Genomic DNA, 215,073 nt, shown 5'->3' on the forward strand with positions numbered 1-215,073 from the left:
AATGTTTATTTAAACAGCATATTGAAAAAACTAGCATTCACTGAAATATACCGGATTGAGTTCAGCAAGTACGTTGACGAAACAGACGGGAAAAAAGTTTTTGTCCAAAACATTGAGCCTCATTTTTATTGGACAGTTCTTTACAAAAAGTTAGAAAAAATAAACAGTCACTAAGGCATATGAGTGTTTGCATGGCAAAATGGTGGGTGATGGGATGTGAAATGTCATAGAAACCTGTGTTTTGTACACACTTTCTTAAAATAAAAGCCACAATGTGAATGAACTATATGACTTTTATATGCCAACATAAAAATACAACACCAACATAACTACATAAATGTGCACAAAGCTAGCTTGTCAAAACATTAAAGCAGTATAATAGGTATAGAGGCACATTTTTATGACAGAAAGTTGTACAACCAAGATAGTTTGAATAAACGCCATAGAGTCATTTCTGGGAATATTCAACTTACTTTTGTGCGCCCAACGCGTCATAGATATTTTTCCGCGTTTTGTGCGGTTATACTCGTTTCATCTATAAATTTTGCTCACGAACTCGCTAGATACACCAAGTGTTTTAAGTTTAATTTTTTTATGACGTCACGGTATGACGTAACCTTGTGACATCATCTCTGCATTTTTGGAACCCCTAACCAAAAATCCTTAATACGCTTTAAAAGTTACCTGAAGAGAACACTACAAAACCTCTACAAGTCAGAAGCAAATCTGCTTAAGTTGTGATTTTTCTTGAATATAACTCGACACTGTCGACACTGCCGACATAAGTTTTTGTTTGTTTGTCAATAAGCGTTGGCCAATTTATTTGAACTATTTTATTCGGGTTTGCCAAGCTAAAATATATTTGTTATAGTTTTACCCGAATCACAACTCCTTGTATAGGGCAGGAAGCTCGTCTTGCACTTAATCTAAAATTAACAAGGCTGGTGGACCGAACTTCGCAATTTTTCTTCTAGTCTTTAGTCTTACACAAGCCAACAAAGTTGATCACTTTTCATAATGCATGCGAAAGAATGACTAGCTATGATAACACCAAAATATTTTAGGATACCATGTCGAAAGTAAAACTTTTTTCATAATTTCGATAAGTTGTTGGATGCCAAAAAATAGCTTGGCAGCGACCAGGTTTTACGACCTTAAGTAAAAAAAGGTAACCTTGCCAGTTTTGGATGAAAAACTCCAGTTTTTATTCAACTTTAGAAATGAATAAGCACTTACGTCTTACGGAATTGTATCAAGCGTTTCCGGCATTTTTACACACAAAAAACTAGAGGTAATGATATAAACTCTGGGGCGGCCCCAGGGTGGGCGATCCTGGTTTTAGGGACTCCCCGGTTAAACTCGACCATAGCGTCGGCAACCGCTCCTTGAGTTTATCCTCCACTTGCCTCCAAAGTTGTTGAACATAATGTTTGCTCGGTAAGTGACACAAGTTACACACCCAGAGGTAAAGACCATTTATTCAGTGTTTAGGTGTAAACAGGTTGTCTGGCGTGACTTAGGCGTAGCCAGGGGGGGGGGAGTCTGAGGGGCCATGCCCCCCAAAAAAAATTAAAATTATTTTACGCTTAATCATTTTTTTTTTTTTACGTTTATTATCAGTACTACAACAGTCGATCACAGAAGTGCCACACCTTTAATTGTCATGAATTGTTACGTCACCAACGATGCAGTTAATATAACGTTTGCTATACAATAGTATAGTTTTACTACTTAGTCAGTTTTTGCTCTTTGACTGGTATTTTGAGTATTGCGTTCGGTTGCTGCTCGAAACGGTTTGCTTGCATTTTATTTGTGTTCGTTACGGCAGTTAATACAATGACAAAAGCTAAACATAAAATTCCAACTTTTGGCCCCCGAAGAATTTTCGGCTGGCTACGCCACTGTGGCATGATGTAGCAACATCTCAAGGGACTGCATGCATAGCAACCTAGGTATTAGTCTTGTACTCCGACGCAAACTATATAAATATAGCGCGTCAGTGATTGTTTACAACACTTTTCATGCGTTGAAACCGATAAACATCGGAAAATTAATTGTCTACGACTTATTAAACACGTTGTTGTTCGAATCAGCTGAAATTCCCTGTTGGCCATAGTTTGGGTTAGTCCTGACCTATACGGTATGAGCTGTTAAAAGGACAACGGTCTACCGGGGGTAACACGTTTATTCACGGGGGGACTCTAATTACTGTCATGCCGCCAAGATCACCTGGTAGAGTGTAATGGTAGGATCAAATTGGCTTATAAGCTGTCAAAGATAATGATGACGTGAGTTTCTATCGGCGCACGTGTATTTTTCATTTATTTGCCATTTTATGTCTAAACAAGAATGTTAGCCTATCAAAATTCGTGTTTGAAAATATTCTGCTGTTGTTGCCTTTATGTTTGTTTACGAAAAATACAAAAAGCGCCAACATTTTTTGTGGTATAGATAGATGGTTTAACTGTAGAAACTGGCGAAAATACTTTAAATTGCTTTTATCTTGCGTGACTCGATAGCTCCGGGACATAACATCACATGGCACCTTCGCCATGTCATAACAAGGGAACAAAAAAGAATAACAGTATAAACAAGTATTACAAGTTCAGGAAGTAATGGTTGGGCATCGATACATACCAAATAGATTAATTAATTTATTTATTTATTTTAAATTAGGAATTTTAGCAAATCAACCCCTTTGATTTTTATTAATCAACAATAAACCAAGTAATATTTTCCACCACGGATACTCATTAATTTATCGCCTTTCAAAAGCAAAGCATTCGGAAACTCGAAAAAGAATCGTCACGACTCTATCCAGGTCGCAGTTGAGCGACGAACATGCCGGCAGGCAGCACAGCAGCATCGTCCAACAATGCAAACATAGTGCCAAGCCGAACCGCCAACAGCGAGGCGCGCCGACCGCAACCGACGCCCCTTGTCGGCTTTTCAGGACTTGCGCGTAAAACAGCGTTTTTTGGTTTTCGCTTGTCATGCAGTCCGAGTCACGCTGGCTTCCCAGAAAGACGACGGAGAGGCGAGGGATCGATCCACTACAAGTAAAATATCGATCGCTGCGCCGACTTAATGTTATTGGCTCCCGAGTTGGATTTAGCTGCGGCTTAGTTGTGTCCCTCCAACGGCCAGTTCTCGGAATCACTTATGACAGAGTTCAGGGTGATGCTAAGCGCTATTGATTGACCCGCGTCTAAAAAGCGCATTCGGTCGTTTACCGTGTGCAACTTCGAAATACCATTAACCCTGGTCAACTTTCGGACTTTAGATGAAGTCTATGGACAAACTCGTGCATTTAGCACAGGGTATATACGGCTTGTTTGATGCGACAAAGTTGATTTGCAGGAGGATATGATGTCAGCAAAGATCGAGTTTTCTTTTTAATTCTCAGAAGTTAAACGAGAAACAGAATATTTGTGGTTACTTTATTGAAATATTTGTGGTTACTGTATTGAAATATTTGTGGTTGCTTTAATTCATAGTAACTCGGTGGCCCGTTAGAACTATACTGGCGCATTTAAGGGGGGAAATATTTTCCGCAGCGTTTATTGGTTGATACTCAGCGGGTTTGTGTTGTAACACCATAAAACGACGCTATTTTTCAATACTTTTGTAGAAAAAATGGACCAATCTTAAGAGGTGTTGCATTATCGGATAGGAGCGGATACCTGATGCGAAGATCTCACAATACTCGCTCGATACTACGTTGCTATCGGTCACTATCCGATACTGACTAACTATGGCATTGAAGCTATAGTTTGTGATTCAAGTAATCTTTTTATTTACAAGAAATAGGAAATTTATCTAAAAATAGTAAAACAGCTGAAAGAAACTATATAGCTTTTTAACGCCAAACTTAATAGCTTTTTAACGCCAAACTTTATTTTTGCTTGATAGCCTGTGAAAACATCACATTTGAATTCATCTAATCGGTTGTGTTGTCATTAATTAGGTATCGGACATCCACATGAATAATTTTTCGATGTCTAGGTAAGTAAAGGTTAGACATATAGATTTGAAATTGTAATGCGAAATTTGATCAAAATCACAACAATGCTGTAAGTGCTACTCTAGATGTGTTCGCGCCATTCTGACTATTTAAACGGTGACAAAAGTCGATATAATCATTAATGGATTTTGGTAAACCGCATTATAGACGGGCCTTAAATGCAACCATTTTTATCCACCGCGGATTTTAAAAGGAAAAATATAGAATGTGTTGACATACTCAGGGTAAAGGGTAAAGGAATGTGCCGCATAAAAAGAGAAAAAATGATTCCCTTTTTTTGCAAAATATACAGCAATTAAGGTGCGACGAGTGTATATAACTATTTTCGGAAACCGCGTCCAGTGATATTTGGTTAGCGCGAGGGTTTAGTTCATTACGAACCAATAGCGAAAGCCGTTGTCAAATAAAGAATATAAGTTCGCAAAAAGATTTAGGCTAATAAGAAACATTTCCATTATTCGTATGGAAACAAAACACATGAGACTAGCTTCTTATGTTATATGCTAAAGACGCCTTGAGGAAAAATATAGACTAAAGAAGATCTTGATTACGGATTGTTCTCATTTATAAAAAAAAAAACAGAATGTAGAATTTCCTGGTAATTTGCTGTGTTTTATTCACCGTTTTATTTTGCTGCTCTGTTGCTTTAAATATGTAGACAGATTTTGTGTCTTGATAAATTCACATACATCTTTTAATCGATTCGGTAATGGAATATTATAAATATTATAGCAGGAATATTGTATGTAAAAAATACGATCGGCGGCACACGCACTGAAATTTGCAGCCAGCGGCGGGTGTGGAATTCAAATAGATTATACGACTTGTGAGTCGATTTTGAAGTAAATTTACGCTTTCATTTCTTTAATACCTGTTTTGGGCATCTCCTTGGTTTTAAAACCGTGACTATGGGGCACTGCAAAAAATTGTCAAAGTTAATATAAACATTTTTTCGGCTTTTTGTGTGTTTCATTTAGCCTACGTTATTATAATATTGACATTGAACCTAGAGTTTATAACCCCCCAAAAAACTTGACAATTGAAATAGCTAAACAGAAAAATGTTTTCAACTCCCAAAAATTTTGTTATTTATGTTATAGGTCCTCAAAAATAAAAGTTCTGCAAAGTTGATTTATTGTTTTTTCCACAGTCTATAAAATCTTCACATACTATTGTCAAATAGGCTAAAAGTTTTTCTTTATACATTAAGATCATTAGTGCATCTTTGCTTGGGTCTTGCAAAGTTGTGGGACAATATAACCTTGATAAATACTATTATATCGAACTTTACGCGAATTATTTTTTAGTGAAAAATGTATTTTTTTAAACTTGTTTTTGACTGTAAACAGTTTCGCTGGTTTTATTTAGCAAAATACCTGCTTTGTAGAGTGTACGGAGTTATGTGTTTTTTTATATATACAAGAGTATACCAGGGTAAGAAAGGTGAAAAATCTGTTAACATTATGCTATTACATATAATTAAAGATAGTCCAAACACAGGCACATTTCCCAAAAGAAACAACCCGAAACTTACATATATAGCCAATGATTTTTGTTAAGAACGATTTTTTGTCTTCTCAAGCTTATTAAAATGTTGGAACTTTTATTGTAGGCGTACTGTGTTCTATTGTAAGGCAAGATTCTGTTGTTAAAAACATACCGTACCAAGCTAAGCGTGCATAACTAATTTAAAATGGACAAAATGTATAGCCTAGTTCTCGTTTTTTGGCAATTGTACTTGGAAGAACTACGCGGTACGGACATTTAGCGAAACGGAGCCTCTAGTCTACAGTTTACATTTAAAAAAATAAATTATGGAAAAATTGCTCATCATTTTCACGTTGATATTGATTGCCCCGCTTCTGCTCCTAATAGTCGACAAAAAAAGCATGTTAACAATCTGGGTGTTCAAGGAATTTCTGAAAAACTTTTAAACGGGTCTCCACAACTCAATATTCGCAACTATCTTAAAAAAATTTGCCAGCGCATATTGAAGTTGCATGGCAATTTTATAGGATAACATTACAAAGTTTAAATAACTATAGGATGTCATAAGACAATTAAATTAAAAACACCTGTTGTTGTTCAACAAATAAGCAGCTGAAATACAGTCTAATCGCACGAAGCGCGAAAAAATGCGTTTATTTATTTGTTTGGTTTAATTTGGCAAAACTTTCGACTTAAAAGTTAGCGCATAGCTATATAAAGAATCGCACATCGCAAGAAATAAAGGCATTTTTTTTATGAAATTTGCAAGGACAAAAACGAAACAAAGTGTACTTACAGGGTTAAACTTGGCAAACAATGTGTTTGTATGGACCCACAACGGACTACTCCACGTACTCTGGGTTGGCCAAAATTCTTCACACGTTAATTCCCTCTTTGCGCCTCTTTATTAACCTACTGATTGTAAGACCTGGTGTTAATGTGCCAGACCCTGGTTTGGTCAATCATTGAATTATTAGGTTTACCGGCCCTCGAACTTTATTACGCATCACTAAACTATGCGCATTGTTGTTTTCGCCAAACATTACCGCAATTATTTATGGTCACGAAACACAAGTAAAAGTCCGCACTAATTTAGAACAGAAGCGTTAAACCTAAAAATTGTTAATAAATATAGTGGCCTGCACGCGAGCCTTGTGTTATGCAGGCCTGCTTTAGAAAAACACATGTACGGTAATTGAAAATTAAATATCTTACAGGAACTGGAGAGCCCAATTTAATAAAAATTAATATTAAAAATTAATATAAGTAATTTGTTGTGGGTCCTCTTCGTGCAATTTCCCTAAGGCAGTAATCGCGTACGCGCATTTACAGTCACGCGTTTCGTTAATTGCACCGCATTTCTTTACTGTTTTGTCTGTGGTGATAACTATTCGTCTGTGTTATGTGAATTGCCAATTATCTATGCTATAAAGGCTTGTTTCAGTTATTCGTTGCTCCCATTCTATTTTCAAAATATACAGCAAGGTGCGACGAGTGTATATAAATATTTTCGGAAACCGCGTCCAGTGATATTTGGTTAGCGCGAGGGTTTAGTTCATTACGAACCAATAGCGAAAGCCGTTGTCAAATAAAGAATATAAGTTCGCAAAAAGATTTAGGCTAATAAGAAACATTTCCATTATTCGTATGGAAACAAAACACATGAGACTAGCGTCTTATGTTATATGCTAAAGACGCCTTGAGGAAAAATATAGACTAAAGAAGATCTTGATTACGGATTGTTCTCATTTATAAAAAAAAAACAGAATGTAGAATTTCCTGGTAATTTGCTGTGTTTTATTCACCGTTTTATTTTGCTGCTCTGTTGCTTTAAATATGTAGACAGATTTTGTGTCTTGATAAATTCACATACATCTTTTAATCGATTCGGTAATGGAATATTATAAATATTATAGCAGGAATATTGTATGTAAAAAATACGATCGGCGGCACACGCACTGAAATTTGCAGCCAGCGGCGGGTGTGGAATTCAAATAGATTATACGACTTGTGAGTCGATTTTGAAGTAAATTTACGCTTTCATTTCTTTAATACCTGTTTTGGGCATCTCCTTGGTTTTAAAACCGTGACTATGGGGCACTGCAAAAAATTGTCAAAGTTAATATAAACATTTTTTCGGCTTTTTGTGTGTTTCATTTAGCCTACGTTATTATAATATTGACATTGAACCTAGAGTTTATAACCCCCCAAAAAACTTGACAATTGAAATAGCTAAACAGAAAAATGTTTTCAACTCCCAAAAATTTTGTTATTTATGTTATAGGTCCTCAAAAATAAAAGTTCTGCAAAGTTGATTTATTGTTTTTTCCACAGTCTATAAAATCTTCACATACTATTGTCAAATAGGCTAAAAGTTTTTCTTTATACATTAAGATCATTAGTGCATCTTTGCTTGGGTCTTGCAAAGTTGTGGGACAATATAACCTTGATAAATACTATTATATCGAACTTTACGCGAATTATTTTTTAGTGAAAAATGTATTTTTTTAAACTTGTTTTTGACTGTAAACAGTTTCGCTGGTTTTATTTAGCAAAATACCTGCTTTGTAGAGTGTACGGAGTTATGTGTTTTTTTATATATACAAGAGTATACCAGGGTAAGAAAGGTGAAAAATCTGTTAACATTATGCTATTACATATAATTAAAGATAGTCCAAACACAGGCACATTTCCCAAAAGAAACAACCCGAAACTTACATATATAGCCAATGATTTTTGTTAAGAACGATTTTTTGTCTTCTCAAGCTTATTAAAATGTTGGAACTTTTATTGTAGGCGTACTGTGTTCTATTGTAAGGCAAGATTCTGTTGTTAAAAACATACCGTACCAAGCTAAGCGTGCATAACTAATTTAAAATGGACAAAATGTATAGCCTAGTTCTCGTTTTTTGGCAATTGTACTTGGAAGAACTACGCGGTACGGACATTTAGCGAAACGGAGCCTCTAGTCTACAGTTTACATTTAAAAAAATAAATTATGGAAAAATTGCTCATCATTTTCACGTTGATATTGATTGCCCCGCTTCTGCTCCTAATAGTCGACAAAAAAAGCATGTTAACAATCTGGGTGTTCAAGGAATTTCTGAAAAACTTTTAAACGGGTCTCCACAACTCAATATTCGCAACTATCTTAAAAAAATTTGCCAGCGCATATTGAAGTTGCATGGCAATTTTATAGGATAACATTACAAAGTTTAAATAACTATAGGATGTCATAAGACAATTAAATTAAAAACACCTGTTGTTGTTCAACAAATAAGCAGCTGAAATACAGTCTAATCGCACGAAGCGCGAAAAAATGCGTTTATTTATTTGTTTGGTTTAATTTGGCAAAACTTTCGACTTAAAAGTTAGCGCATAGCTATATAAAGAATCGCACATCGCAAGAAATAAAGGCATTTTTTTTATGAAATTTGCAAGGACAAAAACGAAACAAAGTGTACTTACAGGGTTAAACTTGGCAAACAATGTGTTTGTATGGACCCACAACGGACTACTCCACGTACTCTGGGTTGGCCAAAATTCTTCACACGTTAATTCCCTCTTTGCGCCTCTTTATTAACCTACTGATTGTAAGACCTGGTGTTAATGTGCCAGACCCTGGTTTGGTCAATCATTGAATTATTAGGTTTACCGGCCCTCGAACTTTATTACGCATCACTAAACTATGCGCATTGTTGTTTTCGCCAAACATTACCGCAATTATTTATGGTCACGAAACACAAGTAAAAGTCCGCACTAATTTAGAACAGAAGCGTTAAACCTAAAAATTGTTAATAAATATAGTGGCCTGCACGCGAGCCTTGTGTTATGCAGGCCTGCTTTAGAAAAACACATGTACGGTAATTGAAAATTAAATATCTTACAGGAACTGGAGAGCCCAATTTAATAAAAATTAATATTAAAAATTAATATAAGTAATTTGTTGTGGGTCCTCTTCGTGCAATTTCCCTAAGGCAGTAATCGCGTACGCGCATTTACAGTCACGCGTTTCGTTAATTGCACCGCATTTCTTTACTGTTTTGTCTGTGGTGATAACTATTCGTCTGTGTTATGTGAATTGCCAATTATCTATGCTATAAAGGCTTGTTTCAGTTATTCGTTGCTCCCATTCTATTTTCAAAATATACAGCAAGGTGCGACGAGTGTATATAAATATTTTCGGAAACCGCGTCCAGTGATATTTGGTTAGCGCGAGGGTTTAGTTCATTACGAACCAATAGCGAAAGCCGTTGTCAAATAAAGAATATAAGTTCGCAAAAAGATTTAGGCTAATAAGAAACATTTCCATTATTCGTATGGAAACAAAACACATGAGACTAGCGTCTTATGTTATATGCTAAAGACGCCTTGAGGAAAAATATAGACTAAAGAAGATCTTGATTACGGATTGTTCTCATTTATAAAAAAAAAACAGAATGTAGAATTTCCTGGTAATTTGCTGTGTTTTATTCACCGTTTTATTTTGCTGCTCTGTTGCTTTAAATATGTAGACAGATTTTCTGTCTTGATAAATTCACATACATCTTTTAATCGATTCGATAATGGAATATTATAAATATTGTAGCAGGAATATTGTATGTAAAAAATACGATCGGCGGCACACGCACTGAAATTTGCAGCCAGCGGCGGGTGTGGAATTCAAATAGATTATACGACTTGTGAGTCGATTTTGAAGTAAATTTACGCTTTCATTTCTTTAATACCTGTTTTGGGCATCTCCTTGGTTTTAAAACCGTGACTATGGGGCACTGCAAAAAATTGTCAAAGTTAATATAAACATTTTTTCGGCTTTTTGTGTGTTTCATTTAGCCTACGTTATTATAATATTGACATTGAACCTAGAGTTTATAACCCCCCAAAAAGCTTGACAATTGAAATAGCTAAACAGAAAAATGTTTTCAACTCCCAAAAATTTTGTTATTTATGTTATAGGTCCTCAAAAATAAAAGTTCTGCAAAGTTGATTTATTGTTTTTTCCACAGTCTATAAAATCTTCACATACTATTGTCAAATAGGCTAAAAGTTTTTCTTTATACATTAAGATCATTAGTGCATCTTTGCTTGGGTCTTGCAAAGTTGTGGGACAATATAACCTTGATAAATACTATTATATCGAACTTTACGCGAATTATTTTTTAGTGAAAAATGTATTTTTTTAAACTTGTTTTTGACTGTAAACAGTTTCGCTGGTTTTATTTAGCAAAATACCTGCTTTGTAGAGTGTACGGAGTTATGTGTTTTTTTATATATACAAGAGTATACCAGGGTAAGAAAGGTGAAAAATCTGTTAACATTATGCTATTACATATAATTAAAGATAGTCCAAACACAGGCACATTTCCCAAAAGAAACAACCCGAAACTTACATATATAGCCAATGATTTTTGTTAAGAACGATTTTTTGTCTTCTCAAGCTTATTAAAATGTTGGAACTTTTATTGTAGGCGTACTGTGTTCTATTGTAAGGCAAGATTCTGTTGTTAAAAACATACCGTACCAAGCTAAGCGTGCATAACTAATTTAAAATGGACAAAATGTATAGCCTAGTTCTCGTTTTTTGGCAATTGTACTTGGAAGAACTACGCGGTACGGACATTTAGCGAAACGGAGCCTCTAGTCTACAGTTTACATTTAAAAAAATAAATTATGGAAAAATTGCTCATCATTTTCACGTTGATATTGATTGCCCCGCTTCTGCTCCTAATAGTCGACAAAAAAAGCATGTTAACAATCTGGGTGTTCAAGGAATTTCTGAAAAACTTTTAAACGGGTCTCCACAACTCAATATTCGCAACTATCTTAAAAAAATTTGCCAGCGCATATTGAAGTTGCATGGCAATTTTATAGGATAACATTACAAAGTTTAAATAACTATAGGATGTCATAAGACAATTAAATTAAAAACACCTGTTGTTGTTCAACAAATAAGCAGCTGAAATACAGTCTAATCGCACGAAGCGCGAAAAAATGCGTTTATTTATTTGTTTGGTTTAATTTGGCAAAACTTTCGACTTAAAAGTTAGCGCATAGCTATATAAAGAATCGCACATCGCAAGAAATAAAGGCATTTTTTTTATGAAATTTGCAAGGACAAAAACGAAACAAAGTGTACTTACAGGGTTAAACTTGGCAAACAATGTGTTTGTATGGACCCACAACGGACTACTCCACGTACTCTGGGTTGGCCAAAATTCTTCACACGTTAATTCCCTCTTTGCGCCTCTTTATTAACCTACTGATTGTAAGACCTGGTGTTAATGTGCCAGACCCTGGTTTGGTCAATCATTGAATTATTAGGTTTACCGGCCCTCGAACTTTATTACGCATCACTAAACTATGCGCATTGTTGTTTTCGCCAAACATTACCGCAATTATTTATGGTCACGAAACACAAGTAAAAGTCCGCACTAATTTAGAACAGAAGCGTTAAACCTAAAAATTGTTAATAAATATAGTGGCCTGCACGCGAGCCTTGTGTTATGCAGGCCTGCTTTAGAAAAACACATGTACGGTAATTGAAAATTAAATATCTTACAGGAACTGGAGAGCCCAATTTAATAAAAATTAATATTAAAAATTAATATAAGTAATTTGTTGTGGGTCCTCTTCGTGCAATTTCCCTAAGGCAGTAATCGCGTACGCGCATTTACAGTCACGCGTTTCGTTAATTGCACCGCATTTCTTTACTGTTTTGTCTGTGGTGATAACTATTCGTCTGTGTTATGTGAATTGCCAATTATCTATGCTATAAAGGCTTGTTTCAGTTATTCGTTGCTCCCATTCTATTTTCAAAATATACAGCAAGGTGCGACGAGTGTATATAAATATTTTCGGAAACCGCGTCCAGTGATATTTGGTTAGCGCGAGGGTTTAGTTCATTACGAACCAATAGCGAAAGCCGTTGTCAAATAAAGAATATAAGTTCGCAAAAAGATTTAGGCTAATAAGAAACATTTCCATTATTCGTATGGAAACAAAACACATGAGACTAGCGTCTTATGTTATATGCTAAAGACGCCTTGAGGAAAAATATAGACTAAAGAAGATCTTGATTACGGATTGTTCTCATTTATAAAAAAAAAACAGAATGTAGAATTTCCTGGTAATTTGCTGTGTTTTATTCACCGTTTTATTTTGCTGCTCTGTTGCTTTAAATATGTAGACAGATTTTGTGTCTTGATAAATTCACATACATCTTTTAATCGATTCGGTAATGGAATATTATAAATATTATAGCAGGAATATTGTATGTAAAAAATACGATCGGCGGCACACGCACTGAAATTTGCAGCCAGCGGCGGGTGTGGAATTCAAATAGATTATACGACTTGTGAGTCGATTTTGAAGTAAATTTACGCTTTCATTTCTTTAATACCTGTTTTGGGCATCTCCTTGGTTTTAAAACCGTGACTATGGGGCACTGCAAAAAATTGTCAAAGTTAATATAAACATTTTTTCGGCTTTTTGTGTGTTTCATTTAGCCTACGTTATTATAATATTGACATTGAACCTAGAGTTTATAACCCCCCAAAAAACTTGACAATTGAAATAGCTAAACAGAAAAATGTTTTCAACTCCCAAAAATTTTGTTATTTATGTTATAGGTCCTCAAAAATAAAAGTTCTGCAAAGTTGATTTATTGTTTTTTCCACAGTCTATAAAATCTTCACATACTATTGTCAAATAGGCTAAAAGTTTTTCTTTATACATTAAGATCATTAGTGCATCTTTGCTTGGGTCTTGCAAAGTTGTGGGACAATATAACCTTGATAAATACTATTATATCGAACTTTACGCGAATTATTTTTTAGTGAAAAATGTATTTTTTTAAACTTGTTTTTGACTGTAAACAGTTTCGCTGGTTTTATTTAGCAAAATACCTGCTTTGTAGAGTGTACGGAGTTATGTGTTTTTTTATATATACAAGAGTATACCAGGGTAAGAAAGGTGAAAAATCTGTTAACATTATGCTATTACATATAATTAAAGATAGTCCAAACACAGGCACATTTCCCAAAAGAAACAACCCGAAACTTACATATATAGCCAATGATTTTTGTTAAGAACGATTTTTTGTCTTCTCAAGCTTATTAAAATGTTGGAACTTTTATTGTAGGCGTACTGTGTTCTATTGTAAGGCAAGATTCTGTTGTTAAAAACATACCGTACCAAGCTAAGCGTGCATAACTAATTTAAAATGGACAAAATGTATAGCCTAGTTCTCGTTTTTTGGCAATTGTACTTGGAAGAACTACGCGGTACGGACATTTAGCGAAACGGAGCCTCTAGTCTACAGTTTACATTTAAAAAAATAAATTATGGAAAAATTGCTCATCATTTTCACGTTGATATTGATTGCCCCGCTTCTGCTCCTAATAGTCGACAAAAAAAGCATGTTAACAATCTGGGTGTTCAAGGAATTTCTGAAAAACTTTTAAACGGGTCTCCACAACTCAATATTCGCAACTATCTTAAAAAAATTTGCCAGCGCATATTGAAGTTGCATGGCAATTTTATAGGATAACATTACAAAGTTTAAATAACTATAGGATGTCATAAGACAATTAAATTAAAAACACCTGTTGTTGTTCAACAAATAAGCAGCTGAAATACAGTCTAATCGCACGAAGCGCGAAAAAATGCGTTTATTTATTTGTTTGGTTTAATTTGGCAAAACTTTCGACTTAAAAGTTAGCGCATAGCTATATAAAGAATCGCACATCGCAAGAAATAAAGGCATTTTTTTTATGAAATTTGCAAGGACAAAAACGAAACAAAGTGTACTTACAGGGTTAAACTTGGCAAACAATGTGTTTGTATGGACCCACAACGGACTACTCCACGTACTCTGGGTTGGCCAAAATTCTTCACACGTTAATTCCCTCTTTGCGCCTCTTTATTAACCTACTGATTGTAAGACCTGGTGTTAATGTGCCAGACCCTGGTTTGGTCAATCATTGAATTATTAGGTTTACCGGCCCTCGAACTTTATTACGCATCACTAAACTATGCGCATTGTTGTTTTCGCCAAACATTACCGCAATTATTTATGGTCACGAAACACAAGTAAAAGTCCGCACTAATTTAGAACAGAAGCGTTAAACCTAAAAATTGTTAATAAATATAGTGGCCTGCACGCGAGCCTTGTGTTATGCAGGCCTGCTTTAGAAAAACACATGTACGGTAATTGAAAATTAAATATCTTACAGGAACTGGAGAGCCCAATTTAATAAAAATTAATATTAAAAATTAATATAAGTAATTTGTTGTGGGTCCTCTTCGTGCAATTTCCCTAAGGCAGTAATCGCGTACGCGCATTTACAGTCACGCGTTTCGTTAATTGCACCGCATTTCTTTACTGTTTTGTCTGTGGTGATAACTATTCGTCTGTGTTATGTGAATTGCCAATTATCTATGCTATAAAGGCTTGTTTCAGTTATTCGTTGCTCCCATTCTATTTTCAAAATATACAGCAAGGTGCGACGAGTGTATATAAATATTTTCGGAAACCGCGTCCAGTGATATTTGGTTAGCGCGAGGGTTTAGTTCATTACGAACCAATAGCGAAAGCCGTTGTCAAATAAAGAATATAAGTTCGCAAAAAGATTTAGGCTAATAAGAAACATTTCCATTATTCGTATGGAAACAAAACACATGAGACTAGCGTCTTATGTTATATGCTAAAGACGCCTTGAGGAAAAATATAGACTAAAGAAGATCTTGATTACGGATTGTTCTCATTTATAAAAAAAAAACAGAATGTAGAATTTCCTGGTAATTTGCTGTGTTTTATTCACCGTTTTATTTTGCTGCTCTGTTGCTTTAAATATGTAGACAGATTTTCTGTCTTGATAAATTCACATACATCTTTTAATCGATTCGATAATGGAATATTATAAATATTATAGCAGGAATATTGTATGTAAAAAATACGATCGGCGGCACACGCACTGAAATTTGCAGCCAGCGGCGGGTGTGGAATTCAAATAGATTATACGACTTGTGAGTCGATTTTGAAGTAAATTTACGCTTTCATTTCTTTAATACCTGTTTTGGGCATCTCCTTGGTTTTAAAACCGTGACTATGGGGCACTGCAAAAAATTGTCAAAGTTAATATAAACATTTTTTCGGCTTTTTGTGTGTTTCATTTAGCCTACGTTATTATAATATTGACATTGAACCTAGAGTTTATAACCCCCCAAAAAGCTTGACAATTGAAATAGCTAAACAGAAAAATGTTTTCAACTCCCAAAAATTTTGTTATTTATGTTATAGGTCCTCAAAAATAAAAGTTCTGCAAAGTTGATTTATTGTTTTTTCCACAGTCTATAAAATCTTCACATACTATTGTCAAATAGGCTAAAAGTTTTTCTTTATACATTAAGATCATTAGTGCATCTTTGCTTGGGTCTTGCAAAGTTGTGGGACAATATAACCTTGATAAATACTATTATATCGAACTTTACGCGAATTATTTTTTAGTGAAAAATGTATTTTTTTAAACTTGTTTTTGACTGTAAACAGTTTCGCTGGTTTTATTTAGCAAAATACCTGCTTTGTAGAGTGTACGGAGTTATGTGTTTTTTATATATACAAGAGTATACCAGGGTAAGAAAGGTGAAAAATCTGTTAACATTATGCTATAACATATAATTAAAGATAGTCCAAACACAGGCACATTTCCCAAAAGAAACAACCCGAAACTTACATATATAGCCAATGATTTTTGTTAAGAACGATTTTTTGTCTTCTCAAGCTTATTAAAATGTTGGAACTTTTATTGTAGGCGTACTGTGTTCTATTGTAAGGCAAGATTCTGTTGTTAAAAACATACCGTACCAAGCTAAGCGTGCATAACTAATTTAAAATGGACAAAATGTATAGCCTAGTTCTCGTTTTTTGGCAATTGTACTTGGAAGAACTACGCGGTACGGACATTTAGCGAAACGGAGCCTCTAGTCTACAGTTTACATTTAAAAAAATAAATTATGGAAAAATTGCTCATCATTTTCACGTTGATATTGATTGCCCCGCTTCTGCTCCTAATAGTCGACAAAAAAAGCATGTTAACAATCTGGGTGTTCAAGGAATTTCTGAAAAACTTTTAAACGGGTCTCCACAACTCAATATTCGCAACTATCTTAAAAAAATTTGCCAGCGCATATTGAAGTTGCATGGCAATTTTATAGGATAACATTACAAAGTTTAAATAACTATAGGATGTCATAAGACAATTAAATTAAAAACACCTGTTGTTGTTCAACAAATAAGCAGCTGAAATACAGTCTAATCGCACGAAGCGCGAAAAAATGCGTTTATTTATTTGTTTGGTTTAATTTGGCAAAACTTTCGACTTAAAAGTTAGCGCATAGCTATATAAAGAATCGCACATCGCAAGAAATAAAGGCATTTTTTTTATGAAATTTGCAAGGACAAAAACGAAACAAAGTGTACTTACAGGGTTAAACTTGGCAAACAATGTGTTTGTATGGACCCACAACGGACTACTCCACGTACTCTGGGTTGGCCAACATTCTTCACACGTTAATTCCCTCTTTGCGCCTCTTTATTAAACTACTGATTGTAAGACCTGGTGTTAATGTGCCAGACCCTGGTTTGGTCAATCATTGAATTATTAGGTTTACCGGCCCTCGAACTTTATTACGCATCACTAAACTATGCGCATTGTTGTTTTCGCCAAACATTACCGCAATTATTTATGGTCACGAAACACAAGTAAAAGTCCGCACTAATTTAGAACAGAAGCGTTAAACCTAAAAATTGTTAATAAATATAGTGGCCTGCACGCGAGCCTTGTGTTATGCAGGCCTGCTTTAGAAAAAAACATGTACGGAAATTATTCCGGCGAAATTTAGCGATTGGGGAACACCGGTAGTTCCTATACGAAAGTCGCCACTTCCCGGACAAACCAAAGCCAAGATACGAGTTTCGGAGATTATTCTGTAACAGTTAACCCGCAGTTATCTACAAACCGCCATCCACTTCCTCTTCCTGAAGACTTAATGCGCAAGTTGCGTGGTGGTTACGGCTTTACAAAATTGATTTAGCTGATGCCTACAATCAAATCCGGTTGGGACCAAAAAGCCGAAAGCGACTAGCTATTAATACACACCGAGGGGTGTTATTGCAAAATGTTTTACCATTCTGTATAATATCTGCTCCTGGGTATTTTCAATCCATCAAGGACAATATTACAAGCGATCTACAAGGTGTTACAGTTTATCTCGATAATATTTTAGTTGAAATTTGCAAGGACAAAAATTATGAAATTTGCAAGGACAAAAACGAAACAAAGTGTACTTACAGGGTTAAACTTGGCAAACAATGTGTTTGTATGGACCCACAACGGACTACTCCACGTACTCTGGGTTGGCCAAAATTCTTCACACGTTAATTCCCTCTTTGCGCCTCTTTATTAAACTACTGATTGTAAGACCTGGTGTTAATGTGCCAGACCCTGGTTTGGTCAATCATTGAATTATTAGGTTTACCGGCCCTCGAACTTTATTACGCATCACTAAACTATGCGCATTGTTGTTTTCGCCAAACATTACCGCAATTATTTATGGTCACGAAACACAAGTAAAAGTCCGCACTAATTTAGAACAGAAGCGTTAAACCTAAAAATTGTTAATAAATATAGTGGCCTGCACGCGAGCCTTGTGTTATGCAGGCCTGCTTTAGAAAAAAACATGTACGGAAATTATTCCGGCGAAATTTAGCGATTGGGGAACACCGGTAGTTCCTATACGAAAGTCGCCACTTCCCGGACAAACCAAAGCCAAGATACGAGTTTCGGAGATTATTCTGTAACAGTTAACCCGCAGTTATCTACAAACCGCCATCCACTTCCTCTTCCTGAAGACTTAATGCGCAAGTTGCGTGGTGGTTACGGCTTTACAAAATTGATTTAGCTGATGCCTACAATCAAATCCGGTTGGGACCAAAAAGCCGAAAGCGACTAGCTATTAATACACACCGAGGGGTGTTATTGCAAAATGTTTTACCATTCTGTATAATATCTGCTCCTGGGTATTTTCAATCCATCAAGGACAATATTACAAGCGATCTACAAGGTGTTACAGTTTATCTCGATAATATTTTAGTTAGCGGATCAACAACTGAAGAGCATGTTTACAGTCTTCGCCAACTTCTTCAACGGCTTAACGACAAAGGACTACGCTGTCGTTTGGAAAAATGTAAATTCGCGCTACCACAAGTGGAATACTTGGGACACATTTTTTCAAAAGATGGTATTTCCAAAGGATCAAAGGTGGATGCCGTTATTGAAATGTCATCACCAAAATATGTGTCAAGCTTACGTTCTTTCCTTGGTTCGGTCCAATTTTACAGCAAGTTTCTGCCTTCACAGTTTTCAAGCGTTGCAGAGCCACTACATAGACTTACCCGGTCAAACATCGCATGGGACTGGGGTCGTAACGAGAAAATTGCATTTCGCAAATTAAAAGAATTGCTGTCAGCGGATACAGTTCTGACACATTTTGACCCAACGTTACCTATTGTGATTTCCTGCGATGCGTCAAACGTTGGAATTGGTGTAGTTTTGTTATCACCGATATCCAGATGGAAGCGAGAGACCAATTGCCAACGTATCCAAATCACTAACTAAAAGTCAGCGCAACTACAGCCAAATTCAAAGAGGCTCTTGCTATAATCTTTGCGCTGAAGAAATTCTAGCAATATCTATATGGTAGGAAATGTATTCTACTGACGGACCACAAGCCACTACTGGCATTATTCTATCCTACTAAAGCTACGCCAGCTCTAGCTGCAAACCGCTTAGCAATGTTGGCACTTTTTCTTGACCAATTTCAATACGATATTGAATATCGAAAGACTTCGCAACATCAAAACGCCGATGCACTCAGTCGTTTACCAGTTGGTGAGGATGCGGTAAAGGATCCAACATTATTCAAAGTCATGCGTTTTACGAGAGAAGGTTGGCCATCTACTATTTCATACAACTATCCAGTTGCAAAGTTTCGAAAGGTTGTGGATTCGTTGAGTACCAGTTATGGGTGTCTACTGTTTGGTTCACGGTTGGTTATACCGGAATCACTTCGTTCTGCAGTTCTACAGATCTTTCATCAAGGACATTTTGGGATTCAACGAATGAAGCAACTGGCAAGAATTGCAGTCTATTGGCTAAATATCGATGGCGACATTACTGTTCTTTTCCACAAGTGCCAAACTTGTGCTGAACATCAAAACGCTCCGCCAAAGGCACCTGTACATCCATGGATGATGCAGGAAAAAACATGGAGTCGATTACACATTGATCACGCAGTTAACTTTCTGGGAAGTAACTGGCTTGTGATGATAGATGCTCACTCAAAATACCCATGTGTACATCAAACGCAATCTATGTCGCCGAGAACAACTATGGGGTTGTTGGAACAAGACTTTGCCCATTTCGGTTACCCCCATACTATTGTTTCCGACAATGCGCAAGATTTTATGTCTGCCGAGTTTCAAGATTTCTGTAAACAAAGGGGCATCGTTCATCTGTCCGGAGTTCCATACTTTCTACAAATGGTGAGGCCGAACGATTGGTGCAAACTTTTAAAAAGGCGCTTAAGAAGTCTTCTAAACCTCCCAAAGAGGCATTGCAAGAGTTTCTACTGCAATACAGGCGTATTCCAAACGCCAGTGGATTTTCACCAAGTAACTACTTAACGGCAGACAGATTCGGGCAAAAGTAGATACTTGTCGCCTTCGCCAGCACACCTGATGCAACGTAAGCAAATACAGGGAACACGAAAACCCGTGAACCTCACTTCTTTCGACATTGGAGACCCATGTTACGCTTTGTATCTTGGTCCAAGATTAAAATCGTTGAACTTATGTTTGTATATAGGAGAGAACGATCTGTCATCTTGGACCGCTAACAGATAGTTAATGTTTATGTTGCCGAAAATCAATGAATTTTATCAATTTACCGAACGACCCAATAGTTTCACTTTTTATTACAACAACACATCAATATTTCATCAGACAAGGCCGGAGAAAAAATGTTCAGCACCCAAAATTGAGTTCCGAAAGCGAACATTTGTCATGCGTTGACGCCGGACTGCATAAAGCGTATTGAATTTAATGTCGAAGTGTGCGTTCTGCTTTCTCTGTTGATGCATTTCGGCGAACTGAAAAAGCTGACGCATTTTAAACAGTATTGCGTTTTTATAGAGGCTTCTTTAACCAATATGCGACTGCTCTTCAGCGCTTTTGGTTTAGATGGTTAAGGCGATAACGGCAGAAACAATAAACACGATAAAACGCGACCATGACGAAAAATGACAGATCATTGAAATATTAGGCTTATCTGTCCGGCTTCATGGCGCCTAAAAACAAAAAAAAGAATTTGCAGATGCTACAACTATAGTAGAATATCTATTGCGCACTAACTTATACGCAAGTTATCCCAGGGGCTTCAGATTAAACAATTTAAATGTCTACCTTTGTGGTAGTATGCTATTTTATTACAGCGCGAACAATGATTTTTGCGAAGTCGCATGAAAAGAGCGTTTTGAGGCAAGCCAGTATCGACAAATCAAACGGTTGCTGTCGTATGATTTACGGCGGATATCTGTTGTGTCTTGTGTCGGATTGTAAAGCCCGGTCCATTGTACAAGGGTTAACGTCTTGCAGGATCGCGCGATTTGTACGATATGCATTGTTGCGCGGCTTCGCTCTGCTTTCCAACTTTTTAAATAACAAAGATTTTACTATATGTTATAATGAAATTAAACACTTCCCTACGGTTCGTGTTTTCGTGGTATCTTCGGGATTTTCGGAGTATGTCCGTGTCTTAGTTTAAATTACGTATTTGTTGTTTGCCAGAAAATATTCTACTGTATATGCCCTTAGATATGTCAACGTAAAAAGTTTCCTCTTTTGGCCAAAAGCGCAGGTAGGCCTTTATTTCTTTTACCCGCAAGAGGTTCAAATATTATTATGTCAACTTTGTCCTATGATTTCTATTGTACGATAATGATGACATATACTCAGCGCAAAAGTTACTTCAATTACAGCGTGAATAAGAAAAACCCCTGTTGTGTTTTATGATCATATTGATAAAAATAAGCGTTTTACAGTTGCGATATGCGACGATGATGTTCAACTGGCGGTCTGCACAAGACATAGTGACTCTGCTCGTGGCGATGTCGGCGGTCAGGACTCAAGCCGACGACGTCACCATGACGTCAGTGAGGCGACAGCCAAGCCCTATCAACAAGTCGCTTTACGAAAGGCCTTACCACCCGCCGGACGACTCGTTCTTGCTTTACATGATCGGGATGCAGCGCAGCGAAGAGTGGCGAGAGTTAAGCCACGTGTGCACCAACACGAGCCTTTGCCACATCTCGACCTACCACGAGCTGGTCTGCTCAGCGGTTTGCGCGGCCGCATCAAGGCTAGCGAACCAGCAGCGCAACGCCTCGACTCGCAGCTTGTTGGACTCGTACGACCAGGAATGCCTCAAAATCGCCCTTCCCAGCGACGGTATGCCACCCATCTTTGACAACGGAGGCAGTATTACGATCGAACGCGCCGGGGGAATTGTGTGCTTTGGCGAGCTCGCTTGCTTCACGCTGCAAGAGATTTTAGTGGAGGACATGCCTTTTTGTCCGGTGTACGTGATTCCTCTTTGGCGTTCCGACAACTACACCATTCCAGTGCCGCTCCTGTTCGATTTCATGCCTAAATACTGTCGTGTGGCCTACTACCTGCAGATGGTCTTCGACACTTTGCTGGCGTTCTGCATTGTTCTCATCAACAGCTTCGTTCTGCTGTATAGCTATAGAACCCCGAACCTTCGCAGTATTTACGGGTACGGTAATCAGATTGTAGATGTTTTCTTTTTGCTATTTTTGTTTAGATAAGTGATAAAAGATGTCAGTATGTAATTGACGTTAACGCTAAATAGCCGTTATGATACTTTGGGGGTAATTCACATTTTAACTTGGTACATTCCAACATAAAACTTTGAGGAAGATAGTGTTGCAAAACGAGGCAAAAACATATCATTATTTAGATTTAATAGTATCATAATCCAAACAGTAGTACTGTAAACCAAAACAGCTTCGGTACATATTGGTTTACTAGTGACCCCTGAAACCCGTTAACGCATTCTTTAAGTTTGCGGGTTTAAGAACGACAGAAAAATATACTTGACTTCTTTGTTGTTTGTTTAATGTCCATGGCACATATAATTTTATATTAGCACGTTATTTCTAAACGCTTAATTTTGCTGGTCTAACCGCGTGTACCGACCGAATACTTCCCGTTGCATGGACTTACAATTCAACTCGTTAAAAAAAATAAAAAAAAGTTTACACGTTTTCCACCTTAGCCAGGTATCCTTTTATTTGAAGACGAGGTACATTTTTGTTGCTGCGCGCTTTTTACCAGTTGAGGTAGATATTTTCATGTCGCCCTCTAGTTGAAAAAAAATTTAAAAACTAAATGCTGAAATGTTAATCAGCGTTAAAAATAATGGAAATAAATAACTTTTTCTAGACTAATCAAAATTTTCTTTCGAACAGCAGAATCTGCCTCAATCCGAATAGTAAAAACAAACGACCGCCAGGGAAACTTTGTCATGTTGACAGAGCGTTAGAGCTTCCTCCGACTATTTTGCAAATTTATTTATGGATGATAAGCGTGCTGCGACCAGTCATGCTTTTATCGCAAAGTGTCAGGTCCGCTGAGGGCGGCGACATACTCTAGGGATATATGTTGCCCAAGAGCCGAGAAAGTTTTGGTGGTTTCGGTGGACCTGGTTATGAATGTTGTTGCGCAAGTATAAGGGGTCATGATCATTTGAGTAATTACCCACAATGGCGCAAGCTGATTTTAAGGCGGTGATTTTTGACAGTAATTGATGCTGCCTGCTTTGCCGTGTTATGAGTAAAAACGTGACTACAGGCAATGTTTTTTTATTAGGGCTCAATTGGTTTGCCTATTCGTAAATTAGACATCCCGATAAAATACATTAAAATAGCACTGGGTTAAAATATAGCAACACCGGTGGAATAGGTGACGGAAATAAAATTATACTTATACTTAATTGATGCTGGCATATTCCAGAAAAAAAAGGGATCTACCACTTTTTTGACCCGAGTTTTTTCGGTCGGAAAACAGTCAGGTCACGACACAAGATAGAATAATTTCCATTATTACTTACACTCAGGTGAACATTGCCAATTAAGGTCAACTTTACAATAATATTTTGCATTCCAAACTTAGTCAGTTTGTGTTAGGTTTGGTATCGTGTGCATTTTGCGATAATTCTTCTCTGTAAAAACTTTAATGCTATCGGTGTCAGATCAGTGTACTTAGTTTGTAGATAGAGTGGTCCTCTATTGGGAACATCGTGTATTTACCAAACATTAGCAATAGGCATTAAAGACGTACATTTACAACGGATTTTAATGGGATTTTTTACGTTATACATAATAAGAGCGCTGCAGAAAGGCCACAGCGCACAATGTTCAGTCGCATTTCAAAATTTCGCAGGTTAGTTGCAACAACAAACCTAACACTAATATAAAAACATTTGGTTCATACCACCTTTGGCCCCCACACTTTTGTACCTTTTGTGTTGATTTTTTCATAATGCTTGCAGCTAAAACCAATTCAACAAATCAATTCGGCATTGACAATTGTGACCCAAGACATGTGTTACTGTGAATTACTTTTCCTAATGGGTTTTTATCAGCAGCCATGCTGTGTATGTTTTTATCTCACGTGGAATTGAATGTCTACACAGAAAAAACAATCTAAAAGCAAAAATTGAGTAAAAAACATTTCGTAACGGAACAGTGGAGTGTTTGGCAATAATAATTCGGGATCACAAAGCTGGAAAGCATTTTTGAGGACGTATATTTTTACTAGCGCAGAGTGGACTCACAGATCCCCATAATTGTAATTTCTGTAAAATATAGAGAGTTAAAGTTTTTCATTCGCGCTTTGCGCCAATCTGTTAGCTCTTTGGATTAAATTGTGTCTTTAAATTGTATTCTGTATTGTAGGAAACACCTCTCCATTTTGAAATTTATTAGGATAAACGCAATCTATTTTTCGCGCTTATCGAGAATATTTTACGTGATTTCTGTGCAGACACAGCTTTGGGGTCAATGGCCCCACAATTTGGCAAAAGCATCTTGATAAGTGCAAATGAGCGAGTATAGTTCACTAATCTTGATTGTGTGTTAAAGGCATTAAATATCCTATCTTTCGAAATTACACGTTTTGTCAATTTAACGGGTATTTTTTCGCACGACCGCTTTGTTGCCATATGCTTAAATCTATTTAAATTCGATTGTAGTAGATTTTTTTCGAGTACAACAAGTATCTTGAGAATACTTGTTTCATGATGTCACGCTTCTTGATGTCATCTCTTGAATTTCACGACTTGCCCCCATCCAAAAAACATTGTATGCCCTGTGCCATTGAAAACTCAGTCCAACTTCGTTTCTTGTTCACTACAGAAAATATTTGCTCAGTATAGAATATTTTGTTAGAAGGAACACTGTGCACTATGGTGATAGACATTATATCAGGTGAAAAAAGATCAGACAGGCAAGGTTTTGTTATTAACCAATCTTCCATAGAAACCAACAACAAAGTCTTACATTTTTTGATTTTTAACGATTTTTTAATTTTTTTTTAATTTTTTTTTTAAATTGATTTTAACGGATTACTCACAAGGTTTAACAAAGGCCTTAAGCAAAATTTCAATTAATAGCCGCAAATAGCTCATCAATATTGTCCGCTTTAAAATAACTTCTTCAAAGGTCGGAATCAATCTCTTGTACCAGCATAAAAATGTTTAATACACTTCGTTATTTGACTTTACCGAGCTACTTATTACTGCAATTGATCACAATTGATTACTTCCAAGGTATGCGAGCCTTAAGCTAAATTTTTAATAATAGCTCAAATAGCGCGTCAATTTCGCCCGCTTTGAAATACATTTCCCAAAGGTAAATCTCTTGTACCAGCATAAAATGTTTACTTCGTTTCGCTATAAGGCTTTACCAAGTTAATATATTATTACTGCAATATGTTGTTTAATTTGCGCAGGCGTTTTATCGTGTCTCTAGCGGTGGCGGACCTGGCCTGCGGACTGGTTATTGTGCCCTTCGTGGTGGTCACATTCTACAGGCAGTACCAAAGTCCGGCCGATGAGCTGTACAAACCTAACCGGACGTACGTGAACACGATCGGATTTCTGACCGCGCTCACCTTGGCCACTTCGCTTCTGTCCTTGCTCTGTACCGCTTCTTTCAGGTAAACTCGCGTGGGGGTCTATTTTTCTTTTGTAGATTCCGGCGGTTTTCCGACATTCAGTGTTGTAAACAAGTCATTTTTAAACGATTTACGTCCGAGGTAAGTCAGTCGCAAAATCAATAAAGTCCAAGTCAATATTTTTTTAATAACAATCAAGTCCCAGTCCAAGTCATGAGTTGCGCAAGTCTATTCAAGTCCCAGTTAAGTCATATTTAAGGCAAATCAACTTCAAGTCACGTCCTTGTCATAAAAATAAAGCGTTATCCATTGGAAGTTTTAAACTAGTATGATTATGGACAATAACTGAACTAAAAAATAAGAAAAATGCAACATATAGCTAGCGATTTGTTTTATGTGCAACATTTGGATAAATAGCTCAATTTTATAAAAAAAAAAAACTTAAAGAAACGTTTTATTTCAACCTAGGTTATTTGTACAAAAGATTTAAGTCAAGTCAGGTCATTTTCCCGAAAGACTAAGTCAAGTCAGGTTATTTTTCCCAAATAACTCAAGTCAAGTCAAGTCATTTGAAAACAGTTACTTGAATGTACTTAAGTCAAGTCAATGACTCAACTCAAACAAGTCATTGACTTAAAGTCTTAAATCATTACAACACTGCCGACATTATCCGCGGCCCGCCGGGATTTGTGATGGCGCAATGTTGCCAGCCAAAACTTTCTACTTTTGGTAATCCCGGCGCGTACAAGCGGTCGATGAATCAACGCAACACCTTCGGCAATAGATCTAACTCAAACTGTCAGCAGCCCGCAAGCGGTACACAGATTGACATCTTTCAGCAAACAAGATTGTAGTCATGTTTAAACGTTATACTGTTGGGTTACTACAGTATTGAGGAATTCCATTAATCCCATAAAAATAACTGTTCGATATCCATTATCTACAAAACGTAAAATTATTTATTAAATAGCAAAAAATTGGTTATAATTGGTTGTTAATAAATTTTTATAAAAAAAAGTCCTAAAAAGGCCTTCGGGGAAAGCCGGGTACCTATGCATTATTAACATATTGTTATTGATTTGTTGTAGGGTTTTTCAAGTAATATAAAAAAGTTGACCTGTACAGTGAAGGGACATAAACATGCATTAACAGAGAATGTCAATACCTATATACCGACGTTTTTCCTACATATTTTCTCAGGACAGGTCTATTTCAAAAAGACCAAAATATCGGAATATTTATTTGGCACACTGCAAATCATAAGAATTACCCAAAATTATGCCGTAAAACTTATTTTCTTTATACAAAGTCCGAATACTTAGTGTTAAATTTAAGTCGTCATTTTTTCAGACTATTTGCATCTTTGAAAAAGAGCGCTTTGCGCATATGTACGTAATACGCAACATTCATGCTTGAAAAACGATTTGCTCACACTATATGTTGTGTTTTTGGTGCTCGCAAATCTAAATATTTCTGATGATCAAACACGTTCACCATTTTAACAACTTTACTTTTTAATTTGGAAGGTAATGACTTGGCTCGGACCTGTTGTGACAATGACTTAGACTGGGCTTGAATTGCCTTTTCTCGCAAAAATCACTAATTTAGTAATTTAAAGGGAGGAACTGGAACTTACCTTGATTGACACTTATTTTTAATATTTACTTGTTTAATGAGCAATGCACTAAAGCGTGAATAAAGTCTTTGCATACTTACAACGATGCACTGTTCTACGTTTAGGCATCTGGCGGTGGCCAAGCCAGCGCTGTACGCTACCGAGAAATCGAGATTCGTCCGCTACAGCTACCGTTGCATCGCTGCAAGCTGGCTCACGGCGGCCACGATTGGTCTAGGCCCGATAGTCCTTCCGTTTGACCATTACTTCGTGCATCCGATGGGGATGGTGCTGTCCAAGGCCATGGACCGCTACTTCATCTACCAGGCGATTCTTGCCGCCAGCCTAGTTCTTCTGTGGTCCATCAACATTGCCACGTATTTGGCCTTTGCACGCAAACAGACGCGCGTGAAAAAATTTGCGCTTACCAGCAATCAGCAGGTATTGGCGTCATAGTACCGTTTTAATCCAGCGAAACGCTATTTTTATTGATACAATGGCGAAACTCCGCTTTTTGGGGCCCTAATGGCAATAATATCAATAAATAATATTCACCGCGTGATGCGAGAATATTACGCTCAATATGTGCTAAGAAAAACACACCGATATGTTGAACTATAAAATATCCATAAAAGTCCGGATTTGTTCGAGGGTATTCTAGAATCTAGAATGTCCCCTTTGTTTCAGCAGGCGGTAAACCAATGTAATTTTATATAAGATGCAAATGCATAATCAGCTATTTTGGAAAGCAAAATTAGCTTCTCGTGCAATTGTAAACTGAACTATATCAATTTCAATAAAATAAGCCATAAAATTTGATAAATTCGACATAATTCTCTGGTTTTAAATGTTTCGGCAATAGTTTCGAACATCAGTGTCAATTAGTCAAGTGGAAACTTTATTTTCTAAAATATTGGTAAAACAAATACATTACTTAGTATAATTTTTCAGCGTTACCTAAATGTTAGGTAAAATCAGTCTTCTCTTTGTGTTTAGACGCAGAAGCACTATCATCACCAGTCAGAGGCGGCATTGACGAGCCTGTGCCGACGGCGTGACAAGGCGATGACCAAGGTGCTGGCCTTCATGTTCGTAGCCTTCACCAGCTGCTTCCTACCTCTCGTCATCACGCAGTCCTTCTCGCGCCTCGAGGGAATTCACTTGGAGCAGAACCCGCTGGCCTTTGACCCGGGCGCTAACTTGGCCTGGGACGCGTGTATGTTGGTCGCTTCGCGAATGGTTTGCCTCAATTCGGGCGCCAACGGCCTGGCGCTGTATTGCGTGGGCCAGAGTAAGTTTCGCCGCTTTGTTCGCCAGCTGCTGTGGCTTCGGTCGGACGATGAGGTGGAGCGGATGCTGAACTCAAGCGTTGTATCCACCAGCAAAGTCTGATTCAGCAGGTATTTTTTTGGCTTGCGTGCCAAACGATGCGGGCACGTACGACGAGCCAGGGCAGATCTAGGGGCGGACCTAAAGTGTCTCTGAAGGTCGCACATGTGTTGGGGAAGAACGTAACTACGCCCCTAAACATATTCCAGTGCTTCTTTGCAAAATGGGTATCTTAACAAACAGAACAGGCAAGAATACTACATGAATACCGTGGAAGGAGGAGACATTTGAAACTTTTTACTATCGAACTTAAGATTTTGTTAACAATTAGATCCCACCAAGTGAAACAAATAAAATATTTTTTGTCTGCGTTGGTAAGCATATTTTAAAGTAATTTCTAGGCCTTTCTGAGAAGTTAATTTGACATTTAGCCTACGTTTTGAAAGCCAATTTTTAACAGAAACCTTGTGTAAATTTAACCATTGTGAGGTATCGAATCCCGAAATTCAGTTCACTGATAACATTGTTTCAATTACCGGACGACTTAGCCCTAATGTGTTTATTATAGTAAGTAATTTAACCTGTGACTTTCGGCACATGATTTGAATTTTTAAATGTTTTATTGAAATTTGTAACAAATAAGTTGGTTACTTCACAACAGTTGCCTTCATGTAGGTTTGGTGTGAAATGGAATTGTAACATAAATATTCCTAGAAATCAAGTAGGTTTTCAGATTCTTGATAATAAATTGCAAAGCCAAAAAGGTCGAGTAGATCGACAGCATCTTGATTAAGACGTTTCTATACGAGCTTGTATCATCTTAAGCAGTCTGAATGACCCAGACTGATAACAATTGCGTCCCATCTCTTTGGGAAGATGATACAAGCTCGTATCGAAAAGTCTCAATCAAGATGCTGTCGATCTACTCGGCCTTTGTGGCTTTGCAATTTATTTTCAAATTATAATTGTTAAAAAATTAAGCTCAGCTGATCTGGACTAGCAATTCTCGGATAGCGATTAGCTTTGGCCTCAAACTATTTATAAAATGACTTGACCAATATTATTCAACAACACTGTTTAGGTCTTAATATTAGCTGACATGGGCAATTATCAGAACTCATTTTGTGTTTTTCTATTTTCCTATTGAAATCAAGGAAAGTTCCAGTGATTTATAGAGTTTTGACCCTAACAAAATAATAAGCTGAGTTGGGTGGTTGTTAAAGCAAAGAATTAACTCGGCCACTACTTCCGGCGAAATGTTAATATTTTTTTTGTCACATCCGTAGAAAATGCGACTTGTGACCAAACAAATAGGTTATGCAAAGTATAATTATAAATAACCAGAAGAATTATTTGGCATTTCTTTGGCACCGTTGCAATTTTTTTTTATCTACAAACTAAATGGGATTCCTGCCGACTATAGACAATCACAGTGAAAAAGGGCAAGATACGAAAAAACAAATTTAACCCTGTAAACAACAGTTCAGGTTTAACTCTTAAGTTCTTTAGTATTTAAAGTTGGTTGTTGTTTCCCTAACATTAGCAATGATTCTGGACTGGATTCTAAACAAAAAAGCGCCCGATGAAACGAAGCAAATAAATATATTTTCACAACGAAGCATTATCGTGACGTGACACGGAAAAAGAACTGTGCGCAAACTCCCGTGGGAAAATAGAAAACACAGGGACGATGCACGTCAAAATTACATAACAGACATATGTGCATTGGATAATATGCTGTACATGTGTAGGCTAATGTTGTTATGCCAGCGTTGCAATTTAGCGCGACCGATTCCGCCCAGACAGAAACCGCCGGGGCCGAACAGTAGGCCAAGAGGTCAGGAGATAACATCAACCTAAAAAAGGGGCCAAGCCTCTATAAGCGATTAAGCCATTATGCACTCACCACGATTAATTAATTGCCCGTAAGCCTGTGATCAGCAATAGTTCACCCACCGGAGGTGCTAAATTAGTAACGAAAAAAAGCTCGATTAAAGAACAAAAAGACCAAGAAGGCCGCTAGGGACGTAGCGACCATAGTCGGCAAGTGGTGTAATCGATAGGTTCGATGGTAATCAGCCAGGTTGGTAATAAATCTTTGAGGTTGGAACGGTACCGTTTGATCCAATGCGAGATTACGCCGAACAGTTTTGAAGGGATCGAAAGGCCAAGTGTGAGCTCGGATGCATTTTTTTACATGAAGAAGGGCTTGGCTCTTCGCAAGTTGGACTTCTGCACGATAGAAACTGGCTTGTCTGGCGAGTCCTTTTCCGATTTGGAGCGCTTTTTGTCGGCCGCTCGGCTTTTCGACGATTTCTGATTTTGAAATACACACCGTCAACTCTTTACGATGCAACATATGCGATATTTACTTATGGCTAACTAGGAAGATTTTCAGGTCTCATCGCCCTGCTGAACTTACTATTATGTAAGTTTAAAGTTTGAACAATCAACATTTTCAGCCAAATATTCATCAATGTATATACAAAAGACTGTCGCCTAAAATGTCAGGATAAACAGGTTGATGTTGCTGCTTATCATGTAATCTAAGATAAAAAAAAACACGTGAGGACAATTTTAAACCTTTGTACTGTGCTTGGAATCCACATTCTTCGCGGATTTTTCGTCGTTTTTCGAACGCTTCGGCGAGGGGCTTTCCCTGTTGTGATGTCGGTGGGAGTGGCCGACGTCGCTCCGACGCGCCCTCTTTTCACCGGAAGTGACGCGAACGGCATCGTGACGTCTGGAAGAATCCAGCGAATGACGTCGCCTGAAAAATTGAGCCCAGGGCATTAAATTCGTTTAGAACATATTATATTTATTGATCTGTCATCTAACAACAAGGCCCCCCTTTAACCATTAGTTCTTAAAACCTTTTAAAAACAAGTACAATCTCACGACTTTTTATTTTGTTATGGGTACTTGGTTGTAAATAAACTTTACTCAAGTGTACTTTGTTTGATAATAAATTGCAAAGCCAAAAAGGTCGAGTAAATCGACAGCATCTTGATTAAGACGTTTCGATACGAGCTTATATCATCTTCAGTTGATGTGACTGAGAAGCACATTAAGCATCACTTATAAGAGATGGGACGCAATTGTTATCGGTCTGAGCTTCAAAAGTTGGGCCATTATTTAGCACCTTCAGGTGTTAAACAGGTACAGCGGTGTTGTTTATTTAATATCAAGCTACATTACAGATACGTGCATAGTGTACCCATGTACTTTGTTTGGTATGTAAAAACAAAAAACAAAAAAAAAATAAAATCTGGCTTAAGGGGCTATTTGCAGCATATAGATAAAATGTGGTTCCAATGTGGCAAAGAGAGAATATAACTTACAGTATAGCCGAAACAATATTACATTTGCGTTATTTTTTCTAAACGCAAGGTTGGGAAGCTGCTTTCGTACTTGAACATAAAAACGCCTTGTGTATCACTAGTTGTACGTATTTAATCAGAAATTAAATTACAGGTAATTTTTCTACTAATAAGCCGGTAAAAGCAACATGGGCGAGGCGGTTCGGCAACCGTTTATGTTGTATGTGGTTGTAGCATACCGTTCCACAAAAAACAAGGTTCAACTAATTTACAAATATTTAGAACCCTGAACTCCCCAAAAGGAGAGACAGTATTTATTCTGAATAACACACTCTTCCTAATTGTAGTGGAGTAATCTAGACATAAATCTAAAGATCAGTTGTAAATATGTGAAGAGCCGTTCGTGATAAAACAGACCTCAAAGTCAATATTTTATATACTCAGAACTAAAACTCACAAGCCTGATTCTTACCTGTGCGCATAGCTGGGCGAGTTTAGGGTGTGGTGTTGGAAAACTAGGTCACCCTGTCGCGGTGCATCATCATAGGTCCTGGGATATAACGTTATCCAGAATTATGTGTTACAAAACGAACCAGACTTAGGCTAAATGTGGATAATCGAAACGACATGTTCAAGGTTGGCCTGATAACTAACAGATACTCATGGTAAATATTTGTTTGTGGACGTTTGACGTTGGGATTGATCACTTATATGAAACAAACTTTAAGTTTGAGAAACACTACTCAACATAAATATATTACAAGGAACTGGTTAATGTGTTTAGAGAAAGTGTCCAGTGGATTACCTGCGCAGTATGATCACAGCTCTCCGTTCCCGGATGTCTTGTGGGCGGATGCAATGTGTTATTGAGTCTGCAGCATACCCACTGAACAACAAAGCAACAAATTAAAATGTCACCGAAGTATAAAGAAAAAAGAACTTACTTGACAGACAAACAGACAGCATTTTACTGTAATTGAAAAAAAATTAAAAAGTTTACTTTTTAAACTACCTAATTGCGTATAAAGTTGGGGCTGCGTAGTTCCGTGTGGGATTTAATCCCTTGTTTTTATAAAATTTAAACTTCCAAAAATAGTAAAGCAAATTGAACACTATGCTCGTTTGTTTTAATAATTGAGTCAATTTAGTCATCTTAAGTTTAGAATCAGAATTCAAAACAACAAAATTTCAAACATATGATGAGAAATATTCACACACCTTATGCTTGTTGCGACACCCCTTGCAATCGGAAGACACACAACGGGATCTGTCACACGGATGGGTTTGAACGAGAAGCGACAACCAAATGAAAGGGCGGCTGTGCTGAAGAATGAGACACTGTAGAAATAAAATAATAAAATAGTTTTGATTGGACAATAACACAGTGCTCATTCAGCCGATACAGCAGCAAAAAACAACACTTAAAATATAATCCCTAATGAAAGAATAAAAATAAATAAACCAATAGTTTAAAAACAAAAAGACTCAAAATGGTGAAAACCTTTTAATTTTAAACCAATTACTACATTCAGCAGCTTTAAATATTGCAAGAAATGTAGATTCCCAGGGAAAAAATCAAGTTTGGCAATAATTAATAACACACAAAAGTTCTGTATCCGTAACTAACGATGTGAACTGTAGGATAAACAAATCAAGTGCATACCACAATTACCACATGTATGTAAAGTCGCTTAGTGATAAACTAAAACAATTCTGCATTTTCTAAGGTGACATAACAAACAACAGACAACCACAAACAAATCGAGGAATTTCACAAACACGGCCAGTCACTTGCAGTTCCGTACCTTTGCAACGAATAAAATATGTTCGGATTTTATTCCTGACACACAGTTTGCTAACGTGTAAACGCTAGGCTGTGGTTTATTTTCTGCCAACTATCCACCTGACAATCGGACGATCAAAGATATGGATGGGGTCGACGTGGGACACAATACAGCCCCCGGGGTAGTAATCGTTGATCACCGCTGATGTCACCCAATCTTTTTTAATCATCCCCGATTCCTCCAAAGGCCTTAATTTGCAAAATACTTGGAATTTTAAGGAATGTAATAGTGGAATAAAATAAAATGTAGAACAGTCACTAGTACTCTTACTTCACCAGGTGCTTGAAAATCCACTTTGGAATGGGATCTACAACGCCTTTCTCATATAGCCTTTCTTGGCCAGGTCCCTTTTGATTCATTTGCTTTCCATAGGTGTAACCCTGTAATAAAAGGAAATTTAAACCAATATAATTATCAGTAAAACTTTATTACGGCCTGCAAAGAACTTTCAAATATTGGTTTTGGCCTGCGACTAGTAAAAGGTTGCCGACCGCTGATCAAGAAGTTTATCCCACACGTTTTAATATTTCTTTTATGTTATCAATTAAGACACCTCCTGATGTCTTGTGTTTACTTCTTTTTTACATACTATGTGGCACCAAGCCTGTGGAACATTATAGGCAGGTGTTTTTGCAACTATTGCTTAATGTAAGAAAATATTATGTAAGCAGGCATGCTAGGTTGTTGACTTTGGTTGGCTTTTGCAAAGTCCTCCAAAATCTGTGTGATGCTATCATTGGACAATGCTAGTCTTTAATTGTAATGTTTTAAAGTAATATGCAGTTATACAGAATAATTCGTTATGGCTTTTCAAAGAAATATTACATTTCATTAATTTTTATGTTTTGTTGTGTAGCAGATTGGAAAGTTTGGCCGGTGATGGATTTTTTAAGTGGCACACTCATTGGCGGCCATATCCATGCATTTTGTGACAAATTGTTTTCTAAATTCGCTCAGCCACACAGAGTTGAGTCGGCAATCACAAAAAAAATAGCGGTGCAAACAGTTTTCAATAGTATACTATTTAAAGCTGCACAAATAAAAAAAAGTTATTCCCAGGCAGCATTCAAAGTTTCCAATATGGCACATTTTAATAATGCATTGAATATTTGCATTGTATTACATCTTGTTTACTTACTTCTCCAAAAAAGTATTTGACACGAAGGGGTGCCCTGTCAACAGTGTGTTCTTTATACATGTTGTTTTCCCCATTTCTCACAACTTTGTTAATGTAATCTTCAATCTTGTCACACTGCTTGTCACTGAACAGCAACTTTTGCTGAATGCCTGGAAATTCAGTTTCATGTTCAATGTCACTAAAAATAAGTTCAAACTGAACAAACATTTAAAGCTATATTTTGTTATTCAAAAAGACCACATATTTAACATGATCGAAAATATAGGCACGGTAAACAATAAGTCAGGGGATTTTAAGATGAATGAAAGTGGTTCCCTTTTTAGCCTGTGGCACAATACCATTGAATCACAAATATTCATCAGACACTTTCTATATGGCTGTCAACCTTGCCATTACTCTTCATACAAGATAGGGCAATTATAAGTTTTACAATAAGTAAAAAGTCTTGTACACTTGCTTGTATGCATATTTGTTGTACAAAGACGTTTCATTTTTTCAAAAAACAAAAAATTACATCAAACAAAGAATCTCTTTCGACACACAGAATCACTAAATATAGTTTAACAGAGAAAGACGTATCTATGTACCATATCTATTAGTATGCAGCTACTTTTACCAGTTTTTGTGCCAAGAAATTAAGTTTGTTGATCCGTTACCTGCACAAACTTCAGCAATTTCCTTTTCTGAGCCGTGAGACATATAACGGTTTTCGTTGCGTGATTTTCGATCGACGTGTTTTGTTTGCTTGACATCTTTCAAAGATTGAATAACAGAAAGAACGTCGATATCTGTTTTGTCAGGCATTTTAATACAGTTTCTTACAAACAAACTCTTTACTATTGTGTACGTTGTTTGCGTCAACTTCCAAGTAAGGACATCAAAACCATAGAATGCTATTACTTGTTATGTAAGCATTTTGTGCAACAGTTCGTTGTTATATTTATTATAACATTATATATAGGACTACGGTGAATATACTATAGTTACATAGGGTAGCCTACGTCAGCAAAGTATTTTAAGTATAAACAGGGGGTAAAAGTATAATATTTTTCTTATCGGAACGATGAAACATTTTTATCGGAAGGCAGTTTTTTTCAGAGATGACGTAACAAAGTGTTCTAAAAGGATTAACTTTTTGAAACCTGAACCGGTACGGCGTTGCCTACCTAACAAAAGTATTTTAAACGCTATCCGGCAGCATGTATTTTACCGAAACGCCATTCCAAACTGTTCCAATTTACATTTATCGCTGCGTAGGCTGTAACGCAACTCAAGTTTTTCGAAAATTTACCACATATTTTGGATTGTTGGGTTTGTGCCGCAAAAGTAAAAATAAAAAAGACAAAGGGTATCAAAATGTGTTTGAAAGATTCAGACCATGAATATCTCATATTATCGGACAACCCTAAATCTAAACACAAGACGACGAAATAGGTAAAAAAATATGTAGTCTACATGTGAAGCTTAATCGCCACAGCATCGATGTTCTAATCACCATTAACTTAAGTCAAATGACTAACTTGATTTAGTGGCCCTTAAGTCCTTGTTTTCAAACGACTTGAACAAAGTTATTTGGATAAATGACTTGGGTTGAAATAAGGTGTTTTTATAAGGCATTTTTTTATAAAATTGGATTATTAATTTTAATTTTTGTAGTTATAGGCAGGGCTGGGGAGCCACCGTAAAATAGCATTAGCTCCGGCTCCAGCTCCGGAGCCATCAGGCAATTATTAAATGGCTCCGGCTCCAGCTCCGGAGTCGTAAAACTCAATCCTTTGGCTCCGGCTCCAGCTCCGAAGTAGTAAAACTCATATCCTTTGGCTCCGGCTCTAGCTCCGGAGTAGTAAAACTCATATCCTTTGGCTCCGGCTCCAGCTCCGGAGCCATCAAACTCACACCCAATGACTCCGGCTCCAGCTCCGATGCCACCAGTCACTTATTCGATAGCAAGTTTTAAAAATTGCTTTTGGCTAACTAACGTTGGAGATGGAACAAATTATTTTTCTTAGCTTTAGCACCACAAATTGAAAAATGGCTCCAGCTCCACAAAAATAATAAAAAGGGCTCCGGCTCCGGCTCCACAAAAATAATATAAATGGCTCCGGCTCCAGCTCCACAAAAATAATAAAAATGGCTCCGGCTCCAGCTCAACAAAAATAATAACAATGGCTCCGGCTCCGGCTCTGGCTCCATAGAAAATGCTTAGCTCCGGGCTCCGGGCTCCGGGCTCCAGCTCCGGCTCCGGCTCCCCAGCCCTGGTTATAGGCCTATACATAAAAGAATTCATTACAAAGGTTGCGTTTTTATATTTTTTTCGAGTTTTTCAACAGTTTGACGTTTTGTTTTTTTATGGCCAGGACTTGATTTGGAGTTTACGCGGTCTAGCCTAATGGTTGCTTGACCGTGATTTCAATTGTTTTTTTATTCAAAAAGACTTGACTTGGCTTAAGTTTTTTTTAATGACTTGACTTTGAGTAAGGTCATAAAAATCATTTACAACACTGCCAAAAGTTAAAAGCGCTCCGAGAGATGTTCGTAGGTTGGCATAATTTCTACTTAATTTGACAACCCCTTCTAATTTTTGAAAGGACCTGATGGGCAACTAACCAATCCGTATCGTTAGGGTTAGCCCAAAATCAAAACCACAGGATGGTCTGTTTGAGATACAATAAACATATATTTAATCCTTAAACAATGTATGGTAAAGGCAGTTGACAAGAAGTACAATAATTCAACGAAACTTCAAGAAACAAGTTGTTATTACTGAAGACGAAGGACACGCGTACGACGAACTTATTGATTATCATTGCGGTTTGGGAGTTGTGGAAGACAGCATTGTAAGTTACTTAGAGACAGTTTAACGTTCGGGACAGAGCGATCCAGAATTGCATCTATCCGTTTCGCAGCAGCAGCGGCAAACAGAGTTGGAGAGTCCCTGGCGGCATTCCGATGTATTCTATAACAAAGAGAGAATTTGTGCGATCAATACCTTCATAGAATATTAAATATCGACGTTTAAAATATCACAAATAGTATAAATTCATCCGTTGCCTCTACAGGCCAATCGAATGCTTTAATGTTATGACCTGTGTTGGATTTTTGTGCTGGTTTATAATATTTAACGTCTAGTCTCTAGCGACTTGGTCAATTGCTTTATTATTTTACTAAAGTTTATTTATTATTTCGCTCCAAGCAGTTGTTCTGCTATCCATGATTTATTGTTTGTAGGGATGTCGGATACTTGACTTTTTAATCTGATAGGGGAAGGTTGCACATGATGGGACACGTTTTTTCAAATGATTGTAGTTCTCAGTTATAACAATAATTTTGAATAATATCATGCCTGTTTGATACCTCTGCCCTTAACGCTTAAAAAACACCTCAACTTTTTTATTAAATCATCTTAGAAAAAACGTTGCTTTGTCCCGTCTTAGGAAACCAGAGTTTCATTTGATGGGACAGTGTGATTCGCAAGATGGGACAAGAAGAATCCGTTGTTTTAAATTGGTCAATTTGTACCACAAGCATAAAAAAACAACTTTAACTCCACCTGCTATACTTACATAAGTTTAAAACTAGCCTGTTTAGAACAATTTCACAGAATCTTAGAACGAATTTGCTTTGGTAGGCGAAAATTAATATTTTTAAATTAACAGGACAAGTGCGTGGCAAAGAGTCACTGTCTTGGAACTTTAGTTCTGTTGTGTCTATATTTTTACATTGAATACATTATGTAAATATTCTGCTTGTGTTGATAGCTCTCAACACACACGACCTAGGCCAAGTCTTGTCTGTTTGCTCGTTTGTTTTTTAGCGAACTTTTAAACAATAATTTTGTTTTAAATCGAATAGGTATGGTTTTTGTTAAGTGAAGTTTTACCTACATTTGCAATATTTCTTACAAACATGTTGATGGTAATCCATTTTAACCAGGTGCATTTCTAAACGTATTTTATGGATAGGGAAACCCTATAAAATGTTTTACGTCATACATCAAAAATTTAAAACTAACCATAATAAAATTTGTTAGTTGAAAACTTTTGAACTATAACAAAATGTTAGCTTCTTTGAAAGAAGTAATAGCAAGTTCATTTTTTGTCACAATAACCCAAAATGTAGGTTGCAACAAATAGTTCCTCACTTGGGAACGGCCTGTCCCATCTTACGCACCCCACATCACCATATACAGAAGATATATTGGCTGCTTATAGGTACAAGATAATATGAAAAACTTACCTGTATAAGTAAGCCTGGTAAATTACCCGAATATTAGTAAAAAATGAATTTTAAACAACTTCAACAAATATGAAATAACTCAGATATAAAAATAATAAAACTAGTAAAAAAACACCCCTGTTTTCTTTAGATTGACATCTTGTAAAAACGCCGTCAGCCTACTGAAATGTTGTTGTGTTAAAATGATGGCTACCTTTGGGTGCTTCAGAAAATAATTAAGAATTGGCGCTATACCTAATGGTACGTTGATGTAATCCCCAAGTCCCGACTCAGGCAACGTCCCATCTAGGGCAACCTTCCCCTACCGATTTAATCGATATTTTAAACGAAAACTATTACGATCCGATCCGGTACCAATGACGTCATAGCTATATATGCCAAAACAAACAAAATCTTTATAATTAAAACGTTCAAGGATCATTTTTCAAGGTTTACTAGGTCAAAATTTTCCGTAGTTTCTTACAAACACAATTAGTTGTTAACGTACTATTTTTTAATAAATATACCTTTAAGGTAGAAATTGCTGCATTGGGTGACATATCGTGGATAAAATATTGGCTTATTGGCTTCGATATTATCGAACATCTCTGACTGTGAGGCTATTCGCCCAAAATAGCATCTTGTATTAAAAAATGATGCTTAATAAATTTACCTGTTGTTCGTTGTTCTCGCACGCCATTGTTTGCTTGCAAAACTTCGACACTAAAACTGTGGTGCCGAAGTTAATCGACCGAACCTCTGTGGCACAGGATCTCTATGAATATACAGTAAACGATAAACACAATGACTTGACTTAAATGCCCTTAAGTTACTGTTTCCAAATAAATTGACTTGGGTTGAGTAATTTTTTCAAATAAATGTAAGGTGTTTTATTTGAATATTTATCAAAAAATTGGATCAGTAATCTCAATTTTTACACGTAAAACAAATTGCTTGCTTCGTGCTGCGTTTTATGTTATTTTTAAGTTCAGTTAACGCTCATAATCGTACTAGTTTACCAATTTTAACAGTTTAACGTTTTCTTTTCATGACAAGGACTTGGACTTTATTTAGAAATGATTTGACTGTGACTTAAGTCATTTCAAAATGACTTGTTTACAAACTGTTGTAGCGCTGTAGGTTTAGTATCTCTTCGTTGTGAGGCTGTCTAGTTAAAACGTGGGAACACAAACCCGAAAACAAAAATGCAGTTTAAGTACTTTTACTATCCAATATTAAAAAAACGAAAATGTAAGCTAACGCCCGGTGCAACTGAGCAATATGTGCTTTTAAGGACAAATTGATTTACAGGAAAAAAATTTCACAAGGTTACACAACTGACAACGTATTGGCACAACATAAGTTATTTATGTAGTTATATGGCTTTACCTGACTGCCTTGGCACAGGACAAATTTGCCATTGTTTTCGCAGTCTTCGTAACTTTTCGCGTTGTAGCAAGTAAGGCAAGATAATTCTGAAAAACAAAACTCAAATTGGCTTTGCTTTAAATAATCGTGCCTTAGGGCGATTGTAACTTTGCATACAAGAGAAAAGCGCTATTAATATATGCGCTTAAGCCTATCTGAAAATATAATTTGACAATAGTATGGACAGGCTTAACGGCCTAAACCTAAATAAATCAATGACTGAAACTTGCAAAGAACAAGAAAACTATGCAAGAACATTGATTAGCTCGAGCCTAATTTTCTCCCCAAAACCTGCTTTGCAATTATCCTTTGCAAACAAAAGTTATACCTCCAGGTTGAACGGTAAACGGCCTTTCTGTTGTTCCGGTCGTGGTAGTGGTTTGGCTGGTGGTAGTCAGCAGGGGAAATGTTACGGTTGATAATTCTTCGACGACGAGCGGCGCTATGTTGTAGTGAATAAAAACAACGTTGGAAGTTTGCGCCACGTTGCCCACGTCATCTATCGCCCGCACCGCGTACGCAATCCTATGTGAAATGCACAGAATAACATTCGATAAATGAAGTCGAAAATTTCGTTAAATTAAATAAAAAAATCGCCGTTTGGATCTCAGCAGAATAGAAGGCAGCGGAAGACAAAAGCGCGGTTGGAACAACAGGGTGATAGCACATTAACCCACAATATACCATATAGATTCTCAAGTAATGGAACATAACAGCTATTTTTATTTATCGAATCTCGTTGGACACAGACAATCGTTATATACCGGAAAAGTGCATTCGCTTAATATCTTGCCTAGAATCCCAAAATAAGGCTAGTAGACTAACTTAACACAGTTAAGTGTATTTAAAAAGTTGTTTGCCCCAATACCAAATATTGACATTCACGCATGTTGCGTGGCAGCTTCTTGTCAGACCTATACAGTTATGTGTCGTAGCATACACCTGTCGTTGTATTGCAGAAAACAACTAACCGAATCGTGTCGTTGTGGTCCTCAGGAAAGACGGGAGTCGGCAGCACGAATCGTTCAGGTGTGCCGCTCGCACTCGGCTCAAGCAAGTTGCCTTCCACCGTATCGTTCACGCAAGTCGCGCTGCTGAAGTCGCGCACCAGTAGCTGGCCCGGACCGAACGTGTAGCAGATCTCGTAGCGAGTGGCTGGATGGACAACATATTGGGTCGAATAATGCCAGGGATGGCTCCAGGGGGGAGGGAACATGGCCATTCCCCACCGAACTGGACTTTTTGCCTATTTTAACTATACGTAAAAAGGCGTGGTGCGTTCCTCCAAAATTAAAGTTTGGGCAATTTAAACAACATAAAGGTGTTTTGACGTTTTATGCGAATAAATGGCATCTTTGTAACGTATAGCTGTCATCTTTTTAACGTAACTATGTGGTGTTCTTAAGGTTACTTCTTTATGACTCAACATTTTGGCATAACTTTGTGACATCACATCTGAAAAAATTGCATGCCCTCCAAACCAAAATCTTGGATCGGCGCCTGACTCGTGCCACCAACAAAGAAGCACAAACTATCACGTGCTATATAGCAAACACCTAACGGGATACGATTCTACATCGTTAATGTACTATCGCTTAGGATTGTGGTTCTAAACCTGTGCACACTAGTAAAGTCTTTGTGTTTCTGCAATATCGAATTGTTCTACAATTTTACCTTTCTGCGCTTAAACCTAAAGGTTTTGCTAAGATTTTTTTTTCTAATTTGTGTTTTTTTTACAACCACGTAGCTTCAAGGAATATAGATTCATCTAACAAGTTAAAACGCCGCTGCTGTCCTGTGAAACATAAAACGTTCGATAAACCGTTTAGGCAAATTTGGTAGACAGAAATCCATATTACCAAAGTGATCGATTTTTATAACAAGAGTTGATGTGATAAACATCGAGTTTAAATCTTGTTTGCAAGGGTGATTATTGTTTTAAACTTACCCTTGCCGTTGTCAGCATCGTCTCCCGGCGCAGTAAACTCAAGGACAACTCCTTTGGAACTGTCCTGATTGTCGCGTTGCCTGGCAACCAGATTTAAAATCGGGTTCGGTGGAAGAGTGTCTCTAGTCAGTTCTTCCGGATCACTGCACATAAATTACTGAGTGTCAATTTGGGTAGACGTTCTTTAGCAAAACCTAATTAGTTCTTAGTTATTTAGTTTAACTTCATTGTCCACAAATTTTTCTTTCTAGCCATATAAATATACATACCTTAAATTAGGGTTTGCTAGTAATCCTAATTGGCAATATTAATTTATCTTTGTCGGTAACAAAGGAAACTGTGTAACTTGAGCTTCTAGATGCCAATGCTAAGGTCTTATCGTTCGCTTACGCGGGAGTTTCAATTTCCAGTCCCCCTGCGGAATCGATCCTTGTGAAGTTTCCTACGTCTTCGAGATCGGCCGAAGTCACATCTTCCGGCTTGTTTTTTAATCCGTGGGGATTCAGCCGAATCAGACCTGTCAACAAACGTATTCTCACCGGCTCGGAATACAACTAATTTCCAGGCGCATATGAAAGGTGCGGACAAAAATGTTATCTACTTGCCTAAGGTGGTATTACCTGAGCTTACCGTTGTGTATATATTACCTTTTTCGACGACAGCAAACTGAAATGGAGCCCGGGAAATGACGCCCTTGACGCTTCTCTTAATAACCTTGCCCCCGTTGGTTACAGACACCTGGAAACAGGAGAAATTATCTATATCGCTTTGCAATGCGCAATCGCCTGTTTTATAACAATCATTTACTTCAACAATCAACAATCAACAATCAACAATCATTTTACTTATTAGGTCAACAATCATTTTACTTATTATCTACCACTAATTTTATTACTATTACTAATAATTGCCAGCCGTAGGCGCAGTCGCACAGACACGTGCGAAGGCACAGATTTAAAATAAATCCTGCAGTACGTAACCGTTGTATAGCACTTTCTGACTTTTCTTATCGTTCTTTTGCTAGTTTTACATTGCGTTTTCGTATCTATTTCTTATTTCTAAAATTTATTTAAAACCGTTAAAATCTACATGTTTTTTTATCTACGCACTTTTTGTTTCCAATTATTGTAACTTTCAATATTGCCACTAAATTTATTTATTTTTGATGGGCAGCTCGACTCGATGACCGAATGGTCCTTTCGCTGTCCTTGTGTTATTATTTATGTTATTTTGTTTTTTCGATGTTTGCAAACATGCACAAAAATAAATTGAATCTGAATCTATAGTTAAGTAACACAACCAACAAAGACGCATGAAAGTTTCCTTTTAATTTGGACAATATACCTCCATACTGTAGCGACCCGGCTCTTTTGTCTCAGTGAAAGCCTTTGTGTATGTTCCGTCGTCTTGCCTGATGTCGTTACCTTTAGTAACATGAAAAACACAAATATTTTGACGGGATTTGTTTGTTGTCCACAACGCAAACAAATTCTGATAAAATACTATGATATCTTAAATTTCTGGTAAAACACTATGATGTCAATATAGCTTAATGTACTGTAATGTAAACCGGAAATCAAAAACTTGCACGCAAGAAATCGTTTGCACAATACAATCAGTTCAATTTAATATTGCAAACTGTAGCGTGTAAACGCTACATAATTTTCGGACGCCGTACTATGCAGTTAACTGTTTTCTTAATTACTATAACACTGTGCTGTGAGTGAAACCCGATAGACGGAACATTAGAGAACTATTATGGCAACTAACCTGTCCCGTCGTCGACCAGATTCAAGTTATAAACCACTCCTTTTGGGTCTTGAACAGACGCCACCACTTGCAAATTAACTACTGGAAGGCCTCCACGAGTCACCTGTTTTGACAAAAACATCATCTGAAGATAAATCTCAAAACAAATCTTACAAGGATTTTCTGTCATATAAATAAAGCAAGCCTTTTCTTATGCGTGGTTACAACTTTTCAAATGTTAAAGTGTTTTCCGTTGCTGCAGCATATGCATTTACAGTTATACACTATACAGTTCTATCAATTTATCTAATTCGACCAATAAAACAAGTTCAGAAGTAAATTTACGGTAAATAACGAATTTCAAAGGCTGGTGTTATTTTTACATTATTCGGTTGACCAGAATTACCCAACGGCATTGATGTAGCATGAACTTTTAATTACTTACCGTAGCACTGGCGATCACTGGCCCGCCTTTCTTGGCTTGTGCGAACGACGATTCTACCAAAATCGGCTTTGCGTCCTTTTTGGACGGCTTTGAAGTGGCAACCATGGTAACCGTGATGTCAGTTGCCGATCTGATGACGTAGTTCCACTTGCCGTTCTGAGTCGACAAATTTATTTGATTTTCTTATTTACTAAGATTTATTTGACGCCGTTAAAGACGTTGGCGATTGGGACACTTTTGTTAATAATCAAGGCATTTTTTCAGCTTAAGTTTTAGACTATTAAATTACTTTTCTCTATAGTCTATCGCAACAGTTTTTCTTTATAGGCTTATTTGTTGAGTCTGTTAAATATTTAGTTTATTTAAAAATGAGTTTCAAACTCTCATGATTAGTTCGGTTATATAGTAATTGCTCCACGGATATAACCAGGATCCATGAATTAAAGCAGAAAAAGATCATGTTTTCCTCATAAAGCATTCTGAAGTGCTTGGCTACAAAGCACGATTTTGATTTCTCTTGCAAAGTTTTTGTTCTGGCCTAAACAGGTTTTATACCGGTGCAATTCCTGGAATCGTGAATACGATCGTCTTGAATTGGGCTTCTAGCACGGACAGCGGATGACCGGGGCAACTGTTAGCTTGCTTGGCAACTTCAGTGGTATAAGTGCACCCGCCTGGAGTCGTAAGGGTGACAGCTAAAAAAAACACAAGAAAGTGGTCAGGAAATAACATGCAGGTTTGACTTTGTAGGCGACGAGTAACAGGGTAACTTATTGAACGCTAAGGCCATATTAAATTAAAGAGAATTTGCCCCTATTTATTCAGACCTAATATCGAAAATCATTGATATAATTCAATCCATACGTAGTTACATTTTCATTATTATAACCTTCGTTATCGACCCAATTTATTATTTTTAAAACGAGAAATAAGTTGATTTGTTTTCATGTCTCTGCAAGAACAATGCAAATGTATGATTGGGGAAGGCAATCTTGTAAAATACACAACTGCGTCTTACATGGCGCCACATCCCCGGAATAGATGAACCGAAATGCGGTTTGGTTGCCCACCAGTTTGTCCACATCTACGTCTCCTAATGTTGGCGCATTTGCCTTCACGTTCAAGTTGCGTCGCTCCAGCTGCAAAACATACCGTATGGATATTTCTACATTCATGCAGGGGTGCTCATTTTGGAAAACGAAGCAACATGGCGACAAACCAACGTATCCGAGCTAAGCATGATGGTTGATGGGTCTCACAAGGGGGGCACAACATGCTGCTCAAGAAAGAGATCAATAAAAAAACCTGTTCGTTTTTATATTGAATTTGGATAAAAAAGTTTAGTTGATGGAATCATTAAACTATTGGTAAGACGTATTGAATTTTAACGGTATAAGTCCAACATTGAATCGGTTGATATAAATAAAACCCAATGTTTGAGTGTAAAATAAACATCGATTTTACACAAACAAAACAGTTTGTAGTCTACTTTGTTTAGCATCAGTGCAGGTTAGGGGCCTATAAAAGGCGGGAGCAAACAAAACAATCAAAACAAACCTTGATGAAGAACTACGCTGAGAAAACAGATTTCGCAAGCATTATTGCGAAATGCTCGTCTGCCTTCGTAGTATTACTTTAAACGGGTGAAATCAGTCAGAGGCTTAAATTGCCTTCGGTATTATTTCGTTGGTGGAAAATCGTAGGGAACCTGTTTAGCTTCGTCTGCCTTATCGCTTCCGTCGTTCTTGCGGCCGATCTTGGAGAAAGCTCCGATCATCCTGTCGACGTTGCCGTCCAGCACGAAGAACCACTTGCCGCCAGTGTCGATGCTCAGCTGCTTCAGGTTCTCGTTTCCCGCCGAGGTGAGGAATACCGCGTGCACTGTGCATTTCTAAACCAAGCAAAGCCGTTTTAAAGGTGAAAAAACGCATTTTGTACCTGTTAATTGATGTGTGTCTATGAGCTTTAGAGAGACTATATATATAAAGCCTAAAAGTAGAGTGTTCCGCCCGACTGCAGATTACACGAATATCAATTAAACGGCTGCAACAAATAATATGCTGCAAGAAGCATTTAAGCGAGCTATAAGCTGAGAAAAAAGCAGTAAATACCAAAACCAAACGTTACATATTTTTAAAATGAACTATTAATAATAAGCTTAGGCCTACCTTGTTGGGGAAGATTTATATTAATCTAATTTAAATTAATTAAGTCGTATAGATTAGTTTCCAAGAAGCCTATAGCGTTTTTAGGTAAGTACAGGCGAAACAAAGGTATACACATCTGGTACTTGTCGGACTAACGTTAAAAAACACAATGGCCAGAATATCTGTTAAAGGTTTCAAGCAAGGTTACATTTAAGTGTCCGTTCTTGTATGTGATAAGAAGCTGTTTTTTTACATAAGTTTAAACCACGTGAAAGCCGGTTTACTGTACCGAAACGTTTAAGTAAGAAAAGAGCATTTACAGACCTTCTCTTTAGCAAACTGGGCAACGGTTGACACGTAAGGGAATTGGTTCTCTTCGCCATCTGTGAAAACGATGATGTCACCGCAAGCAGCCTTTCCGTCTGGTCCGATCAGCGACTACAAATCAAGCATATGACAACCACGTTAGATACGACATACAAATTCAAGAAAGAGTTTTATAAATTAGCTGCATGCAACAGAGCAGTGTTGCAAACAAGTCATTTTGAAATTACTTAAGTTTAAGTCAAGTCCCAGTCAGAGCCATAAGATGTCAAAAGTCATATTTGTCTAAATCAGAGAGGCCTAGGTGGTTAATTCTGCTTGCGTAGGCCTATACCGTATATTGCTCTAATGAAGATATAATACCGTTAAAATATCGTTCAATATAAATAAATATCAAACATTTTTTGATAAAATTGAAACACGAATTTAAAAAAAAATGAACGACTATTTCAAAAAGCAGACTATTGTTTTGTTTTTTAATTTTGTAAACGATTTAGATGCATTTTTATTCGATTCTAACTTGAAATAATTTTGACAAATTTTGACCTAACGTGTAAATTTTGACAAATTTTGACCTAACGTGTAAATTTTGACAAATTTTGACCTAACGTGTAAATTTTGACAAATTTTGACTTGTTTTGACAAGTCAAAAATAATCGCCCTACGCACCTTTCCTGCAAAACAACAAAAACTATATTGAATGCATATTACCAAGCAGGAAACAATAACAATCGGTCAATGTACTATGAAAGTTTGCACACTCACGTTAATGCCTTTTTGCAATCCGCAGCCGATACAAGTGGAACCGGTGGCGCTGCTTGGTATCGCATCGATTACTGTCTGCTTGTCCGCATCACTGTTGACCGTCGTCAGGTTCAAAAGGACCCAAGCATTTCTCGAAAAGTGTATGACGGATACCTGGTCGCCTTGCGGTAGAGCCTGTTCCACAAACGCCTTCACCGACTGTCGCATTTCGATGAGACGATTCTGGCAAGGATATTGACATGATGTAAACATTGATATTGACATGATGTGAATCAAAAAAGTATATAAGAGTAAGGGTAAAACCAAAATTATCACCACCCGATTATGTTCATTGAACTTTTTATTTGTGAATATAAGAAATACGAGTATTTAGAAAAAAACGCCAATTCCACGTAACGACGGTCATTTAAAAAAGGGTTGTAGCATTGGGCTGCTGGAGCCATAGTTTTAACCAAAAATAGAATTAACTTTTAGTTTTGGCAGAAACAACAAAACAAGTTTATTTGTATTATGAATAGGCTTGACAGTTTTAGTTCTGCGTATTTGAGAGAAAAGCGAAAATTCGAATTTTGTTACCTCGAGGGTGTCAGTTAGAAGCCAACCTGTAACTTTTTGTTGCCATTTTCTTGAACATATTTATAATAACTGAACATATTTATTGCCTGATAACTAGAACATCAAGACACACTCAACGGCAAAAACTTACAAACTTACCTGAAAGTTCATACTGCCGGACACGTCGAGCACCGTGGAAAACTTGCGAAAGGAATGCGGCGTCAGGACCTCAAAGGTCGGCGCGATGGCCAGGAGGGGGTCGGGCGGGTTGGCGCCGCCGGCAAAGTCGGCCGACGACGACATGACGTCCCAGGCGCTGCGAAGGTTGCACAGGCGGTTCTGCTCGTTGGGCGCTTCACTGTTGTGCTGATTGGCCGGGTCGGTGGCGTCGTCGTGGCAGAAGTGGGCCACCTAACCAAGCCGCAACAAGTTTTTTTTTTTTATTGAATAAAAATGAAAATATTACTGACAACAAAACTGTGGATCCGGTTTAGTTTCAAATTTTATTTGAAATTTTGTTGACTTTATGTTTTGTTGTGAAATGTAGAATATGAATTAAGTTCGAATTTCCATTGGGCAAGGACTTCCTCTTTTCTCTTTTTTAAAGAAAATGAACGGCCATCCGAGAACACAGCAAGATATCCACGAATCCTATCTTGTCCTTGTTTTCAACTTAGTTATAAAGTCCTACAAGATAGTAGAACACACAACCATATACGAAGGACATGTTTTTACTAAGAGCGTAATTATACTATACCGCACACTCAAAGGTCAAACAAATAAGTCTTACCAAAAAGTCGCTAAAAATGCACGCCTGTGTCAAACTCACACCATCGATTAAATATTTTTTGACCGCATAGAAACCTGTACACCAAATGACCGCAATTAGATACGCCATAAAAGGAAAAATGACGAAACAACCACGGCACCGCTGCCATCTGTGCATATTTAATTGGAATATCCCACTTCGTAAATCCCTTTATATTCAGCGATGGTGAAACCGCGTATAACCTATAGAAGAACTCAAAGCTTACATGTTGTTGTGGGTGGGACATGAGTGAGGCTCCCCCACCTGATCCGTCCGGAATGAACCTGCAGTTTTTCTCCGGCAACCCGCTGTTTTTGTCCAGCTGACACATGACAGCCGTGTTTTTCTCGTAGTCGATCATCATGTGATAGCCGCCCATGCTGAGGGAACACCTGCGAATGTAAACTTCGCTTAAACAGTAGCCAATATTTTAAAACTGACGGCGCAAGTTATAATTAACAGCTTCACGGTGATCTGTTATGTTGAGAAAAAAAGTAAGTGCTACTAGTGTTAAACCTTTATTACACTGAATGTCACCCATGAAGACAAAACTGATTTAAGATTATATTAGCTAATCAGTACAACGAAAAATTACACGGTTAATTAAATATCAAAACACTGTTAATTAAATGTTTAACGTTATTGTTTTAAGCTATACCTTGTAGCTTGAACCTCATCGTTTTGGTCTTTGTAGAACGGAGGATCTTTTCCTTTCGCATATTCGTCAAAGAGGCCCCATCGCAGATGACCCCACTCATGCACAATTACTTTTCCTGGAAAAAAATCATATTCCTTGCGATGGAGAAGGTACACTTTTAGCTGCATGGTAGCTTAAATGGAGGGCGCATATAAAATATGGATGCAGCGACCATATAACTAATTTTTGGGTACGCTAGTAGTCGTTTTACGTTATTTGAACAGACCGTTATTAAAAAGATGGGACAAACGACAAAACGACGATTGTATGACATAACATTAATAGAATTGTTTAAAATCGATAAGCTTTAAAGTTTATCCTTTTTAAAGGAAGGTGAAACATTGCAAGATTTAAGGTATTGGCTTAACTTCAATTTATGCGTAATGAATGCAGGATTACAGGTTCTACTATTTGTTTTTAGGGGGGTGGGGGTTGAGTTTTCAACTAACATAATTAAATAACAAAATCTATCTCCCAGCAATTAAATATTCTTTTGTCTGTTTGTTTATTTTTCCGTTAAAAGTAGGCTACGTTTTTTATATTAAAAGTAGGCTACCTTTAAAACAAACCAGGCACAAATCTAGCTTACAGAACACACAACCTTATTTTAATTTTTCGCATGGCACAAGGTTAACATTTTCACCTTTCTGTTTGTGGCGGTTCTATGTGTTAAGGAAATTGCAAAGTTTAAGTATTTTAAGCTATGCTTTCAAAAATAAACCCAGTTTTCCACGAGAAAAATGGGCGGGACTGTATTCGAACTAGGTAAGACATCAACAGAGAGCAACTTGTCATATTTAAATAGAATAAGATGTCAATCTTTTTTGTACGGATTTTTATATCGATATAATTAGTTTATGTCATATTGAGATGACACGAACCCCTTGGTCCAAAGTCTTCCTCGAGGTTTTGTAGGAAACCGGGTGTGATGTGCATGTACAGGCCGAACTCCCCACAGCCTCCACGTTGTATCACGTACGGCTCGTCCTTCAGGTCGCCACTGGGTGGGGCAACGCGGATGTCAGACTACGACAAAACGCAGTAGGCGTTATACATACAAAAAGTAGGAGTTATACATAACAGCATTGGACGCTGCGAAAAACACAACCTGTAAAATCAAGAGATAGCCTTTAAAGTTTAAAGTTTAAATCCAACGGTTTTAGACAGGTTGTATATATATATATTATCCCACGCCCATATGTCTGTTTTGTTTGTGTTTGTGTTATAAAATAAAAACTAGGCGTTTGCCTAGTCGGTTAAAGTTTAAAATGCCGATGATGAGGATAGTAAAATATTGCTACATTCAACTCCTCAACTTCTAAGTCGTTTTTTTACCTGATCGTAGTTTAAGGTACTGGTTTTCGAGTAGTTTCCTTTGCTCCAAGTCGAGGGCACCAGGATTTTCAACTTTCCGTACTTTGCTCGTTTTCTTGTCGAGACGTAAAGCACTTGCGAGGCGTCGGTCATTACGTCCTGGAACAAAGACAATATAGGTTGTGTTCTTTTAATGCATTTACTGTGGGTTATTACGCTGAGATAAGTTCCACATGATTCCTCTACGCCATGGGTTCTTTAACTGGGTCATTAAGAAAAATATTAAGGAATATTAAAGAAGTAATCAATTTTTAAAGAAAACAGTTTAATTTGGAAGAAACAGTTTTGCACTGAATTTACTTAGACTCCATTTCAGTTTCACATTTTTGGACCGAATTCAGCAGATTTATAAAGTTCATTTGTATTGTGACGTCAATTTATGACGTCATTTCTGAAAATCTCTTGCCTACCCTGGTCCACGCAAAGCAAAAAAAAAATTAGGGGTCCGCTGGAAAAAAGGAACCCCTTCTCTACGCTGAGAGAGTGTCTATAGTCTGGTACAATCGGCTAGTTGAACGAATGTGCACGTATGGCGACAAAAACTTTTAGGAAGTTAAGCAACGTTTAAAAAACTTTTTTATTTTATTTTTTTATTAAAAACAGCATGAACCATTACCAGTATAGACAAGTGTTTTCAAACTAAATAAATGCGAGGGCTGTCGAACAGTAATAGTGATTTAGTTTTGGGTTGCACATTTTAGTATGCTGTGTACGACAAAATATTCGATAAATTGTGTAGTCATGGTTTTGTTCTTTTGAATATCCAAGAAACGTTAATATACGTGATCGGAATCAGGCTTTCGGTTGGCAAATGACGAACGGAAACCGACAGCCAGTGTGCCAAAATTACTAACGACCTGACTTATAATCGTATCCAACTTCCCCAACGCGGCCGCGCGGTGAATCAAACGAAAGTCGTGACTTAAACCAGGACTTTGCGACGTTAAGCAGTTTCGGCGGACTTTGGACGGCCTAAAAATTGTTTGCTGGACTTTTGGACAAAACTTTGAAATTTAGTGAGAATTTTTTAGCAACTAGTTTCGTTGGCGGCAGCAAGTTTGTTTGCATTCTCCTATTAAGCAACAACCTTTATTGATTGAATCAACGCTGGGTCCTCGGGAACGGTTGGGTTGATGGCGATCACTACGTCGTCGTAGGCGTTGTTCACCAAATGAACTTGGTCCTGAACCGCTTCGGCGACTGGCAAAACGCTGACGTGGGCAAGGGCGAACATCGACAGAACAATTAGCGTCGTCATGTTGACACAGATTGTGATTTCTGGTTACTTGCAAAAAGCGGACTGAAAAAAGTAACAACGTCGTTAAAATAAGTAACAACATTCTCGCGTACGTTAGGATTAGCTTACAAATTCTTGTCTTTATAATACGCATAACATGAGCCTCAAAAGTCCTAAACGTTGAATAGTGTCTTTAGATCTTATATATTGTATAAGATCTAAAGAAACTATTCTTGTACATAATAATCGGTCAAATAATTTTAATAAGACTGTGGTATCAAACAAATCCGGCTTACAATAGCAAACCAGAGAAGCACCTCTGATAACCATGCGCACAGAATGCTTAAATGCGGCAAAAACCCTCAAGCAGTCTAACATATGCCCTGCATTTATAACCCCAGTAGTTGAACATAACTATCAATACTTTTTCTAACCCTTGCCGTTCAGCACAATGTTGTTGTTTTTTGACGCAGCAATGTCAACGAACATGCTTACGGCCACCGTAGCACAGTTTTGTTGTGCAATCCATAATCTCGAAAAAATGTCGAAAATTCCCCAGCTTACGGCTCACTTAAGAATTTGGTCGTTTCATAAACGCCATCGTGCTTATACACATAACAGAAACATTAAATATTTGAGTAAAGCGCGGTTCCACAAAAACAGGTTTGCATGCGCTTCTGCTAAGATTATACCCAGTTAATCCGATTTTTATTAGCAAATATTTTGCCAACTTGTACACAATTTATATGCACTTTGAGTTCTATACAAATACACAAAATAAATTAAATTTTATTTGCTCAAAATAGCCTACTTAAAGTTTTCATTCTGAAATACTGCATAGAGATACATACTTTATATATAGCCTTGCAAATTTTAATGTTTACGTTACACAATAAAAACTGTATGTGAATTATATTCCTCAATAAGTCGATTAAAAGATACCATTTGTACGCATAATTAGGCATCAAATTAACTGCAAGCAAGTTTTTTAAACTATACAGCAACATTCTATTGGCCTTTTATTTTAAGCGGAACGGGCGATTATCATAACAGAATTCTTTCCATGATAAGTTTGTCTTAAATCGGGCCTTTATATAAAAAAAACTGCTGCGGCTGTTTTTTTGCAATGAGCCAAAATATCAACCATTGCACAAACTACGTGACAAACGTTATAAAAGCGAATTGCCAAATAATTAACGCGAGACCGAAAGTTTCGAGCACATACCAACTGAAACCGAACTTTCGAGAATTTTCGCTTCCGCCCGGAGCCAACGTGATTAACAAATATGATACATCATGTAGCCTTAAGACAAGTCGCCAAAACAGAGTTAAAAATCCAAATGTTTCATTTGGAGAACACGATATATTACTTTCGTTCGATTTCGGGATTTTCCGCCTTTATCCTAAAACTATTAGATTGCCAAGGGTAACACAAATGCAGCAGCTCCTAATTATCCTGCAAAAAATAAAAACTGATAATTTGAACTGGGTATGGTGGCGAAACAGTTAAAAAATGTGTACTTAACGCGCGATGTAATGCTTGCAACACTGCGAATCCTAACCTTGGAATCAAACAGCATCTAATTAAGTATTACGTGACTTTCAATTTAAAGCTTACAACAGAAACATGCTTAAAAACGCGTTTGGCTGTAAATTAAACCGCAGGACAGAATAAATAAGAGACCGACAAAGCTCCCGGAAGAAAATACCTGTATTATGAAATTTTATTAAACTGACGCTCTCAGCCGTCGCAAATCGTAGACATTCAAGTTGTCAACCTAAGAACACGATACCGTGGTTTAGGTGTTAATGTATTATCTTGCGTTCATAATGGATTAATGGTGTAACAATAAACCTTTCGAGGGAAAACTTGAAATGTTTGGTTCTTTCATGAAATATTTTACAAGAGCAAGATTCTCTTTTTTCAAATTAAATCGCAGGGTTCTAGACGTATTATATCGGTTGCACTTTGAGTTAATCTGGAGCTTATATACTGCCAAGTCACGTATCCTTTGACGTATATTCAGACTACTTTGGGTCAAGAAGGCATGGCAGAAAGTCCAACACTTCCATAGGTATAACTCGTGCCAAGCAGAATTACCCTTTGACGTGAACATGCTTCCAACATTCAAATCAAAATTCTTGCCAATTTAAAATTTCACGACGTCGTAATTTTTTCCTTCGTTTTGTAATCAAGGCTTTTCACTTTTGCAGTTAAAGTAGAGTAATTTTCTTAGCGTAAGGCATATATTCAGAGATGACGTCACTAAGTTACGTCACTAAGGGACGTATAAAAATGTATCCCTTGAAACCCGAGGTTAGCGTTCTGACAAAGTGCACAGTTTAACTACATTTAAGGAGTGACGGGATTGCCATTTTTCTCCAGTGCGGCGTGACAAAGGGGTGTGACCTGGCAAACATTTTAACTGCAGTAAGGCGCACTTGCAAAGTGTCTTTTACCGAAACGCCTTTTCGGCTGGAATTCTGGTACCGGAACACGGAGCTACGTTTTTTCTTCACCCTTGGTTCTAATCAGATAACAAGGCCTATCACATATCAAGGCACTACTGTTTATGACTTAACAAAGCCAGACAAAGCCAAAACAGGTTTGTTTAAATTATGTAAAATGGCGCTGTTGTTGTTATGCATATCAGAGTGCCAACTTGAAAACAAGGCTAGACACAATAAGCTCTGCAGGATTAGCAGGAAAACAAGTAAAGTTGCGAAAGACATAAGTTTGTTTTTGCTAAGCAAAGCTCTTGAAGAAACTGTCAGGTACTTTAATGATCTTGATACAAAGATATACGAGGTGGTAAATCGGCAGAATGCTTCGTGCCGAGCACGGTGGTCTGTGTCTTGTGAACGAACGGATATTGCCGAAGGCAGGGATAAAAGTTTGACGTTTGACGTTAATTCCTCAGGTCATTTTACACAGTTTATTCTATAGTAACGGTTAAGCCACATAGGTACATTCAACACCAAGTTGTGCCACCTCTGCTAAAAATATATTGCAAAAGCAACAAAGCAGTTTTCTCTATAGTGTCTAGGGATGTTCAAAGTAGAATATCGAATCCAATTCTTCCGTTTATTTCGGGTAATTGGAACCGATATAATTTAATGATTTGCCGCTGATTGTTACGCATCATTGTACCAACGCGTGTGGTAAGTTGGCCTGTCGCTGCGGCGACCAATTTATAGTGCTTGCTTTAAATGTAACCTCGTAGTGCAGTGTCAGCGTTTTTTTTCGGGCAACCAATTACCGCGTCTCGCGATAACTTTCGTCTAATAATTAAGTGTCAATCAAGCATTATTGGGCGAGCGATCAACGTGTAATTTCTGGTGTGGAGTTCGCAATTGCCCTAAATGCGTTAAGTTGCAAAAGTAATATTACGTTGTAAAATGTGATGGCCGTCTACAAATTGCGCTATAGGGTTACTTCAGGTCAACTTTAGGCCAATATTCAGCGAGGTTATGCAGTTTTGCACAGCGTCAAGAATTAGTTATGTCAACAGTAACTTTGTATTCTTTGCAGTACATTATTTGATTGCATAACAGATCATGTTAGTCAAAAAAGAAGCACTAAAACCCAACAATGCTTTAAAAAACAGGACCGAATTGCCTAAGACTTCTGTGTGCAGTGTTTCATTGTACTCACTATTGGCAAAAATATAAGTTTTGGACACAACCTGGACAGTTGACATAATACAGTTTACAGAACTGCTTCAAATCAGTTGTGAAGAATCTTAAACATATGGGATAATTTTTTATTATAATGTACACATGTTAGCAAATTGTTTGAGCGATTTATTGCTGTGATTGTCGGCCCTGTGGGGTAGATTAAGATTAATCCCTTCCCCAAACAAAACCAAGGTTAGATAATTTAATAAAAATAGACTAGGATTCGCTATTCTGGATTCGTTATTATAGATTCGAAACCTATTATTCTAGAATACCTTGGGATTCTACTTTGAACATCCCTAAATTAGTGTCAAGCGAATTCATTTTATTGCTTGTATGAACAACAGACGAATAAGAAAGGACAAATTCGACAGGATTAGGGTTTAGGTGGTTTACACAAAACGATTATTTCGATGTGGCGTTGAATCATTTCTAAATCTCTCAGTACTTCGTATTCTTTCATGCAATAAAATAACTGTCGAAAATAAAAGTATTATTTGCTTGGTATCACGCCATTGTCTTCGGGTAATCGAAACTTAGCATTTGTAAAAAGACAAAAGAAACACATTCCACAGAAGTTGCTATACTTTCAACCAATAGCCCTACATATATATACAGTTAAAACGAATTACTATAATAATTATTCAGTCACTTCTGTTTATGGTCAAACATAAACCGTAAGCTCATAAGAATGTCCAGAACGTACGCAACGTTGACAATATTAAGTATTTATTTATTCATTCGATGATCAACAATGTAAGGCGTAAATGACACGTGGGTACAAACAGATATAGCTGGACGTGTATGGTGTAGTGGTATTTGCGCGCTCATTATAAAATGTAACGCCGTTTAAAAAAAGGTATCAAAATAAATAAAAATACCGCTGTTTTCCTTGCCTTAAGTTTTCTGTAATACAACAGGTTCAGTTTTTTTTTTCTATTTGGCGTGTCTTCACCTCAAAATATTTTTTCACACAGTCAGGCCAATTGCGAGAAAACCAAAGCTTTCAATCAACGGACCGAAATAGGCGGAACTAACGTTATAGTACAAAACACAAACATAGATACCTGAACACTGGATTGTTTTTGTTATTAAAGAGGTATCCCGATAAAAACATGACGTTTGTGTGGCCGACAAAAAAAGGATTACAAACTTGAAGAAAACGCAATGCGTGAAGTAAATTGAGTCAAAATATCTCGATGGCTTCTGGAATGGGAAAAAGGTGTTTTTTATGCGAGAATGTTTCAAACTCCTCTATGCCCTCTGAAATAGGACTCAAGTGTGACACCCAGCGGTCGGAAGTGCGTCGTCGATTTGGTCGCTTATGGGCAATCATGTCCATTTTTCTGCTTCGGTTGATGTCCTTAACCTTACAGAGGGTATTACATTAAATAGTTTTATTTTTATCGTTAATTACTATAATAATATTATAAAGACAATTGCCAACTGAAATCATTCGATTTTAGTAAGTAAGATACCGACTATTGTTCGAAGATAAGGCACGTGTCGAATAAACGCATTTATAGTTTGTAGTCCAAATGCCTTCTTTGAAGAATGTAATAGCGCCCAAGTTTTTATTAAATTGGATTATAGTAAGGATGAGCAATTAATCTTTATAATCACTGGGTTTTCAGTCACTTTTTACAGAAGGGTCCAGTCTTTTGTATTAGTTCGTTCCGTGTTAAGTGTTTGTGAACATAAATACTTTTACGAACATCTACTGAGATAAAAATACTACGTACATCGAAAAACGAAAAGGCAAAATTAGCGTAATCTTTTCTATCCTAAGGATGAAAAATGTACGAAACTTGTCGTTAAAATCAAAATTTTTACCCTTTGTAAAAAAATGACTGAAAATGTATGTAATTCGCTTAACATCGCAACTTCAAAGTGAAGTTTTGTCCACATTAAAAAATGGAAATAGTCTCAAGTTCGGTGACCCTAACAAGCAAAAAAAAATTTAAAAGTTGGAATACATAACGATTTATTACAGCAAATGCTATCACAGATGTCTTGAGTCTCACACAAGGTATCTGAAAATGGACGTCCAACTCAAGTTTTTTTACTAATATCAAGTCAAGTCCTGGTTCAAGTCTTTGCAAAAGCAAGTGAAATTCTCATAACAGCATTGGAATGAAAAAAGAAAGCGACCGACAATTTAAAATTGATTACATTCAGTTCTTGTCATTCATAACCCAAATTTACTAAAAAGTATTCAATACGAACAAAATAGCCATTTGCGTGCAAGCTGTTTTACCATGAAGCTCGTATGCTTGGGGGAGCAAAGGCTGACAACATGACAGCGTAGAACGACTCTTTTGAGGGGCGCGTCGTGTCTGTAAACCCATGCAAGGATATTTCTCGATTTCGATGCAACGACGCACGTGCTGATTCTGCAACAAATAAGAGGAATTCGTTGCGAAACAGCGTATAAGGTCATTGCTAGACAAACGGCCTTTTCGCACGCGATATTCCGGCGTTCTCGAAAAGATGAATCTGTTCGTGAATTTATCAGATAAAGTCGTGACAAGCTTTAACCAAGGACAATAACTACCCAGTATGCTTAATTAAATATTTTATATTTATAGCACAAATTTTCGATTTGGTTAATTTTGTATGGCATTATTATTGGTTCTGTAGTTTCGTGCTTAATGTCACCCTTAGATATATGTTTTTATGTTAAGTTAATACTTTAATTATTGCTGTTATCAATCATTAGAACGGAATACATAAAAACACTCTCATTAAACACTTGTAGCTAAGATTTTGTCGAAAACCTACCTCAACGGGCAAAATCGCTGGTCTGTTGTAACGGTAGAAATGTTAAAATAATAAAAAAGTTTACTACCTTCGAAACATGAACTCCCACTGACTCGGCTGTTCGCCGCTCGGGCTGTGGTTCGCAATCACAACCTGTTTACATTCAAGTCGAAGACTAGCTTCTCGAACTGTCAACGTGACTGGCAGACCGCTGGCCCCAGCCCTGCTGTGTTTCAGCACCTTTGAAACAGCGATGTCGGTGCAGCCTTCGCCTGTGTTTAAAGAGACACAATACACATACAAAAAGCAACGCGGTTAAGCCCAGGGTTTATTGTTTTGCGAGCTGCCCAATGAAATATTCCTTAGCACCTGCATTAGCCGTACGTTTAACTTTTAAACACGCGTTTGTTTGTTTTTTGAGCAACAGAAACAAGACACCTGTTAACTGTAAAACTATCCATAGGTTTTTCTTATTAATTTGATGTTAACTTGTAGAAAGCCATTTTGTTTACAATACCTGCAGAATAACATGTAAAATCTAAAAATGTATTAAGTTTAAAAAAAATAACTATGGTCATCTCCAAAACATACCAGTACGTTATTTGTAACACTGACCGAACTCAAATTTTCACCACAAGTAAGTAAACGGCATACAAACAAAAATCTGCCAAAGGGCTGTAATGTATCTATTTTAGAGCTCAGGGCTAATTTCGGGATCGAATTTCAGACTTAAATCGCTGCTAACCTTTTGCGAGTATGGTGGTGACGCTTCCCAAGTACAGGCCCCTTTCGGCGATCCGCTCTTTATTGATGTTTAAACTCCCACTGTTTCCGGCCCTTCTCAGCCTTCTGTAGACGAACCGCAGTGAGTTGGCGGTCTTTCGTTTCGTGGCTAAGGCCAGCGATCGCGGAGTCCTGCCACACAGTAAGCAGCAGGAAAAGCGTCCACATTCGAACCTGCCGTTCGATGAGCTATCATCGTCAAACACGCGGCCGATATCGTTTTCTGTTTGCGAGAACCTCGATTGAAAGTCCTTTTCCGCGTGGACGTCGGGATTCGTCGAATACCTTTGGCTAACGTTGCCCGGCAATTGAAACACACTCCGTGTGCTTAAAGGGGCCTGTTGCGGCAACCTGGGCAGTTGCCGGTGTGGCAAATGACAAACGCTAACAGCGCTGTTCGCCATTGACTAAACTATTCTGAAGTCCAAAGCAGCTGTAAAAACCTAAACTATAAAGTGGTAGACGCGCACTATTTCTTCAAAGATTTCTCGCAAATCAACCAGCCTACATGACAACACGCACAGCCACAGACAGTTTATAGTTAAACGCCCGAAAACCGACCGAAGGGTTCTGTCAGCAAGTCGGACTGTCACGGCCGGATGACGAGCTGTTAGCCCGCCGTAAGCAAGTCAGCGAAGGCCGACAAAAGTATGCAGATCGTTTTCCGCGCATTTGCGAACTTCAGTCACGCGAAGCCAGTGACGTAATGGCTTGCCCGCGAACAAACGGCGACGCGCGACTTACATTGCACTGCATTGAAAGGCCTAACAGCAATCGCCTGAAACGTAAGGTCAAGGGTAAATGAGCCTTTTATATTGGCAGGTTAATTCCGCCTGTAAATTGATAATCTTATAGTTTCACAATAATCTAAAGTAAAATCCATTTTCGAATACAACTGCATTTCATCTGGTTTAATCTGAATTGCACCAGATTAACACTTGCAATGTACATTGCGAGTAATCAAATCATATTTCAAGTCACGAGGGCTTATTGCTTATGAGACGGCAAAGCAATCTTGCGAATGTTGCGTGTAACGAGAAACTTGAGATGCTGCTGACGGATTTGAACAGCTTTAACCTCCACCAATGCTATTAAATATTCAATGTTGACAAACGTTAACTTATTATAAACAGTTGAAGTTTTTATTCGTGTCAGTCGTTGAACCAAAAAAAATAAAAATCTTCTGTTCTGCAACAGCTACTATATTGCCTTGCCCCCAGGACAGTGTCAGTTACAAGAATTTCATTATCTCAAGCTGATGCTTAGGCGCATTCCAGAGCTAATTGAAGCGCATATGGCGGATATGAAATGAAGCTAGCTCATATATCGATTAGCAATTATAGCTATACTCACGAGATCGATTTGTTTTCGCACCACTTATAACCGTTTTCAAGATTTTATTAAAAATTTGGTCGAATTTGTAGAAGTGCCTTCGTAGTTTTACGAAAGACGCGCGAAAAAGCACGATTTCACAGCCACGACCGCCATCCTTGGTAGGTGCGGCCCAAAACATTGGGGTCGGTCGCCTGGTCGATCAGGCAGTCCACCTGTTGCTCCAAGGAGAGGTTGTCATGGTCGAGCTGCGCGCGCACGTTGCCGTGCCCGGCGTCGCCTGTGGCAACCGAGCAGTAGTGCTTGTAGAATCGAACCAGATCGGCGTTGTGCTTGATTTCATCGCTAAAAATGTTAGCACAATAGGTTAAATTTCTGAGAAAGAGTTTTATTAAAAAGGACTATAAATCTGGTTTAAGTTACATTTTAGTTGCTTATGATAATTTTGTGGCAAGTGAAACTATGTTGATAGCTTCCGACCAAACAAAAACGCTGAAGAAAAAAAAAACATTATTAATAGGTATTAACAAAACAAAAGTAATAATGTGGACACTGGACATAATATAAACATTACTTTCACTCGGTTACTTCCAGGTTGTTTGAATCAAATTACTTACGCAAAATTATGCTGCCCTATAAAATAATGCTATCTTACCACGCATTATCCTTTAAAATGCAATATCTAATTTTTGTAATAAAATCACACAATACAGTAGGTTCTAAGAGTACGGGAACTGACCAAGTAATGTTGACCGGATTCCAGCCCGACAACTTTTGCTGGACAATCTTGATCTTGCGTTTAGCATACCAAATCTTCGTTTCTTCCCCTGTTTGAGCGCTGGTGCCTTCCGTGTGGCGACTTTTCTTTGCGTAGATCTGTAAAGGGCAGTATTGACACTTAAAAAGGGAATTTTAGCCTTGTTCTTCCACATTATTACTTATATTAAAAGTTTTGAATATTTGAAGAAATTGAATATGCTGGAGATTGAACAACGCCTACATTGTCTGGTTTGATTTATTATTAAACAAACAAATAAAAAAGATTTTACATTGTTTAGACGTTAAAATGTTTGATATGAGAGGGAGATACATAATCCAACTGTATCATAAAAACTGAACACAAAATGGTCTACGTGTGTGTTTGCTTGCTTAACATAAATAAAAACGATATAAAATGACAAGGTCAAGGAGTAACACAGGATGTCGTATATGTCCTTTTTGTGTATGTTTCCAGCTAAGGCAAGGTGTACACAGTGGTACAACAGCATTTAAGTTAACATCTCCGTTTGAAAAAAGGTTCACCAAGCTCATGCAAAAATATTAAACAGAATGCGAACTGATTGCGACATATAAAAGGAATGCGACACCAATTCGCCGATTAGCAAATGATCATACCCAGCAGGAATGTCTAACTAACCTCGAAAGATAGATCCGATGAAAAAGATGAAATTTCGACGAAAAATAAGTTCGATTTTTTAAAACCTTCCTATTATTATTAAGTGACATCCAATTAGCGGCATTATCGCTTTAAAAAAGCTAGCTTTTCTAGCTTTAAAGCGGCATTGTCGAAAGAATGTTTCTACCTGCCAGTCGACCGACGGGTCTTTGATGAAAACGTCAAGTAGCGGGACGATCTCGTGCGACCTCGAGCGGAGAGCAGAGAGGCAGTGGACCATGAACTGACGGAACTCGCCGCACTTGACTGCGTGCGGCCGGAGCAGGCTCGTCAGCTGTCTAGTGAGGCGGAACGGCACCAGTTCCGGTACTGGGAGGCTCTGCAACGCATTTCGAGTGAAGATGTTAACAAGCAAAAACCTGAGGTTCGACCATTGCTTTGTACAAATTAATCTACAACCCACAGCCTGATATTTAAACAACAATCTATCCTACTCCAAATGAGAAATGACAACAAATTTAGATTCAAAGTGTTCTATTCTAATTTAAAGCTTCGGAAAATTAGCTTTTGTTAACACTTTGCTTAGCGTTCCCAAATACTTAAAGTTTACTTCGTTATTAAATCTTGATGTCACGCTTCTCCGGGACACAAAAATGTCACCATGATATAAAATTTCGGTTACTGTTCGGCCCCTTTGTACTTATTCCAAAGGCAACCGAATAACCCTGTGAAGCCCTGGACAGTTTTAAAGTATGCTTTCTCAAATATTATGCACAAATAGGTACATATATCTGTAGTCTGACACTTTTAAGCCTTATGGACCAACAATTACAGGACATAGGTTCTTCGGATGCACTAAGCCAGGTTCAGCAAACTTTTGATATATGGCTGGATAACTGTAAAGAGTGTCGATCGCGGGTGGATTTAATTATTTTTTCGAACTTTATTACCCAGGTTGTCGTTTAACAAAGAAAATGTACTACCTATATGCAAAAAAATGTACTGAGTTAAGTATAGTCGCTTAACTTTCATATATTTGAGTTAAAATTACACGTACTTTATTTTCATTAATGAAACATGCTGCGGGTCGAACTTTGGTGGCCCCCTGAACTCAGCAAAATAAAGAACTTTCATGCAATCAAGGCAAGGCTATATAAACACAGAGATTTCAACTCCCGGCCTCCGCCAAACCAGAACCATCGCTCTGAAAACCAAGCTATACGCAGGCTCAGCGGAGAAAGAATCTCGCCCCAACTAACCTCGGTGGCGGATCCAAAGGCGTATCCGAAGTCAATGCCGACGGTTCGCCCGCTCGTGGTGGATATCATGAAGTTACATGGGTGTCGGTCTCCGATGCCGAGCAGCCAGTGAACCACGCACATGCACGAGTAGGAGGACACGAAACGCTTGCGGAGCAGCACGAACGATTCCGGGTCGGCGCTCATTCGCAGGTAAACCTCTCTGACCGAACGACAACGTTTGTGTGTTAAGAGCTGGTGGGTGGGGGTATGGCGTTGACACGAAAAGCATTAGGCGCGGGTGATTTTTAAACGGAAGTGTTTAACATATGGAATGCAACAACAAGAAATAAATCTCTTTTGGTCATTCAGGTTGTAACAAAAACTGAGTGTTTTGTGGATATAAAGTCTTTTGTGGATATAAAGTTTTTAATTTTAATTTTTTTACTCATGATGCCGTGGCTTTAACAAATGTTATTTCAGTGTATTGAACTTTTGTAACCTTAAAAAACGTTAAAGCGTTGAAAATGAAAAGCAACAAAAAAATCCAGCAATATAAAACGGGTTTTAAAAAATGTTAAATACCTGAGTACTACGATAGAAAAAGTAAAAACAAAACCCCAAAGGTACACAAACAATAAAACTCAAAGTTTAAATCATTGGACTTGAGGAACTGACGATGCCAATGTAGACGAAATACATTTTCCAAAAAAAATGTTGATCCCATGTTTCACTCAGGTTTTCAAACTTTCAGTTTTACTGTTTATACGCGTCAACGAAGCAGTGATCGACAAGCAGAAACCTACTGTCAATGGGTTTTAGATTCCATAATGAAACACCATTTCTAACAAAGGTAAACACAGGATAGTTTAGCACTGTCTGACTATAGCTTGAAAAGCGAGACTGGCAAGACATGTTATTTTTGTACCTGAAGTGACGATAACAATCGATTCAGCAAACGACCTTATCAACGAGCCACAACAATAATACGCGGAGTACCTGAGCATGTTCCAGGGCAGTCGGTTCTGCGCGCGGTGAAAGCGATCCACGACGTCCGCGTACGAACAATTCTGCACAAACTTGCCATACTCTTCGACCTTGTTGCCTCTCGATGCCTTTGTTATCTGCTGCGGTACCCACGAGGTTTTGCTCAGTTCGTCCACAACGCTTCTGCTGCAAAGCGACAACGATAACATTAACCCAATAATCTTGGTTGAGGAGTATTTTTCTTTTTCAATGTTGACAGTTAATGTTTTCAAGTTGACAAGCTTTCGCACAACCGTGCTTTATCAGGGCAGAGTAAGAAAACTTTTTTATGAAGCACGGTTAACCGAAATCGTGGCCAAGTAATTCTTAGGGGGGCGCAAGCTCTATGTTTATATTTAATTTTTTTGCAATGATTCTATTTGTTTCGTTTGGGTTGTAAAAAATCTTCGCGATGCGCGAATCCTGGGTTTTCTACTTTTGTTGACTATTCGTTTTAGCCCGAAGTCTCTTTAACTGCCATTGCATGTTTTTATATCATCGAAGATATAACGGCCCTATTTAGTTAGAATTTTGCTAACTTATAGATAAACGATAAAAGTTAACCCCTGTTCGAACTATTTTTTATCTATATTTTAGAAATGATAGCAGGCTATCAATCAACAGGGGGACTTAAACTTTTTTTCGCAAATATATAATGTTTTGTAATATTGCCGTTGTATTGTGCAGGGCTGCGGAGTCGGAGTCGGGACTCGACGGAGTCGGTTTGTTTTGCCGGAGTCGGACTCGAGTAAGACCGCGTAAAACTACCCGAGTCCCGAGTCCGACGTGCGCATGCGCAGTATCAATTTTTTTAACTGTTAAGGCGGCAAAATGTAAGTTAAAAAAAAGTAAAAGTGTAATAGCAAATGTGAAATATTTTTAAACCATGTAATGCCGGTGGATCAATTATGACACCAATATGAGTGGATTGCAGAAAATCCACCTAAATTTAGTTGCGTAAATGGGTAAAATACAGGTTGTAGAGTCGGAGCTGGACCCGGGACTCGACAAAATCTTACATTTGGCCGGAGTCGGACTCGGGTGTATTTTTTTGGCCGGAGTCGAACTCGGGAGTCGGACTCGGGTTGTTTTTAACCGACTCCGCAGCCCTGGTATTGTGTGTCGTCACATCTTTTGAAATACTCTAACGCAACGTTTAATTTTTGCGCTCGACAACACAGCCTGACAACTTTGGAGTAAACGCCCTTACAAAATATTTGTCAATATCAGTTTGATAAAAATCAATGTGTCGAGCACCAGCAATTTGTTGTGTGCCCAATGCGAAAAGCCCCCTGAATTTACAGTTTAGCTTAGCGCCAATACAACCAATTAAACTCCATTTTTTCGCGCTTCGCGCGATCGACAACAAACTTTACTATGTTCAAGTTTGCTAAATACTATTTTAGCAAACTTGAAAAAAAATTAAGCAACACTGGTCTAGGGTAATTATACGGAACTCGATTTCAGCTTTTGTAATGTGTGAAACGTGACCGAAAAATTAACCACCTTTTTCTTTTGACGACCACTTTAGTTGTCAGTCAAGGCAATTTTGTAAGGCATACTGATAAAAGGACACCAAAAATGTATACACTATTATAATACGTGTCGAACAAAACAAAGGACTTTTTGAGAGACATATAACATTTCGGTAGCCAGTGCGTAACACCTTCATTCAATAAACACATAAAATTTTTGCGAACTTCAAGAGGTATTATAACAAAACCTTGGTAGACATGACACTCTGCAAGACGTGTGTACAAGGGGCCAGAATTTATTCGATGGATTTGGCGATACTTAGAGCTCAATTATATGGTTAGCGACCAGCCTCAAACCGTATGACGAGACAAATTAGGCGAAAAATTACTTTCCGTTTCACTTACCATCCCATGCGTTCGGCTTGCTGCCTCATGACATCGAGGAACGGCTTGACGTTTGGCACCCAGGCGATCAAGCCTACTTTACTGTTGATTGGGATCACCTAAAAATAACCATGCCAACTTTAGTAAATCTAAAAAAATCTGAAATATGTACATAGCAGTATGCGAGTTTATGCCAATTTGAAGTCTTTTTACCGCCAAATTCATATTTTTTCTAACAAACAAATTACCATACAATTTAACAGCCTATCCAATAAAAGTATTCACCTAAAACAAGACAGCCAATCAAACATCAACCATAGCGCTTTCCAGATTTATACCCATTTTCTAAAAGTGAGTTGGACAAACCTTGTATAGAAGTATATCATACTTAAAAAAATTGTAAAAATCGCCTCCAAAACAAACGTGGCATGCGCGAACTGTATATCGGTGGTTATCGTAATTGGTCGAGCGATTCCACATAATAACTGCAATTTAGTAGGACTTGTATATTTTTCTTGTGGAGAATCAAATTGACCTTTAAAGATGACCTGAAGTATATTTGAAAATATCCACACAAAGCTTCCGATGTATCCATGAGATGCGGTAAAAAACAAGCGTGTTGGATTATAGCAGGGGTGGGCAATTATTTTTGACAGGGGGCCAAAAAAAGGGATCTGAAATGCTCATAATCAAGAGGGTGATTTCTTGTAAAGAAACTATAAACATATTAGTTTTGACAAGCTGGTATAGTATTTGGAATAAGTGTGGCTGCCTTGCAAGTGTAATTTATTCAATAAAATATTCTAGAATTAATAAAAAAACATATAGGCTTATTTTGACTTAAAATTTTTTATAGAAAGCAAGCTGCGTTTCAGATAGAATTGTTTTGCGGATTGATTTGGTCCGCGGGCCGTAGTTTGCCTAAGTCTGGATTAACGTGATGTCGATCCTGAACTGTTTTATTTACCGCCTTCTCTAAAAAATACTTAACGCGGTACCTGATAAGTTACAATGGAAAAGTCCCTTTCCCTGCACGACGCATTGTCTAGAAATACATCGTTGACAGAGTCGAATATCTGCTCGATTCGTTGATCCTGGCGCAGGTCTTCGCCGCCTAAAAACATAAAGAATGTTTTACAAGACTTTGCAAAAGTACTATAGAAGATTGTTTAGACATGTCTCCCAAGCTCCCGTATTTTCGAATGCCTTTGGTTACACGATTGTGACATATTCGTTAGCTTGATCTTAATGCTCAATATAAAAAGCCTGAAGTATTGGGTTACCATTCTTCGCTTGAAATTTGGTATTATTTCGCCGAAAAAAGGAGCGCTGTGGTACACAACTGGTTCTAACAGAATAAGACACACAAATAACTAGCAAAAAGTCCCTCCAAAAACAAATGATGCACATTTAATGTTTGACATTTAAAATATTGCTAAGTAACGATACATTCACCAATCATTTTACGTGAATGGCATCTTACTTTGTCAAGGTATTTTAATATAGATCAAATCACGGAAACTCTACCACTTAAACTACAAAGCCTAAAGCAAACAGTATTTCGGCAAGCTGTGTGTGCACAACTCCAACTGTTTTAAAGCGTTTGGTGGAACACACCTGTTATATAAAAGTGCCGCTTATAGGGACGAATTGCATTCTTACTCGCGGCCTAAGCATAACGAAGTCCAGCTCTGTATGACTCACTGAAACAAATCTCGTTACCTTTCACCAGGAACACGTGATCCTGTTCGTCAGACCCGCGAATGATGACGCGGCACGGATGTCGTAACGAATGCATGACGCAAACACGCTCGTCGAAAGCCACAATTGTGACGTGATACTCGACCAGGGGTCGCGACTTTCCGTGATATTGTCCTACACAAAATATGACGCGTTTAACTACTACAGAAATTCAACTCTTTTAATGTCGTTAACTCTGAGAAGAACGACTAGATTTACTAGCCTGTTTTTAAAACTTAGAATTTAGAACCTTAAAATAATTAATGATGAAACAACACATAAAACTACGTAACAGTTTGCGTTCAAGTCTCCAACAAAAATTAAAAAACGGTGATACTCCTTTTTGCTTTAAGGAGAAAATTGATTACATATTGTATCATTTAATTATTAAAATCAATCCTCTAAACGTTAAGCTACCTTGTCGTCGCTAATTACCAATAGTTAATAGCCATTATAATACAGAACACCGGTCAGTAGCGTTAAATATATCGATATAGTATATACTGTAGTTGTCTAAAAAACGACGGGTTTCTAATCAGCTATTTACTGGCGTAATTTGTTGTGATCTAATAGAAAGTGTTGGATTAGCTAGTGTGAAACATCGGGTGAGAATGTAAATGAATATAAAACAAACAAATGCAGATATAGAGATGCTATTGACAATAGAGGGACCAAGTAACCGATTTACACAAAATTTGAACTAATATGGATGACCGGACTGTTTTATAACTTAAAATCTTCCTTCGGTACGTAGTAAAAACTGTACAAGCGAATCCAGAAAACTGTACCCAACTATATGTATTGAAATACAATAACATGTTGTATTAGGGTTGTAGAAAAACGGCAAGTTAAAGGGCGCCGTCGTGTGAAGTTAACGAGCGGTTTTAAATTCTCTGCTGCGGCTACAAAACCTAGGCCGGTGCGATAAACGCTCTTCTCGAACTAGATCGGGAATTAAAAACAAAAAAACATTTTTCTACAGCCCTAATATAACGTCACATTTTAACACAACATAAATACATAAATCTTGGAACAGTGAAATACATAAATCTTAGAACAGTTTTCAACCTTTACGATTTCCATCCGCACTTTTTTATTTCAGAAAATTTCCATCCGCACGAAATAAGCACGGTAAGTTTGCAAACGTTAGTTTTATTTGTAAAATAACAATGAAAGGGTTTTTGTATTAAAATCGTGTCCCTAAGGTTTGACCGATATAAAATAGATAGCTCAAGCTGCAATGGACCACTATACGAGACATGGTACTGTACCTGTAACGCATAAGTGGGTGCACCAGCTTATTTGATTACTGTATTTCACATAAAAATAATAACATGCACCATTTTCATACGCATTACGTTTTTTTAGCCGCAGTGAGTACCATCCCACGGGTTAAAAAATACTGTCTTAGAAGATCGAACGATAAAAATCAGCCGTCACCCGGTATTTCTAGTTCGCTGTCGCCACGCTGAATTCCCTGGTAACCGGCCAACCACGGACTGTAGTCCTGCAGTGACTTCGCTTGCTCCTTAAATTTGTTTTTCATCTTTTCGAAGAGGGCGTCGGCCTTCTTCCGAAAGTCCCGCATCTGTAGCAGAGTGCTTCCGGAAGATCCGCCGAAGAGGGCGTCCACCTCCGCCTTAAAGGCCTGCGTCAAGGATACTTATTTTGTTTTGTGTATAGAGATATACATTGGATCGGTAACCCAGATAATCTGCATTTTTAGCATATAAACGGTGGACTCAATCAGTGACAATAACAAAAGCTTTTATTCCTTGAGAAGCGCGCCGCTTTGAACCAACAAGGTGTTAAAACGTTTTTTTTTTATTTTGGATATATTATATTTATTTATTTTACATTTTTAATATTTATTTAGAAATTTATATTATTTTTTTTACCATTTAGAATGATGTTGCCATTCAATGGCGGAAATGCCTATTTTTTTTACAAGTTTTAACACCTTGATGGCTAATTGCTGTTAGAAGCGGTAAAGCTTCTCAAAACAATTTAGAACTTTTATCGTCGGCATTATGTGTTCTGTTGGAGAGTCAGATTCTGTTGTGAAAACACATACTAAACCTTACAAAAGCTTTATAAGATTCTTTGCATTTATTTCGACAAGTGCGGATATCACCTTAAGAGGTACAAAGCAAACCAAAGATAATAGTATTATAATTAAGATAAAATAAAAATCACATCCTTATACTAAAAAGAATAGGTTGCCCTTGGCGTTAGTTTTAGGTTGACGCAAATTCGATAATAACACCTTGTCAAAGTATATTTATTTTCACAATCCGCTCAAGCCTAAGCAAAATAAAAGGCTAAAACTTGAGTCATAGTTTGCATACCGTGCATATTCCTAAAGCTATGTCCGAAGCTTAAAAAAAAGCCAAATTGCCATTTGTGTAACATAGAAACATACTCTTTAATTCAAATAAGGTCTCCAGTCATGGCAATTCGGCACTTCTTAATACCATGACTTGATTTAAACGAAAAGAAGAAAAACAGTTTTTAAATCTAGCGGCTGACCGCCACAAATAAAGCCGTAAGTAAGACAAAGCCTTACGGTAAACCAGCAAAAGTTATATACACACAGTACGTTAAAGCCACATACGAAAAGACGTTGTAATAGGGTTGATAGTTTTTTTATACCTTTGCAAATTTGGTTCGCAACTGCCCGACAGCGAGGGGCGTTTGTGACGCAACAGATCCGTACAGCGACGACGAGCTGTCTTGCTTTGTGACGTCAGAATTGGCGTGTTCGAAGAGCTCCTTGTACATGTTCTGATAACTTGTAAGCAACTGGCTCGTGGTGGCCTTTTTCCGTTCTTTGTCGTTCCACAACTTCCAAAAGGCGCTTTTCCAATCCTAAAAGCACGTGAGTATTTAGATTATTGGGCAGATCGGCCGGGTTGTACCACCAAGTGCTTTTTGAATCAATAGGTTACTTGTTTTAAGGAGGACCTAACAAAGATTGCCTTTCTAGGAAGACAACTCATACAGCGAATGTGTTGGATGGTCCAGGACTTAATCATCGGCCATTTAGCTGAAAACAAAACTGTGTTTTTAGGGAAATTTCAACTACACTTTGCCTAAATACGTTTCGTCAAATTTAACAGAACTAATAAACATATACATATTTTAACGACTTAAAAACCTTTATATTAGCCAGAAGGAAACTAAAATAGACGAATGTAGTTGTGGATCCTATCTAAAGTTAAAAAAATATTTAATATAATGTCTAAAAGATTGAAATTCTTAATAAGTGGTATGATAAGCTGATCAAACGATCAAATCTTTTTATTTATCGAAAATTTTGGTCGCCTTAACTATGCTTGAAAGAAATGCAAACCTTAAATACGGTGACGGGATCACAAATTAGTTGAAGCTGGGCGATGAAGTCTCTGGCAATAGGAATCTCGTTGTGAAGGGATGACAACAACCTGTAGCAATAAAACGTCCGTGTACATTATAAGACAAAAATACCACTACATCTAGCGATGGATGGTGTTAAGTTTCCATTTTTGTGTTTTCCTTTATCAAACCCTGCTACTTAGTGGTGTGCTTTGCCTCGAGCAAAAATGTGTCTTTTATGTCTTTATTTGAGACGTACTTTTTTGGCTGCGTAAGTTTGAGTTTTACTATTATCATGTTTCGCTGATTATCAGCACTGTTTAATTATTCCTATTCTATTTAAATAACGAACTATTAATTGTAACTCACCATTACAAGACTTTGAGAGAAATTCAACTTTCAAATGGATCGGCAAATGTAATGTATAAAGAAACTAATAGATTTACTAAAAGCCTCCAATGCTCAAGAGCGGTGAAATGACAAAAAACTTTATTGCGGTCCTAGAAACGCAAAATTTGTATTAGTCGTATTTACAGTTATGTATAAAAACTATTAGGTTTATAAAGTTGCCCGTTCACACCTAACATTTACAGAGTAATTTTGGAAATATTAGAGCTCCCTAAACATCAACAATACTGATAGGTTTTCTGTCATAACGCGTTCTACACGTAGTCTAACTGCTGGTCTATCAACAAACAATAGAAACGCAAATGTTTTTTTCACAATGTTTTGGCCGAAAAAACAATTTTACTTTTTCACGAAGCTCTTGTTCTTTTTCCCGGCTTCGGTCCTTTTGAAGTCAAAACCTTCCTGCGCTGCGCACAGGGGGTAGATCACTGCTTGGGGGTAGTCTCTCGATACGTGCGTCATAATCGAGTGGACAAAGGGCGCCGTGGTGCGGTCGAGCAACGCCACCATGTGGCCGATCCAAGCGAGGAAGGTCCAGGTTGGAACCGATTTGCTCTACAAGAACGGAAAATTAGATACTTTTACTTTTAACATCGATATGATTTTTAGGGATAGTGAAGCATTTAATTTTAAGTTGTTATTTGCGACTCTACATGAGATAGCCGTATTAATAAAATTTCTAATTAATGACAAAATGAGCGCATATCGTATATAATAATGAGTTGCTCCATATTTCCTTACTTAACCTGTAACTAATAGAGTTCAGATAACAAACCAAATTACAAAGTGAAAATTTAGTCGCAGATCCCAATAAAAATGCAAATGAGCAGTATAAAGGTTGTGCGATTGTAACGCTTGAATGCCTTTATAGGACAAGTGAGAGCTTTTGTAGCAAACCTGCGTCAGGCGAAGCATGGACTTCTTCCATTTCGTGAAGATAGAGACAGAGATTTACGAGGTAAAAAGTTTCGCACCTAAGTAACAGCAGATACGCGCCAAGTCAATGACACCGAAAAAACAAGTTGAATGGCAGCGGCATTTTGCAATATTATAGCGGACTTCAGCCATAAAATAGAAATAAGAACAACTTTAACGTCGGAATAAAACGCTGTTCGGAATAAGACTAAAATAGGATTAATACATAATAGTCGTAATACCATCTAAATCGGAATAAATCATAAACCCTTCGGAATAAGACCTAAACGGCCAGAATCAGGCCTGTATAACCTTTTACCTAACCCTAACCCTTTGTAATCCCGGACAGAGAACATTGGTGGCTTTTACTAGCATATTCGAAAAACGACCTGACAATTGTGTTTTAAACTTTTTTGCCTAATTTTTTTCGGAGTAGCAGCAGAGATTGATTTTAACAAACTCAAAATGCCAATAATACATATATTCTCTCTTTCCACTTTGGTGTAGATTTTGAAAAAAATTGCTGTATTATTTATACTCCTTCCTGACACCTCCGGGAACGTCGCGGCACACCTGGTAGGGTCTAGTGGCACATCGGTTGCAGAACACTGTCTTAAAGAGAGGGCATGCTGAGTCACGTAATTAAGTTAAGCACATTTCTTGATCATTCGACCGTGAAATCGACGTATCGGGTAAAAAATGCCGTTAGGTTTTCTTGAACATTAACCAGAAAGGGTGGCGAGATGGAGCTGTTGTTTAGCCATCCGAAAAATAAAATTATTCACTGACATGTAACATCCTGCTCTCACAGGTTTCTATTAAAACAAGGAACTCGGCGACGACCAATCTCGCCTGACAAAAAAGACAACAGTAACAACCTCACCTCTTGTACGAAAGGGCCCGATATAGAGTCACCGAACTCTTCAGCCATCTGGAGCAGACGCGGGAACCGCAAGGTGGCGACAGAGCGCCCACCCCCTTGTATGCACAGCGATCGAAGCAGACATGTGGTCATGGTTGTGGCGTATCGCACTCGCATAGAAGTGTTTTCTGCAGGCAAAGCAGGATTAGTGCCAACAAAAAGCCTTCTCCTTAAGCCAGTGGTGCATAACCAGGGGTCCTCGAATCCCAAAGGTCCATTTTTCTAAAGGAATCAAATAGTTCTTGAATATAACTAAGAGTACATTTTATTTTTACCTGACGACAAAACTTACTTAACTTTATCTGGTATTTACAAATTGTAGGCACCGTAGTGAAAAAAAACACTGTGCATAATATGTGTTGTGAGTTTCCCAACGATATCTACGTGATTTCTGATAAAACAAACACGATACCTAAGCCCTTTTTATTATATAATGTACAGGGTTTTTTAGTTAGCGATAAATTTAAAAAATACGAGGCTCAATTTTTCAATAATTCCGTCTTCTTTTTGCGATTGACATTTTCCAAAACAGCATTAAAACAAAGATACGATTAAACGGCCCTTCGTCCCAAAACGCTTGTTTCGCCTTACCCGGCATATCTCGTATCTGTCGATCGCAGAAAGACGCTAATTTGTTGAAGGCTTCTTGCCGAAGATCGGCGTCCGCGTCTTCGCTCAACTTAACCGCCTTCTCGTAAAGTCGGTAGGCGCTATCACGCAAAGACGACTCGAGGCCGACTGAAAGAACAGCAAGCAGAATTCTTTTATTAGGGTGAGTTTTGATAGATAAATATTATTAAATTTGGGGTTAACGATAAAGTTTTGATCAAACAATTGGCTCAAGCTTCAGTAATTTTATTTTTTTAAATTAAATTAGTCATTATTGCAGTGGAGGTGAGATACGAACAAAGATTACCCTTAAGCAGCCCATCGACATAAAACTGTGCTTGGAACCGTAACTACAATCGATAAGAGATTCAGCATACTTTAAAAAAAAACAAAAAAAAAAACATGGAATATCGCTCGTTGTTCTTTGATGAACTGTATAGGTTTCCACTTGAGTCGTGATAACGTTAAGGTTGATTTTTGAAAAAGATAAATAAAGTAACCTCTCAAACCAAATTGAGCTAAATATAATTTATAATCGATAAAGACTGCCATTTATATTAATTGTTTCAAATCGCTTTTCTGTCTTGCCTTCGCTCGGCTGGACCATATTCTTTATTTCGTTTCTCGTTTCCTCGTCGTCACCAATTTGCTCCAGTGACTGTGACGTCATATCGTAAGTGGTGGCGAATAGCAGCTGGTGTCGAACGTGGGGAAAGTCCACTCTGTATACACTTAAGACGTTTAAACAAAAGCCATTTCGTTCCAACTATAGAAACTCTGACTGACAACAATTGCGTTCCACTTTTTACAAGTGATGCTTAAATTTACTCCGTCACATTAACTGAAGATGATACAAGCTCGTATCGAAACGTCTTAATCAAGATGCTGTCGATCTACTGGACCTTTTTGGCTTTGCAATTTATTATTAAGCTACATTACAGATCCGTGCCAAAAAGCCATTTCGTCGAAATTAAAAACATGGTAAATGGTTCTCATAATTGGCTTAGGTGTCAGTTAGTTTCCAAACATATTATCAATGTTCTATTGGTTTTTAATGTAACATGTAGAACTGGAGTGTAAAAAAAAAGCTTTTTTAATGTTTGGTGAAATATAGACATGATTTTAATTTTAGATGCGCAAATTATTTTTAATGGAGTAAGACTATGAACTGAAAAACGTTTTACTTAAAAGTATATTAGTATGCTAAAAAAAAAAATACTTGCTATGGATTGAGAAACAATTGCATTTCAAATGCTTCAAAAAAATTAAAAAAAAATTGCATTACGATAAGAAACTCACGTTTTCGATTCGGCGACGTCTTGAAGCGAGCGAAAGGCGGCCGCGTAGAACTTGGCGCTTGAGGTTGCACCTTGCCGCGCACCAAACACCTCCAGGTGGCGCGCGCGAGCGTGGTAGTACTCGGTGGTGGCGTGGGCGAGGTCGACTCGAATCTCGGCATCCGAAGACTCGTAGTCCTGCAATATAAGTGCGTTACGTTCATGCGCGAATTCGCTGAAATCTTTATATTTGTGGAAATATGTAGTACACCGAAAGCCATCGCAGACTCAACGAATCTGTCGATCATTGATGCAAGCAGGACAGGCTAAAAAAACATTTAGCCTGCAGTGAGGTTCGAACTCACGACTTCGGTCAAACCGGGACCGTCGCTCTACCAACTGAGCTATACAGGCTCAGAGAGGAGCCGAAAAACAACCATACACAAATGCTTGTTACATTCTGTTAGTTGCATATCATTATTCTATCTTACATGCACACACATATGCGTGAAAATATGCTTACTATAACATGACCAATAGCTTGAGAAGCGCAGCGCTTCGAACAATAAAAGTTAGCAAGGTCTAAAACTTTTAATATAAACATGCATTTCGCCATGTAAATAAATGACATCATCAGTTTATCCAATAATTCGAATTCATTCGATTATGTGTTCTGTTGGCTCGGAGGACAAGATTCTGTTGTGGAAAGACACACAAAGTTCTTTTATAAGCTTAAAACAAGACCAATTGGAATATAATTAAGTGATGTCACGAATCCCCTTTCATTGTATATTATTTTAAATCAACACAGTATAAGCAGATATAAGAATAATGATATTCACAAATGATTTGAAAAGTAGGTTAGCTATTCAGTTGTTTAGTCCAAAAGGCATCCCGTGCAAACTACATGAGGCTAAATTAGCTAAATGGGGCTAAAAAGTATTTTAGTAAATACAAGCCATCATAAGCACCAAAGACCAGTCTGGCGGAAAATTCGAACCAACGACATCGTCTTGTTATGGTCACCGTTGAGAAATTGATTAAAATTAAAATTAAAAAATAGGTATTCAAAAAGATGTCAGAAAACTAGGTATAAAATAACAAGTTAACATACCTTATCCAGATGACTAATGATCTTGGAGGCGACAGTGAAGTTTCCACCCAAGTAAGCACTCCTCATCATCTCGATCAACATCCGGGACTTGCACTTCTCGATCCACGAACCGACGCTCCCTCCTCCGTATCCTCCAGCCGAATCCGCGTCCATCGAGTCATCCAAAAACGTGAGACGCTCGAGCCGTGTCTTCATTTTATCCATGAGAAACGTCCTGAAAACGCAACAAGGTAAAAATGCCTTTGAAGAATTAACCTCGGCGACATTGATGTTCAAGTAGCAACCATATTAGGGGTTCTTTTAGAGCAATGCTTCCCAACCAGTGGGTCGCCAAGCTATTTCAGGTGGGCCGAGAAGCATTTCTAAATGTTACAGTTTTCTATTAGATCTGGAAATTATTGCATAATACGTAACATTAATGCAAGGATGTAGCAAATACTTTAGAATTATATGTGTTGGGTCGCATTTAGTATTTCAATACGTAAGGCAGTAGTAAAGATGCAGGTTTTATGTAACTTTATTTGTTTGGTCAGATCTCATTGTGGGTCGCACAATAAAACTTGCAAAAAAAAAAAAAAAAAAGTGGGTCGTGAAGTAAAAAAGGTTGAGAGCACTGTTTTAGAGCATAGCCAATCAAACATTTTTCATAAAGGGCCGGAAAAGGCCTGATAAGCGCGGGTCGGATTACTGTTAACGATTAAAGATCGCGGGCTTGATTTAACTTTTTGTAATTGATTGGAATATAAAATGCGCTTTATAAAATCGCCGTTTAGTTGTTTCCGAAAATTTACCGCAGTCTGGAACAATTAAACCGGTGGATTGGACGACTGTTTTAGAGACATGACCACAGGCAACAATTACCTTAATAAAATTACGACAGAACAATGTTGTTAAAAATAACAATGCTTCCAGAGGAACAACTGTGAATAACTTTTTTTCTTCATATGAAGAACCAGTAACAATTATAATAAAACATGGTATTTGTTGAAGTAATTTCCGTGATCTAAAATTCCAATAATGCATTTTTTGGCCTGACCTGTAGCTTACAATGTCGTGCCAAGACGTCACTGGGTCTTGGGTAACGTGAGGCATCTTCGTCATCCAACCCTTTATAATAAGACGCACGTCATGCTCGGTGACGTCATCATCTAAATACAGAAATAGATGCTTTTGTCACTTAGTCACAGATTACCGAATAGCCCTAAACGAAGTGTCCATTTTGTTTGGAGTCCCTGTAAGTTATATTACCAAATAACATCGCGCATAATCTCAACTTAACTGGTAACATGCTAAAAGGAAATAAAAATATTGCCATTAACTGATAATGATGCAAGTAGGTATCGAAGCGTCTTTAACAAGATGATCGATTTACTTGACGTTTTGGCTTTCAGATTCTTTATCACGCTACATTACGCATCTGTACATAAATATTGTTACCTGGCTTCTGGGCGAAATTGAGGAAGTCGCGCAGATCCGAAATGACGGGCAAAACGCGAAAGATCTCTTGCTCCCTCGAGCGAGCAAGAGTACCAACGGTTGACCACCGCTGGGTGGCTTGCTCAGCCACAACTTGCAAGTAGTACTTGGCTCGGTCGAAATCGTTCTAATAAAGATCGTATTAATTGGAATTATGTACAGCTTAATGTATGAGCGTAATGTACGATTCATGTCAAACAGTTGGACAGCAAGTAAAATTACAATTTAGCTCAACATGATCGAGATAAGCTTAAAGCGTCATGCTACTTTTGTTAAATCCAAAGATTACACTTAAAAAGATTTATATTTTTTGAAAGCTCAATACATAACAATCAATGCGTTGCAACTTGATTGAGTGAAATTAAAATTTATCATGACTAGATTATGACTGATAGATGAAATCGTAAAGGGAGGTTATTGAAAATTTGGAAACAAAAACTAAATTTCTCCAAAACTAACGTCGTTACGACAGTTTCCAATTAAACACTAACTTTGTGAATGTAGAGCATCACAAGTTGCTCGGAGAAATTCCTCTCCACGAAACTCTTTCGGTCGTCGTCGCCCCTCATTGCGTCATCAAAGAAGTTCGAAAGCTGGTTGCCGACCTCTGGTTGACCTTGAAGGTGAAGCAGGAGTTTGGCGTGGACGGCCGAGTCGAGAAATCTCTCCTACATAGTTGTATGTCAACAAGGTTAGTCAATATATAAACTGTTGCTAACAGGCATGGTAATATAAATAAAAAACAGCTCCTCTGGTAATTGTAATGTTAACCAACGCTTCGGCAACCTATACAAGCCGCCTTCGTCAGGGTGAAGGCACTGAACGCTCGTACAATAAATGGAAAGCAAAAAAAGGAAAAAAAAAGAAATAAACGCGAGCAACGAAACGATAAGAAAACAATTAGCGACTGGCTCTAGTCCTTCAGCAGGTGCTTGTAGCATGCAGAAAGCATCACGTCAGTTTTGACGTTCATGGTGTTACCCTTCTTATGGATGTTCCACGATTCCAAAAATAATCTTTTCCTGTAGTCTGATTCTCGTTGCTCGCGTTTATTTCTGCTTTTTTCCCTTTTTTGCTTTCCATTTATTGTACAAGGTTAGTCAAGTTAGAGATTATGATTCACTATACTTTCACAAGCGTTATTTCTGCAGTACTGTAGGTAACGATGTAGTAATACGAATATTGCAATGTACAATGTTTTACGGCATTGGCTTCGAAAAACTTGAAATGGAAACTTTATATTTCTTGAACAACAGTTAGTAAAATCATTAGCTTAAGCCAGCACTAGTCCAATCGCTTACTTAAATTTAGCAGATTATCAGCTTTAAGCATTTACTACCTGGAAGTCGGGTTGGGCCCACGCAGACGAAAGCGTCTGCGATGCGACGTCATCAGCTATGTCGTCACTGTCTTGGCTTCGATCGAGCAAACTGTCGCACATTTTGTTGACATGATCCCACCTAGTAAAGGCAAAACATGTAAATTTGCACTTCACCTGTCTAAATTGCAATATTATTAGGAATGCAGATATAACCTGCTACAACACTTAGTAATTGTTTTTAGTAATTGGTTTTAAGGTAATTCGCTTGCCCATACAAGTTTTATAATAAACAATAACTTTTCCAAATTCAAACGGCCGTATGATTAACATTTTTTTAGTGTCGACGCTTCTTCACCAATATCGAAAAATACATACCTCGACATTTGTTTGATGCAGTTCAGAAGACAATCTTCCCACAGATCCTTTTCAACATCACTCGTGCCGTTAGCGTTTTCATCCAAGGCCTTAAACAACGCATTATAAAGAGTTTTAAAGATCGCCACAGAAGCCACCTTATAAACTGAATCCAAAAATCTTAAATATCAAAAATGATAGCTTTTAATAAATAGTTCAAAATATGAAGATGGAACTGTAGGCTCACTATCTAAAAATAATTGCAGAATTTTTTCTAGAATTTAGGTGTACTGTCATAATAAAGTAAAAAAAACTTTAACGAGCCGTCTTGGTAATTACATCGTGATACCTTTTCGTAAACCCGCTTTGCTTCTCTGAACGATCCGTTCGATTCGAGGGTCAATCCTTGCGCCGTGGCGGGATTCGAACCCGTGCCCTCGCCGAAAACGCCGCAAAGGACGTCGAAATCTCCGATCGACTTGTACAAACTAAAATTTGAAAGAAATAACTTCATAGAACTTCAAAGTTATCCAACCGAAAACCTGTTTTTACGAACAGCGCTGAAATCTGGCACAATTATTTTTATTTATTTTAATTAATGTATAAGACCACTTAGCTTAAACGCTTTTACTATTTAACACATTTATGGCCTTAAAGGAATTACCGTGCTAATTGAAGCCAAATTTCCGGGTCGGATTCGAACCCAGAACCCGAAGTTTTACGTCGTTTAGAAGCAGGTTCGCCACAATCCTTGTTTAGGATCATCTGCTCCATCAGCACAATACCTGAGAAAAGAAGAAAACATTATATCGACAACGAAAATTTATTTCAATAAAAATAGGCGTAATATTCGATTAAATCGATATTTCGTTCAATATTATAGCTTCGTTATTTTTATTTATAAAATAATTCATTGCTTCCAGAATTTGTAATTTAGGTAAACATTTGACCAACAACAAGTTCTACATTTCTTGACATATAAGTATAAGTCGAAATAAAAGTTGGTATATTTGTTCACCATTAATCTCTTTTACTTTTTGTAAATTGTCAAATACTATTAAGTCAAATACTATTAAAATCAAGTAAAATTGTATGTTTTGTAGCATCATATTTTTAACCGATAAATCAGGTGTAAAAAATAAAGCGAAATACTGATATCAGAAAGATATCTTTCTGTGTAATTTCTTTCAGGTATCCCTGAAAACGGCGGAAATGGACACATAGCTATTAATTCGTTCAGCTAAACCTTTGCATTCCATTTGAGATCATATTAAACCACAATCGCGAGTTTACCGAGTGCGTGTTTGTTAGCAGCCAGCGAGGTGGAGGCGAGAAGAGACGGGGAGAGGGATCCGTCGTCGCTATGGTAACATACATCCTCGATGCATCCCATGAGCGCGGGGTTCTTTTCCGACGATCGCTCGAGGATCGAGGCAAGTCCGACCACCACGGACTGGACATTATCCTGATGAATCAGAATGTTTGCGAAGAATTACATCACAGATTTGCTACAGCGAAACCACTGCTTAATCACCGTTTGAACTGAGACTATTAAAAGCAAGTTCTCTATTAGACTATGTGTTCAATTTTTTCACGGCGGTCACTTTTAATTCATACGTTTTCAAAATCAACACAGTACAATGATCACTCTAAGTCGAAGGCACTAATAAATAAAAGGGGAGTGCTTCAGCTAATAAAATAAATTAGTTAATGAATTTAAAAATGTTGAGTTGTCATCTAAAAACTTCTTTCACGAACCCCCAGTGTGAGAACCACTGTTTTGAATTAAAGCCAAACAAGTTAAAACACCGAGCAATAAGCAGGATTAGACTTCTCCATATTTATTTGCTTGCTGATAATATAAAGGCCCGTTTACACTACAGCTGCGCTGAGCTGTTCAAAGCTTAATTGGCATTTAGTTTCTATTGAGGCGAGCGTTTCACGCTTTGCTAAACTCAAGCCCCGTGCAGCTAGCTTAAAGTTACGCTTTGGAGCGATTTTTACACTTTTCTCGACTGCCATCGAAGCGTGAAAGTGATTTTGCTTTGTCGCAGCAATAGTACAAACGCAATTCCACGCTCAGCTCAGCTCAGCTCAGCTCAGCTCAGCTCAGCTCAGCTGTAGTGTAAACGGGCCTTTACACTTAAAACAACATCATCCGTCCCGTACCTCGGAGTCGGCCTTGCCCTTCTTCGTCTTCCCGTCGATCTTTCTCTCTTCCCGGAGGAGCGAGAGCACGAGAGAGGAGAGGACGAGACGCGAGAGAGGAGGGTCGTGGAGGCAGGCGGCGGCCAGCGGAGCCACGATGGAACGGTGCGGGATCTGGACGTCCGGTAGCTCCCCGCTCCTGTACTTGCGGTGCAGCTGAACCTCGCTCTCGCGCTGCTTGGCCTGGTCCTTTGTGACGCGCTGGTGAGCGAACAATTGGTTAGGAAGGCTGCTGGAGTTTAGTGGTAAGGCTTGTAATAAGAGCCAATACAGAAGTAGGTATCATTTTTAACGTTTCGAATAACTCTATTTTTAAAATGTTTATTCTCAACATCTTTTTAATATGAATAAAAAAAAATAAGAAAATGTATTAAACTACTAGCTTTGAATACTTAAATTAAGGAATAGAGAAGGCTTGATACAATTTAAGTTTTAAAGGTTGACCACAAAAGAGCTTGAAAAGCAAGAGTTAAGAATAGTATACAGCGATTTGATCGAAACACCCGATTGTTCAATTTCACATTTCTTTCAACCAAAAGTTTTTAGGCATATGATTTATGCGAGGTAAATCAGCGTGTCAAACAGGACATCTTAAGCATACAAGTACACACATTATGTAGATGTGTAGTACATCCCATCGGCCCGTGAATTCAAGTAAGCTTACGTAATAAATTAGATGGCGGGACAATTTGGCTCCGAAAATAGGTAAAACTAATTTGATTCCATACATGCATTAGTATCATGTTCGATTATTGAAAAAGTACGAAACGTCTTACTTAAAAGTTTATCTTGCTTAGTTTTTTGTTCAAAGCTACAAACTTCAGACACCGAAAAAGACGTAACTATATCTATTACACAACGAAGTATTTTTAAAGAATCCTGACCTCGCGAAATTTGTCCCGACGTTCTTGTTCTCGGGCGAATCGGATGCGGGAATCGTCGCTCTCCTTCCTGAATCTCCTCCGCAACCTTTCCACGTCCACCTCGATTCCAATGGGACCTTGTGCAAATGTGCAATGTTATTTCAAGTCGTATTGCAATAATTAACTTAATAAAACCATTATTTTACGTTCTCTCTGCAAAAAAATGTTTTTAGAAATGACGTCACAAGTTGAGTGCAAACGTGATGCCATATTGCCAGGTACTTTTTGTTTCAATAGGAAAACTTTTACCTTAGAAGGAAACTTATTGGCAATAGAAAACATTAGCACATATCTCTAAATATATGAGAACCTTTGATTTCACAGCTATGTGGCTTAACCAAACCCACATAAAAATTTGGCACGAAAAAAAAAACAAAAAACATGAGGGGGATAACACTAGGGCAGGGGTGTCCAACAAGCGGCACGCGTGCCAAATGTGGCGCGCGACCTAATAAAAAATGGCACGCAAGCCCTCCCCAAAAAATACTAAGATTATTATTTAGCCAATTGCCAAAAAGGCTCAATTTGTTATTCAGCCAATTGTCAGAAAATACTAAATTTGTTATACAGCCAATTGCCATTGTTTGTTCACAATATAAAACAATCGGGGCAATCACGACAACCAACAATTACTTTTGATATAGTAACATTATACTGTGTGGAGGCTAGCATTCACATAATATTATTTAGCTTGGTGTGAAGAAACAAGAAGTCAGCTCACCAAAAGACACTTTGATGTAGTGATGCGCATTTCTACTAGACAGTTTTTTTAAGTTTAAATAAGCGTTCTTATTTTTGGTAAAACAGCGCTTTTATGATTAAAAAGAATTGGTTCGGTTACGAAACTTTGGCACGGGAAGAAGTTATAAAATAAAAATTGGCACGCCGGCATGTTTGAGTTGGACACCCCAGCACTAGGGTATGCTACCTTGTAGTTGAAAAGCGGCTACATGATGCATTGGATGCAGGAGCAAGATTCACACAACGCGCAAAATATTGCTTTTATCTGGTTAAAAAAGTCAAAAAAAAATGAGGAATGGCCTCGTGCCCAGTTTGTAAAATAGTCGAGTGTCCATGATCTGCGCTGGCGGGCCTGATTTGGCCCGCGGGTCGTATGTTGCCCAACCCTGGTCTAAACCCTAAAAAAAATTCTGATTAATAATTGAGTTCCCCTGGATCCGCTCCTGGCGGTAGTTAAGTCCAAACTCTTTGCGACAAGCAATAATCGCGTGTAAATATTTTTACCTTTCGATTGTCCGAAGTCGCGCGGTCCCGTGTACACAAGGTTCCGCTTGCCGAAGTCAGCGCCGGGCTTGGGCTCGGAAAACGGCGCTCGGTATCTTGCGGAAGACGGAGCGGCGGAAACGGAAAGGAGAGCAGAGCGTCTTTCCGGCTGCTGGACGAAAGGCGCGAGGCTGGAAAAGGTGTCCAGACTGTTCCCCGTCATCCAGTTGTACGTGTTCTTTGCTGCGCCTGCGACCACGGTGTGACACATATTAACCGCAGAAGATTTGTTGCTTCATATTAAGGACATAGGCAAACAAAGGTATTGGGAAAGGTAATTAATAATGGATAACGATGTTTTTGCATTTTTTATTGGCTTACATTGTTCCATTTTGCATTTATAAATTTTACGACTAAAAACAATACGTTTTACGATTTCTATTTAAAAGACAGAAACAGCGACATAATAATGTCATTTAAAGATACTCTAACCATCACACTTGTTGTAAAACTACTTTTTTCAAAAAAATTGAGTTTAGGTCTTCTATATATTGCCAATGGTTTCATAAGTGGCGACACATCCATAAGTGGCGACCCAAACGAGGACAGTTGATTTACTAGGGACTACATTACTACGTTATGCTCCTCACCTTTTCCTGCAAATTTATATATAATAAGTATAAGTATATGAAGGGCTATAGGAATATGGGTCAAATGATTACACTTTTGTAACGAAAAAGTTAAAAGGCGCTGTTCAGTGTTTAAGGTTCACATATCTCAGTCGCTCGACAATTTCATACCATCCACTGTTGCCGAAAACTGAAGGTTGTCCTGAGTAGCCAAGACCTGGTTGGGTTGTTGCTTGGTGGGTGACATAGACGTGGGGGAATTCCCTGCCTGGAGGGTGTCCACGAAGAGCGGCGTCATGCTCGAGTGGCGATGCTGCCATCTGTTGTCGATCTTGTATTCCTGGCGAACGAATGCGTAGTTTTGTGAATAACATTAGGGTATGCATAAGGTATACAAAAGACAAATACCAAAGACAATTAAGTAAATTAATGAGGATGTCAAAATAGTATATTGTACATGTTTTGGCGCTATAGTGCTGTTAAATTGTGCAAAAAGCATGTATTAGTAATTTCACACGTGCAGTTTAAAATGTAGTATAAAATACTTCAAAAATTGTATTGTATCCTCAGTGATATTTTACACAAGGTCACCTGTCCTCCAACATCACAAAGGATTAATTTAATATCTCAAATAAATAGCAGGTTACTAAATACCTTTTGTTTGAAAAAATATATTTAAACAAAAGCGCCGGTTAAGGTCGCTTGTCTAATTAAATTCAAGATCGTCTGATGACGCAAAGATTTTAAGTAAATCGCTAAACCATTAGTTAAAAAACGAACACAGCTAAAACTGTTAAGATTAACAGTGAGTTTGCTAAATTTTGATGTAAGACGTTTATTTCACCCATTTAATTGTGTAAGCATTCTACTATTTGCGGTCAAACTGTCAAAGGTCACTTGACATTACGGCAGTTGGTGTTACTCACTTGTCGCGGTAGCAGCTCATATTGTGAGTTACTTGTATGTGTTTGGCGATGATGTTAAACTTAAACAACATTGTTTTGTATTCATTCGAATTAAGATATGAATCCACTTGTGTAAGCCTATATGTGGTACTAATAAATTCCTGTACACTGATCAAGACTTCAGTTTCAGATCGGTTTTCCAAAACAAATACGACTTAACGCACGTCAATACAACCATTGTTGCAAATTAATAGAAACAACGAGCACCTACTTGAAAGACACAGTCGGACAGAGGGTGGTCAAAGAGCGGTCGTTCAAAGTCGGGACTAAGCGAGGCGCTTTGCAGCAGAAGTCCCACCGTGTTGGCCATGAAGGCGGCCTCGTCCAGCTGAGGGTCGTACAGCTTTGTGAGCAGCCCGGCTAACTTGGCACAGGCCTGCACTGGCAGGCGACCCTCCTCGCTCCAAAAGTTTGACACCTGGTTCCTACAAGGAAGAGCATAATTTTATAAAGGTTCTTGCTATATATATATATATTATATATATATATACAATTATATATAGATCACAGCGTGTCAATAGTAATTTAATATTGTTTCGTAATAATAAAAAAATACAAACGTAAGCAATAATGCTTTGTTCTGCTGGTATTGCTACCTTCGACGTTGGCTTAAAAATGCATTCTATTAATTCAATTTTGACTTATTCATGAGCTAGAACTTTTAGGGTAATATACAACAAAAGGCAGTTGTGAAAATAGTTGCCCCTTGTAGCGACACGAAGTTATTCGCGTGTCACTACAAGGGGCTTTGCACAAACATATAACAAGAGCAATTACTGACATTTTTAGACTAAACTATCAAATTTTTCGGATTTTAGGGTCTATTTGTCAAACACCTAGTGCTGTAGTATATTAGAAAAAACAAGATAAGGCTATATATGTAATTATAAATGTACCTTAACATTTCCTCCGGGTCATTGAGCATCTTAAGCAGAAACAATTTGCAACACGAAATGATTTCGTTTGACTGGTCCTTTGTTGGTAATCTGTAGAAATCAGGTCGAAGATGTTCATCAGTGTGTTTCAGGAATCATTAATTCAGATATATTTATTAAAGCAAACAATTTTATGCGCCGGGTTGCAATTTTATTTTACTTAAATTTCATACAGCCGACGCAAAGTATTTTAACGTTCTACTCTACTCACCGCATTTGTCGGTCGTAAGTTTCCATCATCATGGCGGTCGCCTCCTGTCGGCAGATGACGCTAGAGTGCTGGGGAAAGTGAAGCGAAATTTGCGTGACTAAGCAAAACGCGTCGGAATCCGGGAGAGCTGATCCGTCCTCCTTAGAACGTTCGCCCATGACGCGGGATAATCGAATACAAACCAGCTGCAAGGCTTCGTTGCTGTGAGTGTTGAAAGACAGGTTTTCTGTTTTTGTTTAACTTACATATTAACTTTCGATTGCAAGTTTATCGGATAGCACCATAAACCGTAATGTTAATAGCACAATGGCTGGAGGTTGTAGCAAGACGTAGTAAGAATATCAAATCCAATACAGGTAGGATTTTGAACGTTTCGAATATCTCTTTATTAATTGTCAAAGTATTTGAAACAGGCAAAATGCTAAACTTCTGTACGGGCTTTGGTATTCTTACTACGCCTTAAAGATTTTACTTGCTGCACAAAATAAAAAATAAAGGTAGGAATATGGAGGACGCTTAAAATACGTGGGATTTTGTTCAAGCAATAAAGTCTCTATATAAACACTATTTTTCTTTTTCGACTTTTTACTATAGTAAGCGATCAGAAATTCCGCATACCCAATGCTCAACTTTGAAGGGAGGTTGGTTGGTTTTAAGCTGATGTTAAGATCGGAAATGGCGTCGGCCCGTTGGTAAATGATCTCGAAACAGCACGTAATCAGATCACCGTGGACCTAACACAGAGACAAACAAAAGGCATTATGTGTGTATGTTAGCCTATAAGTGTCAATAAAAAGAAAAAATTCACAGCACAAATTTACATAGTATCTCAACGCGAGCAAAATAGTTTACTGACTATTGAAAATCTTAACCAACGTTTTGCTTTGACAGTACTTTCTCGCCCTTTTGTAGTCTTTATAGTCTGGATGTCAAAATGTGAGATATGTAGACAATGAGCGCGGAAAGTATAATTCAGTTTATCTACTTCCGTGGTGGTTGTGTAACCCAGGGCTATTTAGCAAAATTCGGCACTTTTGCGCTCATTATTTTTTCAGGTAAGCTCATACTTTTATTGCAGATAAACCAATGTCATTTGCTTCCGACCCTAAATACGTGTTTTACCTACAAATTAGGCTACGCAATTTATAAAAATAAAGTGAAAGGGTAGATAACTAAAACTGTTTGGGAGAACCCCTGACCTAAGATGTATAAAAATCTCGTTAAAATAAAGATAAAGCGTATTTCGCCTGAACAGCTTTTTCACAGGAGTATACCTTTGGCATGAGATAGATTACTCTCTGGAGAAACTGGTCGACGATGGGCGGGTGATGTGTCGCCACCTTGTGGAGACAAGTGATGAAGATATCTTGCCGCTTGGGGTCTCTGCTTAACTCATTAATTTTGCTGGCGACCTGTTGCGTTGGCAAACATTTACAATGTAGTGTATAGCTTTTGAAATTAGGCACATAGTTTACCACGTTTCAACATAATCTTGGGAGTTAATACAATTACCAATGCCATTGGAAAACCATTATATTGCGATCAATTGTCAACAAAATGGCATTAAAAATGGTAAAATCAACTAACGTGATGTGATAAACACAAACATCATCAATAGAAATTAACAAAATCATGGTAAAATTTAACGCCATGTTCAGATAACTAACTCGATAATAATGACAAAAAATATTATCATAACACAGGATATAAAAACAACGAATTTTCTTGTTTGTTATTAGACATATCATGGTAACATCAAAATCAACCATATTATATTTTTGGCAAGAAACTTCCCTTTGGTTGTTTACCACAATTCAACAATCGAAGAAACCTTTTGTACAAAAAATCAACCCACCATGTCGTGGATCTCTCCCTCGGCTTCGTTTTCGACGAGGGTGAGATGTTTGAGCACCATTCCAGTAACTTCAGACGCGCTGTCGTAAATCTCCTTGCGCTTAAACAAGATGTTGCGGAAAACCCTGTCAAAAAACGGTTGCGATTTTGTTCCCAAAATACTTAAATTATAAATTCAAGTTATTATGTAACCTGCTAAAAGGAACGGATTTCGGCTATTTTAACGGAATAGTGAGAATGGTTTTCGCCTACCGAGGTTAAAACAGAAATCTGACTAAATAGCACGATAGGATTCTTGTAACGTTTGCCATTCACAAAATAATACCACAGTTATACTAGTTTCGAGTCTTTTTAAAATGTACTTAGTGTTAAGAAAAATTATTTGCCAATTAAACCTTTAAATGACTGTCCTTTTATCATTATTTTTTTTAAATAACATACGAATCAAAGAATGCCCGTCTCTCGACCACGTAGGAAGGTAGGTAAGGGGAAATCCCGTTGGCGAGAAGAGCGCCGAGCAGCTGCAAGCCACCAAAGTTCAACTTCAGCTCACGATCGGTGCTATAGAAATGAATAAAATTGATTCCGATTTTATCGAAACGAACAAATGGCTTAAATTAAGTTTAGGTTAATCTCTTGGTTTACAAAATTTTATATTGAAGGAAAACCCAATGCAACACAAAGATAACCATTTCTTGTTACAAAATGTGAAATTAAATGATGTTCTGCGGTTTACAAAGTTAATCATAAAAGAAAATCAAACAATACTCAAAAACAAAGGAAAATTAATATTTACGAGATGCACAAAAATGTATTTTCATTGGTGACCACATTAGGCGAAAAACCATAACGGGTGTTTAATTTTTATTGACTGTCACTAGCTCTCACTTAAACTATTATAAGCCGTTGTTTAATTTAATGTACAGGGATATAGTTAACTGATGCCTAGAAAAAAGCTTATGGAAATTGTGGGACAACTTGCTAACCATGTCTTGTATAAACCAAGTTACTGGACCACCTGATTTCATAAGACTCACGGTTTACAAAGATTTAAAAATAAATTAATTTTTATTACAAATTTTAAATCCCTGAACTTGGTTTTGCTGCAAGTCCTGAAGAATTTAATAAGACAAAAAAGTTACGTTTAACAAGACAACAAAGTTACGGATCGGTGACAAACGTTTTGCGGACTGGCCCCGGCCCTTGGTTGTCGACCAATGGCTAAAACAAGAACTAAAAATCAATACAAAAACACTGAAAAACGATTGTTTAACCTTGCACAGAGTCGGTGTACAATGCCCGGGTTGATTCCAGCTTTCATGCGGCTGCCCCAACACTCGAGGGCAGCCTTGATCAGCTGCAGATTGTGACGTAACAGCGGGCGGTTGCTGCTGTTGAACCTGTCGGCCAAATGCTCGACGAGACCTTGAGCTAGACCTCGGCCCTCAGGATTGTCCTGCAAGTTTGTTGGGTAAATTTTAACCAAAAAATAGTAAGAATTTCTTCTATAACATTGTGTGTGATTTGAGGAGAAGTATGTCCGACCTATACGAGCCAACGAAAGCTTAACTTTAGCGGGCAACAGAAAACGTAGTAGGTAACTTGAATAAACAAAAGGGATTATTGGCATATGGGCAAGATAAGTATTAGTTGTATTGAAAGAAAAAATATTTTTTCCAGTATTGTGGTTGGTATTTTGTAGTTTACATTTTTAGTCGATTTGGTTAAAAAAAAATTAAAAAAAAAATACATTTGAAGCGTCGTTAAATTGCCAAAAAGAAAAAAATCTCTACGCCTCTACGTGCAATGTCGCGTCAAATCACAAGTTAGGAAATTAAACATTCTCACAAATGCGTAACAACATCGCGTGTTATTGTTGCATTTCCAACCAAATCTCATAACACGAACCTCGGGCACGGCGACCGCGTTCCAGGAGAGCAGAGTGGCGACGACGTCACAAACCATCCAGTCGATTCCAGAGGCGCCACAATCCTCACGTAGAATGGTCTGCGCCATTGGAGCCAACCAGTGCTTCGCGTAGGGTCTGGCGTAAGGCAAAGTTTTTTTTTAAAGCTGAAATAATCTATGACAAACTGAATGTGTAAAATATGACGATATCTCCCGTAGACGTAAATGACGACAATGACCTCAAATGGGAGCAAATATTCTTTAGACTTTCTTGTCTTTGTCAAAAAGTGAAACGAATTAATTCGAATTAAGAGACTAATGATGCGTTACTTTGACTGACTAAGGCAGGAAAGTATAAAGAACATTTGCTGAAATTATCTACATACAGGACGTTGCTAGATTGGTAAAACTTTTCTTCGAAGAGTAAATAAGAAAAAAAACGTCATATACAGTACCTATCGTCAAAGGTTTTTAATAAAAGAACTACTTATAGACTAACGTACAAAGAGTTTTCGTTATTTCAAACACGAGCAAACGTTCCCAAATTGAACATGGCAATAACTTAGGTGAGGCCCTAAAGCTTTCATGCAGGTAACAAATATAGATTATTTTTACAGAAAATTTGAAATTAGCTTTTTCGCACGAAAGCGGCTTCATAGACGAACCGAAACACTTCTTGGCAGTTGACAATCAGTTTGGCGAGAAAGATGCGAACATTAGAGTGTGTCGAATTGGAGGAAAGTTTCCTGTGGATGGAAACCATCCAAGCTGGCAGGTCCGTGGCTGCAGGATCGGTTCCGGTAGGCAATCCTGCGAAACATTGTACAGCGCTGAATAAAATCACATGACAGTCATTTGACTAATGTGGAGGTCATAAGCTTCGTGGAAGGCCCTTTTTCAGTGATCTTTAATAACTCGTATTTCAATTTAGCATTCAATTAATATAGGTCGCCTTATCGTTGGCCAGCGTAATCGCCCAAGTGGTCCGCTACATTTAACTAATAATACTCCATAATATTATATTTATGGTTTCATTTTGTTGAATGGTGTTTTTTAGCCTTAAAGGGTTGAAATTGCAGATCTTTATATACTAAAGTTGGCAATAGCAATACAACACTTTAAAATAACATTTATGATGTTTTATATAGGTGTTTATGTGTATGTCTAAATCACTAACACTAACGGAATTGTTTGGCAACGACGGAAACTTATTCGATCTATTAGTGACACAGATGGTGTTGTTCTCCCGCTGTTTGTTTGACTTTAGTTGGGTGTTTAGCTGCAACAGAGTGTGTGTTACAATATCTTACGCTTTATATAAAAACGGATAGCTCGAAGTTGTTTAAAACAAAAAAGGTTGACAACAGGGCGCTCACCGATGTTATTGTGATGCATGTGCGTGATAAGAGCCACCAGGGGCGCCATGCACTCGTGCTGGTTCAAGTTGTTGGATTCGAGTTCAATGAACTTTCCCTGGTGCATAAAGGTCGGATGGCCAGCAGACGACACCGACGAAACTCCCGTCTCAAAAGAATCTGTTGTAAATAAAAATAAAAACTTGTTGAAAAACGCAATTTAATTCAAAAGACGTATGGTAACGACATCTTGTCTGCGAGTATATGAGTTCGATTTTTGCCGAAAACCTTACGACAAACGACAGTTAACGAAGTATCAATAATGCTTTTTTAATAATGCTTTTTTTTTTTTTTTTTTTTTTTTAATCATTTATTCGCTCAAAGCGGTTGGAATATTACAAAATCCCAGAATATCCAAGCAAACATAATGCCACAAATCACTCCAGTTCTCCTAAAATTGAAGAAATGTTGATACGAAATTTCTCAAGCAGCAGTCGAGCAAATTTTTACAAGCGCCACTCGAAAAGTGTCCTTCTGAAAACTATATAAGTTTAGAAAACTATAAATCTAAAATTGAAAACCTTCAGTCTGCTGCGACGACTGCAAAGTCCTTCCTCTGTTGGCGTCAAATGCGCTCACTTCCTCACTAAGGCTACTTCCAGCAATCGACGCCATATAGGGCATCACGACCGCAGGTTGGTCTTCCTCCTGCGCACACATTATATCTCAGTGAAAACTACAATAAGTTTTGTGGGTTATTTACAAATATCGACCATAGCTCGGCGGTTGACAAATCCTGGTTAAAACATCTAAGAGCACAAACAAAGATTTTATAAATTACCGAGACAGTATTAGCCCCTAGAAAGGCTAAAATGCAATCCATGTTGTGCATCGGATATTTTCATGTTGTGCCTCAGATATTTCCATACACTTTCCAATAAACATTTACCAAGCTGCTAGAACAGTCTTTCTTAACTTTTATAAATATTAGGCGTAAGTATAAAAGCGAAGCTTTGTCGGCCTATTCACTAAACTGAACTTTTGGTAAGGTAACAGAATATAAGGCAAATAAGAAAAAAATCCAATTTAATTATTATTTTACGCCACGTATTTCTCCCGGAGTTTTTTTTTAAGTTTTTTTATAGATATCTTGCTCAGTACTATTTGCAATAAATCTAACCATGTAAACTACTGCAGTTGGCGATCCAACTATAGATTCAAACGGCGTTCTAATTTAGGGTCGCGATCCTTACGTTGGAAAAACCCTGGGCTAGAAAATCGATTAATTAGGGTTGTTTACTAACTACTTGTTGGGCATAACATGTAGTACACGGTAATCGTTTTTGAAATGCCTTAGGGCAAACTATCCATTTGACATATAATATTGAACTGAACAAAGGCGGTTTTACAATTTGTTCAAATCGATGTAACCGACCTAGTCAGCGGTTGTACTTAAACCGCTCATTGTCTTACTTCTGGGTTTGGCGAGTTTCTCCTGATGGCGACGAATCTTTTTCTTTTCTGTAGCGGTTCGCTGATTTCCACCTCGAAAGTGTACTTGCTCCTCGTGTCGATCACGTTGTCCAAGAGAAATTGGTTCTTGACTGGGTTTTCGTCGAAGAGAAACGCCTTGTACCTGAATAGTAACAATGACATGACATAAACGTCAATTACGATCACGAAAAATATAGAAGAAAGACTTCTGTATACCTGTTTAGTATTTAGATGTTAAGTTTCATGTAACTGTTTGGTGCATATGACTAGAATGTGTGAGCCCTATTACCATCTAAAAACCTCGTAAAAGTTGCATACTTTTATACCTTTCAAGTAATTTTAAATATTTTGGCTTTTATTTCAGGCTTGCCAAATCTCGTAGAGGAATATGATGACGGCAACAAAAACATTATTTAACTTATTTAAAACAAGTCTATCCATATGCAAACTACCATTTTTGGTCGGTCTGCGTGCAGATCACGGCAGCAATCAGCGCATTGTAAACAGCGCAATGAAACCTTCGTCTTTCTTCGACCAATTGAGTCGCGCCTTGCATTGGCTCGTTGCGATCCCTGAAAAACGTTAATGTATTATAGAGGGTAAAAAGTACGCGTAGTTTTCAAGTTGCACCGCACCTGTTGGCTCGGGTCATAAAACCCTTCATCAAGGATTCCTTTCCAGACGATTTGGAACTGTACGCTTGACTGATGGTTGAACTTGCGTCGGTCTGTAATATTGTATAAGATTAACAATATATAATTAATTTAATTATATACATCGACTTGCCGAACTGTTATCAAAATTGTTTAATTGTTCTATGTTTTCCTTTCTCTTATGTGATTTAATTTATGTGTTAGGCTCATGTGATTTAATCTTGGTTTGTAGTCTATCGTGTACTTCAAGCAGAAAGGAGCTCCAGCCTTTGTACTATAGCTTGTTAGTCTTTCAGTGTCGTTTTATATTCATTTGGATTAAGTTACACATATTACTGTGGTCTAAGTTAATGTAATTATAACAGACATTGACTTCTGTTTGTTTATGATTAAACACGAAAAATTACGTATATTTAAATTTGGCAAAAAATGTCATATGACGTATCTGACGAAGTCAAGAGCCCAGATTACCTGCTCCTTGGGCAGGAGAGAAAACATCAGTTCCAACATCCGATAGGCGAGAAGTTTCTTTTCTAGTTGATCTGCCCACTGAAGTTCGGGATGCTAAAGGGTAAAAAACACAGTTGGCTTATGTTGTGCGTTCATATTAGTGTTTTTTTGAATATATTTTTGGCAAAAATTGTCCACGGTTGACTCAAAAATACAATGCCATACACCGCAAGGTTATAATACTACCTTAGGTCGTTCATACGTTAGATAACAATAGAAAATACATGGCCCTAATAAAAATACGAGTAAAAATCACATCTAGTGTGCAATGTGCATCCTTTAGAACAAGGGTGGGCAACCTTTTTCTAGTCGTGAGCCAAAACGAATTCAGAAAGGTCTCTGAGGGCCGTAAAATTTCAACTGTTTATACCTTTGGCATCCTATTATGACAAATGCAACGACATTTAATCAAGGATAAAACTTGGGTATTTTGCAATTGAAAAAAATGACTCTAACTATACAAGTTACGCTCGATCGAGGAACAAGACTCGCAAAAAATTGCTTTTAGTTTGTCGAAATAACAAAAAAATATAAGGAATGGCCTCGTGCCCAGTAAGTAAATTAGGTCGCGAGCGGAGTGAATTGCGTTGGCGGGCCGTATCGGGCCGGCGGGCCGGCGGGCCGTAGGTTGCCCACCCCTGCTTTAGACAAAGGAGTCACAAGAATTTAGAGACACAAAACGAGTTTTTTTAAGAAGATATATTTTATATCAAACAATGAATCCAAAAACGTGACAAACCATTCTTGTTTCCTCTTTAACCACGTCCATAATCTCGGAGGCGTGCACAGAAAAGAATTGCACCAGGGATACGACGTCACACTGCGTCGCCATGGGAACGAGGACGTCGTTAATTGCGTGACGTCGCGCCGTGGTCGATTGTGACGTCGTAAACATGGCGTAGGGAACTTCGAGAGCCGATTTGTGGTTAGCAGGCGGCATGCTGGAAAGAAATGCGAACATCTTGGATTATCATTATTTGTTTACATGAGAATGATCAATAATATTATGCAGAGATTTTGCAGTTTCTTTTACTTAAATTAATTTGGATGATTTTGAATTTTTTTTCCTTACCACATTAATGCGATGGTAAGCAACATGTAACCACTCTTTGTTTAGAAACCAATTGGTGATTGTTTCTCAACTTTATGGCAAAGGACGTATTTTTAGTGTAAACTGTGGTCAACGAGAGATAAACTCAAGGTCCACATGATAGGATTAACAATTTGTTGACAAGTTTAATTAAGAATCTAGGTATTTCGTATACCTTATTTATCACCTTTTAATATAAGGGAAACATATGTAGATATTAAAGTATAGAAAAAATCGGTCTTAAAAAGGCCAAGGCATTTGCGTATTATATAAGTTGTTAATTTTCACAATTGTTATTTTATTTTGGAGATAGTTAAAAATATAATAGAGGTTATCCAATATCCATGTCACAAATGCTTTTAAACAATCCAAAGCGTAGACAAAATAAGTGTTTGTGATAAGCCAAGACATAAAACTCAAAAAAAGTCTAAAAAGATGTGTTAATTATCGCGATGACTTTGTTATTTACAACAAAATCACCTCTTGACGCATTCGCGGAAGGAAGATTGAATTTCTTCCGACAGAACGTGGTCCTCTTCACGGCAGTATAGGGCGAGAACCGTTTGAAATATCTGTAAACAATACTCGCAATTACAAAATACACTTGGTGAAAAAATGTCGGCCCCCACTGGATAAAACTCCAAAAGTAATTGCAGGAAATATTCAGTAGGTTAGCTCTTTATTTAGGGCTAAAAATCGGCATGCGCACCCTGAGTTGTATAATGTATTTTTTAACCAATTTATGAAAACTGATTTCCATCAAACAAAGTACATTCCTGGCTTCTAAACTGCAAAATCTATGCATGGCAAATGACTTGTTTACGTTATTCTTAACCTATGGGTCGCCAACTAAAGTAGTTCACGTCAGATTTATTGAGATTGTTGTTTTTTGTTGAGTAAATTTATCACAGAATTGAGAAAACTGCTAAACAAATATAAAGACATGAATCTATATGAATTAAATTTGACTTTATTTCATTCTGATGTTCTTATGTTTTGTTCACTTACAAAGCGTTCATTTAAGAAAATGGGTCGAAAAAGCTTCGCTAATATACGTAAGCACAGTAGTTTGGGTCGCCACGAAACAAAGGTTGAGAAATACCGATTTAAGTATCCTATCTTTACTAATGAATTGCAAATCCAATAAGATCGAGGAGATCAATACCATCTTGATTAGGACGTTTTGATACGAGCTTGTACCATCTTCAGTTAATGCCTTTGGCTTTGCAATTCATTATCAAGTTACATTACTGATCCGTGCATATTGTATAGTGTATCCTGTGCTTAATCTTTTTAAGTTTTAATGGTGTAAGAAAAAAAAACTTGCGTTTCTAAAACAATCTCACCGCCAAGTTTCCGGACATCTCCAGGGCGTTGAGAATCTTCCTCATGGCCGACATGAAGAGGTTGCAGGAGGAGGAGCCGGGAGCAAACTCCCGCGAATCGAACGGGAAGTGGTTGGCCACCAGACACTCGAGGGCGGGCTTCACGCGGTCGGAGTGCGAAGGGTCGAGGGTGAAGCAGCTTAGCAGGTCGAGCGCCTGTAATGCGAGAATGTTAAAATTATACGGGGCAATATTCTATATGTGTTAGTGCAACGGAAACTTAAATCTTTACTTTGCCTTATTTCGCCTCGCTTTTTTTAAAATCACCTCACCTCTCACTTTATTAGTTTTGTTTTCCTTTCAACTTTTGCGTTTTTTCTTATCAGCAATATTTGTTTTACTCTCTTAGTTTTAATGCTGAAGGTTCATTGGTTACAGCAACGGTTTGAATCAAAATAACTATGGCAGTCTGGGTTTTGGCTTGGGGTGATTAGTTTTTGAGAGTAAGCAAGTTAACGTACGCGCTAGCCGCTTTGGTTAGTATTGAGCCAGTGTATAGGCGTCCGCGTCACGCGGCTATTCGTTCGTTCAATAAAAATTATTACTGAACATGAGTACGATATCCTGTCAGGAATTGTAGCTTTTTTAGCAGGACAGAATATTGGCGACGCAGGAAGCAAAACACTTAACTCTTTATAGGGTGTCGCAAACAGTTCTTTTTTATTAATTAAGCCCATGCAAGACGTCTAGTTTTATTTTGGGTGTTTCTTTAATTAAATCAAGCCTGCATCCAAAGGGCCATTGGCAATTATTCCATCCGATTGACATGGCGTAGATTACAGGTGTGGCCAACTTATGTTTAATTACGATCGACTGGACTATTTTTAGAGACTCTCGATCGACTGGTTCGGTAAAAAGTCACAAAAACACTTATTAAACATTTGAGCGTTAATTGAATTCCAAGCCAGCGATGGCGGTTAATTTGTTACGTCAAAGAACGCTTTATTAAGCTCATCCAGACATCAATTGGTCATGTTATTGTTTCCCTTGTGTGCGACAGCTACTGTAATAACGTAACACATATTCGACGAGATGGACCAGGTGATATGAGGCAATCGACCGGTCGATCGCGATCGACGTGTTGGCTACCCCTGGAGTGGAACAACGGCAAGAACGTGAACATGTCATGCTTATAACTTTAGGTGAAAAGAAAAAAAAACTCAAACCGTATACAAAATTCTAGAAAATACGACTAAGTCTTCATCCGAAAAAAAGTCTTTGTCAACATACATTTGTAATGTCCGAAATATATCGCATCAAATAAAAACAAAACAAAATAAAATACTGTGTTATGTATTATTATTACGTTTTCATTTTTTTAACCGTCTAAGTTTTACCTGTAGCTTAAAAGATAGCTTGAGGTCAGACGAAGTAAGCAGATGAGAAAACATTTCAAACACCGGTTCAAATGCTGGATGATTCGGCTCTGTGCAAACCTGAATGACGGAATAGTTAATCAGTTTCGAAATTAAAAAATAAGGCTTTTATTTTACTATGCCTACTAAGCGACACCGGTCGTGTTTTTCAAGAGAAATAAAGATTTTTAAGCGAAAATATAAGAGGGCTAACAAAACACGCTTCATACTAAATTATTGCAGCAAACCAGACAAATGCGCCAAGCGTAATTATTCAATGTTAACAAGCATTTTGCGGTTATGTATGGCATTGGGAACAAATAAATCTGTAAACGATCTCAAAAAGTTCTCTCAACTAATACTTTAGCAAACACCACACCAACCTTTACGTCAAGAATGAAGAGTTTGCGGAGAAGATCCAACACGTTGCTTTGACTTTTCTCGGTTTTCAGTGCACTGTCGGAATGCCAGAACACATTCAGTCGGGTCCAGTTTTTCAGCAGCACTTCACACACGACCGCAGAGTAAGCCTTTCGTTCGTTTCTGCAATAGTTTGACCATGTTGACACAAATGCTCGCAGTTTCATGCACCTTTATATTAGCGACTGCCAACATATCCTTACATATAGACAAATAGGTTGAAGCACCCTGATTAAAGTTTTCGTCGAAGTATAGACAACTTGGCAATATGCAGATTTAGTTCTATTTAACGCACTTTAATCGTGCACAAACAAATATACATTAAGCTTAACCATAAATCTGAGTCTCTTAAACATATCTTGGCACCCTTAATCACCAGAAACGGCATCCCGTTATATCTCACTCATTATGTACTAATTCCATTACCACATCAATAAAAATAATGGGTAATGGTATACCAAAAACAAACATTTTTCATTGTTGTGTAGTTATTAACCCCTAACCTGAAATATTTGCTTAGGACGCGACTGCTGATAAATAAGCAACTTATTTCCACCACTTTACCTGTTGGTTGCCAGAAAATCGAGGAGTGTTGTAAGAACGTTCAAACAGACGTCAAGATCAGCAGTGGCTCGTTCGACCAGCAAAGGCAGATATTCTCCTGGTCTTCTGGACAGCTCGAGGCAAATCTGAACATTGTGAAAATATTACGCAAAACCTTTTTCACAACACAACACAAGCGTAATGAAGCAAATACCGTTTCGCTGTAGATGGACATGAAGTAACCTCCCTGGGTAACGCTCTGTTCCGAGGTATGGTTGTTCGTGCGTAATTCTTTTTTGTTGTAAATACTTTGAATTAGGATGCTTGACGAAATACCTTGAAAAAAACGCAAAAAAAATAAAAACGACATTGCGATTTTCACTGAAAGCTAGAATCGCAACGCTTAGAGAAAAAGAAAACGTAAATGCATTTTCAAGTAGGAATTTAACTACAATAGCACCAACTTACCCACAATTTAAAAAGGAAAACAAATAAAAAAGCTTCTCTCTTAACTGAGAACGACAAGATATGAATACACACAGGTGCGTAACAGTAACATTTTATTGGTGTATATAAGTCGTTGTTCATTCGTACGGTACTAAAAGTTAATTTTTTCACCTATCTCAAACGCAACGTCCAGCAGCTCGCTCCCGATTTGAGCTTCGCGCGGTGAAACGGAGGCAGGGGTGCTTGACTGAGAGTCGGTTTGAAAGACCACGGATTTGAAGACGCAAAGAAATACTTCCGCGCAGAAGGCCGTCTTTTCAATGTCCTAGAAAAAGGAATGACTATAACTTCAAAAATGTACTGTCGCAGAAACAACTGGTTAGATTTGTAGTTTTTAATGGACTTGCAACACCCGGTCTTGTTAGGGAAGAACAGAATATTTAGAATACATCTTCAAGTGAATATTAGTTCAATCAAGTATATTAACTTCTATTCCTAATAGTTTAACTTTACGCTTGGGAAATATTTTTATTGTTATTGATTAGCAGTTGCAATAACGTATACGTCCTTTACACAGCTCGATTGGCCTAAACAAAACACGAAGCATCGTAAATTACATCCCTAAGGTTGTCCGCTTTTTCAAACATCACTTGAAATGTGGAAAAAAACACGCTTCTACAAATTTCCACCCTTGGAGTTTGTAATTTCCACCCCAAAATTGGACTCCAATTTACAGTGTAGACACTAATACAATGTGCAACTGGGAAACAAACATCGACGTTTATTCCAAACTTTTATTTTTTGCTTTATAAAACCAAATGCCAGTGCACAAACATTTTAACTTGAAATATAAACAAATTAAAAAACGTAAGATAAATAATTTAAAAATCTAAGAGCTTGGTCGAATTAGAACTTATAATTGGCAGAACAACTATTTTCACAACAACTTACCTTCTCGGAATTACGAAAGATTTCGCTTAAAACGCCACTCTTGTTCAAGGTCACGTAGGAGTGAAGAAGGTCATGTAAGATCTCTGACGCATTGGATCCTTCGTTGTTGAAAGGCGTTGGCAAACTGTTTACCAAAGTTCTGAACACAAGTGCACTAAAATATATCTAAATAGTTAAAAAAAAGTACTCTAATTGTTTTTACGATTTTAATTTTGTTATGTTTCAAAAGGCGGTAAACCCGTTTTAAGGGAGGGAACCATTAATTGAAGGTTAGAATTATTACAAAATTTCCTGAAAAATATACAAAAACTGTTAAGTACAGTTTTATTGTAACGAACTTAAAAATGACTTCAGGTCGAGGGTCAATTTATTTTCTAACAAACCCATGTTGAAAGAGACTTTTTCCGAGTAACTGCAGTAACAGAGAGATAAACTCCTCGTTGAGATGGCGTTTAAGTAAGGTGAGCAGTTTGCAGCAAAGTTCGCTTAGGTTCTTCTTAACACTTCGATCGTTGAGCGTGTCAAACCCTAGCAGGCTTGGCGATACAGTCGCTGAGCACACGAGTGGGAAAAAAGAATCCTTCTCCCAAAAATCACTCGGAATAACCTGCGTTTGGGTATGATTCGGTTTCAGTTTATAAAGATAAATCGGTATTTAAATAAATGTAAAAAGTATAATTGTACGCAATTTTTCATTTTATATAACGTCACATATCAAAGATTTAAATGTTTCTTTTTAAATGTATTGCTTAAAAGACCGATATAAAAAATATTTTGTGTCATTTGTATAGATTAAAAGATCGATTTACATATTTTATGCCAAATTTATTACTCAAAGGGTCGATTTAAATATTTTGTGTCAAATTTATTGCCAAAAGGCCGGAGAACGTGAAACACTACTGGATTTGCCGCACTGGTGATGCGGTCATTCATGTCAGGAGATTCCAACAACATTTGCTCTAAAAAAATGTAAAACTACCTGAATGGCTTCTTTTGGAAAGTTTTGGAATATCATGACAAAAAACTGAAGGATTCTGCTAATGAGCGAGCATTTGACCACGCTGTAGCGCTGGATATCTTGCGGCGTAAACACTATATCTGCGGTGAATAAAACAACTGATCGCTGTTTAATTTAGATCACAACCTGTTATCTAACTTGCTAACCCTTAGATCCTGTTTTTCCGTACTTCCGTGACACTTCTTCAATGCTTAGATTGGCGATGTCACACACGAAGTGACGTACACTTCTGAATAGGAAACTCTCTTTCTGTATGTCATCTGAAAAAAACAAAAACAATAACGATAAATTTGGGAGCCTAATGGTTGGAAGTTGTAGTAAGACGTAGTAAGAATATGAAAGCCTATACTGAAGTAGGTATACTAAAAATAAATTCTTCTGGTATATATTTGTTTGTCCAGCGTTTCGGCAAACTATTCAGAAAGCCATTTTATTTTTTTCTTTGTTGTGTTATTTTACTTTGCGTCTTGTTGGCCATGTGTGTCATTTCCAGACCAGAAGAACTTATTTTTATTATATTAAGCCTGGTAGCAACATCAGATTTACTGAAGTAGTATATCATGACTCATGAGTAAGAGTTATTCGAAACCTTCAACATGATACCTACTTCAGTATGGGCTTTGATAATGATAGATTTGTTTTGATCAAAGCTTTTTTGGCCACATTCGATACTTTAAAAAACGAATTGGTATATATATACCACCACTAACCATTTAAAAGCACGGCTGGCGACAGAAGCTTTCCTTGAAAGACCCACGAGTAAGCTTCCAAAGCCGCGATCACCAGGTCAAACCACTTGCAGGCGACTTTGTCAGTGATCTTTGCGCCGAACGAAGACAGCAAATGATGTTTGTGAATTCCATCACCACCATTGCCGGTTTCAAATCTTCAAACGTGCAAAGTTATTTTCAACATGTAAATTTAAACAACGAAAATCGATCCTTGTAGGGCGTTTACTCGAGCCAATACACCGAGTTTTTAATTCAAACAACATTGTTTTTTTTAAACTTGCACAAATTTTAGTGATATAACATAATATCATAAGATAATATAAAAGGGCGTAACTTTATGGAATCCAAAACCATTAGCAGCAGGTTTCTGTTGTCACGCGTATATTACCAATAAAACTCACAGTTTAAAAACCTGAGTAAAAGCAGGGTCAGACATTATTTAAGGAACATATATTTCGCCGATACTGGCAAACCGCCAGTTCCTTATTCAAATAAAATTCTATTTTACTTTTGTTTTAAACTTGTAGTTTTACCAATCATAAGATAAAATCTATATAATTAGTTCTCCAGTTTCCTAAATTTAGAAGTACAACGGCAGCATACTTTGTGACAAAATATTGAGGTCCCTTTTCTACCAGCCTGTCTCGAATCCACAGTGACGCGGAGTTCAGCTTAGAATCAGGCAGAAGAGTTACAAGTTCGTAAAACAGGTGCATACATCGGTGACGGCATTCTACAAGAAAACAATGCTAGAGATAAAACTTGCTCTTTAGTTGAACGAGGTTTTATCAGCAAATACCAAACTGAGCTCATCAGATCGACTGGAAACAGGAATAGGTTAACTAACATAATATGTATAGCTGTTTAAATGACGGTGCAGGTTTGCATCTGAGGATAACCAGGCGTTACCAGGAACATAGATAGACTGCAGTGTAGTAGAATTTCAGGAGAAATTATTCAATGACTATAACTGAAAACAGAAATTGGTTAACTAACATAATATGAAGCTGTTCAAACGACGACTGCAGGTTTGCATCTGAAGATAACCAGGCGTTACCAGGAACATAGATTAACTGTAGTGGAGAATATATTTAATGACTTTGCTCGGTTAACATGTTGCCTGGTGGAGTCGGTATCGGAAGGTTTAAAAATCGAAAGAAAATAATTTCGCGTATGATGAATAAAGACATAGGATTAACTTAAAAATGCACAAATAAGGTGTTATCATGTGGTACACTATGCATGGATCTGTAATGCAGCTTAACAATAAATTGCAAAGCCAAAAAGGTCGAGTAGATCAACATCATCTTGATTACGTCGTTTTGATACGAGCTTGTATCATCTTCAGTTCATGTGACATTAACAATCTATTAAACCTTTTTGGCTGTGCAATTTATTATTAAGGTGTCATCACTTACCGGTTTGAGGTCTTCCTCCCTGTTCAAATAGAAAGTTGACGACCGCAGACAAGGTTAAAGGCTTCGAAGGGTCGAAAGATTTCGGGATCCTTCTCGTGTCAGATGCACCGTTCAGCAGTTTTGCTTTGGCTTTTACAATGCGCTCGAGATGTTGAAGCGTCTTAAAAACGCAGCAAAGAAAATAAAAAAAAGAGTTAAAAGAAAATTTACATTGCACAACAACACTGGTCGATATCACCCGAGAAACATATTGAAAGCGAAAGCTGACATGAAGAAAACAAAACTAAGTAGTATAAATAAATGAACTTACTCCTCGATAAATAAAAGACACGATTTAAATGCAAGCGTTTTGAAACAATGAACGAAATTTGATATGTACGAAAATTAAGGATTTAAATGTTCGAAAATAAATACGATGAATGACGAGTACAAACAGATACTCTGGGGTTGTAATACACTCCGTCCTGTCATCGGGTAAAGTTTACACTCCGATCGAAAAATGATTAGGCTTAACTGTCAGATAGGATCTGCTAAGGTCAACAAGTCTTTATACTTAGCCCACGAAACATCCGCCTACGCCAAGCAAACTAACCGACTATTTCGTAGCGCCATGATAGATTTATGCAAACACACACAGGTGAGGTTTACCTGAAGACAGGACGCTTGTGTTCCGATGGAAACGTCGTCGTCATGTGCGCAAGCCAGCGACTCTATGTAAACCACCAGAAGCTCGAGAACGTAGTCGCTTACCAGCTTATTATTCTCTCTGCAGAAGAAATGAGCGCCGACGGCGCGATTAGCGAAATATTCTCGGACTTTTACAGCGTAGATGTCTAAGCCAGGCTAAAATACGGTGTTCAGCAGATACTTTACAAAAACTAAAAGTCATTAAACAACAAGACGAAATCGCAAATACGCCACTGGTAAACTATAACACGAACAATGTGTAAAGCTATGACTGACATAAATATTCGCATATTTAATCATAGAAATCAATTTGCTTTCTCTTTTCAAATTATGTTCCACGCATAACAACAGATTTATCCAATCTAACCTGAATGTCCTGTAAAGGTGATTGAAGGCGACCGATGCGCCGAGCCGTTTGTTGGAGGCCGGGTGCAGGGCGAAGCTGTACAGTCGCTTGAAGATGGACTTTGCATTGCTTGGCGAGTTATTTGAAGAGGTGGAGCCGGTGTTTTGCTTGATGGACCAGGCGAGAAACTCGCTGATGGATTGAGCCGAGAGCTCGCGAAGCGCCATGTCCTCTTTGTCGACGAGACCATCCTATAAGGTAAATCCAAGAAATGTCAGGTACTTCGCGTTTTTTCGTTACCGATAGCTGATATATTGGGTAAAACTATTGGTGTCCGACTGCATACTATAAGAATCAATTCACTTAAAACTAACACATCAAATGCTAGTTGCCAGGGTCTTTGGGTCGCGAGAGGTTCACAAAAGAAAGATTTTGGTCGTACTCAAAAACGTTTTGGGAACCAAGGCATTAGGTTAACATTAAAGACGTAACAAAAAAATCATCGCAGCCCAATAAGGACGACGTCTATTTTCAAAGTTCTATTTTTTCCCTGTAAATTTGTCTCGATCTGAAGGTTTCCTTACCATGAGTGCGTTGAGCAAAGTGACGGTGGATGGACTTTCGAATTGTCGGTTGTTAGTGAACCAATGGATTATCTGCTTCACGAGTGGTTCGAACATCTGCTTGCAAACCTTTGAAACGAGTTAACGAAATGCAGTTTTTTGTTGAAGTCCAACTATTTATCATTATCAAGCGTTAGGGGCATACATTAAAAGAGTAACATGCATTCAATATCGTAAAATGAAATACTCCACCTAGATTAGTACAACGATGTTCTCTCTACATAGGTTAACGAAAGTACGTTACGGTATTTAAAAGCAGAATGTTGATACACCTTACAGTATTGGTGACCACTTTTTTGAGAAATATTCCTCAAAATTAGCTGATAAAATAAGACTTTGCTGTGTCGCAAATTTACGTCAAAAAATCACCTCGAGCAGAGCTTCGCAAACAATTAATAAAAACATTCAACGACTGTTTACATTTGACAGTAATAAATATGGATTTAACACGCATTTGTTAAAGCAATATGTAGCTCATTTAGGGGTTGTGCTCTGCATCGTGTTTTCCATTTACATAATGAAAGTGAGGAAACGCACAATTTACATAGATTCAACACTAACAGTTTATCATCTCTACATAGTTGTTTCGCTATCTAAAAAACATTGATTTTTGGCAGTAAAAACAGAAATCGTTTTACCTGGTCGACTTCGCACGCGAGTTTCAGCAAGACTGGCAGAACCTTCTTGTACAAAGCGGGAATCATCTCGGTGAGGGTTTTGATGTTCATGGTTTGCGCGTTCGTTCCAATGGTGAACAACACGACGGAGTGAAGAAGTTCACAGGCCGACACTTTAGCCTTTCGGTCGCTCGACTGTGTAGCAACTTCAAGCACTCGAGGCAAAATTGAATCTGTTTTTAAGGCTTTTATTTTAAGAGATAAGAATAAAGTCTTAATGCTTATTTAAAAAAATGGAAACTATATATTTCGCTGTTGGTGAATGGAGTTGCAATTAAGACTTACTAAAGCAAACAAAATCTACAATGCACAATTGCACACCCTGAAAAACCCAATTACAACACGATAATAATGGCCTTATGGGGATCGAAACAAGTCGGTTGACCACTCTTGTCTAATATTACGCTATCGTGCAATAAATAATATTTGCCTAGGACAGCTTATAACAAAGCGAGAAAAATAGTTTATAAAACGTTGCCGAAAAAGAGAAACAAATTAAAAGTATTACGGACCTAGTCGAATTTCTGGTTTTAGATCTCGAAAGGGCACGGCGTACTTGATGACGATGTCTTTGTCCCACAGCGCCACCACGCGTTCGCTGTCCGGTTGCGATCTTAAGAAGGAAAGCACGCCTCCTCCTAAACTACCGAGAAACTCGACAGCGCGCAAGCGAATCTGCAATTTGTAAAACATTCTTATTAGATAACAAAAAAACATAAACATGTAAACTATTATCCCGGAAAACAGAAAAAGAACTCTGTCTTGCCGTTTCTTCTTGAGTAGTCGACGTTCGTGTGGCAAACATAGGCAGATGTGGCCACTGTGTTATGTGTTATGTGCCTTACCTTTTTACGAGCCGGTTCTTCGGCATCTTTTATGTTTTTCTGTTTGCGTATTGACGCTTTGGAGTTTTTCTTCAGCTTGATTTTTTCCTCTATTGTCACGCTTTCAGCTAAAGTCAAAATATCAATGTCGAATGTCACCAATATTATTTCAGAAACTTCGTCATGAAAATGTGAACATTTGTTCAAAGCGAAAACTACGGACTTTAGCCGAAAAAAAAACCGCAGTAATGTCGCAAATGTGGCACACAAGGTCAAATAACAGTCGTTTAAAAATCGACATTTTATTTTTTTCAATCTGTACCTGGCTGCTTACTTTCATCAATATACTGGAAGATATATCCTTACCGTGTTCAGAAAGCAGAAAAGGCTGAAGGGCTGTGATTGCAAGTTCCAATTCTGGCCGGTTGTTCATATAATGCGATTTCCACCGTTCCAGAGCACCAAGAAGTGCTTCTGCCAATGGGTAATATCCAAGTCCGAACACGGCAGATCTCTTAACGGACAAAGTACAATTAATCTCCTGTTTTCATAAATATTTTTAATTCACAGAGAAAGAAAATGTTAATATAATGAACTTAAAAAGGTGTCCAGGGCGTATCTTAACAAGCTTAGGAGGATTAAACCTTCCGAAAATATAACAACAAGAATACCTTCAAGCAAATTACTATACTGTCACAATAGTTTTAAAAAACATGTTTTTTCAGACCTGGATGACAGGACTCAATTGTGGTAGAATTCCAGAAGCAACTTGTCCGGGTAAATTTAGCAAAAAGAAAAGACATGAAGCCAACAAATCGTCTTTAAACTGTTGTAGACGACATATGACCTGTAACAAAACAATGCTGGATTTAAGTTTGACATAAATAAGGGAAAATTGGAAAAAAAGCCGCCAAGGTAAAATAAATGATTTTTTAAACTAACTGATCTAAAAAATGATATGGCCATTTTTAATCTTAGTATATTTTAGTATGGCCATTTTTAATTTAAAAGTTTCATTTATTGATTCCTACAATTTTTCAAGTAATTTTTTTTACCAAAAGTTACCTCTAATGCAAATTTTCGTAATAGCGCCAAACACTGATCTATTTCTCCTAAAAAATCTTTGGCGGTTTTATCATCCTCTGTCCATTCCATGCTGTCAGGTGCAGAACTGTCAACTTGTGCCCCTTCTTCACTTGTTAGCGCAAAGTAGTGCAGCTTGCCGGAAATTTTTACTACTGTGGCCAGTAACTTGTAAAATCCACTAACAGTGGGATATCTGAAAATTTCAATGATAGCAGAAAGCTAATTCAAATTGTTAAATATATTTTAACATTGTAAGATTTGACAACCACACTTATATATCATAGGAAAAACAACATTTTGCCAAAAAAGTTGTTAAAATTTATATCTAAAAACCTCTTCAAATCTGTTTACAAATTTAAACAACTTAACATGCAACAAACTTATTATTAAGGCCGAAAAAACGTATGTAAATAATATTTTGAGGACTAAATATATAAATATAAAATATATATACATACAAATTACCTTGTAGAGAGAGATATCAATTCCTGTAACACAGTGTAAAAATGTGTGGAAAATGCATTTGCAGCAGGAGTTTTAAGCTGCATTACAGATGGCAGCAGATCCCAACACAAATCAACCAAATTGACAAATATCTTAAAATCAACAGCATTGTCAGCGTTTAGATTACTGTTGGTTCCAGGAATCAGTGTTGCCAGATCTGGGTCATCCTATGAGTAAAAAAGTTTTTGGAGGTTTAAGCAACATAGAATGAAATACCTTTCTAAAATTTAGTAAAAAATTAAGAGATCAACCAATAACACTTTTTTGGACCGATACCGATTCATGATTTTTTACAATTTTGTCCACCGATACCAATACCGTTTTTTTATATACCTAAGAAGTGTTAAAAACTTGAATTAAATGGAAATAAAATCCAAATAACGTTTTAGTTTATATACCTTTATTAATTATTGATTATTATACTATTATTTTGCATATTAACTTGGCATGATACTAAAACCCAATTTTCTTTAATCCAAAAATGGGTAAGTTGTTTGTTGTACAGAAAAAATTATATTATATTTTCGTACTTAAATATCGGCCAAGTATAGGCCTATATTTACAGATACCAATATATCGGTATCTCTACTAAAATTATCTTTAATTCCAAGTATTATATTTGGAAACAAATACATCATAAGATTGATTGCATGCAATGCAACATTATTAGGAGTAACTCTAGTACAAATTGGCTTATGGTTACCCTAAATAAAACAGTGGGTTAGGTTTGGTTCTACTTACCTTTGTTGCACTGGTTTCTAAATTGAGTTTAGATACAACTTTTATAATTGAATCAAGAAATATAGAACAAAATACTTGGTGGGTTTCATTTCTGTTTTCAATGTAGAAAGATTGATTAAAGTAATCATTTCCCTGAAATATATACAAACATTATATGTAAGTTTATCTACGAATATGAATCACAATAAAAATAATAGCTGATAGCATGACAAACATTAACATTTCTTAGTTCCATAAAAATGACAATGATATTTTGTAGATATTAGTTGCATATCAAATCCACATTTTTAGGAAATACCCTGTTTCTCTCATGTTTGGCCATAAGAGAGCTCCACAATGGAATATAGTCTTTATAGGTTATTGTTCTCGAGTCCTGTATGACATCTATTTGATCTGGAGTTTGATCAACTGGAATTTCAATTCCTTGAGGTTTGTTTCTGTCCTCACCAACAATAACGCCATATGAACATGAATGAATCAAACCTTGGTAGACTGTAAAGCAGTGCGAACAATAACAAAATTATTTAACATTTGTTTGCCAGATAGATGAATCATTGATAAAATTTTTTGAAATATATTTTTAAGTTAACCAAAAATAATAAACAACCTTTAGTTTGTTAAATAAACAATTTGCTAGACTAAAGTTGTAAATAAAGTGTAAGGTTGTATCGAAAACTCACCTATTCTTTGCAAGAAAACTTTGCGAACGTCTGGCTTTCCTTCAAATGCTTGAATTGCAGCAAAGAGACAAGTATAGCAGTACACATGAAACTTTCTGTTTAACTTTGGGTATTTCTCCATCAATAAAACACACAAGCGACACATAGAGAACATAAAGGACTCTGACAAGCCTGTGCGTTGATCTGTAAGTAAATATAAAACAATCAGAAAATTATACAGACCAAGGAGCATCAAGCGTTTTCAATAAAAAAAACTTGATTTCCGTTATGAAGAAAACTTAAGGTTTATACCACATTTCAAAACAGGGGTAGTCCTAGGACAAGTTTTAGGGGTTGAGTGAGCCTTGGTCAGCATTAATAAGTGTTAGAGAGTGAGAAGGAAAGCCCGGTTTGCATCATTTGCAAAATATATATGCTATGATTGCTAATCAGGTATTGTCATATAAATTAGTTTAATTTCTTACCTCTTTTACTAATTTCGATTTGTTGGGTTATACTGGCAAGAGATTGAATAAAACCCGGTAGCTGGTGAATTTTGTTGTCATCAATTTCTTGATTACCACTAAAACACATTTGACATCATTAATAATCATTTGTAGGTATAAGGTTGCTTTATACTTAAAAACATTAATAAAGTTAAGTTAATGAACTTTAGTATAAGGTAATAAACTTTAGTATGATGCACGCTACATAAAAAGAAACAAAACTCTGTAATAGGAATGTTTAAAACACTATGAAGTCACCCGTAAAAATTTCAACAGTCTGACAGTTTAATAGCAATCTTTAGAGTTGTCATTGCCTGTTTTGCCACATAAACATAAAAAATAAATTAGCACTATAAAAAAGCATTAAATTGAAACCTTAAAAATATTTGTTCACATCGACCCATGATTTCCAATAACATGTACTGAACATCAGAGTTTTTTAAAAACTTTCTACATGGTGCTGCAAAAAGCCCATAACCTCGAACTGCAATTGACATCATCTTACTGTTCAGATCAGAGGAGCTTAGCATGGTTTGAAATTTGCGAATAAAAAACTGCAAGAAAATAACTGTTAACAAAAACATACACAAAGCATATCAATGTAACAATTAGGCCACTTATAAAATAAGTGATCTGTGTCACATACAAGAGCAATGCCAATGTACTGTTTTGTGGTTAAGCCAAACTGAAAAAAAAAATCCAGTATATTGATGTTTTGAAATATTTAAAATTATTATATAATTTCTCTTTAAGTAGTTAAAAACTAAATTTGGCTAGTGACTAATCCAGGTTAAACAATTACCGAGAAGAGCTCTTCTGAATTGCCTTCCACAGTTTCTTCAGCAGAAATGGTAGAGGCAACCTATGAAAATCAGCACAAGGCAAATTACACCTGATCTGATTTATTCAAAACAATGTCAAAATACCTGTTGTAAAAATGAGTCCAGGGATGCATGAACTTCGTGTCTCAGCTGATGATTTTTATGCTCAAACCATTGATTTAACACCTCATAGTAAGATTCATAGTTTTTGACCAAGAGTGGGCCAAATTGGGCACTGTGGTCCTTCAGTAGTTTCATTCCAGCTAATTAAAATAATTATAAAGTGTCTTAAACTTGTTTTTGAACTTTGTGAATTCAGTTTTATATTTGTGATAAAGCTTTTGAGACTTCAAAAAACACAAAATTGATAAAAATTGAATTGTTTTCACCAAATTAGAAAACATTTTAAACCAAAATGTTCCTTTATAGTTGAAAATATTACCAAGTGGAACAGCATATCTGGTTAAATCAGTCTCTGGATTCAAACTCATCTGAGCAAACTTAAATATTGTTTTACAACGCTCAACGTCTTCATCATATTCAGATGTGAATGAAAATAGGAGTGAATGTAAACCCAACAGGTAACCTTCAATGAGCTTTAAGTCTGGATCTTTTTTTGAAGTTATCATCTTAAGACAAGGGAAAACTCTTAATGACATTGAACTCAAAATATACAGATTTAAAAAAAAAATTCACTTGACAATACTATTAGAATCTTTGTCATAACCTACTTCCTTTTTCAATCCTGCCAAATATATGTCAAATAATCTTTCAGAGTACGTTGTCATGTATTCAGGGTAATGTCTTGCCAATACACCAAGCATTAACAAAGACTGGCCCTTAACTAAAACACAAGTGTAAGGTTGTTTAAACATCTTAAAAAACAGCAACGAGAACATAGATGGGACCAAAAAAACATTTTTAGCATTTTTTTAAGGCTGTAATGCAACATTTTAATACATATTTTTTTTCATAAGTAATAATTCAGAGTAATTAGAAAATTGATCCTACCTGAAGATGTACATTTGGAAACAGCAATCTCTTCAAAAATAATTTTAACAAAACAGATAATCTGTTGTTCATCAGCAGAACCACTTGAAGATCGTTTTGAAATAAGCTAAAATAGATTCCAATTTTATTATTTACTTTACGGAATCAATATACTGGAAATATGGCAGTTAACATTGAAAATTCCTTTATCTTGCAACAAAAAAATAATTACAAAAAGATTTACAATGAAACTTTTTGTCACAGTTAGTGAGTAACGTTTTTTACTAAATTAAAATTTTTGCTGCACAAATTTTATGTAAAATCAGTCTTGGATTAAATTCAAAATGTAAAAGATAAACTACCTCCATGAGAATTTGAAGTGCCTTGATCTTATTCTTTGCATATCTGTCACTTCTGTAAACTGTTACACAACTTTTCTGGATATTATTGCTGTATTGCAATGCACTGGGTCCTATTCTTGGAATAAAAATAGACAGAAACGACAAAATGCCTTCACGGATTGCCTTGTGCTGTGATATAAAAAAAATTAAAAAATGTTTTTGACTACTACCATGTGCATTACTAACGTCATTACCTGTGTGTTAGAAATATTTTTGGTTAAAACAGGCAATAATCCATGTTCTCTGTCAAAAAGAAGAGAACAAAACAAACCTGAAACATGGAAAGTGTTATCAACAAAATTAATGAAAAACGTTTAGATTAACTACTTCAAATTAAACATTTTAATTTCAAAATGTTTTCACACAAATTATCTTGAATACCCAAATCATTTTTTGACAATCTTTTGGAGCAGGTCTGTTCAATATCTTTTACAATCTTGTCTGATTCATAAACATCTGCTTCATCATTGGAAAACCCGTGTCTGTGCAAGCTTTGCAATTGATCAGACAAGTTGGACATAGTATTTAAAGATCATTTACTTTATTGCAGAAGGCGCTGCAGGCAGCTGAGCAACGAAAAACATAAAACAGTACAATAATATATTTCTAAATTTCTATTCATAAAGGGAATCAGTTGATAAAAATACAATATAGTTACGTAACTCGAACTTTTATAACAGGACTGCCAAATAGGATAAAATGAGAATTTTAAGCAATTATGTGCATAACTGTGACGGATGGTATCAAACCAACTTGGCTCTGTAGATGTATTATTTCGGTGTATTATAAAAGGGTGTGAACAGTTCTCTAGGTGCCTTAGAGTATTTTATTTTTGCAAATTAAATGTCAACACTTGACAAAGCCTTTTATTTTGTTACCCACTGATATAGTGATACACATTAGTAGCACCATTAGCTATTGTAACATGGCTTTAGACACTAAAAACTTTAAAATAGAAAACCAAGCATATTAACACATTTGTAGGTCCTTTTTACCACAAGTTTTGAAGTTACATTTGATATGGCCAAAAAATAACACACTAATTACAAATAATAATCACAGGGCAATTGGATTACACAAAGAGTTGAACAAACAAGTAGGGAAAACCATTTTTGTTGTTTTTTTGACCTGGTATTGTTATGTCGTTTTGCATATAATACAACAGATAAAAAACATTATATAAGCAATTTATTGTTCAAAAAAGTAACAAACAGTATTTCAATAAATACATAGGGAAAAAGGAACAAAAGATTATAAGAGAAAAACTAAAAGTCTGAAGAATCCATTAGTTCCAGAAAAACATCGTACGCTTCACGGTTACAATTCCCTTCAGCTGTGAAAATGTATTTATGAAAAGTGCCATCGACACAAATGGCAACAACAGAGTTGCCACGAGCGAATGCACAAATACAAGAACACTCCGCAGGAACAGTAAAATGGCAAAAGCTCCATTGCGAGCTTGTGTACTGCTGAAAAGGACTGACTTTGCCCGCTGTGGCAAAGGCAGAGCGTCGATTGAGTTTTGTGTCCTTCAAAGCAAAAATATGGACAGTTCCTTTATCGCTCGCAGCACATAGGTAGGAAGAGTCATTGCTGAAGTCAATGTAATGCAACACAGCCTGGTCACTTCCACGTCTCAGTTCAACCAACTTCTGGCGACTATGAGTATCGAACAGGCGAATTAAAGTTCCTTTCTCTGACGCCGTGGCCACTACAGTTCCTTGGTGGTTTAGAGCCATGCAGGCAACATCTGTTTGATGGGCGCTGATGTATATGGGTGAGCTTGAGTCTTTTCCCACAATCGACAAATCAACAAGTTGGATGCCTCCAACCTCATGGCCTAAAGTGGCCAAATATTGCCGCTCCAATGCTGGGCCGACCAGACATAAGCCAAGTGGATTTGGACGTGTGTCGACTTGCAAAAGTTGCTTCGAGTTTTTGGGAAAACTAAAAACATAAACACATCTTTTCAAAGCCACAATGATCTTGTCCATGCACATATGCACGTTAAGCACCGGGTAGGCAAATTTATACTGAAGTATAAACTTGTTTGCTTTGTCATCCCATATCTTTACAACGTTAATTGGAAACTTGGCCCGCATTCCTCCTCCGATAATAGCTAAAAGGTTTGTGCGATGCAACATAGAAACCTTACTGACACTTCCAACTTTGTCCACATCCATTCTTAGCTTTTCAGCCAATGGATCCACATTGTACAATCTCATGCCATCCTCCATTGAACAAGTAAAACACGTTCGTTCTTGATTAAAAGATAGATTTCGCACTTTGTATGCACTCATGGTCTTTTGAAAGTCTAACTATTTTAAAATAAACACAATTCTCATTTTTCTAGGGGAACAACAATATATTTTATTTTAATTGTACCTCATTGTAGGTCTGTTATACTAATAATGTAGTCTAAAAAGTAAGACAAATTGAAAACTATGGACTGGTGCAACAACTTAACAAACCAGTGCACACCTTTTTTTGTTTTGATGCTGCTCAGTTTATGATTTTCCATGGCACTCTGTATTCGATAAATAAGGGCGCAGGAGCGTTTTACAAATTTAGGGTGCAGTTTAGATTTTTTTCGGGGTGCATTTTTTAAAGGTTAAAAAAAACTCGCGGGGACACTTTACAAAGTGTTTGTGCACCAGTTTTTGTTTTACAATTGTTTAATTTCTTCATAAATTTCGTTAAAGGTTTGGTCTCGAACCCTTGGTTTTAGATTTTTCTTAGTTTTCATAAGGGCTTAGTTGGATAAGGTTTAACTCAGGGGTGTCCAACATGAGGGGACCTAACAAAAAAAAAAAGAACAAACAGTTACTTCTGATATTATAACATAATACTGTATTTATTAGTTGAATTAAAGCGCTTTTAATATTGGAAAAAATAGTTGCTAAACTTTGGCACGGAAAGAGGTTATAAGATAAAAATTGGCACGCTGTCATGTTTGAGTTGGACACCCGTGGTTTAACTAGTTGGCTACCATACCATTTCTTTTCGAACAGCTTTTTTCTCTCAAGGTTAACACATTGCGTATGAATATGATTGGTATATAAACCCAGACATTTCGTTGTTGCGCGGTACACAAACAAAAAGCTTTGAACTTTCGCCTAAAACTGAATGCTGGCTTCAAATATTGAGTTAAACAACAATTGTTTATATTTGGAATACATTACCACAAAGAAACTAAATTTTGGGTAATCCCCGCTATCGAAACAAGATACACTTGAATGGTTTTGAAAGATATTTTTATCTTATCTCTCTATAAAAAATGTCTTAGCTCTCTTTAAACACGTAAAATTAAACAAGGGGGATTTTACTTTTATAGAATTTACCGAGTTCCATTATCCATTGTTGCATGTAAAGTAGCGTCTTCCATACTATGTAGTGCAGTGGTCTTCAACCTTTTCAACAAGCGACCTCAATTTGAATAAATAAAAATCAGAATTAACTTCGCGACCCTTTTTGTGTCAGAGTAAAGTAACACTAGCAAATATTCGTAAATTATATACAATTCCAGAGAATTGTGGCTACACATGTGCACCAAATGATTGCTTTTAGAAATTTTTCTTTAGCATATAAATTTATATTTAACAAACGAACGAACACAAAAGTTTAATTTGTTTCAACAGTAAGTTGCATTCAGTGCGATGGTTGCGCCCGTACAGTACTTACTGTTTTTTGCAAACGCGGCCACACTTTGCACAAGCATAACCGCATGTCATGCTTTACTTCCAAGCGATTACGATATTTTTTTAAATATTATGCTCATTGCGCTAAATCAGCTTCACAAAGCCATGTGCTGGTTGAAAACGGAATGAGTATTTCAAGTGTGACGTCATCGTAAAGAAAACAAAATACAGAAACAGTACTAAAATAGTAGGAATATGATGAGGTATAGCGATCCCACAAAAATTTGAGGCGACCCCACTCGGGTCGCGACCCACAGGTTGGAGACCGCTGATATAGTGTACCTTGTAGGTAATAATTAGTGGATAATTTGGAATTTATCGTATTGCATATTTTTACCTCGTTTGTTTTCACATAAAACCTGTCTTTTATCACTATGACGTAATGGAAATTTACCGTTATTTTGCCGCTCGTAAGAACTTGCTAACCAAAACATTCCCAGCAAATCGCGCCGTTATGTGATGACACACATTGCCCTAAAAAAGGTTTTTCGTGCTATGACACGTAACCTGTTTCCGTCATTCGAAGTGTAAATATATTTATGTGTTGGCGTTTCGATATACCCAGTGGGTCGCCAGTTAAATACAGGAAGGTTGTGTTGCTTGCCGGCTTCTGGCTGGTTTGCTAAACACCAGCCAACAAACACTGTGTGGATTTGTAATCAGACTCCGACAATACCCATAGTAGAAGTTGGTAATTGATCGTAGTAAAAGAACATTTAATTGAGACTCATTAATCAAAAAACACTTTCTACCACCTCAAGAGATTCACAAGTGTACCACGGAACTTTTCAATTTGAAAAAAATATTTAAATTACAAATAGGCATGAAGTAAGTATGTAAGACTTGCATGGCACATTATTTATAGATAACTAACAATATTATGGTACTGCCTTGTATTGCAGGAAGCATTAAATTTAGAGAAATGATTTTAATAAAGCAACTCAACGTAGAAAGTAGGCTATACCACAAGCTGAATAAGTTTTAGTACCACTGAATTGTAAAGCAGCATTCTGGTCAGGGCTGCGGAGTCGTAGCGGGGTTTATTGGACTGCTTGAAGTTGGTGCCGGAAACGAAATCGGTTAATTCGGACTCTCAATTGCTGTATTTAAAGACTTACAAAACTGTTCGTTCTCTAACTTTTATTTTCGCAAACATTTAATTTAACACTAAAGGCAATAAGCAGCAACGTCAAAACATAACAGTGGTATGCGAAAAAAACACACAGTGTGAGTTAAACTTGAAGTAGCAACGCGACTCCGGCGAGGACCCATTTCGACGGCTTTTCCTTGGTCTTCAGATTGAATGTCCACACGTAGGTTGGGCCTCTTGACTTGTTCTTGTACACGGGGCAGTCGTAGATGTTCTTCGTCTCCTGTCGGTCAACCGGTATGGCTTTGATGAAAATGACCGGCATCATGGGCGTGAGCTCTTTAAGGCGTGATTCGTTCATCAGACCCGTTTGCAAATCCCACCTTGCACCTGTCGAACAAAAACAGGTTGTTCAGTAAATAAACGGATGACATTGTTTGTTTTATTGATGAGCAAACGTAGGACCACTTTAAGACGGTTGGGGTGGGTCATTAGTTACAGTTGCATAGACAATGATAAGGCATATCAGCGCGTTGTCCATATACATAACTTATTTAGTTATATAATTTAGCGGTTGTGAAGCCTGTTTCTACAACCCACAATGATGTGTGTTGCTGTTTTTAGGTCTGTGTTAAATAAAAATGTTCAACGCTATTTATAACTGCTTACATGCAAAAAACGAAATATCATTCCTTCAATTTTTTATGCAAATTATTACGATAGTCTTCTGTTGTTTTACAACAGTTTGATTGCTGAACAAAACTGATTGCGTGAAAAAAGGTTTAAAAATTTAGGTAATAATAATAAAAAGTTTAAAACAAAACTTTGGTGTTATCGTGGTACAAAATGGAGATCGATGAAAAGGTATCAAAGGCGTCCTGATAATGTAACACTAATGCGATATTAATTTAGGTAAAAACTATTATTAACCTTCCATAAACAATCCGTGCACGTAGGAGCCCTCGCGAGGAGGACTGTTGAAGTCTTCCTTGTTCTTCTTAGTGACGTCACACTGCAGACACATCTTGTCCAGCGGCCACTCGTTCTTTCTCGCCATGGACTGCATGATAGCAGTGAGGAACGACTGGGGATTAAACAGGCCGCCGAGCCACACACAGTTGGGCAACTGGAAGTCGGTCGTCCACGCTTCGAGTTCCTGGTTTAAACGTTTCTTGGTTATAGCATTGTGATGAATATTGGTTGTCTATAGGTAGGTAATACCAGTTGAACTGACTTAGGTTAATTGACTAAGATTATTTAAGTTGCTGTTTTTAAAGGACTCGACTCGACTTAATTCGTTTGGAAAAATGGCTTTGGTTGAAATGGGGTATTTTCATAAGGCAACTTATAAAATTAGGTTATTTATCTAAAAAGGTGCACTTAAAACAATTGACTTGTTATATGTTGCGTTTTTGGAACTTTTTTAAGTCTTGCACCTAATGGGAGGAGTTTACACATTTTGTTCGTTTAACGTTTTATTTTCTACTGGGACTTCGTCTTGGTCAACTAATAATGGTAATTTGTTTACAACACTGGTAAACGCTCAATACCAATACGCAGGTTTAACCGGAAATAACAAATTCGGTGTGACAATCACATACAGAAGTTAGTAACAGAAATCATTTTTAAAATTAAAGATCAATGAGGTTACAATAGGTCAGGTGAAAACTCCCAAGTTAACCCACTGTGTTTAGGTGTGGGATGGTGTTTAGGTCGTTGCAATAACTTCACATTTTCAATATTTTAATATATTTTGAAAACAATTCAAGAAGTCATGCACATAAAAGAGCCCGTTTTAGACCTGAACAAATGAGTTGTACTAATACCATAGTATATTTGTACTACTTTTTATTACATTTTATACCAAATCATGATTAATGCAAGTTGAGTACTATTTATAGTGCTAGCTATACTAGAAAACTACTTAACACTTCCTTTCGGTATAGTGCCTATTTTCCACACCATATCTTAAATTCGCGTAGCAATTACACCAACAGCACCTGGCTTTTCAGAAAGGGGTCAGAAAGGCCAATGTGTAAAAACACAAAAAACCTTACTTTGATTCTTAAGAGCAGGTCGGCAAACCAGGCGGCGAGCCCGTACATCGAAGGATAGGCGCGCTTGGTCCACGACTCTGGTACGTTGTCGAAGAACATGGCTGATTCGAGCTCCTCCATATCAGTGGTGATGGTCAGCTCGCCCTGGCAGGTTGGTATATGGGAGTTAGATTAACGCATGGAGTGAGATACGTGAACGATTACCAGCAAAGATTTGATATGTTGGAGGATTAATTGATTGTGCATCCACTTGTATTGTTAGCGTGGAAAACAAAATCTTTAAAAAAAAACTGCTGGAAGATATTAAAAAAGTGCCACGCAGTGTAAATAACTTATTATTGTGCTCGACTGTTTTGAAAAAGTCTTCAATATTATGCACCGCTCATTCGAAAATAGATAACAGAAATCAACTATAGCTTAAAACACAAAACTAAATTTGATAATTTCAGTAAATTTTTTGAACAACAAAATTCACACAACATTTTAAGGCAGACGTTTACCACATTTTCTCCTTGCAACAAACGATCGAAACGAAATCACATTGAGTATTAAAAAAAGAATTCTGCTCTTTTTGAATAAAGATGCGTTTAGGTATTTTTAAACACTTTGTGGCTCTGTTTGGATCTTACAATATGAATAAAAGATCACCAACTGGCAGTGTTGCAGAATTAGATCCCAATATAAACAATAAAAATAATATTAATATTATTATTTTATCAATTGCAACAAACGACTTGCAAATATTTTTATCCGAACCTTTAATCCCAAATCGAGTTCTTTCAGCGATCTCCTGATCTCCTTGGTGAGGGTGTTCATTCTCTCGCACTCCTGGAAGGCGACCACAATGTACGGGGTCCGGTCCTCCACCTTACTCAGCAGCTCCAGGATGTTGAACTCCTCCGGCGTTTTCTCAAGAATCTCGTCGAGCAGCGTCTTTACCTGAGTTAGGAAATACAAGCACTTTCTATTAACAAGTGAAGAGTCAAGGTGACTTTACGCAGTAAACGCGTTTCTCCGAATGTTTTCGTTGTAAACGTTTGCTTTTTAACTGTCGTCAAGAGATTCATCTGCGGAAATAAACATTCATGGACATCGTTAGGACCTAAAAATATGGATATTGTCAAAAGAACATGCAAAACTTTTGTCTGCATGTAACGGCATTCGTTTTTCAACAGACATTTAGACGTGCCCTTTTAATTGTGTAAATAATACGCACAGACACCTATACCCGATGGTTCAGTTCGACTCCTACTGTTTACTTAAAACATATCTGAGCTAACGTGAAACCTATGGAAAATATAACGCGTTTAAAAACAATCAGCGAAATCTATTATCGAAGCCAATACTGAATCTGTCTTTACGACCGTCGACGTTTTACCTTCTCTTCTCTTGTTATGCCACCAGCTCCACCGCCTGCAGTATCTTTGGGCTGCATCTCGAGCAATGTACGGAAGAGGTTCTCGGAGGTGGTGGTGAGAACACCGATCTCTGCGTTGGGATGCAGACCGTACAGGTAGGGGCTCTCGGGCGGGAGACACTCGTCAATGTACTCGTGATAGCCCTGTGCAACAAACGGCATTTAAAGAAGGTTATTTCTGTGTATCGTGACAATTTAGAGCTTTTAGGCCACCTTGTGTGTTAATGCATTGCACTTCCAATTAAACCGGCAACATGTATTGACTGTATAGCTGTCTACTTTTTGGCTAGTTTAAAACAACTGCATTGTGAAAATTTAAAAACCACAATTGGAAGGCGCAATCGATCCTGATTTTATAACAAATTGTGTGCTAAGCTTAAAGGAAAATAAGAAAAGAAAGATTTCCTGTAAACAATAGATAAGCACGTTAAAATTATGACAAACACTAATCAAATAATTACAAATCTTTAATAATAAAAATGTTGCAACAGGTTTAAAATAAGTTAGGTCTGTAACGATACTATGTCGAATTATATTTAGTGTACAAGTCATGTCATTGTAATAAAAATAAAACGTTTAACTATTAAAATTGTTAAACTTGTCCAAATATGAACAATACCTCAACTAAAAATGACAAAACTGTAATTTACAGCCAGCAAGTTGTTTTAAGTGAAAAAATGAGATAACTATTCCAATTTCATTAAAATATATATATATTTAATGAAAAACACTTAATTTTAGTTATTTGATACATTGACTTAAGTCCAAGCCAAGTGATTAATCGGAAAAAAGTCAAGTCTAATTATTTTGGTCGAAACACTTCAGTCAAGTTAAGGGATTAAAACAGTGATTTAAGTGTTAATCGGTTAAAAAAATCAAAAGCGAGTTTGCCGACCTTGTAATCCATGTTGGGTGGCACCGGATACCCGGGAGCGAGTAGCAGCTCTCCTTCGAGCTGATCGGGATGCATGTAAACCTCCAGGTAGGTCTTGCACAGCTTTCTGTCCCAGTCGTCGGTGATGTGGCCGCCGTACATAATCTCGCAGAACAAGTAGCGCAGATCATCCCATGGCACCTTTGCAACGAATGCGTGATTACAGAGTGTCAAGTCTATATAAGCTTCAATGTCCCTTAACGACGTTTTCTATGTTGCTCGTCGGCTAAGCTATACACTACGATATTATATACGCGATACAAAATATTTCGTTTCCTGAGAAACCTGTTATTAGTTTTACAGATGGTCCATGCGGTAACAGAGACTAGGCCTTTAAAAACGTATTAATGCTGCGCATTGTATGATTCCACATAGTCGCAAATGACTCCACATGGGCCGCAAATAGACTGGCAAGAACTAACCAGGATCAGAGTTTCTGATGGATTTTGTTCTATATTAAATTGTAAGAACCGCAACCAAACAAACGTGACATGTAAAATTGGTATATTCAGTGGCAAAACTGCATTCGACATAGCAGTAAATTTCTAGGCCAAAGTCCAAATAATATGTCTACGGTGGAGTGTTAGCTCAAAACCTGTTGGAAACCAATGAGCCTCTCGGTTTTATAAATGTAACATTCAGTTATTTTTAGGCATGATTTGATAAATTATATCTTGTTAACCTACGACTGTTTTTTTGGCATTTTTTCCAACATAACACAAATAATACTAACGATAAAAATGTCCATGGTTACCTTGCTGTTTGCTTCCAGATAGTTAAACAGAACGTTGACCGAAATGGTGAGATCGCCGACGTTGAAGGGGTAGGGCCGATTCCAGCCCTGGGGACCGAACTTCTTGCGTTCGGAGAGCACAGCGTGGAAGTAGGTGAGCGATTGCAGAAGGGACTTGAACTCCGTCTCGCGGCTGCACATCTCCAAAGTTTCCTGTACAAAGTTTGAAACTATCGGTAAGTTTAAGACGATCCTAGTATTCTAACTATGTAAGATTACTTTGTTTAAGCTAAATTTCGATATTACGAGGATGAAGTCAAAAAAAGCAATACAGAGTGTAAGGTATCATTTGAGACTATCAAGTTAGTTTTTAACTTCAATAAATTATTATATACATACAGTCTTTGGATTTGGATATATTTGATTAAAAGTCACTGTGGGTAAACATATTTTGAAATATTAAAATATTTTTATCCTATTTCAATAATCGTGTATTACGTCCTCTTTCAAATAGAAATATCTGTAAACTTGCAAAATAAGATTAGACAGATAGAGGCACAATAGCAAACTACTGCAATGCTACATATTTAAAAAATTCTGACCTGGTTAAAGTTATCCAGTGCCTTATGCAGGTTGGCCTGCATGCCAGTAGGCGGTTCGTTAGTGATCTTGATAGAAGACTCTAGGATGCCTTGCGGTATGATGTGCGCGTCGCGCGTAGCAGCAGGCTCGGCCGATATGTAGACGCGGTAGCTGGCGTGGCTACCCACACTGAACTGCTCCACCTTCTTCTCGAGCGTGCTCAACCACTTGGCCACCAGATGAACGTTCTGCGCGAGTAAAAGTGTACGTGATGCGCATGATTCGGGATTTAAACTTTTGCTGTAGGTGGTAGAGATGGTCGGTTGTTATTAATCGGTTAGCGTATACGGCTGTTCGATACGATAGCAATTAGTTTGTTGCTGATCACAAATAAACCATTAGTTTAAGCCAATATTTGCAAAGGTCTTGCTGAATGCTTAGTGTGGTCGATACGAAAATAAGTACAGCAAACTCATGTGTAAAGTAAGAATATGTATCCTCGCCCTTACAGGTAAATGACGACCATAACTTGAAATTGGAGTTTCATTCGAATTAAGAGACTGTTGATGTCCATTTTTGTGTCGAAATATAAATCTATGAAGAACTAATAAACGTCTGACTATGAGTAAGACAAGAAAGGCTAAAGTATATTAGTTACGTACGGTGTTTACTGTTTATCTTAAAACTAGCCTACATTATAGGATCGGTACAGACATTATGCTTATTTTAGACAATCCCATATCGGATATTGATTCCAAACCTAATAGGTATACAAACTCCTGAAACACTGTTTATGGTTTCTACATACTAGATTAGGTACTTTTTTGCACCATAAAACGCTTTGGCAAACTACTTCCTACAGGCAGGCGCAAAGGCAAGCTTTCAGGCCCCTGAGCCAAAGACTAAAATTAGAAACTCCAGTTTGAGAAAGCATGTCACAACTCCTTCCAACCTGTAAAATAACCCAGTGACCTTCCTTAGCTGCAAGATCCAAAGCCTGTTCCGCCACGATCTCTTGGCCTTGTCCAAGCGAAACACTGTGCAGATTCCTAGAAACAAAACATGTATGAAATTTTTCTTTTAAATCACATTAAACTTAACGGTCTACATTAAAGTCACGTACATCTACTACCCTAGACTACTTAAGGTTTTTTAAACAAGTATTTACCTATTTTGTTATTTGCCAAAAAAAATACCATATCTGTTATGAAGATAACAATAGGCTGAACCATGATTATATTAGAGTCATGTTATGTTGGTAAAAGTATATTAGCTAGCATATTTACTTGTTGTCAATGGAAAATCCTAGTTTCTCTCCTATGGCTTCAACATCCTTCAGAGGATTGACTCCGGGCGAGAGAACAAAGAAGATCGGAGTCTCCGGGCCGCTCTCCTCGTACGATTTCGAAAACTCAACCTGGCGATTCTCCACGTATTTTGCTCCCAGCTTCTCTTCCACAAAGTTTCTGAACATAATGAACGTTGGTAGAAAAATACAATTGGTTGGCAAAGATTTGGAATAAAACAAACAAGTAGAGAAAATCAAAACAAACACAAATAGATCAACAACTATCTATAAATGGCTAGGCAAAAACACCAATTAAATTTCACTATCATATGCAAAAATGTTAAAAAAATCTCTAAATGTTAAAAAAAAATCCAGTTAATTTTCACCAAGACAGGTGTAAACCCACACCTAAACATCTAGAACACTACTGTTGAAACGACTCTCAGACAATTAAATATGAAAAAGAAAGAATGTTGATGTAAACTAGATCTTTGGATAACATGAATTTTTTTCTTAATCTTTTTACCGGTTAAAAGTCTATAAAAACGCACCAAAACACGGTTCTAGAGCGGCTTTACTCACTGCACGGCGTAGGTCATCCTGTCGGGACGCAGGGCGCGCATCATGCAGAGCTTCTGTAGCGTGGTCTTGTTCTTCCACTCCTGTGGCAGCTTTTCCTTCTCAGGGCACTCGCTCTCGGCGAACTTCTTCCAGCGCTTGGCCGATCCCTCGATGTCGCGGTCCAGGTTACGGAAGTCGTCCATCTCGGAGAGAACCTGTTAATAGAGAGATGGGCGACGGGCGTGTTAGAGGTAGGGCATTTTGGAAGACAGTTAAGGCCTGTTTACACTGCAGCTGCACTGAGCTGAGCAAAGCGTAATTTGCATTGAAATTCCAATGTGGCGAGCGTTTCACGCTTTGCTAAACTCAAGCCCCGTGCTGCTGGAAAAAATACGCGTTGGAGCGATTTTCACGCTTTGTAAACTCAAGCTCAGTGCAGCTATAGAAAAATGTTATGTTTTGGAGCCATTTTTACGCCCACCGCAGCTAAGTACAGCTGTAGTGAAAACAATTTCACGCCCAGCTCAGCTCAGTGCAGCTGTAGTGTAAACGGGTCTTTATGTATATTAAGAGCGCGTTTGGATTATGAAGTTAAAAAAAATAGAAATATATAGTATATAAAAAGTATATGTTGTCAATGAATATGCTGTTGCTGTCAGGCATTGTTTCAATTGTAGAATTGTTCTTCCGGCATATATGTTGGCAAGTTAGGCAACTTTGAAATTAAAAAATGAGTTTTGTGGTGAGACCGTGTGGGAATGACATTTTAAAGGCACAATTCGTTTGACACAATAATTTTACCATTTAATTTTTTAAATAATAATCTTACCCTTTAAAACAATTGAATTCACGCTGTAGTGGTGGTTCATTTAACAAAGTATTCACGAAACATTTAGGCGCTACGAGGCTTCGATTTTGTAAAACAAACATCTCGCACAAACGTGTAAAATTTTGTACGAGGCGATTTTATAGGTTTCTACAACATCCGCTCTATCTACAGTTTTGACCAGACCTGGGCAACATACGGCCCGCCAAGCAGTTTAATCCGGCCCGCGGCTTATTTCCCCTAAAGTACATATACTGTAGGCTAATCGAAAACAAGGGCGAGTTTCTACATGTTTGGTTGTATCGTAAACACTTTTATGAGGGACGGATCTAGTCATGACCTTGCCAAAATCGATTTTTAGCCTGTTTTAAGTACTTAAACGGAATTTTGTTTCGCGCTTTGCGCGAAGTATTTCTCGTTTCTTACACGCGGCAACTTTACAGACAAATAGAGTCCTTTCCACAGTGGCACTCTCTCCAGCGAAAGTTTGACAAACTTGTCGGTACCCTAATATTTATACATTTTTTGCGCGTCGAAACTATTCCGTCGATCATTGTATAGCGCAAGTAATACAACCAGTAACTTAAAGCTTTAAAAAGCAATTTTTTTTGTACGAAGCTTTTCGTATTTTAATCTTAACTTTTGGGTCAACGCGCCACAACTTGATAAACGCCAAATATATGTCCCAAATTAAAGTTTGCATTTTAAAACAAACATAGTCCTAATTTTTTCGAGTTTCGCGCGATTTCTTAATTCAACTTAAATTGCACATTTATGCACAACTCCAAACGTTATAACAAGTTCGTAAGCTTATTTGTTTTATACCGTCAGAGTATGACGTCAATTTGCGTGTACTTCAGATTCATTTTTAACCCCGCCCGCCACAACATTTTAGGTTTCTCATGCGGCCCGCGGCTAAAAATAATTGCCCACCCCTGGTTTTGACAGTGAAAGTGCAGAGCAACCTATCTAGTAAATAAATGACGTTCACATTTTCCTAACCAAGTTATATACATTCACGCATTTTCTTTTAGGATTTCCAAAAATTAAACAATTGAGGATCATCGTTAAAACACAGTGCGATGGCATAGGGCTTACCTTAATTCCGCCCCACGAGTAGTTGCTCAGAAAATCGACAGGCGAAGAGGCGTCCATCTTGACCGGGAAGCGGAGCAGGAAGTTGAGTTCGACAACGTTGATCTCCTTGGTGGCGAGCAATATCTAAACGCAAGACAAACACAAGCTAAAAAACAATTCACAACACAAGTAAAAGGCGAGATTGTTTAGAAAATGGGTTTAACTTTTTTTTACCAAATTCGAAAGTAATGCTCTGAAATTTAATGTTTATATAAATGGTAATGTTAATTAATAAGTTACCTGAAGAGACAATAATCAAACTTTTCCTTTTTTTAATCCAATTATTTTAGGGAACGGTAAGAAAAAAATATTTAAATATTTAGTCAAACTATTTATAAAGAATATATTACGTTTGATAAGGGGTATAACAGTTGCCAAAATTACCCAACTCTGCGAGTATAATGCGCCGAAGTCGACTACTATAGGTTCAGTCCCTAATAGCAAGAGCAAACGGGTCACCTGCATTGCCACTTGTGCTGTAAAGGTGAGTTTGTCGCATTCGAACAGTCCCCTGGTGGTGTACTGGAACACGCTGTAGGTCGTGGTGTCGATCAGGTTCAGCACCCGTTGCTTCAGGTCGTCCGTTTTCTCCGAGCGCTCGATCGCTTTCGAGAAAACCACGTTGAACGCCTGAAAAGCGAGTGGTTCTCGTTATAGAACAAAATACAGTAAACAAAAAAACGGAGAGTCCAGCCATAATCGTGTACATAGTTTTTATTATCTTTGTAAATAGCCGTATTAGTCTAATGCTGAATATAGAAATCAGGTGGCACAATGTAAAAACAATATGTATTGAGTTCTCGACAAGCTTTCATCAATAAGACATTTATACGTTAACCTGATGAAGCACGGTTGCGCGAAATCGTCGAGAATTCAATGCAATATGTCTTTGCATAATGCATAGTGCCACCTAGTTTATCTTAACTTTTTTTAGTCAAGTTTCGTGCAATTTCGAAATTTAACGAAAGTTCAACATATTGTTTTAAACTGCATAATTTCGGTTTCGACCTGAACTTATAATTGAACGTTTCAATTTATCAAACAAAATGTATTACAACTCTTCGCACATAACCGGTCATAATAAAGTTAAAAATTTCAAGTTTTCTTTTAAAAAAATCAGTTCATAAACGCGTCCTTAAAATTGTTTAGATATAGCCCCAGCCTATAAACATACCACTATGAATGCTAAAAACGCTACTTGTTAAAAACTGAATTAAATCAACACCTTCAACGAAAACTGGTAAATCGGATTGATGACGTTCAGATCGTTGAGAATAAAGTAGAGCAGGGCGGCACGTTGCGCCACCGAGCGGTAACCCTCGCGGGCCTCGTTGATCTTGACTTCGGTAATCTTAGCTTCCGCAACCTTTATCTCGATTTCGGCGGCTGAAAAGTTGCGATTAAACAGAGTTAGTGACACGCTTTTACCGTGTGTTTTCATTCATTGTTTTTACTGGTGTACCAAAACATGAAACCCCCAAAGTAGGACAGTTATCCATTTACAACTTTTTTTCTTCCAAACTTATGATAGAATGTGCAATTCACAATGTAGCTAAGTTTCTGAACATTAGAAATATTATTAGCACAAGTATCGACCAGCACTTAGTAGTTGTTAGGAATTTTATAATATTTTTTACTTTATTAGTTTGTTATGACCTGTATTAAACATTAATCCTAATACTATAACAACACAACAATCCTAATCCGAATTACAGTTACAATTAATCGAAAATCATCGTTGAGATCACAGCAGGCGCGCAAACCTGTCTTCTTGGTTGTTTCCAGATTTTCGACGAGCGCCGTGTCTCCCAGGAAGTTGCCGGAAGCAGCGGAGAGCCTGGAGAGAAGCGAGTCCTCCAACCGCTTCAGCGTGATCTTGAAATCGTTCTGCTGCAGAGTCAGCTCGGCCTGAAAGCAACGTAAATTGTCGGTTGATTTACATCAAATTAATGTACACGAAATTTTGCAAAGTTATGATTAAGTTAACTTATTAAAGAAAATATTCATAAAGCAGTTTTCAGGTTTATTATTTTAAAGCCAAACTGTATTTCCAAGTCAAAAGCCATTTGTGCTTAAAATAAATTAAAAATTATAAAATAAATTAGTTCAATCTAAAACAACCCAAACTAAATATAATCAAAGTATTCTTTCGAATAGCAAAATCTGCCGGAATCCGAATGGTGAAAACAAACGATTCTGGTTGCACATCAATTGTAAAGATTAAACTAAGTACAGAACTTAGTAAACCGAAAATCAGTTTGTTTGTATGTTATACAAAAAGAAATTCATTCGAATTAAGATACTGATGATGCTTTATAGCGAAATATATTTATCTTTTTATAACAGTTTAATCTTTACAAACTAAATATATTAAACATTATAAATTTTAGCTAAAGTTAAATGTCTGTAAATTTTGAGAAAATAAGCCACTTTAACTAATCTCTTAAATCCAAGTTTTTATTCATTTGATCAGGTCATCTTATTACTGGTATTATTTTTTTGCGTATACCTTTAATTCCTCGAGATCGGGTCTTTCGCACCTGACCACTTCTGCAAGCAGCTGTTCCTCCAAACCGTCTTGCGTTACGGTGAAGTTGATGAGCGTGCACTGCGCTTGCATCTCGGGCTGAACATGACAAAGCAAATCAATAACAAATAACCACAAAAAACTCCGAAATGATAAAATTGAAACCTCGTTAATAACAATAATAAATGCGTTTTTAAGTGAGGTTTAAATAGATTTCAGTCACATTAAGTGATGGTAATACAAATGCGTATCGAAACGTCTTTATTAAGATAATGGCGATTTAGTCGTTTTCAAAACAACACCAAGTTTGTGGAAACTCAAACATCACAAAACCACATTCCCCAAATATTGGACTTTCATCAAGGGCAGGGATGTCCAACCTGCTGCCCACTAATTCTCACTTTCAGTATAGCCTTTATTAAAAACAGTTGTTTCGACATCATCAAAACGTGAAGATCGCGCAGTATTTGATGTAGGCATAATCTTGTGTTTTTTCTGGGACTATAATCGAGTCTAATGTCGCATTTCAACATCCATAGAACACTTCGTGCACCCATCATGCTAAGCAAGATGTGTGTTTTTCTAAATATGTGTTTTTCCGGAACGTTTTAAGGAAATATGTCAGCCCAAACACGTGAAAACTTGAATTTTCGCATATTTGCGCATAAGTTCACTCTCGACGAGCGGGTGTTTATAAGTTAGGTTGTTTTATGACGTCACAATATGACGCAACCTGTGACGTCACCCCTTTAATTTGAGAGGTTTTGCAGCCTATCGGAATTTTTAAAGTGGCAATGCGGCCCATTCTGCTAAAAGGTTGGACATCCCCGATCAAGGGCAACATAGCTTTCATTATCAAAAAATCACACAATAAACACCTGGTAATGGGGATTCGCAAGCTTGGTGTGCAGGATAAGTCGGAACGAGGGGTGGTACTCAACCTCTTTGTCTCCGATCTTTATGTACCTGAAGCACAAAATAAAAATTAAAATTAACAGTGTTCACAAGGAAATCGATAAACCAGGTACGACAGATTTTAATACACAAAAACAAAACCGAGTATTGGCCAACATTTCTATAAAAACGAATATCGTACTTATAATTTAAAAAATAAATTGGATCATATCACGTTAATTAAGCCTTCACCGCCTTATTGTCGAATATACGTATGCGTGAGTTAACATCACACAACGCACCGGAATACTCTTCTGGTACTGCGAAACGCAATTAACCAGCAAAATGATTACAGGGGTGATTACCTCCCTTTCTTAATCGTGTTCCGACCCAGGAGCGGTTCCAGCACGGGATCGACGCTTTCCTCCACGTTCTCAATGAACACGGTGTCGCCGTTGGACACGCCCATCTCGATCACATCCAGGTAGCTGTAGATCAATTGAACAGCACTCATTTAACAACTATACTCTTAAGTGAATGTTAAAAGTAATGGTGAGGTTTCGGAAATGGAATACGTATGGATTAATATTAAAATAATTTGGTCAGTTGTGAATAATATTTCTCAGCATTTTGAATGTTTAGTCAAGGTCAAAAACGTTGTATTGGTGCCATACCATTAAAAAAAACACCCTAAAAATATATTTTTGTAAGAACCCGTTACAGAGAATAAAACAAAACAGAGTGTAGATTACAATAATTGTTGACACTAACTTAATAATAGGAAATCGAAAAAATACATTATTTTTTTAAATATCTTAAAAGATTAGGCTTCGGAACTAGAGCTCCACCAGACAACATATCAATAGACAGAAATCGCTCTTCTGGTGTAAACGAAGTATAAACCAGCTGACCTCATCAGGGTTACATAAACCCCTCTATAGATTAAGCCTCGGATGAGAACCAATAAAAGTGCTCTTACCCTCTCTGTCCGAGCCGGACCACCTTCAGATTGGAGTAGCGCTTCTTGATCCAAATGATACCCTGCAACTGCGGGTCGACGATCAGCGGCCAGCGTTGGCAGTTTATCAGGATGGTGGCGTTCTCGGTGGACATACGGTCAGAGGGCAGACCCTCGTTGTTCCACGAGGCGATGTCGGCGTCGTCGGTCAGCATACTGAGCGGGTCGAGGCCCTCGGTGGTCGGTATGCGCACCTGGAGAAAAAGCGTCGGGTGAGCAGATTAACGAAAGAATGTTTAGTGAGTGTTACGTAAATTGTCAGTTGAATTACATTAAATTGATGAGCACGAAGTTTTACAATGACTATATATTTAAAAAAGGTACCAACGATAACATTCACAAAGCAGTGTCCGGTTTTAATCATATCGAGGCAGAAAAAAAAATTTCAAAGCCAACACAAAACGCTCATACAAAATTTGGGCTCATTAAAACGACAGTTTAAAGTGTCAAAAAATACTAAATTAGTTGTACATATCGTCACAACGTTTGCATAAACTATTTTGCCAAAGTGGCAGATCGTTAATGGAAAGACTTATTATCTTCGCGAATAAGGTACTGGGTACATTATATGCATGATGAAAGTATTTCAACAATAATCTCATGCGTACTTCCTGCTTTTCCATGAAGGGCAGCCAGAGGTCGTCCATCAAACCAGTCCTGTAAGTTTTGGTGAAATATCCAACGTACGAGACGAAGGCCGTGATAAGCAGGACGTCGCCGCATAGCGTTTTTTCCTGTAAACAAACATAAAAGTGAGATTTTTTTGTCCAAAAATGTCAACGCGAATGACAAAAAACACAGTGACAAACGGGTAACCGAATATATGTACTCAGCAAAAAATCAGTTTACGACCAAATACAGCGGGAAATGGCTAAAATCCTATGTAAAAAGCTAAAAACTGCAGTTCGTAAGACCAGCGACGAAAAATCCCCAATAATTAGCAGGTTAATTTTACACAAAATGCATTCGGTACAGATTACCTGTTCTTTAAAACCGTTCACGGCCTCGGCCCACCGAACGTTCTCAGACGCGAGACCGCCCACCAGTCGGTTGGCGAGGTTAATTGTGAGCGTGGTCGACTCGGCTTCTTGCTGGCACTTGAGCTTTTCTGACGTCGCCTTCTCGAACTTGGCCGTCAGCTCCGCCAAATTTTGATTGAGTTGCTGCGCAAAAGGAAATAGGTTAATTCGTAGATTTGTCAAGCATAAAAGATGAAGGTTGTGGCAAAATGTAGAGTATAAGTAAAGCACACAGATGTAAGCACTGTTATGAAAATTTCTTTTGATAAAAACATTTTCTGATAGTACATCCCGTTTGGCGGTTCCAGTTGCGTCTACACTAAAAGTTAAACTTTTTCAATATACCCATTCATATAAATGCAATAAAAATTGTGATTTTTAAAGATTATAATGACTTAAAAATGTACGATACACAATTTTGCACTGCTATTAATGTAATATATCAGTAAGACAAGAAATTTCCTATATATTCCGTGATGCTTTTATGCAACCTTAGGTTTACACTTTTAGGATTCAAGATACAAAGTCAAATGTCTTTTTAAAGACATCTTTTTACTTATTTTTTTTTTAAGTATCTTTTATGCACGTTAAAATCACTTACGTTAATTTTCGCCTTAATACCGCTCAATTTGTCTTGAGCCGCCGCCAGATCGGAGTTGGCTTTGGCGAGCGCGATTCTCTTCGGCTCGACGTCACAGTAGACTTCGTAAAAAGTGACGATGTTGATGGCCCAAGCGCACAAGCCAGCGGCAGCGAGGGACTAAAACAGTAAGCTGTGGGTTTTAAGAAAGTGTATCGAAACAGTTAGGCGTTCTTACATAAGATTTTCAAACAGATAAAAAAACTTACCTTTCTTATCTACTGCCACGAGATTAAATAGAAGTATAATTTAACAGAAAAAATATTCCTTGAATTCCGACACCAACGATTCCGTTGTTTTGCGTTCCCAGGTTTAGAAAGCAGTAAAATAAATAACTTCAGGCGTTTAGTGAAAGCTTTTACCGACCTGACTTAATAGCAATATGCCCTCTCACATAAAAAAAATATTTTAATCATAGCACCCGAGCGGTTAAAAATTAGTGCATTTCTAAGCAAAAAGGTCTACTACAATTAGTGCATTCAAAGGATCAAAAAGTCCGACTTTTAGACTTCGAGGTCTCAGACAATGCACTAATTTGACTTAACAATTTGCTTCAAAAGATTAAGTTTAATATTATTTGACCTACCTAAACACAAACGCTAACCAGCACCCTAACCCAAATAATGTGCATTGAATTAATATTTACATAAACGCTTTATGCTCCAATACCTCAATTTGTGACGTAACAATCCTATGGTAGCATAGACGAGAAACTATCTTATGCCCACCCGAGTTTGGGCTTTTTCACCAGCATTCAAATAATTATTACATTAACGCACATTATGAATGTTCAACGAATATTTTCAATTTATCTAGGCCGGGAGTTTACCTAAAAAGGTCCAAATTAGTGCACTGCCAGGACCTCAAGGTATAAAAGTTCCTCAAGGTATAAAAGTGACTTTTCTGCCATTCAAAGCAACTAAAAGCTATTAAAAAAAAAAAAAAAAACTAAAGCTATTCCTTAAACCCCAAATGTAGCGGTCTTTACTATGATTAGATTTAATTTAAAAACTTCACTTTATAAACCAACAGGGGGTTTATAGTTTTGTGATAAAAAAAAATAAAAAAAGGTCAACTTTAAAGAATTTTCGCAATATTCACCTTGGCCCGAATGAAGTCCGGGTTGAACTCGGGATCGGCCAGGAAAGGTTTAATTCCCTTCATGCTGTTCTCGTGGATGTTCTCTTTGTCGTAGTTGATCAGCTGCTCCAAAAAGTAATCAACCTAGAAATGCACCAGACGTTTCGTCAATTCTAGCTTATTGTATCTCAGTTTGCTTTAAAACGTGGCTAATAGTAAACACTGCCTGTCAAGATTTTGTCTACTCTACAAGCTTTCTACAAAATTCTAAGATTCAGAAATCCAATTAAGCTAGTTTTTCGACATTCAGTGATGTTTTTTGTATACCAACTTAAATAACCGCGATATTTTGCTTAAAACTATATATAGCGGATAATGCATACATGCCAAATAATACGATACCCATATATAAGGCCTTAACATAATCAAGATTTTTACATAATTAAAGTACAGAAAACAAAAATCCATCTTTAGTTAAATATTCCTCACAAAACAAAGGAATTCTCTTTTTTAAATATTATTGCACCACACGCCACACCTTTTGCATCATGTTTTTAGCGGCCTTCCAGCTCTTGTCCTTGGGCACCTTTCCGTTAGGTGCGAGAAGTACCATGACAGCGGCGGCTACACTGATCACAGCAGCAGGCGGCGATCCGAAGGACTTCAGCTCAGTCAGGTTGTTCTATTAGGAAATAGTTTAGTTTAAAACAAAGGACTTTGAAGCAGACTTGGACAGCTAAAATTTTTAGAGCCTAACGAAATTAGATTAAAATTACCGAAATTGCAAAAGGAAAATAAACAAAATATCTGTACTCGAATTAAACTTCACTCATCTTACAATCATTTTTTGATAACATCGCAAAGCAAGGCACACAATAATCAAAGACTATGGTTGTTTTAATAATTAAAAACAGCAAGTCACACGTAGCAGGGATATCAAAGCCCATATGGAAGTATATGTAACATTTTAAACATTCGAATATCTCAGGTTAAAAATGTATAAAGAGATAATCGAAACGTTTAAAATGCTACCTAATTCTATATAGGCTTTAAGATTCCCACTTCGTCGAACTAAAACCTGCAACCATTATGCTCCAAAGTACGAGATTCACCTTGTTAAGTGTGTTGAGCGCCTCCTGTGCGGCGGCCAGGGCGGGTTCGGCTTTGGCAAGATCGCGTTCGCACGATCTCTGCTTCTCGCCGACCTCGACTGCGAACACGGCAACCTTCTGCTCCTCCCTGTCGGCAATCGCCTTCTCTTTACTCACCTACAAGCACAAACCGGACGTTTCGACTTGAAATTGTCGCGTTTTGTTGTCAAAACGATTAAAACGATACTGTGTTGTGTGACGGGAACAGGTTCCTAATGGACTAACTAACCGTTTTAAAAATTATTACATTCGGACCGGACCATTTTAAGTTAATGAACGCTAAAAAATGGTGACAGCTAAAAAAAATTTAAGAAAATGCAACCATTTTATTTTAAGTACGACCTGCTAATATTCTGATGTAGTAACAAAGATATAGGATTTATTTTGAAGCATAGTTTGAAATTTGTTTACCTTAGACCGCTTTGGTCCACCGAAACATCTTAAAACACTCTACCGGATTTATCTCATGAAAAAAAAGAACTTCTGACACGGGTAACAAATACCAAGGCAAACTCCAAATACCACGCCTCGCTAAGATAATCTGTTTATTGTTTAAAAGAAATATTTCAAAAAATTCACAGTGTCTCTCCTAGAAAAACATTTTGAGTTGTCAGTTGCATCTAGATTTTTATACTCATCATGAAGGGTGTATTTGTCCCGTGAACCATGTTAAGAATTATATAGAACAATTGGTTATGTGCTAAGCAGTTTACTATAGCGTACCTTTTCGGTTTCGACCCCGACCACCTGGATAAGTTTATCGGCGTCCTCGTTCTTTTGTTGCAGCTCGACTTCTTGAGAGGCAAGCTTCGCTTTCAAGTCATCCACCTAAAAATAAATTAAACTTCCTTATTATGCTAATCGTCTAAAAACCCGACAGCTTTCATAAGGCAAACCTTCTTTGTGTAAGAAACAAAGCCTGGTAAGGCAAATTTTGTTTTAAAATGCAGTACACCGTTGAAAAAGAGCCATAACCGTAAGCTATGCTTGGATTTGCCTTAAGGACAGGGCTTTTTAAATCTTACATCTTTTGTTAATTTTTTAGTCATATACACTATAACTATAACCTAGCTATACTTTCATTTGCGTTACGAAAATGATAAATACAGCTATATATGAGGCAGCAACACTGCAGATGAGTCTACGGCTTTTACACATGCCGTTTACCTGCGCCGCAGTGCTCTGAAGTTTCGTGAGTCCGTTCTCGAGTCGCTCCATCTTGCCTTGCAGCTCCTTTGCGTTGGCGCCGAGCAAACTCTCGTAGAGCTTGATTTGCTCCAGGAAGCTCTTTGGTGTGGTGTAGTTGTAGCGTCTTTAACGTATAAAAACAGTATAAGTTACAATTACAAGAAATATGCGATTTCGGACGCAAATGTTCAGGTTTAAAGTTTTGGAGTGGAAAGTAATCAGACAACGCAAGTGAAAAACGACGCAACAATTTAATACAAAATAATACCTTCTACTAAATTTCTATTTTTTATCTTTAAAACAATGCATTTTTATGGTGGATTGATAGTTTGTTTTAATTCTTTTAGGCGGATTGATTTATTCTAAAGGCGGTTCGATTTTAAATAGCGCTTTTGATTTTAGAGGTCCTGCACGAAAAAATATCGTTTGTCAATCGTAAGACTCATACCTGTCGTTGGCAAGGTACTTGGCGCTTGTTTGGTTGACACTCATGTGAACGAAGGACATAAACTCGCTGATGGAAGGCTTTATAGCCTGGTCGATACCTTCGATGTCCTGAAAGAGCAGGCCGCAACAATTACAATTTAACGAATAAACATACTGTTGCTGCCAGGCATTGTTTCACACGTCAAATTGTTTCAACTATTTTTCTTTGCCGGAAGAACAATTTAGCAAGTGAAACAAAGCCTGGCAGCAACAGTATATTTAATACATTTTAAAATTACAATAAATGGTAAATAGAGAACCGACTAGCATTTTTAATGACGCCGACTGTGATTTATTTAAGCAATAACTTGTACTGGAACTTGGCGAGCGATTTTATAAGCACCGTAGGCTGCAACGTTCAAGTCGCGGATCTATTGCGATTTGTTGATTGAATTAACAAAATCAGTGTTTGAATGTTCCTTATCATATTACATCCTGATTTTCGGTTTACTAGGTTTTGTACTTTATTTAATCTTTATGATTGATGTGAAACCACCAATCGGATTTAGGCAGATTCTGTTATTCGAAAGAAAATTCTGATCAGTTCGGAAAAAAATGAACAGTAATGATTTAAAAAAGGCTCCAACAACAGAAAATCTGGTACGTTAGTAAAAATTTCGGACTTTGTTATTTTTCACTAAAAAGCTGTGGTTTGTTGAGAGAGTGTTTATTATGACTTATAGCATTTAGGCAAATATACAGACAACCTTGCAAGTTTGGGACTTTTCTCACCTGCAAGAAAGTCAAGCTGACGGATCGCAGCGCCTCCTCGGGCCACTCGTGGAACCAGTCGATCTGAGTGCAGTTGACCACGGCCGGGAACTTTCGCCCGCGCACTCGCAGCGTGTTGCCAACGGGCGAGAAGCATAGAACCACCTGTACAAGTAGAGGTAAAAACTTCACATTATAGTAGTTTCAGTAGATTATTTTTTCTTGCATTGCTTTAAACAAGGCATTATTTTGCGAACGTTTTTTATGCGTATATAGTTTTAAAAAGACGACCTTTTACGGCACGAAAACGATAGCGCTTTATATACAATCTAATGGGTATTATTTTTAAAGGATTTACAGCAAAACAATAATTTTCAAACAGACAAAAGTTCGAGACCTTGCCAAGTAGATTAATATACAAACAACAATTTTAAAAACAAACACAACATTTAGTTTCGTAAACCGCCAGGCCTCTCCGTTAAAAATGTCGGAAAAAATAATAAAAATAATTAAAATAATTGGTAATAACTGATCCAAACACTGCCGGTTAGAGTTTAACTGTTTTAGCAGCAAGTACAGCAAAATCGGACACTTATTTATCAAATCTTGTCAAAAACAAGAAAAATTTGAGAAACATTGGCAGCAATATTTTCCACGACTTAGAAATGTGTACTACTGTACTCTTATGCGCGCACCTTGAGCTGTCTCCTGACACGATCGATGAAGAACTTCCAGCAGTTGTCCCTTGAGTCCTCCATGCCGGCGCTCTTCACCTCGTTGCGGACCCCGCTGATGATGTTCTCCACCTCGTCGTCGGGAAGAAGCTCGGGGATTTCCCCGGAGGCGAGGAGGTCGTTGACGAGGACCAGGAACTTCTCGTCGGGAACCTGTGGCGAGCGTGAACGTGTTTAAGCCAGTGTTAAATGTATATATGGTAAAACTTTACATTTTATTGGTTGTTGTTGTTGACTTTGATATTTTTTGGTAAAAATTGGGTGCTTAAATTATCTTTACATAATACATATTCTTTAATTCAAATATTTGGGACAGTGCTGCAATCGTGCCAAAACATTACTTCACGTTTAGCCTTCATAATTAGATTGAGGAAATTATACGTATAGGCAAACAATTACTGAATGGTAAATTCGAAGAATAAACAAAATTTTAGCTGAGCAGAACGACTAACGTCAGAATTCATGGTAATCTAAATAAATATTAATAACGTTAAAAGAAATAATATTAAAACGTTAAAGGTTGGAAGTGTTTTCTTTTTTTAATAGATATCGAGAGATATTGACGATAATGAGAAAATAGATAACCTCGATATTATAACGACGTTTAAATGATACCTTTTCGGTCCTTATATTTTAGTAATTAATTTCAGTGAAGTTCTGCCTCAAGAGTAAAGCATTAAACAACCAAATTTTCCTCAAGGCCTGCCGTTAGGTATTTTAAATTTTTTGAGATTATTATTTTACCTATATAGGCCTATTTTTGTTTGTTTACGAGTAAAGTGTACCACATAAAAACTATTTTACTACACTGTGTACAGTTGATGTGTGCCGTTTCAAATTTGTTTATTGGGAAATTATGGTTAACCCATCAGCGAAAATACTATTAAGGGTGCCGTCAAAGTACTTATCTTTTTCAACGATGCCGTGACACAAAAGATCGAGAACTAGTGGCCTCCACAATACCTGAGCATCGGTGAGAAGGAACATGGTGCCGATGTTTTTCAAGCCCGCTTTTATGTAGAGGGCGGCAAGGTCCAGCTTTAGATCGGGGATGCCGTATCCTTTGCGCAGCGTGATCTGGAAAACCTCCAAGCCGCTAATGTAGGCCGCCAGTCTCGATAAGCTCTGTTTACCTAAATGTCACCAATAAGACTGGTTGAAATAAGTATAACTATTAACATTCATAACATACGGAAAAGTTTTTTTTATTTGGAAAGCCGATAAAAGTCAAATAGCTACTGTTGATATGCCAGAAACTTTAGCTTTCAAGTCACAAGCTTTAGGCAAAAATATAACCATTTAACATATATAAAACCGGACTCTTGTTATGTTATTGAATGTTTCCTGCATCATAGAGTACCTAAACTACCTACTACCTAGTGTTGTTTTCAGTTGATAGGCGCCACTCCCAAGGAGCGGAAATAACCGGGTGTTCGCTAATTTAAATAGATTTGTTAAATATCACTTTATTGATTTTTATTTGTGAAGAATGCGGGTTAAATAGTTTACAACCGTTAAAAATAAAGAAATACTCACTGTATGCAAGTATTTAAAAAAATTTTTTTACAGAAAAGCATTCTGGACATTAGAGGTACAGGTAAGCAGGTATAAGCTCTACAGCATATTTAACAAAAACTCCCAAAAACGACCCCAGGAAATTTGTCAAAAACCTTCAATGCAAGACAATTCAAAAGTTAACGAGAATGGCCATCATACCTGATCCGCCGACGCCGACCAGTAGTGCGTTGCCACGCGGCGACTCGAGGATGCGGTTGATCTTTGCGATGTGCGACATGGCGTCCTCGAACAGGACCAGGTTCATGACGGCGTTGACCTCGTTGTACGCCTCTAGGCCTTCCACCAGCAGCTTGTTCAGCGATTCCCAGCTCGTCACCTGCGGTACAAGGTGTTTTAGCAAGAAAAAGCAGTGTTGGGGCTTTGAAATAACTGCTGGACAGCTGATATTTGATTTTCATCGTTGAATAAAAAAATATAGCAGTGGTTTAGATCGGAAAATTTATTTAGCTCGACAAACCAGCAATTTGTGTTTACTAAGTTAACTGCAGAACTATCGCGTTTACAAAATGTCCTTTTTAATTTTTAGGTAAAGTAAACGGAGAATTAGGATCGCAAACAAAAAATATGAAAAACAATACAGTTATAGAAGCCATATTACTTTAAAAAGGCAATATTTCACATAGATGAAACGACATTTTTTACCATTTAATACCCAATGAATTTGCTGCATATATATTGAAACATATTTTGACATATCCCTGCACACGTACCGGCATATACTTAGGCTCCCCGATCCCCTGTGCGAAGTGGCAATACATCAAGGGTTCGGCCATAAGCACTTCGTCGGGAATGTCGTCGAACGACTTCTTCGCGTACTCGAACTTCAGCCTCTGGAAGGTCTCAATATCCTGCAAAATTTATTATTTACAAAGTCACGTCTTCGAATAGTGAGTGATCAAGGCCTTGTAGACAACAAACAACCGAACATACTGTAGGGGTCTTTTGAAAGCAATTTCTGACGGAAATTGATAGATAGACAATATACCGAATTGTTGCCACCGAGTTAATTGAAAAAGATTAAGTTATTTACAACAATTTGGATCAGATAGGTCAACACAAATAAGTATGAATAATCGCACATAATGGTGCACTATTGTGTTTACTTCTTTAAGACTTTTCGATAAATTAAGTAGAAATATTGCGCGCTATTTACCGGACTGTTGCAAAGCGTTGATGGTGCTCAGGCGATCAGCGTACTCACGTTTTTGTCGATAAGCTTATCGGAGTAGACGCGAGTGGCCTCGTGAAGCCAGAGGCGCACAAGGTCGGCGACGCTCTTCACGCAATCGGAAGAAGAAAACAGAATGCCCTGCGCAAGTTTGGTGCACTTGGTTAACAGCGATACACATTACACAGGCATGTTCTCAGACAAGTTGAAAAGAGGGATCGGTTGACGGAAAGAATCGGGATTAGCCGTTGGAGTTCGATGATTAGGTTTAAAGGTCTAAATTAGGGTGTATAGAAGGTAAATTTTGGAGAGATGACATAGATTGAACAACGATAAGATGAAATTAGGTATATGCGGTAAGGTAGACGGTTTATACAGAGCTGTGTTAAGGATAATATGTGTCCGGTAACCCTTTCTAAACGTTAATCCTCAAGTCAAGCATCACTGTATTTTCACAGCTATCGATCCTTACTCCATTGCTTACGTCCTTAATCGTCCGGCGTCGAAATGTATTCCGGCGTCGAAATGTAAAACGATTTTACAAATACTTAGTATACAAAATATCTATACAAAACATTCTTTGAATGTAAATTTAAAACTCATCTACGGTGATGTTGTACAAGTTTAAAAAAATGGGTGACAAAACCGCAGGATATGCGTACCTGGAAAATGTTTGAGAGGTCGCGCAAGTTGAAGATGTAGTGGAACTTGATGGCGGTGGGCAGGAACGTGCTGCAGACCTTGGCGTGGAGGGCGAGGGCCGATTGCGCCAGGGTCGAGGACACCTTCTGGACGGCCACCGGGAATCCGGCGATCTGAGTGTGCTGGCTCAGGATGCTGCTGTAGATTGTCAGCAGCGATTCCTAGCGAGAAATCACACTTTGGTGAGTTTAACTAGTAAACCGGAGATTCGCGCCAAAGGAATATGTGGGGATTTGTTTGTTAAATATGTTAGTGTTTATGAAATTATGAATTCTGTATCCATGATTCAGCAATTTCTTTTATCTACCGTAAATAGCGAACACTCGCGTGGCAAACTAAAACATAATACAAATAAAACTCCTTGCCAAGGTAAGTAAACAAGACAATGTCTTTAAATAGAAGCAAATATTTATCGCGTTTTTGTCATATATAAAAAAAAGTCAGTTATGTTTTAAAGACGCAAAGCGAAATTTATTTTGCTAAAAATACATTTTTTGTCTCTTAATTCAAATGAATCCCATAATAATCAGTTGTGTAGTTAATTGAAATACAAGATACCGTGTTGTGTTTTCCATTAGACAATATTAGTATTTCAAAAGGCAAATTGAACTAAGACGCAAATCAGTTTAAATGACAAGTTAAAAGTTTACAAAGAGCGTTTGATATATAAAAAGGCTAATTAAAGTAAATCTGAGACTCGTAGTAAAATCAATCATAAGAAAAGTTTCTAACTAATTTACAAATTACCTCGGCTAATCCGAAGCACTTCAATATATTGACAGTCCTGACAAGGCAAACCACTGTTTTTGTCAAGTCTTATCAAATAGTATTATAAACATATAAACCTGTCCAGGAAAGCTGACGGCGAACACACTGAAATGTCGCTGTAGCCGTGGATTAATTGTGAAGGAGCCGGCAGTTGGGTTCATGCAAGCCACGTACTGTACGTTGTTGATATCCTTCAATATCAACTTGGTGCGATCGTACCAATGGCTGAAGTCCATGTGCTGCCTACAATGACAAAACAGAAACATTACGTATAGTTTTTTTCGAATTTTTTGTGGTAATTTATAAATCTTATAATGTGAAGAAAATATCGTAAACTTGTGGTGTTTGGAATAGGCATAGATTCCAAAGTAAACTATATTACCATTATATCATCATATTTAAAATATTTTGTAATCTCAAAATACATGAAAAAAACATTTTATTTTCTATTTTTTAAACATTTTATTTTCTATTTGAAACAAAATTCTGCAAATAAAAATTTTATCAAACTTATGTTGTGCTCTATTTTCCTAACGGTTTCTTAAATCTAACCACTAAAAGGTGAAATTCGAAGTTGTAATTTTAAAAATCAACAAATAAATCAATTATAGGAAAAAAAATTGATCACGTTGAATCACCTACGCAAGTTTTGGATAACTTACCTAATCAATGTGTGAGGCTGCACTGTTCCGTAGGCGTCGACTTCGGGCATATTCATATCGTCAACGAAGTAAACCAGCCTAACGTAAACAAGCATTACAAAATTGTTCCTGTGTTAATTGCCGGTTTAACATTGAAGGTGAAAATGTCTATCCATAATGTAGTAATGGATTATAGAAGGGCTTTCCAAATTATTTAGCTTAGGATGCCTATTAGTTTAATAGAATTTTTCTCTTATACGTATGAAATTTACAAACATTATATTATAGTTATTTGCTGAGTCCGCATCTGTTGAAGTGCCTCAGGGGTGTGGAATTTTAAATTTGTATTAAAAAATACAATTTATTTGGATGCAACACTTTTGTTGTTGACGTACTTGCGAACTCCAGATTGCAAAGCTCTATTCATAACAGGAAAACTTACCAAGACTATAGTGATGGTGTATGATGGGACTTAAATTTATAAACGTCGCCAAAGTAACGTTAACAAATTCAAAACACTGATATAAACCACCAAAAAATGGATTCAATACCTCTTGCTTCCCGGAGGCCCAAAGTTCCGGCCGGCCTTTTTTTCCAGCGGTTTCTCCAAGACGCCCTGCAGCATCATCGAGGTCGTGTAGAAGTTGAAGGGCACGTTGGCCACTATGTAGTCTTCGGAAAGCCCGGCCAGTTTGTCCTGCACCAGCACGGTCTTACCGGTACCGGCGTTGCCGACCAGCATCACCGGCCGCCGTTTTTCCATCAACAAATCCATGAAGTAGCGGATGCGGCGCGTCTCCGAGGTCGGCACCATACACGCCTGTCGGGGACGAAGCGTACGGGTAAGTGTTTGAGTACGTAAACCGGTAATAGTTTGACATTGATCATGCTTGCGCAGTTTAATCGGCTTTAGTATAATCGCCAACGTGATGTAGGACAGACGCAGTGCGATTTAATTGATTGAAATGTTTGATGTTGGTTAGGTATACAACTATACATGTGCAATTTCGGATTTCCTCCGTCGCCTAAAACAGGTCAGCGTTAGTTTCTAAAACTGTTCTTTTATGCATTTTGATTGTTTTTCAATCATACTTTTGACTGAGTGTTTTATTTTGCAGATACCACACAGCGTGAATATATGAAAATATACGTACAAGACTGTCCCAAGTGGTTATGACATGTATTTGGTTTCGCTGTGTAAAGAAATACGCATAAAGTTTCGAATTAAATATTTCAACACTTTTTGATCTATAGTGTAATTTTATGTAAGGAATGGGGGCTAAAATAAACGCATTTTATATTGCTCCACTTCACATCAACCGCTGTTAACGCGGGAACAAATTATCAAAATGTCCATTTCTAGCAAACAAACGGGGTAAAATTTGACGCAATCTTGACAAAGTTAAAATACATAAAGTACCTGCAAGGGTAGGTCGGGGTCCAGTTCAAAGCCGGGAACGCTCTCCGACCAGAGCACGAACTTCTTGGTTTCGGTGTCGATGCAGTAATCGAACACAGTCCCGGCGCTCGGGAACTTTACCGTCTTGAACTCCGACGACCACCACTTGCTGAACTCGACCCTGTAATATGCGATAAGATTAAATCGAAAGCGAAATTTCATGTATAGTATTCATTATTTGTGTATATGGACAGAAGAAACCGCAGTATCCTATTGCTGTTAAAACTACCAATACCAGTTTAGCTAAGCTAAGATTCCGTCTAAATATACCTGAGTTTCTGTCTGTTTTAATATGTTACAGATATATTAGCTCAAATAAATCGTGGTATTCAGTATTAGCTGTTTAACGACAAATAGTTCATCTTTTCATTACGTAAAATATTGTCGAGTGTTTTGTAACAGACGATGAACACCTTACAATGGTTAACCTGAATTATTAAATTTGGAATTCTATAGGAATTTGCATTTTTTGTCTAATTAAATAAGAGAAATTCATAAAACCAGTATAAAAAGCGCCATTAAACTAGTGTATTTTCGCTACACATCCTATTGACGAAAAAGTGATAACCGACCTGTAGTCGATCAGCTGATCTTGGAACATGGCGCCACCGAAGGCCCAGATTGCGGCAAACACAAAGTAGAGCTCGTAATACTCTTTGGGGCAATCGGCGGGCGTGTTTTCTGGGGTTAACAAGACCTCCAGGAGATAGCACAACATCTAATAAGAAAATATTAAACATATTTACAAATAAAAACTATTTTTAATGATATATAACAACTGTAATGGAACGAAAAAAATTTGTTTTCTTCAGAAAATAAACACCAAGGTTTAAAAGCTGTTCTATCAGGAGTAGGTGGCTACCTGAATCTTGGCACATTCCGGAATTGGGGTTATGGTCTTGAATCGGGATCTTAGCACCTCGATGCAAGTGGGAATGTACTTGTCGAACAAAATCGTCAGGTTCGCTTTCTCCGACTGAATTTCCCGCTTGTCAATCCACGATGTGACCTAGCAACCGAAGTCAAGTTTAAAGGGCAACCTAAATAAATTCCGGAAGGAAATAATGTAATATTTACAATCAAGTCGTAAAATTAAAATATATATTTTTTAACTTTTCGCATTTTGATGACGCCATGAAAATAAGAATTCCATAGTGGCAGTAGGAAGTGGTCCATTCCAATAATTGAACGCGCACACAATGTCAACGAAGCACAAGAGTTAAATTTCTGTGATTTTCGGTCGGTCCTACCGACATTTTATTGACATGCTTTAGTACTCACCACTGGGTTCCAACCCAAATCAGCCGGGTTTAGGTACAGAATACCAGCCCTGGACACTGTGGCTGGAGTGGCCGTTCTCAGGTTGCTGATTTCGAACAAGAGTCGCATGGAAGGCGTCAGTGGAATTCGCTCGTTACTGGCCAGTGTCAGCACCTGGAAAGAAAATACGTTTTTCATTTTATTGGCAATTTTTTACCCTAATCAAAGACACCTAATGCCACGATGGAGTTAACAAAGAACCTCACGATAAAAAATTATTTGTGTCATTTTAGCGAATATTCAAAACTTGGGTTATCTTTCTAAAATCGATATTGGGGTAGAAAAACAGTTAAATAATTATGCAAATATTTTTCTGATGACTAAGTTATAACTTAGGCCTTTAAATGTACCGTCCGCTTATTGCCTCTAAAGCAGAGGTTATTAACCAGGGGTACGTGTGACCCTTGGTGGTACGAAGCACCATAGCGGGGGGTAGGACATGCGGTGTGAAATTATGCGCTATTTTGGCATATTTGTGAAGAATGCTTAAAAGTACGAAAAGCGAAAACCAAAATAAAACATTAGTAAATCGACTGATTGTTTGTGTGCTGTAAGTATTGTTGAATTTCAAGACTGTATTTAATGCATGCATTCAACACGACATTGTTTCATTCCTGTTATTAAAATTTAATTTACTTTCCATTGTAGGCAGGGGGTACGAGAAATATTTATGAAAACTCAAGGGTACGAGCGCTAAAAAGGTTAAGAAACACTGCTCTAAAGGCACTAAAAATAAATGAAACAAACAACACGACGGTTTGTAATTATTAATATTTTCGTTCAATTTAACATATTTAATGCGCTCTTTACCTACTTCTTGATTTGATATATTACTAGTGCAGTATAGCTACAATTATAAAACAATAAACAAAATAGATTTTAATCCAAAATATATTCTGTCATCATCGCGCGACTTACTTACACAATTAAAAAAAGTTTATGATCACAACAGGCCGACAACCTGCCTGGTATACACACCTTGTTGTCGTCCATTACTGTGTTTAGTGACTCAATCCACATGGGGTCGATGTCGCCGTCCAGCACAATCCACTTGGGCCCGTTGTGATTGATGTTGGAAAGGTCTCTCATTATGGTGGAGAAGAGGCCGTCCTTCCACTCGCGCGTGGCCGGGTTGATGATGCCGAACAGCTCGTCGTTCGTGACTGCCTTCGGGTTGAGGTCGACCCAGATCGGGCGCCGCTTCATGTTCTGGTAGCACTTCATCAGCGACTTAAGCACCTGGAAGGTAAAGCGGGGCATGTTGTAGTGTTACTGCTGCACATTTGTGCGAGGCGACGTGTCTGTATTCTGCGTTGGGTACAGATGGGTACAATTGTTTTAAACGTACGTTTTGCAGGCAATGCTGATTATTTTTAGGATGAGGCTTTTTATCTACAGACAATACTGCAAATATTAAGGGGCGAAAATAAAATACAGAACGTGAAAGATTTATGCCGTTGATAAAACGCAACAAAATAAAAAGTGATGTTATTTGCTATTCTGTGAAATGTTTGGGCAATGGGCATACTGTAGTACATCAGTTTAACGATTCCCAAACTCAGAAAATTAACAAACGCGCTGATATAAGAACTATCGATAAGTGAATTTCAAACTCTCTGCGTACTTCATTAACTGGTCAAACGAAACCTATAATAGAGTGGGTAAAACTAAATCGTAGAGTTAACAAACAATACAATGAGATTATATGTTCAAAGAGAAAAATTGTTATGAAATATTATTAAAATCTATACCTGCGTTTTACCAGTTCCGGCATTTCCGATAATAAACACGGAGTGCCTGACGAACAGCAGCTCATCCAGTTGCACGAGCTTCAGAACGAAGTTGTCCTCGGCTTGAAGCTTCAAATCCTGCAAACAGCAACATTTCGATAAAACACAACACACAAATAAAAAATAACTTTTAATCAGCACTGAAACTAAACGCAGCTAAGATTTTTTACTCTTCAGTCAATACATTTTCTGATTTAAACTTTTAGGGCTTTAACATGAAAAACATGTTAATATCTGAGCTGGTTGTTCGTCACTAATTACATGCCGGATATGAGTCACTAAAAAGCTCAAAATTTAACACTTACGTGAACCGCTTGCTTGCATTGTTTCTCGAAGTCGAGATCTCGCTTCCTGGGCACGTCAAGAGCGGGGAAAAGGTCGCCGATTAAGCCCATAAAGACGGGCATGTCATCTGTCACGATCTTGGGGATGTTGAAATCTCGAAGAGCCCTCATCAGCACCTGTACAACATCATTAAATTATTTTTTGATGGTTTTAGTACTGGGCATGGATTTAAATGACGCGATTAACATACTTTATTAATTGCACATAGGTCTATATAGTTTTCTACTGTTATAGTCTCTAGTATGCCAAAAATGCTCCAAGGCACGGACCCATCCTTCTCATCAATCACATTTTCCAAGATAAATTATAACAACTAATTTATATTTAGCTATAGTATGCACGGATCTGTAATGTAGCTTGATTGTGGTTTGCAAAGCCAAAAAGGTCGAGTAGATCGACATCTTTTTGATTAAGACGTTTCGATATGAGCTTGTATCATCAGCAGTTAATGATTAGCAAGTTGATGTCGACCCACTCGACCTTTTTGGCTTTGTAATTCATTGTCAAGCTGCTTTATATTTTATATGCAAATGTTTTAGACAAAAAAATGTTGGACTCTAAAACATCTGACTGATCAATATTCGTTAAGGCACATGCTATCTTTTAAAAAATCCGCATTTTTCCAACTGAGCTGCTTTTGCACAACCATCGACCTTCTCACGACCAGTATACTAAACACGTGGCACAAATACGAACAACATTAATACAAAATAATACCTGCTCCTCAGGGCGTGTTTTGTCGCCTCTCTTCAGGGCGCCGGCGACGACCAGCACGGACTTAATGGCGCGCAGTCCCCAGTCGTAGTGGTCCTGCTTGGAAAGCAGCTCTTTGCACAGCGTGTAGAGGGTGATAAACTTGCGCGCGAGGATACGAGCCTCCAGGAAGCCCTCGGCCACCAGCATGATCTCGCAAATAAGCTCGAAATCGGGCACCACCATCGCGCAAGGACGGAAGAGCGCCTGTTAACGGAAAAGGCGATGTTTGTTCTTAATTGTGACACGAATAAGGTTCGGTGACAAGTTAACTATACTAGCAAAACTTAAAAAATTGATGTATTTAAGGTAGAGTAAGGGTTGGCTTCGTGTCAGGTTAAGGGTGCTATGGTCAGGGTCGTATTTTGAGTGTATGTCTAGCCGCAGCTGCGGGTCATCTGATATTTTCGAAAGGTGAAACATAAGCTATCAGATAACTAACTATACGCGGTTCTACTCGAAGAAAATGCGGTGTTTTGTAGGCACTGTCTTGAAGTGCGCTGTTTTGTGTTAACGGTTGACCTAATTAAAAAAAATCCTTTAAAATAACCCAAAAATTAATTGTGCTTGTTGGAGACTTATGTACATGCATCACCATTTTTACTTTCGGCAGTTTCACAAGCACAGTGGTTTGTACGCCAGAAAAGATGTCTAAGTTTCACATTTCAGCCTGCTGTTGTTAAATATAATGGGATGTTTTACAAAAGTACCGACCTTTAGATTCTCAGGAAGTTCGGTTCTCCCAGCGTAACCCGGATTCATTGTGATAAAGATACCAACGGTTGGAATAAGCGAGATCTCCTCGCCTTGGAATATGAAGCGACTTTTCTTGAAGCGAATCGCATCCTGGATCGATTTGACCTGAGACAAAAAAATCAATTATTAAAATCAGATACCTGTTAGTTATTTAGCTGCAATCTTGGGCCCAAATGTTTGATGGACAACAATTTAAAAACGTTTGAGAAATCGCTAAAAAGGGTTAAAGTGTGAATACAATAATTGTCATAAATGGCTAGATCGAAACTATGTCACTATTCGGGGTTGAACAGTGTACAGTAGACTACAGTGTACAGCTATTAAGTGACCAGGTATGGTTTGTAATTTAAAAATCAAGAAAGAAAATAATGCTTTTCAGGTATTTAAGATTGATTAATAATCATGTGACATATGGCAGTCCACGACTAGTTAGTGCATAAAAAAATATAAAAAAAACTCAGAAATTCGCAAATTTCGAAATCTGTATAATTTTAGCATCGACCACTTTTCAACCGATCACCAGGCGCAAACACGGGAAAACATGATAATAAAGAGAAAACTGTTCTTAAGTTAAGGAGACGCGACTGTTCGTCATTATCTTGGCTATACACTACAGTAAAACACCAAACGCAAATCAGCACTCACCTGTACGGCGACGACAGAGAGCACCTCGACCGAGATACGATTGAACTCGTCGAAGCATCCCCAGGCGCCGGTCTGCGCTAGTCCCTTGTAGATGTTACCGATCGACTTGTAGTCCATCTGCTCCGAGCAGTTGAACACGTACACCATGATGCCGAGCGAGCGGGCCAGGTCCTTGGTGGTCTCGGTCTTTCCGGTTCCGGCCGGGCCCGCCGGCGCCCCACCCATGATTAAGTGGAGCGACTGGGTCAGTGTGATGTAGCATCTGCGGCAGAAGCGGAAAAGCCGTTGGCAAGAACTTTACGAAAACGGAAAAAATCGTCGGAAACTTTAAAATGCTGTAATGCGTTTTTTAATGTGATCAACTTTCAATATTTTTCAAAAATATCAAATTATGGGTTGGTGCGTGTTTTTTAGTTAGGCAATTTTAATTCGGACGATGTCACTGTTACGCAAAGGTAGGCTATTTTAGGTAGATGTTCTGTAGTTATAATCAAAATTCTATATAAAATAAAGACGCCTAAATGCAATGGAGCTTATTCAAAAAACGTTAAACAACTTCGCATCCTTATAAAATAATATTAAGTTTCTAATTTGCCCCATTACTTTAAAAACAGATTTTGTGGCATAATTATATATACATTTAAAAACGTGAGTATTTGCAGTAAACGTAAAATAGGCAGGCACATTTACAGCTAGCAAATGTATTTTGATTTAGTTCTTTTCTTATTTCGTATCCTGATAGCCAACAGGCAGTGGCACGACTAACGTCTAGACCAGTGCTCCGCAACCGGTGTGCCGCGAGACCATGCCAGGTGTGCCGCGACGTTCCGGAGAAAAAAATATATGTGTCATAGAGGTAAGTATTTTGACCTTATGCAATAATCCAGTTGGAATTTTATGAACTTTCCATAATATTTAAAACCTTTTTAAAAACTTATGTTACCGTACATCTATCACCGGAAATCAATTTCAATTTTTTTACTGACTTAACTACTAGGATTTAAAACAATTAAACATACAATAAATGTATTCAAACTTTACAGTTTACCCCAAAATGATAAGGGAGATTAATCATATATCTCCAAACCCATAAAACATCATAGTAAATAAAAAAATTATTATATATTTTCCACATTATGTGATTGCATAATTAGTCTTGGCAGCTGTTTCGAAAAATGAATTAGGCAAAAACGTTCAAAGCACCAAGGTTAGTTTTATTTTTTGAATGCTATTAAAGCCGTCTGTTCTCTAACCAGCTTAAGGGGCTACAATTTTCAGGACTTTGACCGGCTTTGGAATTTTTTGGAAGTCTGCAAAAACGGAAAATCAGAAGACAAATGAATGTAATACATAAAAATTTTCGCCGCCTTCGACGCGTTTCCTTTTATCTTGGCAGCCTACGATATTTAGTGATGTTGTTTGTTGTTGATCGGTATGCATTCGGAAGTGTGCCGCCGATTTGTTTTAGCTTGGTTAGTGTGCCGCAAGGTAAAAAGGGTTGCGGAGCACTGGTCTAGACTCTATACGTATACAATATACAATACATGGTGTTGCATAGTCATTTATTTTCTTTGTTGAACGATATAATTATTCAAGTTAAGTTCGATAGAAAATTGCATTTCCAGCCCGCCATTGTCAATCATTACAGTTAACACGCCCGCAATGGCCGTGCTTTACCGTCATCAAAGCCTTTAACAAGTTTGGTGACCCCCAGTTTAGCCAATACATTAAAAAAAATGTGGACTCACCTGTCAGTAAGCGGGGTGATGACGAGTCGGGGAGTGTTTCCCAGGTACTCGTACGAGTAGAGAAACTGTGCGTCACAGATGTTGGCGAAGCAGTGCTTCTGCTCGTCTGCCCAGCGATGACGCAGCTGGGATTGCCACACGAACTCGCTGGCACTCTCGATCTGAATTAAAACAGTGTTCGCCATTAACGTACATATTGACGTTCAGACGGGTCTTTATAATTATCAATACTTCAACAAAGTCTTTGTGTGGCAAGGACAAGTTCCAACCGAATCTTTAACGTGGATATTTACCCCGGGGTAAACTTGCAGAGTAATTTTTTTGATCAAAAATGGGTAAGTTGTTTTGTTGTGTGGTTTAAAATTGTTGGGTGATATAGATAAGTTATATTTAAACCTATTAGTCGAATCGCAGATGAGTTGCAAATGTTTAGAAGAATACGGAAAATTTCGTGGACGAGTATATATTGACCAAAAGAAAACAAGAAAAATACTTGAACTACAATTTAAACGCAGTAATGTTTTAGAAGTGGTTTGTGTGTAGTGGTCAGAGTTGGATCAATTCTAATTTGTAATTGTTGATGTAATTAATTACAGGTTTTAATGTTATTGATATAGTAATGTATTTGAAACATTTAACGGAGCAATTGTAGTTGCAATTTAACTGAATTAATGTAATTGATCCAACTCTGGTTGTGGTGACCATATTTTACGTGCTTAAAAAGTGATAAGAAATCACACTAATAATAATAGAAAAGATATACGTATATATAAATGTTCTCTCTGTTCTCACCTTCTGTTGTATAAGCTTGGCAACCACGTCGCGAGCGTGCACGTCGATAGTACAGATGGTCATGATCTTCTGACGGTCGTTCTTAGTCAGGTTGCCAATCAGATGCGTGATGAGCGTGTTCAGCTGCTGCACCTGCTTCTTGTAGTAGTCCTTGAGCGCGTTCTCGTAACCCTCCTCGAGGCGCGCGAAGGCGATACCGACCTGGAAGGCGTGGTTGAAGCGTCAGCGAATAAAAAATCGTTTCTCCAACAAGTTGAACAGTGCGTACTGCACTACTGTGTATATACGCATGTGTATTGTGAATGGTAATTCAGCTGAGACCTCGCTACTCTGAAGTAGCAATGCCCTGCAAATTTGAACAGACTACAGAACACGACTATGCTGTATCTTGTTGTTAATCCGCCCAACACCTAAGCTATGTAGTATTTCGATTTTGGTATAACTCAGTTGAAACAGACTACAGTAGGTTCCAGTATAATCGATCTTATAAAACTGAAATCTATCTTTTAGCCCTGCATTGCCTTATTTGCAAGTAATACAAGCGCAAAATGCCCTAAAACGAGATTATGGCCTACGTCTGCCTATTTAGTTCGCGATGATTCACCAAACGATAGTCTGGTAAAGTTTTATGGGAACGACAACAAAAAATGTGTTTAGAAGGAGCTTTATTTGCAAAAGCGATTAGAAATGTATTCGAGGCTTCCTGAGTCACTTTTAAAGCTCTTGAAGAGGCGCAGGCCGCGCATGAGCACTCCTAATCAGCCGTCAATAAAGCTAAGTTAATAGGTCTTAAAACTTGTAAAAATGTTTCCCATATTCGTCATCAAGGTTAAGGCTTTAATTAATTATTCATACAAATAATTGCATTATCAAAAAAATACGAAAAAGATCTACTTATTTTGTGTAAATGTTATTTTTTTTAATTTACTTATAGTTGGTTTGTTGGGTATACTAGTATAATTTGTTGGGTATACTAGTATACAATGTACAGTTAAAGATTGTCGCTCTTATATTGCATTCTAAGCAAAACTAAGCATAATTACGAATTGGTACAACATTATATTAACCCAGCAGTAACACTTCATTTTTACCACCAATAAAAATCATGGTGTCTAACAAACTTTGTGCCCGAATGAAGCCCATCAGTTATACCTCGGTCGACCACCAGATTTGCGTGCACGTCAAGGCTACTTGAGCGGGGTAGTCAAACAACCAGAGGTCCCTGGGCTTTTCCTCGTAGGTCACCACTGCGTCGGCCATCTCGTTTCGTACGGTGGCTCGCATTGCGTCCATTACCTTGTTCAGCCACATTTCAACCTACAAAATCACGAAAAGTTTCATGTTGGTGACTAAGTGCTTAGTTATAGTACAGTACAATGATAAAAATCTTTAACAAATGTTGGTAAAAAGTGAGTAGTATAGGCCAGGGGTCATCAAACTACGGCCCACCAGTTCAATTTATCCGGCTCGCGGCATATTTCCTTAATGAAGATTAAGTACACTTAAAACTTTGTGTAATGCAATTCAAATAGAAAATTTGATGAAATTTTAAACAGTACGACCATGTATTGATGCTAACTACAGTTTTTATTGCACAATTATTTATATTTTTTCCGTTCAACAATATAATACTTTGTTTGTTTCTCATTTGTAAGTCTCCGAGATCCGTAAAATTGTTTTAAATCCACGCAATCGTGATAATTTGCAAGATTTTATGATGAGCACTGAGCAATAAACAATATATATCACAATCTAGTAGATTGTATTAGGGCGTGGGTATGTCAGTGGAATAGTGGTTATGTCAGTGGAATTAACTGTTTGAGCACAATAAAATATAAAATCAATATAATGACAAGTTCAGGGTTCTTATGATTATGACTATAACAAAATCTTGATAAACGATCAAAGTCGATCATGGCAAAGATTAAAGGCATTTTAGGGAAATACAGCCGTTTTTTTGAAAATATCATGTTCCTGGTCTCGATTCTAAACGATAAGCCGTTGTCGTGAACCGTTGTTCTATTAATTATCGAAGCGCAACGAAATCGGCTAAATTCAACACTTTTCTTTAACATTTTTGCTCCGGACGTGAAACGAGCAACCAACCTGGCCGGTGCATGAGCACTCGTCTGTGAACACGACATACTCGTCCTCCCCGCTGTACATCCCCAGACCGAGTTTCGTGGCGTTACCGTCGTCGTCCAGGGCGAACTCCAGCTTGGACATGTTGTCGAAGAGCTTAGCGAGATGACGGCAAACCTACAGTTCGCGCAACAAAAAAGGTTTGAGTAAAGGAATCTCTTGGAAGGCACAAATTTTTTTTTTGAAAAAAAGTGTTTTACTATATAGGTGCAAATTAGATTTAAGCTTTTTTACATTTATAAATCTTATAGTGAAATTTATCTTTGTAACTCGAAGCAGTTTTCAGAAAAAAAGTTTGATGGCGACGCTTTGCTAAAGATATAGGTCTTTGTTTCGTCGTTATAAGAATATTTTCGGCAAAAGCACGAGACAGTTTTTTTCGATGTGAGTTTGTGAGCAATTTGGACTAAGTTTAAAGATTAGTATAATTACGAAAATGAAAGACACGCATTATAATCAAAAAATCGAAATTTAATTTTGAGGTTTAGCGCTGCCTAAGCTTAACAAACGTCTTCGATAAACTTTAACTACTTCTCGAATTGGAAATACGTAATAACCTTTAAATGCAGTGCACTTTTAAGCCTCATTTACAGTTGTTACATGGCCAATGTCAAATTGGCGTGCAAAAGTATTTAACTTACCTCGACCGGGTTGTTTCCGTTTGAAAGAATATCAAGCAAGTCACTCGACGACACGAAGTAAAACCTCGGGAAAGCAAGTCTTTTCGTCTCCAAGTACTCGGCAAGAGCTTTCTCGCATAGCGTCAGTTTGGACTGTTTGGTAAAAACGGAAGATTATGTTTTTAATAATGTTACTTATGCAAAAATTTCGTACCTGAAGTGATTCAAGCCTCTCGTACAATCCCTTTTTGTTGGTTGCTTCAATCACGTTTGGAGTTTTAATGGCGTCGGCCATTATTTCTAAAGACAAAAATTTATATTAATTATGGAATTTTTATGCGGATAATAAGAATTGAACATCAGTAAGAAGACTCCTGGAACAACTGAACATTATTTTGTTACTCCTAAATCAATTAGCTATACAAAAGTACCACAGAACACAACATAATAATCCTTTATAAAATCAGGATTTTCAGAAAAGTTAAAATAATAGGGTTTCGAAATTCCTATAAATAGCGAAATTAAAATCTTAATTAAATTTCACAACTCAAAGAAGGCGATTTTTGAGCTTTCAAAAAAAAATTAAATTTTACTGTCACCGTCAAACGTACAAGCGTAAGTGAGCCAAATTTCCCCAACCCCTTGTTCAGATAAAAAAGTCAAGAGAACGCACCTTTGAAGTCCATATCGACGCCGTCAAAGCGTTTCGAGTCCTCTGGCAGCTGAGCCCGGATGTCTTCGGATCCAATGAAGATGCTCTCGAGATGCGACCAGGTGCGTTGAACCTCCAGCCAGATGGAGAGCACCGAGTCGGCGGTGGAGAGCTTCTGCACCCAGCCCGAGACCTCCTCCAGGAAGTGCGCGATGTACTTGGACGTCATCAGGTTTTGAAGTTGCACCTGAAACGGACGTCCGATGATTAATTACTACATAATTATTACCGGTGAAATCGGGCGTTTAAAACATTTACATCTCGGACAGAAATGAGATTTCGTTTAAACAGGAATACATGGTGTTTACCTGAATACCTTAATATATTTACTTCACATCCTAAAAAATCTCAAACCGCTACGGTTAATTTATATTGCGGGGAATTTAACTTTAATGATCTATGTTTTCACATCGTTATGAGTATGACAAAATTGGGAGTGGTATATTTCTCAGGTATAACATAAGAAAATGGTGCTAGGACTAGTTCAGCACAGTTCATTTTATTTTTAAAGCAAGGTTTTTTTCAGTCATTATGGTGACCTATTGAAGGGGCTCATATAATTTTCTTGTGAATTAAAATTTTTGTTACTCAGTAAAAACAGTGACCATACACTTCATTTCTGGTCAATTGGGCAAGTATGCTGTTAGGGACGATCAGTAATAGCTTTGGGTCTATACTGTTATCTAAATAGGCACGGTGGTCATCAGACGAAACGTAGATGGGGAACCATATTTTAAAAGAAGATTTGAGCATTGAGCAGCAATTGAAAACCAGAAGATAGTTTTCTTGATTCTTCCCTGAAGAAATGATGCCAACGTCAACCATAAGACGCATCTATTTTACCTGGTTGTCTTCCAGGGTTTCGACCAGCTCCTCGCTGCTCTTGATCAACGGCGACTGTGTGCGCTGATGCATGTCGTACTCGAAGTCCATCGCCGCCCACGTCACATCCAGTTCCCTCAAAGTCTGATTGGTAAAATAACAGTTGAAAATAAATACAATATATTATAATATATAGTCCTATATTGAGGATACGAGCGCAAATGATCATTAAACTATATCAGCTAAAGTTTGATGCATTTTAACTATTATTTGTAAATAGGATGTTCAAAAATACTATGATCCCATTGATTGGATATTCATTCAGTGACTTCTATAGCTCACTAATGTGTTTTTACCAAAGTCCACTTATGACTCCTAAATAATGTAAGGAGCATGTGCCTAATATTATCACACCAACTTTATAAAAAGTGCTAATTACCCGCCATAATTGCACACAGGCCAGTCAGATCCTCATAATATACAGTGACAGTTTCTTAAAAATAATTTTAATCACCTGTATTTCAAATTATTTTAGTGACCATATGCTAGCCGGTGTCCTATACATATAAACCGATTGCCTTTTACAGACCTTTTCCATTCCCATTTCCTTGACCGCCTTGTCGACAATTTCTCGAACTTCGTCCTCGAAGTTGTGCAAGTTGAGCTTAAGAAGGTCGGCGAGGGTCGTGGTCGCGTTCATAGAAAAGCGCACCTGGCAAAACAATCATACGTTTGTCGACATTTTACATCACATCCAACCAACTAAAATGCAGCTGAATTAGCCGTCATTGCATACAGGAGGTAATTTGCTTTTTGGTCTGGGCTAAAATTCGAGTGTCTGAAGAGGTTAAACTCAGTTCCATGCTACAAAAAAGTACAGCGCTAGGAGGAGGTTTTAACGTTAAAAATTAATTCTAAGAAACTTCATTTTTAGGTAAAACTAATATGAGAGTATATAACAAGAGAGAGCGCATTTTTTTTTTGCTGGGAATTATTTATTTAGCCTTAGTAACAAGGAAGAAATCTGGTACAAGAAATTATTTCGACAATTGGCATTTTTTCTACAGCATAGCATTAGCTTATACCTTGGTGGCCTGCATAAGCTCGTGCCAATGACGATCGCGTATAGCGGAGTTCTGCAAATCTCCAACAGCCCTCAGCGAAGTGATCATGTTCTTTACCATGGCGTCCACGCCTCCAAACACGTCCCATGCACGCGCCTCCTTGTCTAGGCCTCTAATGTCCTGCGAAATTACGTTTTACTAGAGGTTTTATTTTTAGTAAATAACAATTATCAAGAAACGACGGGAATTTTCTTCAGTTTTATAAAAGGTTTATTTTTGAACGTTTAGGTCTTAGTATATATGCTTATCTTGTTACAATGAAATAAAAGTTTTTTACCATTTTTTTAATTTACGAGCGTTTTTTCCTAGATCATACAGGTTGCTAATTTTCGCAACTTATTTTGGTATTTTATTGAATACCCACAATGGCCAGGAATAATGTCTCAATGGAGCTGTGGATAGAAACCAACAATACAGTATGAAATAATGAATATCCTAAGCATAGAGGAAGTTTGGTAATGAATTTATGTTAAGTCAACGATCGCACACATGAGAAGAAATGAGGTCGCCGTACGTTATGAGCGTAAGCATTTTTTCACCTTGGCAAATCTCTTGCAATCGACGTCCATCTGCTCGACGTTGATATCGGCCCATAGTGTTGTCTTCCAATCGTCGGTGCTGGATCGCACAAGATAAACCAGATCCCACACTCCCTTACATATGCAAACTTCTCGGCGACAAGCCTAAGTAATTAGGTCGTGGTAAATATTATAGGAAAACCACGTCGGCAGCAAAACGGAGAAATGTTGATATTTTAGGAGACAAAAATAATGTTGGTAAACAACCCATACAAATTCACTAAAAACTTTTTTCCATTTTTGAAATGCAAAGACACCTCCTAAATCATCACAAAAAAATAATGTATACTATACACTTTTTCAGTATTTCTATAAGTCCAGTTTTTTTGGTTTTGTTTAATCAAGGGACATTTTTGTATTTACATTTACAACGACGCATAATAAACACAAAAGCCTATAAATAAGCTGGATTGCCATTTTACCGTTTCAAACTGAACCTAATAATTTAAAATATAACTTAGCAAAAAAGTTTTTACGCCACGTGCTTTCGAATTACCCAATGCGCTCAAATATAACCTATAAAACTATTTAAACCTGTTACAAATTTACGTAGCTTTATTTATAAGTCCGCTATTACCTTATACACCATCACAAAAGTCCATACAGTTTTTGACTCTAATCCCGGAACTTACCTTGAGCTGCTTGTAGTCGGGCACGTTGACCTCAAAGAGGCCGGCCGACTCGTGCAGCTTATGCATCTCGCTCTCCAGCTCGAAGATCTCTTCCTGCATGACGTCGAGCTGTGCGTAGGGCTCGTCGCACGCGTACTTGAAGACCGGCTCCTTGCGGAAGCGCTCGCGGTGCTCGTGCTGCTTCACGTCAAAGCTGGTGCACTTGCGCCGGATGATCGACACCTCGTTCGCCTGCGAATGTCCATTAAAGCGGTTGCTTTAGGTTAGGGCAGTGGTTCTCAACCTTTTATGCTTCGCGGCCCCCTTTGATGGGCTCTAACTCTCGTGGCCCCCTGCTTATAAAAATACCTAGCATTGTATTTAACGTGTTTGCACTTGTTTTACTTCTCGTTTTACAAGTAAATGCTTGTTTTACAACTTAACGCCCTTTAAGGAAATATCTGTACCGGCATTACACGTTAATTGCTCGCCCAACTGCATTTGACGGACACCTAATGACTAGGCGAAGGTTATCGGCCAGTAATTAGTCACAGGAAAAAAACGCTAACGCCGAATATATGGCTGCATTTGAAGCTACAGCACAGTGATTGTTTCGACACAGCGATAGGCTGCGTTAATCCAAATTTTCCGCGATAAACCGAACAAATTATATCGTTTTCAATTACCCGACATAAACGGAAGAGCTTTTGCAATACCATGACCGATAGGTTGAGAGTTATGCCCGTGAGCCCAATCACCGTGACCCCCCAAGGGGCCGAGAGTCACAGTTGAGAAACCCTGGGTTGGGGATTGTTAAACCGGGGTGCATGGACCCGTTAGGGGTACGTGAGCTTGGTTTTAGGGCTCCGTGAAGGTTTGTTGAATTATTAGTCTATATTTCATAAGTAATCAATTTTTTAAGCAAAATAATTGTTTAAAAATAAAACGCTTTTGCACTGAATGTATTCTGCCTTCATTTTACATTTTTGGACCGGAAACGTATATTTATGAAGTCGATTGGTATTGTGACGTCAATTTATGGCGTCATCTCTAAAAAAAATTCTTGTTAACACTAGTCAATGCGAAGCAAAAACTATTTTTAGGGGTCCGCGGTAAAAAAAGTTTAAGAACCCCTGCTTTAGGTTAGTGTAGTTTAGTGGTGCTCAACCGGGGTGCCTCTTTGCCCTGATGTTCCATTTCTAATGCTCAAGGGTTATTGCCGATAGGTGTTTGAGAATTTTTAGGAATCAAGGAAACCAATTTTTAGGAAAACCCCAATTTTTAGAAACCAATTGATTTTTGCTCAATTGGTGGGCTTCTTGGTACTATTTGTGTACGATTAAAGACCATTATATCAAATGACATTGTCCTACATGTTTAAGTTGATTGTGTTGTTCCAGTTCTATTTACAGTGACAACTCAGTAAAAAAAATATAAAAAGAAAATTCCAGTCGGGGTGTCGAAAATCTATTTATTATTTTTGCGGGGTGCCGTAAGCCATAAAATGTTAAGAATCATTGAGTTAGTGGCTTAATGAGATTTACAAATGGTCAACTATACTCGGTATGTCTTTTAAAGGCAATAATGGCATCGAGGCAGTCATTTTGCATTGATAAAATGTGTAATGCAAGCCTATGATGTAAAAAAAGTATTTTAGTACGTTTTTCGAAAAAACAAGTATCTCTTTACTTCCTTTTAATGTTTTCAGTTTATCTCTGAATACAGCGTTTTTAAAACTTTAGGACAATAACGTTTTAGGGCATTTTGTTTCTACATTTTTCGTTTTCTATCTTTGGCAACATAGAATTACACAATCCGTAACATATTGGTCACATAATTGCTTACCTGCAGCGGGGCAACGGTTTGCTTCACGGTGACAGATAGCTTCTTGGTGTTGGTCCACTGCTCGGGCAGCTCTTGCAACAACTGGTGGACCTCTTCGGACATCTCCTGGTCGTACGACTGAAAAAAAAAACGCTTAAAAAACGGTGCGGAGAGGCCTCGTCAGTGTCGAAATTGCAAATTAAACAGTCTAAAAGAAACAATTTAACATTTAAGATGAAAAATGCAATGAATTTGTACACTGAAATTTGTAATACATATATGTTGCGAAATTATATCTACCCAAGTCGGGTACTGAGGTTCGTTATGTTTCTGGGCTGAGATTAATTATTATCTTTGCTGTTAGAAAACTTTTCAAATTGTGGCCAAATATACGTGCCTTCTGTTTAACATTATTTTTGCCATTAATCGTCATTGATCATCACAGCAAACATATTTTGTTAATACGCCAAAGCAAGCACAACGTTCTCATGCCCGATTGACTGCAAAAACCTACCTCCTGAACTTTTGTGAAAAGAGACGGGAAGTCATTCATATCATGTCGTTTAGAATAATTTTTTATCGAAATTTTTCGGCCGAAAGTTTTTCTGGCAAATGGCAATTGCGAGCGGACGAATCATATGTTGTTAAACTATGATAACACTAGAACTCGATTTGAAATACTGTTTAGTTGACCCATTAATTTAATCGAGTGTGATTGCAAAATAAAATTGTTCTATTTCTATGTCTGATATTTTAGGGTTATACGCAAGCTAGAATTTGAAAAAGATTTTATTTATTTTTAACACATTAATCATGCCGTCTATAGTCAATGATTTAGAAAATGGCCTATTCGTCCAAAATCCGTTGAAATAAACAGAAGTAAGTTCTAAGAAAGTGACGCTCTCACTTTCCTCTTTGCAATCAAAAGATTGTCTATGCTTTTTATTAGATACACGACAGTAAAACGTCGACTGTAACTCAAGCCGGTGTCTAATTGATGCATTAAGCCGAGTAAATAATTTTCAACTAAAACAGGCAAATTATTGGCTGTTTTAGTACATCCACAAGAGCAATGTGTTTAAACACATAAAAACAATTAGCAAAGTGCAAACCTTGAGCATTTCAATGGTCTGCTTGAGCGGTTCGAACATCACATCGGTGGCGTCGGCCCGGTCGCGCACGGCCATCAAGTGTCCCATGCAATCGACCAGCCCGTTGTAGTCGCCCTCCTCGATCGGACAGCCCAGCCCGGCGTCGGCCACCTTAATGAAGCTCTTGAGGTCCGACAGACTGACCTCCACGTGCTTGATCAGGTGCTGTGGAAATAGAAGTTCGATTTGTGATTTTTTTTCAATTTAGGCGGAATGTGTTAGCACGTCAACAGAGGACCTTAGCACAACCTTTCCCGAGCGTCGAGCCTATTAGTTTATTAGATATAGATTGTTCAAATTTGACTTTTATCACAAACCGATTTTTTTTTTCAAGTAGCTGATGTAGTCAAATTTATTTAACTGAGTTTTTTTTGACGCAACAAATTAAAAAAAAATAAAAAATAACTCACGTATACATGTCAATATACCGCAATGTGTTTTTAGGCAATTTTGCGCTCTAGTCTAGACTGTTTAAAAATTGTGAAATTGCATACAGCAGTGGTTGTTCAACTAGGTCCATGGACCCCTTGGGGTGCGTAGACTAGTTTTTAGGGGGCACACGTGTTTTATTCAAAAATAAAATAGTTTTTAAAAATAAAATATAATATGTAAAAAAAAAAAGATTTAGCGTCTTCTCCTTGAATGTATTTAGATTCCATTTCAATTTAAAATTTTTGACCATTTTTGATTTATTCGTTTTATAATGTCAATTAAAGACGTCATCTCTAAAAAAAATCATGCCGACCCTGCTCTACGCAAACAAAAAAAACCCTGGCCTATAGCAAACTGATCAACGAATTCTAATTGTCACCGAACGGGACCGAAATGTTTTCGAAGGGTTCCATCAAGTTTAAGAGTTTTAAGACTCTCTTCAAGTTAAACGAACCTCCTTGAACATGTAGCTCCAGCGCTTGACTGTGTTGAGGAGTCCCTGCTTGAAGGGCTTGATTTGAACCAGAAACCACGAGTCGAACACTTGGGTTGGGTTCACGTTGCTGATCACCTGGTACTGATGCTCGTAGGAATCGATCTAAAACGACAAACAGTCGTAAAAAAATGTCAAATACAAAACGTCAATGAATTTTTTTAGAACCAGGTATATGTTTTTTTCTGATATGCTGCAAGGCTTGCTATATGTTAACCTGGAACGAATTCACCAGACAAATATATTTATTTGATTCGTTTAATTAGGTGTAAGAAAAGTATGGCAATTAACCAGATTGAATTACAATATATAATATTTAATACCGAGGTTGTTCAATGTTCATTTTTATTAAAAATGCTTGTTCACTTTTACCCATTAAAGATCAACAAATAGATTGTCACATGTGGATGTGTCTTTGTATTCTAAACCAAAAAAATACAAAATTACTCCTTATTGGTTTATTTTGTCTAAATACAAAAAAGTTTTGTTTGAGCAAGTGAGAAACATGACCGGAGCACAATATGCAATGTCCAAAGGTTGTGTTGACTTTTACCCTGTGACGATCAAATAAAAAGAATATCTTATGTGTGTTTTACTTCCAATGAACAACGTAATCACCTGCTCTTTGAACTGAGCAAGTGTTGGCGGCGTCTCAGGCACCCCGTCCTCGGCGTGTGCCTCAAGTTCCTCTGATGTAAGTATGTGGCCGTAGGTGAGGAACTGCCGCATGAACTCCTGCAACAAGACAGCATGGGTTCGCGTTATTAAGGGTGGATTTCGAATCAGCAAACAATAGTTTTATATAGAAAAAGTAACAAACCCTTAGTACTGCACGTTCGTTTTGTTTTAATTAGATAAGTTTGCACGTTGACTTATAAAGTTTCGATTGCACAGTGGCTCTCTCAATAAAGGGATTAAATTCCTTTTAAGAATGGTTAACTAAAAGAGAATTATCTTTCAGATACTTGATTCAAGCAAATAGTTCACAATTGTTTTCCGACATTTTTAGGAAACTACTACATTTTGCCCTAACTTCAGAATAATAACCAGGCTTTACAGAAAAGCCTAAAACAAGCATACAAACGAACATTAAAAAATAATAAATCAAAAGGCTCACACTAAGCTTTGCTATTCAGCGTTCAAAAACAGCATCTGATGTCATTTTTTTAAGGTTTTTTAACTTCTCTAAAAGTTTACCTGACGGTCGTCGGTCCACAGATTTCCGTACTCGAGGAAGCCTTGCGAGTAGGACATGGCCTTATCAGCTACGTCACGTACGCGACGCACCAGATCGTTCTTCATGTTTACGAGGTCGTCGATATCTTCCATGTCGGTCTGGCAAAAATATAGGCAATAAATGCCGGCGTTACCTGATATATCACCAGAGACACATTTTTTGTGAATTAAAAAAAAGCCGTCCATGATATTGAGATACAGATATTTTGTAGGGAAGATTTATCTTTGTGAGATTTTGAACTGTTTAGAGCGGAGGAGTAAGTTACCATGTCCGTGAGTCTACTCTAAAACTCGTTTATGCTTAACCCAATGTCTATAAATAGACGCTTTGCAAAATTACATAATGTCTACGGGAACCAAAAATCACACATAGACAGTGCGTTTTAACTCACGGCCGTCCGAACTTGTTTAGGGCAGACGATTAAAATGTTCCTTTGGTTTAAGTAAGAATTTTGTCAATACATTATCGTGCGTCGATTGGATTCTATATATAGAATGTTTGCCATATATATTTGTACTTATATAAACAAGCGCTTTATTTACCAGGTAGTGTGGCGGCGCATCCAACGGCGCCACTCGAGGCATCAGAGAGCTCATTTGGTAGATGTCCTCCAAAAGTCCTTCGATCAGTTCTAGGAATCCGTCTTGGGTTCCTTCGACCAACGAAGGGCGGAAAATCATCTCAGGAGCTTGCAACTCGAGCTCGGCGATAAACAAGGGCTGGACGTCAGTCTGCAAAAGCAAGGTGTACATTTGTACAATAATACCTCATGGACGATCGATATACCCTAACGTAGATAACCTTTGAAGGGTATGTGTTGGTCAAACCTAAATAAAAAAATCAACGAGTTTTTACCAGTAACTGCAAAACAGTAGCAAATATTCATAAAACGTTTATCACTTGTCAATCATGCATATTTCTTTACAATTTTAATACTTCTAGGTAATAATAATTTTTGCATTTTATTACATATTACACACTCTGATATTTTATTATACCTAGATTTATAAACATACTAGTGAAAGCATTTTAGTTCAACTTTAACTCTTCAGTCTAACTTGCCATATAACCAAGTGTTAACCTTAATTACGTACAACTTTAACATATTTTCCGTAACCTTATCTGAGTTATTTTTTGTTCTTATGTACATCTCTTCTCACCTCGGTGTTCTCAATAAAATAATTGAGAGAACAATAAATGCAGTTGAAAAATCCGTCTACGACCATATCGTCGATGTAGCTGATGTAGGCTTGCCAAATTTCCGTGTCTGGATCGGCACCGAAATATTCCAAATTTTCCTGTGCAAATAAATGCTTGTATTAACGCTGGTAAAACAAAATATTTTTCAGATAAAAAACATTGATTCACTTAAGATTCTGTAACGGCTATAGCAAAACAATATAAGTGATAAACGCTTCTAAATTACGGCAGAAACTGTTTCGATCTTTCGTTAAACTTTTTTGTCCAACTACAAACAGGAAAAAAGAAAATATTTGTATCTTACAGCAGTAAAGGCCTTAACTCAAAGTTAAAAGATCGGTCCACAAATTCACAAATTACCTTGTCAGAAACCGCCAGTTTAAATCCTTATAAACACTAAATCAATCTAAATATGACAATTTTAGCTTCATTGTGAGCATTTACCCGAATGCACTTATGAATGCGTTCGCCGTCTGCAGTTATCGTCGCGTAACGTTTCGCGAGTCGATCTTTTCTGTCCTCCAGGTTCAGTAGCGCGGCGGGATTCGACTGTTTTCGCTCGAACAATGGGGTTTCGGTCCAAGTCTGCATTAGAAACGTGAATTAGAAATCAATAAAATCATACAAAAAAATGTAGAATTGGAAAAAAACACTAAAAATGGGAAACTAAAGCAAGTTAAGAACGTGACAGAACAAGTTTAGAATAGTGTAATCATGGCGAACAATCTAAAAAAAAATCGAAGGAAATAAACAATGAGTAATATTATTTTCAAACTTTTCGCCCGCTAAACACATCAGGTTATAAACTACCGTGCTGATTTTTGTTCATTATTCTTTAAATATTTTTTTAAATAGCGTTTACTGTATATTTTAAAATTTTTGAGTATATATATATAGGTTATTATAATTATAGGTAGCAAAAACGCCTAGTGGTACTAGAAACGAGTATAATACAACAAGTAGAGGCATCACTATAAATGAAGGGTAGTTCTGCGGGTCACAGATAACGTTAACGCCGCCATGGTCTTAATTTACCCTTTTATATATACCTTCATTATGCTTTCGATTAGCTCCACATTACGCTTGGTCTTCTGTACGCGTATCTGGAGATCGTTGACTTTGTCTCTGGTGGCTTGAATGTAGGTCCATATCTCTGTATCGAAATAAGGGATTAGATCTCTTGTTCTCATATAAGGCACCCAGTGCAATTTTTAGTAAATCACAGGCTGACATTACATTACAAAATAACCATATTGAGAAGTTTAATGAGATGGATGAGGGATATTTACCGGGAGATTTCCAGCAAAGACTGGTCTCGGCTTGCGCAATGATGTCGTCGATCTCTCTTAACTGTCCCTCGATCAACGGAGATTCAACATCCAATACATTGTTGCGAATCTTACAGGTATAATATTACTTTCAATTTATCAAAAAAACGGTTACATGCAAGTAGGGATGTCCGATACGGAAGGAAAAAATATCAAATGTTTAAACGTATTTTTCAAAAGTTTAAACGTATATTTTACACGTTTCTAAGACAAAAATTGCTTTACCTTTAAAAAGTTTGTTTACCTCGAGTTGTTAACCAACTTCTTTTTGATAAATCTATTTTTCAAAGTATAGAATCAGTGTGGTTCATCGCAAATCAATACTTAATTTTGTTTTGCCATCGGATCGGAATCGATATCACCCTAATATCGGACGAGTGCCAATACTACCACTTGGGCATCGGTTCCTATCCGATATTATCGGACAGCTTACATGTAAGTTATAGGGGTGAAAATTAATTAATCATAATGTTATAGGAATAGCTTGATAGCTCTCCAGAGATATGCGTAACTAATTATATCAACTCAATTGCGTATGCGCTATACCTGGTTGTACCAGGCCACCGTGAGATTGAGGTTGGCGACGTACATCCTGAACATGTCGTTTTTGGCGTAAAGCTTCGTTGCCACTTCGGGAATGTCAATGCGATTCTGGTACTTGAGATAGCGCACCTCGCGCAGCACCGCCACCAGCTGCGTCGACAAGCAATCACGTTAAGTCGGTGCCTATTAATTTTGTGACACTGAACCTCTTTACTTAAGAGAGGTAAGTGATCCAGTACACTTAAACCGACGCACATTTACGCCGCTTCACTGAAAACGCGCGGGGACGCTTTTTGATTTGGATTCTTGCCAGCCTAATTAGACAACTTTAAGCCTATATTTAGAGCCCGAAGTTTACAATTGTCACACGCTTTAATGAAAGGGTCGCAAAAACATGAGAATACTTTGTACGTTGATTTTAGAAGTAAGCTGCAAAAAATCCAAATAAAATCTCGATGAAATATGGTGATACCAGCAGGCCCGGTTGCATTTCAGACCTTACCGCCAATGATCTTTGGCGTAAACTGTTGCCCAAAACCACGCCAAACGTCATCTGGAGTAAACTATCTCTTGTTACAATAAAAAATAGCTTTTTGGCGTCTATATCGCAGACTTTGGTGTCAGATTTCGGTAAAAAATATGTTTGCCAGCCAGAAGGTTACTTTTAAGAAATGCCAAACGTGTGAAAAAGCTCCGCTATTTGAAATTAGCAATGCTCAAAGTATAGTTCCAAATTACGGCACTACTTTTACCTAGGTATCAAATTTCAATTTGCAAGACTGCGATGGCATTAAAATCAATGTTGCCAAATACACAGATAATCCAGATCGCCCCACAGCAAACCTGCGGGTCAAAGTTGACTGTGATGAGCTGGGTATCCGGATTTCGGCTTATAAGCGGTTGACCGAGGTTGAACTTGCAAGCTTCTTCTACGCCGCTGGTCCACTGCTCGTAAATCTTCGCCTCGTACCTGCAAGAAAAGTCGTTATTTAAACCATTTTTGCCACTTTTACTCGAACCTAATATTCGGAGCGGTTCAAACGTACATCCATGCCTAAGCTAAACAAGGAAAAACCCGTCCAGTGAGTAGGCAACAAATAAAACAGTTTATTTTTCTTTCGTAAAAAAATATTCACAAAAAGAAGACGTGGCAGCGACACAAGCCATACTAATCGAATTGGGCAAAACAGATTTCACTTCGACATAAATAAATCTTTAGAGCAGTGCAAAATATACATGGGGTGCAGCCGTACGAAAAGGTATACAAGGGTGCATCACAAACTTTTAATGAACCATTAATATTTGACTTCTTAAGTTTGTTTAAATGCTGTCTTTTGACATGCAATAATACTCGCAACCACATGCAGCCATAACCAAACTCTCACCTACAGTGTGTAAAACTTCAGCACCTCCGCTCGTTTTAATTGACGTGATAATTATTGATATTCATAATGATTTTTTATATTGCTTTTACCTCAGTTTACCTTTAAACAGGGTGAATGAGTTCGTCACAACAACACTAACGGTTAACCAAACCAAAAAACGTTGAAGAGCACTGCTTTAAAGAATACAACCTATACTTTAAACACTAATTTTACCAAAACGAAAGCGTTTACTTACTCCTTTATCAGTTTGAGCATCTGCTGGTGTTTCGCGAAAACCGCATCCGCCTCTTCGGACTTCATGCACCTTGAACGCAAAATTAAACGCTGTGTAAATTGCAAAATCATTCAAGTCGAGGTGGATTTTTCATTTTTTTAACGATTCCAAATGAAATTGCGGAGGAAATCAAGACGCAGGTTGAACACGTAACTCACAGTACGCTGAGCAATTGTACAAAGCAATAAACTCTCACGGGTGTTTGATGAAAGTGAAGCATTCGACCGGCCAACTGATGGACTCTCTCAGCTCCTGGGCCCACTTCAACTGTCCGGCAACAGGAGGCTGGTTCTTGTGAATACAGGGTCGTAGAACATTTGGTGAATCGTCGCAGCTCTGCAAGGCAGGTAAACAGTCAAAATAACTAGCTAATAATAAAGTTAATAGCTAGTAATAAATCCGTCGATATAGTGTCATTTTGTTATTGGTAATTGCACAGAAAATAAGTTTTTTTTGTTAGTTTATAAATATAAGCAGCTAACAAATCCCATGTCTATGTTGTTTAAAAAACCCTTTAAATGATTTCTACCAAAAGCTATGTTATTTTCTTCCAAAGGCTATGTTTTTCTTCCCAAGCTATGGTGAAGCTATCGGTGTAACAAAGATAAAGCTTTTTTTAAGCAATGCATTTCAAAAACAGTAAACATACCTGATTGGAAGACTCGTCAACATGCTCATCAAACACCCTTTTTGATATGTCAAGACTCTGATTAAACTTGTCCAACAGTTGTGAATATTTATGGTCAAAATCTGCTTTGATGATTGGCCTATCTAGAAGACTGCCAAATATATTCAGCATCTGTTGGACCAAATTCAAATTTAAAGTCGGTATTAACTTTAACCTTAACAACTAAATAGAGAAAAACAGGGTTTTTGTTTTCTTTAACCTTAAAAATAGAAGCCATGTCAGAGCAGTCATCAAATCCTTGGCAAATGATGTTTGCAAGTTGACGTTCCAAATCTGATAACTTTTCTGTGAAACATTCAAAGTCTTCCACAAATGCCTGAAGTAGATAGCAATATGTTTTTGTTAAGTTCTAAAGTAAAGTAGTGTTTTCTTGGTACTTACAAGACAGTTAAAACTAATAAATTTATTTTTATTTGTTCAACTACGTTTAACAACACAAAGGACAAAAAACTTCATTTAACTTGTTTGTATTGGTATTTCCCAAAGATTAATTAGGTGGTTATTTATTTAACACAAATGTGATTTACCGAATCTTCTGGGTCCAGTGGATTGTAAGTGCGCTCTCCAAAAACCTTGTAGATATCTTGAAATACATCAAATATATTAAGTACAAGTTGGCTGAGCACACGACCTTTCACTCCACCAAACTCAATTTTTTCAAGTTTCATAAACTCTTGGCTTCTTTGAAAGAATTTCTACCAAAACAGCATGTTGAGAAAACAATGTATTTTTTATAATGCATTTGACAACACTGTGACTGTTGTGTAATGTGTATGAAAGAAATAAAAATGAGGTTTTGGAATATAGTGCATAATGGTTGCTAACATTTTATGTATATAATCATTTCTTACCATTACAATGTCAAGTCTTTCAATATATCTATCCATGCGTGAGAACACAAGGTCTGGTGCAAAATTCCATCTTCTAACTTTAGATTTGTCCTGAAAACAAATTGTTAAGCTCCTATAAGACATAAATTTTCAACTGTATCACACAATATTGCTTAACATGGAAATTCATTACAACATTTCCGGCATAAAGTCAATATATAGTTAAAATAAAACAAAATAGCATACTTCGAAAAACTTGTCAATTGTTTTCTTATGTAGATTAAAGCTCTCTTTGAATGCATGTAGAACTTTTAATGCACTCTTGACCCGATCCACAGTCTCGTCTAACTCTCCCTTAAGCAGGTCCTCAGGTGACAGATATGTGCATGACTACAAAAAACTAATTATGTGCATATATATCTTTTTAAACTTTGCAAACAAACTGATTTATTTGGTAAACATGTTTGCATAACTCTCCTCACCTGGAAACGTAGGTACCATTTATCTAGCATTTAAACTAAAAAAATTCAAATCTAATTGTATTTACACTTATTAACCAATATTCAATTACTATTTGCTAACCTATGAACTCAAGGGCAAACTGTAAGTGTGTACATACCACTTCAATAAGATAGTTACACATTTCCCTCAATAGGACAATGATGCGCACAGGGGTGTTGTAGTGGGTAGACCTGGACCAGATGAGGCAGATTACATGAAGCAGAGGGTTTAACTTGGGAATGGCCTAAAATTATATATATATTAACAATTAATAAAAACAATCGATTTAACAACATTATGTACAAAATGTTTTAAATAATTCATAAGCATGGTGGTAAGCTTGCCTCTTCACCAAAGTCACATTGTTCTAGGTCATCCAAAAATGTTTGGAGTGGTCTCAAATGCATTTGAATGTCACGAGCTTCTCGCAAGGCTAAACAAAAATATGTCAATTTATTTTAGACAGCCAAACAGTATGGTGTAATATCTGATCATATAAGCAATATATTAACAGACTTGAGGGTACAGGTTTACTCTCCGATAGCTGGTAAACCATGAAAGAACAGAATTTTATATTGCTAAACACTTATGGACAATATATTAAAATCTGACAGACGAAACAGTTATCTATCAAAACTAATATACATAGGAACTACAAATACTAGTTATTTTCACATAAATAAATACATTTTGCATCTGATAGAATTGTTTGCCAGCATTGTACCTGCAACTACATCAGTAAAGATATCTCGGAGAGCAGGGTAGTAGCTGCTACCTGACAGCTCCAGAATTTTGGCCATTTTCTGTACTTTCGGTCGCTTTAGCTGTGAAAAAACAATTTGTATGTAAATTAAAAAGCACAAAATGTTTAATCTTCATATCCTAAAATAGTATCATTAGTAACACACTTTACACTTACAAAGTACGCAACTCTAAAAGTTACCTGAACGTAGATGCATTCCAAATTCACACATTTTGAATTCCAAAACGAAATCTCGACGTTGGGCCCTGGATTGAGCCCCTCAAGCAAAGCCTGGGCCGAGTCCTGCTTAAGTACATCGCGCACCTGGTGGCTCCAATCGATAACCACCGTCTCGATGGCGTGAAGAACAGTCCTGTGGAATTACATCTTGGATCTCTTCAAAACTTTTAATTACTTTACAAAACAATTCTGTAACTCTCCTGTTTGGAACTTGTGTTGACAATGCTTTGTTATATTGCTTAACTGTTATGTTCTTGATCGGTGCTATTTTTTATTCTGGTCCGTCTTTCTATTTTTTTGCGTAGGTTTAATAAAAAAAAGACCAGTCCTGCATTGCAATACCGAGTTTACTTTAAGGGAAAACACCGCTGTCGCGAAAACTCAACACAAATTCCAAACTTTTTTACGTTCGGCCAATATTTAGCAATGCTATTCATACAAGTAAATTATTCCAGCTTACCCAGCCTAAAATGTTTTTTAATATGTTACAGGTAAAAGATTTTTTTTTTTATGAAATATTCCAATTGAAAAACGAACCTTTGGTCGCTGCACTTTTCGCCTTCAAGCTTCTCTGAGCCGACCGGCAAAGGAAGTAGGGTTTTACCCTTGACATGGCCAGCCACCACGTAAACGTTGCTCTTCAGTTTGTGGACGTGCCTCAATACGTCATCCGACACCACCACCGGCCAGCGTTGGTGATTGCCGTCGTTTGAAAGCAAGTGAGACAGCATCTGAGTACAAATTTGTTTATCACCATAATCGCGTTAAAATATTAACAAAATATTTTAAACTACCTACCTCCTCAATCATAGGAGACATATGTTGTAGTGGTATTTGGGAAACGTCGCCGACAAATACCACTGTTCGTATGGTATTTGCGGTGACAGCTGTCTTTTCCTTTTTCACAAAGTACGTCCCTAAAGAAATAATGTTTAGTTTAATTAAACTCTAAAGGAATACAAAAGTTGTAAAAAAAGTTAAAGACCAACCTTTTTGTTTTAAACTAGTCGGAAAATCGTAGCTGGGAGAAAGCTGTCCGCTAGGTGAAGCGTAAATCACCAAACCGGGAACGTCGGCCTTGTCCAGAAATTCCTGAATGAGTATTTGTAACTCCTCCTGTTGAATCATCTTGTTCCATTTGTCGACTTTCAAATTGAGCGTCTTTAACGTTTTGCTTTGCAGATAGTCCCATCTTTACAAAAAAACGTTGCCTTACTACTTAAACTGTCTTATGTTGTTTCAATAGTAATGTAAAATTACTCCAAGTGTTAAATGTAGAATAAGTATCAAGGCCCATGCAGAATTAGGTAGCATTTTAAAGTTAAAAAGAATAAAGAGATATTTAAAACGTTTAAAATAAAGCTATTTCTGTAAAGCTTTAAAATTCAGTCTAAGTGTAACTAAAATCTTGAACCATTATGCTCATATATTCCAGTGTTAATTGCTTAAACTTTAAATCAAGATGTTTATTTTCGTTTAGTAAGTTTTAAACAGGGAACTATACCTTTGATCCGTAACTTCGGCCATCTTTTCTTTCCTGGCCCAAGGCGGAACAGCGCAAAAGCTGCTTTCAACTCAAGGCAAAGTTGCCGCGACGTTCACTTACCAGCGATATCGCCTGAATTGTTTATTGTTTTGAAAGTTTCGCCTGCATTCGACAACAATAAACCTCAGTGACGTAACAAAAGAGTAACAAATCTTACTTATGACTAAGGCATGTAAACAAAGGCCAGTTACTTCTGCCTACTTAGCGACAACTGCAAGTGAAAACAGCAAAATCAGTAACATCTACTTGAATATTGAAGTCGCCACTCTTCTCTATTTAGCTACCGCATTACACCAAAAAAGGATTTAGTCGAGCATCTGTCTCGGATTTCTTTTGAAAGTATTCGGTAAAGTGCCCTCATCATGGAGTGGTCTGGCCAGGCCAGTAGGACAGGGTCTTAGCAAAGAAATTATTTACCGGGTATTTTTATGGGACCCCCAAAAAACAGTACTAGCCTAAACTTTAGTAATGTTGGTTTAGGTAATTAGAACATGTAAATAAACTTTTAGGTAAGGTTTCGTAGCGCAATTATGGAATGCCGCCTGTGTCTTCATTGCACCCTTTTGCAAATAAAAAACGGATTGATCTAATAAAATGGTTAGTGCGCAAATAAAATCTTTTGGGTTATTTTCAAGTGAATTGCAGCTTCTATAGAGGCACAAAGCGTTGTACACCCTGTAGTCCCGGTCGTACCCCTGGAGTAAGGAGAGCGTTCAGTGGGTGAAAGTTTTCCAAATGAGATTGACGTCCCAGTTGAATCGATTGTCAAGAGTCCCTGCCGGCACTTGAATTCTCGAGGGCTCGTCCTTTTTCAAAAGCCCAACGTAGCCAATGCAATGCCATAGTGTTGTCGAATGTTTCCTAATGGGATATTGTCTTTTGCCTTGTCGGAAAATAAAATTTGAAATGTAGGCAATTGAGCCATGATTTGCGGGCCGCGAGCTATGTTTAATAGTTTACCCTTTGTTTATCATATAGTTGTGGGTCGCGTCATTTTGTCGTACATTCAGTGTACTGTGCTAAGTTAATGCGGCTATGAGTTTTTATCTTGGCTCATTGTTGCACCACATGTCCTCTACTTTATCTGTATACTATAAATGCCTTTTCAAGCAATATTCGTCTTTATTTAATATACCTTATGTTTTACGTATCCTTTTAATTAAAGTTTTGCTAACTTGAAAGAAAAAATGCTTTTTTTTTCGCGCTACGCGCGATTAGACTGCAATTTAGCTACATAAAAACAACATGTGTTTTTAAGATTTTTTTTACGTAACTTTCGACGTCATTAAAAAAATGGATCTTTCCCTGTTTTTAGTGGTGGGCGTTCAATAGCTATGAAAAAAGTATTTTGGGCCGCGACAAAACTAGTTTTACGGATCACTGGTCTTATCACTGCCAGTGATTAAAGCGATGTTTTTTAAACCTAATGTATTTACATCGTTGAACAGAACGGACTAAAATTCGCAATGTGTTCTCCTATTCAGTAGTTTTCAAAAAAATGAGTAATAGCAGTTTTGGAAAATAATATATTTGCTTGCTTGCCTGATTAAAGTTTCTCGGATACTGGCGTATTTTTATTACTTACATTCGTCTTATGGATTGTCCTCATTGGCCAGTTTAGCCTCATTTTTAGCCTTTGTTACAATATCTATTGTTTTTATTTAGTGGTGAAATCAAGCTATTTAATAATGTATATCCATTCCAGTTTTGATGAAACTCACGGACACGTTGTAAAATTAAACAACAATGTTTAAAAAAAAACTAAAGCTCCGCTGCGCTGCAAGTGGCTGTTTCAAAATTCACATCATCACCAATTTTTGTATCAGCCGCACATTAAGCGTTTATACTTGTACCATCAGGGAAAACATAAGCACAGTGCTATAAGAGTATGTTGAGAAGAAGGTGCTGGATAAATACCACGTATCGCATTAGGTCGACGTTTGCAACGAAAAAGATCGCGCTGTTAAGTAATAAGTATGAACTGTTACGTGTTAGGAAACTATTTACACACCAATATTTTCATCTAACAAAGGATAAAGTCAAATGGTAAAAGCAGTCACACCGCGTTGACTATTAGGGTAACTATGTACACACCGAAGGCATAAAATAGTAAAATGCAAAAGAATCGCATCGATCATATAAAAAGTAAAATGCAAAAAATCGCATCGGTGACTTAGTCGCAGTGTATTGATGTGCAAATATATGATAGGTAGGTTATCATACCACTAATAATGTAAACATGCTGTTAATTACAGTGATTCCCAAACCGTGCATTGCTGTTCTGTTAAAAGTGTGCCGCAAAAATTTTTAAGATTTTTTAGTGTGCCGGCAAGCCAAAAAGATTTGAGAACCACTGTGTTAAGTGGATGTCCGATATTTGGGAGTTCATTCCGATACCGGACATAATGGACAAACTACATCGCCGTCCGATACGATATAAAACGACGCCATTGCGAAGATCAAACATAATTAATCAAATCGATAAGTGCAATAGAAAGGATTTTTTTTTTCGAGTTAATAAGCCGAAATGGAATGTTTTGAAGTTTACAGTCAAAGACAGAAAATCTAGGTTGAGTCACAAACATAGTTGAAATGTATAAATTAATTAGGTATTTGAATCGGCGACAAGCACTTCGCATCCGGTATCGGCTTCGATCCGATTTTATCGGACACCCCTAACAAGAGGTGACGTCACACTTTCGATAAGCTGGTGCAACAACTATTTTAAAAATACAGTATCAACAGTAACAAGTCCTATAGTATTAAACTGGCAGCTTTCTTATGCACAAGAAGCAACGTACGATCGGGTTATTGGACAAAAATCGAAAATTATTAACATGCTGTATGTATAAGGAAAGCTCGAGCAAATGAATTAGTCCAGATATAGTTTGTGCAAGTGACAAAGCATAGAGACATTTCACTTGAAAAATCATAAAAGAAAAACCATCGGCGTAAAGAAGATAATAGTGTAAAAAGGTAAACTTCGGCAAAAATCATATCCTAAAAATCGTTACACACAACAAAAGGTTCATTTCACCAAAAAGTATTTTTACTCTCCTTAAATAGGGCCTAATTAACCAGAAAACATCGACAGATGTAGATCGTCCACGCCGTTGCTGAGCAACACAAATGTGATTCACGAAGATGCTGAATTGCTTTAGACCACAATTAAAAATAAATAACATAACAAAAAAGTAACAGCATAAACAGGGCGAGAAATAAAGCGGTAAACATTGCATAGGGCGATTGTTGTATAGGAAAAGCGAATAAATACAGCTCAAACTCATTTTTACACCAGCCATGCAAAACGAGGCCAAAGCAAAGCAAGGACAACGCCAAGCAGCAAAGAGCTCCAAGAGACGTGGGTCCTATTGCTGCTTCCCCGACCACACGTCTCACCAGGCCGGCATGGAATTTCACAAATGATCCCTGCAAGACAAAGCAGCGGCGTTAAGCAGGGCATCAGGAAATATCGAATTGACAACGCAATGCGGGAACAGAATGCTTGAGACCTTCAGTCACAGTTCTATTTTCGGAATCGCGGTTTATCTGTCACTGCAGAATTGCGGGTGAGCAGAAATCTTATCTAAAGAATTTTGGGGGTTAAAACTGGTAAAGGGGCCATTCTTTAACCAGTTTAAAGAAACTGCGCGAATTCTTTAAAGGTGATTTATGCTTTTTTTAGTCCAGCGTGGCGAATGCAAAAATTAGGTTGAATGCGATTGTGTCCTTCATAGTTTTAGTTCATATTGTAAAGAAATTTGCATTTCTATATACGCACCAGTGCGTCCAATTTTAACCGCAATCCTGTAATATTATTTTAAACACATGTTTCATAAATACTATAGGCTTTATTCGATCTTGAAACCTAGGCCCACGTAATAGATCACAAAATGCTCTTGACTGATTGAATTATATCAATAGGTGAAAGGAAAAGTTACTCACAATAAATTTTCAGGTAATTTTCGCAGGCTTAGCTTCAAAGTATTTTTATTTTGGTAGGTAAGGTAAATAAGCATTTATTTTAAAAGTTTGTTAGCAACTTCATCTACAGATTCTAAAGCAATTCAAGGCTTTAAAATTAAGTGTTGTCAGTAAATAACGAGCATAAACAGATTTTACAACTTTATTATTCGTGTTTATCCTATTTGCCAACCGCAAATTTCCAAGTCCTGGTTTTACAGTAAACCTGAAGGGCAAACGAAAATAACGACGTTAAATCGGACTCTGCATAACGCCCCAGCGTACGACCATAAACGCCCGGTCGAAGGCCGGCCGACCGTTGTAAAACTTGTTTGGTACCAGTTCGACCACCTTCGCGGCATATTTACGACTGCTCTGTCGTCATTGGGTGTTTTCAAGGAAACATCCCGCCTACAATATAGCCCAGTGACACGTACACAAAAAATGAACTGTAGACTCACCTGTGAAGCCTGCGCGGCACTGGCAAGTGATGGTGTCACTAACGAGGTGGCACGTGCCACCGTTCATGCAGACGCTAGCGCCAACAGGACAACGTGCCCGCGGCGGGTTTGTCGCCGATGTCGTTAGAGCCCTTCTGTCCCCAGTTGTCACCGTGACCTGAGCCGACGTCGTGGTCGTCTCTGTTGTAGGGCTTGTCGTCACTACGCTTTTGCTTGTCGTCCTCACTACCTCTTTGGTCGTCGTTTCTGCCTTTTTGGTCGACTTCGTCGCTACGTTTATAGTTGCCGTCGACGATGCATTTGATGTCGCCGTGGTTGCTACATTTGTTGTCGCCAATGTCGCTCCCTCTCTTGTCGTATTTGCGGTAGTGGTGGCCTGCACGTTTACCTCGTTCTTTGGTGCGAACTTGCAGCCGGCAACCTCGTCGCTGGAGTCGCCGCAGTGATCTGTTCCGTCGCATCTCAGGTCGTCGCTTATGCACTTACCGCCGATGCCGCATTCGAACTTACCAACGCCGCAGCCTATTGGGGCAAAAGCAAAGTTTGTCAAGCCTCTTTGCTGAAAAGCATCGCTTACTGCTGTGCAACGATTTCGACAGCGTCCCGAGTGTTTGCTATAAACCTCGTTGATATCCAACCAACAAATTTAACCACATGTCAGAAAACAGCACTTACAAGAAATGCCGTACAAAATGCCCTATTTTAAGGAGTGTCAGGTACACATTGGTGCTTTTATTGCTTATTTATTAATTTAATAGCTATAGTTGAACAACCCGAGGGTCAGTACACAGCACGTTGAAGTTATTTTCCTCGGTAATATAGCCGTCAAGTTGTTACATATGGCCGAACAAGTGTTTGTTCCGGTCCTTGATATGTCCGGGGAATATTTGGTTTGCCGTTCGGCGCAGGTGAATACACGTGACGCCTGAACGTGAATCCAAACAACCAAAGTCAAGCCAAAGGAATTTACAATATTAGAATAAAGCTGAAGGTCAGGCGCGGCGGGAATACCGCCGAAGTTGACATTGGGTTCCAAACACGTACAAAAAAATAATTCTTGTATTATCTCGAAATGAGCATCTCGTTTGCGATTAGCACTCCGAATAAAGCTGGGGTTACCGCACGTCATTTTATCTTGAGTTGCCAGCGGATTATCGCGTGGGCGCGTACAATGCCATTTAGAAACAGACCAATCTCGCTAATGGGTGAAAGCTCTGCGCGTGGGTGTCAGGGGCAACGCGGTTTAGACTGACGGGCCGTGGGAAACCAGTCTGTGGGACAAAACACTAAATTACCTTAACAAGATGTCGGACAACCGGACGGCCGTAATCGTGAATTTGATTTAATATTTCCCGTAGTTTAAACGGGTGTAACAATTGATTTTAGGAAATATATATTGAGTCGTGCCAATGCCATGGTGTTGCAGGCGTTGTTTCAAACAAGCGGCGTAATATTTTCACAGGTTTCCGGTATTTTGTTTGCAGTTCGGATAGATAACGTTGCAAGCGACATCTGGGTGAGTGCCGGGAAACCAACATGTCGCGTTTAGTTTGACGAGTCAACCGAAAAATCTCGAACTAAATGATATTCAAGGACCAAATATGGTGTTCCATTTGTAGAGCGTAAAAGCCAGGGTGGTTTTTGTGCAATCTATCATAGTATGTTTCGTTACTAAAATCGTACAGCGTTGTTTCAACCTAAATTGTGCGGAATTTCTGCAGAATTTATAATCAGCTGAATGTTATTTGATAGTTTGTATAGTAAAACGACCATAGGCCTATATTGCCTCCAAGGGGGTCAATTATATTCTCTTAACCGGTATAGACGACGGGTGATTTACCTTCTACGATAAACTGAAGAAATAATCGATACATTTTTGTGTTTATACAGATTTCTATGAAATTTAGCAAACAATTTGTTTGATGGCGTGTCCTTCTCGGCGCCATAAAAGATTTATTGGAACGAGAGGAGCAGACGTTTCTCCCAGTCCCGTCAGTCAGGACGGTTGTTAAAAGGAACCGCAAAGGCTCTCCAAGTGTAATTGCCACGCCATAAAAGAGGAACCGCGAATGAGTTAACGGCCTTCCAAGCAGCGAACAGGTGGCCAGGTCAAAACAAAGATTTCATTTTTAGCGCAAAACAATGTGCCAAAGCATGCCTTACAAGCGCAGTAGCCTTGTCTGCGGCTCGATGACAAGACATTGAGTGAAGAGTTGAAAAACGCAAACAGCTTGTCAGGCGTCGGCGTGGCTAGTGTGGAAAACACGGGCAGCTATAGTTTGGAACGAACTCGTACTGTTGCAAGTGTGCACAAAAATGCGAAAAGTGTCAATGGCGCGACCGCAAAAGCCTTGATCAAGTAGCACGCAACGAAAGGCATCTGCGTCGCGTGAGCTTATATGGAAAGCAAAAAAAATGGGCGACGAGAATTGTACAGCTGTCGCCCGTTCGAAATAATGTCGAAATTTACACAGAGGCGCGTCGACAGTGGCATTCAGCTGAGTCCACAACGCGCGATGCGTGGTGGACTGTATGGGCGACAGTACGCGACAGAGAGCAAAGTTTACCATGCCGTGTGAGAAACGATCGTCATGTGACTTCAGCAGGTCGTATCCCAAAAATAAAACAACTCGGACTGGATGGCAATATATAACCCTATAGGATATAGGTGTGGCCCTGGCGTGGCCGAGGGGTTTGGGGGACAGCCCATTACTCACAATCTCTGTGGAGCGAAATTGGTCGTTACGCGACATAAAATACCCTATATCACGTTGCTGGGGGCGACAAGCATAGATTGTAACTTGTGTCTTTCAACGTCGAAAATCCCCCGCTTTCGGCAGGTTTCGAAAGGTTTACAGAGTCCAAAACAAGTGTAGACTCATTAGCGTTCACGGAGAAGCCGCTTTTACCGTACATGTCTGTTTGGGATATTTCAAACCCGCACAAATCCATAAGCTGGCGCGACAGCTCGCGTCTCGCGTCTAGGCCTCAATGCCCGGTTAGCCACAGGGCCTTTTAATAGCAGCAAAGTATTTTCGATGGCATTCAAAGTATTTTTGACACGTTCCACGCTTCATGGCCTTCAGCAGTTTGGCGCGGCGACGCCGGCGATAGGGCAGCCCAGCAAATTAATGTTCTCGCCGCATTCTACCACGTTAATAGCCCAAATAGCCGTAAGCGTGAAAGGTCATCGTCGTGCGCGTCAAAGGGAGTAGTACATAGAACTAATTAAAAAGAAGACATGGAAACTTTACAGCCGCCGGGCGTTGCAACGGCCGCAAAACAGACCCAAGACCTCTTAAAAAATGAAAGTACATCCCCGAGCAACTACTCTTCGGAGTGCACAAAGATAAACCGTGCAAAACATTTGTGAATTGTGTCCTTTTATGCGCAAGGTATGTAATTTATCAATAGAAATATGCCGCGAAAGTGCCCCGACTATATGTGTTACGCTTTTTCGCGATGTTATCTTCTGTGAACTTTCGAGCAATATTACAAAAGTAAATGGTCGTTAGCTGCCTGAAAGCTTTTCTATTCTATTTTGTTTTCGTTGTGTTTTTCACCATTTAATTTACTAATATAAAAAAATAAAGTACATCGAGGCGGAAAATCCTGGAAGGCTAACTCACCGCAGCCGAGCTCGTCCGAACCGTCCAGGCAGTCGTTGAAGCCGTCGCAGAGCAGCGCGCGCGGTACGCAGTCGCCGTAGTGCGAGAAACAGCGGAACTCCAGGGGAAAGCGGCAAGTTGCGCTCTCAGGGCGAGCTGACGCTCCGGTGGCGCTTGTTACGTTTGACTGCAGATGCGTCACAGTCGTTGACGTCGTGAACTTGTCACCTGACAAAAGAAGTACGCGTGTCACAAAGTCGCCGAACGAGACGCAATAAACGTGCCGCGGCATCTGGTAATAATATTGTTAAACGGGCGTTTTCGCACTATTAAATCGGCGCAACGAAAAGTTTACGCCGCCTTCGCAGTTTGCATTGGCGTGTAAATCGTAAAGCGAAAAATATGCGTCAATGCTCGGCTTACTTCAACAGAAAGTTACAAAAAACAGGGAGCCACCTGATTTAATAGCGGCCACATAAATTCCCTAATTACAGTAATAACAGTTGCGTAACAGGGCGTACACGGGGTGAAAAGTTTAATACAACAATCTTACAAGAGATCTTATTCATTTTATCTAACTGTGAAAAATGCGTGGGTTTGCCGATTATTCCGACCTGTTGGCATACTTTTTCGAAAAAAGGTCAAGCTATTTCGAGATCGAGTATATAAGAAGGTTTCACCATGTCGTTGTTCAGTTTATAGCTCAGAAGCTTAGGATGGGCCATACCCAGGCCCGCCGGCAACATCACCACCTTTAGACTGCGAAACATTGATAAATTCTGTGATTTCCAAACTGTTTTTCTATTTCGTTCTGTAAAAACGATTAATCAAGAAACCGTAATCATTAACCGCAAATGTGTTTAATTGTTCGGTGTTAGTAATACTTTTTGTGTTGCACTATTAAAAAACCTGTTCACATTTTCGTAACATTCATCAAGCTGACTGTATGTGCCCGGTAAACAATCCGCAAATGATGCTGTGGCCCAGATGCCATTGGAATATTGGACCACCCTGATACCATATGAGCTACACAATTGAAAAACGGTATCGATGGCCAAGCGCTACCGAACGAAAACAACACTTCGAGTTGCAATTTTACTTTAAAAACAAAATGCGTGACTCATCGGCGATTAGCCGATTCATCAACGTCAGTCCAACTTGTCCCTGGTAGGACACACGTCAGTGGATGTTGGCATAATCCCATTTCGAATTCGAAGCGAAATAACAATCCCGAGTGCACTCACTTCACCCAAAAAACACAAACGCGGCCGGCCGTTGGTTAATAACCGCCGTACTCAAAAGTCCCGTTAACTCAAGTGCCCTTGTATCATTTATAAATATATATACGAAAGTCGTAAGGCCAGTTTCCCAGCTGGCGCTAGAACAGGTTTACTTTTGGAAAGAAAATATTTTCTCAATAAAACTCCCCAACGTAAATATAAATTTGAGACATTTCACAAAGACGATGTTTTTACAGCGTTTGAAGAAATGGATTGTAGCCTAAAAATACATATACTTGTTCCGTGATACAATCCGTAACATTAAACGCTTTTCAGTCTATTAATGATTGATAACCCGTTTAACTAACTGTGCATAGGCGTTTTAGGCAGCAAGGTGTGTATAACGTTTTCTCGATTTAGGCACTCAAAAAAGGAAGGTGCAAATAGAATTTGATAAATGAGGAAATACGTGAATTTCTGGTAGAGGGGGCGAGTTTCTCAAAGCAAACTTATTGGTCGAACAAAAGAACACTATCCTCGCCATCTACCAAAAGTCTAGCAGGAATGCTGACCACAAAACCTGCACCTTCGCATTGGTGCACATTGCACAGTAACATGGCGAACTCGCGCCCCACGGTAGATGGCATCGCATAACACACCAAGTCAGCAGAAATGCTTGCGGCAGTCTTTGGAACCGATTCATATCGTGTTAATTGGAAAAAAATGCACTTTACAGAAGGGCTTGGTGATAATTCCATGGCGGAAACAAATCTTGCTTCACTGCAACGGAACCAGGTGAAGTTTGATATACATCGTATGAGAAATAAAAAAAACGCAATTCGCCCAATTATGAATTGCAAAGGGAATCGCTTTCGACTTCCCGAAATAGTCCGCTTGTGAACTGAACGCGGAGGTCTTGAAAAGTTAATTTCCGGCACAACAAAACACTTCCAGGTTTACACCTGCTGCGTGTGCCAGCAATAGGCGCTCGAGTGCACAACTAACAGCATTATGCCGCCTCAACACTTCCTCGGCATAAAGCAATGCTGACATTGCGCTGAAACGCCGACCGCCGCTTTGGGTTGCCGGCTGATTGGCTACCGTTTTGGTAATTGATGCTGGGCTTGTTGTTGGTTGGATCTGCTCAACTTAGGGCGGGCGTGGTAATTAGGGCGGGTTTGCACGCAAGTCTCACGCTGCAAAACCGGATTGTTGCTAAAATACTTGGCAGTTCCTCAAAACCGGAGGCAGTTCTTGTCTGCATAAAGATCTGCTCTGCATTTGCGCTACATGAGGTATTTTTAACACCTGCCCCATTCGATTCTAACAATCGAGTTTGGAAGTACACAACAACGTAACACTTTATTCGACAAGCCACTAACCAGGATCGAATTTGTAGCAATACTTGTTTCTTGTTCATGATTATAGCTGAAAAGATAATTACAGATTGAAACATTAAAACAATGGATTTCACCCTTTGCTTTGGTTTACGAATCGAGATGAGCGAATGAGAAAAAATATCAAAGGCGTTGCCTTCAGGCTTCTTCGGGTTGGGAATATCTAAAATATTCGATTGCAGGCACATTTAACAGCCAAGCGGTTTCCTACTGTTTGCGGTGGGGCTTATCAAAAGGCTTTACGGTACGAATTCGTAGTGGCGAAAACCCGGTGAACTAATCCCCCGAATTCCTCTAACCGCAAAACAATACGTGTGACACCGAGGACGCCGCTGATAAGCAGGATCAACCTATAGCAGCCGATCACCATCAATAGTTATCGAACACCGTGGGAACTAACCTTCACCCCCGGAAAAGTGCCTGCTTTAACGGCGTATCGCTGCCTTTTTCCACCTGTGTTTGTAACCGAAGCTGCGAGGACTGAAAGGCCCAAAAGCAGGGTACTGTTAAAAAAGGTCATGGGGTTCAGCGAAGCAGTGGGTTTTGAACATCGGGGAATGCTCAACTTTCAGTGGCATTTTTAAACTCGAAAAGGGCGTGGAAAAGGGAGCAAAAATGGGGTGTGAACCTGTTTGAAGTGGCTGCGCGAGGCGGTATGGCAAGGCCCTCCGGGGATGTCAGCAGTCGGAACGCGCCCGTTGGCGCTGCGGCGTTTCGCAGCTCGCGAGTGTGTCGATCATAAACACGAAAGGCACGCGATGAGGTCAAGGGCAGACAAGTTTTGTTGAAAGCATCAGCAACGGCGATAAGGCTCGAAATCCGACAGGCGCGGGTTTCGCAGAGCACGCAAATCCAAAACAGCTTAAGGTGCTGCTGGTTTTGTACAAGCAAGGCGGGCTCCAGACCGCCGGACTACTGGATGCAAATGAAGACAAATGCGACTTGACGGCGTTGGGGTAGTCGCCTTCGCTTCGTATCGGTAACAGTTTTTTTTTCGTATCGGTAACAGTTGCAACCTGTAACTTTCCATCGGGGCCCAACACCTCCGGCGGGAAAAGGCAGGACCGCAGAAAATGCGTCATTCTCCCAACGCGCGGTTATTTGGCTGCGGTCGCCGGAATGAAAGTATTTCGCAAGCGCCGACCGACGAGAAATGCAACTTAATACAAGGTAAACTGTGTGCTGATCTATCTGTCAATGGCCGGCGCGGGTTGTTGCGCTTTTGAGGGCGGGTGACGTCTTTTGGTGGTCGACGATTGTTCTAGGCCGGTTAATGTGAAAGGATTGTTGACTGGTGAGTTTATCCACCGGAATTCCTTTGCTGTGTACCGGAAGCTCTATGGCACATTCGACAAAGTGGCGGATTACCGCGAAAGCCGGATTTTGAAAAAAGGGGTTTTAGTTCGTTTGGGTTAAATTGCTTTCAGGAATTCGGATGAGCCGGCCACTCAGCGGAATACCCTTTTCGCACGTGCTTTGTTCAAAGTGTTGCATAGTAAATTCAGTACAAAAGCCAAATAAGGCCGCGCGTAATTCGATCTCACGGTGTATTTGGGGGCGCGAGCGCGAAATGAATTTTGTCGCAGGAATTCCGATGACTTGGGCACGTTTTTCAGGAATTTGCGTGGCACCGCAACGATCGGATTCGTTTTGGGGCGTGCGACAGCGGGGGTCGACGTCCAATATGAACACTCATATTTGGCCAATACACTTGACAGCGGGGAACCAAAGTATTTGGATCCTGCGATTTGGCGAGCAATTTTCGCGAGCGCGAGTCAAGGCTATATCTTTAGTTTCGCCTGTTTACGAGTCAATATATGTCCATCCAGCGTCGCGTTGGCATGTTTGTCCGCGTTAGCAGCGAGTAACGAGAAGTGCATCATCCGGCAAACGCAGCAGCCCCATGTAGCAGCTACCGGTTCGACAACACGGTCTTGTTTAATAGGCCAAGATCATAACATCAACGCGTCTGACCGCGGCGCTTGTTTGCTCGCCACACTTAACCCGGCCCGGTTTTACGGCGAAATCCCGCTGTATGATTATCGCCGGCGTAAACAATTTCGAAACACAACGCTTGTTTTGGAATCGCTGTTTTTTCTTGATTTCTGTTGCGCGCCTCAAGTCCATCGCCAGCAGCGTTTGCGCTCGGTTGTCATGGAACGCGCAAATGTTTGAGCACCTCTGGCATTTCGCACGGCCGTCTTTCGTCGCGAGCGCGAGATCATTGATACCACGCCCACCATATTTCGAGCAAAATATTTGACCGACGCAGCACTGCCAATATGCGAGACAAACAATAAGGCATCTCGAGGACTGCTTTGGTGTGTCGACAGTAGTCAGGACAATAATGAGAAAAATGTCGGGCGACACTTATCGATCCCGCAGATATACTCGCAACCGACCACTTATGTGTGTCCCTTAGCTCACTTTCGCACACAAAGGCCCGCGTCTTCGTAACCTGGCAATGTTTAGGTAAGGAAGCGGGCTGAGCAACGTCTAAACAAGCATTACCAAAACTGAATCATACATTATACATCGGGAGCGCACAACGCTAGTATGGCTTGTCTTTCTCTGTATAAACAACAAAGTCTCGATGGGGCCCATTGTTCTATTTCCATTAGGCTGACGCAACGGCAAAGTTATATTGTCACTAGTTCCCGTCGTTTCCTGGATTCCGCCATTTCGTTGACGACTGACGTCATCTCAAGTGATCGAAGCATTTCTCCGTTGAATCGCGGCGCAAAAATTTCAGTTAAACAAATGGCTTCAAAGGCATTTCAGGGTCAGAAAGTGTATAAAATTCCAGGAGAGTATAGATCAGTGGTTCTCAAAGTTTTTTGACTTGCGGCATACTAAAAAATTCGCGATTCGCAAAACAATAATATCATAACTTAACAATGGCCGCTTAATACACGGCAATGGGTAAATACCATAATACCGTTAGTTTAATAATGGATTTTGTGCTTTAGTCTCGCGTGCTTTTCTGTGTGCCTAATAGCAACACAAAAATATATGTAAAAAGTAAGTTTGGGGGCACAGAGAGAATCTCACGACTCACATTGGTGTGTACACAGTTAAAGACTCACTGCTATAGATTTACGGTCACGGGCCGCAAGTAAATTTTAGGGGTTAATTTTTGGAAAATTAAGTCATCTTTCTCTCACATTTTTGAAACCATTTTTCCAAAATTGTTACATTGACGTAATCACAATTAGTTTTCTCATCGTATTGGCATTTTCTTAGTTATCAAAAATCAGTAAACTCGTGGTTTCGAGAAAAAAAACTTCAAAACGCCTCGTTGTGTGACTAAAATGGTGACGTATACCGCCCTTATCACCCAGTTATAAGATATGTACTATATTTGGCTTTGTTTGAACATACGGGTATGACAGGGTGTGTAAAGGTGGACGCTTGGACACTTTGATGGCGTGTCATGTTGAGTAAGCAAAAAAGGATAACGGTTACGTCGCTTTATAAAAAAATCGCGGGGAAAACGTCAGCTATTGAGATGAAAGTTTGCGTGTCGAGCTGTTTGTCTTTTCAACTTTCTTTCGTGAGGCTTAAAGCCCGGCGCCTGAAAACTTATAGCACGACAGTTGCGAGCTATTTTGCGGGAGTGTGTTGCCAGAGCGCCATTCACGATTGATTGGCGTCGAGAGATTGAGGTCCTCGCGTCGACAGGAGGCCGTTTCACATTCGACACAATCGACTCGGATACAAAAATACTCGGCCCAGAACAATACCGGTACAGAGTCGTCCGTCAACGCAGGCCCCGTTAGGCACACAAGGGGTACACCTCTGAGGCATAGCATAGCGACAGTAAGTAATATGGCGCTTCGTATGCACATCACGTCACACCCTTGTCTGTTTTTCGGCGATAAATCCTCGGCCGTGTTCGCCTGTTTAAGATGGCAAACTCACGCACCCGACGCACACAATCGACCGCGTCCACAAAGCCCGACCCAGAACAAGCGACCATTCAATGCGCCCGAAATAAGCGACGCGCCCCCGCCCCCGTAAACTGCTCCCGTATTGTTCTCGGCCTCGTTAAGTTGACGTTCGCCTTACGCTGACGAGATTTCTTCATTTGAGCCAATACCTGACGCGTGGTGCGTGCTCGCGTTTTCCCTCGTCGACTGCCAAGTTGTACCGGCCGTCGTTGCTGCTGTTGTTCGCTGTTGCCTGGTAACGGCGCGCGACGTCGTGGCCACGTTTTCGACGGTGGACATGGATGACGTGGGAGGTTTCTGCCGATGTCGCCCTGAACCTTGAAAAATACAGATCGCTGCGTAAGCATTCTGGTTTAACTGCGAGCCTGAATAGGTTTGCAAGCTGCGAAGCAAGTCCCAACCCAATATACGGAAACTATTTTACCAAGCTATTCCAGCTATTTGTTCCTCTCCAGCCATATACAAGGATATTTTAAAAATGCTAATTAAAAATCTAAATCAACATTCCTAAACGAAAAATTTAAAGTTTGTGAAGAGAATAAAGCTATTTGTTGTCGCCTCTCTTCAACAGCGATTGCTTTTTACAACGCGGTCATCAGCAATACCTTATTTTTTACTGGACTTTGAGAACATTTAGTCGTATAAGAATATTAAGGGCAATTCTGATAAGATTGGCTACAGAGATTGTGCGTTTGGAGAATACTTGGCCTAATATACATTTTGTCGATTTGCGATGTTTGCTTGTCCATTAAGTTCTGAAGTTGTCCTTCAAGGACATTGTGGACACTTCACCTTCGACTATTTATTCGAATCCATTAGTGATTACAGCGGAGGCTTTGTACATCACCTGTAGCACTGTTTGCGTTGCTAATTTGTACGGATCATGCAGCAAATATTTCACCAACAGGTTGTAAATTTCGGTCGCGTTAACGACGCCGCTGCCAAAAGCGTTTATGGCCTGTTGACAGTAAATAGCCACTTCATACACAGTAAACGCACTTAAAGAGACGCGATTGCAACGTGTACCTGACCTTACAGGTACACGCTGTTATTAAATGGTATCCAAAACACACGGGAGCCTAACTACGCAAACGACTCGGTAGTGTCCCGCATTTAGCCCCTCGCTTGCGGCCGCCAACAATAGGCACGTGGTTTCACGATCTATTCAAATGCGAGTCCACAGCTACCAGCGCGGTATAGTGACAATAATAACGCAATCGAATTTCAGGCCTCACCCCGTTTTGGAATGTGATCGATGTCGTTCGGGTCCAACCTTTCTGGACTCACATGATAAAGGGGACAAAGTTAAATATGACGTCATCCCCAACATCAGTCACTAGCTGCCGAAATGCTGGTCGAAAGTTCGTTTTACGGCGTCTAACCGCCAAAACCATGACAATGCGTTTCCCGCAGACCAATATTTGTTTTCGTATCGCGGATTTCGTTGAGTGTGTGGATTCCACTATATCAATCGATAAGAGGTAAATCACAACGGAAACGTGAAAACGCATCGTCGTAAACAAGACCCTATAACCGTGAAGCGCAAACAGAACCGTATCCGTTTGGAAAATTCCAGACGTAAGAAACCCTGGAAAATTTGCGCTGTAAACTTACTAAAACTGTCCTGAGAGACAGACACAAACAGTCGAAGTTCATATTTTTTTGATAAATAGATTTATTGGTTTGTTTATAAATAGGAAAAACAACATATAAAAACGAAACGAAAGTAAAAAGTGAAAAGGCGTTCTGCTTATAGTGAGGCGAGAGAAATACGCCGAGTTTTGAAACACAAAACGCAACACGACAAAGTATATTGCGCTCAGTCGTCAATGCTCAGCCGCGCGGAACAGCGCGACGACCTTCATAGCAATTAGTAGTCGAAGGCTGCGATTCGAAGTTAAACTGCTGAAGCGACATCGAAAAGGCAAGAGGGCAGTGAAAAGCAGCATGTTTATTCGAATAAGAACGTATTCGCGCTGTCAGAGACAATGCATTACGGATAAACCCCACGAATCTTTTATTGAGGGGAGTTAACGTCGGTTGTGCGTCTTTTTACGAGAGGCAATAACCTCAAAATGGCCTTCGAGATGACTAGTATCCCCTTTAAAAATGCGCCGTTTTCATGCCTGCCTATGGCCTCATGCAGAGGCAGAACATTTCCAGCCCTTTGGTCAGGCGAGTGGCTTCGAAAGGTGGACATTTAAACGACGCATGAAAGACGCAGGACCGGACGAGTTTCCGTAATTGGGCGCGCAGCAACGATCACATCAGGTCGGGTTACAAGCACTGGTTCATCACGCGCAAAACGTCGGCTTTGCAATATGCGTGCGGTAGGAGAGGTTTATTGAAAAATCCCGGCCGAGCCACTGCAGTAAGGGCAACGCAATAAAACATGATTCGTTGACGATAAGGAACGGGAGCTACAAGGGCAATACCCTGAAAGGGATAAAGATGAAACAACAACAACAAATGACATCTACAGGTTTGGAAAGCATCGCTAAGTATTTGCTCGCCACCACAAAGAAGTGGCGGCAAAGTCAAGTTGGTCTAACAACTGCCACTACCAGTTTAATGTCGGTGAGCTAGGAAAAGGCTATACGAGGAAAAAAACAAACTTGACCGACAGTGCTTATGCGTAATAGAACAAGTACAGTGTAAGAGCGCGTTTAAAAGATTATACTGCTGGTGGTGAAAATCGGCCTGGCGAGACTCAACAAACCGAGTATACGAAAATACAATGTTAGCAGGAACGTTTGACGCTCTTGCCAAGCGCTCATACGAAACGGCACGAAATACGTTGGAAAAGAAAGTAAGAGTTCATGATTCGTTTGACAAAGTGAAGAAGCGAGGTAAGTTGGGCGTCGTCGGAACAGGCGCTGAGGTATATTTTACATCCCACATGCACTGGGATGGCATCCGCATTCATTCCTCCTCGTATCTCCTCACGAGTAAGCCGGATGCTCCAAAATAACCTCACAAAAGAGCAGACAGCAGCTGAAGAAGCCTAGATCTCAACTTCCAGGCTGAGGGTCATCTTCGGCTCAGCGGCTACTCCTCCCTGCGCCGCCGCGTCACCCTTGTTGCCGCCGATTTTCACGCTTAATGCGATGTCGCGGTTGTCCAGGTCAGCGGCTACCATCTTGCTCATCTGCTTGATCATCTGGCCGAGAAGGCCCTTGAACCTCGCCTTGTATACAGCAGACGATTTGGTGGATTTTACTACGGGCAGTTCGCTGGGGATCTGGTTGCTCTTTAACGCTTGGGAGTTGATGCTAGGTTGTTGCGCACCTCCAAGTGCCAAACTCTGAAGCATCTGTTCGGCTTGACTGTCTGACAAGTGCTCCATTGGCGGGAGCTCGTGAAGAGACGAAGCGACAGAAGCCTCGGGCGCCGTTTCTCCCGATTCACCGACGAATTTAGGTGCTAGGTCGGGCATTGGCCTGAATCGGTGCACAGCGTTGAAGCCGGCGTTCTGGTGGCGGGCAGGCGCCGCTGGCGTTGGCATTTCGACGGCGACGGCCGGCGGTGGCGGGCTGGCCCTGTGCACGGGACGGCGGTTATGCGAGATCACGTCAAAAGATGACGGCGCCTTGCTGACGGCTGGAATCTTTTTTGGGATTCTGAATGCGGCGTCGGGATGTTCAAATTCCGGTTCCGGCATTCGCAAGTCGCGGGTCGGCGGCTCAATGTTGTTGTCTCTGTTGATATGGTGGAAGCTGAACGGCGGCCTGATCAGGTTGGGGCGGACCGTGCGCGGACCTGGATAAAAGAAAAACGCGACCGGTTAGATCGTTTGGCGGGCGCGCAGTGACAAAAACACATTGAACAAAGGTTGCATGCAAAACAAAAGCGCGCGTGACGGAACATTTGAGCTTTGGCGTTCGGTCGCGAAACGCGCCCTCCTTGTCGTCGGTCGCTCGCCGCCTTTTGTTCAGGACGGAAAGCGTTCGACGTTAGAAAGGCCGAGCGCTTGCATGACCCGCCAATGCTGAGCGTTGTCTCACCTGTTCGGCAATCAAAATTCCAGCACTGCTCTTGACGAAGGCCAGGCCCCGGGCCAGGGTTTGTAGAACGACGGCGAATTTTTGTTCAGCAACGCAAGAATTCGGCCGACTGACTTATACAGCGAGGCCGCGCTTTCGCGAAATGTTCCGCCACGAAGCACGAACGCAAAGGGCGACGACGCAAATCAACTGGAACGAAACTGAGGCGAAGCGTGCAAACGAATTGTACATGCAGCAAATGGCAATGGCATGAAACGTAAATACAATAATGAAGCAAGCAACTAAAACAACAATTATAAGCTCGAGGCAGCTAAGCAACTGTGTTTACATTTATCTGCTTCGATTGTCACACTTCAAATTAATTGAAATCCAGCGTTAGCGGTTTAAAACTGCCGCGCAAGCCATCAGACAAACCCTCCATCTTATCGGACTAACCCTCCATTAAAATTTGGCTTTTGCGGCGCCAAAACAATTAACTGCAGGCAAGCGCTCGAACCATAACGGCCCACACAAGTCAACGACTATTTTTCTGGCACACTTACCACAGTTTTGTTCGTCCTCCGAGCCGGAACAGTCGCTTTCGCCGTCACAAAGGGCAATTTTTGGGATGCAGATGTAGTCCGAGGGGCACATGAACTCGTCCGACATGCACGTGTCCTCGTATTCCGGGTAATCCGATTCTGTGCTGCTGGCGGCGAGCGGCGCAAGCGATGCCGCCGGCGTTTCCGGCGTTGGCGTGCTAGTGACGGCCTGGGAGCTGCTGGGCGCTTCACGTCCGTACACTGTGAGTTAGAACGCCAGGGGTTAGCGAACGTTAAGCAAGAGTGAACCGCACTTGAGGAGGATTTATATGTTTTGGGGGAATAGGTAGTAATATATTGAAATCGCTCTTCTGGTGTAAACGAAGTAAACCGACGTTTTGGCAGCAGATGAGGTCAGCAGAAGAGCGATTTCTCTCTATTGATATGTTGCCTGGTGGGGCTAACTTTATTTTTAAGATTATGTAGTAAGTTGACAACAGATTTAATCGCGATCACAAAAATTATGAGCCCTCTGCTTACATTCACAGATCTCCGGCAACTCGTCGTCCCGTTCCGGGCAATCGGCCCTGCCGTTGCACAGGGCGTCGATGCCCAGCGTCAGCTCGGGTGCGTTCATGCAGGCGTACTGGTCGGCCGTCAGGTCGTACTGGTAGCCTTCGTAATTGTAGTCGCCGTCCAACGAGGGATCGTAGTTGGCGTCCGGGCGCTCTGCAAGCACGATAAGGGAAGCCGTTGAGAAAATTGAATGGTTCCGCAATTGGCCCTAGACGCGCGCGCGCCTCGGAACTCGCCATTGCCGACAACAAACAACTACGTCAGCTGCCTAGCGTGACGTCACCATGTTTAGCGGTGGCGTCACTACGGTATCATGCAAAGGTAAAAGCGGGATAGGGCGCATTGTACAAGTGGCATCTCGAAACCATATAAGAAAGTTAACTCAATGAATAGAGCTTGTCCGTGCGCAAAAAACTTTAAATTAACTTACTATCAAACCTGTTATTCAAATTAGGTGGCTAAAATAACATCAACTCACCAGTTGGAGCGGCCAGGGCAGCACAGATGGAGATGGCAAAGATAATCACAATTTGTGCGTTCATTCTTGATGCTTGGTTACGTTTCACGGGTTTAAAAGGTAAAATTCAGTAATAGATACTGTCCGTTAAGTTGGTTATTTAAGTCGTGGTCGTCTAAACAAATAAAACAAACAGGTTAAACATCTCATTCTGCCTGAGATAATCGGCAACTATAAGTGACACTAAGCCCCATTCAAAGCAGCGTTCATGACCCCATCGAGGAAACTATTCAAATCAAAGTGTTGTGCGTCATTGCGAAACCGTTAATAGAAACCACACACTAAACTACTTTGCACCTGCTGGCAAGTTGCGCTAAATAACAGAAGTTTATCGCGGTGCATTCCTTTGAATGAATGGAACAATCTCGCTTCGGCTCACTGCTAACGTTAATACTCGAGAAACTATCCTGACCGAATATAGTCCAAAGGTGCAATTGTTCCTGTTTTCCATAAGACCTGTATTAACAAAGCAAATTTCTAACTATATCAGCTCTTGCTGGGTTCTTAAAATGCAGACAATGTCAGAAGTCCAGTTTTAAATACCTGCCACAGGTACCAAAGACAAGGCCAAACAATTGAGTACCGCGTTGCGAAGCGCACACTTTCACACTGAGGTATTTTGAAATGTCCTCAGTATATAAGCGAGTCTAGACGACTGCGTTCTTTTACCGACGCCGCTCTGCCTTATTTGGAGCTTTTTGTTGGCGAAGGGAAAAAATAACACGTTAGTGAATCACGCAGGAGATTTCTATCGCGCCGTAGTTTGCCTTAAACATAATAGAGCCTTGTTCCCCACAGAACACCTCACCAGATTTAACCGATTCGACTCATCGGCACTTCTCATGCTCAGTTTCCGAACTCTTTTAGCTGGACGTGGCATCAAGGCTCAGCTGAGTTAACACGAAAGAGGCCATTAGTAATTTACACTTGAGACAATATGCCGCCTGATTATGTTAACGTACAAACTACTGCAGGTCATTACATCTAATACTCAGATGAATAAAGCAAATCGTAGTGGGGACATATCTCAAGTGTCACGATTTACTCAACGACTTGCGCCTAAGTAAAAACTTTTTGTCAGGTAAATTGTCACTTTAATTTAAAATTGATTTAAATTTCGCTTACTAGTTAAAAGACAGAGCTTTCACAAGAGTTCACTTCATGTATTGATCTCAGTACAAATTTGAGTAACTGCTTTTATAAAAAAAAGAAAAAATATTTTAAGCTACGCTTCTCGGACAAGACAGTGGGTGCAAAACTACTCAATTGTGTAACGAAATAGCCGGGACTTTTTACGTATTTCAGTTTCTCAGTGAGCGGGTGCAAGACAATGTAAAAATAACGTGACTCTCGCAAGCTTTCTAAATATCAATTAAAAAGAAAACTTTGTAATAAGCATAAACAACCCGGGCCCTGCTCTGTAAATAGTCGGTTTTGGACAAAGAATACAAATATAAGTTTCCTGGAACTCAACGTTTCACGATACCAACATCTCGCAACTGCAGGTAAACGTTTAACCTGGCATGCTGAAGGAAGTGAGCGACATGCAAACTTTGGCCAGATTAAATCGCCTATTAATCACATCCTTTGTTCAACTCGAGCAAGCTCCCTCTGTCCTAACGAGCCTGCAAATGGCTCATTTATGGCACATACAATCTCAGCGGGCACGGGTGCCGCTTTTACAAGGTGTTCGGCACACTTTGCAAATACCGCAATTCACGTTGGCGATTTGCGGTCAGAAAACACGGACGGCGGTGTAAATAGGCTCTGAGACGATATTCGCGTCAGCAGGTGGTTCAACAACACGCCCTCTATTGCCATACTGTCTACACGGCGCACAAAGGTAGTGGAGACTGGGTAAAGCAGCCACAAGGTAACGCGATAGCCTGTTCTTTAACTGTCCTTTAACTGAGGCTGTTTTAACCTACGCGGGTAAAGGTACACATTCGTAAAGTTTACCAACAAACACGTTTCGAACAACCGTGCTGTCAAACTGATAAGACTGATAAACGCAAACATTGAGGACTAAAACCGGAATACTTCTTTGACACTATGCTCTGTACCAGGTTGTTCCTTTGCCATTATGAAACAGCCTTCAACAAATGTGTAGAGGCTTTCGCCTTGCTAAAATGACTTTGAAACAACCAACACCAAACCTAACCCGTCCAGACAAACTGGCGCGTCGCGCACAAAAGGTGCGTTCCGCTGGGCTCTTCTTTTTCTGTATTTCTCGATCAGGTGAACGCGGCCGAGCGTGAAAGTCGCAACCGCAGCTCGCTCGGTCGCCTTAACTCGCAAGAACTATACCGCGTTTTCGCTGGAAGGCTGACGAGCTGGCAAAGGCTCCGTTACGGTTAAGTACTTTTTACAACGCCGTTGGTGCACCGCACCCAAGCGGAGCGTCAGCTTTCATTGGCTGGCGTTGTAACTACTTTCATACAATTTGCGCTTGGTGTGAGTTTTGCGCCGCCTAAAACAGCAAGGCATTCCGGGGATCGCTTGCGGTATCTTTTGGCTCTCCTGCATTGGCAAAGCCAAATGCCGAGAGGAATTTATCCTTTGCAGAGGCACACTTTTGCGTTTGGGACTTTCTTACGAAAGAGCCCGTGTCAATAAGGTTTTAGCTTTAGTGTCTATCGCAAATTAACGACCTTCCAATGAGGGCACTTGGGTCGCCATTAACACATCGCGGAAATGTCAAGATCCTTTGGACAACCTAATTGAAAAAAGCTTGAGAATCGCTGCGGCGCGGTCGGAATGTGTTTGTTGGCGCGCGCCGCAAGTTGGCGAGCCTAATCTGGTGTCACCAGGAAAGTGCAAAATATTTGCACCGGCCGTTTACTCCCTAAACACGCTTCGGCGGAAAGTCAAGTGGCCTGCCATTCGGTAACCGGCTGATGCTCTTCCATATCGCGGTAACCGCTCGTTTCTAAAATAGACCGCGGCTCCGGCTGCACTTTGAGCGTTTGCCGTTCGCGCAAAAAAACACGCAAGTTCGCGAACTCTTGCTTGGAGCGCCGACCGCACAGCACACAAGAACACACAGCACGCCCCCGAATAACTCATCGGGCGAAAGTCGCACAAAAAGTGGCCCAAATCGATTTATTACCACGTGCCGACTGATGGCTTGGCGTGATAACTTGGAAAATCAGCGCGCCGAAATCTAGGCAACGGATTGATTGCCAGATCGCGTTGACGTTCGCCAAAGCGCCTGAGATGTTATTTCGCCCGCACAAAGGCACCATTCAGACCCATTGTCCATTAGGCAAGCAGTGGCGCATGTTTGCCTACAGGCCTACAGGATCGCATTAGCAACTCAGCAACGCCGCGGTTACCTCGCGTTTGCAGTTTTCTTGAACTCTGTGACAGGCCCAGACCCTGAAAAGTGCCGTTTTTGACGGGAAAGGAATCCTATATAGCGTTGTTATTCCGTTGCTTGGCTGCCAACGAAGACAAGGTGAAGGCTTTTGACATTTATTTGTCTACAATTCTGACAGGTGGGGCATGCGCGGCATTCCTACAGTCCATATCCCATAAAATAAAGTTCTGCTATCGCTTTGAAAGACCTACGGAAAATTGCAACGGCCAACGCGGTCTTTCCTTACTCAGAACGACATACAACGGTCGGACCTTCGAAAAGCAAACCAAAAAAATGTAATACCAGCATGAAGGAAGTGGCTGATATCGCGTGCAGAAACATAGAAGGAACGACATTAACGACCGATCTGAATTTTATTACAGGCGCCGCACGGCCGAACAGCGCCAGCAATTCCCGCACTCGGTAGTCTGACGCCTTATTACGTTATCAGTCGGCAATGATTTTAAAGTTAAGATCCCAGTTATGAGTTCTTAACCAAACAGACACAGCTCGTATTACCCGTTTAATGTTTAAAACAACTTTTTCAATACGGCGAGAATCTAATATTTATTGCCCTCTTAAAAATCTGCATGCTCACTGACATAGAATTTCTACAAGGTGATGATGAGCCGTTTTCTATTTGTTCGTGAGAGCAAACTAACATGGAAATTGTCTGTCGCTTTACCACCTTTACAAAAAAGATCTATGTTACTGCTCCTACAAATTTGCCCAAAGGTCTATAACTCTAACGTGTCGAGTGCAAAAACGTCGTACTTGGGCAGCTATCGAGAAAATCAGCTGTGCGTTCATCGACCGTGTAAAAAAATTAGTTTACAGTAAAACAAAAACTCGGTCAACAGGACAACTTCTGTCTCCCGCGGCGGGAAAGCACTCGTCTCTCCTCCCTTTTTCCAATCACGCCGAAATCAGACGTCTGGTTTTGGCAGGTGGTCCGCACCGAGCTTTAACAACCACACTGATTCATCGCCCGGGACGCCACTCGGGCGCTTTTAAAGGCCGGCGAATTATTATTAAAAAGAGCAGAGTTGCCGTAGCTTTCTTGGGGCCGCCCTTCGGCGATCGTTATTAAACGAAACCGAAATTATAATTTGGAAACACTCGTAACGAGTGTAAGTCGCTGCCAGTCCGTGTCTGGCTCTTACCCCCGCGACTATTTTCGAGAGCACCTTAAGACCGATGTTGTTTTACGCCAGCGCCCAAACGACCGCACGTGTCGCCGAAAAGCGCTTTCTCCTGTAGTAAAAATTGAAAACAAAGCGGTAAAAATTGTAGGTTCTGTCCCATATGTTGTACAAAGGTTAACAGCTCAAACGAGTGCCCATCAAAATTTCACAAGGCCCGTTAAGAGTAAGTTATTACACCTCAAACTCTGGAGCCTCTAGCTAAAAAACAAACCGCGCAAAATTAAATGATAGGCACTGGAAGGAAAGTTATTGCACTTTGCCCCTCAGATAAGCGCTTTTATGTCAAGTTTTATTTTTCGGGACAACCGCACACCCCTCTGCCCCAAGGCGTTATCTCTTCTTATCGGTGTGCCAAAGTTCAATTATAGCAGGTTTACTTCTTGGGGGCGCACTGTCAACACGGCTCGCGTGCGTTGCCAGATCGATGCCTGTCGCCCCGGACAAACAGAGAACGCCAACAAAGTCGACCAGATAATGCCCAGGTCACGTAGACTACATATTATTACCGGGCCGCGAAGAGCTAAGCTGAAGTACCCGGTCTCCACACACAGGAGGTGGCGAAGAGTGTGGCCGACCCACTGGGATCCGACGATTCGCGCGGTAAATGCTACAGCTGACTTTCGCACGTGACCAAACAATAAACCCGCTGAACGAAACCGAACAAACAAGCACTGCTAACAGTTACGATTAAATGAGTTTTAGGGACGCTATATATACCTGTACCGAAACCAATTTACACTGCAAGATCTGTTTTTTAAGCAAATGTAATATTAGGTATTTTGAACAAAACACGCTGCCGATAAAAAAAACTAATAAACACCGCTAAAGTTGACAATAAAAATATTTTTATGGAAATTAAAAACCTGTACACAGGTTACTGAGAAAGCAAATTAGTCTACAAAATTTAAATTGTTCGTCAAACATAAGAATTTTAAATCAAACCAAGTCTATTTACTTAATGTCTATATACTTTTTTGTGCTGTAAGAAAAAATTGCTGCGAATTAATTTGTTGCAACACGATTAGCGGCGCAATAAAAAACAAACTTTGTCGCCAGGCACAAACACCGTGCTTTTTCACATCCAGATCTGCGAAAAGTGCTAACTTGCAAACAGGCAGAAGTCGCAAGTTCTTCTGCTGTATACAATCTGCGGACTAAGACACTATACTCACCATTCGGTGGGCCGATCAAGTTGCTTCTGGCCATTTTAGTATTTCCCGGGATTATTTAAGCACCCCAGTTGGGAAGAAAAAAGGGCGATTTAAAAAAAGTTTTTTTTTTCAACACGTTTTTTCAAACAAGTATTTAGCACGACCGAATTCGCACCGGCAGATTGTTGGAAAGTTTTCAATCGCTTTTAGAACAAAAAACGGAATGGCCTGGCAAAAAAACGCGATATAGAACGAGTACATGGCGTAATGGCCAATGTAAAAGGGGTGATATATTACTCCGGTTGTATGTAAATTTCTGATGTCATTGTTTTACGATTTTTTACATACTTATTAGGTTCGTATTTGTTCGCAATGCGCAAGACTGTATAAAAGTTTTCACAAAACACAAAATGACATTAAGGGTCAATGACATTACTTCCCACGCGTTCGCAGAACTTTACTTGTTAACACCTGGGCAGTAATAGCGAAACTGCGACGAGTTGCGCCAACATAACGAAATCATGTTTTTATTAATCACTATTCAGTTTAAACAGAACCAGGTTTTATTACAAAAAAAAACTATAGGCCTATATGTTGTTTGTGTTTCACAATTCTTTCGCTGTTTTAGCGTATAGCTTCATTCAGGATTACAGGGTGAACCATATATTTTATACGTCAAGTATACTTTCTAAACCGAATTTGTGTTCGCGCGTTACCAAATGAGTTTTGTTTTATTTTATGTCAGCAAAGAGTTTTTCTGTGGTCGTATGAATCTGTTTGCTCAGAACGTTTTTATATGAAGGCAACGTATAAATTTAGTCGTTGCTCAAAAAATAGCGAAATAAAGCGAGCCATAGCGAAATTATCTGATAAATGCCGTCATTTACTATACATTTCAAACAAAGCGCTGAGAAAAGAGACAAAACTTTTCCAACAAATGAGCCAAGCACCCCTTTAGTAAAACAGGGTAAAATGTCCAACGTTACAAAACCTATATAACCTTAAGTTTGATATTATAGCCTTGTTTAAGATCCCTAAGAGACATTTTAAGTTGTACGATCAGTACTTTTTTTTTGAGAAAAACTTGGAATCTGTTAGATGCTTTTTATTACACGGGCGATGGTTATGAGAGCACCTAAAAATTTTGGTCGCAAAACGATGAAAAGGGAAATCACTATCCCATATAAATCCTCCTGCCAACAACAAACAATTAAAAAGAATCCTGAAGCGACGCTAAAACGAACTGCGCTTTCAGCGTTGATAGACAAGCACTTTGGTCCTAATTGGAACGCGCGGCGCGCAATTTTCGGGTGCCGGGAGACCAAACGAGTTTGCGCCAGGCGTTCGGTGGTATGCGCGGCACGCGGTGTCACACAAAGGCCGGCACTCGACGCCGCTTTTAATTCGCCCAGCACGGCAACTTAAAGCCTGATAAATAACCGGGCGAGGAGTCGTCCTGCGTGCTAACCTCTCGGCGAAAGTGTTTACGATAAAATCTAGTCGTCCTGCTCTGCGGCGGCCGTCTTTGGGCGCTTTGTCCGCACCAGAAAAGTCAAACATTCCATCGAGCGGCGGCCCTTTTTCGGGAGCCAGAATTTTCGAACAAGCGGCAGCGGCGGGTTTCGTTTGTGACCCTGATGCGTGTATTTGACCACGGCATAGTTTCAAAATCGCTCGCTCGTTTGGTTTGTGAACTCGCAGATTTCGGAAAAATGGTCGCGTGCGACAGCGCGCCAACTATGGGCTCGAGTTGGCGAAACCGACAACGCTAATTTGTGAATAGTTACAGAAAGTGTTGTAATAAATATTACGCTATAAAACAAGCAAACAAACATTACGTCCCAGCTGTTTCACAAAAATCTTAGTCATTTACAGAAACAGACAAACAAGCAACCAATTTAACGTTTGGCATTCTTAAAGCCTGAAGAATACAGCTCAAATCTTAGAATAAAAAACATGTTTTTGGATAAAATTTGGGAGTCCTCATGATTTAATAACCCACACCCAATATATAAATGTATGACAACTGTTTAAAAAAGCACATTTTCGATTTTGGATTCGTCTAGAAATTTCTTAGCGCATATGAATGACATAACAAAATAATAACCTCCAATCTCGATTTTTCCATACAGTAGTGCACGTGAATTCGTAACTGCCGAATCACTGTTTAAAATCAAACAACGCGGGGTTAGGTTTAACAATATTATTTTAAGTTTGAATGGAGGAAAATTCTGCAACTGTTGAAACAGCTTGGAGTAGATAATAATCTAACAGTCGCACTGACGTAGGTCAGAACCAAACTCACACATTTATCATGATCAGGTTTGTTTGAGTTGAAGGAGCTATTTTTAGCGATTGCTCAGTTCGCGTTGATAGCTGCTTCAAAAGCTTGCTTTGAGAGCTATTTGATAACCTGTGTGTTTTACCTGTAGATTAATGCTCATTCAAGTGGCGTCCATTGGCACGAAATCGTGTGTGGTCACGTGCGTTCGACAGCGTCCACTTGACCCCTGATCCCAGAATGCGTAACGTAGGAATTTCACGCAACCTCCCACGCACGCGCACACGGCGTACGCATTTCTCCCGGCGTCCCGGCCATGGTAAAGGGGCGGAGACCGTAATTATACGCTGAACACCGATAGTGTACAATCCCTTTCGATGTCGCAACGTTTATTTTACGCGGCGCTAACAAAGACGGAGGTATTTTGGCGTAACGTAACACTATTTATTCCCGGCAGCTCTAACGGACGTGCATTTGTTAGTTTTGAGTGGGGGCGACCGATCTTCAAAGCGTACCGAGTCAGACCCGATTATACAAACCTGACAGTGAGTGGGGCAGGAGAAAAGAGCTTGAGATTGTTTAACCTGACCCAGTTATAAATTCGTATTTGACGGGAGCGCGTGTAAATGGAAACTTACGCAAAATTTACCTTTACCGTGCTATGTTCCATCCGTGTTCAATTTCGCATAAAGTTCGACCTCCAGGGTGCCGCGAATGTTCTCAGTTACAATACATTAAAATAAACTAACACGTTGTTTTCAATGGTGCCAATAGGCTTGGTAATGCCTTATTTAATATTGTAACGCTAACTAAATCACTTTATTTAAGAGAAGTAGTCCTAACAGTTTTAAAACAGTGGTCCTACAGCCCACAGTGGCAGCGAAAAAACGTAATTCTCATTAGAACAACACAATACCATGACTTTGCAATGCACAAACTCAAAGCATGTAATCACGTGAATGAACAATTAATCGGAGCTTGTGGTGACGAGCGCAAACACGTTGAAATTACGTTATTCATATTGTAATGTCATTTTGCGCGTAGGTCGAGCCTGAGTTTGGCTTTCCTTATTTTGTCCCACAATTAGGCCTATGCACGGCATAGTTATCATTATTGTGTTTGTAAGGCTTGGTTTGGAAAACTAAGTTGCCTGAAAATTTATTGCACAAAATTTCTTAGGTGCTTTGCGGTCCAAGAAAATTGTCTCGCGGACCCCAAAAGAACTGCGGACCCCAGTTTGAGACCCACTGGTCTAATGTCTGTTTGCTGACTTTCACGGGGCGAAGGCTGTCGCATCCATTTCTATTGCATAATTTGTTTTATTATTATTATTACTATTTCATTTATTTATTTTTTTACATGGCGTCACCTTTTTTTACCATGTCCCCCCTAACAAAAATGGAATCCATCTCTGCATAGCTGCTATTCGTTTTTGTATAACCAAGTCAACAGATTTTAGAAACTTTCAGAGCGTGATGGCATATATTTGCAGTGTGAATAGAAAATCGAATAAGAATTCTGAATGTCGGCTACCCATTAATATTGATAGTTTGGCAGTTGAAAAAATAAATCAATAAATCGAAATAAGCAAATGTCTCTGTTGGTCAGTAAAAAATAAGAAAGGTTGTATGTATTTCTATTATGTGTAAAGTGTCACTGCTTGCGCTTTACCATGTAAAACATGTGGCTCATGGCCTCTGATTGTTTTCCCTCCCAAAACCTTTTATACATATAATTCGATTCAACATTTTTCCAGTGTTCAGTCATTTTAACCAAGAATTACTTCTCTAGCCCTTAAGGGCACATCCTTCGATATGCCGTGACAAGAAAAACACATGGTAAGTCTGCTATGCCTAATTTGAAAATATCGCACCGAAAATGACGTGTCGGTTGTCCGAGCGGTGAACGCGTCATATGGCGGTTGCACACGCGACACCGGTTTCGTGCAGCAACACAACTACATGTCCCCGACGCCTCGTCACCAAAGTTTGTTTACCGGCCGATTTGAAGCAAGAAAACAATTCTTGGCAGCAGGAAACCGCAAATCGCGACAATCACCGGCCAAAGGCAATCGCCAGTTTTGCATTCGCCTGTTTATTCCTGCTCTTGATGGCTGTATAGGCTAGCAGCTAACTGTGGTCCGGACATGCAGTCACTGGCCACGGGGCCCTTCAAGGCGCCGAAAAGAGGCAAGTATAGCTGTCACTGTGGGTGTGAAATCAATTGCGCAAACGACGATTTGAAATTGGAGTCAACGTGTTTGAACAAAACCAATTTAGGCCTTTCTGTCAGATGTGGTCGGACAAATTTAGTTTTTCGCAATTTGTTACTTCTAAAAATACCAGAGTTTCGCCGAGATTAGAGCGATGCTAGAGCGCCAATCAGGACTGCGGTTTGGCCTCGTGATTTGTCAACGGTTGAGGCAATTTCACCACGAATGTCAATGTGCTTGCTTGAAAACAAAATGGCAGACGCCATCCATTTAAGCTGTTCTTTGCACTGCACAAAATAGTGTCTATTTGTTAAATTCTCATTGGCCCTTTCAACGCAATTAAGAAAACGAAGAACAAACATTACAATTGGAAATTACTCTAGGGGGTCGACAGTGAGCAATAAAAGAGATTCTTTGAAACCTTGTTACGTTCACGAAAAAAGCAAACAAATTATTTCAACATCTATAGTTTAAAATAGCAATTGTTCAAGCATTAAGGAAAAGTTTTTATGGCACAAATGAAGCACATTTGCATTTAAACAGCGTCGTCGGTTTAAAGAGAGCTATAAAATTCCCAATATATTATTGTGAAGTAATTACCCAGTCATGAATTGCTGACTCTTATGCTGGGGGAATATGTCATGTTTATGTGTCGCTCACACCCACGCATTGCGAACGATGGCGAAATGAAACATGAGTTTTTTCCTGTAACAAACAAGCGAACTTGTTTTCCATCGGTACAAAATTCCAGGATGGCGCCCTGACCTTTCAAGGCAAGAGACCAAAACTGTAGCGACACTCCACGAATTTGCCGGCTTTCCACGTTTGGGCACCAAAAACGACGCAAACCGCAGGGGTTGGGGGAAACACGAGGCCGAAAGCGTGAGCGATATCGTTTCTTAAGGGAAAATCGGAAAATAAAATCGTTAAAGCCCGACGTGACTTTCGCGTCCGCTTCACAAAATCGTGTCGCTGCCGATCGCATCCGATACGAAGATTAGCAGCTTTCCGACGCGTCCATCACCGAGAAGTCGACACACACCCGGATTCGAATTACACCTTGTGACGTCATGTCGACGGCCGATGTCGTAAGCCCGGCAGGTAGTCAGATCCGGAGCGTCGCAGACGGGGAGGGAACGGTTGAGGCCCGTTGTCGCGCCTTCGACGACACGCTGCCTTTTCCGTGAATGGGGAAACATAGCATTTCAATTTTCTATACAAGGCTTCTGTAACGATTTGAACGGGACAGTTTGCGCGGATGTTTAAAACGATGAATGTTTATTTTAGCAACCACGATTCATGTGTTTTCACCCTTGGTAAATTCGAATTACTTTACTGAGAAAAACTGCTGCCGAGGTTCTGTGGAACGTGTTGTGGTTTAAACATACCAACCAGTAGGGAAACGCAAATGGTCTTCCTTTCTAAAGGCGGAAATGTGAATAGGACGAACAGTGTAATACAAATTATATCTTAGGGTAACCTCCGCGAAATGGCCGATCGAAACCTAAAAGGAGAAGTTGACCGTCATGGCTTCCTTCCTAATTTGGGTTTTTACCTTGTTTGTCCGATCCTTGGAAAAAGTCAATTTCTCTCGAATACATCAACCCGGATTCTTAATTGAGGTGAAGTTAGTCACATTTTTAACGTTTTATTGTGCATCGCCGAAAAGGCAATTTACGTAAAAGCGTTTGAGCGCATCTCCATCATCAATCGCAAAGTGTCTGGTAAACAAGCTCATTATCGTCGTAATATTACGTATTCCTTTTGTAATGGGCGCAAAAATCCCGACGTACCTGCGACAAAAACAAGCGTTAGCCAATTCATGAAAGATATGGAGTCCGTTAATAAGACCTGGCCTTTAAAGTTTCCAAGGCTATATTTATATAAAGACAACGTTTCGGTTAAAATGCAATGAGATGGACATAACTCCTACCAAGAGAATCTCAATGTAAGTGGCGTGGCACGTCTTTATTTCTCGATAGATTCTGGAGTGTGCCGCGAAACATTTTGGTTATTTAGGAACATACACTTGTACTAAAAAAATGCATACAAGGATGCGAGACTTTAATTCACTCTATTCTTTAAAACGCGGGCAATATTAAGGTCTTTACCTTTTTCTTTGTCATGCAGTATGGACGTTTGTTAACTAATTTTGTTGCTCTATACAAAGTGTGCCACGAATTTTGTTTATTTAATTTAGTGAAAACATTTTGAACTTTTTTGGTAACCGCATCTTTTTTTTAGTAGTCGTGTGTCACGGACACGTCCATTGGGTCACATTTTACGATTAACACACAGTTAATATGTTAAAAGATTTAGTCATCATATTATGTTGTAAAGTCTCTCACCACTTGTCCCAAAGTTTCATTATTATTGTATGAAAGCCGCTGACTTAGGAAGGATGGCAAATGTTGTTGCTGACTCAACACTATTGTAGTTCGACAGGAACGTGACTTCTGGTGAACTTAACAAATGATTTTATACATTGGGTTTGCAAAGCGTTCTGTTGCTAGTCATATTTAAGGAGAAATACCACCCTATAGCAACTAAAAGTTAAAAATCTGTTTTGCTTATCTCATTCAGATGAGAATTAGCATGTGAAACAGATCATTAGCGAAATTAAGTTTCTCATTAACCCCGTAAGGTGCTGGTCACAGACTGTTAGAAAACTGGTAGCTTTAGAAGAGAGTTCACTACCTCTACCGAACATGGCATTTAGGTAGGGAGAAAAGCTGAGTCGCGTTTCGTTGATGGACGGTCGTTGTAGTTTGCTACACGAACGTGCTTTTTCGGTGAAGGTTTCCACGGGCGCTGCATTGTTTCCAACTTACTTATTTCCGATCCTATGGCGTTGGAAAACAAACGCCGATCCGAAACAACGTCACAACGGTATGACGTGCAACTAACTAGAGTGACACGGTTTCCCTAAATGGTGGGAAATGTGGTTGATAGATGTTCGAAATAAGACAGCTAAAATCCCCCAATTAGTTCAGCTTTTTTGCATTGAAAGTTCTGGGCTTGTCGGTACATCCTGTAACCTCATACCGACCCATGCGTCAACATTTTTTGCCTCGATTTGTACAGCTTGAAAAGATAAGCGACAGCAGAGATGGAGGAGCGGACGGGTGCGCAACGATGCGTTGCCAGTGACGTCACAAATAACGCCCCCTCAAGTGAGCGCGACAGCATTGTTGAGCTATTCAAATAGCACACAACGCTGTTCCGCTTTCCTGGCTTTTAATTTCATATACTCGAAATAGATTCACCGAGTGGTACGTCACAAATCGTATTTTCAGGCACCCGAAAAGTACCGACGCCCAGAAATAGCTTGCCTGCTTTGCAGGTGCCGCCACGTTCATTCGGCACTCCAACGTTCGCAAGTTCACTGGATATAATCATATACCCGTCGCTGGAATTCTCCCCATTGGTAAAGACCTTACGGGACATACAAAGGGAGTATACAAAAGGGTGAATGGCAGAGTTTAATATATGACGAACCACTTGCGGGCCCTGAGTATTTTTTCCAAATATGTTTTCATAACAAAAGGAGCGAACGCAAATAATCGAGGAAATTTTAAATTTAAAACGTGTAGTTTTTTATAGAGCTCTTATTCTGCACAACGCTTTACCACAAAGTCTAGCCGCTGCGACTTCGGCTTCCGCCTGAGCGGCCTGGTTAGTCACATTTTCATAGAAATCGATTATGGCAGCAAATAAAAGCGCGCAGACGGCGATGTTTTCGTTGGCCCTAATTTGCGCGTCCGCAACGGCTCGTATTTCGCGATTATCGGGTGCGAATGAGGAAGAATCTTGGCCTCAGCGCGCAGTTTATTTCAACCGCAATGCGACCGTGAAAAATCCGAGACCAATCCAAATTATACAAAGTCGCCAAATTAGAGATTTGACGTGTGCATCTTGGTGCGGGCAAGGGGCCGGGAGCCATAAGTGCTGACACCAGAATCGGCAAAACATTTCAAGGCTCTTCACAGCTCCGTATAAGGAATGCAGTGAACGTCACGAATTCCACGTCGAAAAGGCTTGAACCTGATTCGGAGTTCGTCCCCGAACAAGTAATCCTGAACCCCAGAGTCGGACAATGGAGTGAGTGTTTGCCGACTGCGCGCTTTCGGCACTCGAGCGAATTTAAACTTCTCAAAACGAAACACGCCATTATTCAGTAAGTCAATGGCTAAAGAACTCTCTTATTGTGCTGGGATCACCGCAAAGGGGGCGATACTTCTTCGCTCGGCTTTCGGGATTATTAATTCTGAAGGGACGACTACATTAGCGCATTCTTGTCGGTTGTAGTCAATTCGATAACAACCAGACAGTTTTTACAGCGACTGACAGATGCTGGATGGCAACGGGCGTGTGCGATGTAATAACTTTCCAGCAGGAGAGGTACAAAATATGAGAAAAGCCGCGCCGAACATATGCCACGCAACTCACTTTTGCAGTCCGAATCCCGTATAAAGACATGGTTTAAACAGAGCCACTTCACGTCATGTATATTCATGCGTAAGGAATGTAGGTTGATTCGAAAACCCTACAAGTGGATGGGGGTAAAAATAGCGGTCGGTCAACCACACCCTCACCCTGTTGGTTACCACCTGCTGGTGTAGGAGAAATAAAGCTGCGCAGAAATTTAATCACTCTCATGACGTTTCTGGTCTGCTGAAAATATTAGTATAACTGTAGTTGATTTATCTAAGGTATTTCAACACTAAAAATAAGCATTATTTTTTAAAGCTTTTTACTTCGGAACAAACAATGGCATCTAAAGGACTTATTTTAATTTTATGGATATTTTCTGTATAGATTTGTAGTAAAACATATTTATAAAAAAACTATATGTGACTAAACTGGTGATTACATAAACGGTAATTGAAAGTGAGTCATTTCGTTTGAAAAAGTGACTATACAATGTCAATTTTCTTTCTTATCCGATGACCAAAACACTTATTCAAAATAAAAACGACAGTTCTTTGAACAGTGCTGCGCAATTTCTGAGTTATTTAAATAGTTTATTGTACGTAAAATTTTATTTGCAAATATTTAGCCGTCACCCGTTTAAAGACCGTGGTCGCATAGTAAACTATTTTTTTTGATATATTTTTGACCTAGTACCCAAAGGTTACCTTAACCCACGCTTTGGTCTGCGGTTGACCGTGAAAAAAGTGAATCAGTAGCGCGATTTGTCCTTTGACTTGGCTCGTTCGTCATTCGAATGCGTAGAACAGTGACAAGTCAAATTTGCTCCCTTAACTTAAAAGGGTTACAGCAAATGTAAAAAAAGGGGGTAGGTACTTTGTGCGTTTGAAGTTTATAGATTTGTTTGCTTATATTTCAATGGGAGACATGCCCCTTCACTGGTACAGGCGTTTAGTCTCATGACATCACCTGTACATCACATCATCTAAGATCACGGGTGTAGTGTGGCTAAATTTAGCTCATCATTGCCACACCAAAAGTTAGGCGGAAAAGGAGAAATACGACAAACAATGAACACGGTCAGTCGCTGACGTAAATTAATAATAACTAGGCTTCACTGACGTTGCGTGTTTTATTCACGGCGTAGTTACTGGTTAATATTCACACTTGTCCAGTGAATCACGTACATCTGGAGCAAGTTGTAGCTGAAAAGTATATATAGCCGCAATTAAAAGGCGGTAACCCGATATCAACTGTCAACTTTTTCGAATCCCAGCCGCAGTCGACGTCAAATGGTGACATTTATCTGTGCGTCAAACTTTGGTCCAATTACGAAAATCCCGTCGTGAGACTAAAGTTCGAAAACAATACAATTAAAAACGAAGGGAAAATTGTATTGTCACAGTGTTTCGTCTCTAAATATTAGTCACGCCAACAGCAAAAAGTCGACAATCACGATTGGTTCTTACAAATACAGCTGAAAGTACATTTTAGGAAGGGTTTTTTAAACTTGATGAAAAGGTGTGCAAATATTGCTATCCGTCAAAATTCCATGTTTTTAGTGTTTTGCACTGCTCTATATAAAATGTCCCCCTGACGCAAGGATACGTAAGCGCGAAAGAAGAGATATCTCTTTAAATTTTTTATCGCTATGGAATGCCGATCATTTTATCGCAACAGTTGGGGGAAGATCTAGTAGCCAGTCAGCTCTGGAGAAATGACGCATTGCTTTCTATTTAAAACTAATCGAGGGATACAAGGTTTGTCCTGACGTCATGTGGAATGGCGACTTTTATTGGTTGGAATGATCGCAACCCAAGGGAATGTTAATTTGTACAAGGTACATGTTAAACAGCCCGCAGGTAGTTTAGTAAACAGAATAGGCTGTATCATTTCGCTACTAAATTATGTTATTCCAAGTAAACGCAGTGTCAATCAAACCTTTCGAATGGTGGAGAAAAATCGTTGTACTTTTTTATTTTTTACAAAAAAGTTTACTAAAAGTAATTAACAACATAGAAGTTGGTACACAAACAAGACGTTACGTTAGCTACAAGCCCAAGTCACATATTATAACATGCATAAAGGAATCGAAATTGTTCACCCATAGTTATTTTATCCATTGAAATAATAAATACGTGAAACATTAAGCGATGTAAATAAATGTGGTGTAGATAAAACTAGGCAAGAACAGATTCATTTGAATTTATTATGTTCACTATATTTTTTGGCATAGCTTTGATATTTTTATTAGGATAAATACAAAAATCCATAGGAGGTATACATTAACCATATACGCATACGGCGTTCAAACTTTTAAAACATTACTTAATCCTAAACGATCGAACGATGACTGTCTAAGATCAAAAAACCACAACGTCAGTGTACTCATAACGCTGCCACGTCGAGAGACAGGCATACGCAGAATTTCCAATTCCTAGATGCAACCCGACGGAACGGAAGATTGTGGCTTGATTTCTGAGCATATGCGTAATCTCACGCTCTATCTTTGCGTCGCGTTTGCGTGAGAAGAATAGCCCGTGTAAAACCCGACGCAAACCACGTCAAGCACATGTCGCCGGGCACTTTCTTCCATGCGTGACAGGGTAGTTAAATGTCAATCTCCAAGATTAGATGCTGTAACATTTAGAAGTAAATGGCACCGCATTGCGTGAAACAGAATTTGCTGTTCAATTTAAATTAAACGGAGCGAACTGTGTAAAACTCATTTAATCCTGAACAAAATCGTGTTTTCTTTTAAACGTTTTTAAAATTCAGTAAGGCCTTTATGTGGTGACCTATATAAATAGTAATAGTTTAGGACCAAAACGCTACCGCGATGGAGTTATCGTTTCTTTAATTGAAATATAAAAAACACGACAAAAACTTTAAAACCTTATATTAGTTTTGCTTACAATACGTTTCATACTGTTAAAAACTGTTACATTTCCAGGGGGTGGTTTACAAAGTACATGTAACTTTCGCGTTATGACAACCTTTTTATATACGTGCAATATAAACAATCGAGATCAGGGGTCGGCAATCTTTTTCTGGTCGCGGGCCAAAACCAAACTGAGAAAGGTCTCTTTGGGCCGCACAAAATGTTAACTAAGAATTGTGTTATTGAAATGTTAAAACAACTGTGAATCAAGCGGGCCTCGGATATTTTTTGCACTTAAAACGTGTTTAATTATATTTACAGAGGTATTAAAGTGTTGACGCAAAGCGCGAAAAAAAGGATTTGTTTGGTATAAAATTCGAGTTCATGTGTCGTCACCCATGTTACTAATGAAAAGTGTAATAAAACTACTTCGAGGGAACGCGATAACATTTAAAGTTAATCTAGCTCAGTGATTGTTAACCGTTTTAAGTCACGGCGCACCTGGCGAGCTCAGCGAGCGCGATTTTTTTGGTAAACCGGTATTTTTTTTCAAATTTCTTGCAAGTTTTTTATTACATTGCCGAAAATAAAAAATCGAAAATGTTAAAAAAATATATGTCCAATAATTTTGAATACGTCTTCCGTTTTTCCGCGACGCACTTGGCAGCCTTCCACAGCGCAACGGTAAAGAAACGCTGATCTTGTTAAACAGGCATCATCAAAACGTAAACAAACCGGACGTATAATAATCATTCGCGGGAAACTTTTTGCAATTACGTAGTTAAAATAGTCAAAAAGTATGTTAAATGGATTCGTGTCAAATTTTTCCAAGAGGCGGCGGGCGGGATGAATTACATCGGCGGGCCGGATCCGGCCGTAGGTTGCCGACCCCTGATCTAGATAATTGTTTAGGCCATTTCATTTCTAGCACCAGGCAAGTTCGCAACTTCCTGTTTATACCCAAACCAGTAACCTTTAATCTATCGAGTGTGCAGTACAACAATAAAACATAATATAGCCTATTTTATTATTTTCTTTCTTTCTTTAAACGTAGATAAAAGGGAGACATGTGTTAAAACCCACAGTCAGCAAAATTAAAGTAAAATTACCAAACTGTGGCGTCAGCACCCTGTAATAAGGGAAATTGTTTTCTCGCAACTGCACGCTGCTAATCTCACTTGCGCAGCAAATTTAAGCCTAAACGCCATACATCTTCGCTGCTGACGAACCCAACCCCGTTTTGGGGCTCATACCAATCAGTCTGCGGCTTAAAAGTTACTTCAGGAAACAAAGGATTGCGGTCAACAAAACTTGGGAGAAACAGTTGTTCGCCAGAGAACAAATTGTCAGCAAAAACAAACCTTAACAATGCTAGGAACGAAAAAACGTTGTTAGGAAAAACATTGCGAAAATATTTTTGCGGTGTATGCCTTTAACTTTTTTTGTATAATTATTTTTCTCGTATCTTTATGTTAGAAAAATTAAAATTCATAATCTGAAGACTAGAATGTGGTGCATTTCGTGAAACTTACGCCACTTCGGTTTAAATATGACCAAACGTTTCGCATTAATGCAGGGTGTGTCACATATCTGAGCGGTAATTCGAGTGTAATTCCACCGCGAAGTATAATGTGCAAGTCTGCTTTACCTGGGTATTTTCAAAGAGGGTCGATTGCGTATTGAAGAGCAAGGTGTAAGCCATTTACCGTCGATCAACCGGTGGGAAAATCGAATTGGCGGACTAAAGTTTCGAACGTAAACAAAGGGCCGCATTTAAGCGCACCTGTGGCATACCTAACTGACGACGCCAATGCGATTAGCGCTCTACGAAGGGGCACGTCAGGCGACCACACGCAATTCGCAAAAGCACGCGTGAACATGACACATTTCCAGGAGCCCGCTCAAGTGCTGGATTTCGTGAAACCCGATGCAATTCACACCGGCCCGAGTTTTGCCTGGAATTGAACTGCTGGCCTGACTCGCCGAGGCGATAAAGCGTGACGCCGCCGCCTTTCCCACCCACTCAAACCACAGCCGGGGAAATACTGGCGTGTCGAGCCGTTGCGAAGTAGCATGTAATTTTCCTGCGTTTACGCAAAGCCGCCAAGGCCAAATAACAAATGCCGGTCAAAATATTTTAAACTGCCTATTTGTATGACAATGTTACAGGCACGCCAATAGCAATTTTCCAGTTGAGGAGGCCCAAACAAGGGCAGGAGGACCTTTGCAAAGGCTTGCAACATCACAATTTGGTTTACAAAATATTATCTAATGAAAAAAAGCACGTATCTTACCGGAGCCATGGGGATAAATGTCAGAGCGATCTCGATCTCATAATAACGTGTTGAACATTGTGTAATTTAAATCCATTGTGATTACGCTAAACAAAATTACTGTCCCGTTAAGCTATACCCAGACCTGCGCTCGCCCAAAATTATGTTGGTATATAAAACAAATTAGCTTTAATTTAGGATGACTGACAGTGCTATTTAGGTTCGTGTATTCGTTTAAGGCGTAGAGCCAAAAGTATCGATTTAAAACAATAATAATTTTCATACTCAAAGAATTTTATGTCTGTGATCATTTTCTAGCCTTTGAGTTGGAATTTAGTCGCTTAGAATAAATGCCCGTAAATAACCGGTGCACGGAGTGTTTTGGTT

At 38.6% G+C, this 215,073-nt stretch overlaps 8 protein-coding genes and 1 non-coding gene across 10 annotated transcripts; all 9 read right to left on the reverse strand.

Moving 5' to 3' along the window:
• Positions 1-30,329: 30,329 nt before the first annotated feature.
• Positions 30,330-35,923, reverse strand: LOC146161256 (RNA demethylase ALKBH5-like). Its single transcript, XM_083384552.1, has 9 exons — positions 35,729-35,923; positions 35,073-35,221; positions 34,205-34,314; positions 33,994-34,122; positions 33,309-33,428; positions 32,896-32,976; positions 32,563-32,640; positions 31,354-31,540; positions 30,330-31,086 (listed from the first exon to the last, which is right to left on the reverse strand). The coding sequence occupies exons 1-9, from the start codon at positions 35,874-35,876 to the stop codon at positions 30,964-30,966; spliced, it is 1,125 nt and encodes a 374-aa protein (XP_083240678.1). The 5' UTR covers positions 35,877-35,923; the 3' UTR covers positions 30,330-30,963.
• Positions 35,924-37,790: 1,867 nt separating this feature from the next.
• On the reverse strand, positions 37,791-52,799 carry LOC146161257 (calcium-activated chloride channel regulator 1-like). Its single transcript, XM_083385118.1, has 22 exons — positions 52,615-52,799; positions 51,489-51,626; positions 51,035-51,179; positions 50,115-50,229; positions 49,683-49,848; positions 48,808-49,059; positions 48,094-48,315; positions 47,329-47,442; positions 46,566-46,748; positions 45,876-45,996; positions 45,413-45,552; positions 44,858-45,013; positions 44,434-44,536; positions 44,008-44,087; positions 43,311-43,401; positions 43,054-43,180; positions 42,664-42,806; positions 41,687-41,870; positions 41,044-41,240; positions 40,677-40,762; positions 39,961-40,062; positions 37,791-38,028 (listed from the first exon to the last, which is right to left on the reverse strand). Exons 1-22 carry the CDS (start codon positions 52,783-52,785, stop codon positions 37,930-37,932), a joined length of 3,135 nt encoding a protein of 1,044 aa, XP_083241244.1. The 5' UTR covers positions 52,786-52,799; the 3' UTR covers positions 37,791-37,929.
• Positions 52,800-57,189: 4,390 nt separating this feature from the next.
• On the reverse strand, positions 57,190-60,726 carry LOC146161258 (uncharacterized). Its single transcript, XM_083385690.1, has 4 exons — positions 59,948-60,726; positions 59,291-59,474; positions 58,700-58,835; positions 57,190-57,811 (listed from the first exon to the last, which is right to left on the reverse strand). The coding sequence occupies exons 1-4, from the start codon at positions 60,387-60,389 to the stop codon at positions 57,629-57,631; spliced, it is 945 nt and encodes a 314-aa protein (XP_083241816.1). The 5' UTR covers positions 60,390-60,726; the 3' UTR covers positions 57,190-57,628.
• Positions 60,727-60,984: 258 nt separating this feature from the next.
• On the reverse strand, positions 60,985-113,960 carry LOC146161259 (DNA-dependent protein kinase catalytic subunit-like). Its single transcript, XM_083386114.1, has 83 exons — positions 113,800-113,960; positions 113,613-113,689; positions 113,380-113,547; positions 113,039-113,144; positions 112,759-112,871; positions 112,470-112,656; positions 112,133-112,290; positions 112,009-112,068; positions 111,582-111,760; positions 111,186-111,283; positions 110,722-110,904; positions 110,340-110,533; positions 110,042-110,173; positions 109,262-109,467; positions 108,776-108,989; positions 108,438-108,557; positions 108,077-108,224; positions 107,732-107,838; positions 107,399-107,561; positions 106,848-107,059; positions 106,171-106,278; positions 105,608-105,837; positions 105,202-105,319; positions 104,554-104,713; positions 103,739-103,868; positions 103,115-103,290; positions 102,551-102,664; positions 102,366-102,484; positions 101,770-101,993; positions 101,387-101,525; positions 100,607-100,760; positions 100,203-100,324; positions 100,010-100,134; positions 99,409-99,568; positions 99,008-99,106; positions 97,632-97,826; positions 96,766-96,857; positions 95,935-96,136; positions 95,157-95,249; positions 94,668-94,759; positions 94,485-94,604; positions 94,012-94,174; positions 93,120-93,246; positions 92,560-92,718; positions 91,849-91,993; positions 91,184-91,319; positions 90,550-90,731; positions 89,717-89,836; positions 89,277-89,400; positions 88,696-88,833; positions 88,040-88,155; positions 87,422-87,622; positions 87,172-87,261; positions 86,487-86,700; positions 85,482-85,650; positions 84,703-84,930; positions 83,419-83,534; positions 82,496-82,735; positions 81,620-81,791; positions 80,991-81,111; positions 80,676-80,814; positions 80,348-80,436; positions 79,991-80,111; positions 79,143-79,319; positions 78,613-78,778; positions 78,212-78,323; positions 77,176-77,389; positions 76,084-76,259; positions 75,373-75,506; positions 74,767-74,913; positions 74,137-74,303; positions 72,682-72,893; positions 71,929-72,019; positions 71,229-71,444; positions 70,017-70,224; positions 68,559-68,711; positions 67,835-67,950; positions 66,858-66,955; positions 64,951-65,124; positions 63,973-64,174; positions 62,901-63,092; positions 62,057-62,193; positions 60,985-61,662 (listed from the first exon to the last, which is right to left on the reverse strand). The coding sequence occupies exons 1-83, from the start codon at positions 113,936-113,938 to the stop codon at positions 61,455-61,457; spliced, it is 12,546 nt and encodes a 4,181-aa protein (XP_083242240.1). The 5' UTR covers positions 113,939-113,960; the 3' UTR covers positions 60,985-61,454.
• On the reverse strand, positions 76,402-76,475 carry Trnat-ggu (transfer RNA threonine (anticodon GGU)). Its single transcript has one exon. It is a non-coding gene; the product is annotated as a tRNA-Thr (tRNA).
• Positions 113,961-113,984: 24 nt separating the features above from the next.
• On the reverse strand, positions 113,985-115,762 carry LOC146161261 (WD repeat domain phosphoinositide-interacting protein 4-like). The gene has a single exon (XM_083386115.1). It carries the CDS (start codon positions 115,716-115,718, stop codon positions 114,684-114,686), a length of 1,035 nt encoding a protein of 344 aa, XP_083242241.1. The 5' UTR covers positions 115,719-115,762; the 3' UTR covers positions 113,985-114,683.
• A 2,586-nt stretch (positions 115,763-118,348) lies between these two features.
• LOC146161262 (dynein beta chain, ciliary-like) lies at positions 118,349-174,658 on the reverse strand. Of its 2 annotated transcripts, none has more exons than XM_083383418.1 (87): positions 174,636-174,658; positions 174,121-174,323; positions 173,930-174,048; positions 173,669-173,862; positions 173,093-173,264; positions 172,874-172,973; positions 172,494-172,582; positions 172,268-172,393; positions 171,895-172,038; positions 171,670-171,759; positions 171,346-171,513; positions 171,018-171,134; positions 170,793-170,929; positions 170,327-170,464; positions 170,092-170,160; positions 169,315-169,441; positions 168,475-168,621; positions 167,890-167,998; positions 167,650-167,753; positions 167,045-167,185; positions 166,561-166,698; positions 165,943-166,131; positions 165,361-165,498; positions 164,782-164,898; positions 164,125-164,268; positions 163,200-163,403; positions 162,109-162,225; positions 160,285-160,515; positions 159,614-159,757; positions 159,036-159,194; positions 158,540-158,662; positions 157,972-158,094; positions 157,090-157,315; positions 156,631-156,716; positions 156,438-156,569; positions 155,761-155,913; positions 154,807-154,971; positions 153,655-153,855; positions 152,863-153,023; positions 151,115-151,376; positions 150,428-150,574; positions 149,678-149,920; positions 148,921-149,076; positions 148,577-148,693; positions 147,804-148,064; positions 146,787-146,939; positions 146,368-146,514; positions 146,078-146,223; positions 145,467-145,626; positions 144,598-144,866; positions 144,068-144,145; positions 143,483-143,648; positions 142,598-142,798; positions 141,969-142,076; positions 141,478-141,615; positions 140,906-141,083; positions 140,153-140,322; positions 139,151-139,342; positions 138,477-138,620; positions 137,707-137,813; positions 137,238-137,382; positions 136,794-136,898; positions 136,032-136,187; positions 135,458-135,601; positions 134,941-135,063; positions 133,801-133,959; positions 133,161-133,343; positions 132,789-132,914; positions 132,142-132,374; positions 131,528-131,650; positions 131,147-131,234; positions 130,251-130,367; positions 129,505-129,649; positions 128,967-129,127; positions 128,201-128,371; positions 127,703-127,825; positions 125,800-125,993; positions 125,216-125,395; positions 124,882-124,978; positions 123,950-124,177; positions 123,369-123,560; positions 122,576-122,755; positions 121,642-121,824; positions 121,020-121,202; positions 120,264-120,407; positions 119,137-119,362; positions 118,349-118,596 (listed from the first exon to the last, which is right to left on the reverse strand). In XM_083383418.1, exons 1-87 carry the CDS (start codon positions 174,656-174,658, stop codon positions 118,349-118,351), a joined length of 13,368 nt encoding a protein of 4,455 aa, XP_083239544.1. The 2 variants fall into 2 exon arrangements, with proteins under 2 accessions (XP_083239544.1, XP_083239543.1); XM_083383417.1 differs by having other exon boundaries at positions 170,327-170,466; positions 170,780-170,929.
• Positions 174,659-176,541: 1,883 nt separating this feature from the next.
• LOC146161263 (uncharacterized) lies at positions 176,542-189,735 on the reverse strand. The gene is made up of 7 exons (XM_083385119.1): positions 189,701-189,735; positions 189,426-189,593; positions 185,727-185,829; positions 184,510-184,615; positions 182,731-182,937; positions 179,102-179,623; positions 176,542-178,106 (listed from the first exon to the last, which is right to left on the reverse strand). Exons 1-7 carry the CDS (start codon positions 189,733-189,735, stop codon positions 177,967-177,969), a joined length of 1,281 nt encoding a protein of 426 aa, XP_083241245.1. The 3' UTR covers positions 176,542-177,966.
• Positions 189,736-190,943: 1,208 nt separating this feature from the next.
• Positions 190,944-195,004, reverse strand: LOC146161264 (uncharacterized). Its single transcript, XM_083384265.1, has 4 exons — positions 194,856-195,004; positions 194,342-194,530; positions 193,823-194,062; positions 190,944-193,035 (listed from the first exon to the last, which is right to left on the reverse strand). The coding sequence occupies exons 1-4, from the start codon at positions 194,917-194,919 to the stop codon at positions 192,281-192,283; spliced, it is 1,248 nt and encodes a 415-aa protein (XP_083240391.1). The 5' UTR covers positions 194,920-195,004; the 3' UTR covers positions 190,944-192,280.
• Positions 195,005-215,073: the final 20,069 nt, after the last annotated feature.

The sequence above is a fragment of the Ascidiella aspersa genome, chromosome 3, assembly GCF_963924565.1.
Source record: "Ascidiella aspersa chromosome 3, kaAscAspe10.2, whole genome shotgun sequence".
NCBI lineage: Eukaryota > Metazoa > Chordata > Ascidiacea > Phlebobranchia > Ascidiidae > Ascidiella > Ascidiella aspersa.

Coding starts and splice junctions, on each gene's coding strand:
- LOC146161264 (XM_083384265.1), bottom strand. CDS start 194,919: ATGAACGCACAAATTGTGATTATCTTTGCCATCTCCATCTGTGCTGCC. Junction 194,531..194,855: donor TGCCCTGGCCGCTCCAACTG/GTGAGTTGATGT, acceptor TCGTGCTTGCAG/AGCGCCCGGACGCCAACTAC. Junction 194,063..194,341: donor GTTGCCGGAGATCTGTGAAT/GTAAGCAGAGGG, acceptor TCTAACTCACAG/TGTACGGACGTGAAGCGCCC.
- LOC146161262 (XM_083383417.1), bottom strand. CDS start 174,658: ATGGCCGAAGTTACGGATCAAAG. Junction 168,622..169,314: donor CAGTCAACTTTGACCCGCAG/GTTTGCTGTGGG, acceptor TTGTCGACGCAG/CTGGTGGCGGTGCTGCGCGA. Junction 128,372..128,966: donor TTTACCAGTTTTCGTTGAAG/GTGTTGATTTAA, acceptor CTCGCTTTTCAG/GCGTTCAACGTGGTTTTCTC.
- LOC146161261 (XM_083386115.1), bottom strand. CDS start 115,718: ATGAGTGCATACAAAGTGCGAAATCTATCTTTTAATCAAGAACGAACG.
- LOC146161257 (XM_083385118.1), bottom strand. CDS start 52,785: ATGACGACGCTAATTGTTCTGTCGATGTTCGCCCTTGCCCACGTCAGC. Junction 49,849..50,114: donor GATGAGGTTCAAGCTACAAG/GTATAGCTTAAA, acceptor TTACATTCGCAG/GTGTTCCCTCAGCATGGGCG. Junction 43,181..43,310: donor GTTTGCTGTCGTCGAAAAAG/GTAATATATACA, acceptor GTTTGTTGACAG/GTCTGATTCGGCTGAATCCC.
- LOC146161259 (XM_083386114.1), bottom strand. CDS start 113,938: ATGTCCAACTTGTCTGATCAATTGCAAAGCTTGCACAGACACGGGTTT. Junction 76,260..77,175: donor TCATTAGTCATCTGGATAAG/GTATGTTAACTT, acceptor CTTATATTGCAG/GACTACGAGTCTTCGGATGC. Junction 61,663..62,056: donor AATCCGGTCAACATTACTTG/GTCAGTTCCCGT, acceptor TAACATTTTTAG/CGATGAAATCAAGCACAACG.
- LOC146161256 (XM_083384552.1), bottom strand. CDS start 35,876: ATGCCTGACAAAACAGATATCGACGTTCTTTCTGTTATTCAATCTTTG. Junction 33,429..33,993: donor TTTGATCGTCCGATTGTCAG/GTGGATAGTTGG, acceptor TTATTTCTACAG/TGTCTCATTCTTCAGCACAG. Junction 32,641..32,895: donor GCTGTGATCATACTGCGCAG/GTAATCCACTGG, acceptor GTTATATCCCAG/GACCTATGATGATGCACCGC.
- LOC146161258 (XM_083385690.1), bottom strand. CDS start 60,389: ATGGCGAACAGCGCTGTTAGCGTTTGTCATTTGCCACACCGGCAACTG. Junction 59,475..59,947: donor CACCACCATACTCGCAAAAG/GTTAGCAGCGAT, acceptor CTTTAAACACAG/GCGAAGGCTGCACCGACATC. Junction 57,812..58,699: donor CCAAGCATACGAGCTTCATG/GTAAAACAGCTT, acceptor ACCCTCTGTAAG/GTTAAGGACATCAACCGAAG.
- LOC146161263 (XM_083385119.1), bottom strand. CDS start 189,735: ATGGCTGGAGAGGAACAAATAGCTGGAATAGCTTG. Junction 189,594..189,700: donor CAAATAGCTGGAATAGCTTG/GTAAAATAGTTT, acceptor GTATTTTTCAAG/GTTCAGGGCGACATCGGCAG. Junction 182,938..184,509: donor GCACCAATGCGAAGGTGCAG/GTTTTGTGGTCA, acceptor TTCTTTTGTCAG/GTGACAAGTTCACGACGTCA.